Raw genomic sequence first — 241,057 nt, 5'->3', positions numbered from 1 at the left:
ACCGTGTTTGCACTTCTACGTATGGAAGTTCAACCATGTGCTTATGAAGTTACTGTGGTTACAAGGTTGTCAGAATTTGACCTTACATGACCTCGACTGATTTATGGCTCTTGTTACTCAATAATAGTGACCTCTCTCTCTCTCTCTCTGTGAATGCCAACTAGTAACCTTAACCCAATGCCACTTTTTGAATTATCGTGTTTACGAACTAAACACCTGAACAACTTCCCCAAGCAGATAAGAAGAACTTGATTCCATTTGGAAGATATAACTGATCCCACCCCCCCCCCCCTCACTCCCTTTCTTCACATGTGCGACTGAAGACTTGACCAAGTCGTACACATGACATCATCGGACCACATGTGCTTCTATTTGGTATGGTTTTCTCCTTTTCCTTGTTGCTGCAATATTGTTCATTCTGTACAATGGAGACCGTAGTCTGTTTTGCAAACGACGAATCTCTAAATATTGAAGCTGGTGGCAAGACCCAACTGATGGCATCAGTTTCAGGGTAAAGACTGTTTACATTTCACTTTGCAAAATATGAAAAGAAAGTCAAAGAGAACATAAAGCGTTCCAGATTCTAGTGGCGCTATGACATCACAGATTTCAAAAACAAAAGTGCCAACTCATGGGGACACGACTTTTATGCTAATATATCCACCAAACGGGGCAAGTTTTGTTGTTATCTCCTTAGCTCTATTGGGGGAGTTGTTCGTCGTTAAGACCTTAGACTCATAAGCTCAATATGATGGTTCGGTTTTTGCCCCTTGAGCTTAAAGATCCGAAAGGCACAAAAAAATAAAATACCCGCCACCCCATGTTCAAATAAATCCATACGGTTTGCTCATGATTCACTTAATACATTATCACTGAAGAATGAAGTATATACATCAGAGTTTTCTTCTGCAAATGCATGTCTTTCAAGCATAACTATACTTAACCTATTCTTGCATTGAAACTAGGTTCTTCATTTTTTCGGACCTAGATTTGTCAAACTAAAGGCTTACCCTTTAAACAGTTAAAAGTTTGAAATTTAAGACATAAATGATGGCTTTTCGTATCCAAAAGCAGCGTAATCTTCAGTAAACATATTATAAAGCCTTTCTCGCTGCTGGGTGGTGAGCAGTCCAAAATTCCGATTGAGAATCGTTTGGTCTGTGCTGTTAGTTGGTCGACTGGTATCACTAGGGAGATACTTCACCTTCTCTTGAACACCCCAATGACGTAACAAATAGATGGCGTCCTCGTCAATGGTCTCTAGGTGGCCGATGAAGTCATAGTTGACGTCACACGGGGAGCATATGCTCGTTTGGACATCCCAGTGGTCTTTACGGTGTACGTCGGCCCCACTCTCGTACCTCTTACGGACCTGAGGACTGAGGAGGTACTTTGAAAATTCGGACCAAGTCACGCCCTCTCCGGATATCCTTTGATGCTTCGTCGCGTTTTGGCGGAAGTTTTGGATGATGCCTTTGCCGAAAGAATGAAAAGATTTATTCTTGCGGTAGTAGACCTTGTCTCCAAATTTATTCCTGTAGACAGAGAGAAGCCTCTCCATGGGCTCTCGGACGAAGGCGAACTTATAATAAGTTTCCAACACCTCCTGTTGCTGAGCTAGTGGAAGCGCAGAAAAGAACTGGAACTTGGCGTTCACGTGAACTTCGTCAGAGGTGAGTCCATCTACGGACTCGCTCTGCCCAGTAAGGACCATCATGATCCTCTTCCAGTTACTGCAGCCGGCTTTAGGGACGAAACAGAACATCAGCTGATACTCTGGGATGACGAGTATATGCTTCTTAGTGTAGTCGCTAATCTCATCGCTGGATTGACGATTCGCGCAATAGGTACCAACGCGAGTCTGGCGGTCTAATTGACGGAGTTCGACTTTCTCCGAGAAATCTTCCCATTCGATAGCGTCAATGCCGTCGTCAACCGATCGTCCTTTCCTCACTTTGTACTTCTGCTTATGTTGCTCGACCGTTTTGATGACGTTACCTTCTTCGTCTATAACGTTGCCATTACGTAGTCGAACGTTAGCAGCCTTTGGTGCGTCCATTTTACGAACGTCACCTAATTTCTTGACCCTCTCTTCCTTCTTCCGTTTGATCTTTGCTTGACGTTTCAACTTATACTTCAACTTCAGCCCTTCGAGAAACTTGGCGTCCCCTTCGTTGAGGTAGGAATCGGAGCTACTCGAGAAGGAAGTGTGAATTTTACTGTTGTTACCGTAGAATGACGAGGATATTGACACGGAATAGGACGAGCCGTAGAAGTAACTGCTATCTTCTTCGTATGACATGTCCTCCGGCTCCTCTTTCACATCTTTATAAGCGTCCATGCCTTGAGGTTGTCGTTGTCCCTTTTGGCGACCCATATTTAAGTTGTGTTTGTTGTGTTTGAATGTATTCTTGACTGTTGATGAAAAACAGAAATCGATACATAATCATATATTTAGACTTGAAAAAAAATGAACATATTCCAAACATCCCCGTGACATATTTTCACGCAATTACTAAAATTGAGTGTAGGGAGAGCTGAGACCCACAAAAATGCGTACAAATAAGCGATCCAGGCGTTTCATTGGACCAGCCTAGTGCACCACGTATAAATTTATGCATGAACATTTGACTCAGATACAAACATGCCCTTGACCTAGTCTATTTCAAATAAATTAACAAATGTTCTTCTATTGTTGACGAATTAACTGGCCAGTTCAATACCAGATCTATCGTGATACTTTTCTATCTTTCATCGAATGGTTTGGCGTCAAGTGCAGTGTAGTTAAAGTAGGGTAAGTGTGAAGGGTCCCAAACTTCGCTCTTGAAACGGGGCCCCTGAAACCATACAGCTACACTACTGGACCAATACTCCATATTATATAACCGTATATAGTGATATTGACTTGATTCTATTTCGTATAATAATGATTAGGCCAATATGTCACGTTAATTCTTTTTCAAAGTTGGTTTTTTTTAAAGTAAAACTACACACTCAAGAAAAACAGAAGTTAAATTCGTACGTCCTCTGCACGTGTATTTCGCGGCCTCAATGATGAGAATTGCAAGCGATGAGAATAAATAAAATATATGAGTGAATGAATGATATTTAATGTGCCTTCCCCCGCCCCTCCCCTTCCCCCCAAGAAAAACAAATAAAATGGAACCTCATTCCGCTGCTCCCCATCCCCATCCCCACCCTCTACCTCCCCTTCTCAAATCGGTTATGTAATGATAAAAATACATACGGTGGCCGGTCTTGGTAAATGACTTGGATTGGGGTTGGTTCCTTATCGCCACGAGTAAGAGGAAGCAAACGATGGCCACGCCCACCACGCTGTAACGCAGGAAAAAGCGGTTCGCCATGGGGTTTTGGTCAGGTTCACCTATCTTCTTGATAGAATATAAGAAAATGTCAGAGGGCATGCTTCGATCCAGAGGGAGGGGGAAGGGGTTAGTGGGTTGTGCACACCTCCCCCTACCCATTTCAACCCAATACAAAAACTTACAAAGTGTATAGCAACTAGCAGAAGCAGGTTTATTTTTATTTGGGAAAGGATGCTTCCAGACCTTCACCCCCCCTGCCACATTTTATGCATGGAGAGTCGGCTTCATCGATCCTAGGGTCACTTCCCCTCCTTAAGTATAAAATCATTGATGTGTCCCCTGGAAAGGCTTATATATGGCAATTTACGGACGTCAGTTAACTTGGTGAGAGGTAAAACTTTGATAATTTACTTTGCTGAACTTATATCTTTCAACTATGCATAAGCACTATAATGTAAGTTCATGCATGCGTCATAAGTTTTGATTATAGCCTAGGCCGAAAAGGATGGATTGGTAGCGACGGGTGGAAGTCGCATAGTTAGTCAGTTACCTATACGAGTCGAATCATAAAAAAGTAAATCAATAAGTCAAAGTCCTCATGCATTTCTAAGCCTGGGACGATTTCATAAATTCATGATATTCTCCTAGCCATTGTGTGTATACTCCAATTCAGGCTATAAGCTTTCGCCTCTGCTGACGTCACTTGCATACGAGCTATGGAAATGACATGCATATACGAGAGAGAACTTTGTGAAAGATAAAGAGGAGAGAAAATGAGGATAGATAGACAGAATAAGAAAGAAAGAAAAAAGGAGTTCGGAAGAGAAGGTATGAGGCAGATTTTTCATACAAACTATATACAAACAATATGGCCTACTTATTACAGTGTAATATATATGTACAAATTTGTATACTGGTGACTTACCTTGATGCTATAATGATAAGAGATTAGATATAATCAGCAAAGACACCCGGGCGATGGTTTTGTATGTTATACTTGATACAGTTTCTCCAAACTTCACTGGAAACCAATCTGAAAGTTGTTGTTTCTTCAAGGGATATGAAGTTTAGTCCATTTTTACCCACCAATCATGGTTTGTTATGGCTTATCTTGAAGATGTTCTTTGCAGCTCAACCAGTTTATGCCACAATGGGTTCAAGCTACCATGCATAGCCACGTAGAATAACCGTATACCACAATGGTTATATACGGTACACGTATTCTAAACGCTGTAACCCTGGCCTGCAATGACAGCATTCGAGTTTTATATATAGTTATCATTTAATACAGTCTGGGTTTTAGCAGTCAACAAAATATTTTCATATGGTTCCTTGGTTTTCGACAAAAGATCGTCGAATAATGAATTGGCCTTTTAATATGCTTTAGTGATTTCGTCACAATAGCGCATCTTGACTATAGTGTTGGTTGAAACTTGTGGCCAAGCATGTCATATTATGCGTGTAGTTTCACTGTTACAGTTTGCCATATAGGTTTATTTCTTGGATGGCATTTATGTATATAGTGTACATAAATATTAATGGCACGTACCCCATTTCCGTACGGGGTTAGTGTCATTGGGGGGGGGGGGGTATTGGGAGAATCAGGGGTATGAACATGCGGTTGTGAAAAGGGAGACAATTTCGACTTACCAATTTTCCATAAAAACGTGTAAATACAAAACATATACATTCAATTACTTGGGGCCAAAAAATTTGGACTAGAAAATATTTCTTATATTCACCTGTGGAGTGGGCCGTGACATGCAGCAAATGAAATACTTCTGTGAAATGAATAAATAACAAAAGGAAAATCGATAGAATATTTCTTTAACAACATACAAAGTATAAGGGCGGAAAGCCGAATGTGGGGGAGGGGGGGGGGGGGGGTTGCATGTTTCCTTGGTTGAGAAAAACCTAAAAGTGTCCCCTTTTAAACATTAGAAATTCCCCTTTCTGTTAATGTCAACAACAAAAATTAAAACTTGCAGACCATAAATGGACCGCGGTGCCAGTTTGTCAATCAAAATTTGCCCGCTGTTTTTATTTTTAAAGTTAAACAATAATAGTAATTAAAATAGTATCGATTTGTTGAAGAACCTTCAAAAAATGGAATATGTGGAATAGGCCTACAGAGGGTCCATTTTGTGGAAACGCTTTCTGGTGATTTAGGGGTTTACTTCTCAAATCAATGTCACATCCTCCACTGCTCTTCGAAGTTTGCTCCCCAATTGTTGAGTTGTCATTTTATTTTAACATATTACGTCTGATCATAGATTTACCCAAATGACGTCGTCAGATATTCAGAAGCACGTGGTGAGGGAGGGAGATCGGGAGGGGGTAGTGAAGCCAACGCGAATGTGGAGCGCAAAATCATTTCGGCGTGGGCCCGTGGGGTCCGGGCCCCGTCATGTGGACCGCGTTTTCATCACTTCCAGAACTTGTATCATCTTATATCAGATCTCTGTCATATACTGTAGGCTAATCATAGAATGACTGTTGGGTTCGGTCCCATATCTCATTGAGAAAGTCTTCATTATCTAGTTCCAAGTTGTCTTCATGTACATAATAAGTGAAGGATGCTACGAACAACACCCGCAATGATTGTTTCTCGACGACCGCCACCAATTTCAATTCCATCCGCTAGTGTGTACAGTGCCGTCAACGTCATTTTTTACTGGCGTGAATATTCATATCAGAAATATCAAAACAATAATCGCGTAAATATACAAGGGGCGAGAAACTGTACTGAAATTTATCCTGAATTGAAGAGAAATGAAGCCATCCTACGAAATTTAGGAAACTGGAAGTGCTCCATCCTGCCTACCTGATACAGTCTAGCCTGAGGGTAAGGTTTATTGAACAATTGTAAACATTTAAAGATTCTCCAAATGACATTTCGTTGTTTACGTCAGGTATGGCAGATCGAGTATTCCACACAGTTAGGCTAGGGCCGAAGTCCTTTTACTATACTAGCCTAGGCCTAGCCTAAGTTAGTCTCTTCCAGTGTTATTAATACATTACTTGGCCTATACCTTTTAAAGTAATACAATTTTTACACAGCTCAGCTGTTTGTGGTAAGTCCACCCACATTCGATTATACGCATATGCATTCGCTCAGAATATGATAATGTGAATGAATATGAGAATGATAATATTATAGGGTAGCTGCTGTGCATGGTTTTACAATTAAACACAGCCTAGGCCCCTAGTTACAGTTGTTTTTGTTTTCTGCATCAGTCATTCAGTTTAAATGACTGCTGATTAGGCCCAACTTAGTGTCCAAAACACCTATAAGTTGCATTCATCATTAATTGATGAATGACCAATAAATGTCAAGTTTGCAACCCTCAAAATTGAGAAGAACACGTTTATTTTTGGTGAAAAGCTACACGATCAAGAAAGAGAGTAGCCTACAGTTGAAATTTTGTGTAAAAGTACATAGCCTACATCTTACATCCTACATATCTTTGAGGCTTCCATAGACTGGCCTATTGCCCCCTCCCCCCCCCGAAAAAAATACATATACTGTTGGGCCAACTTTAATCCAAATGTAAGGCCCTGGTTCGAACCCCTGTGGGGGCTGGAAATTTCTGGATTTTCCAACACATTGTCATTTCAAATACAATAAAAATTCCACATAGAGCAGTGTATACATGCATGCAGTGTACAAAATGTACAGTATGCAAAACAGTTCCATGTTGTGTATTATAATGTTTACAAGACAGTGCAATTGCTACACGATTGCAAAAAGTGTATAAACTGAGCATCCAGATTCCACATAGATGGACATTTCTTGTTGTGTGTTGGCACTGTGGCCCAGCAAAACTACAGAATACAGACCAATCACTGTAACATACAATTTGTGTGTGCACATTTCTTTGAAAGTACAATAGAGTAGAAGTTTATGCATTAGGTTAAGTTCATAAGATTTACTAGTATAGTTGTCTATTCTGTTGCTCATGGCACCTTATTTGTCATCTGATTCTGATCAATTTTATCAGTGCTCTTTGAGACAAACATCCCGGCCCTGTGGCAAACGGACTCTGAGCCTGTGCACCACTCAGTCTGAGACTCTGAAGGTGCGGCTAGATTGAGGTACCAAAGGGTTCCAATTTCCTCTCCTTCTCCAAAGGTGCTAGCTTTGTCCTAGACACCCAAATGCGCCACTTGTTTCAAGGTCCCAGTAACATCGGTTGGATGACTGCACCATTGGCAATCTATGCACCAGCAATGGACTTACTATTCAGCTAGGTTTATTACCATAGCTTTTACTTGTTGGGTTCATGTCAAGTGATGGAAAAGAAGTAGAAAAAGTCTCCAATTTGCTGCTTTTCATCTTGTCGTTAATAATAATGTGAAAAATTTGTCCGAAATTAAACATTTGAGAATCAAACTAAATTCATGTATGACTTCCTTATTAACCTTGATGTGGTGAAATAAATCAAACAATACATACATGTACATGTATACATGCATACATATATATACATAAATACATACAAACACACATACATACATACATACAATGTCATACATACTGTACAATGTATAGCTAACAGAATCATCACCAACCATTTACTTCTACTTTTGCTCTATATATATGAGGCCAAAAAATAGGAAGTTTGTTTTAGGAAGTTGTGTTGGTACTGTAGTTCCAAAACTAACTTTATGACAAAAAGGTGTAAACTTACTTTGTGAATTTATTTATATGTCCTAGATCTATAAGAAAACAATGCTTGTGGAGTTTATCGATATAGAAACTCCATTTAAACTAAAAACAGCAAAAGCTTAACTGATGTTGCGGAATGGTTAACCTGTACCTACTGTGGGCATATCTATGACGAATCTGTACACAGTACTGTAATCTTCCTCTGTGAAACTACAGGAATGATCAAACCACAGTTTGTGGTGGGATGTGGATACAGGAAGTTTACATATATATCGTGGGAATTAAGGTCTCGTTCAATTTCAGACATCAATTTTTTGTGCTATAAGTTGTAAGGGAAGCATGCACAGTAAATGACAGCTACAACAACAAGAATATAATATTTGCATCACAGAGACAAGAATTTGGCCAAATTTTGGGGAAAGTTGGTAAAATTGTGAAGACATTCAGAGTAAGTAACTACACTTAAACTACTTTATGAGGTCATTAAAAGTTTGAAGGACAAAAAAAAGAAGGGACTCGGGATATTTCAAAAAAAAAAAATAATAATAGTCACAGAAAAGACTGTATCGAAGTATGAAGTTACCAACATTGGTTGGAGATGAAATAATAGTGCAAAAATGCTGTGATTTCGTCAAAAATTGGAAATCAGACTGGGCTTATTCCTGCTTTCAAGCACTCAGCATTGTGAGTTTTTGCCCCCACTGTTAAAAGAATAGCACTCGGAATTAGGGCTGTGAGTTTTCGTTTAAAGACCTAAACGTTTAAACGGCCGATTTTTCGTTCGTTTAAACGTTTAAACGTTCGCGAAATCGCGAGAAAACGCCGAGCACGCTTAGCGTGCGAGCATAAAGGCGTGGGGTCCATGGGACCGCCCTAGGGCCCTGGTGGGGCGAAGACCCCGGAAAAGGAAAAGGAAAAGGAAATTTTTGCGTGTCTGGCGATAAAAAAATTCGCAGTTGAGGATGCAAAATACTGACAACTTTTTTAATTTAAATTGTCACGAAGCTGATGAAAAATTTTAAATGACAAGTTAGAGTAGCTATATTATGTGATAAAATGAAAAGAGATTTAATCTGTCTTACAATCTTTAAAAAGGTTAACTTACAGAACCTCCGATATTATGAAACAAAAAACGTTCGGCAAAGCCCCGTTTCTAGACTGCCTAACACTGAATAGCGCGCACTGAACGTACATCAGTTTACAACTGCAGTACGGTTTAACCCAACTTAAATACTGCGGTAGGATACTGTACATGTGCTCAGAATTATCCCAGGTACCTTTCCAAACAACTGTGCGCTCATCCCCAGTCTTAACACCTGTTTGTTAACATTTTTGGCACGTTTCCAAGAAACGTTTCATGGAGTATTCCCCATGATACACAAGGCACAGTTCATACACGCAGTACAAGATATCAAGCTATGGCCATCTTTATGAAAGTAAACCTTGTAATAAAATATGTTTTAGGCCACACGGCATGATTAACTAATGCTAAACATTTATTTCCATGTTCTTGTAGAAAACGTCAAGTTCGCAAAATACAATTAGTTTTGTTTTTGTATTTACGTGAGATCCGTAACAGACGAGGTGGTTAGGCAATTTGCTATACACTTAACTATGGTAGGACATTATTTTGTACGTATTTTTGGAAATTCTAGAAAATACTTTCTTTTCCCCCCGCTTAACACCAGATGTGGTCTTACGGTTTATTCATAAATGGGTGTACTAGAGCCTTGTTTACATGACATTAGTTGCATTTAGCACGATATGCCAGTTTCGCGTGAATTTTTCGAAAGTGTTTTGCTGGATCTTTCGTAAAATTTGAAAGGACCGAACTTACTTTTCGTACACAATTGGTAATTTCTCTACTGATTTTCAGAGTTTTTTTTTACGATCTCCAATCGATACTTTTCCTTTGATCATGTATTTGAACAACTATTACCAAGTCGAGTATTCGACCCGGTATTGTCTGGTCGGAGAGTTCAACGTGATGGACAGGGATTGTAATCATTTCGATTGAACATGCATTGACTGGATTATCTGCGCCGCCGCTGTCGGCTCGATATAAAGTACACTTGTGCCGCGAATCAGGAAGTTTTCACAAAAGGATAACAGCGTTCAAGTTTAAGCCATTCATATCGCCAGATACATCGGAGGGGGGGAGGGGACAAAAGAAGGATTACGTTCGCGGTTTATGATTCGACTGATCGTAAGTTGTGTTGTTATTTTGCGTAGTAGACAAAATAATTTAATTTTCAGTTGATTTCATAGTTTCGTTTAAACGTTTATTAAACGTTTAAACGATGTTTCGTTCGTTTACACGTTTAAACGTGTAAACGGCACAGCACTACTCGGAATAAGATTGAAGTTGATCAATTTAAAAATACCTGCTTCAATTCTTACTGTTTAAAACAAGACGGTCAACTCTCCAGTAGCAAATGAATTTGATTCATTCTGTTAATGTTCCATGACCCAGACTTTAATTGTACTTTACTTATTTACCTCACTCTTCTCAAGTACCGGTTCTGTCTCCAGTTGAGTTATGCCATTTCTACTCCTCTCCTACTTAACCTACTAACTTGTGAATTGTTTTAACACTAAAACACTGCACCCATATGCCCTCCCCCTCCCCTCCCTCCATCCCACATCCTTGGCATCATCCACTCCCTTCCTGAATCAGTCTACCAATTGAGAAAGCAAGCCATTCAAGTTTTGAAGTTGGTTTCTGCAGTTGGCGTCCAAGATCAGTGAACATTCGAAAGAAAATGCTGTCTTATACACCCTGCCAATGCCACAAATTTGTACCTAATGGATTTTGTACCGTTAGTGCCATTCATGTGTACTCAAATGTTTTGAGGCATGACACTATTAAGGCATGATCACCTCTTCAAGAGAATGGCAGGGGCCATTAAATTTACTTTTTGGCACCCTAAGGATTCAGTTTTAGTCAGGATTTCTACTGTAATTTCCTCTGAGTGCTTGATATGAGATAAAGAGGAAGGATGCTGTTGTGCTCGAACAATATTGAAGTTGAACAATTGTGCCCCTAAGTATGTATGTTACTCAAATGTACCATCATTCCCTCCCCCCATCCCCCACTTCCCATAGACTTGGGAGGTTTTGCTGGATGATTTTTCTATCATCTTACGAGCATAAATAAGTACAGTATTAAGTTGTTTATTTTATGTATATTTTCATATTTTGCTGACAAATCACAAATCTACAATTCTCAGACCAGTCATATGCATGATTTTAGCCAAGTAATAAACTGTCCAGATTAGATAAATTTGTATTTTGCTATATACTGTATATAAATATATATATATATATAGGTATATATATATATATATATATATACCTGTACCAAAGTTAATTTTCTGTGAGAATAGATTGTTTGTTTCAATGGAAGCATTCCCTGGATATGTCTGCAATACAATACAGATGGATAGAAAAAAGGATTTTTGCTCAAGATTGAAATTGTGTGCGTGGATGATGGTTTATAGAATTAGCTACCTGTACTACTGTATCAGTACTATAACATTCATGATTTCAAGGTTTGATCGATGATATTTCCGAGTTTAAATGACCTGGATCTTTTGTTGATGTTCCTCTGTATTGAAAACAGTGTTCCCTTTCGTACGGCAGATGAGGCATCGGCGACGGAAAGAACAAAAGATGATAACGGAACAATGCCTTGATCAAACAAAAGGTGTCTGAGGACAAACAGACAGACTAAGGTCATATATGAAATAAATTTTAGTGAAAATGAAAAATAAAACAGATTTTTTTTTATATGTAAATATATATAAAACAGAGGTTAGAATGAAAAGCAGATTTTTATATTAATTTTTTTTTAATGTTTTTTTTTGGCAAACATCCATGCTCCTCTCTTACTTGTCTCCAAGCTACATGCATCTTACTACAGTACAGTATCTACCTTAGAAGCTATATGAGTGGAGATCTACTTATTTTTCCATAATCTACCTGGTAAAACCAACACACAGCACCGATCATACAGTAGCTATGAGTGTCGTGACCGTCACCTTTACATCGATTACTCTGATTCGTGCGACCTTTGACCTCCAACGTTGTCCATTTTCAACCCAACCTTATTGAACGGAAAAAGAGACTGCAAAATCCAGAGACATTTGTAGTGTTAAAAATTGCAAAGAGAGCAGAACGATTTCTGACAGCCTAGATGAGAAAAATACTGTATTTTTATTGCTATGAATAAGATGTTTGATTTCAGGTGCTGCCACTCAAAATATCAAAAAACATCCATTGAGAGACTTGGTCAGGGAATAATTTCATATAGAAATATTTTGTGTTGAAACATTTTGTGTAAGTAACATGTTTAAAGACATCTGATCTTTGTCAAATATATACATGCAAGGGTTCCTGTGTACAATCACTGTACAACTTTATTGATGTCTTTGCACCTTTGTAGCAGCAATTTGTCCATTTAGCAGGCATGAGCTTTTTCCGCGAATTCGCAGAATATCCGTGATTTCTTTTCTAACCTGGGGACAAAAACTATTATCCTAACACACTGTAGCATATGCAAACTGGAGCCTATACCGCAATTTTGGCAAAGTTCAGTGATTTTTTTTTTACCCCAGGCTCATCCCTGATTTAGCGATGATGCGATACTGGATCAATTATTTCCTGTCTACTGCGAACAGCTGTACTCTGCATAATTTTCCTGGAAACCCTGCAGCAGTACAGTACAGTACCATGGCTTCATGACCTTCTTTCAACCTTTATAGTTTCTTGTTTTCGAGCAACCCGTTAATGTTGGCCCCCCCCACCAACATTGTCTATGTTCAAGCGACCATTTCGAAAACCCTATCTTTAGACTATTGCATGCAGAGTATAACAGTTGTAAACAAAGCAGTTTCTAGCAGCCTGTACAAATATACTGTTTTCTTTAGTTAGATGTTATTATTTGTTATATATCATTGATTTTTTTCAGGGCAACTGATTCAAATCACAAACAACCATGAACCTGTTTGCCCTGAAACTGGAAAACCTACCTAGTACCATACAGTATAGCATCTAGCCAGGAGTGGACATCATTATTTTTACCTCTGTATTTTTCTGAGCAACCCTAAATTTAGACCACTACCCCCCCCCCCAAGACTCCCTGACAGTGTCTATTGTCAACCCAAGCTCAGACCCCCAAAATAGTTGACATTTGTGTTATCCAGGTTGACCTGTGATAATTATTACTCTCAATGGTCGTATATTATCCAAGGTCAGCGGGGCTAATTAACAGTACTGCTCAAGGTGTGTGTGTGTGTGTTGGAGTTAATGAGGCTAGTTCATTAACTGGTCAAGGCTGAAACATGTGAAACAAACAAACAGCAAACTGACATCACCCGGTTTCCGTTACTGTTGACGGTCTTCATAGACATTTTTTCCCAACATTCGGACAACATAAACTCGAAATAAAAAGGCAGTGTTTAAGGTATCTTCTTTTTCTTCTTTTTTCTTTTAGTACAGTACAGTATATATTTCTCTAAAATATATAATAATATATATATAAAAATAAAAATAAATAATAAAAAAAAGTAATAATATAATATATTTCTCTAAATTTTATTAATTAACTTTAGCATTGGTTCTGCAAATCTATATCACAATAATTATAATCTAGAGTAAGAGAATATTGACTTTCCTTTTCATATGGTAATTCATTAGTTGTACAATAGTCTGTACAATACTGTAGCAGAAAATGGATTGCCAATTCATGTTTGGTTTGGTATGATTATTTCTACTTTTTTTTCTTTCTACCTGTGCAGTCGAAAGAGGATTTAATTAATAAACAAGAGTGTTTAATTGATACTTGACTGATTTGCCTGCATGTGAAATGTCTCTTCAAATATTATACGTGCAAAAGTACCTAGAAGTTCTCTACCTGGTTAAGCTGAGCATCTGATAGCTAGCCAACCGAGGGGGGGGGGGGGGGAGGGGGGGAACAGACATCAAAATTTACTATCCTTTCGGTTTCACCAAAGGGAAAACTATGTAGTCACTCTCACCGACCGTGCAAAATTGTGAGGGGGACCGCGGATTGCAAAGTCGGTAATGACCGTAACACGGATCGCAAAGTCGGTAGTTACTATCACGGTTAGATTCGTTCAATACGGCAGCATACAGAAACATTGTACTCAAAGCCGAAGCCAAAGTGAATTAATCAGGTCACACATCCAGAGTCTGTGCATGCTTTGTTCTTATATACTGCCCTCATTACCTTTTGGGGGAAACATTTTCATACTGTTATTTTGATGTTTAATCTATCGTTTATTTGTAACTTAAAGGGTGTGAAGACTCGCGCAAAAAGAAATGTCTAATGCCGGTAATCTGACCTAGTTTTGAATGAGGTGTAACAGAAATGTTAGAAACCATCGATCCCAGAAAGTACACACACAGCTTGCTACAGTCCGTAATTAGACACTAGTGTACAGTCAATACATACAGCTGCGGTCAATACCCACAGCACAGTGTACAAACGATACAGCGATGGACACCTTAGGTCCAGCTAAAGATAACAAGGTATCACGTTTCATTACTGTCTGCATTTTGTAGCGACAAGAGAAAAACTTCACTTGCAAGCAACAGAAGTTAACTTTTTAAAGATGGCGGCACGCTGTTTGGGGCGAGTCTTCAATGCCTTTAAAATGATATATGTTTGACATGAATACAGTATGCAAATATACACAATAGCATGATTTTGATGGAGATAATGAGAATTCTGGCATGTTGGCTTTGATCACTTAAAAGTCAAGTTTTCCACTCGATCACAAATAAAAAAAAAAAATAAACCATCAATAAATAAAGATCAATTAGTTGAATAAATTTACTTTTGCTGTTGAAAAACTAGCATTTAATGAAGGCATGTTATTCCGTGCTGAAGGGTATTTCGAAGCCTTTTTGAGGCCTGATGTGTGGAAAGCTAAATCAACCTTGCATCAAAACAAGTTACTGTAGTTAGGCTGACAAATTTTCAAATGAAGCCTGGGACATTTCATAAATTTGGGGTCCCATTTTTGGTTTCGATGAAATCGTAACCAATGCATTCATGCAGGCGGAGAGTGTGTATGTGTGTATGTATGTATGTGTGTGTGTGTGTGTGTGTGACGCCTGGCTTGTAAACACGGTATCTCAAGTAGGGAAGCTTGGACCAATCTAATATTTGGTGTATAAGAGTACCACATTGAGTAGATGTGCCCTATTTTTTGTGTTGCCTGTGAAGGTCACCAAAGGTCAGTTAGAGGCCAAAAACCAAAATATTAAAACAAGCAATAACTCCCATTGACAGGATCCGACATGGTTGATATTTTGGGACCAGTTGTGAATGGGGTAAGGGATCATTTCAAAACTAACGGTCATGTGATCCAAGGTCAACAAAGGTCAATCAGGGGTCAAAAACTAGTATTTTTGCAATAACTTGAGAACCAAATGTCCGTGAAGGTTGGGAGTTACGCTATTGTAATCAGGGAGTCGACCCGCATCTAGGTGACCTTTGACCTCAAGTTGACCTCCGGTGACCTTTATCAATTTTTTGGGTTATTTGAATTTTCGTGGCCATAATCGGATCTCAAAGGTACCTTCCGATCAAAATGGTCCATAGTTGACCCCTGTGCGACCTTCGTGTGCGAAGTTATCAGAGGTCAATGTTTTTGTTTTTTAATAAGTACAGTTAGGATGGTCGCACAGACTTGTCATGTTGCTTTTTGGAATCAGCGTGTCAAACTACATCTGACTGCGAGGTCAAAAGGTCAAAGGTCAAATCTTAAAAAATATGCTCATTTTAGGAGATACGGGGCAAAACAAAACAGAACAAAGATAAGTTTAAAAATTGTTGACATAGGATAGAGCTTTTTGTGCTGAATATAGGAAACCAACTCCCGCTTCAATCGGACACCCAGTTCTCAAGTTATGAGGGGCCAAAGGTTGGTTTTGATACATTTCCAGCAATAACATTATGTGTGTACATTGTAGGCCAAACAAATTTTAGGACAGAGTGCACCTCATCAAGAGAAACATTTTTAATAAAAACCATCAGGTCATCCAAGGTCATTCAAGGTTGATTATGTGCCAAAAACTCCCAACTTATGCTAATTTTTGCAACAACTTCTAGTCACGAAGTCTGACATGGCTGGTAAATTAGGACAAGTTGTGAATGGAGTAGGGACACATTTTCAAAGATAACCGTGATGTGATCCAAGGTCACCAAAGGTCATTTATGGGTCAAAATGTGTTTTTTTTCCTCAATAACTTGTGAAACTACCACTGACAGGGTCCGACATGGTTGATATTTTGGGACTAGCTGTGAATGGGGTAAGGGATCATTTCAAAACATAATGGTAATATGATCCAAGGTCAACAAAGGTCAATTAGGGGTCAAAAACTAGTATTTTTGCAATAAGGTGAGAACTAAATGTCCCTCAAGGTTGGGATTTTAGGACAGAGTGCACATCATCAAGGGGAAATTTTTGATAAAAGCCATTAGGTCATTCAAGGTCATTCAAGGTTGAGTATGTGCAAAAAACTCCCAACTTATGCTAATTTTTGCAACAACTTCTAGTCACGTAGTCTGACATGGCTGGTAAATTAGGACAAGTTGTGAATGGAGTAGGGACACATTTTCAAAGGTAACCGTGATGTGATCCAAGGTCACCAAAGGTCATTTATGGGTCAAAATGTGTTTTTTTTTCTCAATAACTTGTGAAACTACCATTGACGGGTCCGACATGGTTGATATTTTGGGACTAGTTGTGAATGGGGTAAGGGATCATTTCAAAACCTAATGGTAATATGGTCCAAGGTCAACAAAGGTCAATTAGGGGTCAAAAACTAGTATTTTTGCAATAACATGAGAACCAAATGTCCCTCAAGGTTGGGATTTTAGGACAGAGTGCACATCATCAAGAGGAACATATTTGATAAAAACCATTAGGTCATTCAAGGTCATTCAAGGTTGAGTATGTGCAAAAAACTCCCAACTTATGCTAATTTTTGCAACAACTTCTAGTCACGAAGTCTGACATGGCTGGTATATTAGGACAAGTTGTGAATGGAGTAGGGACGCATTTTCAAAGATAACCGTGATGTGATCCAAGGTCACCAAAGGTCATTTATGGGTCAAAATGTGTTTTTTTCTCAATAACTTTTGAAACTACCATTGACGGGTCCGACATGGTTGATATTTTGGGACTAGTTGTGAATGGGGTAAGGGATCATTTCAAAACCTAATGGTAATATGGTCCAAGGTCAACAAAGGTCAATTAGGGGTCAAAAACTAGTATTTTTGCAATAAGGTGAGAACCAAATGTCCATCAAGGTTGGGATTTTAGGACAGAGTGCACATCATCAAGAGGAACATTTTTGATAAAAACCATTAGGTCATCCAAGGTCATTCAAGGTTGATTATGTGCCAAAAACTCCCAACTTATGCTAATTTTTGCAACAACTTCTAGTCACGAAGTCTGACATGGCTGGTATATTAGGACAAGTTGTGAATGAAGTAGGGACACATTTTACAAAATAACCGTGATGCGATCCAAGGTCACCAAAGGTCATTTATGGGTCAAAATGTGTTTTTTCCCGATAACTTGTGAAACTACCACAGACAGGGTTGAGAGTTACGCTATTGTAATACATTGGTCGAACTGCATTTGGGTGACCTTTGACCTCAGGTTGACCTCCAGTGACCTGTATTAGCTTCTTTCAAGTTGATTCTTTGAAGTTTCGTGGGCATATTCCAATCTAACTTGTCCATAAGTGGACTCCTCTGCAACCCTAATGTGCGAAGTTATTAAGAGATTTGGTTTGGTTTGTAATACTTGGTGTGTGGATTCATAACATTGAGTACAAGAACCCTATTGCTTTTGATGGAGGTGTGTATAACCACGTACAGTAGGGTGTTAGCATGTCATAGTGTTATTGCAACAGCTAGTTCTGGTTATACTAACAAGCAGAAGTCTAGTGCATTAAAGTCATCGAAACCTCAATGCATTTTGCATTCTGGTTATGTACAGTTGTTTTGTGGGTTGTCCCTAGCTACATGATTGTGAATGATTTGCACTTGGGACAATTCTGTGTTATTCATGTGAAATTTCTCATTTTAAAATGATAACAGTTGCAAAGAAAAATAGAACTCTAACTAACACTTTTTAAATTGCTATGCATATTCAGTGGTGAGACAGAGGGTACAGTATTCAATCTGCATATATCCTAGAAATACCAAAAATGTAAAATTGGTCAAATTGAACAACATGATAATGTTAAATACTGTAGCTTAGAACCTAGTAAGCGAAATTTTCGGATCATATCGACGGCCTAATGCCTTACAACTACAGTGTAGGTCCAGTCTATCATTTGTTGTATTTATGCGCCTTGTATTTGCCATGATTGATTCATTTCATTCACTACGGACCAATAATACACCAGCTGTCATTAGTAATACTAATACTGTACGAATGTACGTTATACTATAATATACTGTATGCAATGTAGTCGTACAGTACTGTACGTTGTAGAGATGATTGGATTGGTCGAGTTTAAAATATGAATGAGAAAGGTGTGGTTGGATGCATGCTAAATTGCAGAAAATATTTTCAATTTTTACGAAAAGGTTGATTACTCGTTAATAAGGGTTTGTCGATTAAAAATTTGATCACAGTAATCGCTCTCATCAACCACAAGTTGCTGATGAAATTTCCACTTACAGTAACTAATCAAACATCTGACCCAAATTTGGAAGCTCCGTGACTCTGTCATTATGACTTAACTGTTTGCCCTGTTAACTGTTTTATATATATCTGCTGTAGTAATGCCCTAGAAGTTGTTACACTAATAAAAAAAGGAAATAAATCAAAAATGTACCGGAAAAAAAATGACCCACAAAATTATGATAATAAATTAAAAATAAGTGATGTTCATGTCTTCAAAACATGGATTGTTCAAGTTTCCTTTTAAATATTTTACTTTATGAAGATGTTGATTATTAATCTGAACTTTTGATTCTCTCAGGTGTAAGTTTATGCGCTATTATGTACAGCTGCTCCATATGCAATGCTTTACATACTCAGGGAGTTTTCATAACATCATTTGTATACATGTAATAACTCGCCTGAATTTTGAGGGCTGTGAACCATCAAGAATCATTACATTATTTGCCTGTTACTTTGCTTTCATTTGGTGAAAAAGAAAAAACTCAGGGTCTACAGTATTTGGGTTATTTAGCTTTTAAAATTAATCTCAGTATTTATCTACCGTGTAGGTTCTGTTAAAATTACTCACCGAGAGCAAACACGTCGTAACGTTAAATTTTGGTTAAAATTTAACAGAGTGGATACTGAAAGATGGTCTCGGTTGCTCTGGCTAACATTTAATAAAATTGCAAGCATGTTGACATTGATATTAATGAATAATTAACCTTCAGATCTCCACACCTGTGGCATTTGCTAGATGACTTTCAAAACCCTAAATGAATAAATTACCAAATTGTTAATGTATCTTACTCATAAATATCCCTGGGAAGGTAAATAAATTTCATCAACGTTGCAAAAATGTTGAACATGATTTTTTCCCTTTCTTTTTCTCATAATTATAGGACAGGGTGGGGGGGCAGGTGGAGAGAGGGAGGGGGAATTTTGGGGTCTTTCGCCATTTTAGTGACGATAGTCAAACCTAACACATTATGTGTCAATTCTGTTAATCAGGTTTGGCCCCGGTTAGTTATTAAGATGGGATGGATAGCAAGTAAATTATTTCAAATCTTGCCAATTTATTTTAATAAATTTAGGATATTGGGCTCTAATAAATTTATACTGTAACAGACCATGTAAATAATGTGGAATGTATTTATAATCTAGTGTTTACACTGGTCCAAAAATCGGGAACCGGGTACCCGAGAGCCGTTACCCGTCAGGTATCCGGGTACCTGGAAAAAAATCGTTTACCCTCGTGTATCACGATTTTCAAGAAATTACATATTGGATGCTATAATAAATGAATTATGTTCTCTACTGACAATGTTTGCCAAAAAAAAACACACTTTGCATAGGATTCGGGTAATAAATTAGGAGCCAGGTAGTATCGCGTCGGGCGGGTACCTTCATTATTGCTGTTATCTTCGACCACATGGCAGCCTAACACCACACTAAGTCAATGAGAAATCTGCCTAACCGTCGGTTTGCAAAAAAACACAAATCACACTTTGCGTAGGATTCAGGTAATAAATTAGGAACCGGGTAGTATCGCGTCGTGCTGGTACCCGGGTACCCCTTGCAAACACTATTATAATCCCAACCACACTGGCCATCTGTCAGATAAAATATTAGTTAAAATTCATCTCAACCATTCTCTTTGTTTGATTGTCATCCCGTGGGGGGGGGGGGGAAGGGTTTCATGAATAAACATGATTGTAAAGCACTGGATGACTTTAGGCCGAATTTCAGACTAGATATGAGGTTCAGCATTAATGTTGGTTAATCTATGGAATGCTCCTTTAAGGTTATTAATTAGACAATAGTATTGGCTCCTCGGTGTAGGGCTGAACAATAATATTAACCCATTGTTTTATAATAAATAAATTATATTTTATGAAACTGAATCTAAACGTGTTCTCTTGTGTTCTCATAATTAACAGAACACCCTTGGATAATATTCAACTCCATTTGTCCGTAACAAATTTTGTGATGTTTTGAATATATGATGTTTTTGAGGCCATGAAAGTAAAACACTTTTGTTTTCCTATTGGTCAAGTATTTTGCTCTTGTATTGCATCAGAGGAAGGTATGTGTGTTAGACATACAGTAAGTAACTCCAGGCCCTTTTCTTAATGAGCCTCAGATGTTTTAAAGGGACATTATATGCTCAAAAATTAAAATTGGTCTATATGGCAATGACACCCTGTACTGCGATAAAGCAATGTTTTGGTAAATTGTCTACAACAAATCTTAATCAATTTTTATGTCCTGACTGGACTCTCTCTCTAATGGTGATCTGCCTTAAGGCAGGTCCCTCACCAAACACAAAATCATAATAACCACTCTTCTGCATTCCTCTTCATAGTGAAATAATTTCTGCCATCTCTGATATCATCCATCAACATTATTCTCTTTCTCCCTCTTGGTCGCTTCCCGTTCATTCTACCTTCAAGCACATCTTTCAGTAGTCCGTCATGTCTCAAGATGTGCCCAATCCACTTTTTCTTTCTCAGCTTAATAGTTTCTCCCAGCCTGCGGACCTCACCAACCCTCTGTAGAACTTCCTCATTTGTGACCCTGTCTGACCACTTTATGTTCTCATCTGGACTTTCTCCGTAGCCACATCTCCAATGCGTACACCTTTTTCTGTCCTCTTTCCTTAGTGTCCAGGTTTCTGAGCCATACAGGAATACACTCCACACAAAACATTTCATTAGTCTCTGACTATAAGTCATCTATTCATTCATTTACATATAGCTGGTTATTTATAACTTATGCTTGAAATCATCATTCTCTACCAGCTATTGTCGCCATGGTCAGTATCATGAATAAACATGATTTTGCATTTAATCATTTTCTGTAGATATTGATTATTTGTTCCATTCGTCAGTTTGTGATTGAATTAGTACATTTCTCTTTCCAAGTGATTGTGTTATGTATGATATATATAGATATAATACATATTTGTTTGAAATGCGATACAACTCTGCCTTCAGATTTCTGCCAGGGCTCAGAAAAGATAAGCTTACAGTAACTATAGCCTTGTCTAACAATAGGCCAATATTGTTGATCACAAATGGTCATCCTGTTTGAAATGCGATTCAACTCTTTGCCTTCAGATTTATGCCAGGGCTCATAAAAGATAAGCTTACAGACTTTGTTATAGCTCACTGGCGATAGCAGTCACTTTACTCAGTTACAGGGTAGGTGTGATAAAGTGAACCACACAGAGTATGTTATGTAGGTCACATTGCATCCCAAGGGGAGCTCCGTATATTGATCAAAGAAAATGGTGGTAAAGTTAGTGTTAACATAGGTGAGGTGAAGTTTTGGCAGGGAGCTGCAGTTCTTGGAGAAAGTACAGTTGTGCTCTGCCAGTGGCGTAAGCAGAATTTTCATCTAGGGGTGTGAGGGGAGGGGGGAAGAGTCCAAGTGGGGGTGGGAGAGGCAAGTTTCATGTGCGTCCAGTGCGGTCATTTTAGGTACTTTTGCAAAATGCCCCATTCCCAATTACTCGAAACCATGGTAAAGGTTCTGTTATGATTTTCTCTTTACCCAAAATTTAACAGTTTATTCCTGAGTTCCATCCGCTAAATTGTTGAAGGGATAGTCCAACCAAATGTATGAAGTGGATATATATTGTAGAGGAAGTCAAGAGTGTAGCCAGAACTTTCATCTTAGAGGGGATAAGGGCATATTCAATTTATTGACCTGTCAAACCAGAACGCTTTGCACTATCTATGTGAGGCCCAGGGGCGTGCAATATTTGGTTTGCCCACCCACGTCATTTGAGGGGAAAGAAGGTGGGCAAGACATTTGACTGGGGAGGGCTCCCGCCCTGCTGGTTACACCTCAGCCCTATGCTTCTGGTTGAGCCGGTACTGTTTTCATGAAAGTATAATAATACTTACCGTGTACACCCCAAGAGAGATTATATTCCTAGTCATCGTTTCAAACAAGTTTTTGGGTATGTGCCAAGTTGGTTTGGCACACTCTAAGAAATGCCTCAGGTTAATACTGGCATATACAAAAGGAAATGACTTGAAAAAAAAACTTCCCTTGAAGATTTGCAGTTTTACTGGAGCATATCCGATGAATCAGATTGTGTCAGGTGAATTGTTTGTTATGGTTGGACTTTTACCAAAACATACACTATACTGTACACAGTGAGGGTGTTAAAAATAATAATAATATTCGCCTTTTATATAGCGCTTTATACCAGCGATAGGTCTCAAAGCACTTTACAGACGTTATATTACCCCTGGTCAATGATAACCTGTACCAGAGACAATCCCTCCAGTCGGCAGCAGTTAAATACTGCGCCCAATGACAAGTTACCTCACAGGTACCCATTTAACCCCTGGGTGGAGAGAGGCAAGTGAGATAAAGCATCTTGCCAAAGGACACAACGTAATGAACTAGGCAGGAATGGAACCAGCAATCCTTGGATCACGAGTCCGACACCTTAGCCAATTGGCCACCACGCTCTCTAAATCTTCTTCAGTTTTCAGTTTGTTTACTTTCATCTCACTGTCCATTGTCTTATAGTTCTACGCTTTCCATTGCTAATCTCCAATTACTTACTGTACAGTCTGTCCTTCCATCTTGTCCTCTTGTGAACTTCGTTTTGGTCAGATAGCTCTGAAGATGGTCGGTCAGAACATAAGTGTGTAACATCCATATTATCCGTACCAACCATCTACAGTAATGTATGTATGTATGTATTTTAGATCCTCCTGCAAGCAGGAACTCGTGAAGAAGCCTCATTGGCTTAAATCAAAGCCACAAGCTGACCGAAGTCAGTCTCTTAGATTCATATTAAACGTCCATGATTATGAATTGTCAATTGTCAACAACTCTGTAACTGGACGACATACATTAATCTTGGAGGGTCTCGAAGATATCGAGAAACTATCGAGTGAACAAAGAACTCTTTCGTTTATTTATTTATGATTAATTTTTTTATCATTATAATTTTTTTTTTACAGAGCCCGTTCTACATGTGAGATGGAAACCACCACAGCGTTGGAGGATAAAGATTGTGAAGAGGAAGTTGGCACTTTGAAGGACAGCTACCCTTACTACGGTGACGGGTCCGGTAGATCAGAACCAATGACCATCAGGAGCGTGAGGATGAGGGACCCCGATACAGGCAAGTTATACACATAGACCCACAGGCGTAGGAGGGGGGGGCTGGGGTGCTGCAGCCCCCCCAACAAAATTTGTTGTGAAAATTCGGGCAATATGATGAGAATTTTTCGGGCACCTACTGAAAGAAAAATAATTTGCAATATGTTTTTCAATGGTGTTACTGATATTATTATCATCATAATTATTGTAACGACTTCCCCAATAATTCTAACCAATATGGAAGGGTTATAACACGGCAAATGATTGTATGTTATTGGCATGCGATGTAATAACCGATGTACAGTATGCCTGTATGCACATTAGCATGTTGAACGCGCGAAAAAATTTTGGTTCTATTTTTCGGGCAAGTCGTTACAGCCCCCCCAAATCAAATTGGGCTCCTACGCCTATACATAGACCCATCATTGATATAAAGATTATTGTTTGTCATTAGCTTAAATGTGGAGATTGATCGTTACTATGATGGGTACAGTTGTGGTACTATTGGAACCCCATGATGACCGTTGGGAGTGTGTGGGTGGGGGGGGGTTCCAGAACCAGCAAGGGTGACAGTCGTAAACTGTACTCTGAGCATGACTTTACAGTCCCATGTTAAAGGAATAACAAAGGCAGGTTGGATCAAAGACAATTTCAGTAACCTCAAAACTCTCTAATATTCGATTTTCAGTCAAACAGTGGTTAACTTAAGAATTGAATATTAGAGAGTTTTGAGGTTACTGAATAATATAAGTAGTCTTTGATTCCTGCCTTGGTTATTTTATTACCTTTTGCCGACTGTGAGGGGTGTTGGATCTGGTATTTATGAAGTTATCGACTGATTCCACTTATTGTTGACTTTGACTCTGGTACGACATATTAAACTCTTTGACTGTCTCTGTTTAAGTTTATCATTAACTCACATTACACTAAGTGACCGTGTGAAATGCGGATCACTTTTAAGGCTAAATTTGGACAATTCATCAAAGCAAAAGAAATTAATTAAATTGGAATTATAAAACTTTAAGAATGACATGAAATTGAGTTTAGAAAAGAGCACGAACAGACATTGTCACCGCTAGTCCCTTGAAATGCTCAATGTATTTCATTACACAATGTACTTTACAAAGTGCAGGGTCAAAGGTCACCCTCACAAACATCGTTCATGTCATGTGAGCCAAATGTGCTGGTACTTTACGATAGAACAGACCTCCTCGATGTGTTCATTACACAGAAGTAAAGCCTGACTGTTGCCTGGTTGGCTCGACAGAAATTTTACAAGGGCAGGCGATAAGAATGTCTGCAGTTTTTGTAACAAGTAAAAAACCAACTTGACACAAATGAATAGTCTGAACTCAAAACGAACTTCTGTAAGCGCTTTGGGTGGTAGAATGATAAAGGGAGGGTATCGACCGGAGGGTGGGTTCTGGATATAGAGTGACGAAGAAACGCACGTTGCTGGCACTTTGGATGGTAGAATAAGAAGGAAGGGCATTGACCAGAGGAGCTCGCACAGTGACAAAAAGTTACCAGTTCATTCTAGGCACGGTAGAACGAGAGTGCTACGGTTGTGATTTTATTCATCGTCCTATTGGTGAGTCCATCTAGTGAAGTTTGACTAGGGAGACACACACCGTTAGCATTGTACAATACATTGTAAGTACATACAGCCAAGCATTGCCATGTTTAATATAGTACTGCAGTACAGGTAACACAATCGGAGAGTGACCACGCTTATAAGGTCAAGAGAGGAACAGAAATGGGATAAATAAATGGATTTTAGGAACTTTGGGGTTTGATTGAACCTCCTGCTTGCCATGCTCAATAGCTACAGTTTGCTTCACAGTAGTTTACATTGTCCTGAATTACATGTGTACAGTTTAAATGCATTGAAGACTCTCCCCAAACAGCGTGCCACCATCATTAAAAAGTTAACTTTCCGTTGCTTGCGGGTGAAGTTTTTCTCTTGTCGCTAACAAAATGCAGACAGTAATGAAACATGATACCTTGTTATCTTAAGCTGGACCTGAGATGTCCATCCCTGTATCGTTTGTACACTGTGCTGTGGGTATTGACCGCAGCTGTATGTACTGACTGTACACTAGTGTCTAATTACCGACGGTAGCAAGCTATGTGTGTATTTTCTGGGATCGATGGTGGTGTCTAACACTTCTGTTACACCTCATTCGAAACTAGGTCAGATTACCGGCATCAGAACATTTCTTTGTGCGCGAGTCTTCACCCCCTTTAATATAACAACCACATGCTTGCCATACTCAATAGCAGTTTGCTCCACGGTGGTTTACATGGTCCGGAACTACATGTATGTACAGTTTATATCACAGTAAATAGTTTGGTTGATGATCAATACAATACAAAACAGGAACCTTATCATACCTATCTTTGTATCATTTCCTCTTTGGCTGCCAGTTTACAATCATGACATGTTTTGTCAAATGACAAAAAATGCCATGGTGGCGACAAATTGCGGAATTTCAAAGTGTGATTAATTTTCCAATTGTGAAGCAATGCAACTGAAATTTTCAGAATATGCTTATTTCATGGTGGTCCAATCATGCAAAAAGTTTGGGAATTTTTGGAGAGGGTGCAGCAACAGCCATCCGTGATTTGACACGGAATGACCCCATTATGTATTCATAGTAAGCATCTTGCATCATCGCAATAATATATATAATACTTTTGCATACTTTTGTATATAAGAAGCTTGAAAAGAAATGAAACAAAAACTTTGCTATACAGGACATAGACTTTACTTTATTGCTCACTTAGCTACCAACAACTCTGGCAAGGACTTCTCGCTGTGCCATCTCTAGAGTGCTTGTCAGGCCTCGACAAATACACGCGCCAAATGGCGAGTAGAATTTTTGGCGAGCAAAAAATGCATTACGCTCGACATTTTGGCGAACGGCTCATTCGCTCACTGCCTTAAAAATCAAAGAAGGCCTATTTGCCTAATGTTACACTACGCAGTAGTATTATCAAGTGCACTATATAATAAATGCGTAACGACAACTCAAACAGGGGTACTTTGTTGTGTGTACGGTCGGTACAAATGAAAACAGTGTTGTCAGTAGGTTTAAAAGCACAATCGCTCGACAAGGGCTACCTGACAATAAGTAAAACATTGTATCCCAAAACACAAGTCAGTAATATGAGGCATAGCTTCCTCTTTTGTCCACAAACTGTCAGTTCTGTTACCAAATTGTTGACCCTTATTATGGCCAGCAAGAAAAGACGAAACTTTGAATTCATGGGGTGTTGAAGAACTTGCGAGGATGGCTGGTCATTTAAGTACTTTTCTGCTAGATGATCAGAACAATACAGATCTATGGCTTGTCGCTATCTGAATAAATAAGTGAGGGAATTCAAAACGAGTTGGCTCAACTCAAAGACTCAAGCCAGTGAGTTCTGCAGCTTGTGAAAAGGGATTCTCAATCATCAATAGTATCAAAACTACACACAGACAGAACTTTTCCAGCAGACGGCGACTTCACACCGACAGACATCGAGCCCCAAATATAACATCAAAACGCAAATCACAACCAACGAGCGACTCATCGAATGAAGAACTTCATTTTGCCAAATCCCCCACTCCGCATCTTTGAACGGTTCATCTTCATTCAACACCATCATTTAATCATTTTTCCAAGATAAGTAAGCCAGCAGTTTTTGCGGGAACCTTAGTGGAAAAAGAATGTGTGCTGAAAATAATAAGGAAATAAAAACCAGCATATTTTCACAAAAAGTTTTCAAAGTATCACAATGTAACTGCCAGATCTGAGCTTGATGGTTTCTTCCTTCATCAGCAACAGTAAATGCATATATTCCTATAAGAAAGTTACAGTGAACTTGAAGCAAGTCCAAATCGCATTTTTGTTCAACGACCAATGTCAATGGGAGTTAACTGTGTAAAATTGCTCACTATTTTACGTACCTTAAGTGTGCGGTGGCTTGTTACGAAGTGTAGTGATACGAACTGAACTTTCAAGGGAACTGAAACGTGATATGATAATTTTGCTGAATAACATTACATATCTCGAAATGAACAATAGGAAGTTTATTGGATTAATTTATAGTCAAAACAAAAATGATAATTCTTGAGACCTGACCAATGAAAGCAGTAAGTCCGACACTCATTAATCGATCGATGATAATAAGAATTGTCAGTGCCAAGCCAGATCTTAACTTTTTAACGATACTAACACATTCACTGATACAGTGACAGTAGTCTGATGTCATGTCCAGTGAAAGTTAAAGATGGTCAGCCATGCCATTGTTTATTGGTGGTCAATTTTTACAAAGCAAGTCCTAAACTATGCTTACAACCACAATTTCAATAGATAATTTTTTTCTGTAAAAAACTATCACTATACGGCGATATCCTAAGTTAGGCTATACTACAGTACCTAGGCTTATAATCACACTAACAATTAGCGATAAAAAAATGGCGAGTAAATTTAATGTTTTGGCGAGTAGAATTTTAGCCTCGGTTGCCAGTTGGCGAGTGGTTTTAAGAAACATTGTCGAGGCCCGGCGCTTGTTGACCTTTCAGTAGCACTGTCCTAGCTTGGTGACTAGCCAAATCGCATTCTCTTTCTCATTATACTTCGAAGCAAAAGAATAGAAGGAAACATTAGCTTCTCAGAAAAACATGAGAACCTTTTTCCATAGGAAAACAATGCATGTTATGGCAGGGACACATGTTACATTGTACATAAAACCACAAAGGATCTGACAGACATTGCAGAGTGGCAGTTACACATACATGCATACCGTATTATTAACATTAAAACCACACAAGACCTGCTGTACATTGCAGAGTATGGCAGGGACACATGCTACATTGTACATAGAACCACAAAGGATCTGACCAACATTGCAGAGTGGCAGTTACACATACATGCATACCGTATTATTAACATTAAAACCACATAGACCTGCTGTACATTGCAGAGTATGGCAGGGACACATGCTACATTGTACATAGAACCACAAAGGATCTGACCAACATTGCAGAGTGGCAGTTACACATACATGCATACCCTATTGCTAACATTAAAACCACATAAGACCTGCTGTACATTGCAGAGTATGGCAGGGACACATGTTAAATTGTACATAAAACCACAGAGGATCTGACTGACATTGCAGAGTGGCAGTTACACATACATGCATACCCTATTGCTAACATTAAAACCACATAAGACCTGCAGTACATTACAGATTATGGCAGGGACACATGTTAAATTGTACATAAAACCACAAAGGATCTGACAGACATTGTAGAGTGGCAGTTACACATACATGCATACCGTATTATTAACATTAAAACCACATAAGACATGCAGTACATTGCAGAGTATGGCAAGGACACATGTACTACATTGTACATAAAACCACAAAGGATCTGAAAGATACTGCAGAGTGGCAGTTACACATACATGCATACCGTATGATTAACATTAAAACCACATAAGACCTGCAGTACATTGCAGAGTATGGCAGGGACACATGTTACTGTACATTGTACATAAAACCACAAAGGATCTGACAGACATTGCAGAGTGGCAGTTACACATACATGCATACCGTATTATTAACATTAAAACCACATAAGACCTGCTGTACATTGCAGAGTATGGCAGGGACACATGTTACATTGTAATAAAACCACAAAGGATCTGATATACATTGCAGAGTGGCAGTTACACATACATACCGTATGATTAACATTAAAACCACATAAGACCTGCAGTACATTGCAGAGTATGGCAGGGACACATGTTACATTGTACATAGAACCACAAAGGATCTGAAAGATACTGCAAAGTGGCAGTTACCGTATGATTAACATTAAAACCACATAAGAAATGCTATACATTGCAGAGTATGGCAGAGACACATGTTACATTGAACATAAAACCACAAAGGATTTGACAGACATTGCAGAGTGGCTGTATAACCCAGGTACCATAATATTTTATGACAACTGAAAGGCATTACAGAGTGGCTGTTGTTTACGTCATATAACTGTCATTCTCTTTTAGTTTCATTCTGTCAATGTTTTGTTTCAGTTGGTAATTACTGTAATCATAAAATGAGAAATTGCTTATACAATGCGTGCAGGTATACTGCTAGTGATGAGGGTATAGCAATATATAGCCATAAAAAAATATCATGAAAAGTAAAGTGAATATTTAAAGTAAACATAAAAATGGAATATGGTTATCAATATTTACTGTATGTGAAATACAGGTGGCAATGCTTGCTGTGGCATTACATTATCTCTACACACTTCTGTACATTAATTGTATGTAGTTTAGATCCTCCTGCAAGCAGGAACTCGCAAAGAAGCCATCATTGGCTTATATCAAAGCCGCAAGCTGACCGAAGTCAGTCTCTTAGATTCATATTTAATGTCCATGACTATGAATTGTCAATTGTCAACAACTCTGTAACTGGACGACATACATTAATCTTGGAGTGACTCAAACTCGGGACCTTATTATTGGAAGGCACCGGCGTTAACCACTGAGCTAACACTTGTCAAAAAAATACTCCATTAGATAAATTGCAAATAATGTCACGAGAAATTCATGTTCACCACCAAGGCCGAAGGTAGTTTTCAATCCGTGCGACCAGGGTTAAAATGGATGCACGGGAGGGGGGAGGGGGGGTGGGGGTCCAATTTGCTGCGTGGTATTGTATTTGCAGTTTTGTGAGCAGGGCCTAGGGGATGATGGGCGAATGCCTGTCCTTACCCTTAGACCATTTGGTGAAATATTTTGGAGAGTGCCAGCTGGTATGCAAAGCAGCAGCATATATTGTTTAGTTGGAATTAATATCTAACAACATTGGTGTTTCCAAATGTCTAAAAAAATTAATGGTTCAACTCTTGGTGTATACTCCAGTTTACTAACACTCCTGTTACATGTCTCTCACGATATATGCACTCTGATTTATCCAATTTGAGGGTAAAATATAAATTCAACCAATCACGTTCACTTGCGAGCTGGTCATTACTCAGCATCACCCTGTAGCAGCAACTTGATGAAAGAGGTTTGTCCGATAAGTTGATGCGTGGTTTGATTAAAATGTCAAATTGGGACAAATTTCTAGCGGTCGTCCGATGACTCCGATCGTACAGAGACAAACAAATTCTTGTTTGGATTTAACCAATAATCAGCTTTGGAGGTGGTCCGTCTGACTACAAGTTGTTTACATCAAATGCATAAATAAATATATTGTATAATAACTAGATATCCCCAAAATTGTTATTGCCCTCTAACACTTTGGAGGTAAAAAAATAAAACAAGCTAGCGGTAGGCCTATGATCCACCCAAAGGGGAGTTTTAGTGCACGGCCCAAAGTTGGTGTCCTTTTCAACAAACCCATAAAACTTTCCGACAGTGTTCATATATATGGTCGTTCAAAGAGCTCTGTTAATTTGCTACTTGTTTTAGGACAAACATAAAGTAGGACTCGGACAACAACATAAAACCCTTAAAAATTTGTCTATGAATTCTTGTAATTCCTTTGTGACACGTTGGACGTTACTCTGTTTAATATGTCAACATCTCGCAGTGATTAAAGCAAATGGTTACAAGTGTTTCCGACATGGCGAAACCTAGAGATCCCAGCACGAGATAATGTATTAACTTGATCAATTGTTAGTTTGTTGTACAGAGCTACGCAGAGGTAGCATTGCAGCTTGCCAGGAGTTGCTAAGCAACGGCAAAGTCAGCTAACTCTGTCGGTTAGATCAGAGTATGTAAGTACTCTGTTTTAATTACATTGTAGTGTTTTACTTATCAGATATGCCAAACTTCCAAGGGGGATACATATAGTATCTATTCGTGCTTTCACGCTTGGCACTCGGGATTTTGATAATGGGTTTCCAAAACCACAAGTACATTATTTTTTTCGTAAATTTTACGCTCACATTGCATCTTCCGAGGGCACTCAGACAGCAAGCTGACGATCAACACACAGACAGTTAAGTAGAACGCAGCAAATCATGTCGATGTTTCCACTCTGTAATAGTTGCATGCACCCCTGTATCAGCTGGGCTATACTCTACGGCAATAAACAGGACATGATGTCATACTGTCGTACATGATGTCATACATTGCCATGACATCATAGCATACTGTCATGACATGATGTCATACTGTCCTACATGACATCATACTGCCATGACATGATGTCATACTGTCATGACATGATGTCATACATTGCCATGACATGATGTCATACTGTCATATGACGTCATACTGTCATACATGAAGTCATACTGTCATGACATGTCATCATACATGATGTCATACTGTCATGACATGATGTCATACTGTCATGACATGATGTCATACATTGCCATGACATGATGTCATACATTGCCATGACATGATGTCATACTGTCATTACATGACGTCATACATAAAACCCACCTTACTATGACCCAGCCGGGTATTGAACCCAAAACCTTCGATTGCTAAGCCTCATTGCTTCAAATTCCACCGCCTTTATCCACTCGACCACAGCACCTGTACTAGTATTAAAGAAGACTTTCATCTATAGATGCAAATTATGTTTGGTAAACTTCATGGTAAAAGTAAATATTTTTACTTTAGTAATACAGTAGTATACTTTGGTAAAAGCACAAATACTTTGGTAAAAGTATATATTTGAAAGTTAGCAGTTATCAAGGGGCTTTGGTATGTCTTTGGTGTACAGTTTAGCTTCCGTACTCATTTTACCTCAACGAAACTCTCAAATTACGTTCAAACTTAAACTTCGTTTCAAGTGCACATGGAAAACCATTTTCATTTTAATTACCATTTGTGCAGGCTCGCAAGGAGATTACAATCACACCTTAATGTGGCTTATATTTTTACTGTGAAAAGATGATGGAACGATACCAAAATGAGTGTGATGAAAACTTGAAGCATATTTGCTAGTACTTGAATGTTGCTTTAAAATTCTCCTTTATTTCTAGATAGATCTATTAGTCAATGCTCAAGTTACAGTCGTGACACGAACATTAAGTATTGTAAATATTTAATTCTTTATCTGTGTTTACCCACACAACGAGAGCTCTCTGATATCAGCTACATACATGTGATACAGAGTAGGTAGGTTCCGATGAATCATAGGCTTGAAGACGGCCAACCTTTTTTTCTGTCATACTTTGTAAAGCTCTCTGATAAATTAGCTACATGTATGTGGTACTGTACTGTAGGTAGGCTCAATTGAATCACAGGATTGAGGTCAGCCAACCTTTCTTACTTTAAAGCTGCAGTTCACTAGTTTAGTATTTCCCATAGTAAGAAAGACAACATAGTTGATTATTAACTCCAGTTCAAAAGAATCCTGTTTTTTAGTGTTCGGAGAATATTTACTTTGCTTCTCGCTTACCTGTCTCCCCACAACCTTAGCACCCTCGTTCTATCGTGCCTAGAATCAACTGGTAACCTTTTAACACTGCGCGCTCCTCCGGTCAATGCCCTTCCTTCTCATTCTACCATCCAAAGTGCCAGCGTCGTGTGTTTTTTCCGTCTGGATTTTCCACAACGTAGTAAGTTTGGGATTGACAACACAGATGTTTTAACTGTCACGCCAATTCTTGCTCCTGGGACTTCCCAGCAGTTAATGTCCCTATCTGATGGACAAGTGTGTTCCTCAGCAGCTTACCGTCTTCTGGAGGGAGGTGAACGCAACCACCCATTCGTCATCACCTCAGTCCGGCAATAGTGAACAAAGTGGTTTCGAAACCAAATGTGATTGAAGTTCGACAACATTGCAAAGCAACAGTCTTTTAATAGTTCAAGAGAATCTGCTTCCTTGGTGCATTTTTTTTTTCTCGCTCACAACTTCACAGCTCAACTTTCCCCTTCCTCTTAGCCACTTCCTTCCAAATTTACCAATCTGGAATTATAAATGTCTGTTGACCTAGATACAGTTTCACATTCCCCATCAAACTCTAGCAAATTTCCCTTTAATACCCTCCTTTTCTGGAAAGTACTTTTGAAAATTGTTAATCGCTTATTTACATATATCTGGTCATTTTTAAAGAAAAAAAAATTGCTCATTCATTATTTTTTCTCTCCAGATTCTGATGTGATGACGTCCACTGCCACACCCAAAGAGGCTAAGAAGAAAGCCTTGTTTAGCCAGCCGAAGGGAACAATGGAATACACAGTAAGTAGAGAGACCATTACTGATGAAAACCAAAGAATATCTTATCCAAGCCAGAATTGCCTTTTTGCTTTCTCACTTACATGTCTCTTAATAACTGTAACACTCTCATTTTGCATAGTTTCTAGAGGGAGCAGATTGTAAGCTTTTTAGTACTGTACACCCTTAGCAACTGGTCGTCATCAAAATATTTATATAAATGTACATCATCTGTCCAGCAGTCTCGCTACAAGATAGGAAAACGTACCAACTATGTAGGGTCATGTGATATGTTCCCAGGTGCTGCTGGGATATATTACTCAACCCTTGTAAGTTTGAAGGGACGATAAGTGATATGTTCCCAGGTGTTACTAAGATATATTATTCAACCCTTGTAAGTCCGAAGGGATAAGAAATTCGTATATGTAAAGGAATGCCTCTACAGCAGAAATTTACAGTAAATTTGAGAATAATTGCTTTGATTTGGATGATGGTTGAGAGTTATTTTCTCTTTGTTGGTAAAAAGGCATAAATTGATCTGCATGGACTCTGGATACTACTGTATAAGAACATCTTCAGAGTCATATAGATATGCGTACGGCGTACATGCATAAATTGGAAGGAGACTTGTGTTGCTAAGAAACAGCGAATCCTGTCATCTGCTGATTATGACTATACATTGCATAATAGTCATGATCAGGGCTCAAAATAGACGGGGGCGAAGGGCGATTCGCCCTATGAAGTTGAAAAATCGCCCCAGAAAAGAAATCACGAGGGCGAAATAAAAATGCAAATACCGCAAAAATCGTCCTCCACATGTACTGCTCAGTACAGTCAACAGGCGCCGCACATTTAGAAAGATGACACAATACTGTGAAATAAATCACTGCAAAAAAACTCTGATTGCCGATCCTTTTGTTATAATATAACAGCTTGGTTTGAACGTTTGCTCAGACTAGCTAAAAAAATATCGGTTCGTCGCGTGATTATTTTCGCATACCCGTGTATTTGTACTTTTTTTCTCCCAGCTAGGTGTTATGTATCACGGAGTACTGTGGAAAGAGTGAGCTAATATTGACAGTTCCTGCGATGTTTTCCTAATATACCTAAAAGGCAGGAGGGAAAAGTTTTGCATCGTAGTAACGACCATGCAGTCTGTCTTGTTACAAAATGGCGCAAAATTTTCGACTACTTTTTAATAGGAAAATCGGGAAACTATTATCCTAACACACTGTAGCATATGCAAACTGGAGCCTATACCGCAACTTTCTCTGGATTTTCATAAAGTTTCCAACATTATTGCAACGATATTTTCATAAGTTTCCCATGATTTTCAATATTTTAGTATCATTAGAGTAGGGACAACTGAGGAGAAGTGTAGTGCTGTAGCTGCTGAATATTATTCCACTGAGATTAAAACTGATCATTGTGTACATTTTATGAACAGTACGTAACTTTTTAATTATGGGTCGCCATGAATGATTTAAAGAATCAAGTAGGATGAAAACGACATGCTAGGCATGGTCCTACCATGGGCCCTAAGGCAGGCCCATGGACCCCATCTATGACTATGCCGCGCTGCGTGCTGACTGACGCCATCTGTGTTAGTATAGTATCACCCACAAAGTTCAGTGGTTTTTTTTAACCCTAGGCTCATCCCTGTATAGGGATGAAATTAACAGAATAAAGGCATAGCCGATAATTAACAAGATATATAGTAGGCTATTTTATAGTACATAACATAGGCACTGTGTTAGAACAAAACTGAGCCTTGATCCAGTGATCGAAATGGAAAACTTTATGGTTGGCTTCAAGGGTGTGTCTGGGGGATCAGAAGGGGAAAGAGAAGCAGAAGAAGGGGAAACGTGGTGAATAAGGAGTCCACTATCAAACGTTATTATTTGGGTGTTGAAATAAAGAGAATGTATTGGTGTAACACCTTGAAAATTTATTACCTTTGTTTTTAGTCTTAGTCAATGGTAGCTCTACTTTTTATAGTAGTTAATTTTACCGATAAAATGTTGTAAAATTTAATCAGTTTGTAGCTACAATGTATACAGGAGAAACAGCCCTCGCAACACCAAAAAGAGCCCCCGTCATCAGTAAAACAGCCCTCGTAAAATATCTGCTTGTGCTGAAAAGAGCTCTCGTCACCAAAAAATTATTTTGAGCCCTGGTCATGATATGTAGCGTGCGTTCCAGCTGCAGTTTGATTGTTTGAAAGAAACTAGCAGCTATGGAAACGGAAATTACATGGTAAAAATTGTTACATGTATCACTGAAACCTGAAACTGAAACCTGTTCACTTAGTTTCACTAAGACTGCAGCAGCTACTGTACACACGATTGTGTCTTTAGTTGTTAAAATTCTGAACCTACATGGAGTGTTATAAGAGTTAAAGGTATGTTGTATTGGCCCCAAGTATGCTAGATATTCAAATATGGTCACCTTTGGTCAATTCTTAAACTGTTTGTATTACAACCTTCGAGGAAATTTTCCTCACTTGGACATTCAGTCATCTTGTGTATTCCTTAAAAATGTCTGAGTACAATTTGGAGAGTAAAGACCTCCAGGAAAGTACTTTTCAAAACTTCTAGCAATTATAGCTTGCTACCTTTGAGTGCTACAGTTGAGAAAATCACATGACCCTCCATGGTTCTTCCGTTTCGTTCACGGTCCTCTCCAAATCGACGTACCTGTAGTCTGTCCTGATTGACGTATAAGTCGATGCTGGTCACTCCCGGTCAATGACACCCCTTTGACACAATTCTAGGCATTTTAATAGACTCATCTAATAAGAGTGCTTAGGTTGTGAGGAGTCAGGTAAGCTGAGTGGTACTCATAAACATCCAAACCCAAGTTAACTTTGTAATTTTTTTATTTTTCACTGATCTATATAGAGGCATTTTTGTTTGCAGCCTTAAAGGTTGTCAGTGTTGCAATAAATTATGCTCGAAAGTCAAAAATAATGGTCACTTATACAGAATTGAAGATGACATTAATTTTATTTCTGTCCCCAAATCATCTGTGACGTGGAGGCATTATTGATGACCTTTGACCTTAAAATAAGTGAGAGGAGAAAAACATGTGACTAATTGGTTAGTCTACCTTTAGTAACTGTGGTTTTGCTGTAAAGAGGGCAGTATTTCAGTATTAAAGTTAATATTTGAAATAGATCATAGTGCATGTTAATGGAGGATGTTTAGATGGATGACAAGGTAACACTGATGTATGGAAGAGAAAATGGTTCTACAGTGCAGAGGAGAAACCAGATCTCAGCACTCATGATGATGTGCTTTATATAGAAAATGTAATCTATTTTTGGCTGGCTAGACCCTTGGGCCTTCCTGTAGTGGATCATGGTAGGTGGTCAATGATGTCTTTAACATCAAAATTATGCTCTCCAAAAGTTTCGCTTTCCCATTGTAATCTTCTTGTTGATTAATCCTTGAAATCTGATACATTTTGCAATATTAACTTTACCTGTTGATGAAAGCTCTTTGTATTAAAATTCTCATGCATATTCAGCCTATTTTAGAATTACTCTTTCCCTCTGTGATTAAGTGAGCAAAAAATGATAATGAAAAAAAAAAGGAAAAACAAAATTACAGTGATGGCATCATACACTGTACTGTTGCCAGATGCAAGATTCACAAAATCCCACCAAATTAAAAAAAAAGAAATCATATCTTCACCATACAGAATGCTTTTTGTCCACAGAAGCAAACAATATCCAGCATTGTTATTTAAAGTCAATCAATTCCAGCCACCTATATATCCCTTGAAGTGACGATAGTTAGTGGTAGTACTTGTATATTAAGAGTACTCTCTCTGAGACTATTAAACATCGTCTTCTCCATTTGTGTTTTAAGGTTAATTCAACTGATAAACTGGAAACTATAGCCCTGGCGTTCGATTCTACCAGAAGTCAGTTAATGAGGCTGAACCATCTATCGAGCGGTATGATATTTCCCGGACAGGTAAGAAATTTGAAAAAAAAAACAGATTTATTATAGAACAACTAATTGATATGTCTGAACTATAAAAGATGCAAGTTAATGAAATTTTTCCCCTCATACATAGTTATTGGAAACCTAAACTAAAGATTATGTGTCAAAACCGTAGCAATTTAAGTAGATATATATATATATATGCCAAGTTTTTTTAGTAATTCGGTCACTTTAAGCCATTGGGCATACTCCAGATGAAGAGTTCTTTTAATGCTGTTACGTTCCTCTTCCCCGTATAAACAGGCCGTTCAGCTCTTTATGAATATTTTAACCACCATCACCGAACCACTGTTGCTCTCTCTCTTCATATCTTTCATTCATGTGACAAGGTATCAGTAAATTGATTTGACTCTGAGGACTTTGTCCCTCTTTGTGACAGATATCCAAATTCCAAGAGGATTCAAAAGTGGAAGGTCAATGTTCATACGTGTGCATGTATATATATGTATGATTCCATGTATATTCAATGTAGGTTTGCACACACTGTTCAGTGCTTTGTTTAGTGACTGTCGTACATTATTTATAGGTTTGATGTTATAGAATATAAACGATCGGTTCTTTGTCTAGGAGAATCTCGCGACGACAATGGCCCAGTTTCCTTGTGTAATTTAGGACGTTCCGTTTCGTTTACATAGAGCTGTGTATGAAGCACACATTCTTTATGGTCAACGTCAGTGATGTTATAGACATGGCCAGTCATTGCTATATATAGCTACTGTAGCACACGTACACGCCGTAGCTAATCTGTACAATCATTGCGGTACCGCCCATTCTCTGTAACGTCTGTGGACCTGTTTGATGGTCACATTTTAAGACTGTGGCGTTCACCTGTTCCTCTGTCACGTCTGTGGACCTGTTTAATGGTCACATTTTAAGACTGGCATTCACCTCTTCCTCTGTGACATCATCGTCCTCTTAATTTCCTGTTTTGATGCACATTTGTATGTTAGAATGCTTAAACTCAAGGAGAACAGAGCAGTCAAACACTGTGCGGTGAAGTATGACGTCAAGAGTGGAAAACTCATTGTAGACACTCTACCGGTGAACCTTGCAACAGAGGTACAGATGTCATTGTTGTTCTAATTGTCTCTCTCTCATTCTTTGTTTTAGCTTTCCTCTTTGTCTTTAGAAAGTCTTATGCTATAATTTTTTAGCTCATTGTGATGTTCAAATTGTCGTTCTGCAATGTCTGAGAAAAGTGTGGAGGTTGGGATACTCCTGAAACCATTTTAAAAGCAGATTTTAGGCTGCTAAAATCTGTGTGAATAAATAAGCCGTTACAGGTAACAAATTGCTTTACCTTGTGCAAGAAAAACCTGTGTGTACAGGGTATATACATAAAGGATGGGAAAAAGAGAGAAAAATGTTGTTGATAAAATGTACAATTAAACCTGTTTCGATCCAATATATTCCTGTCTGGGATTTAAGTTAACCGTCACGCCATGAGAAATGGTAGCAAGGAATCTACTCTGTGAAATAAGACAATAATAATAAAATATAATAATATAATATAGCGAAATTAGCCCAGATGGTCTATGGCATTGACTCCAGTGGAATTAATCAGCCGACAGGAAGTTCTGTTTAATAATAACATAGAAATATCACTTCTGCTTGGCCGGTTAACCGTTGCTCATGTGCAGATCTTATCGCAGATGGTGGAGGCTTAGAGAGAATTGATTTGCTAGATGATTCGGTCTTCATCCAGTTGCATCATCCACAAAAAGGCTGGTCTCGTCCAGTTGTGTTAGAATTCAAATTGAAAATTTAAGTCATGCAAATTGCAGATGTTTTGGTTAAAGGATTGGTTAAGGTGTCTGACATGTCTAGCTTGTATGAAAGAGCTTTAAAATACAAACAGAATAGTGAAGAAACTACCATGATAGCATTCTCTGTTAAGGAAATATCACACTTTGAAGATTTCAAAATTTCTTTGCAAATGACTGGTGTAGAAAGACTAACTATCAGGGTTTGATGTCACATCCTCACTTCCTTAACATGTGTCAATATATTTCATTAAAAAATAATTACATTTTTTTCCACAAATCTAAAAAATTATAATCAAACATTCTTCAGATGTTAAATCTCAAATACTTCCCTTGACACATATGAGATCTCCTGACGTATCTTTTGGTTGTAAGTCATAAAATCTTACAAAATATTTTAATAAAATAACAAAGACTTTTCAGGAATGTGAGGATATGATGTCACAGCTAGTCTGATTTCAGCAGTTTCTACACAGTCAGATAGAACTTTAAACTTGAATATCTCCTAAACGGAAAAAGATATTTGAATAATTTCTTCACTATTGTGTTTCTTTGATTGTCCTCTTCCATATAAGATAAACATTTGTGACACCTGAACTAATCCTTTAAACAGCATCTCTTTTGCATCCCGGCTTTCAATCTCCAGCAAAATTACCGAACAGAGAATCATTCAGAGTAGGGTTGCGATGGTTCAAACTAAAAAATATTCCTGTAAGAATTGTTTTGGGAGGGGGGAGGGTGGCAGGGGGGGGCTTAAATTGCCAAATGAAGGTTACGGTAAATTATATATTTTATAGTTTATAGGTAGGTATGCCCCTTGAAGTAGATTGGTGACAGGTAATTTAAGTTATCATCAATCATATTTGGGGGAGTAATATATTGTCACAGCGGTATGTGAATAAGAGGACACCAACAAATAGTTGAACTAAACAGGGTATATTGGATCATCTGACTAGATTTCTACTAATGAATACTCAATATTAAATTTTGATTTTACATAAGCTGTATAAAGAAAGGGTGATCCAATTTTTCTTTTCGGATATTTTGAATGAAGATGATAACCCACCCAAACTACACAATTTGCTTTTCCTATAGTCAAAGTACTGTAGATGTCAAGAAGAACTACAAATAAATTTTTCCCGACCAAGAGAAAAGTTAAAAGTCGTTCGTACTTAGAAAGTATTTCCTACTCATTACAGTATCTATCAGCTTATCATTTCCTTAAAACAAAGAGCAAATTTTCTCTCCATAACAATTTCTTCCTGGGTCTCTTGTTCAACTAAAACAATTTTTTTGAGCTTTTACAAACCTTATGCAAGAATTTCAATTGCTGTCAAAAAATACATGTATTTTGTTTGTCACACTCAAAATGTATACTACTTTAAAGATAGATCTGTGTGAAACACAAGCGACATTAGACCCTCGAGTTTATCAGTGAAAATCAGGCGAACGTACTGTAATGACGCAGCAGCAATCTACGTTATACCTCAGCCAGTCAATCCGTTAGTTCTGTGTATACCTTAGCCAGGGACTCTCTGTCGATTATTACTCTGAGCATTCTTTTTTTTCGGCCACCGTTTAACTTCAGAGCCAGGCTGTCGGCGGACAGCTAGCTCCGTGGCATGTCTTCTCCATCGTCGTGGATACGAATCAGGGAATTTTAAATGAATGATTGAAGTAGAGCCAGCTATTTGCCTGTGCATAGTAACAATGTAGCTCAGAGGTTATAATACAGTGCTGTGTCGTCAATACAGTCTAACTAATAATAATAATAATAACCGAGTGACCCGCTGCGATACGTGTGCGCACAGGAGAATCTGGATCGCCGAGCCGAGGTGATGGTTAGATTGATGAGTTGAGTTTAGCAGATTTGATTTTAGGCAATAGGTGATGTATGTAAATCATATTATCAGTGTTAAAGTAGTATTCACTTCACAAGTTACTGTGGCAGACAGCTTGACTGTCTGTAAGATCTTCACTGTAGTTAGTTACTGTAAGTACTGTGGCAGACAGCTTGACTCTGTCAGATCTTCACTGTAGTTAGTTACTGTTAAGTATTGTGGCAGACAGCTTGACTGTCTGTCATATCTTCACTGTAGTTAGTTACTGTAAGTACTGTGGCAGCTTGACTGTCTGTAAGATCTTCACTGTATTTAATTTTTGTAAGTACTGTGGCAGACAGCTTGACTGTCTGTCAGATCTTCACTGTAGTTAGTTACTGTGAGTACTGTGGCAGACAGCTTGATAGTCTGTCAGATCTTCACTGTAGTTAGTTACTGTGTGTTCTGTGGCAGACAGCTTGACTGTCTGTCAGATCTTCACTGTAGTTACTGTAAGTACTGTGGCAGACAGCAGGTATAGTATAGTAAGAGATAAATCAGTGACAGCAATTGGGAATTGCTTTGATTGAAAAAAGCAGGATGGGTTTGTAAGCTGTGATTTCCAGCATAAATTGAATAAATTTAGAAATAGTTCATTTTTGGCGTATATTTTGTTGCATAATAATATTTATTTTAATTCTTTGATGCCGTTGTATCAGTCTGAACTGTTAACTTGATCTCCGAAGACTTGTGTATATATATCTCAATGTATGTGCTACTTGTGATATATATGCTTCAATCTCAAAGATCCCATAGATAAGTACAAACGAAATTGTATACACTGTTGATCAACTAGGAATCGCTGGTAAACAGGTAAGTCCAGTTTACTGTAATTCAGAGACTTTGATACCATGTTTACCGAAGCTTAAGAATCGGTTGAGCCGATGTTATTGATAATACATTAAAGAAGCTTTGGGATTGGTTGACGTACAGACCTGTTTAGAATTAAACAAATGGTGCATTTGTTGCTAAACTGTGCTGAAATGAAAATCGTATGCTAGCTCGAATATGTCACACACAGATGTGAATTAGGGAACATGCAGGTATAGTTTGTCCAGAATGTTTCAGTCAGAGATTCCTCAAAGAAAGGAATTCTCAGTGATTTCAAGTACTGCAGTAGCATGTGAAGTTTAACCGAACTAGATAGGATCGCTATGACAGCGCCCTCTGTTGATTTAGGGACGTCGCTGGAGATTCGCATTGTACAGGAGTACTGCGATCCGTGACCAGATTACAGACTTTGCATTGTTTTTTTTGTAAATTACTTTTGAACTCTCATTGTCTCACATCAGAAAATCCAGTCATTAAGTGAAGCAGTTTCATTTTCAAGGATTTGCATTTTGTTTCACCCTGTACCAATATTCACTCATACAGTATCCGTTCATATAAGCTTCAATGAAATTGAAAGGTAGATCTATGTCAGATGAAACCATTTGGTTGCAGCTCCTAATGAAGTAATTTGCACAATTTTTGCATCAATTTGCACAAAATCCATGAAAAAAACAAGTTTGTATCTGACTGATTTAACGTAATAACGTTTAATTTCTAGTAAATTTGTAAACTATTTTACCTTATTTGTTATCAAATCTCAGTCTTATCAATGTTTACATAAATAACAAGTTTAACACAGAGTATTGATATTCAATACCCTGCTGCCAGCCTTTAATATAAACAGGAAATTGGCTTGCCATGCTGTATAGTATTGGGTGCTGTAGTTTGTGTGTACACACAAAAGTAACTGTACAGTCCTTCAAGTCTAAACTCAGAAAATGACATTCTACAATTGACCAAAATATGCCTATGAGGCAAATATTAAATTGACATTTTGAAGGTGGAGCATAACAACAGGTGACATCGCTGTCATATTCAACTCACTCACTAGTGCATTTGTCCATAAAGCCTTTTGTGTGTGAGTAAAATGTTATGTTTGTGCAAGAACTATCAGCTGGCTGGCTTAAAGTGAGTAGGGTGTGTGAGGGGAAATGTTTGGGTATATCACAGGAATTTTGAGTCATCCTGAATTCTTGAATTCAAGTCACATATATGTTGCAGTAGTACTGCATAAATGGATAAAGGAGAGTGGTATTTGTGCTTCTGTTATTTGCAGCTTGTCTCGAGTACACATACTGTGTATAGGTACATACACGCATACACTTACATATCAATACATTTGTATGCATGTAGACACACATACATACATACTGTATGCACACATCCATACATACATAATACATGCACATGTACATCCATACACAGCCAGATCTACGGTCTACCTGTAGCTCATAACAATAGGTAACACTTTTACATCCTGTCCCCGCTCATCTCCCCCTCCCCCCCAACACAAACCCCTTCAAAGAGAGAAAGGGTTTCCTCACCCATAGCCATTTCTCTTAAATCTTATGCATCATGCAAACTTAGTGTACATAATAAACCATCTCTCATTTTGCAAACTTTTCTAACATTTTATAGTTTATTTGACAATATTTCATTATTCTTTAATGTGGCCATTTTGACAAATGGAATTAAGAAACATATAGTAAGTACAGCATGTTTACAGGATTTGTACTGTAGGGTGTATCTTACATTTTGGAGTTTTTTTTACCCTCGGCTGATTTGGCTGTTGATTCCAGTGCAGTACATGCAGCATATGACACACATTGTAGTAACTCAATCAAATGTACAGTGTATCAGGAGAAAAGTGGTTATCAAGTGAAATTGTCTACTCATAGTAAATATCCTTTTCATGTTTCAGAATCTACAGATATGAAAGGAAACTTGATACATCATAACCTACGGAAAGATTAATTTCATTCTTCTAGTAACTTTATGCATATGTTTTAATCTTGTAAACTTGAAACCTTATAAAACTTAACTCAGCGGTAAAATTTTACTTTTAGAGTAGCTGTTAAAAAGTAATATAATCTGAGTGAAGTACTGTAGGCACAGTTTCTAAATGCCAATGTTGTTGGTGGAAGTTTTTTCCTCTCTGTGTGCACTCTGACCAGGTGGGTTTAATGGAGAAAAGCTGTCGCAATCGAAAGAAAGAAATTTATTTTCCGTAAAATGATTGCGACCGCCCATATCCGCACGTTCATTACACAAATTATGAAACCTACATAGACTATTATCGTCCACATTTCTTACCCAATTCCACGTACAGTAGTAATTGAATGATAATTTTCACTGTGACCTTTTCCAAAACACGTCAAGAGAAATTAATTCCGGGCGTGTCCTTAATAAGTACCTTATTTTACAAAATCCTCCCGGAATTTCTATCAATCATCAATTGATTATAAACAAACCTAATACAAGGCTTTATTATCAGCTTTATGGTGTTTTGGTTTTCAAAGTTATCACATACATAACATAAAAAAAATGGCTTTTGATAATGTACAGTTATAATAATAATAAATACCATACAGTATATATTAAAGTGCTGTTATCATGAAATAAAACATGCTCAAGAGCACTGTACAAAAGAACCAATACCTGGAATATAAAATTACCAAACTTAAGAAAACCTAAAAGTAATAACAACAGCAGTAAAAGTAAAAACATGATATAAGACAGGGTTATAAACCGCAATAAAGAACATAAGAATATAAATATACATACACATAAAAATGGGCACAGTAATGTGAATAAAACAATGTAATGAGAATATGATTAATGCCCATACAGTACAGTAACTTTGATGTGATGTCACTTTAATTTATTATTATACCTAGGATACCAAACTGTATGTCATATCTATCACAAGTGATAGCAAACCTTGTGAAAACAGTAGATAACTCACAGCAACCTCATCACGTCTGGTAGGCAACACATGTACCAGCATCTTTATCGTCAAGTTAGATCGTGAGTTCAGTATCGTCTATTTTTATGAACGGTACCAGCAACCATAATAAAGTACTAATCTTGCACTGGTTAACAGATCAAATATGTAATTTATGGTCCGAAATTAAAGCCAACAGCATGACGGTTAATACAGATAAAAGATATATATTGTAGACAGACACGCTCAGTATGGGTTCTGAGATGAGACTTAAAAGGATTCTCAAAATGTTTCAGGTTTGGTATTCATTTTTTTTTTTTTTGAGCAATTGTTAACAGTACATGAATGTTTAATAATTATAAACGAACAAAGAAAAAAATAATTTATATACAATATTTAAGCTATACATTATGATTAATATTTTAGAGTAAATCATTGGTAAGGTGTACTATTAGTTGAATCTTTTACAGTAAAACATTGCTAAGGCTACTATTGGTTGAATTTTTTAGAGTAAATCATTGCTAAGGCTACTACTATTGGTTGAATCTTTTAGAGTAAATCATTGCTAAGGCTACTTTTGGTTGAATCTTTTAGAGTAAATCATTGCTAAGGCTATTATTGGTTGAATCTTTTAGAGTAAATCATTGCTAAGGCTACTATTGGTTGAATCTTTTAGAGTAAATCATTGCTAAGGCTACTATTGGTTGAATCTTTTAGAGTAAATCATTGCTAAGGCTATTATTGGTTGAATCTTTTAGAGTAAATCATTGCTAAGGCTATTATTGGTTGAATCTTTTAGAGTAAATCATTGCTAAGGCTATTATTGGTTGAATCTTTTAGAGTAAATCATTGCTACAGTAAGGCTACTATGGGTTGAATCTTTCTAGTAAATCATTGCCAAGGCTACTTTTGGTCGCACAGTAGGACTGTACGGTTGCAGACGAGTAGGGAAGCCAGCAGTTAGATTACAACCTCTCCTTTACACGTTATGAACCATTGGATATAACATCTTAGTCTGTAAATTGGAATTTGATTCGTACCCAGGCAATGAATTGGACCCTCCACTTCTTATATCCGACTAAAAGCCCTGTTTTAACAGGGTACCCACAACCACCAGGATTGTAGCAACTTCACCTGAGGCATAATAGCATTCAGAATTAAAGTGGAAGTCTATATTCCATACTTTGTGGGGGGGGGGGGGATGAATTAACATATGAAGGTCTTGGGTCTGTAATATTCTCAGAAGTGAAAGGTCGCCTGTTAGCATGCCGTGTTGTCGTGAGTTTACTTTTACCTCCTCTTACTAGTCTCCATTCTGCATATGGTATACTGTACTGTACTGTACTGTAGGCACTCAAATCTATATATAGCCCCAAAAATAGTTTGTAACATTTTAGCATAGCGCCCCCATCGACCTACTTCAGGCTCAACGACCCTTTCATCTACCTTTCAAATCTACCACTTTGAGAGATAAACACTATAATTTTTCTATTTTTACCCAAGTGCTGATTCTGATGATTGTACGTGACAAACGTTGTAACTACCAGCAAATTGAATGAATTATAGATTCAGAGGAGCATGCCCCTCTCCCATCTGGCTCCATTCAGAAAGGGACACTTTGGGCAGCTACTGTACCAGTCCTTAGACAAATGGGTAGCATTAAGCGCTGCACCTACCCCCCCCTCCCCACGCCTCCCATTGATCCATCTTCTAGTCAGTTGCGGAGCGTCCATACAGTCAGGGGGGGCGAATGCCCCCCCTGACGGACTCAAATGGACTGCTAGCGCCCTTTTCAGCTTTTTACCACTTTTTACGTATTTTCGATTATTGACTTTTTGATTGCGCTCTCATCTACCTATTGACATTTCTCACATTTTCTTGCTGTAATTTTCTGACAAAATGCTCTAACGGCTATTTATTGTTCGTTTATCTGCAAATTAGCAAAGCCCGGAGAGGGTCATTTCCGGCGATCTAGGGAGTATCTTTACTGAAAAAAATTCTGTACGCTCCGCGCCAACCTGTGGTGGCGCTCCGCTTAGATAGTGACGAAAGCGCCCCTACAGACCATTCTCCCCCCCTCTGACCAATACCCCTAGCTCCGCCACTGCTTCTAGTGCACTTCGTGGCCTTTCTCTTCTTTCAATTGTTTCTGATGTACTGTACATAGAATAAATTCTTTTCTCAAACTAATTTGTAACCTTGGTCAAGATGAGAAAATATATTTGTAAGGCACTTATAAATGTCAACAGTAGGAGGGTGCCACTCAAGGTGGCCTGCAAAAACACACAAGTGCAGCCATTTCTGAATTAGATGTATAAATGTTTTCTTTAATTGCTCTGCATCTGACACAAGGCACTGCTGGAACGTCATCAGAGATTCACTTTCGCTTCTCTCGTACTTGTCTCCCAGTCTACACATATATATGCACTTTCCCATACATGTACCTAAACTACACGGTTGGAACATTTTAGCACTGTCCCCCCCCCGCACTTCAAGGGGAGGGGAGGAGAGTTTGCTTACTTTCTCGATCTTCCTCTGGAGTGTCATATCCAAAGAAACAACTACATGAAGTTTATAAGTTGCAAACTTTTCATCTGAGTTTTCTCTCTATATGTTGCCGTTGGTGATCATCTTTTGTTTACGAGACTTTGTCAGCTAGGATCAAAGTTTTCTTTCACCATCTTGCAGCACCAGAGATCTCACTATTGGTCGATATTGATTCAGCCTTGCTGCAGGGGATGTTGCAGCTGCTGCAGCTTTTCATTTTAAAGTCATTGCATATCTTAAGATTGAAAGTGTAGATTAGGCAACTTAGTTTCTTGCATAAATTAGCTACCTTGTTTGTCTGGTCATATATACTCTAACCTTCAGTGAGTATGCTCCTTGTTGCCGGGGATTATAATGATAAATGTATCAGATATATAGGAAAACTTGCATGATAACATAGCACTAACAGCAGCCTATACCCTGTAGGCTAACCACACTGTCATAGAAAATGTACATGGAGCCTATACATGTGGCCTATAGTATTGATCTGTACCAGAGGAGGGACCTGTGAATGTTGTTTTGTGAGGATAGTTCACAGGCCACTGTCAGCTGTTAGGGATGATGAGCAAATTGTCCTTTAGTGCCATCCAGACACCTGTTAACTTGGTTGCAAAAGATCCTTCTGTACTAGAACTGTAATGTAGTGAGGGTGCTGGTTAAAATGGATAAGGTTACAAGGTAAATGATTGAGGGTTGCTTTATTTTGGTCCATATAGGAAGACTAAATGTAAACATCCTGATGACATTTTCATTTTCTGTTCCTAATCTTTTTGTTTCAGAGTTTTTTTGTCAGGTGTTGATTCTGCATCCTGGTCTCCATCCTGTGAAACATCCAAATGATGTCATCATTATTATTCTTTTTCCGTATCACAGAAACTGTACGTTCCTGACCCGAATTCGACCGAGCCTGTCGTATTGAGCCCAACGAGCAAATCCTTCCCAAGTGAGACCCAGAATTCCTTCTCATCGGCAGCTTCAAGAGTAGTGAGTGAAAATCATTGGTTTACTTCATTTTTCTCTCTCTCCTTTACACATCCATCTGCTCTCAACATATAGAGAGACTTGAATCTACATAGCTTACAAAAAGTTTTAACGTTAAGGTATTCATTACCCGCCCTTCCCCTGTTCTGGTTAAATGCATTCATGCAGTACAGTAGTATCTCCCCTTGTTCAGGAGCATTGCACTGTGTACTATTAAAGGATAAGAAACTTACTGTCCTTTGATTGAACACTCACCCCTTCCCCCTCACCTCCATTCCCTTCTTCCCCATTTTCCACTGATTGAATATAAGTAGGCCTGGTACAGGAGAAAGTACAGTTATACTAACAGAGTAGAGAATAGGTTTAAGTAACATCACTTTCAATGTTTCCAAACCTTTTTGGTTATGTCAGGTAATGCCTCCATAGTTTACCTTCTCTACCTGAAACGAATGGCCTAGTGTTTCTTGTGTCATATGATTCATATCACTTTTTAAAATGAGCGCATTGCCCCTTCCTCCCTTTTCCCTCTTTCCTTATCTGCATCCCAGCCCCTTCTCTAATCTCTAAAGATAATTGTCATATAACATTAATATTAGAAAGATTGGTGGATAAAGTCAATCTTGGAAAATGTTATGCTATTTTAGTAATTTTCAGGTCATCACTGAGTTTAAATTCCCTCTGAGGTATTAAAAAACGTCTTATTGACTTATTCCTCCCAAAATGAATGAAATTTTTTTTTTCCTGGCAACGTGGGTTAAATGATACTTTAGCATGGCGCCCCCACCACCCACTATCGGAATGACCTGTGTACCCCCCTCTTCCTTCTACATTACCCGTTTTGAAGTAAAACGCCTGCCGTTGAGACAGTTTCTTTCATCTCCAGTGTTGGATGTGCATGCATGCTACCTGGCTTCCTCTTTAATATCAGCCTTGAACTGGAACAAGTTGACTGTGAGATTTTCAAGCACTGACCATCTTATCATTTTCAATTTGTTACGTTTCTGTCACATGAAAATGTACATCAGGTTCCTTACGCAATCTCACCGTGACTTTTTTTTTTTATATATATTCTGCTGTTTCAGGATATACCAGCCATAAGCGTGAGTCCCAAAGTTCCGGATGTACCCGTGGTGAAACCGGCCGACCGTCCTAAGAAGAACCGCCTCTTCATGAGGTCCAAGAGCAAAGATGATGAGACGGGCGGCACCAGAGAGCGCCGTCAGAAGTACCGCAAGAAGCACGTGAAGAAACAGAACAGCACCCCCATCCCCGGCAGGGTGATCCGTCAGAACACGCACGACTCCGACAATGACGAAAACAGCAAACAGTTTCTGAAGTTAGACGTGAAGTACATCACAGATGGAGAGGTGAGAACCACAACCCTGATGAGAGTGGGTGGGATCAGGGATGACAATAGCCCCGTGGGGTTGGGGGTCAAATTATCATGCCTGAGGAAAATGGGATGAATCTTGAAGGAAAAAAAATTCTTGTACCATTCAGGAGCTGAAATAACAGATAATATTTCTTCCGTTATTCTGGGAGTAGTATCATTTGTGACTAGCTTTGCTGGAAGCATTTTCAGTTGTTTAGAATGTTTATGAAAACTCAAACGTGGTTTTGACGTCTTTGTGAGAAATGACCCACTTGAAATTTTGTCATCAATATTGATTGTACTCCAGATTTTCTCTAGGTAGTGAAGAAACGTCTTTTGTCGGCATGAAATAATAATCAACATGTGCACTCTTAATATTTGTAACATCTGTTGTGGGTTAATTAGTGAGTTAATCAGTAATTCGTTGTGCCTTGCCTTTTAATTGGAGCCGTAAATAAATTAGGTCAGCTTAGATTTGCACAAAACCGTGACAAAGAGAGATTGTTATTGTGTCAAGCAACGTAATGGACAAAGGCTGGTCTAGATATGAGGCCAAACCAAGGTCACTTTGACTTTGCTGTAGTAACTGTTTAAAATGCAAACCATAGCTAAACCATGGTTTTGACAGCTAGTCGAGGCCCAAGCACAGCTTCCAACTAGCCTATATTTTGTCTCAATCGGGGGGAGGGGGGAGGGGGGTTTGTTCCTACCATTGCTAGGGAATGAGAGTGACCTCAACAGGAAGTGATGTCACATAGTGTCAGCTCATTACAGGCAGGCTGTGAAACAAAACAAGAAACCTTGAATTAAAGCTTTGATTTAACTTGTTCTTTTTATCTCGTCAGGGTGTGGTCAGCGGAACGATGCTTGTCACTCCCAACGCCATAATGTTTGATCCCAATGTGTCAGATCCTTTGGTCATCGACAGAGGGGTGGGTTCCTACGGGGTCATTACTCAGATGGACATCGTGGTGGGTGCGTCCATGTACCACGACATATCAGCCATGAGCCTAAAGGTGCAGGCTGGGTAAGGATCCCATTTCCATATTTTTTTATATGTTTTACATTTTTTTTATTATTGTCATCTTTAATGAGGGTAGTCCTCCTCAGTGCAGAAGCATTGCTTTCCAGAGGAGCCCTCAATACAAAATACATATACAATATTATGCAGTAGAAAAATGGTAAACATCCAAAAGCACAAAAAGGACGGCAAAAAGATAGACAAACAAATATCAGACATCTAAACAAAATATATAAGTTTTCATGTTGCTTTAAAAAATATTAACCTTTTGGCAAGAATTTCAAATTTGGGGGAAGACTGTTCCACGACCTGCCTCCAGAAAATTGAAAAGAACCCTTTACCATTCCCAGATCTAACAGGAGCAAGTAAAACATTATTAGAGCAGCTAGATCTAGTTCAGTAGAATAGTATTATCAGTAAGGTAATCTGGAGCCAGGCCGTGGACACATCTATACATTAGAATATTCCTGAAAAATAATGCACGTTGACGGACATTTAGCCACCTCAATTCATCAAAAATATCTGTAACATGCACATCCCAAAGCCTACACCCCAGGACTAATCTAGCTGCACGATTTCGAAGATACTTTGCTCCCTCACTTACCTGTCTTCACACAACAATTACACTCTTGCTGTACAAGTGCGCAGAGTGATTGGGTAATATGATAAACTTTGTCATCATTCTGTCACCCAAAGGTGTGTAGTCGAGTCGATGAGAAATTAAATTCAAAACATTTTGGTTCAACCCTTTAGAAGCAATATAGCTGACTTCTGTCTTGCTTATTTTGAACTGGTAACCATTGACCAAAGCCATAATTATGCTAGGCCGTGATGCATCTGCTATGAATGGGTTGCAGTGTTGATGTTTGGTTTGAAATGGAATCAAATTTCTTTGATGTAGTAAAAGCAGCTTTCCTTAGTTTGCGTATCTTTTGATCAGCCAGGTGGGACAATTTTCTAATGCTAATACCACTCTATACTGTCTTCCCATATCATGCTTCAAGGCACTCTTACTGGCAGTATGAACAGTTCCTAACCTTTTTCTGATTCTAATGCTAATACCACTCTATACTGTCCTCCCATACCATGCTTCAAGGCACTCTTACTGGCAGTATGAACAGTTCCTAACCTTTATCTGATTCTAATGCTAATACCACTCTATACTGTCCCCTCATACCATGCTTCAAGGCACTCTTACTGGTAGTATGAACAGTTCCTAACCTTTTTCTGATTCTAATTGCTAATACCACTCTATACTGTCCTCCCATACCATGCTTCAAGGCACTCTTACTGGCAGTATGAACAGTTCCTAACCTTTATCTGATTCTAATGCTAATACCACTCTATACTGTCCCCTCATACCATGCTTCAAGGCACTCTTACTGGCAGTATGAACAGTTCCTAACCTTTATCTGATTCTAATGCTAATACCACTCTACACTGTCCCCTCATACCATGCTTCAAGGCACTCTTACTGGCAGTATGAACAGTTCCTAACCTTTATCTGATTCTAATGCTAATACCACTCTATACTGTCCTCCCATATCATGCTTCAAGGCACTCTTACTGGCAGTATGAACAGTTCCTAACCTTCATCTGATTCTAATGCTAATACCACTCTATACTGTCCCCTCATACCATGCTTCAAGGCACTCTTACTGGCAGTATGAACAGTTCCTAACCTTCATCTGATTCTAATGCTAATACCACTCTATACTGTCCCCTCATACCATGCTTCAAGGCACTCTTACTGGCAGTGTGAACAGTTCCTAACCTTTATCTGATTCTAATGCTAATACCACTCTAAAACTTTCCAAAAAGTACAAATTTGCTTATCAACATATGGTTAATACCGACATGAAAGTGTCATTGTGAGAATTGTTTACATTTTTGAGAATCAAACCGATCCATTAATTGCTCTCCGAGCGATGACCATTTGATGATAAAACCTACAAGAGTGTCTTAGTTCGGTGGTAATTGTGGGTACCTTTCTCTCCTTGGACCATATGGGTGGATATACTCTACCAGTATTTGCTCTCTCGTAAAATATAAAAACTCTGTGATATCCATATATTCATAGTAATAATCTTTTGTTCTTATTTTGCCCTCTCAGATCATCTTCATCTTCAACTTGTCCAGTGTACATTCCAGGAGAACAAAAGAACGGCTTGCCAGAGGAAAAACCCAAAGAAGGCGCTACGGCCTCATCCCCCACGAATGAGAACGGTGGAACGACCATGCAAGACGACGAAAACCATAATAAAGAATACGAGAAACAGGCAGCATCGTCCGAGAAGGAGGACTCCTCCCACAACGGTGAGAACAACTCAAAATATTCGCCGCAGAACACCTCCGTGGAGGAGGAAGGAGAGGCGGGAAGGCATTTACTGACCGACGGTGTAGGCTGCTGCGACGATGAAGGTAGCGAAAGGAATAAAGACAATCTATCAGAGAGACTCTCCGATAACGAGACGGAGGCGGGAGCGTCGCAACCTCCCGACTCCTCCGCCCCTTCGGAAAAATTCCCCAACGATGTTGAAATGCATGACGGGAGCGGTGATTCAAACGAAAATGTGCAATCGAAACCAGAAGAGAGCTCGAACGAAATGGATAACCGCGACGACGAAAGGATAGAAACCGAGGAGGAGGATGAGGAGGAGCATGAGGAAGGTGAGAGGGGGGCCAGCGATTCAGAAGAGCAACAGCAGGAAGGTTCGTCCGAGGATAAGGAGGAGGGTGGAAACCGAAAAACTGATGAAATGTCAAATCTTGCCAAAGTAGTAGCAGAGACCGACGAGGGCGTAACCCCCGAAAAGCAGGACTCTGAAATTCCAGAGAAGCAACTCGATCTGTCCAGGAAATCCCTCGCAGAGGAAACAGGGGAGAGCAACCAAGCCTTTGTGAACTTCTCCTCGGGGCTGTTCGTGACCGACAAGCGGAAATGTTCCATGGTCGCTGATATGTCCGAGTGCGTCGTGGACAACGGCACGACGGAGAAGGCACTGCAGGAGATCCAAGAGGACGCGAAAGAACTCCGCCGTCTCTCGGAGGAGGAAGTGATGAAGGAGAGGAGCTGGGTGGAGGAGAAATTAGCCTCAGAGAATCTCAGGAAAGACGGGTCATCCTCCTCGGACGAAACCAGAGAAAAGTCGTCCCTGGGAGGAGTGAAGTTAGTTTACACCACAGAAGACTTTGAAGGTGAGTAGTAGCAAACCATCTACCAACACCATCAATATTTCAGAGTGGTTTTTTTTTAAGAATGGGAAAGTTTGGAAACTTATGTAGATTTATTGTATTTGACTTGTTGGGGACAAAAGGGGGGGAGGTGGTAGGGTCTGGAGAGGACGTAGTGCATGTGGGGGGAGGGTGGAGGGGTGCAGAGTGGGTCATATGCAGCATGTTTCTGTAACAAGCATCGGTCTTTCTTTCCCCCTGTACAGCAAGCAGCGGAGCCAAGAAGCAGATCAAATCAGGTAGTTAATTATGGAATCTCTACTGGTAGCATGCGAAGGTCACAATTCAATTTGATATCTTAATGAATGCTAAGAAAGCTTAACCACAAATAGAATTTGATAGAAAGTCCGTATGAAAGACCGTCTGATCTCATTGTTGGGTGACCCCATCGGTTATTAGAAACAAAGCATTTCTGTTCCAAATTTTAGATAAAAGTAATAAATAAAAACTTCCATTAATCTGCCCCCTCCCCCCCCCGGCCCCCAATCACTATCCAAAAAAGCTTGATGAAAGAATAAATTGTTGCAAAGTGTAAATGGTTGACAAGGATCCATATTTTAAATGGAATGGGAGTTATTTGGGGATTTTCAGCTTGGAGACTTTACACTAATTAATAAATATAGCTGTTTGTTTTCCAAGGTAATGCCAATCACCTTCCATACAAAATAGGTGTCCTACAAAATTAAGAGTTGTCATTATATAGTGCCACATTAGATGTTAAAATTGTAACCGCTTTTGGCTGTGAAATAGTTAACATAGCTAAATATTGCTATATTTTAGTCACTAAAAATGCTTTCCTGGAGGTTCTGACGTATCAAATGTGTTCCTAGACATTGGGACATTTTAAAAAAACTGTTCACTTTATCAGGTGTGGGAAAGAATGCCAAATAGGGTGGGAGGTGCAAAATACAAGTTGCAGCCTAGGCATGAGGTGACCATTAATTGACTGTCTAGCTTACTGTGGAGGATTTGTAATTGTGGTTTGAAAATAATGAATAGTCCAAGATTAAATGAAAACGATATCGAATCAGGCTTGCATCAGACCTATCCTAATTTGCATAAATACAAATATTGTCAGTTACTAGTAATACCTAATTATCATTTCAGAGGATCCTTTTCTTAGGCAGGGGGGTAAGGAATGGGGGGTGGGATGTAGGCAGGTGTTGGGATGATTGGGGGATGGGAGGGGAACTAGGGGCAGTGACAATTACCCTGTAGCATTTATAATTTTTATATTAAAAACTTCACCAAAATTCAGTCCTGGTCTTTAGTGAGGAGAGTCTCTATGTATCTCAAATTTACTACAAAAACCAATTTGGGGGTGGGGAAGGGGGGGTTGGGGTTAGTGGGGAGGGAGGGAGGGAGGGAGAAAAAAACTGATTTAGATTTTAACAAGTTAAATCACTCACGTAAATTGTGAACTCACCCTTTTATTTTTCACTACCGTCGAAACCTGTATCCTGGTTTTATTGCATTTATTTTATCTTTGTGGAAGATAATCTCCATATTTCAACTTTAATACCAAACCATAATAATCATGAGGGGTGGGGTTGGGGGAAGGAGGGAGGGAGAGGTGGAACAATGGGGGGGGGAAGAAATTAATTGGACGTTAATGAATTAAATTTCTTGTTTTGTGAATACTTTTAATGCAACAGTAGAGATTTGGTTTGCTTTCCTCATCTCACTCACCATGTACCGTTTGTTGTGGAACCAAACCTCGCATGACATCATTTGTTATTTTTAGCAGCATTGTTTAGGTCATCAGACCCCCGACCATCAATTACCATACATTATTATTTATTTTTTTTTGTTTTTTTTTTGTTTTTTTGTTACCAATACCATAATTACTGAAGATAGACATGTATGCTCTCCGATAAATTTACCCGATGTTTTACCTTTCACGATTTAGCTTCTCCAGTATTTTTCTTTTGTTCGATATTTTTCTGGCACCAGAACATTTGGCTAATCGTGGACGCTATGTTGTTTGCCTACAAATTGTGACTTTTTTCATTTCTCTCCGACATTTGTCGTAGTATTTTTTGGCCTGATAAAAGTGTTGTATCCCTCCTTAACCAAATGATTGATAATTGTATTTGTTGCTTCTTTTGCCGTGACATTTGTGTGATCCATTCGCCCCTAGTTTTATGAGGGAATTCATTGAATAAAAGATGGATCCCTACCTCAATGAATGCTTCACCCTGTGTGCAAAACAAAAAATTTGCAATTTTAAAGTCGTACATATTTCACAAATTATTATTATAAAATGAAAAATTAAGTTTTGAAAGAGTAAAGAAGTTACTGTCATTCCATGAGCAAGGGAATTGTTGACATTGTCTCTCTCTAAACCCCTCCCCCCTTCCTCCTCCCCTCGTCTTGTACCCCCCCTACCCTTAAAGTAGCACATGTATAGAAATAGGACTAGTGAATGATACTTATCCAATAATCAAATAAAGAGACCATTATAAAGCTACTGTAGCCTGTTAAAGGTTTATCACTGTTGCCCCTAGATTATGCTAAAAAATGGCCTCTGAATTTTCAAACTTTCCGTAAGCATTATTACTGTCATTCTTCAAAGTGGATTTTCACCTGATCTGAGACATTCCTTTTTGTTTTCATTAACCCTTTAACCTTTAGAAATGATCTGTGAAAGCTTTTAGTGTTTTGTAAAATTGCTTTTTAAGTTTGAGGGCAATTATTGATGGCCGTAATGGATTGGCATGTTAGTACATTGTTAGTGTGTGTAGGTGTTATGTATAATTGCCGTGTGCCTTTGGATATTCAAATATGTCTCCACCATACTCCTCCTTCCCCCCTCCCATCCCCTCCCCTCCCCTCTCCTTCCCTTCCTCTCCTCCCTCCCCATAGTTTGCATTCTCTAATGGTTGGTGGGTAAAATTGTCTTGAATCTCGACTGATGTGAGAAACCATCACTTTACTAGAACCATTCAATTTAACAGTAATTTCTTAGTTGATCCAACACATTTCAATTACTGTTAAGTTGAATGGTTCTAGCTAAGGTCTTGAATGTCTTGAATCTCGACTGATGTAAGAGACCATCACTTTACTAGAGCCATTCAATTCAACAGTAATTTGTTAGTTGATACAACACATTTCAATGACTGTTAAGTTGCATGGTTCTAGTTAAAGTCGTGGTTTCTTTCACTTTGCTTCCGTCAGCCGAGATTCAAGCAATGACTCATTTAACAGAGCCACATTGTTAATAAAACCATGGTACATCAGTTACTCACACTTCAGATGATGGTGTTTCCGTAAAATACTAAATTATGCTACAATTTCCTATTACTAAATTATGCTAAAACATCCCATATATAAGGCATGAGCTTTTTCCGCGAATTCGCGGAATATCCATGGTTTCTTCTCTACCTCGGGGACAAAAACTATTATCCTAACACACTGTAGCATACGCAAACTGGAGCCTATACCGCATGTTTTGCAAAGTTCCGTGATTTCTTTCTTACCCCAGTCTCATCCCTGATATATATGGGATGTTTGACTGTCTAAAAATTCATCATTTTTGAACATTTTAGACTTTAGGGGAATATAACATTAAGACAATGTAAGTGGAATCTAGGTCATATTTTGCTCCCAATATTACCAGAAAGCAAAAAAAGAAGGAAAGAAAGGTAGAAAGGAAATTGTAATATGATTTAAATACAAAGTGTAAACAATGAACTGTATGTTGGCACGTTGTTTAGTTGCTCATGGAAGCATGCGTTCATTTGTTATCATCTTCATCAATACTGAGTGGTGGCTTGCACATAGGGAGGAGGTGGAGGGGTTGGGTGCTGTGGCCGAGTGGATAAAGGCGGTGGCATTTGAAGCAATGACGCTTAGCAATCGGTAGGTTCTGGGTTCGATACCTAGCTGGGTCATATTAAGGTGGGTTTATCCATCCAAGAGCAATTTACCGTTTTCCCATCTGAAATGATTTTCTAAATTGAAAAGATTCCAAGTTGGGGAGTTAAAATATTGAATTGGAAGCCACCCCAACGTGTAAGTTGTAATCCATAAGCCTTTGTGGGTTTCTCCCACATTTGTGGTCACTTAAGCGTCGTAAAAATAACTGCTGATCATTACTATTATCATATATTTATAGTCCAAATAAGCTTCTGATTGCACCATTTGAAGCTCGTACCCAGATCAGTTGGGCATGACATTTATAATTTGTCCCCCCCCCCTCCATCCTCCCCATTCACATTTTAGTATCATCTGCATGCTGCTGAGCGTAGAAATTAGTGGTTTGGTGTCTTGGAATATAATTTGAAACCATAATCATGGGCTTTTTTGAGGTTTACTACATGATATATATACTGCGAGCTTGCAACATGTTTGATTGTTTTAGCACATCTTGGCATGCCTTCTCTGGTCGGTGTATTTATCCCTGGAAAATTTAGCAAAAAGAATTGTAGTTTCAATGATCAATGTTTAAACAGATGAAGACAGAGATTAGACACACATTTTTGATTGGTCAAAGAAATTACTTTGGATACCATATATATACCCAGTTATGTATATATCCAATCTTTATAGCAGAAGTGTCATTCCGTAAGTGTAGAAGTTTTGCTGTTTTACCTGAATTGTTAACACTCACCTTCCGTGTTCAAACGTTTAATTTCATTAACTGTGCAGCCTTATCATTCCAATGTGGAGGACTGTTGTTCCTACAATGCCTCCATGACGGCACCAATCGTATTGTAAAGGATACACACATGTTTGTATTACATTCAGACCGAGGACCCCATTGTATTTTCCATTGTTCAAATCCACGTACCCTAACCTTAACAATACCCCATGCAATAGAATTCTTCGTGGTGATTCTTTAGAAATCACAAGCGAGGACCTGGAATTCTTTTGTTCAAGTCCTCGGTCAGAATACAAAACAAACGCACACACACGCACACACACACATAGAAATGTGATGACGCAGAAGCACACATACAGTAGCTAGTTCCCCATGGCACAGTCTCGTACCTGGGAGTAATAAATACTCACCCGGTTTGATATTCCTGAAGAGAAGCTGATTTCAAATCAATTTTTTTGTAAGGCTGACGGTATTTCATCTTTGGTCTCTGTTTCTCATGGAGAGCAAAAGAGATGAGAGAAAGAGAAAGCCAGAGAGAGTTTGGTGAGATCGATGAGACCGAAAGAGAATGAGGATCCAGATCAGATGATTAATTGGTTGGAAAAAAGACCTCTGCAATTAAATAAATTAAACGCTGCGTGTTATGTACAGACTTTAATTGTTTCAGTTTTGGAGGCCAATCCTCTCTCTCTGTGTCTCTGTAATAGTGTGTGCCGTGGTTTGTTGTATATTTTCGCAATCGGGTCGAAGTTACAACTCTGAAGTATTTTAACAACAGAGAGAGAGAGAGAGATTGAAGGGCGATGTATATCTTATTTATAAATATCATGTACAGTTTACTACTGGTGTAGTGCATTGGACTGTGCTGTACAGTAGGTACTGTAGCAAGCTTGCGTGCAGGTTGATAGATTCAGGAACGCTGGAGGGCAAGGTAAGTAGTTGAACGATAGGTAGTCGCAGTGATGCCTAAATAGTTGGTCAGCAAATTTCAATAATTTTTGCAGTATGTAAATTTGAATTTTTACATGAATTCGCAAAAAAAATGCGTATGTATGTATGTATCCTAGTATTTGATCAACTTGAGACTCTCTTTATCTATGAGTTCACTAAACGAGCAGTAATTAACAAGTATTTCATTAAGTAGTATGTAAATGCTCATCTGATTCAGTTTTGAATTTGGTCTTGGCCCAGACACTTTGATGTCACTGTATCCACATGGTATTGTCTTCTTTAGAAGTTATTTATATATATTCGATACAGGTGAAAACGCCTACAGTGGAATTACGACCTTTCTTACCGGTTTCGAACCTTTGGACATACAATCAGCATCCATAGTCTAGTGGTTAGGGTGTCCGCATATAAAGCGGGAGGCCCTGGTTCGAATCCCGGTGGAGGCTGGAAGTTTTTTCACTGTTCTGGATTTTCCAACTCACTACGATTTTAATTGTATATATTTGTATATCTTAATTCTGGGGGTTTCCTCATAAAGTTGGCATAAAATATTGACTTGTATTATGATTGTATGCAAATATTCCACAAGTAAGGAGGATTCTAGTCATGCAGGCTAATTAGAAAGATTCTGTACAACATTAGAATACTACATTAGCATTTCTTCTAAAAAGAATATAAGACTACTTTTCTCCCATTTTTAATCCACAAGTAACCATTGCAAAGATCTTGATGAAAACATATATATGAGAGCTTTTCTCATATATAATTTATGAGAATAAAGTACAAATTAGCCTTAAAACAGCTCCCACAGCAAGTTCCGGCTTTTTCCAACAGGAGATATCGCACAGTGTTCTGATTTCAGCTTTTGAGTGGTTCGTCTTGCGATCGGTTAATATCAATTATGTCTTCAAACATAGATCACCCAGTGGACGGCTGAACTTTGTAGTGAATTACTGCTACAGTCTGGTGGTGTCAGGCTTAAGATGAGAGCTCCTGAAAACAATCTTGTAATATCTATTCCAGGAAACTTAGGTGTAAAACTAAGAGGGCCTGATGTTTCGATCCCAGTGCTCATGATCTTCTTCAGAGGCTGAATGACAAGTAACAGTAACAGAAGGGAGAAATACACACACAGAATACCGACAGGTTAATGAGCATGGTGAACACAAAAGAGAAAGATGTAAGAAGATTATTAGACAAGGGATGGAGAGAAGAAGGCAAACTTATAGCAGAAGTATTCTTACATTTCTTCCCCCCCCCCCCTTTATTTTCTTTTCATGTTACAATACATTGATCTTTACGGTTAATCTCTCTCACTCTCTCTTTGCGTGAAGAGTTTCGACCGAGGCCGGCGCAACGATACGAAGATCCGCCTCTCTACCTTTGCCTGAAAGTTTACCGTCCGATGCAGAAGACTTTCGTGAGGCCGCAGCCTGGCGAAGAGGGAGAGGAGGAAGAGGAGAACAACGGCTCAACTAAAACATTAAAAACTCAGAAATCAGAAAAGCTTCCAGAATATTGGTTTGCCATTCCGCGAGATAAGTGAGTGTTCCCATAAATATGTTATGCTTCATTTTGTCTTGGTATGTTATGTTACTTTAAGGTGTGTTATGTTATGCTACATTTTCTCTTAGTATGTTATGTTACGTTATAAAGGTGTGTTAGGTTACAATACATTTTGTCTTGGTATGTTATGTTACCTTATATAAAGGTGTGTTAGGTTACAATACATTTTGTCTTGGTATGTTATGTTCTATTAAGGTGTGTTATGTTAGGTTACAATACTTTTTGTCTTGGTATGTTATGTTACTTTAAGGTGTGTTATGTAAATGCTACATTTTTGTCTTGGTGTGTTATCTTATATTAAGGTATGTTATGTTATGTTACATTTTGTCTTGGTTTGTTATGTTACCTTACATTAAGGTGTGTTATGTTAGGTTACATTTTGTCCTTGGTTTGTTATGTTACCTTACATTAAGGTGTGTTATGTTAGGTTACATTTTGTCTTGGTTTGTTATGTTACCTTACATTAAGGTGTGTTATGTTATGCTACATTTGTCTTGGTTTGTTATGTTACCTTATAGTAAGCTATGTTATGTTATGCTACATTTGTCTTGGTATGTTATGTTATGTTACCTTATATTAAGGTGTGTTATGTTATGTTACGTTTTGTTAATGTTACGTTATACTCTATTAAGGTGTGTTATGTATGTCATGTCATGGCATGGCATGTTGAATATATTCACTTCAGTCTGAAATTTTCATCGCTCAGATGTTTGTCATGGTTGTAATCAAACACGTACTGAAAGCTCTTCAGGTAGCTTCAAAATACTTTGCATTTGTCTCTTTCATTTGTTGAAGTGAAAGTTGATTAGTCATGCCAATGAATGGTATTATGAAGGGCAATATGAATCAGCAATTAGTCACAAATTTATTAACAAAACAAAACACAACACGACTTTTGCTTTCATGTGGCTTGGGTAAATAAATTTGATGAAATCATATCCCCAGATTTATCCCATTAGAGTGTATCGTTACAATCAGAAATGTGTAATTTAATGCAAACAAAATATAAACAAGACTTCAGGTGTTTGTTAGATTTTAAGACAAAACCTTTGATTTTTTTATTTCCTTATCTCAGGGCCGACAACCTGTACAACTTTTTCCTACAATGGTCGCCCGAAAAGTACGGCAAAGAGGTCAGCCCGGATGACCTGGGCTTCGTACCAGTAGAGCAGACCGAACCACTCGTGGAGGTCGTAGAAGATTTCTTTAACGAACCAATTTCAAAGGACTGGGAGGTAATTAATCTAAATCTTTACTGAAGTAACTTTAGAAACAGGATGGTGGTCATAATGGGGGGTGGGGTGAGATGAGGGATGAAGAGGACGACTGTAGGCCTTGTTTTGAAACAGACTAGTGCTCCTCTCCCCCCACTCCCTCCCCCCCCCAAAAAAAGACATGGTAGAAGTGGGTAGTAAAATATTATTATGTTTTATATTTCATGTAGTGCCGTTAGGCTCTCAGAAATTTGATACCCCATTGTTTGATTGGATTTGCTGGGTCTATTTTCTTTGATATCATAACCACATAAAAATGAATATGCTAGTATTGTGGTTGATGATGGTATTCTGGAGCTAAATGTCGTGAGCAGAATGAAAGAGCAGTATGTTATACAGCCTTTCTCGAATATTCACAGAAATTTTGCAGTCGTTCAGCTTCACGTTGTGAAAAGAGCACATTCGAAGATGCCAGATATAGTTGCCAAAATATTCTTAGAAAAGATGGGAAAAATTGTCTAATATAGTGTTCAGTTCTTTGTTTCATGTTTTAGTGGAAATGTTTTTGGTAAAATAGTGGAGAAAAAGTCTGTGAGAATTTACTCCTTGGAAGACTCAAAATTGGAAAGGGTGTAAAAGCTGTGAATATTTTCAAGTCCTAAATGTAATATCATTAAAGACGTTGAAGACTCGTCCCAAAACGCGTGCCGCGCTCTGAAAAAGTTAACTTTCGGTTGCTTGCAAGTGAAGTTTTCTGCTTGTCGCTACAAAATGCAGATAGTAATGAAACGTGATACCTTGTTATCTTTTATCTAGACCTGAGGTGTCCACGCTGATATGTACACTGTGTTGTGGGTATTGACCGTAGCTGTATGTATTGACTGTACACTGGTGTCTAATTACCGACGGTAGCAAGCTGTGTGTGTATTTTCTTGGATCGATGGTGGTGTCTAACACTTCTGTTACACCTCATTCGAAACTAGGTCAGATTACCGGCATGACACGTTTCTTTGTGCGCGAGTCTTCACACCCTTTAAGTAGCAAAAAAAAAACTTGAAAGAAGGATATTGTTTTAAAAAACAAAGGCTAATGGTTGCACGTAAATCTTATTCTTGAGGTCCACGAGTGGGAATTTCATTCTGGGAGAGAATATCTCTGCTTCTGCAAAAATCCTTTACCTTTGGAAAAATTTACCCCGAGAACTGTCGTTGAATAGTGAGCTTGTTAATTAATTGGGATTTTTTTTAATATTTTTTTTATTGCAGATTGTGTCGAAAGAGGAGGCCAATAGACGGCGCATGACACTCCTGGAGTGCGAGATGGACCTCCCTCTACCCCAGCTGCTCGGGGAAAGTCGGTTGTTAGACGCTACGCACATCAGCAAGGTATAACCTCATCCTGGGGGGTGCGGTGAAGCTTGTTGGGGGTTTGCAGTGTATAGATGTGCATCAAAAAAAGATGTACTTTCAGTTATTCCAAAACAACATTTCGTAAGTAAATGAAACAACAACAAACTGAAATATGGAATTCAAATCCAATCTGAAAAGCAACAATAATTTTTTTTTTTTTTTTTGGGGGGGGGTTCTGTTACGGCTGTACCCACTAACCATTTTGAAATACACAGCTGTTTCAAAGTTATAGTGTTTGACATTCCCATGTTTCCATACAGACTCTGCCTGCCTCATAGGTAAACTGACAGAGATACAAAAAGGGACAATTTTTTTTTACTCAGACAGACAGATAAGTTAACTGGTAAATGTTTATTGAGCATACCCAAAATGACATGGGAGTTCACCATCTACAACTTCCCAATTACCTACATCACAAGTCTAGAAGCTATCTGCACCAAATACCTGAAGCAGTGGGCAAGAATAAGCAGATGTACCACCACCAGCGCTCTGTATAGGAGCAGGAAACACTATGGTCTGCAACTGAAAAAGCTCACCACTTCAGTCAAATGTATGCAAGTAACCAAGTACCATCTAAACAAGCACTCTAGAGACGGAAGTACCCAGACACTCTACAGGAAATGCATGGAAAGTAAGAAAAGCAAAGCCAGGTGGAATGGTATGAAAGAATTAGAACAGAAAGAATGCCACCTAATCCTGAATGAGATGGCTAGGGGCCAGACCAACAGAGCAGGTCTCGGTTACAAAAGAAACCAGAAGCTGATCAGAGACATGAGTCACCAAGAACACAGGAAATGCCTCACCGGGCTAGTGAAAGATGTAGACGAGGAGGATATGTTGGTCTACCTTTACGGATGTGCAAAACAAGGACAGTGGTTGAAGTGGGAGTCTGCCATGCAGGTCGATACCTCCTGGAAGAAACTTCTGTATATCTGGACACCAGAATTGCTGTCCTTCCACATCAATGCAATTCATGATCAACTTCCTTCTCCTACCAATCTGAAGCTGTGGGGCAAGACCAACCTAGGACTCTGCCAACTATGTCATCATCGTCATTGCACACTGTTCCACATCCTAAATGGTTGCAGCTACTCACTACAAAGTGGAAGGTATAACTGGCGCCATGACCAAACACTGAGGGCAATTGCATCAGGTCTGGCACTGTACATCGTAGAGGCAAACCAGAAGAAATTCAATACATCCGAGACTCTGGACTTCATCTCTACAATAGCCTTTCGTTCAGCTGATGGCACAACGTACCGAAATCCAGTCCTGCCACTTCCAAAGACAGAGCCAACCAACATCCTGAAGAAGGCCAGTGACTGGATATTCTTGATGGATGAGGAACACAAGCAAATAGTGTTCCCTCCAGAAATTACTGAGACCGCTAAGAGACCAGATATCACCATCTTCTCTAAGAAAACAAAGAATGTTATCATCATAGAGCTTACAGTTCCTATGGAGGAGAATCTGGCAAATGCATATGCTAGAAAGAAGTGTAAATACCAAGACCTAGTGGCTGACTGCGAGAGCAGAGGATGGTCTACATACTACTTTTCGATAGAAGTAGGAAGCAGAGGCTTTTGCAACACATCAGTCAACAAATGTCTTGCATCCTTGGGCATCCCTAAAGGAAAGAAGAAGGCTATAACCGATACAGCAGCCAATATCACACTCAGAGCGAGCTACATCATCTGCCTATGCAGAAACTCAAAGGCATTCACACAGATGGAGCTACAAACAACACCAGCAATTTGCTCTGAGGGAAGTGGGATGGTTGAGCGCTCATAAAACCAGGTTTAACCCACCAAAGTCTGGTCTCAAGTCCAGAGACCTCAGAGCAAACTAATCTAGACAGAGATATTCTGCATAAGGTGAATTTTTCCCTACTAAGCCACCTTCACAGAGTGATGTACCAGGAGTGCTTATCTTCAAACGGATAAAACTAGGCTCCGAAGGTGACAGCGCTGGTGTTCTACCAATGAACTATTCCTTCCATTACAATATCAGACAATATGAAGGGGGTGGGGGGTGGATTGGACAAAGGATGTAGAGAATAATGGTGGAAGATGGCAGGACTGCAAGAGATCTAGGGAGCAGAAAAAAATGGAGGAATTGTTAGTGGAGTTAAAGGAGTGAAGAGAGGAAAGAATCAAATAGTAGAAGTGAAAGGGGGATGGTAGTGAGAGGAGAGTTTGGGAGAAAATGATGGTGAGTTAATAGCCAACAGTATGAATACAACAGCATGAGTATGAGTACAATGGTATGAGTACAACAGTGTGAGAACAAGTACAACAGCATGAGTATGAGTACAATAGCGTGAGTATGAGTACAATGGTGTGAGAACGAGTACGACAGCATGAGTATGAAGGTATGAGTATGAGTACAATGGCATGAGTTATGAGTACAATGGCATGAGTATGAGTACAACAGCATGAGAATGAGTACAACAGCCTGAGTACAATGGCATGAGTATGAGTACAACAGCATGAGTATGAGTACCACAGCATGAGTATGAGTACAGCAGCATGAGTATGAGTACCACAGCATGAGTATGAGTACCACGGCATGAGTATGAGTACAACAGCATGAGTACGAGTACAACGGCATGAGTATGAGTACCACAGCATGAGTATGAGTACCACGGCATGAGTACGAGTACAACGGCATGAGTATGAGTACAACAGTATGAGTACAACAGCATGAGTATGAGTACCACAGCATGAGTATGAATACAACGGCATGAATACAAGTACAAATTCCCATTGTCATTCTTCTTCTTCTTCTTTCCAGTTGAGGAAGGAGTTGCCGCCAAGGACTGAAGGTTACAACTGGGCTATGATCTACAACACTGCCAGTGATGGGTTCAGCCTACAGAGCCTATACCGTACTATGCAAGACTGGGAATGCCCTGTCCTCCTACTGCTTGAAGATTCAAGCAATAACGTAAGTACGAAACAGAATGCCATTTATGTCACTCGATCAGTTAATGTTTGCACGATATCGAGAGAGAATAATCTTCTAAGCTTCCCTGGGAAGCCACAAGCATGGTTTCATTCAGCTTGAAGGATTAAAATAAGATATGAATACACCCCTTTGATTCTATTAAGAAAGGATATCTTCCTTGCTCTCCTTGAAAGCTACACTCCTGCTTTCAAGTAGCTTGAAGGATTACACTAACATTTAATTACACACCTTTGACTGTATCAAGAAAATATATTCTCAGCTCTCCTTGACAGGGACATCAATGGTTTCATTCAGCTTGAAGGATTACAATAAGATTTAAATACACCTCTTTGATTCTACCAAGAAAGAATTATCTTCTAAGCTCTCTTTGAAGGACTACATTAAGATATAAATAAATACCTTTGGCTGTATCAAGGAAAAATATCTTCAAGCTCTCCTTGAAGCAACACTCGTGGTTTCATCCAGTTTCAAGAATCATGCTAGAGAGCATATCAAATATTGAAAGTAACAAACAAGAATATATCCTAGGCACCATTAACGTTTCAAGCTTTCAGCTCATTCACGCTTCCAGCTCAGTCAAACTTTCAGCTCATTCAAGCTTCCAGCTCATTCAAGCTTCAAGAATCACAGTAACAGATTTACACATTATTAACAGTATCAGCCATGTAAAGATTCTTACTTAGTATTGTTGTTAATACCTCAAAAGTGAAACGTTCAAATAAAAAGAAATCATTGCCTTTTTAACTCTGTTGTTCTTGCGAGAAATGATATGGAAGAGTTTATATCAGGTCTAAATAATATATAATCAGATATAATTTGAGTCTTCAATTTTTCTCACCAATAAAACTTTTTGAGATCCTACTTTTAAAATACAAGTGGTTTAGGTTGTGTGTTTTTAAGTCGCACAAAAGATGACAGCGAAACTGTGGAATCGTCCTTGAATATTTGAATCAAACTCAAAAAACCTGAATATCGCTTGAAGCCTCCATCTGTAATTTATGTTTGCTTATTGTCAGAATAGCTGCTCATATTTTCTAGCAATATGCAGGGAATGTTAAATCAGCAACTTTGACAGTCTAGCAATTTCATTTGTCCTTAAATATTGTTGTCATGAAAATGTTCAAAGACGATTACACATTTGTCTAGCAATCTGACCAGTGTGTGTCCAGTGTCTGTCCCGTGTCTGTCCCGTGTCTGTCCCGTGTCTGTCGTGCTCTGCTGCACTGTTAAAATTTCCAGTTAAAATTTATTACCTGATACTTAAACATTGCCATACTTCAATTTACTTCCTCTGAGCATTGACCTTTGACCTGGACTTCCTCTTCACCTTACTCCTTTCTCTTCCTGATCCAGTTATTTGGTGCATTAGTGTCGTGTCCCCTGAAGGAGAGTGAGGCATACTATGGTACCGGCGAGAGTTTCCTCTTTCAGTTTGAGCCGGGAGAGGACGTGACCGATCTCGTCTGTTATCGGTGGACGGGAGAGAACATGTACTTTATCAAAGGAGACAAGGATAGCATCAGTATCGGAGGAGGAGAGTAAGTAACCCCCATCCACCTCCCTACCTCCCCCCCTCTATCTTCACCCTGTTGGTAGTGTTGTGGTGAAGGCAGTGGACTGATGATCTAAAGATTGACCAGGGTTTAGGGTTGTAAAGTGGTGTGTGGGGGGGGGGGTGGTCTTGGCGTCAAACAAGACTGTAAACCTTTCAACTTTAACAAGCTTCAAATTGAGTCTAGATCCGCCGTTTAAAGAAATCATTAAAGCCCATTTCAGTGAAAGTTCAGATAATATCTGAATTAAACCTCCCATGGGAAGTGTTTGATTGTTTTTTTGGCATGGTGGATATCTTTAATAATGTGGAACAAATTAAACAGTTGGCAAATTTTATGTGCCGTAACAATTCCCGTGGGAAGTTAGGACTGGGAAAGCTGGTAAATAGTTTGCCAATATTGACAGATACAGACCGGTAGGCTTTATCGGGATTTGTTTAATCATAAATTACCCAATTTATTGCTGTACATCTTTAACAATTCGTTCGGTGGTTCCATCGAATCTGAATTTTTCGCCTGGCCATGCCATGTCAAGTTATTCCCCTTTTAGATCTCTGCTTGATCAATGTCTACCGTCCTTTATCACGAATAATTTGCGGTAGTTTTAGTATAATCCGTACCAGAATATTAGCTATTATACAACACCTAATTGTATTGTGGTCATTTGATTGGTCAATTGCTCGTTGATTGCATGCAAAATCCACTCTATGAAATAGAACCATGGGTTATACTTTTTTTGGTAGCACTTTTTTCAATGGTTAGAGAGCAGAGAAACCTGTCTGTTCAAAACAATCTGTTGCATGAGTGCATTTTACCCATCTTAATATAATATGTTGTATAAAACAAATAATGAATGGTTTCCATTCGTGCAATAGTGCAAATATTTCATTTGTTGAAAGTTGTAATTTGTTCCATTCAACTCGGCTGCGCCTCGTTGAATGGAACATTCCATCTTTCAACTCATGAAATATTTGCACTATTGCACTCATAACCATTCATTATTTGTATACCGTACACAAAGAGCTGATTTAAATACCGCCCTCATGTTGATCATCCATCTCTTTCAGGGGTACCATTGGTCTGTGGTTGGACGGGGACCTCTACCACGGGCGTTGCAGGAAATGCAAGACGTTTGACAACACCATACTCTCAGGGACCGAGGACTTTGTCATCAAGAATTTAGAAGTCTGGGGTTTTGTCATGTGACCGGGTCATCGCTGATCTGTAAAGAAGTCCGTCGGCCGATCTTTAAGGGCATTTCTAAGCGTTGATATACTTGCCCCCTTGGAGCAAATGTTGTGTTACCCTTTGTATTTAGTTTCTTGCATCTGATAAAAACAGAAAACAACGGCCAAGCAGTGGTTTTAAAATAAGAACCATTTTGAGTTGGTTTATAGTCACCGAGCAGATTTGTGTTGCCTAGGTGATGAATTTTGTTGCTTGTGACTGCAGGAGGTATAAAGAAGTTGCTTTTTTTTATTGATTTTTTTAAATATTTTTAAAACACAATGGGAGTCTCTAACCCTTAACTTGTATGAAGGTTGAAAGGCTCCACCACATTCATGTGAAGTAAGAACACTAAACCCATTCATGGATTGGGGTAACACTTGGTAAAGTAAATGTGTGGGTTTTGTAAAAATTAGATGATGTTCACTTTGCTTGTTCTGTTCAATTTTGGAATCTTCCAGAAAACTTTGATTAACTTTCACACATGAAGAATACCACCAACTCCAAGCTGAGCCCCACACCCCACCCCATGGGCTCAGCCCCACACCCCAACCCAAGGGCTCGGCCCCACACCCCACCCCATGGGCTCAGCCCCACACCCAACCCATGGGCAAACTAGGGCTTAAACTTTAGCTCAGGAGCCTGGAAACGAGCGATGCGTTTGACCCCTCAGATGATAGTAAGACCAAAATGATTGTCGGCCCTTTTGGCACCTCAGCCTGTCTGTGCCAATGCGAATTTCAGACTCTGCAGTACCCTGGTTTAAAGTCAGTAAACCGGTGGGCCAATACACCCCTGTTCCACCCCCCATCCTTACTCCCTCTTCTCATGAATTTCTCTGTATATGCCACCATTCATAACAAATATTATTCTTCATCATCATATCATACATCACATCATAATTCATGACATGTCATAACTCACAAAAAACATGTTATCTCAATAATTGATTTGTATAGGATGGGGGGGGGGAGAGGAGATAAAAATGAATATTTCACTACTATTAAATCATTTGAGTTCAGGGAGTTTTTCTCTGCACTTCTCACCCACTGCGTGTCGAAGATTTCCACAGATATTATTACCTTGTCAGTTGTCATTAAAAACAATACAAAAGGGATTTATTTTTGCCAAAAAAATAACTTAATATGTTGGGAGCTGAAGATAATTATATCATATATATATATATATATATATATTTGGTAATGTAGAGCCAGCACGTCGTCTGCAGTCAAATGTTGTACAGTTACTTATCTGGAAGCCATTGTCACTCACATCAAGTCATATAATGTCATTACTCTATGTGGTTATAACTATTTGATTATTCAAACAATGAAAAATTAAATTAAAAAAAACACTATATTACACAGTGAATAACGAAGGTTTGGGAATCGGTCGCATTTTGAAATACAATTTTTGCGCCAATCTCATGGCTGATGGACTTTCTTACACGGATAAAACTACCAAGACAGATTTGTATTTTTATTTTGGTTATGTCTGTATTCTTTTGCATGTCGTCCATTGTATGGCGTCGAAGGGAAGAGGTGGGTTTAGCAAGGGGGTGGGGTGGGAGGAATAAGAGGTTTGTGGTTGGTGTACAGATGAGATACATTTTTGTGGTATCATGATAAATGGACCTTCACACATGGATAAATACCGAAACAGTTTCTATTTGTCTGTCTGGCTGTCCGTCATTATGTTTAGTCTTCTTCCATTGTTAACCACCTGGGAGGGGAGTTACCCACATGTGAAAATGCTAGCCGTGAGTTTACCCATCCAGTCGCCATCTTGCAGATATTTTGTGGTATCCGTTTGCTGGAATACCAACGTAGGAGCGTTTCGATGATCGATACTGTCTCAGATACAGGCATGAGCGTTTTCCGCGAATTCGCGGAATATCCATGACTTCTTTTATACTTTGGGGACAAAAACTATTATCCTAACACACTGTAGCATATGCAAACTGGAGCCTATACCGCAATTTTTGCAAAATTCCGTGGTTTTTTTTTTCACCCCAGGCTCAACCCTGCATATAGTGACTCGATTTTGGGTCGCATGTACGTCTGTTGACAGTCCTTTTTTAAAGTCGTCCAATCCCTTTTGTTTGGGTCTTCTTTTGTTATGTATATTTTGTAGTTTGAAACAGAGACTTAAAACAAAAAAAGGCATCTTTCGGTGAAGTTCTAATTTTTACTACGAAACAGGGCAAGTTGTACTTAGTAAACTTCTGAACGGAATCAAGAAAAGCTGTTTGGAAATGTAAAAATGGAATATTTTGAAATAATTTAATGGTTTAAACTTAAAGTGAGTTGAGATATTTGACCAAAGTGTGAAATATGGATGCTTCTTGGCCTGCATCATGTTTAATATGTTTGCAGGGTTAAAAATGTCAAGTTAAATTGTAAATGTGATAACAGGTAACAACAGGTAATAACAGGTTTTATGACTTTGTTCATACTTTGAAAGTAAAGCAATGGCTTTTCTAAACTGAGTTAAAACATTTCACTAATATGTGCTTATTAATAAAGTTGAGTGTTTTGGACCAATCCTTTTTGGTGATAAAAGTTCCTGTGAAAATTGACACTTGATACTCGCGGCAGTAAATTCAACCTAATACAGCGATGTATCAAGTATAACTTAATTTTTAAAAGTGTTGGCAGTATTTGGTGAAGAGAATTACAAATGGGTATGATAACCAATTTCCTGGTTAGTTGGGTTAGTGTAAACGATCAGTTGCTGTTGCTGTACTTCTTTTGTTTTAACTTTCCGGTAACAACAAGTTTTATGTACTATGGTACTTTTAAAGTAATAAAGTAAAACAATGGGCTACTGAAATGAATTAAAGCAATTAACCTTCACTAATGTTTTTTTTTCTCCCCAATCGACTGATTTTTAGTGATAACAGTTTCCAGTGAAAATTTGATACTTGTTACAGTGAAATCAACACAATCCCGGCGATGTATCAAGTATTAACTTATTTTTCCATAAATTGGTACTTTTTTTGTTATAAGCATTTCCAAAACCCATTTCATATTTATCTGATGATTAATTTATCCCTGGTTGAAATCTACAGAAAGAATGGACATAAATTTTTGCAGGGGGTAGTGTAACACATCCAGATCATTCATGTTGCCGCCCTCAATATTGTATTCTTCGGTAATGTTCTTCTGGTGGTCTTTTGCCTGTTGAATAGGCATAGTCTTTTGAATATTCAGAACCCTTGAACTTGTAAGAGTTATGATACCCGTCTCACTATAGCTTTTATTTTTGTTTTCATCGCACACAGCTGAACTACCTTGATCTAGAAATTGAGGAATGTTTCCTGTTTTCTGGCATTTCTTTCTGTCTACTTTTGCATCCATAAGGTTGATTCCTTCTCTTTTTAACTGGTATTAGAGGATATTATTTAACATCGAAAATATTTGTTGTTGTTGTTTGTTAGCTCCTCTTTCTTGTTTGGCTCTGTTGGCCTGAATACTTAGCAACCTTTCTTTATTGGGAGGGGGCAGGGGGCATAACCTTAGAACAACAGGGGTCTAGGCTACAAAACGTGTTGTGAAGGTGCAAGCCAGCCAGGGCCAAATAGTTTACAACTCAAAAAAGTGTTACAATCTTTTTTCTGCATTTTAATTACTATGGCAGAGAAAAGGGAGCCAGATTTACTATATACGTGTTTTTTTCTTTGGTGGGGTCGGGCGTGGGGAGGCGGGATTGATAACTTGTTCGATTGTCAAGTGATACATCTAAAAAAAATGGGATGTGGGGGGAGGGGGAAGGGGTGGAAATCGGTGGAGTCTTTTAATGTGGAACAAACATACTGTGAGCCACTCTGTTCATATGATAAACTGATTTTGACACATTACCCAAAAAAATATCCTCACTTTCAGGCTTGGATAATTTTTGAAAGTTTAGATTATTTTATTTATTTTGTATTGAATATAGTGAGGAAGGTTATTAGCCCATGTCAGAGGATACGATTCTATTGAGATGGAATGGGAAGCACCATTGTTTTGTAGATTTGTTTTATTAATTAAACAAAACAAACTAAAAACGTTAGACCTATTGTAAATTTTAGATGTACCATACCCGTAGTGTGATGTGGTTAGGCTGTTAGCGTGGTTCTCATTTAGTTTGCCCATGCATTTTCATGGTCCAAAGACCCCACAATTCTTGTATGAAAAACTATAAATATATCTTTCCTTTTGTTTTGATTGAATATACTTAAATGCGAACAATAGATTTGATTGACAACACCAAACTAAAAGGAATGTGTCTGTTGTATTTTGTTCACTATGTTTCTTTGTTCGGGAGTATAATGTTTGTCTGTTTTATTCATTTTTGGGTAGGTCGGATTTTTATCAGTGTTTTTTTCTTTTCTTTTTTCCCCATAGAGATAATGTACCCCGCTGCCCAACACCCCCCCTGCCCAACACCCCCCCTGCCCAACACCCCCCCCCCCCCAACTTAATTGGTTCCCCATATTGAACTGCCATTTGCCCGACTCCTCGTATAGTCCAATATTCCAACCGAAAACTACCAACGATTGATAAGACGTACCATACACAGGGGCGTATCCAGGATTTTCTAACCTGGGGGGGGGGGTGGTGGCGAATTACTATCTAAGCGGAGCGCGCAGCGTACAAGAAAATTTCTGGTTTTGATACCCCAACAGATCACCGGAAATGGCACTTCTCGGACTTGAAAATGACCAGCCAGATGTACACTTTTGCCTGAGAACCAAGTATTTCCCAATAGTTTTTTTTTTTCATCCATAACCTTTTCGAAGATTTGTCACCAGTCACACATCATGTTCGACCTCATCGCATCTCCTGTGGGTCATTGCTTTTGTAGGTCATTCTACGTCGCGTCCCACAATACCCGTCAGCCCAACTTTTTAATGTTTTAAGCCCATTATTTGTTAAGAATTTTAAAATTCACATTTCTCATGAAATAAATTCACTTCAAATCATACCCATAATGTTGCTCAAATTTTCATCTATGGACAACCAATATAGAAAAAAACCTCCTTCAACCCCTAACAGACCGGTCAAAATTGCACGAGTAGAGGGAAGTATGTTTAAGAATGTTGGTCAGGGAATTTTCGAAAATATTGGTGCATGGGCGCTGATCAGTCTTGGATAATGGTGGGGGCGCGTTTCTGTTCTCTGATACTATCTAAGCGGAGCGCGACCACGGGTTCGCGCGTAGCGTAAAATATTTTTTTTTGGCAAATATACCTCACAGATCGCCGGAAATAACACTTGCCAGACCCAAACCTCCTTAAGTTTTAGATCTCATGGGTTAGAAATTTAGTTTGGGGAAATGCATGGGCGTCTGCGGAAAAAAATAAGGGGACAAATAATCCAAGTAGAGTTTTGTATACGATGGGTCTGGGGTCCTCTCCCAGAAAACAATTATAGACTGCCGCAAATGCGATTTCCGTCCTATATTTAACAACTGTGGATAAAATACAATAAAATGAGAGCTGGACGTAAAGCTCGCTCAAATTGGCAACACACAGTGTGAGTTGTTAAAGATTGTTTTGTTTGCACTCAGTCCGTTTTGCTGACCATAAAGGAAAAATGGAAACGTCAAAAATGGAGTTGTCGGTGTAAGGGGTAGGCTGAGGGGCACGCCCCTTCCGAAATCCGTCACTGGCTACCCTGTGTATATAATAGGGATCAGCGCTGTAATAATTTCACTGTTCCTCTTTCTCTTCCCGGTGTCTTGGCGTTTTTCTTCTGCTTCCTCCTTTTCTCCTTTTTCTCTCTTTCTTCTTTTTCTTGTCCCTTCCTTCCTCCTCTTTTTCCCCCTCTTTTTCCCCTTTTTCTTCTCTCTTTTTTTCTCTCCTCTTTTTCTTACCCGGGGGGGGGGCGCGCCCCCCAACGCCCCCCTCCCCCTGGATACGAGCTTGATATAGCACACTGTTGTAGTGCTGACTCGGTTACCAAATTTCAAACGTGAAGGACTCGAACAATTTTGTCAAATGTTTCACCGTTGAAACACTACAATGAATCGAGTCAATGATACATTTTAAGAAAAGTCACCCATGAGAGAACCTGGGCACGAAAAACCAAACAACGAACCGACTGACTGATCCGCTCTCAACCCCAGTCCCCTTACACCGAGACTGTGACTGTGTGATCATCACCAGGGTGTGTATCATGATTCCCCTCGAAGGGAACTGATACTACACATGATCTTTAGCCAAAAGGCCGAGAAGCGAGTCATTAATGATTGATTCACTGGCGATGACTAGACCCGAATATGATGGGGCTCGTTTAACTATTTAACGGGATGGCTTCCGGGCCCTCTATTTTTAGTTTACGTAGCTCTCGTGTCACCAAATAATTCCTCCTTTGTATTTAATCCGGGGAAGCACACTTGAGACCTTAGTGATAAACTCCAACAAATCGATAAACTGACCACCTATGTGTGATGTCCGAGAAACATAGGTCATAGGCGGGCGATACAGTATTACGGTACAGTGTTAGAATCAGCCTCGCATGTAGCATGGGCTTGTACAAACACTATATATATATATATATAAAAAGTTACACCAATATTCGTGCCAGGCGGGACTTATTAATTGTTTTCATTCGCTCGACTCCTGTACTATAAGCTTTGTTGGAAATTTTCGTTTCATACACGTCACTTGAGAACGGAAAATAAAGACTGATTTATAACTGGTCATACATTATGGAAAGAGAAATGATTTATACATGTTGGATCGGAACAAATCCTTAGGGCCCTCTGTCAGAAGGGAATCTTGGATTCTTAAAATGAAAAAGAGCAACAACAGTGGTGCGTAATTTTGGCGAAATCTTTTGAGAGAAATCGTCCAAGAAATCGCCGAAATTTTGTCAGTGAATTAAAAAATTAATTTTCTACCGAGATACCGTAATAACGAGATGGAGACGTATGAAATACTTGAAACTAATGCGGGTGCCAACTTGAAAGGGCGGAACATGTTCAGGCCACTGTCCTGTAAGCATCCTGGTGAGTTTTTATTTATATTTATTTTTCAGAATAAATACGTGATGAAAATTGAAACATGGAAGCAAATCATTGTAAAACTGACATATTTATGTGACGTGCGCAAAGATCGGTTAGGGCCTATGCGCCCCCCCCCCCCACTTTTAATCATCAGTCGGGGCTGTTTACATTGTTGGATAATTATTACACCACTGCTAGTTATATGGAACAACATTGAAAATTCAAATTATGAATACAATTATATACCTTGCAGTGAAATTGAGTGAATGAACAATGGAGTTGAGAAACCACACCTCTCTCCTATATAGAACGACTGACATCATTTTAATATCCGGAGGAGTCGAGTCGCTATCCAGGTTTCCTGACTCATTTCGAGTCAATTATCTGAGTTATTGTATTATATTTATGAGGAGACATTTATACAAACTTGTTGGATTCATTTGACGTTTTGAAATTCAGTGATTGGTGCCATATGACTTGACTTGATGGAAAACGGCTTATTAAATGATTGGAATTCACCTTCGATTGTCCTATACATGGTAGACCTCGCGACAGAGTTATTCTAAAAATACATTTTGCTGCCACTCTTAATTTTTCCCTTTTTTGAAATAACTGACTGAGCTTCATTCAATATATCCATCGTATATAATGTTGCCTCCGCTTCCCCTATCCTTCCTCTCCACCGCCTCCCTCTCCTCACCCCTTTGGAATATCCAATAAAAGAAATTGATAACTAGAAATGGAAATCAACTCAATATAACCTCCCCTTATATGTAAATACTGTAGGAAAAGCTTGCCGGTTATTACCATGTATGGGATAAGATAAACGACAGGAAAAGCATTCAAACCACTTATACCAATAACTGAGAGGGCAAATCCATATGATTACATTAATTATAATAATTTACATACTGTAATATGGGTGGGTGGGGGTGGGAGCACACACTCATTAATTCTCCTTTCGCAGTGCCCTGCCCCATTCCCACACCCGCCTCATCGCTGTTTGCTTGATTTTTGTCACATATACGTCACAGTTGTTTCTACAGAACCGATTGTATAGGAATGATACTCCACTTATATCTTACACGGCTGAATTTATGATTACCCTCACAGTATAACGATCAGTAAAATTTGATCACAAATCTTCAAAAATTAACAAATTTGATCACAAAACGTCAAAAATTAACATTTTTAAGTTCATATATTGTTTTGTCGTTTCTATATCGTGGCCTTCATTTCCGCCCGATAGCATATACATGAAATCCCTATGATCGACTTTTTCAGGAAAAACGACTTGAAGCAAGCTTTATCTATTCTTTTTCTATTATGTAACTACACTTATAATCCTGTATAATCTAGGTTTTGGATAACCGCTATCTTAAGAAGGAAGTGTTGCCATGGTTACGGTCGTGACCGTGTACTTGCAACTTTGATAGGTTGACGTTAAGGTGTACCTTGAGCTGACAATAAATGAGACTATTTGTTGTTTATTTACTTATTTACGTTTGAACGTATATTGAGCTATATAAAGACATACGTCACTGTGTAAATATCGAGGGTTCAAAGTGTACGTTCTGTCCACCAATAACCGGTCTAAAGATTACAACTATCACCATAGCAACAGTGTTACACAAAACCTGTCTTGATTATAGGCATACCCCTCTAACGATCTTCAGCATTTACTGAGGTGTTTTTGTACACTATTTTATGTACCTGGATTAATACGAATTTCTGGAGATTGACTCATATCATTAATTCGCTTCCATCTGAACATTGTAAGTTTATTTTTAACTTTTTATTTGATTAATGTGTTCTCATCTTGGGAACATCAATTCACCTTAGATACGTTAACAGATTAACAAGCCCCCCGTAAAGTTTTAATCCTGTTTCCGTTTTTAAGGAAAACGTTAAATATTTGCCTGTGTTCTTAGGTACGACGCGAAATCAAAGTTAATATGTAGATATTTGATTTATATCTATATATGAGAGATATATACATGAGATATATATATATGCATGATATATAATTGAAATTGTAGTGAGTTGGAAAATACAGAAGAGTGAAAAAACTTCCAGCCTCCATCGGGATACGAGCCCGGGCCTCCCGCTTAAATGCGGACACCCTAACCACTAGGCTATGGACGCTGATTGTATGTTCAGAGGTTCGAAACCGGTAAGGAAGGTCGTAATTCCACTGTAGGCGTTTGAATGGAATAATCTGAAACGAGGGAACACGAAACTACATTTAAGTGTCTTCAGTTGGCCCGTGGGGTAGAAAAGCCACTCGCGATGCCCTACTTGAAAATCATTGTTGTTACAAATTAACTGAGGGCCGTACCTCCATGTCGAAATGTCTGTAGTTGTTAATGAACTTGTGACAGCTAATTGTGGCAGCTATATGACAGCTAAGTTGTGATAGAATTTGTGACAGCCAAACGTATAGATTGAAGTAGATACCATGTCTTTTATAGAATAGCTTCTTGCATGTAGACGTTTTAGTCTTGGTATGACCTAGTTCAAGAAAAATCGCTTATTAATGTTTCTCTAGATATTCAGGTTTTTCAAGATATCCATCTTCAAAATATGGTTTAAATCCCTGGGATGCGAGTCCTTTAAGGTTAACTTGCCGATGGCGTCTGCAACTCGGTTTGGGTCATATTGTTAATGTTAAATCACCTTATTTTCTTAATTCTAATAAGTCATCGAAATAAGTTCTTTTAGCTTCGTACAATGAACAGGTCATCATTGGATGATGTTCAACACCATATTGTCCTTGACAAGCTAGTAACGCATTATAAATTTGTCATTTAACGTCATACAAGTCCTATATGTTTCCCATGAGTTTTGTGTTGCATAAGATGAACGAATCCAATGGTCATTATACAGTGTTAGACTGCAAGGTCCAGTCACTTTAACTGATGAACCTCAACAATTAAGAGAGTTATTTCTCAAAAGTTCAAGTTGGTATATAGGACATTATAGTGACATTATTATGCATAATTGAGCTGAAATTCATGATTTAAAAAAATATATATATATTTTAATGATGTACATCAATTAACTACAAACTGCCAGAAATAAAGTAGTCTTACCCTACCCACTTATTAATTATAGTATTTTTCTAATTAGTTTTTTCTTTATCTTTTTCTTGCAGATCTCGACTAAATTATCTCCTTCCGCGTACATTTCAAGGTACAACATCGTTCAGAATAATGAGCAGACGACAGGATTTTGAAGACGCTCCTTAGAAACCAGTCATTGTGTCATACGCATTGACACTTTTACCTTATTCCTTTGTTGAACTAGACATGCTACGAACAAAGGCTGATAAAGAAATCCAGAATACGGTCTTCATGGTTATCAAGGCTTAGATCGTAATCAAGATTAACCTCCGTTTGAGTAAACGGAACGACAGTAAATCTATTGTTAGTCTGTTTTTAAACAGCGTATTGCATTTCAGGGACTGTCGTTGTGACGTCACAGCATTTTTTGGTCTACGACACTGGATACGATATTATGACGGTTCGTTGGAATTCTGTGAGTGGGTGACCAATCTAGCATATTCGTTCGCTATCTGAATACTGTTATCTTTGGATACATATTGGGATAGCTACCACTTTTATATGTTACGGATTGGAAAAGTTATTTTACCGTAAGAGTATCTGTTGAAGTTATAGATTGTGTTGGCTAAATTGTTAATCTTTCATATGTGATATTTTGGTAGAATTTCCACGTGAAATGAAAGAAGATATATAAGAAAAGAAACCAACAGCTTACGAGACACAATATAACCAAATATCGTAGAGAAGATGGCCAGTTTAACGGTTATACAGGGTAGTGGAATATTTAGCCAGCAACAGGATGGAATTGTGGGCACCCCATCACCGACACATCATTCCGATCAACTCAGTTTACCGTCCATTTTAACCATGGACAAAATGAATTCTGACTTCTCGAAGTCATCTATAGATGCATCGAACTTGCTGGATACGACGTATCAGCGGGCGATACTAAGCGCCAGGGCGAGATTACTCGGAGGTGAACCTCCGAGATATCCCGAAGAGTGGCGGTTACCTTATGCGCCGTTACCGGCAAGACCCGACTTAACCCGAACGGTATTTTTCGGAGATCAAAGAATCGGGCATCGGAAAGAACACAGGAGGAGAGGGCGTGATCGGAGTAAAACGCATCCAATGTCCGAAACGGTGAGTGTTCATTCTTTTCTCTCTCCTTTTTTTATTTTACCAATTAAAATCAAAACGGTTACATTATTATTATTACCATTCTTTTCTCTAAATTTATTTGATCGAGTATCAAACGACGATGTATTTAATTTGAGTATTATTTTTACGTCTTTTCTGGTTCTTCTTATTCCTTCATATATCTTGATGGTTAACTTGCAATATATGTTGCTCCAACAAGATCGCTCTACTAGTTGACTATAGCAACCTATCTTTCAACTTATTTCATGGAGATACTGTGATCAGGGGGTTGTATATCCATCATGTTTGTTCGCCGAGCTAGGAAAGGCAGGGGGAGGGCAGAAGTGGTGGGGGTTGGGGGTGATACTTAGTTGATTGCTGTACCGTTACTAAGGTAATTCTTCAATCTTCACTCCCCCGCACCCTCGTCACCATTCCTCCCTCTTCTGTACGAAAAATGCAAAAATGTGATGGAAAATGAGGAACGTGTAATCGTACGTGGTAAGGGTCAAGAGGTCAATAGTCTAGATTATAATGTTATAGGGTCAATGGTCTAGGTTTTAATGTTATAGGGCCAGTGGTCTATGTTATAATGCCATAGGGTCAGTGGTCTATATTAAAATGCTATAGGGTCAATGGTCTAGAGGTTTTAATCCTATAGGGGCAATAGTCTATATATGTTATAATGCTATAGGGTCAATGGTCTAGGTTATAATGCTATGGGGTCAATATTTAGTCTATGTTGTAATGCTATAGGGTCAATACTCAATAGTTTATATTTTATAGTGCTATAGGGCCATTGGTCTAGGTTATAACGTTATAGGGAAGATAGTCTATGTTATAATGCTATAGAGTTATAATGTTCTACGTTATATAATGCTATAGGGTCAGTGGTCTATGGTATAATGCTATAGGGTCAATAGTCTATGTTATAAATGCTATAGGATCAATTACAGAGGGAAGGCATCTATACGCCTTCCTTGTAGAGGGGCTGTACCGAGCAGGGATCAAGGCTTTTCAGTCTTCTCGCTTAAACAAAATGCAATTCTCATTTTTATGTCGTGTTAGGCTGACTGTATTTACGCATGTAGCAATTCCAGTTGTTATTAAACGAATTACGCTATAGTTGTGCTTGGTAACTGTTAAACCCCGACGTTGTCCCATAAGCTTTTGTGTATATAACGGTAGTCTTCGGCTGTAAACATTATTTACCATTCCTAGCATTTCTAAGTTTCTCGTATGTTTATGATCACACTAAAAACACAAAGGTAGAAGTCTCATAACATACTCGTATCACATAGCCTACAGTATATGTGTATCACATAGCCTACAGTACACGGCGGAGTGTATAGCCTAGTGGTTAACGCTGGCGTCTCCCAGTCATGAGATCCCCGGTTCGATTCCCCGCCGACAGCAATGTGTGTCGTCTGGCAAGGGTGTTGTTCAATAACAACTTCCCGACATGGACGTTAAATGGATGTGTGCCGAGAGATTGGCTTCGGTCAGCTTGCGAGTCTACAAGCCTCCATGGCTTCTTTCGCGAGTTCCTGCTTGCGGGAAGACCTAATATACATACTAGTAGCCTATATGTAATAGTATGTAATCCAAGCAGACATATATGCCTATATATTAATGTATACGCACAACCACGATATACGATAACATATATTATACCTTTGCCCTACAGTTGTTTAGTCCGAATTGTGCAAGGAACATTTTTTTGGGACCTATCAACTGATATTTCTTTCTTTTACACCGGTTTCTTTCAATGTCAGTTTCCATGCATTTCATGATTAGATTTTATATAGGCCAAGAGCTAGGTTTCTGGAATATGTTCGCCTGTACCTGCATGGCCACACGATCAGTTATTAAATATATAAACATGATATCCAATATGTAGCCTAACTGTTTATCAGTGTGTCTGTCTGTCGCGGGTATGGAGATAATACTTTCCAGATGACGTCATCATCCTCAAAATATTGTGATATGACCTATTAAGTCAATATTAGGCTACTTGATATTTAGCCGTGGTGAAGGTGGGGGGGGGGGTGATTTGGAATCGGGTGGAGACGGGGGTATGGTTACGCATAAATATATTTCACACAAAAACATGTTCCCAATTGGTTGTAAATCGAGGACAGCATTATAAATCAGATTGATAACATATACATTCATATGGCACATGTACATATAGTACGGTAGTACCACTGTGTATTCTCTTCAGCCTAGTGTTATAAACTGCTTGCATTGTTAATGTAATTCCTGCTACATTGTAGCTTATAGATTACTAAGTACAATTTCCTGGATCAGGATGTCTCCAACAATGAACGCAAGAAGATTTAACGACTTACTTTCTGTGATTGACAGTTTAATAAGTCAATACATTGTTCGCTTATAATCGTTACGGAAGTACTGTACAGCCGGCATACAGTTTCACGAAATGATGCTTGACCTTAGCAACCATTATATTACGTAAATCTCATGAACAATAGGGAACATTTCTGAAATCTCTTATCCTTTCCTCAAGTGATACCGAGAGTTCGGAAAAATCGATAAAGAGAAAATCGATATTTCTTTTTGGTTGTGAACGACATTATTGTCTGCGTATAACCTCGCCATGTTAAATGGTGATATACTTGAAATTAGTGGGTCCTGAGTCCTGACAAAAACGAGTGTTTGTGTATTCCAGTATATTGTAAATGATGCTGTGGTGATTTAGTGATACAGTTCGGGCTACTCCTCTGTTGTGACTGAGTAACACAAATAAAATCTGTTAGGTCAGTACAGTTCATCGACACCGCCCAGAGTTCAATAGTTAGTACAAGAGAGCTTATGGGATGAGATCCGATGGAGGATGGGGGCGGGGGGGTGGGGGGGTGGAGGGGGGTGGGGGTATGACAAGCAACTATTTTGCGCCGTGTTTTTATATGTATACATAGGATGACTAACATAGGCGTAGGAGCCCAATTTGATTTGGGGGGCTGTAACGACTTGCCCCAAAAATATAACCAAGCGCGTTCAACATGTTCATGTGCATGTCATATATGCATGCATCGGTTATTACATCGCATGCAAATAACATACAATCATTTTCCGTGTTATTTATTACCCATCCATATTGGTTATAATTATTGGGGAAGTCGTTACAATAATAATGATCATAATAATATCAGTTTAACCATTGAAAAACACATTGCAAATTATTTTTCTTTCAGTATAGGTGCCCAAAAAAATTCTCAGCATATTGCCCGAATTTTCACAACAATCTTTGTTTCGGGGGGGGGGGGGCTGCAGCCCCCAGCCCTCCCCCCTCGCCTCCTACGCCTATGATGACTAATTGTTGGGTTAATTCAATTTACATACTTAAAGTGAATGAATGCAAAGTTCGCGTGGTAGGAGGGAGGGGAATGAGGGAGGGGATGTGATTCCCCTCCACCAATTTGAGCGTACTTCCCAGCTAAAACTAATATTTTAAATTATAAGCAGATAAAGATATATAGACTTAATTCATAGCTGCATGTAATCGTCCGGTAAAAAAATAGGCAGAGAACCGGGAGTTTAGCGTGAATGCTAACACTCTCACTCAAGCCCCCGAAAATTACTTATACCACAAAAATATCTGTTTCCATGTTGCCCAATGAATTCGCCCCCCCCCCCTCACCTTGCCATGCAAAACACACAGCGTCTCCATCCAGTGGCCTGCAACGAGGACTATCCTCTGGCGAATCCATTTTCTAGAACGAATTCCGCTGAACTTAAAGATTTTTATGTTTATTATAAACATATTCCTCTTTTCCCCTGATATTTCATGATGCTGTTCATGTTGTTCTGTTATTCTGTGAGGACGCCGTACGTGTCAGTAGAAACACACCTTGCAAAAGGGCAAGCCAAACGTTTTGTTGCTCTTTTTTTTAAGTTTCAATGCATGCAAAAAATTAAATTAAGTGTGTGCAATAAATTAAAACAATGCAATAAATTAAACAAGCAGTTAATTAAAACAATGCAAAGCACATGCGTAAAAAAAAAACTATTCAAAATGTTACCTTGGAGGAGCGGGGCATTGATCCCCGTACCTCTCGCATGCTAAGCGAGCGCTCTACCATTTGAGCTACACCCCCGTTGCTGGGTTGAGTGTGTATTAAAAATTATCTAAACAGTACTACGTTTGCTTCACAGCTACATACATTTCCCGCCATTGAATGCGTGCAGGTTCAATAACTGCTACAAAATACAATTTGCACATCATTCCTAATACCAGGTGTCAACAGCGTCCCAGCATGTGTTGGATACATTGTAACGATGTGAAAACACATGAGTGCATGTATTTTCACATGTACTCTGTAACATCTCAACGTTGTCGACTAGCTTTCAGTTTTTTGCATGGATATATAGGCCTACATGACGAGCAGGAATTTGATTGGCATAAGAAGGAGAATAAAACATCGATCGCAAAATAATGCAAACGATATTAGCATATATCAGGCTTTCATGGCACACTTGACTTCTCCGGCCATCTCAGGATCGTTTTTCAAGCTAATAAAACTACCGAACTGCAAGTTGGGAGCCCGGGCTGAAGTGGGAGCCTGGGGCATCAATGGGAATGTTCGGTTCACTACACTGCAGCGTATTGTGTTAATATGCAGAACGATGAAATTATTCTGTTGAAATCTCAACATATAAGCAGTTAATCATCAAAACCTGTACGAAAGAACATGATCATTTCACTCGATTCAGTTCCGGGCCTATGCATCCCCAGTGGCGTAGCCAGCGGGGAGTAGGGGATCAGAGTGCCCCACAGACATTTTCGGGGGACGAGATGGGCGGCGGTGAAAAATCTAAGAGAGCAAAAAACAAATCAAAAATGGAAAAATGGAAATGATAGCACCATTTTGTATCTTTTTTTTCCAGAAGGACAGGTAGACACCCCCTCTGTTTATACCCCTCCTCCAGGACGGCGATCCACCGCTATGTGCCTGAACACAGGGGCGCCGTTTCCCGCAGGGACACGGGGACGCGTCCCCACCAAAAATTTCAGAGGTGGGGACATGGTATACCATGTCCCCACCATCTTTTGAGTGAATTTTGGAAGTCCGACTATCCATGATATCCTGCTTTACCGCGTTAGTCGTAAAGATCTCAAGTACCCATTAGACGTTATCAAAATAAGCAACCAAACTAATGAATGAGCAAATGCAAAAGATGGAAACAAGTCTGATACGTTAATTGGCAGCCTTACAAGTTGCTTGTTTCATTGATGTATGCTACCCGGTGGTGCTAACTTCAACCATGTCTCCAGCAGCCAAAAGCAACACCAGCCTTTGCGTGTAGCACCCAGCACATATTAATGGAACCCCACGCCCAACTGCCCAATGGGCGGTGGGGGAAGGTGAAGATGGACTAATTTCTTGTTTTATATTGGCTCATTATGATGTTTGTATTTGATAAATTTATCATCAGTAACTCTTATTCTTGTATTTTTTTATTTTCTATTTTTCATGAAACATTTAAAACCGTGAAATATTAAAATCAATGACCCATTTTATATCATAATTGTGTCTGGGAAATGCAATTTCCGGCAATCTGGGGGTACATCTGTCAAAAAAATATGGTACGCTCCGCGCGAACCTATGGTGGCGCTCCGCTTAGATAGTCACGTCCCCACCAAGTTTCAAAACAAAACGGCGCCCTTGCCTGAACATGGGACAGAAAAATGACTTGCCCCCAAACCAAAATCCTGGCTACGTCACTGCCACCCTCCCCCCCCCCCCCCAACACGCACAATTATACCCTTTTAACTTGGGACGACTTTAGGGGCGGCATACTTTTAGACTTGATATGTTATATAGTTCACACTTTACAAACATGTCATTCGAAACGATAAATGTCTCATCATTGAGTTTTGTGTTACGTACATCTGAGGTTCAATATACTGGTCTGTATTTTCGACTAAATAATCCAGTCACTTTAACTTGTGATAAACTTCAGCTGTTTAAATCTATGTCATCATTCCTCAAAAATTTAAAGTGTTCCAGAATTTACAACCTGGACTGATAGTAATAGTGTTTCGTGTCACGGTCTACAAAATATCAACATTAATTTTGTGCCAAATGTCACCCTTTAAAAATTAAACAATTAAACATGCACCTTTCTTCGAAAGTTAAAACTTCGAAAAGTACCCCCCCCCCCCCAGTTCTGTCTACTGTAGCCCATGCCAGAATATTTGTTTTACTTCCCATCGTGCATAAGAAACATTACACTCTCACCACAATCCCCGAATCTCCACACCGCAACCCTCCTTCCCTCCCATATCAACCCAATCTAACACCTCATTCCTTCCCTCCATTCAACCCCAGTACCCAAACAAAATTATATGAATTCATAAATATAAATAATAAAAGTATCTGGAGGAGCGGGGCATTGATCCCCGTACCTCTCGCATGCTAAGCGAGCGCTCTACCATTTGAGCTACACCCCCGCAGACACTGTTTAAAGATTTAAAAAATATATTTCCCTAGACTAAAACACATAGTGAACCTTCGGAAATAGGTGTTACTATTATGGTATAATATAATGACTAGTAATACAACAAGCTAGACTGAAGTACAATCTCTCATACCTGAGATATCTTGCCATATATATAATCTTTCTTCCATATGCTATAGTTTGGATTATGCCCGAATATCTTCGGTTAGGTTATCGATTAACCGTCTTGTAAATAATTACAAGCTTTATTGTGACTTTTTGAAGGTCAAAGCAACGACTTGGGTTTTGAAGCGTAAAATCTTCCATCTCATGCGGGAAATACATAAACATGATATTATTATAATTTGTCACATTATTGAATTGAATATTTTAGAAATGAAAACACATTGTGTACAACAGTTTTGAAACACATGTTTTTGGACTTGGTAAAGCTTAATTAACGAATGAAAGTTTATAAACTAATCTCACTTTCCTAGAAATCTGGAGGGAGGTAAGGAGGGAGGGAGGGGGAGGGTTGTGGGGTGTGTGCATCGGGGGGGGGGGAGTGTTAATGCTTAAATGCTTATGTTAATAGCGTATGTGCGGCATATTACACTGTAATTATAATTGAGGGAATCTTTGGATATGATAGCATATGCATCTCAATTTTAGCGATGCAACATAACTTGGCCGAGAGGGGACGATGGGGGCTACAGCCAACGGCTCGGGGTCAATAAGAGTATACGAGTAAGAATATAGATCCCGAGTACGGGTACCAGAAAATGTACTCGAGTATTGACTTGAGTACGAGTCCAAACTCGAGTACTGCAAGTCTGCAGGACTGAACATATTTGGCGAATTTATCCAATAAATATTTCAAACAATGGAATCACTAAGTTACAAAGGTGTACTTCCCGAGTAATATGTATAGCCTATGTTTATAAAGGGGATGGGTAAAGGTGTGAACTACTCTGTATGGTACCGACTGCACCCACTGAAGGCCGAGATATGGAGGAGGGACGGCGAGGTGGGGGGGGGGGAGTGGGTGAAGGCACCCTAGTTCATAAAATCTGCCTGTTTCAAACTCGGAGTTCTAAATGATGCTAACTCGAGTAGCTCAGAAAAAATGTAACGGTTCTTAACATCTAATTAAGAAATAAGTAAATAATATTATAAAATTAGTTATGGAATAGTGAAGGGAGACATCAATGGGGGGGGGGGGCAGGTGAAGCTTGTTTCGGTGTAACATCACCAATATGTATCTCTGAACAGAAAGATTATGTATGTATGTGCACAAGAAGGAACACACTATAGGCTACACGAAGAACGAGGAGAAGAAAACAAAAGTAAAAAGTAAACTAAAAATTCCTTGGAGGAGCGGGGCATTGATCCCCGTACCTCTCGCATGCTAAGCGAGCGCTCTACCATTTGAGCTACACCCCCTCTGTTGAATCCAGTGTGACAAAAACATATTTCTTATACTGGCTGCTTTTCTTCCACGGCATGTATATCAGAGGATTGTTATCAACAGGTGTAACAGGTGTTATTTCTCTCATTGTGTTTTTAATCAATGTGAACACTGTACAGATAAATATGATGTCTCGCTATAACCTTTCATCCCGGCATGCAGGTTCCTCAATTATACTGTGTTAGACAGGGATGGTGTAAAATCAGGTCGGGCCCAGGGGCCAATCATTTCACTGGGCCCACTTTTTGAAGTCTTTTTCGTCCAGTTACGTGTAATATGACAAGGGTTTTCTTTAGTTCATATTTTCCCTAAATCGACCCGGTAAACAAATCTGTAACACTCTCGTGACCTGGCCTATCACTGGGCCTGGGGTAAGGTTGCTGAGTAACCTGCTTGAATACAGTTTAAAAAAAAAAAACACGCATAAAAGAAACTGGATGTTTTTACAACACGTTAATTTCATTTCCCGTAATGCAAATGAAAAACACAAGAAAGATTGTAAGTTGAATTAATGTCACAATTTTTATTAAAAGCCTAATTCATTCATTCACTTAATTGTCAAATCAATAGAAAAGACGTCTTTACTCCTAGCATATATACTATGCAAACCCTAATTAGAAAATGGGCGAAAGATGTTATTAATATTAACTGGTCCGGTTAATTACCCACTAATTTTAACATAAGTTGAATAAAACGAAATACATATATATCGTTGGTATGCGTAGCACTGTAATAATGGCTTTACTGGATCTGTTTAGAAATGGGAATAAATTATGGGTATGTAATGAAATGCTCCCAGGGGATCCTTCAGCTGAGTGGCGTAGCGTACCTAAGCTTTTTCACCACCGGTCTCTCATACACCTTCTTCTAATCCATCCATCCCCACCCCATCCAGGCTTGGGGCGATTACATCTGAATGTAATCGATTACGATTACGATTACTTGAGAATGTATGATTACGATTACGATTACAGCCTAAAGTTGAAGTAATCGATTACGATTACATTGTAATGTAATCGTGATTACAATCATGATTACATTGTGGTTACTTGCACAATCCTCTGCATATCTGTTTAATATAACTCTCTGCCGGAAAATAGGGCAATGAAATAGGGCAAAGGAAGGGCATTTACAGTATACGGACAAAATTGTGGAATCTACAATTCCTACCAGGCATTACACATTTATGCCTTAACACGTTTAAGATGTGTAACCCATAAGTCCAGTAAAAAATACAATTTAAACAGACAAAGAGTAAACAGACAAATACTAAAGTAAAACAAATGAAGATTTTCATGCAACACTATATTTTGTAAACTAATAATTTCTGCATAGCAGAAAAACTAAAAACTCTTTTACATTATAACACCAAAATAAAACTAAACAGCTTTGAAATGGGGCATTCCACAGAACATGGAAGGCCAAAGTAAAAGTAAATTATTTTCATCAAAAGGGGTCAACTCTGGTAAAGCAAATTCTGATCCACCAAAATACTTAATTTGCAGTGATTTTTTTCAGCAACAAGGTTAATTACATTAATTAAAGAGGTGTAAATGGTGCAAAGTTGGATGGGTTATTGGACAATGGAATGAAGGCAAATTTCTGAATAACTTTTTTCCCCACAACATGAGATGAGTACAATTAACGTTTTACTAATGGACATTGAAATGTCCCGTCCGTGATGTTTTCACAAGAATTTTTATGCTAGCTGCCAATGCGTTTTGCAATATTTCTGTATTCAAATGAGAACAATAGACTGACATAAATAGCAATGTGCTTTCAATAGCTGCTACACCTGAGCCTTGTGGCCCACTGAACATGGCAATGCAATTATTTATCAAATTTACTTACTTAAATGAATTTAAAGGGTGTATTTTGTCAGCCTGACTGTTATTTAATATACTAATGAAATAATTTTCTATAATCAGCACACCATGTCAACTAATGTCAACCAGTTGTGTATGCAAAAGGATTGTGAAGGCTGAGAGGCAGCATTGAACAGAACAATTCAGGTGATAAAAAATCCTTGAATATGGCGATCAAATCCCCAGTATATACTGCTTAGTATAAGTTTATTGTGCTAGAGAATTCTAGAAGCAGGAACACTTCTTTGGTCACACTAAAAGCCAATAGTAAGAATTAGTTTTAATCATTTCTACTAATTTTGCCCTTCTCATTCAAATTTCACTGTAATCATAAATGTAATACGATTACGATTACTTTGCCCTTGTAATCGATTACGATTACTGATTACGATTACCCCAAGCCTGACCCCATCAAAATAAAGATTGTGCTGAAATATATTCATACCATTGACTCATGCAAGACGAGGCTTGTTTCTTGGATAAACACTATAACACTGCTCCCTTGTATTTTAAACTTGAGGTACATGTACCTGTTTCTTGTATTTCCACCTCCCTCTCCGCCCGCGCTTTCCGCCTCTCAAATCCTGCCCTCCCCCATCCACTCTGCACCCACTTCATCTAGGACAAATCCGCTATAGCAGGACGCATATTTTATTTAGTGTTAACTCTATATAAGAAGTTTAAATCATTTATTCACATTAGCCAGTTTGACGTCACCGTTCACTTTTTGTGTTTCATTTTTCAACAACTGTACCGAACCTAATGAGAATTACTCAATATAAGATCGGGTACGGATCCAGGAGCGGTGTGTGGGTTTACCCCCCCCCCATCCCCACCCCTCCTCCCTCCCCCGTTTATTAAACCTCACAAACGAATAAAATGCTAATAGATTATAACACAAACTAACGTATAAACCTAATTATCTTTTTTCCCCTTATTTTTCCTCCTTGATAATTATGTATTTGTTTTTATTTTTTACAGGATTCATTTACAACGGATTATTCAATGCAACTTCATCTACCTCCATTAAATGTGTAAGTTATATCAACTTTAATCGAATGAAGACTGTATAATAACTTATCTCGCCTTGTAAGCAGGTCCGGATCCGGGGAGGGCGGATGGGATTTGCACGCCCTTTTTCAAACCACACACAAAACTAGTTTGCGTGAATAGACCTAATTGTAGGCCTAATTTATAACCTAAATATGCATAGCAGTTTATAATTTCACGACTAAATTTGCAATATTTCTACTGGGGTGAGGTGGGCGGTCACCAGACTCCTACCCCTATGAAAGTCACCGTCAACAAATCCTTGGACCCATCCCTCTTGTTTAATTACTACCCTTGATCTGCTTCTACTGCACTGCCGTACCTCGAATATTGTGTTATTTGCTATTGCGGTATGAATGAGTTTGTTATAATATGTATTGTTCTGTACGGTTCGTATTGTTTCGTAAGGCCTATATATTTAACGCTGTTTGTCACTAAACTTTGTTATATCATATAGACCTTATGATATTTTATGCTTTGCTCTGTCATACACGAGTTTGTCATGGTAAGTAACTTATAGTAGTTTGTTATGGCCCCTAACGGTGGTTGTGCTTTTTCTGTATGTAATTGTTTTGTATGTTAGCCTATGACAGAATATCACGCTTTACAACCATGTATTAGTTTATGCTAAATTACTATCTACAAATGCCATTTCTTCAAGAATCATATTTCATTCAAAGCTCACAAGAATAAGAATGCAAAACATATTTCCCAAAGGAAACTTATATGATAACCGCCATTTTGCTTTTCTTTTAGCTCACATGATGCCTTATCCACATCAACTGCGCCGCAGACGAGCCTACCGTCTGCCACTGGTACATCCAGACTACAACTCAAAAGCCCGCGCTCAGACCGTGTCTATCTTCCTTTCGTTGGCATGGCAACACTCCACCCCAAATTGCTGACTTCAACTGACGTCAGGGAGAAAGAGTACGATATTCCACAGTTTTGCTACGGATGCCGCAAATTTATGGAATTCACGCATGCGCAGCATTCATCCAATGGTGTTTACGTTCATTTTGATGACTCTTCATCCGTCAAACCTCTTTCAAATGACGAGAATTTGAAAGATGAACGCCAACATCCAGACATGTCCAATGCCGTCAACCTTGTCGAGTTTCCAAAGAGAGGGGAGTTTTGTCACGGATGTGACGTCAGTTCAAAGCCACAGTAAGTATTAACTTTTCCCCAATTGAAAGCAGCATAGCGTACAATGGTCTACAGTATGAGAAATAAATTCTGGTTAGTACTAAGGATTATTTTGAGCACTTCAAACTGCTATTTTGACTAATATGATGAGAACGTCCCAATGTAGCGAAATTGGGTCAGATTGGTAACTTACAATGCTTTCATTTCGTCCATCACAGCACGAAAGGTGTTCTGTCTATTCATACACATATACAATACTGTATACTTTTACATTTGATTAAGCTTGCATCTACTCCAGTCAGCGTCGTCTGCTGGTGGCATTACCTTAGTTACTCAACACGATGACGTCACCACACCCAGTGAGCAGAAGCAGGGCGGACAGGGCGAAAAAGACTCCTCGGAGCATCCGGCAATTGAATACTCACGTAAGTTAGATACTTGCGTTCACGTAAGTGAAAGTTGTCTGTCGTTTACTCACCTTCAATACTTACATGAGCTAGGTCTACTTCACTTGAGTAAGATCTCGTAATCCATTACTGAGGACTCGTATATGAAACTATTGTAACGCGGTGTGCATCGTTCTTCTAACACTTTTTGCTTACATGTTTCGTATTCATTTTGCATTTGTGAGTGTGTTTCCGATCATTGATTTGTCCATAATTGGTAGTTTTCCATGAAAACCGGGAACCTTGTCAGCCCTACAAATGGTGCAAAAAATCATTTTACGAGGCATTCCTTCTGTTTTGTATGGAAACAAATTGAAGTAAAATAGTGATGTAAGCAGTTAGAGAGCCATATTTGTGATTTCTTTATTAGTACTGAATGTTTGGATTAGAGGGGAGGGGGGGGGGGCAGTTGGTGGTGGTGGTGGTGGTGGTTGAGGTAGGAGTCTGAAGAAAGGTACGGTACGTGCTTAAAAGTTGGGGGGAGGAACTAGACGCCTTCGTCGCCATGGTTTCAGCCCAGATCGATATCAGCTCTGCTGTTTCTTCTCTTTGCATCCATAGAGGATGATTTGGAAGACTTTCTCCGTCATCCTCGAGTTGAGGATATCCCAGCTATGATCAAGAAGATCCAGAAACCATTAGAGCCCCTGCACCAACCAACCAAGGCCCGCCAGAGACCCCCAAGGATACCTCAGTGTGTGCTTGATATTCTAAAATCCGGGTCGATCGAATATCGGAAGAAATTATTCGAAGGTAAGTAGATATTGAATTCAGTTACTTTTTAAGAGAGAAGTGTTTCCGAACGTTATATTAATGGTCGACGTTATTATGGCATCGATATTAACGCCTTTTGTAATAGCCATGTTATTTTAATATACTGCTGTGAAAGAGAAGAATCCAAAGAAGTTGTTGCGTCATGGTCTATTACGTCATGGTAACAGATTTTAGTATGATCTCTATTTTTTGAGACTGAGAAATTAATATGTTGGGATTCTCGGGTAATGATTTTGTTGCAAACATATTTTCTGGCCAAATTGAAATGGCCATTCAGTCTTCGAAGTTAAAATTTATATTAAAAAAGGTATTAAATTGCAGTTTGCATTGACCATAGCACCTTTTCCCTCATCATCTCTCAATTGATGTGCAATCACTCCAGTCTAAATCGTTATCTCTTTGCAATGACGTCATACCTGGAGCTACACCAATTCTACACCTCCCCCCCCCCCTTCTCCCCTCTCCGGCCTTCCTCCATTTTCATAGTTTGGCGGGATATCTATTCTTATTCCACACTCATTACTTCGATTCATAAACATCGTTTCATAATCTTCATTCCTCATGAATATTTATTCGATCTTTCCCATTTCATTGGTTGCCATTGCCTACAATTCACCACGTGACTGCAGATCGTTGTACTGCCTGTATGGAAGGTGAGTAACATAGGTCGCAAACGATACCCTATATATACATTTCACGACCATTATATACTAAACGAGAAAAGCACCTCGTAAGGTCACCGCTTCCATATTATCGCCGCTGTATGCCTATACTCTCAATTTATTGATAGCATTTGAAGAAGAACTTTTACGTCACCGTTGCATATGGTTCCAAACCTTCATACTGAGCGTAACGGGCAATGACGTCATATGGGTTTCAATTGCAGGTTTTGCAAAGAAGCCAAATTGAAAAGATCGGTGAAGATGTTTTTTCTATCCGTTTCGCGCCAAAACATGCTATAAAATCAAAAAGTGTTCACTAGTGTTCAAACTGTAGCAAGGACGTTATTTTTTGTCATCTTTCCAGCGTTTTCTCATTTGGAAATTTAATTATTTATGATGCATCATTATCTGACGTTAATGTATATGAGCGGAAGCTCGTGTAAAATACTTAAGACATAATTTAAAGAAAAAAATGCATAACGATCTTCTCTGCCTATAGCAAATACCACCCGAGTCCCCTGTTATATTGGCCAAAAACAGGGGAGATTGAATATCTACCCTAGTTGATAATGCTAGCAATACTGAACGCTCCTCTACACAAACACAGTGCCCTATTTCAGTGACCGTTAGAGCACTTGTGTTTACAATCATAGGGTGACTGGTAAATTAATTAGGTACGTTCAAGGGGTGAATCCTTATTGCAGTATATGGGGTAGTATATGCTACCAAGTAACAAATTATTAAAGCTTGATGTGAATTTTAGGATGATAGTCTTTCTATATAGGCAGGCTTGATCGTCAAGTGCAATTCCCCCTTCTCCTTCCCTCAACCATCCACCGTATGTTTTATCGTTTGATTCGATTTTTAATGTTTATTCATGAGCTTTAAATTGTCATTCTCCAACAGCTCTTCAAAAGTATTTTCCTGAATACTTTCAGAGGAAAGTCCCAACGAATCCAGCGCCATCTTCTGGCATCGGAACGTCCATTACGTCATCTGAATGTAAGATTATATACATAAAATGGAAAATCAATACATTACTATATCAATATTCATGAAGAAACCGCAATATTAATATGCATGAATGCATCTGGCTGCCACTTGCGACAGTTTTTCGAGGGTGGATGGCAGTCAGTGATGTATGGCGATCAATTCCTCAAACATAAAGGAGAGAATGAGATAGTTGACAAAGCTGTTTATCATTTATGCGCTTTGTTGCTGTAAGTATATAGATTGAACGCTTCAAGTGTATGTGTCTGGATCTGCCAGTACATAATCTTTAGAGATATTTTCTTGACGCCTTTTGTGTGTGCATGTGTGTTTGGTTTTTGCTGTAGATAGAAAGAAAAGCCAGCATAATTATGTAAAACAAATTAGATTCCAATCAGCAGTTTAACCACCAGAAGAATTTGTTCCAATACCCCCCCCCCCCTCAAACGCACCCTTTGTCCAACCATTCCTCTCCGTCACACCTGCCCAATTTCTCTCCACCCCAGTCCTCTACCCCCGTAGTGTAGACTCTTAGTATATAGGCGTGTGCATGTGAGAAACACCATGTCAAAAACTGATATCAATGCAGTCATGTGTAACAATAGCGTGAGTATTTTTGTACGGTAGTCCTGAACAGATATACGAGTTGTAGACTGAATGTGTTCAAATAACACGAAAACACGATATTTGACAAGTGTCAGTGTCAAGCTACGTGCAAAATATCAAACTGTACAATTTACCATTTTCGTCAAGATGTAACGTTACCGTAACTAGGCCAACTCGGCAAGAATACACAAAGTCGCCTTATACTAACATGCTAAGTCTAAGACTAGGCTGTCCCCGCAGAACCACCGGAATGTTGACACACTACATGTTAACAGAGTATTCAACATGTTAGAATTGATTTCAAAATGCTTCGAAAAGACATCAACCTAGCAAAAATATGAACAAACAATTGATATCAGTTCTTGCACAATCGATTTTATAATTTCGATAAATTGATTAATAAGTCTTAATTTGTTGGCCTTGGTCTGTACATGGCAGTGCGGCGATGATTCACAAATCATATACTGAACCGTAAATATTGATTACGGAATAATGACTTGTCGAGATTCGATTCTAACATATTCATATCAATAAGCTTTATAGTATGTATTAACAAAATATAGGATAGAACTCCGTAATTGCATTGCATGTAAGTTGAAAACAAATATTGCAACAACTAACGAAATTTTCATTTATGTTGTAGTATAACGTGCTCAAGTTGCTGTGAATTGCGCCCTCAATTTATTTACAGTTTGGGCGGAAGAACAGCAAAGATTGAAGGATCGCCAGGAGTTATTGGAAGCAAGGAAGAAATTAAGATTAGAGGAGAAAGAGAGACAAAAAATTGAGGAATTAGAGAGACAAAAGAGATTGTACACGGGTATGTGAATAGAACAGTTGATCAAACTAACAGCTGCAGAGACCGATCCTGACAGAGGTCTTTTTTCCCCTTTTTTTACGTAACCACGTTATATGAAATGCTTATTGTTTGGTATTTATGTAACGTCAAAGAAATGAAAAAAATTTGAAAAATATATGGGGAAAAATGAAAAAAATATATGAAAAAATATGAAAAAAAAATATTTGTATGCAAGTATGTAGCCGTTTGCATGTGGTTCAAATGAGGAACCGCAGGTAAATATTTATTCCTGCAATATATTTCTATTTCGATATCAAAAGGTAAGGCCAGTGTAAATAGATAAATACTGTAGCAAGCCATATCATACATTTTGTCGTAGTGTTTCGGCGTTGCACAACATTGCACATACTGAGGCAATGCAAGTCATTGTATTATGATGTATTCACTAAACAGAAATGCATTGCGTATTACTGTAACAAAGGGTGAAGTTTTAGAGTACTGTTTTGCACAGCAGTAATATTATATAGCATGATCATACCATAGTACATCACACTATTGCTTAGCATAGCATGACAGACGGTAATACTGTATATGCCAGTGCATAGTCTTGCCTATATAGCGTAGATCTACTCAAGAAAGCGAAAGAGTGCAGTACAACTGCATAGCTTAGCATACCATGCCAAAACATCGCATGCATGGTATTGTACAAACATTACCAAGCATAACGTATAACATTGTATAGCAGTATACGTAGCATCGCGCTGCGTATATAAGGCTACATTGTACGTACCCACAGCCTTAAAGAAGTTAACCAGTTTTGCTAGAATAGCATAGTATGCCCCGCCAAAATATATCATAGCATAGCATTGTACAGTGGAAAGCATAGTGAAGCATTGTATTGCATGGCATAGTAACATTAAACAAGGTTAGTGCTTTCTTAAAAAAAGTTGATTGACAGTTGATTTCAGCTATTTTGTCATTTTATTTCATTTCTTTTTAGAGGGCTTAGTCGGGAATGTACGGCGGTATTATAGCCTTTCGTGATAATTTCAAGCGTGAATTTCTATCTCTGATCAAACAGAAGTTTATAACGACACTATGTGTATAAAAGTTCCCTCTTGTTTATGAAACATATGTATCATATTTATAATGAAACACTACAAAGCAAGAAGCTCTGAACTTCTTTTAATCTTCTTTTTTTGTCTGTGTTGACCATCAATTGTAGATTTTTATACTTTTTTCTATGCATGTTCTTCCGCTTACTTATTCCAGCGCCAAAGCCATTTCAACTGAAGCCGGTGGAACCTAAGACCACGGAGGCCAAAGATCCTTTCAGTAAAGATAGGAAAATAGACTTGCCTAAGTCGAAACCTTTCGAAATTAAGAAGAGCAGCAAACCAGTCACGAAAAGTATTCCTGTAAGTCATGAACGGACGACTTGGAAAGAACCTAAGAAGTTTGAAATAAAGAAAGAACCACCAAAGGTAACAAACACCGATTGGAAACCGCCACCGAAACCGAATCGAATACCGTCTATTGTTCAACAACCGTTACCACCGACTCCTCATGAAGAACCGATTGAAGAGAAGAAAACCGCTGAGAAAACGGCTGAAGAAGAAGAAAAGAAACCGTTATCACCCATTGAAGAAAGGTATGTCAGATTATTTTAAACAACAAATGATAGTGCGCCCTCTATTTCATTTACTATCTCATTAATTTAATAAATTGATATTCTGGTGGTAAAGAATGTGACCTTTAATATAAGTAAGACACATTATATTTCACGGCGCTAATTGAAAACTATTTCTTAATACCTGTTTCTAACTATAGATATAGGTGTTTGAGGGTGACCTATTTTTACAGAGGGCGCAATCACGTAAGCATATGGGGTAGGGAAAGGCCTCCCCACCCCCCTGGCTTAGCCAGATTAAAATCAGAGAAAATGTTACAACAACAAAAATGCTACCGTACAGTTCTCACATATATATATATGTAACATGTATGTGAGGCTCAACCCAAGCAGTCGAACATTTTTCAAATATTGTTTCAAAACTATATAGCACAATTTTGCATCTGAGCACTCTCCATTTTACTAAAATTTCTCAAGATGTGAGGGCTTGCTCTCCTTGGACCCCTTCCCTTTCCTGGTCCGGACTTAGCCAGCCGGCTGCCTAAGAGTTTATACCTATATTGTAGACCATTCTGTATAACTGCAATTGAACAACGTCTGACTCTTTGATAGAATGTTAATTTAAATGTTTTTTTTTTAAACTTCCCATAAGTTTCACTTTGCTTTAATATTATATGAAAACGTTATCACTTTTTGAAACTGTGTCTTAAAGGTTGCCAAAAATTGATAACCCACAAAATAAAGAGCACCCTCAACTCAAAGAGCGCCCTCAAAAGAAGCTGATACGTCTACCAGAGAAGAAATCTCAGCCCGCTACTAAAAAACTGATAGAAAACAGTGTGAAAACCGAAAAACCGAAGATAACTGCACCCGCACCGAAAAATGAGAAAACGCCACCGATTAGTAAGGAGAAGAAGAAAATACCACCACAAGAACCGCCAAAGCGACAAAAGCCTGAAAAACCTGAACACCTTGAACCGGTAAAAGTAATTATTAAACCCACCTTGAAAACTCAACTAGAAAAACCGGTTATGGAGAAACTACCGAAGATAGAAAAATCCAAAACTACTCCATTACCAAAACAGACTACCGCACAAAAACGGAAACCTATGAAACCGGTTAAGGCGAGTCCAATTAAACCGCCTAAAAAGATCGAGAAAAAGCGGAAGAAAAAACTGAAGCGGTAGGTTGTAACAATTAACAGTTCAACACCGCACCAACCATTCACCGGATTACTTACACGGTGTCCTCAAATACCGTATGTCACACCGTGCAATTTAATTGCAATATTGTCACCAACTAATCCGCTTCGGACATGTCTGGACCGGCTATCCACCTCTGATGTTGTTCAAGAGTTTTTACTGCATATTTACACCTTACTCATTAATATTTACGACACCGTTTAACATACCGGATATCAGCATTTTTCATCTACCACGATATAATGTAAAGACGGTGTAATCATCTTGGATCCTCTATCCATCAGCAAAAGCTGATAGGCTCATGCAGTGTCATCGAATCGTTAACGTCACTTCCACTACTAAATCACTTGTTTGATGCCCTTTCTCTCACGCACTGTTAACAATGCACCACATTTATCGAGGAACACCAACACCACTGTACCTATTTTGTACACGGTATTCTTTGCAGTCACTTTAAACCACATCAATCATGAACATGTGGGCATATATATATACCTTACCGGTTTCGAACCTCTGGACATACAATCAGCGTCTACAGCCTAGTGGTTAGGGTGTACGCATATAAAGCGGGAGGGCCGGGTTAGATTCAGGGTAGATGCTGGAACTTTTTTCACTGTTCTGGATATAACTCACTACGATTTCAAATATTTATATAGGCTATATATATATATATATATATATATATATATATATATATATATATATATATATATATATATATATATATATATATATATATATATATATATATATATATATTTATATATATATATATATATATATATATATATGTGTGTGTGTGAGTGTGCAATGGAGAAGCTCTCTATTAGATGAGGTTTTCAATATGGCAAACCAAACTAGCGACTCAACCCCCCCCCCCTCCCCCCATCCTCTCCGACACGTCCCATCAATGAAGAAGTGAATGAAAACCGCCTGTAATATTGTACTTTATATTTCTCGTTTTGTTTTCAGTTTGGAAGAACAATTGAAGAAAATTGTGGATGACGCTAACGGTGAGTGACTTACTCTTTGTTCGAGGATTTCATGAAGTGTAAAAGTAAATAAATAAATACAAGGACACTTTGGTCAACTGGACTGTCTGGACATATACCTGGACCCGAGACTGTCCGTTAATCTGGAAACCTTCAGATTTGGGTTAAACTTAAGTTACCCATAGGCCTACTATAGTGAAGTTTGAACCTTTTAGTATAGGCCACGGTATTAATAGGCCACGTATCGAACAAGTTGTTTCAAAATGTGACATTCGTATGAAAAATATTCTTTCTACGATATTTCGTTAATTTCCAGAACCACTTGCTTCTTCTGAAATGTTCACGACGCCCCTAAAGGATCCAACTCCTTCCCCAATACCCCCTCCATCTGATCCTCTCCCTCTCCCATCCCCTACCCCACCGGAAGCAACGTCACCTGAGCGATCCCCTGATCCACCATCCACTGTTGCAAGTGTTATTGTAGAGCCCAAGCCTAAACCGAAGTCTAAACCAGGTATCTATATATCTCTGTGACACCGTGACCTTTGTCCGTTAGCAAAACCCACCACCGCACTAACATAACACATCGGTAGTCAAGCTATATGTTGACGTGGATTTCTAACACGGCACCTAGTGTATTTTCCTCAGTGCACTACAAGTTCGAAGTTTCAACCGTCTAATTTCATGTAACTGGCAGGTCTTCATATAAGGTACACTGGAGCTCAGGAAGTTATTTGAACCCTGACCCCCCCCCCCCAAGGGGCGTGTGTGGGTGGGGAGGAGGACCTACGATGCAATTTGGTATATTTATTTTCTGTTTAACTCCCGAAAAAGTGTTTAATGCACTACGCCAGTAAAAATGCAGTATAGGCCCTATACTGGATTTTTACCCTATACTATAAGGAAACTCTAATGGGCCTTGTTTATATTTCGTTCACTGAGGAATCGGTGTGTCTAACTTTGAGGAATAAGGGAGATGGAATGGGTTGGTGGAGGGGATGCAGGAACTTTCTCATGTGTTCAAACGGTAAGGGCAAACTACGACTCCACATTTTAAGAGAATGGGACTGTTTGTCGGGTGCTAAATTTAATATGACTCAGGGGCCTATAGATAATCATCTCCTGTAAATGTGCCTAACACTTTCTTACAAGGGGGGGGGGTAGGGAGGGGTGAAGTGGCGGTAGGCAGAGTAATGTTTCTAACCACAAACAATTTTTTTAGGGGGCAGGAAGGGGCAGACAAATATTGGGGGCCTATTGGGCCGACCCCCCCCCCCTCCCGTTCCTACGCATCTGATAGGACTATAACGTCAGTTGTTACGTATGTAAGGGACAGCACAAGGCAATGTCATTTTGGTTTCCTTTTGCGCCAAAAATCCAATTCGCATCCCAACTTGATAATGTCTTGAATGTGGTCACTATAGCTTTCAGAAATTTAACCAGTAATTTTCCTTACATTCCTCACCCTTGGTAAAAGCCTCATTTCCAGTAATCAAACTTGTTTTTTCCTTTCCTTGTTTCCTTCCTGTCTGTGTTTGTCGTATATTTTACAGGTAATATATTAGTTCTCTCGCATGCATCGTAAATGAGTGTCTGGTTTCCATAGTAACGCATCGTATTAACGTCTGGTACTGTCTGCACACTGATTACACCTATGTTAATATTCAACTACAGGTGACCATAGTAACACATGCATGTTTCTTACTATCGTGTAATTATGTTCACATTCCGTCCGCCTAGCTTTCACTCCAACTATATAGGTGTCGTCACTAATTTATCACCTCTAGTACATTTTTAGAAATATCTGACTCACTTTATCTAATATCATAAGTTTCGTTTGCATATTGAAGAAGACTATCAATAATTACTTTATTGAAACAGTTTCTAATTAATCATATATATAGTACTACAGTTTGCGACACAGGCTAGGAACTGTATGTTCTTATATGAGGTACAGGCTACGCGTCATCGTGTGCACAAGTCAGGGTTTTGAAAAATCATATAAGAGTAACGGGGAGAGCCTCTTTGAGAGGTCGGATGTATATATGAAGAGGTTTCACTTTAAAATAAATACTTTGAACCTTTTCATGAATGTAATGTATTTCGCTGCAAAATTTATGGTATGTCGTTGCAAAATTTATGGTATGTCGTTGCAGTTACGGTGTATCGCGATGAATCTTTACGTTCCATATAAAGTTTCTCTTCATTAAAGTGGTACAGAGTTACAAACTGTATATACATTCATATATATATGTAAGAGTTGCGGGATACAGGGTTCTTGACAGCAGCTAGCTGTCCAACAGGATTATTGGGAATCCCCCTAGTGGTCACGAGGTGTGAAGACAGCTGACCACTGTATTACAAATACAACAGGCTAAAAACAAGAATAAGACTGGCTGTTAGGTATAGAAAATAGTTATATTTGCTGGGTCACACATGACAGTGTGCAACATAAAGAATCTTGGCAAAGTACTCTTTACTGTTACACAATTACACTTGTATCAACAATTAAAACTAAAGATATTGAATATAAACAACTAGAGGTGTCAAGTGGCCACAAGACTAATACATGTATGTGCACATTAATAAAAAAAAGAGATAGAGCTTATCTGGCGGGCGGGTCTGTATAGTCCAGCAACACGGCACGGCAATGTAGTAGAATAACTGGTAGGCACGGTGATGCAAGGTTTAATAAATGAATGTCCGATAGCAGGAAATTACGAAATAGAAGGTGAGAGGTAAGAGTTCCGTGAATATACTCCAGTGGATATAGATACGAGGGAGAGTTCCAGGAATACTCCAATAAAATATATATATCCAAAGAAATGTTCTTCCCAAGGAGAGTAGGTAAAGTCCAGGTACAAGAGACAGTAGGTAGAAGACTAGGTGACGTCCACGTAAAAGAGTAGGTGAAGTCCCAGTAAAGATATATGTAAGTACAAAATGGCAACTAGCAGGACACAGCTCTCAGTTCCATATAATCCATTAAAACGATGAAATAATGTTTACAAACGTACAGCAAATCAATTATAGACAGTTAATTCCTCGGACAGCAAAAGTTATATGAATGTAGATAAATATGTATTCTTTAAGCACAAGAAGGACAACTTCTCTAACTATTTTTATATATGTATACTGTAGTGTACAGACTATGATATCAAGGGTGGCTAATATACAAACAGGCCCTGTTGACTGGCTGACAACTTAACTGCCTCTCCCTCCTACAGTAACACACCTTGGAGGAAACACCTAAACCACAGGGTAACAACATGTGACCCTCTTAACACCTCTGATTGGCTATAAACACCCTAGATACCAAGAGTAACACTCAGAACCAATCAGAGCTGATTACACAGACTAATCTGCATACAAATGCTTACACTAAAACTGAAACAACTAAGACAAGGCATCCCTTATCTAAGAAAAGAAAGTAAGAAGAGAAGATGTTTACAGCAACCAGCAACTTTGGCAGAACAAAGAAAGTACTGTTGCCACTGGCTCACTACTAAATATACAGGGGAATATGAGCACAGGTTGTGGAAGAGTATAGGCACCTATTACATAACCACTAGGATGGGAGAGAAGAAGAAACAGAAATAGAGCTATTTACATCCCCGCCCGCTTTATATTGGCTTACACTGCCAATGAAAACTTCTTGCAGCAAAAACCACAAAACAAAATTTAAAAAAATAGAAATGAAGGAAACATACAGCATATACTTGTGAAGTATATATCCAACCTGGTTAGGCCAGAAGGCTGTAACTAACACAGTTTCCTAACTTCCTAGTACAACAGTCAAACAACTTCTAGCTTGTACATAAAAAAATACAGTATCTCCTAAAACAATCGGATCCTCTGGCAAGGATCATACCACAAAGACCGGTAAGTCTTGGTACAAAAATACAAATGAATACACAATAGCACACCTTATTTGAAGAAATTAGATGATCTAGCCTTACTCAAGCCATCTTCTAACCATTGCATAGAAATTACAATGGGTGAAAAATCATTACTTATGATATTATTGACACATGACTTCTCGGGAGGCAAACCTTTGGTCCTACGTGACCGTCTGAGATACAAAGTGGGATCTACAACTGATTCTAGGGTGGGTGTATCTGGTACTGTGGTGAGCACAGGGGGGTGTGTTGGTTCCTGCCTATCAGAAGCCTCTGTGTCTTCATCATCACTTTGGTGATCTACGCTCTCCTCATCATCAGAGCTGCTGGTACGGTCGGGTATCTGCTGTGGAATTGGTATCCGAAGTAGTGGTGTCACTGGGCTACTACTGGTACCTGTAGGGGCATTGTCCTGGGGAGGTGTGTTTGTCTCTTCTACAGTTACTGGAATACGGCAAAGTTTTAAAGCATTGCGGTGGAGAACCTTTTCCATGCCGTCACCACTTTCTGGTTTCACCCGGTAGATCGGTAGATGTACGTTGGGTTGTCCGGTGACAATGTGTGGCTCTGGGTTCCAAAAATCCACTGTCTTATGCCTGCCGTCAAAATGAAGGCGTTTTACTAGGACACGCTCACCTCTGGATAAGGGTTGATCTTTCGTCTTTCGATCGTAAAGTTTCTTTTGCACAGCAGATGCCTTCTCCATTTCTTTCTCTGCAAGTGTATGGGCATGGTGGAGTCGTTCACAGTGATAACTAACCCAGTCAGATGACATCGGTCTCTGGTTGTCTTCAGGTGTCGCCATTTCTAGATCAATGGGTAGCCTTCCATGTCGACCAAACATTAAGTAGAAGGGAGTTTGCTTTGTTGAGGAATGCTGGGTATTATTATAAAGGTACGTAAGTTCTGCTAGATGTGCAGGCCACTGCTTCTTCTTTTCGTCAGACAATGTACGCACCATGTTTATGAGGGTACGGTTGAACCGTTCACATAAGCCATTTCCAGCTGGGTGGTAGGGTGTAGTTCTGCTCTTATGGATGTTATACATCTGGCAAAGTTCCTTAATTAACCGGGATTCAAAGTTAGCACCTTGGTCTGACAGTATTCGTGCTGGGCAACCATACTTCGTGATGAAATGCTGCCAAAGAGCTCTTGCCGTTGTTACTGCAGTTTGATTTCTGGTGGCGACTGCGACTGCTAATTTGGTGAAGTAGTCAGTGATGACTAAGACATTTTCGAAACCATCTGTAGAACGATCAAGCTTAAGAAAGTCAATAGCCACAAGTTCCAGGGGGGCTGACACCTTAATATTAACCAGTGGGGCTCTTGTTGTCGTTGTCGACGGTTTAGCTAAATTGCAACGTTCGCATTCTGCACAGTACTTCTGGACATCACTCCTTATGTTGGGCCAGTAGAAGCGCTCTTGAATAAGTGCCAGTGTTCTGGTGGCTCCAAAATGTCCTGCTTGGTCGTGTAAACCCTGGAGAACTCTGATCTTCAAACTAGACGGCACCACAAACTGCTTTACTGTGTCTTGGTGACAACCTCTCAGGATCTCTCTATAGAGACATCCATCAAGTATCTTTAGGCTGGTCCACTGTTTGAGTAACAATGACACCTCTGTCGAGTCACCATTGTATGTGGGGCGTGTCCCAGAATGTACATATCTCTTGACTTCAGCTATTGCTGGATCTAGGTCTTGTCTGTTCCTAAAGTCGTCATTAATTCTTGGTGGAGGGTCCTGATTGGTTTCTTCCTGCTCCATCAAGGGAAGCAAACAATCTGTATGCTGCTGAAGGTTGTAGATGATCTCATCGTCTGGTGTACTACAAGGGGTTTCTTGAGTCTGGGTCATACGGGACAGCGCATCAGCGTTGGTATTTTCCCTGCCTGGTTTGTAAGCAATCTTATAGTGGAAATTCGCAAGTCTTGCTACCCATCTCTGTTCAATGGCTCCGAGGTCTGCTGTAGCTAGGAACTGTAGGGGTTTATGGTCTGTATAAATAACAAATTCTGCGCCAAGTAAATACGACTTGAACTTTTGAGTTACTGCCCAGGAGATTGCTAGTAGTTCTAACTTGAACGCACTGTAGTTCTGGTCATTTCGTTCTGTTTTTCGGAGACTTCGACTAGCGTAAGCTATTACTCGTTCTTTGTTTTCTTGAACTTGTGTCAATACTGCCCCCAATCCTGTACCACTAGCGTCAGTGTACAGTCTAAAAGGCAGTGAATAGTCTGCATAGGCTAGAATCGGCGGTGAGGATAGTTCCTGTCTTAGGTGGTCAAAGGCATCCTGACATCTGGTGGACCATTCAAAGGCTTTCTTCAGGGGTAGCCCATTCTTTGGTTTAGATGTGAGCTCGTACAATGGGCCTGCAATCTTTGAAAAATCTTTAATGAATCGCCTGTAGAACCCTGCCATACCCAGAAAGCATCTCACATCTGATACAGAGGTGGGGGTGGGCCAGTCTTTGATGACTGCACACTTTTCTGGTTCAGTAGATATGCCCTCTGCCGACACCACATGACCAAGGTAGTGTACTTCCTTCTGCAACAGGTGGCACTTACTTGGTTTAGCCTTCAACCCATGCTTACTAAGTCTGTCCAGGACATTCCCTAGTCTCTGAAGATGTGATGGAAAATCTTCGGAGAAGACGATGATGTCATCTAAATACAGAAGTACAGACTCATAATTCATGTCTCCCAGACAAGCCTCCATTAATCGTTGAAAAGTCGCTGGAGCGTTGCATAAACCGAAGGGCATTCTTTGAAATTCGAACAGTCCCATAGGTGTTGTGAAGGCTGTTTTCTGCTGATCTTCGGGATTCATGGCAACCTGCCAGTAGCCACTCACCAAGTCTAGGGTGGAAAATAATCTGGCATGACCCAACGCATTTAAGGACTCATCAATTCGGGGGAGAGGGTAGGCATCCTTCCTAGTAAGAGCATTCAGTCTGCGATAATCCACACAAATCCTTATCTTTCCATCTTTCTTCTTTACTAACACAGTAGGAGCTGCCCATGGACTGTAGCTTTCTTGGATGACCCCCTTTTCTAGCATCTGTTTGATTTGATCTTTTACCTCCTGGTAAAGTTTGGGCGGAATCATTCTATATTTTTCCCTCACTGGTGGGCTGTCACCTGTTGGAATTTGATGTGTGATAGTAGCTGTACACCCGTAGTCACCATCATCTTTAGCAAAAACTTCTTTGTGGTCATTAAGAAATTTAGCAAGCATAGCCACCTCATCAGAACAAAGAGTTTCAGTGTTGACATTAACAGGTACTGGTAAATCTCCAGGTATTTGAGAGTGAGCGCTTTCATTGACCACTGTAGCATGCTGCTCAGAGATAACAACTTCTACTGTTTGTTGATCAACGTGCACTAAGTTTACTTCTGGAGTCTGATGATGTAATACCTCCACCTCATGTAATTGTGCCAAAACTGAACCTTTCCTGAGCAGGATGTCACTGGTGCTGATGTTGAGAAGTCTAATGTGCACTTTATTATTAGTAACCGTAGACAATGATTTGGCCACTAAAATATCCTTTGGTAAGTTGTTTTGGTCATCAGGTAGTGGTTCTATTATCCCCTGACCACAAGTTCTCCCTTTCCCTAAATCGCAGTAGCTCTCTATGATCATCTCTTGTCTGGCAGGTAGTAAAACAGATTGGCCCCTGGGAATTGAAACTCTACCTATAATGCCTGATAGATTCTCACTCTCTGTTCCCCCTTCTTCAGCCATCTGTATAAAGTGTAGTACTTCTGCTGTTTGAGCACACCGATCTCTGGATGGATTCGACTTCATGTTCGGACTATTAAATAGCATCTCTTTGCAAAGCCTGATTGCGTTCATTCCTAATAGGCAGGGAATGCCACTGGCAGCATTCTCAGGAACAAGGAGGGCTATAATATTAATTTCAACTTCAGAAATGACTAGCTTTACTTCCACACATCCTGAAAATGGGACAGGTAAATGGTTTGCACCTTTAAGTTTTAGCCACTGCAGGGGACCTGATGGACGATGTCTATCAGCCAGGTGTTCTTTAAAGTACTTTTCTGATATGGTCGTCACTTGTGAGCCGGTGTCAATGATACATGGCATAGGGTGGCCCTCTATTAGAATATTAGTTACCATGTGACCTCCAACGACCTTGTCTCTGATGTCCCTAGTCGGTATAGATGAGCCTAACGAGGCAGAGCATTCCATAGTTTGGCTCACAACTATGGATTGGTCTCGTTTGGGTGAACCGATGTTGTCTGGGGTTGGAAAGGGGTGGCATCTGCAGACAGGTGTGGTGGGGGCCCTCGTCTCCTCCTACAATTCCTGGCAACATGGCCTGGGATGTTGCAGTTTCTACAGATCGGTCGACCATCATCTGTGAACTGATCGGTAGCCCTTCTGCCACCGGTTGGTCGGTTCCTAGGTGTTGCCATGGCAACCATAGACTGCAAGTGCAGCATTTGTTGTTGCATATTGGAGAATGCTGCCTCCATCGTTTTCTGCCATTCTTGGAAGGCTGGGACATTGTTGGGTATTGTGCTTTGGGCTGATGCAGGGGGTACCCCTATTTGATGAAGGTCAGCTGTGATGATATCTTCAGCACTGTCCATCCTCATGGCGCTTTCTAGCTCAAGGGCCTCATCTTTGATATCTTTGAAACTGATGTCGCTATCCTTCCTGATTTCTCTTCGTAGCTCCATCTTGATGGAGTTGCTGGAAATTCCCTCCATGAATCGATCTCTAAGGGTTTTGTCTTTTTCAGGTAGGGATGATGGGTGCTTTAGGATTTGCTGCAAAAGTTCTTCCAGGCATAGGGAATACTGCCTGATGGTCTCATGCCTATGCTGATTTCTGGCGTAGAAGCGACTCATCAGTGTCGTCAGGGGCGTATTGTCTCCATAAATTTTATCTAGATGACCAAGCACTGCATCAATGGTTGAACGTTGGTCTTCCTCTAGAACGAGCACCTCCCTCCGTGCTACACCACCCAGATACCGAAGGGCCAACTCTACTTGTTGGTCCAGGGGGGTCCTCCATGCTTTGAGTGCAGCTTTCAGGCTAGCTTTCCATTCCCCCCAACCAGGGTCGTTTTTACTAGTTGGGGTACCCACAAAGGTTGAAATGTGGTGATTAATGGGGATATAGATTGCAGGGAGAGGCTGGTTTCCCGAGCAGTCAGGTGTCACTGAATCAATATTTTCATTCATGGCTATTCTCAATGGTAAACAGTTTGTAAGCAAAAATATATAGAAGTACTGAAGAAACCATAAGCAAAATACTGAAATGTGAATAAAATAAGTCTCCTATCAACCAGTCTTATTCAAGTACAACAACATTTGAAATAAATACTATATAACGACAATTGCCATTTGGGGAGCAATAATTGAATAACCCCACTCGTACTACCAATGTAAGAGTTGCGGGATACAGGGTTCTTGACAGCAGCTAGCTGTCCAACAGGATTATTGGGAATCCCCCTAGTGGTCACGAGGTGTGAAGACAGCTGACCACTGTATTACAAATACAACAGGCTAAAAACAAGAATAAGACTGGCTGTTAGGTATAGAAAATAGTTATATTTGCTGGGTCACACATGACAGTGTGCAACATAAAGAATCTTGGCAAAGTACTCTTTACTGTTACACAATTACACTTGTATCAACAATTAAAACTAAAGATATTGAATATAAACAACTAGAGGTGTCAAGTGGCCACAAGACTAATACATGTATGTGCACATTAATAAAAAAAAGAGATAGAGCTTATCTGGCGGGCGGGTCTGTATAGTCCAGCAACACGGCACGGCAATGTAGTAGAATAACTGGTAGGCACGGTGATGCAAGGTTTAATAAATGAATGTCCGATAGCAGGAAATTACGAAATAGAAGGTGAGAGGTAAGAGTTCCGTGAATATACTCCAGTGGATATAGATACGAGGGAGAGTTCCAGGAATACTCCAATAAAATATATATATCCAAAGAAATGTTCTTCCCAAGGAGAGTAGGTAAAGTCCAGGTACAAGAGACAGTAGGTAGAAGACTAGGTGACGTCCACGTAAAAGAGTAGGTGAAGTCCCAGTAAAGATATATGTAAGTACAAAATGGCAACTAGCAGGACACAGCTCTCAGTTCCATATAATCCATTAAAACGATGAAATAATGTTTACAAACGTACAGCAAATCAATTATAGACAGTTAATTCCTCGGACAGCAAAAGTTATATGAATGTAGATAAATATGTATTCTTTAAGCACAAGAAGGACAACTTCTCTAACTATTTTTATATATGTATACTGTAGTGTACAGACTATGATATCAAGGGTGGCTAATATACAAACAGGCCCTGTTGACTGGCTGACAACTTAACTGCCTCTCCCTCCTACAGTAACACACCTTGGAGGAAACACCTAAACCACAGGGTAACAACATGTGACCCTCTTAACACCTCTGATTGGCTATAAACACCCTAGATACCAAGAGTAACACTCAGAACCAATCAGAGCTGATTACACAGACTAATCTGCATACAAATGCTTACACTAAAACTGAAACAACTAAGACAAGGCATCCCTTATCTAAGAAAAGAAAGTAAGAAGAGAAGATGTTTACAGCAACCAGCAACTTTGGCAGAACAAAGAAAGTACTGTTGCCACTGGCTCACTACTAAATATACAGGGGAATATGAGCACAGGTTGTGGAAGAGTATAGGCACCTATTACATAACCACTAGGATGGGAGAGAAGAAGAAACAGAAATAGAGCTATTTACATATATATATATAAATATATATTTAAATAAATATGTATATATACGTGTAAAATTTCAATCGAAGGTAGGATTGACATTGTTTGATCAGAACACACCGCACAAACCTATGTGTTACGTTAATTTCATTTTTGGAAGCTGTCCGGAAGAATAGCAATCGAAGATGGGGAAGAAGACAACCGGCAAAAAAGAAACGAAAAAAACCCAAAGCAATAACCGGTATGTCACGGTTTTCTGTCTTTACTGTGTGAAGTGATATTCGTGACTGTGGTTAACCGTTTACTAACTTTCCATACGGTTATCCGTCTGACTGAGGTGTATCCGTCTACTGACAGTGTAGTGTAAAGTAAACCGGTTCGGGTAATCGGTGTAACAAACACCGTCATTCTATATACACATCAGTATTTCATCTTCGATTAGTTTCAATTAACCGCTGTCTTTTTGAACGGCAAAATATTACACTTTTACAACTCTACTACAAGCTGTTCATATACTGTCTGTTTTTTCTTTGTAGTTTCTTCTGTGAGTAATAAAAACTTTGACCCGTTTCGTTAATATTGTTTTACGTTCATCCGGTTATTTGCCTCACGAGTGTCTATAATGTGTTTCAGAATGTTGCATAATGTTTACTATAACAAACAGATTTGGCTTCGTCTGAGCGTGACAATAAACCTTGATAAAAGTCGATTCAGGTTATGTGCGTATTTAAATAAACGGTAACTTTCATGAACCTAACTTTTCAAACAACTAACATGAAACTTCGTTTAATTAAACGTCTTTCTTTACCAATACTGTTGACCTCTTTTTAACGTGTGATGGTATAATGAGGCTACGGACACATCTAAAAAACCGTTCTTAAATTAATTTCCCTTACAGTGTAAATGTATTTAATCGGTATAACGGTTATTTTAAGAAAACAATGACGATTTGCCGGTATTTTTTATATTTTAATTACAAGTCCCCTCGAAGAAGAAAAGAGAGTACGTTGCAATACCAATTATACCATACAAACCACCAGGTAAGGAGAGCAAAGCACGTGACTGCATGACGTCACCAAGATGATCATTATTACCGCTAACATGCCCATGACGTCACTAACATGTTGCACCCATACTATACTACGTGGTTATAAATGACGCACGCACTCTTTTTCCGTGATTAACTTATCGTCTATACTTTCTAGTGTATTGCCCATTAATATGATTGCATTGTAGAGTTATCGTTAAATTAAATACTAATTACTTAATAAAAATTCTAATTAATAGATAATTTTTATTTAATTTATGTAAACTTCTCACCAATATGTTAATATTAGATATCATCACTAATAAAGGTTAATATTAATTACTCTCAATGTGGTACTAGTTCTTAAAGGTAGTCAGTATTGTGCCCAAATTAAAGCACGCTATAATTGCTAGACGTTCTCAAAAAGTACTTTCATGGAGGTCTTTACTCTCCAAATGTTCTCATTTTTAATGAGCACGTAAGATGACTGAATTTTCCCAGTGAAGCAAATTTCCTCGAAGGTTGTAATAAAAACAGTTTAAGAATTATGACCAAAGGTGACCATATTTGAATATCTAGCATGTTTGGGGCCAATACAGCATACCTTTAAATATAGTCTACTATACGATTTAGTGCAAGGAGACACAACTAATGTAAAACGGCACCTATTAGCCTAATCGTGGTACCTTGGTTTTTTTGCTAAGATCATGTGTAGCATTTATGTTCCCCTTTGAAGGGGAATCGTGAGTACACACACCTGACGATGATCACACACACAGTCGCAGTCTCGATGCAACGGGACTGGGGTTGAGAGCGGATCAGTCGTTTGGTTGGTTGGTTTTTCGTGCCCATATATTCTTTCTTGGGGGACTTTTCTTAAAAGAGCACTTTTTGTTCAGATCATGAATATTAAATACATGATACTCACGTTATATGTTTATTCATTTTCGACGCATATTAATGATGATAGGTTAAAAATGACCTCCGTTACCGACAATTCAGCACAACCTTTCACCAAACACGATTATCCGCTTTGCATATTCACCTATCAAACGTTACCAGCCTAGCTTTGAAGAATCATGAATATTAAAATATGCAACTAACATACCACGCCCACTTTCGAAGATGTATAAGATGTACCGGCACGAACTATTTGGCATGAGTTGGATTTTTTTTCACCGCACTCACGAACTAACATTAACCAGGAATATTACTCCATCGATATCAATATGCAGTGGACTTCTTCACCTTGTATGCTAAAATGGTCACGTGATACTGACGTCATCGCACCTACTACGTCACTCGTTACTAACTCACACCGTCATCTGTCCACGTGATCAGCGAATGTGATTTCAGAATCCTGTGTCAGTGTGATGTTCATAATAGGACAAAACCGTATCAAAATGCATTGTACATGCAAAGATATATATGAATTTATGACATTCTGCCCGGATTTTTTGAGTGATGTATTAAAATACCACGTGGCAAAATTTACGATCAAGAATCACGTTGCTAGTTCTAATACTATACTATGGATGGTGCTTCTTGGAATCAAATCTTAAATGGTGGGCCAGTTTGGTGGGAAAATATATACTCCATCGTCAAGTCTGTCGGAGGGGTGAGGAATGTCAGGCGGCTACAGCCGCGGGGCCGGGAGAAAATTAGGGGGCCGGAGAAATATTGAATGTAAAATCTCATTTTCATAATAAACTTAAGGAAATTTGCAGTGTTGTAAAATTCTTCGTACGGCTATGAATGTACGATGCATTTTGATGACATAATTGTACCCCAACCCCGACTGGGATTTCCACGCCCTTGTTCATCGTACGTTTTTACATGATATCGCTATGTATTTGTAGTTGAAGTTTTACCGAAACCACCCGGCGAAACAACTCTAAAACCAACGACAGAATCGGAGCTGATCCGAGAACCATTACTCACGGTTATCGAAAAACCGACGCCTTTGACGGTCTCAGAGCAAAATGAAGACAACTTACAAGAAACAGCAACAACCGTACCAATCACTACAGATTCCGGTAAAGTGAAACTTGTCGCAAGTCGTTTCTTAGCAACCAGTGCAGTTTACGATTTGAAAACCTTTTCCCCACTTTTCGTGTTGTTGATATGTTGATGAAAATAACGTTGGTGCAACATGTATATTGTTTCAAGACAAGCCTTACGAAAATGCAAATAAAAACACGATTATTGGGAACTATGTTTTCTTTCTATCGTTTCGCCTTCTTTTTCGAGACAGCTTCCGTTGTTCATTTGATACTTAAACATATTCTATGATTATTTCGTCATCAATTATGCTTAACTTAAAGGTGACATGTCTTCTACTTGCTGTACAATGTTTCATAAAGACTATACTGAATACAATTTTGCGAACGTCCGCTCCATGTGCACAAGTCTATACGCGTCTTCGTACAACAAATCCTGTACTCATTTTAATTTTTTAAATGTATCATGTCTGTGCTTGATCGGACGTAGTAAAGAGTGACCGTGGTCATGTTATTATAACGACTCAAATAAACTCATGCCGATGGCAAACTCCTCCTTTAAATGAAGCGAGTATATATCTTGCCTTCATGTGTATGCTGAAAGACAATTTTTACATTTTCACGAAAAATTGTACAAAGATTGTTTAAAGTGTATATACGATATAAATTGCGTGCATTTATGTTTGTTATTGCCTTAGGTAGAAATTAACCATTGACTGAATGCATATAGTTATACCACAAGGATATTATTGTAAAAATTTGACTTTTATTTTACAATGTAGTATGACAGTTATTATCAATTTCATTTTCTTTCTTAAAATTTTAATTAAAAATTTATTTTTTCATTTCCAGCACTCATCCCAAAAGATTCAAACCGGAAGTCAAAGACGGCGAAGATACCGAGACCGGTATTAAAAAGATCGACACCGAAGAAAACCGCAAAGATCGTGCAAAAACCGTACAAGGTACCGTGCAGCGATATATCGTTATCGTTATTCTTTCGCAATTATTTTTCATTAATTATTATTAATTAGTTATTGTTAATTAGTTATTTAAACAGTTGACCTGACGGTGTAATAGAACCGCCAAACTATGTATGTATATATATTAGATTCTCCTGCAAGCAGGAACTCGCGAAGAAGCCATCATCGGCTTATCAAAGCCGCAAGCTGACCGAAGTCAGTCTCTTACATTCATATTTAACGAGCATGATTATGAATTGTCAATTGTCAACAACTCTGTAACTGGGCGACATGCATTAATCTTGGAGTGACTCAAACCGGGGACCTTATGATTGGAAGGCACCGGCGTTAACCACTGTAGACTAGTACCCTAGTAGACTATTACAATAAACATGTTATATGTACCGTCATTCCGCCATTGTCGCAATCAAAGTGGACTGGTGGGGAGGGATTGAGTTGAGAGTTTATAAGAATTGAATGGGTTATAATATGCGCAGGGTCATATCTTGTATGACTCACTATTCGAACAATGTGTGCGGTCTTGCGACGACATTAAAATCAACATTTTTGCGCTGCTGTTTTCTTGCTAGGCTATTAAAACGGTTAGCGGTATCGCCTCGAATTCAGCCTGTTTCGTGTATTGTGTTGATAGGCGCTAAAGTAAAGAGATATTCTGGAAAACGATTCAAATGTAACAAAATATGTTATTGTCCAAATATGTGACTCATGTCGTTTTCGACAATTTTGACAGAGGACAACATTTGGACCACTTCCGGAGAGACAGAGGTCAGAGCCCGTACATTACGGAGCCGCCCCAGAATGGCCAGAAGAACGTACCCCGGAACCAGAACCGGAAGTAGAGAAGGCGCCATCTCCGATACCACCACCAGTTGAAAGTCCCATACCGGAAGCAGTTGAACCACCTGTAGAAGTCCCATCTGCACGGACTGTCTCAAAACAAGAAGCTATTATGTGGAAAAAACGCCCAGAATATAGGTATACATACAACAGAGTATAGTTTGTATATAATCAAAAACAAACGAACAAAGTAACGTGCAGCATGTGACTAGAACGTGCATTGTTGTGTGTCTGCGTTTTGATGGGGGGAAAAAAAAAAATCAAAATTTTGCGCGTCAACTTGCTCTCGACGTCACAATATATCCGTGTCAAAGGTCACACATGAATGTGTCCTTTATTGACGTGTTTTTTTGTACATTATAAATTTATAATCAATAGCAAGGCGATTGGATTAAAACCATTTCTGTTTAAGAACTTGACTGAAATTAGTGATCAACTTAGGAACAATATTTCAGTTCCCAAATTATTTACAGTGAAAATCATACCCCCCCCCCCCACCGCCCCATTCAAACGATAGGGTTGAACAACTTGTCTCTTAGTTGAATAAATGGTACGATTGTTCTGAAGTTTATTTAAACTTTTGTTTATCGTTATACATTAACGGTAGAGCTTAGAAGACATATATATAAATTCTGGTTTCTCTGATTTTCTTTCGTTTAGACCAAAGAAGTTTAAACCACCGGCGCCATCGGTTATTGAGCAACCGACATCGTCCCCGGAGCCAGATGAAAGTAACACATTAGACTATCTCGCTAAATACTGCATTGTATTGTAAGTACAAATATATTCCTGTTTGTTAATGCTAGTATTTAAATGAACTTTGTGTTGACAGTGTATGAAAATAGGTTGCCAAAAAAAGACGTTTGATCACTATATTTGCCTAATTCACATATCAATGTAGTGAGCGTAGGGGGGGGGGGGGTTAGTGATGGGGTGGGGGGGGGGGCGGGTGAGGCTAGTAACATGCCTGTTTTTTCCCCGTCTCTTATCTTTTTTGCTTACCGAACAGTGATTTCTTCTCAAACTATCTCTTTGCTTTCAAATTGATTTCTGATCAAACATTTTAAATTTTTAAATTTTACTTTAAATTTCTCCCAATTACAGTAAATCGAGAGTACCATTCTATCAACGTATTTTCAACAACTACTTACGCGACCAGGGTGTCCCTATCGTCGATGACGTCATACACAAGTCATTCACCAAGGAAAGACTGAAAGAACACGACGCTATGACGTCATCGACTTCATCGAAAGACCCTGATGTCGCATCGGTGACGTCACGAACATCTGGGTATGTCAGTGGTTCTAATGACGATGTAGGAAAAGTGACCAATCAAGACGCTCTACAGTCAACGTTTGCGAAATCTCAACCAATCAACGAACTTGAAGAAGACGACTATATAAGTCCTATGAATATTCAGCAGGATTCATCAGACACCGACGAGAGTGAAGCTAGCGACGACAACGATGAGAACATTATGAACAATGACGTAATATCAAATGATGACGTCAGTGACGGCCAAGAAATTGGACTAACACGTGATGCAAAGAAACGAATCGAAGCGAAGATTGGTACCAAACAACTGTACAACACTGTAAGTATATTCTATTTGTTTCATGTGACGTAGCAATGTTATTAAGCGTGTGTAGAACAGGGATGGATATGAAATTAATAATGTGGCCCACGGTTTAATCGGATGCCCCATGCGCAGGCTGCATTATACTTAAGTATGTACTATACTTAACTCTAGGCGAAAAATATGGGAAATAAATGATCAGAAAATTCTACGTACGTATTGTCCATCTGTTTTATTGAAATATACTGTTACAATGTACCTATTTTACATATGTACAAATTCCTTAAGGTAGGCCTATTTACACATTTCATGTAAGGTTTCTGAAACGTTTCAAATATTATTCTAATTTCTGTCGTAATATTGAAAAAGTAAAAGGTCCAACTCTCCAATTGGGTATATCTGTCATATAAGTTACACAATAGTAATGTTATTGTTCTCTCTATAGTTTGCAGCCGATGATTATTCAAAGCTATTGACCTTTGAAATTGACCGGAAGTCACAGAGAGCGGAGATGCTTAAGGAACAATTGCACACTTTAAATGGTAAGTCACTTTATGAATATTCAAATAATCACTCGGTTAATCTTTTATCAAGATTCGACCTAACACGAAATTGTTTAACTCTTTTATAAAAATTAGTTCGAAATGGTTTATTTGTATATATATATTTCTCTTTGTAGGTAATTGAATTCTCGTTAATGTTATTATTTAAATAATTTCCCATTTACTCAGAGGGTAAAAATCGAACTGTGGCAGCGATTGCAAGGAAAGAATTTCAAGAAATATTTGACCCTGAGTGGACTCAAGAGAGATCAGATTTCCATGCTCGGAAAGAAAAAGAGAAAACGAAGAAAGCCGCCAAAAAGAAAGGTAACAATTTGTTTAATATTGACAGATCTAAACTGACAATATTCTCGAGGAAAAAAATCCGAAATTTTAGAAGAATTCTTAAACCAATTTATAAAATTAATCTGTATGGTCCATGAGTACTTACATCCGTATATGTCTATCTTCTGATGACGTGTAAAGCTCTTCACACTCCTCGACTGAAGCACTAACCAACAGTCAACATAACTCAACAGTCAACATAACTCAACAGTCAACACAACTCTACTGTCTTGACGTGCTTTCGATAGTCCAACAGACCCACAACCCCTTTAACAACTGAGAACACCCCTCCCCTTCCACTTCCCCAAGGTGCACTGACCGACTGATAAGCGCACGATGAACGATTGTTATCTTTTAACGACCGATGCTTGTATTCGGTCACATGTTAAGCTATTTTCCCGCCATTGATTCAATTTGTTGAACTTAGGTAGCAGCAGTCGTGAACCGCCGGACATTTCTTACTTGCAGTCGGGAAAGTGTTTCATGTTGAGCTTCCCCTACTGTAGCCGACACAACTTAAAACTGTATAAATCTTCATCAATCGTATAGTCGTGATCACCCGCACACTCCCCAATTGTCGCTTCATGTGAATGAGCTGTAGTGGTGTACAAATCAGTCAGAAATATATTGATAAATCTGGTTATGACTTATGGGAAGACATCTTGGTGGGCGAGTATGTGTCAGTATGTCGATAAATGACGTGAATATTTTGGCTTTCGTTATTGGTAAAACAAACCCCATCTTTTAATGTAAACTATTATGTGCAGGTGGTTCTGAGAGTGTTTCACAAGAGAGCATTGCTGACGTCATTCCACCAGTACGATCGCCGACAACTCTCTTACAAAAGAGCAAGAAGTCACGTGAGAACAACCCACCAATGAAAATGGAGAAGCTTGTCGATATGACACAAACGGATGAATGGATTCTTGCAAGGCTAGCTACCAACCAGTGGCAGACGGTATGTGATTTAAATCATTCCCCTCTTATTTATCCTGAGCACGTACACAGAGAGAAGTTAACGAGAATACATCATGTGTCAAAGCCATACGGCACGATGGCTAAAGCTGATTGGCTGAATTGCCGTATGACTTTATACGACGATACATACTGTAGGGTTCGAGTGTCTCCGATCAAATGTGAACGTGTTTGTTTTGCCTGTCTAGGCTCCATGTTATTTAACGTTTCCTTAACAAGTTTATGGAATATAAGATTCTGTTCCTGAGAAATGATATTGCGTCATGTCATCGAAATGATCACGTGCTTACAGTCCTGATGTGAGAGGACTGAGGATCAAAAGAGGACCGCACTAATCTTTCTTTTTTGCCGGAAGTAACTTTCTTTTAGAAAAATATAACTCACTTGCAGTCTGCATTGGAACACATACTTTTTCCTTTTTTGTTTGTTTTTGGTAATAGGCTATTAGGGCACGTCTGTTTTAATTAAACACAGTTTCTGTGACGGGATCACAAATCGCCATTTCTTTGTTGTTGTTGTTTATACTTTGTTTGTGTTTTGCTTCCTCATTAATTCTATCTGTAATCTTTAACAATATTGCCTATTTTTCATCAGCTGTCAACAATTCCTGAAGTTAAAGAGATGAATCTAGAAATCGAGAGAACGGAGGAGAAAATAACAGCGGCAGAAACACAACTCATAGAACTGAAAGGTAAATCCAATTGTTCCTGTATCTAATGTGTTAACAAATAATGCTCATTGGGAATAATAGCTACAGGACGCCACTGTCCGAAATGATTTCTGAATGAAGGGTTGTATAATTACAATATGACAGGATATGACAGGGGCTTTAGTGGAAGTGCGCCCTCTATTTTCTCGTGAATTTCAGTTTGTGACGTAAGGAGTAGCCGAATCTAATGAGAGGGGCCCAGGGTCAATTACAGACCTGGGGTCAATTAAAGTGGCCCGTGGAAATATGGAATAAAGAAAGAAACTATAGACTTCAAAAAGGCACTTGACACCACTGGGAATAGCCAATAATTTACATGAAGGGGGGGGAGGGCAGGGAGGGGGTCGGTTGAAGCATGTCATCAAATCGATTATTAAGTGGCATGGTGGATGTGAGGAGTATGTGGGTGGATGACAGGGAACCATTGAGGCGGGCAGGAGTTGAATGGTTGCATTCTGGTTTACATTCAGTAAGTTACCGTAGTGAACACATAAGAATGATACAATAGCTAACAGGAAATTTCTCAAATTTGTATTTTGTATTCTTTGGAAAAGTATTAATTATCTTATATGTTTGGCAATTTTATAATAATTTTTTTTTTTTTTTTTTGCAGCGGAAAATAAAATGGTGAACACAGTAGCAAAGAATTTACGTGGTGAAGAACATATTACTCGAACTTCGATGAAGGATAAATTCCGTCGGCAACAGAGCATGATATACCAAAGATTAAACCCACTTCAGGTAAAGTAATGGAGGCTGTAACGAAAGTGAAAGTAGATGTGATAACGCTCAAGGGTTTCATCCATCTTTTTTTATAGCCAAAACTGCGCGAATTACACGTGTTTTCGAGATAAATCTAATTACCTACGCTCTTTAATGTTTGAAACAATATAATATCTCATTGCCTTGACGACAACTTATCGTTTTTGAAATATTTCGCTCTAAGAATAAGTAACACCATCACCGTCATCGTCATCGCCATTGTCGTCGTCGTCGGCGGCGGCGGTGGCGTGGTCGTGGTCGTTATCGTCGTCGTCGTTATTATTATTATTATTATTATTTTAATTATAATTATTATTATTATTATTATTATTATTATTATCATTATTATCATTATTATTATAATAATTATTATTATTATTATTATTATTATTATTATTATTATTATTATTATTATTATTATTATTATTATTATTATTATTATTATTATTATTATTATTATTATTATTATTATTACTATTATTATTATTATTATTATTATTATTATTATTATTATTATTATTATTATTATTATTATTATTATTATTATTATTATTATTATTATTATTTTTATTATTATTATTATTATTATTATTATTATTATTATTATTATTATTATTATTATTATTATTATTATTATTATTATTATTATTATTATTATTATTATTATAATTATTATTATTATTATTATTATTATTATTATTATTATTATTATTATTATTATTTATTTTCTAATAACCAACAGGAATATGAGATCGATCTCGCTGAGTTTGAGAAGCTTCTACAACAGATCAACGGCAACTTGATCACAGAAAAGGAGTGTCAATTTATCTTTCATGTAAGTATAGGGGTGTGTAGGGGTGTGTGGTTTGAAGGGGTGAGGTGTATAGTGGTGCGTGTGGAGTGGAGTAGGTTGGAGTGAGGTGCAGTGGTGTGGAGTGCGTTAATTCGATGCCCTTCACATGGGTATATCAATCTATGGTTTTGCAATGGGTTGGGTGTTGTGAGCTGCTGTTGGCTCTTATGGCTTGTTGTGGGATGTTGTGGGATGTTATGGGGTGAAGAGCGTTAATGTAATGCCTTTCAATGGCAGTGGTATGCCATGAAGTGGAGTGGGTGTTGTGCGCTACTGTGGATTTACAATCGGCTAATTTTCTTACATGCAGTAGGCATTTTTGTTGTGGGATGTTGTGGCGTGTAGTGAGTTAGTTGAGGGCCTTTTCATAGTAAGACAGTGCTATTCTACGGATTGGTTAGAGTGAGTGGTATGGACTGTTGTAGGGAGCTATGGCGTGGGGTGGGGGTGGGTGGGGGGTACGTTTATTGCGTGCTTTTCAGTACTTTGGCAGTATAGTTTGGTATGTAGCCTATATTGGAGTGGATGTTGTGAGGTGCGTTAGTTGACGACCTTTTCATTGTATCACAATGATATACGGTATATAAAGCAGAGTGGGTGTGTTTTGGGCTGCTGTGGGGCGTTGTGAGTGGTTGTGAAGTGTTGTGGGGTGTTGTGAGTGGTTGTGAAGTGTTGTGGGGTGAAGTGTGTTTGATGAGAACCTTCTGACTCCATGGTCAAATTGACTCCTTTCTCGAAGAAACAGTTGTATTATAGAACCGAGGCACGTTAGTTGAAAAATTCTATATATAATTGGCGTGTCTTAAATGTTACTAATAATAGACTAACTGCTCTATAATTGCCATCGAATAGCAAATCGGGAGCTACCCAGGATATGCTGGTCGTCGGTGGGGGAGGGGTGGGGGTAGTGGTGGTTTGTAGTTTTCAAAGGTTTTAGTGCGGCAAGTAACACAAGCATGTAATATGTTTGTTGTTTTCGAATGTTTCCGAATATATCACGATATCTATGTTACTAAGGAAACAACGATCTCATATTCTTAACTTCTTTGATCACTGTCTTCCTAAACAGATTCTCGAACTGCCATCTCGATACCGGCTGAATTTTAAACTCTTTGCAGTCGTTGCTGCGCTGTCAGAAAAAGTCTCACGACTTGAGTAAGTATAAAAAGCAGCTCTTGAAACATCTTTAATGAGATCACATCGTTGAGTGTAGGAAAAGTGAAAGCAAAGGGTGAAGAATTTGTCTATTAGTTAATGTCTGAAAGGATAACGTTATGTATACAACATTCACGTTGAGGTGTAATCAGTTAAGAGATTCCCGACACAGGGGAGGGGGACGGGAGGGGGTATATTTCCCCAATAACTTTCAAAGAAATGATCAGCACGGGAGAGCGGTGACGCTGCATCGACCAATTTTACACCTCTGAGCAGTGGTCTTATTCTTGCTCCAACCCCCCCCCCTCCCCACCCCATCTCAAACTAAAGCAGTTCTTAAAATTATAACTTCCTCTGAATTCTAATATGTAAAATATACTGCAGGTTGTTGTATGTTTTATGGAGGCACTTGAAGACATATTCTTGCCATGTTTGTGTTTATTTACAAGTGTAACCATGTGACGAAATACCAGAATGTATTAATGTAACCATAAATTTGGCTCATTTATGTTATCTGGGAAAGTTATATGTCACAGACAGAAGCTGTCGCTTTCAGTGTGTTTAAAGGCATTGAAGACTCGCCCTAAACCGCGTGCCACCCTCTGAAGAAGTTCCGTTGCTTGCAAGTGAAGTTTTCTTCTTGTCGCTATAAAATGCAGACAGTAATGAAACGTGATACCTTTTTATCTTTTATCTAGACCTGAGATGTCCATCGCTGCTATGTACACTGTGTATTGGGTATTGACCGTAGCTGTATGTATTGACTGTACACTGGTGTCTAATTACCGACGGTAGCAAGCTATGTATGTATTTTCTGGGATCGATGGTGGTGTCTAACACTTCTGTTACACCTCATTCGAAACTAGGTCACATTACCGGCATGAGACGTTTCTTTGTGCGCGAGTCTTCACACCCTTTAATGCAATACATATACTATACAACTTAATAGATAACCGTGTTATTTTTGTTTAATTTCGTTTAGACCCTTCATTCGGAAACTGATTAATCAAATGGATTTCGACGCTTTGGATGTTAAAATGCAAAGAGCGAAGGTAAGTTGTTTTTGGGGGATACTGCTTTGACCTTTGAACTACAAAAACGAATCGCTTGGTAGATCAATCTCTTCTCTGAAGCAAATCCATGATGATCAGTGTTTAGAAGGTGACAGGGAAGGGGAGTACCTATGGGGGTTTGGAAGGAGGGCGACAATGAAGAAATAAATAAAGGACGGGTGAGGACATGTGATGTTCAATGTCGTCATTTTTTTTAAATGGAATTGTCGAAATAACCTTGGACTGGAGAGACTGGAGAGATTTCTTGATTCACAAAACCGAATGGATTTGGACGATGTTTCCTCGATCTTCCAAATTGTCTCCAAACTACGATGAATTCGCAGTGACGTCATCCAAGGATGAGCCCTTATATATCTTGACAATAAATGTGATCATTACTTTACGGACATTTCTAGCACTTTTCTGTGTCGTTAAGGTGATCAGGTGTGAGGGGGGGGGGGGGGGTTGAGGGTGGCTATCGCTTGATCTCTTCTAGTTCCATTTAGAGGGTGTTTTATATCTAATGCTACTTTCCATGATGGGTTTGTTATACTTTCCAGCACTTCTACATGGATACATATCTGTATATCTACTGTATATGTGTGTACTATGTTACTTTCCCCTGCTATCTTTTCGATTTGTTGTGACACCGGTTCATACAAAGCGCGTGGACCAAGCAGAAAGAACACAGCGAATTAGAACACCACATTTCTAATTTAACCAGACAATCTGTATATAGCTGTGGGCGTTTATTGAATAATATTTGCATATTCGTAACCTTTGACCTCTGTATTTCACAGGAGTTGTTTCATCTATTGGAAGAGGAGGACGTATTCGGTAACCGCACCGGTGAGATACCGGTCCGTAACTTAGCATATGAATTAGAAGCAGGAGGACTGAAAGAAGATCATATACAAATGGTAAGATGCATGAGAAGAAATCAGAATTTAGTTTAAAAAATGATAGCGTTAATGCCGAGATGAGAAAAGTAAAAAATACAAAAAACGATATCGAATTGATATTACATGGGTAGGTACGACATTGATATTACAATCCAAACTAAAATTGTGTAAACAATGCGCGAGCCGCAACGATATATTAACTAACATGCATGAGGAAAAAAAAAAGAAAGAACTGAAATTTTTCATAATGCAGGAACTGAAAAAGCAAAATGCGTATTGTCTAACGGTATGTTGAAATATCCTGTCACATTGGATCGTAAATGAAACTCCCAAAATTCCATATTTTTTTCCTTTTTCGGTCAATCTGTGGATTAATTCAGTGTTTCAGTCGATTTAGTGATGGATAAACCATTACTCCGATATTAGTAAAGGGTTTTCGTGTGTTTCATTAATAGGTTTATCAAAACCTTCTTGTGTGCCACAAATATCTGGCATGCGAATCGCACTTTCACCAGGTTGTATTGTTTTAATGAGTGATACGGTATGTTTTTAAGTAGATAAAGGCGTTGCCATAGAGAAGTATTGACACCTATAGCATCTTGGAGGTTATGGGTTCGAATCGTAGCCGGCTAGGAAAGTGCAATTCACGGTATTCTAATCTAAAATGGTCCTCTAAATTGTGTCTGAAATCGGAAAAGATCATAACCTGTAAATTGGATAGCCACCCGGCGTGTCGTGAAAGTATTAAGCCAGTGGGTTTCTCCCACGTGCATATGTGGCTGCTTAGCATGGGGCGGGGTTGGGGCTGAGGGGTGCAACCATCATTTGTGTGTGGGAGGGGGGCTACGAAGTGAGGTCGTCCAGGGGAGGGTTGGGTGTAAGGGGAGGGAGAAACGTGTGGTAAAACTGCAGAATTATCATTCATTTTTCCTTCAAATGTTGAATTTGGAATACTGCTTAGTTTCAATGGTCTCTCCCTGTAAGTCAATAAATTATCAATATGTATCTTGTTTGTAACGATATTATTTTCATATGTCGATTAATAAATTGTACATTATGAAAAGAGACAAATACAACTGCATATTCATCTCCGATCTCCCTTTTCCTTTGTACAGGTGACCGATAAATTTGACCGCGAAGATAAAGGGGTGGTCGATTTTCTAGATTACGTCACCTACATTCCTCTATTCATCGACATCCATGACAGTATCGTCTCAGATCCGTTTGGCACCGGAAGTAGTTTCTATTCAAAATGAGACGATTACCGGAAGTAGCATCTATACAAGTATGGTTGTATAGCCTATAGCCACCGTGTCATTGCAAGCAATTAGTTCATAGATGTTTAGCAGTCTATCCAGTTTTAGGAAAGTAAAGGTCACCGAAGGTCAGAAAGCAGACGGTAATAGAAGGCCATTAACGGTTCAACGAACGCGCAATAATACATCTATATCCCAAAATACTAAAAGATGATTTCCGTTCCTACGGACGCCTGGTAGTGCTACCCAAATATGTCTTCAAATTATCAATTAATAAGCTGCTGTTCTAATGAACCGGGTAACCATATTAATTAACAAGTAACCATATTAATTTCTATTGTAATTAAGTGTGGTTTTGTTTTATTATGAAGTAATCATTTGTTATAAAAGATTATTATTACAATATTTGCATGGTACTACAGATTTTCACACTTTCCAATAATGGTACAGACCTAGGCTATATTGTAGAGATCGCTAAAACATACTCTATAGTGTGGTTTTAACATCTGTTTATAGTTCTTCCGCCATTTTCACATATCATGTTAAAGTTAAACCATTGTCTTGTTAGTATATTTGGAATGCTGTGTACATCTCAGTGTGTAAGATGTATGCACATTGCCGACTATACACGTAGGGTTTCTCTGTCGAGTTTCGTCTTTAGCTTGTAAGGTCGTATGAATTTTACCTAGTCAGAGCAAGGTGGGATGGGTGGGAGGGGGGGGGGGTCCCTAAGATGGCCTACTCCCCCTCCGATATTTTCCATTCCTCTATCTTTTATACACCTATGGTCATTTAGTTTCTCAAAGGAAACGAACAAGAATGCATATATACCGTTGTTTGACATTCCCGATACTGTTTTTAAAGGCCTCAGCCCTTGTAAATGGTAAATATTTTCAACGGATAAAATTAGTCATTGATCATATAGGATAATTTTACAGTCCACGAAATCAGTTATAATATAATCTAAATCTAAATCCGTAACTCTTCAAATTAAACACGTCTTCGAATTGTTTTATTGTAAAAACTCATGTTACTACGTGTATCTTGTTCTACACGTATACAGTTATGTTCTATGTTTCACATAATAACATTTCTTTATAAAATGGCGTATGTCAGTTTAATGTTCGTGTCCTGCACTTTCATGTACCTTGACAACTCTATTTAGATCCATCAGGTGAGGTTTGTAATATTGTGGAGTATACGTCTGTCATGGGCTAAATAGCGCCCTCTTAACGTTTGTACTAACTTTCTTGTCAGAGGCGGATCCATGGTTTTTAAAAGGAGGGGATGTGACCCTCGGCCCCCCCCCCTCCCATCGCTCCCCTCAAAGTTATTTTTGACGTGACATGGGGTATTTTGAAGCATATTTATGCTTTAAATTAGGTCTACATGCAAGATCGTGCTAATAACTTTTTCTTATAGTATTCTCTAAACAGGGTCGAAAGGTACATGGTGGTGAGGGGGGGGGGGTACACCCCACATCCCTATGGATCCGCGCCTGATCATTGTGTATTCTATGTTACTGAAAATCGTTTGAAATCGAGACTGTTGTGTTGCATTAGTCCATGTAGGCCTAAGTTTCAACACGTTATATTATTTTTTTCCAAGTCATTTGGGAACTTACTTCAATCCTGTCAAATGAATCCATCCTTCCACCCGAATTAACATATAATATCTTTATTACTTTCTTAACCGATTGCGACAAATTCCGATCACTGAATGATTCATTTTGTTTGTTGTTTTACTCTCTTTTTAACTCATGTTTATATGATAAGTCGTTCCTTGATATCAACCACTGAAGTAATATTTCCATGTTCCAGTTATGTATGTTACTTCCGAGTTAGGTCGGTGCAGTACTTCCGGGCAAGGTCAGGAGATCATATATATATATACATAGATAACAGTAGTAGGGACAATGTGTTAGAACTTGAATTGTACTTGAATAGCACTCGTACTGACAGTATGAGCAGTATGAATATCATGTTACTATCAGATCAAGGTTAGGAACTGTTCATACTGTATGTACGAGTGTTTTGAAGCATGGTATGAGAGGACAGTGTAGAGTGGTATTAGCATTAGAATCACATAGAGGTTAGGAACTGTTCATACTGTCAGTACGAGTGCTCTAAAGCACGATATGAGAGGACAGTTTAGAGTGGTATTAGCATGAGAATCAGATCAAAGGTAAGGAACTGTTCATACTGTCAGTACGAGTGCTTTGAAGCATTACACGGGAGGACAGTATAGAGTGGTATTAGCATTAGAATCAGATGAAGATAAGGAACTGTTCATACTGTCAGTATGAGTGCTTTAAAGCTTGACATAATCGGACAGTATAAAGTGGTATTAGCATTGGATAGTTTTCCAATTTCTATCACCGTTTGTGACCCAAACACATCATTAACATGTGTTTAGAGATTATTATTATTAGGAAGGAGGGTGAGGGGGTGGTTGGGGCAGGGGGTAAGGAGATGTATTGATCTCCGATGGGAGGGGTAAGGAATTGTATCAAGGGGATTGCGTCTACTCCTCATTTGACTTTGAAACCTTGACACCCTACAAGGTGACAAACGTCTCATTTATATACAGTAAAATTTACTGTAACTTTCTATAAATAGCAATCTATAGCGTTCTTGCCTTTTTCTCATTAATAATCATAGATACTTTTTAGTACATATCTCTAATATCTTATAGATAATAACGTAGGTACAATACTATAGAATACTGAAATAGATTTCATCACAAAAAATCACCTTTTCCTATAGCGTTCTGTTGTTTCCTTCTCTCCTTCTTGTATCTCGAATCGTCATTAATTGCATCATTGAAGTTATAAAATATTGTTATCCAACACAGCCATGGATAATCTTCAACTACCATTATACTGTCAGCGAGACTTAACACCTTTTAAGAAAAGTCATCCAAGGGTAGAGCCTGTGGAGGCAAAGCCCATGCATCTTGAATCCACTCTCAAACCCAGTCCCGTTATATATTGAAACTGACACTGACATTTATCAGGTTAAAGGTCATTGGTGAGCGATACTTCTTGTTTAAGAAAAGTCACCCAAGATAGAACCTGGTAACGCAACCAACTTAATTAATCTACTTTCGACCCCCCTCCCACACCCCCACCCCCACCCCCAGTCCCCTTACATGGAGATTATGAACGTGTGATCATGGTGATGTTACGTCCAATGACTATCACAAGTCCTTAATTCGGAAGGTATAGACATTACACATGGTCCTAGCCAAATAGCCGACAAGCGATTTATAGAATTCCTGTACCCTTCCAATGACGTCACGTTGTCAACCTATACCGTACCCTTTCACCAGGGGTGGGCAACCTTCGGCCCGCGGGCCACATGCAGCCCGCCCGTGATTTTTTTGCGGCCCGTGTCTCAAGAAAAAGAAAAAAATCAATCTATTTTACATCATCACAAAAACCGAGCTAGCTGCTTAGAATTTATCGGCACTAATATTGCTGTCAGGTAGGCATATTATCCCCATTAATTATAAACTGTACTGTATTGACATTACGTTTTTTGTGAATACAGATTAAGTACACACAGCTATTGCTTGAAAGTCCTCGGAATCAAAGGTTTGAAATCAACAGCAGGTCGTTGGTTAGGTGCGGCCCAGTCAATTTTTCACCCCTTATATCTGGCCCATTCATTCCAAAAGGTTGCCCACCCCTGCCTTACACCAAACTGCACCTGTCCATGTTGTGAAAGTGAACTTGTGTTCGTGATGTACGGTGCTCATAGACTATATAATTATGACTGAAACCATCACATAATAAATAAGTCATATACATCAACTTTAGTCCAGTCAGTCGAACCGTCCTCTTCGACTGCCCCTCCTTCCACAACCTACCCAACCAGACCCTCACCCTACCCTCCTCTACCACTGGGACTCCCCTCCCTCTCCCACCACCCCCTACCCCTACCCCATCTCTTTCGACTCCAACCTACCACCTTCCTTCCTCCACAATCCGAAAGAAAGAGACAATCAAATTTCCCCTCCTATATCAGAAAGGACAGGAAATGTACTTGGTTATTTAGAAATACTTCAAATTCAAATCAGACACTTTAACAACCTAGTATCCATATATTTTTGATTTCTTAATGATAACGTTTAATAGGTCAATGTTAAAGCAGCATTTTGCGTCCTTTTCTATGATTTTTCTCAACCTCACTGACTCCACTATGCCATAACGACATACGTAACTAGCTTATCTATTTCAATCTTACTTAAAATGGTGGCATATAAAAGTAGAAAAATTTGCAACTTTCAAATTTGTTTTTCTACAAGATATTTTCCGTTGGGATACCAATAAACCTCGCTCATAATATGAATATTTAAACACTACGAACGTCATTGACCAATACGTAATAAAACACCATGCTTGATTTGTATACAGTCTATATGGCAGTTGTACCAGGGGAGTTCCATAACAACTCCCTGGTTGTACCAACGCAAAGTCTTGAATCTATTTTTAGCAACGGCTCATAACTAAACCTGCATCTCTGATTGGTTGAATTGAAACTAGTGGGTATGGGGGAACTGTATGCGATTAATTTAAATGTGGAATTTGTCGTGGACACTTTTCTCATTATCTGCAAATATCCTTAATTACTCGCCAATTAACGTTGTTGGCAGGGAAAAACTTGGCTAATATCTTAGTTTGCTGTTTTGTGATTGATGTAAAAAACTCGATGGACATGTCAAAAAAGTAGAAAACGGCGACCAAACGCAAAATGCAGCTTTAATATATAGGCTTGTCATAAAAAAAAGAGCACCTTGCACTGATAGATCGTAATCAGCTATAAGTTCAGGTCAAATAGCGAGACGCCCTCTATACACGGATGAAATGCTCCCAATCCCTCTAACGGAAACGGGTAGCAAAACGCTCGAAATAATATCGACGAGAATGAATCAGATAACGTCGGTAAAAAGGATTGTTTTAAGTACCCGCCAAGGAAACTTGGCAGGAATTTTATGAGGGGCCTCAACACTTATGGGGCAGAGCTCCTTATTTACCGAGAAAGGAGAAAAACACATGAAAGAAAAATTAATAGAGAAGGGAAAAATGAAATAAAATAATAATTAACGAAATAAAAACAACATTCAATCCTTCCACAGAAACTCACACATTATGAAAATTGTGTCAGAAGGGACATTAAAAATACATTAGATAAGTCACAATGTTTTTACTTTTTTTTTATCTCGAAATTTTCCATTTGACATTAAAATATCGAGAGTTAAAAACGATTTAAAAAAGACATTTTTTTGCGCTGTCCTATTGAGACATCTCAATTATGAATGGGTAAAATTTAAACGTTCTTTCAATGTGTTCAATATACATCAGGGTGTCACTTTCTTCCGGTTGATTACAAAACTGTTGGTTGTATTATTTTAAGGTATGAGGAAATCATAATCAAAATAATCAAAATTATGAACCGACTTCTATATTCACGTCTACCGACAAGAGGGAAGGGGAGAGTGCAGAAGCACTGTTCACATTGTGACCTAAATTTACCGAGTTTGCGCCCAAAGCAATCGCGGTAGATATCAAACTTTTAAAGATGGGTCTCTGTGTATGTGTGTGTGTGTTGAACTAAGCGCGACGAAAATATGACCGCGTTTGGCCTCGTTTACTAATCTGTACTTTTAGTAGAATTACAGTTATAGCGTGCTCAAATAATGACATGGCAAGTTATCAAGGGGGGGGGGGGGGGTCCAGTTTAGAGTTTTTTACCGTTTAAAGTTCAAATTTATTATTAGCATTGTGACTTTATAGACAATATTATTAAGACTTATTTTAAAATTTAAATATGTCTCAGAATGAACCATTTGACCTCCGATCTGTGACATTTTCGGGGGATGGGGATTCCATACCACTTTATGTGGGCCGTTAACGACCCCCACAGCCACACCCCTTAGTCCTACAATATTTTATCCATTGCCCTAAGGTTCATACCCCTACCTTCATCAGACGGGGGTGTAATTTTCCTCCCCCCCCCACCCGTCATCCTGTGCACGTTACTGGTAGAATACATGCGATATACGTTATACAGTTACATATATAGGTCTATGCGTTCACTTAAGTCAAAATTGTTACACGTAAGCGCTATTCTGTATATTATGTGAATATGCTGTACAGTGATCGTTTTAACATCTTCCCTGCAGCCACAGGAATGACATGACAACGGCGTTTCCTTCTGTAATGCGAATGAGCACACTTGACTAGTTATCACAAGACAAATACACCTATCGTGTACTTTAATACCATTCTTTTGATCTAGCTTTTTAAAAAACTACATATATACATACATATATGCTATACAGTTTTATATCGCCTATACATGCGATGTTGTGCTATATAAGGTTAAACGGGAGACAAACCAACACCGTGAATATTAACCCGTATGGGTAGAGAGAGACATGTTATGAACTATACGCACAAATAGTTAAGGAATTTAAATTTCGTTGTGAGGGATAACATTTAATGTTCTCGTATACAAAACAAAAATATGTTACATATGCATACATCAAGTTATATATTTTTTATTAAATCTATTTTTCGTATATATTGGTCACGTACTATCAAATTGATATGATAGAGATTTTAAGATGACCCAATGCTGGTAATGATCTTAGTAGCAATACTGATTGGTTTCACCATGAAAATGCAAAAAATAATGTTAAAACGTAAAATAACTCAATTCACCTCCCAAGTGGCACTTTAACGTCACAAAATGGCGCCCACTTAAAATTACTTTTTAACCATTGTGTTTTTTTTCTCTTAAAAGAAAACGGGGCAAGATGTTTCTGAATTTTTTGTTTTGGGCGGGGTGGGTTTTTTTATCACAACTTTACAAACGAAATCTTTATATAAGACCGTCATGGGAACTATGACACTTGGCTTTGCTACGAGTCTTTTCGGATGAAATTCGTTCCCACAATCAGTTAGCAATAAAAAATATATATATTAACATTTCATAACAGGAATGCAATATGTCAATAGGGCTTCAATGATTTCCTGATATTCTGCAATTTTGAAGGAAACATTTTATACATCGGAAGAGGTTACATGTAACATAATAAACATGTACAAGCTTGTTCCAGAACGTGCCAACGGTTTCTGAACTTACAAGAAACAACGAACCATTCATGATATGATACGGTGGCGTAGAAGTAACTTCAAATTGACAATCAGCATAATGACTGCCAAAAAATGTTAAACTTGCATAAACTTTAATACTTAATAGCTATATTATTTATTCCTTATTATTTAATTATTAAATTCTGCTCTCAACACGCTCATTCAGTCAGCTATCTAGGCCTACCTATATGCATGGGAGAAACCGCGAACTTAAACATGAAATTAACTTTCACCGACATATTTTTTTTGTATTATATCTCTTATGCGAACAATATGGTAACTTTCTAAGAAGAAAATACAGTTACCGAGCTATTATAACCTAGAAACTTCACTCTTTTCAAAATTTCTGGAAAGAAATGATTTTCTGGGTGCTAAAGTTGATTTGCTGACAATTTTCTGAATCTAACTGTGAAAACCACGTCCTCGTAGCATCTGATGCCCTTTCTAAGCTACCGTACTATAGCTGACCACTTTCTGACACCTGTTCGTCCGAATATTTACCGGAGTTTCTTCACGCGCTTCTGCGCAATTTACAGCTTCAGTTGGTTCATATATTTCGCTATTGCCAGTCAAGGTTAATACTTTTTTAATCAGATCATTTTTAGCCTTCGGTGTGATTTGAAATTAATACCATCGTTCGGTGGATTGTCTGTCGGTCTGTTGGTTTTAAGGTCACACAGCTGCCCCCCCCCCCCCCACCCACCTCAACAAACATCGCGTTGAGAAGTTGAGAAATTCTTTCATCAGTATACGGACAATTTTACGGAATTATGGATCGTGTTTTGGAACTTTGTCTGTGGTTCTTATCTGTTGTAGTCATTAATAGCGGTGAGTACATCCTTAATCCTAAACGGGAAAGAAAGGGGGGGTGGGGGGGTGGGGGGGTTGAGGGTTGGGGTTGGGGATGAGGAGGATTAAAACAACATGAGCTTTTCACAGTCGTAACTTCTGTAAATTGAAATTCATTTAGGCCAACTATAAAAGTGTTCGGTCACATTTTCATTCTTTCCCTTTGCATCTGAGGGAATTTGCTTAATTGATGGATTGTGCGGTATGAGAATGGACGGGGAACGAGGACAGAGGGGTTGGGGTGGAGTGGGGTGGTTAGGAGGATCAGTTGGCATGCATAGTCCAGTTTTACACATATATACAGGCGTACACGGTATTTAAATATGGGGGCAGATGGGTTTTTTTTTTTTACGAAACCAGTAATATTTTTCTGGCGGGCTTTTACATATCTGCAGGTGTTAGGAGGTTGCATGACGAAGTGTTTTACACCTGGCATATAATTCTAGGGTATATGCACGCTTCAAAGTTTCTTCCTTGTGCACGCGAAAAAACAAGTTTATTCGTAAGATTTATTTTGACACATTCTCTCAAAATAAATTTCACTTACAATTTGTCAACCAATAGCTGTGACTCACTCGAAATTAGGCTACCAAATTTGGTATTGAAGCCATCAGTACAATTTGCTATTTCGCTTCCTGACCTTGAGCAATTGCCAAGGTTTCTTTCGGAAAAAAAAATACTTAAAATTGAAATGAAACAGTTTCCTGTATTATAAGAGGGCAAAGTATTTTTTTGTGTCTATTATGAGTTTCTGACAGACAAAGAAATAAACACCGTTTGCCAAAATGTCATAAAACGGAAAACAATTAAGTTGAAAAACAAACGCTTATTGAAATTGATGAGAATGGATGAAAGTGACATGTAAATTAATCGGATGACGTGATATCCTCACATGTCAGTTGCTGACTAAGCAATTGTGTCTTGTGTGAATGGCCTCCGAGCCCACGGGCTTGCCACTTCTTTTATATGATTTGGGCCCTCTCACTGCTTGCTTGAAATATATCATGTCGGTTCCCAAATCCTGTCAGTAACCTATCCCGACAGTGCCCTATCCTATAATATATACATATATATATACATATGACTACATTTCTCAACAATAAGGGCTTCCTAATTCCTGCTAATGTCCAAATATTCCCCTTCTAATAATTTCCGTTTCTAAAACTTGTAGCTACACTTTTTCTTGAGCATGCGCATTAGAATTTACAAAAACGAAGTCTACCAACTTTGTATTTTAATTTCTAAAACAACAGAGGACATACAAGTGTACTTCACCAGTGATGAATACTACACACAAGAAGGCGCTGGTCGCGTGGTCATTGGAATTGTGGCAGAGCGGCCATATTCCTTTGGACCTGAGGATATCTTCGTCGGTAAGCATTAATTAATTTTTAACTCAATCTTTGCTTTCACGGATGCAATTTACAGTAACGTGTACCCCCACAAAAATATCAACTTTTTTATTAATTTCTCTTGAACCGTTAAAGATTTTTTTTTAAGGAAAAGTCGCCCAGGAAAGAACCTGGGCACGAAAACCAAACTACCGAACGACTGATCCGCTCTCAACCCCAGTCCCCTTCGTCGGTGTGACCATCGTCGGGTGTGCATCACCAATGAACCGTTAAAGATATGGGGTAATTTCCGGGATTTTGGAAACGGAAGGCGCGCTATAAAAGTCATACCTTTCGAGATATATGTAGAAACTATGATGGTGGTCGCAACCTATTGAACTAGAATTTTCCAATAAAACTGCATGTCTCTCTTCCCGCCCCTTCGCTCATTTCACTTCCTCAATTAGAGTACCTGAGGGAATCATTCAAAACATGTCGAGTAATAGACTGTTAATGCAAAGCCTAGCCTTTCAGATCAAACTGCTCCTCGGGGTTGTCAATAATTGTTAACCATTGATGCTGCTGGTAAGCGCACGACACATGCGCATTGCACCTACTAAAGGTCAGATGTCACGACCTCATCCAGCGAGTTGGACTCCGGATAATCCTCACGGTCTCCTCAGGATTGCAGTGAAAACAAGTCACCATGCCAATGGGCTCGTCGATTTAGGCCATCATGGCATATTTCTGGATTATTCGTGACTACTTAGGTCTCTAATAACAAGGCAACGGCGAGGCCGGGGTCGGAGAGTAAACTCCATGATCAGTAGCGTATAGTGTGCGGCGTCGGGCTTAAAGGCATTGAAGACTCGCCCCAAACCGCGTGCCGCGTTCTGAAAAAGTTAACTTTCCGTTGCTTGCAAGTTAAGTTTTCTGCTTGTCGCTACAAAATGCAGACAGTAATGAAACGTGATACCTTGTTATCTTTTATCTAGACCTGAGATGTCTATCGCTGTATTGTTGTACACTGTGTTGTGGGTATTGACCGTAGCTGAATGTATTGACTGTACACTAGTGTCTAATTACCGACGGTAGCAAGCTGTGTGTGTATTTTCTGGGATCGATGGTAGTGTCTAACACTTCTATCGATATTTTTTAGGCTGCATGCATTCGAGTAAACAGCCTGAACGTAGAAGGAACACGGAAAAACGATTAAAAACTTAAGACCGTTACGTAATCCATTCTGCTATTGCGTTAACGTCTGAATACCGTTACAGTAACTCTATCAAACGTATCCCAATATACTTTACGAACAGAAGCTATATATACCTGTATAGTAGCGCCTTCATATCTTTACCGATTCTACAATAGTTCATTTAATTTGTACATTTCTCAAATCTCTCCGTGTAGTTTTTCCTTCTTTTCTTTGCAAAAAACACGGGTCGAAATGATGACAGAAATCTTCCCCATGGTGCCTCACCCAAAGGCCCACGAGTCTTAAACACTTAACCCCGCGCTCGCAACCTCGCCCTATAGGGTCATATTGCTGGTTCCGTCCCATGTGTTCAGCATAATATACGCCGGACCACATTTATTAACTGCCCACTAAAACAAAGACCAAGCTGTTTTCATTGTTAAACACTCTTCAAATGTAATTAGTGCAGAAGCTTGGTAGAATTGACTCCTAGCTGGGTTGAAATGAACCTGTCTTTGGAAGCGCGTGTTTATTTCAAAAGATCACATTTTTATTCTATTGTCTTGGGTAATCAGATGGCGTTATATGGGACAGGATTTATCATAAAATAGTAAATAATTTCGTAAAACAGATGTCGTAAGATTTCCCCAACGACTGAAGGAAGACTATCAATTTTTGACATTTTTGACAGATTCGAATATTGTGAAATCATTTTTAATATTTACATCAGAAATGCCGTGACATGGAGGCTCGTATTGTCGTATCCCCATTGTTGATTTACAAGCATTATCAACTATATTACTTCCATATTTCATCAAGGGACAAGAACCAATTTAGTAACATCTGCACAGACATGCAAACACACACACACGCACATATAGCTTTGTAAAAATCACGACTTTTGTTACCAGTTTCAAAAATTGAATATTTCTTGTCAGATTTTAGTCCAAGAAAAGATCAACAAGAGAACATTAAATATCCTTGGAATAAATGCAGCTTCAGTGGGGTATGGAACGCGAAAAGGGCAAACTTATTTCGTTGTCTAAACTAAGTTTGTTGTTGTCTAAACTACAGTTGTTGCTGCTGTTTTACCACGCTGTTGCTCAAACTCACGTTGATGTCTAAAATTCTGTTCTCTATAAACTTACGTCGTACGAAATAAGTTTGCCCTTTTCGCGTTCCATAGTGGGGTTCATCACCTAATGGATCACCTGCCAGGTCTCTTTCCCTTGACGTCACCCTGTGCGCCATCTAATGACAGTAGTGTACACCCCCCCCCCCCCATTCCCATCAATCAGCAATACATTTCTATGCCTCTGATAGTACAATGACGATATGTTATGTGTAACAGGTGGTATTTGATACTCTGTTCCACATAAGTTCGTTTTCCCTTTTCTTTTTTTGGTCAATGATAACAACATTATATTAAACACCACTTTGATAATATTCAACAATTGACAGTTATCCAACCTTATTTCTTTATTTGTATTTTATCTTTTGTTAGCACAGGATGGCCTCGACCCTCCCCATCGACCAATTAGAAAGAACTGATCTCCCATCACGTGATCAAGTATTGCGTGACCGGTCAAACTACCACTCACAAATTAACTCTGACAAATTCAAAATTGTATCTATAGACATAAATTAGTTACGGTAGTGGTTTGTTGACACCGATAGAAAGTAACTAAAGTACTTCCATATAATATGTACACTAAGTGGGACTCTCCGCTCATGTTGTTATATATGGAACACGAAAAGGGACAACAAATGACGCAGCTACTTGTCCTTTTGGCTTTCCATAGTTATACAGGGAGCTGCTACGCATGGACAGGGTTCACCATGTATTGTAAACCGAACCCTTTAAGGTGGGCTATATCAAAGGGGCTCCAAGAATAATATTTGGTGCAAATGAGAAATATTGGCTGTTATTTGGCTGATATTGATTATTTGGCTGATTATTGGCTGATAAATATTGGCTGAATTGTGGTGGGACGGGTCATTTTGTAGTGGCTCTTTGGTTGGACGGGTTATTTTGAAGTTTCAATTAAGCCATTCTAAAGAAGCGATATAGACCAATGAAAAAGGTCCCATGTGCGCAGTAATGTCATCAGCCATGTATTGGAAAGGAAGAGAGGCTGGTCACATAAAAGAGTCCATAAATGGTGTAAGAAGCGAGGGAGGTGAGAGGGTAGGTAGGAGGAGAGGGGGAAGGGAAAGGACATAACCTACAAAATCAAATCGGGGGGGGGGGGACGAGAATTCAACACCACAAAAAGAAGATCTGAATCAAGTCCCCCCCCCCCACACACACACCCTCTCTCAATCTCGAACCTGTCGCCTGATGCCTTGTAGATAGTTTTAAGTTGCCAATTTATAAACAAATCGCTGCTGTGTATATACAATTGTGAACAGCTGTTTGTGACAATTGTAAACTGTTCACGAAGGAGAGGGATAAAGGACGAAAGGGTGAGGTGAGGGGGAGGGAGGGAGGGGACGAAAGGAAGTGTGGAGGTGGTTTGAAGATAGAAAAATGGAAGGGAAAACGTTATTTTCGGACACAAAAGTAATCACAAAACTCGTGCGAATAAAAATGTAAAAGCACCAAACATGTGTCAAATGTGTCAGTTCTATATCGGGCTTTTGATTGTTGCAGTGCGCGTGCGCGCTACAATATTGGCATTACTGGCCAAGTGAACGAAACCTATACATAACTGGACGTTGAAACTTAAAGTGCCATATAGTTTCTGTACATTTGCATTTACAGAAGCTAGCTGCGTAGCCAACTTATTCTGAGCCTGTCATGGCGCTCACAAGCGCCCTCACTTTGTATAGGTACCTACATGGCTATACTCCCTGCTGTGTTGTCCGCCTAACCACTAACACTATGAACAACCGAAAAGTTCTTCCTAATACTGCAAGTACAATTTGCAGGCAAATGCAGTTCTAGTTCTTTTTGGATTTCTGTCTTCAACAGAGATTTATCTTACACCAGACGATGCGACTGAAGGCCAGGATTATTTCCCGCTTTCACAAGAAACAGTCAAGTTATACGATTGGCCGAACACAACCCTCGTGACAGTCGGTATTATCGACGATAAGTTAATGGAAGGGGAGGAGCGATTTAATATTCATCTGCGTGACGTCAGATATAACCATACTGTGATTGGACGGCCTAATCTAGCCGAAGTTATTATTGAAGATAACGACGAAGGTAATGTTAGCTTTACATCCGCCTCTTGCTTACCTGTCTACTCACTACTAATGTACTCTCAACCGAATTTCTTGTTTTCTTCTTTTCCATATACATAAGCAATTCCCCTTTTGTGGAAAAGTGTGTCCTCTTTTTTTACTAACTAATATAGAATTAGTGCACTTTTGTTGAACATTTTTTTATAATATAGTAATTGAAAAGTGACGTGTTAGTGGAGAGTGAACAAGATGTTATTTAAAAGAAACGTGTTGAAAAAACAAACAAAAAAAACCACCAAATGTTGGATTTTGTGGTATGAAATGCATACAGAATCCACTTTCTTTTCGGAAAGCGTTGAATTAACTTTGTGTGTATCGCTCTTTATATGTCCCACTGTATCCCAAAGTATATACCCCCGATGACCCCGGTGACATTATTACTTCCGGGGACCGTCCTCTCTCAGAACAACACTCGGCGTAAACCTCGCATTGAATTGAATGTGGCGTTTGGGAATGGGAAGGGGATAATCTTGAAGTAAATCAAGGGTAAAAATTGCCTCTTTTGACAACATTCCATGCACTCATAATTTGAGATGGGGAAGAAACCTTCTCTCAACTTCCCTGTGTTTACTGCCCTCTGTTTTTACCACGATTCCTTTTTCTTCAAATTTCTTCAGTTTGTCCGAACGGCTGGTACTATTTTAGGAGATCTTGTTACCTGTTCATTAATGAATCGCTTTCATTTGAAGCTGCGGAGTCGGCTTGCAGTGACGAAGAGGCGTGTCTGGCATCATCCACTTCTGCAGGTGAAAACCATTTCATAGCAAATACTGTCACGAAAGGTCAAAGGTCGTGGATCGGTGGATCTGACCTTTGCAGAGACGGTAAGTAAGAAAATTCTCACGTTTGTGACGAAGATAAAACCTTCCAAATTAGGTTTTGTTTTTAATTAAATTTGGTAGCCTGTGCTAAAAGTACTCGGACTAAGTACAAAACGTGAAGCCCGCCGAACACTGCCCGACTGATTACGAAGGTCATGACATAGTTTTCGAGTGTCGTGAAGAGCCATGTACCGCACCGACCCTCCCAATCACGCCCCCCGCCCCCGCCCCCCCCCCCCCCGACCCAGCATACTGACCAACTGATCAGCGCGCACAACGACTTTCTACTGTTAACGACTGGAGCTCGTTTACGTCACACGCAGACCTATTACCCCGTGATTTGGTTAGATTTTGTTAAAACTGTGCAATTTGAGTCGTTAACCCCCGCACACTGTACAATCATTCACCAGTCGGGAAAACGCTACATATTCAGTTTTCCCGACTGAAGCCGATACGACTTAAAACGGGCGAAATCGTGTTCAGTTGTATAGTCCTCAGCACACGCACACTGCGTATTAAGCAGACGCACACTACCTGACTACGGTATCTATATTCGATTTTGTTTTCACGTAAAACGACAGTCGAGTTGAGAGTCGATTCGTGATTTAGTTGGGCTAGTGTGCGGCGGCCTTTATGGGTTGACCTTTCATCCAAGTACAACTAAAATCTGGTGACTCCTATAACTAACTTATTTGCATCAAACCATCGGCTAATCATAACCTATTTTAATAATTATCAATATAAGCTTCCAATTTGAATAATAGCGCTATTATATCAAATGCCACGTCAAGGAGAGTACGGGCAATTGAAAAATAGAGGGCAGTATTGTAATTTACCGCTAGTCAAGTTCAAAGAAAGAAAGTACTGTTGTAAATTAAACATGGAGCAACTTCACTCCTCTCACAAAGTTCGCCACACCCATTTCAAAGTCCTCAGCACCTCCCCAATCGTTCGCATACCCCAAATCAAAACTAAATCTAAATATCGCAAAAGGAGACCGAGACGGGAAGGCAGCCTCGTGGCCAAGCAGTCGCACATGGGGAGGAGGGGTTACAAAATCGTCGCAAGTTACAGGAAAAGAGTCTTGTGCCTCGTCTTAAATTGTTGGTGCCTCCCGAACCGAGAATTCCTGGCTATGGTCCGAGACGGAGGGGAGGGGGGGGGGGACGAAGGTTAGAGAAGAAGTGAGGACCAGAAGGGGAGGAGGGAAAAGTTGGATCGAGGAAAGAGTGGTTTCGAGAGGCCATCAGCTAAATGTGATGTTGGTAACGAGTCTTTTCTAAGTTGAGATATAACGTTCATTTTCTTTCACTCACTTCAGATTACTGGCAATGGGACAACGGCGACCCTTGGAGGTACACGAACTGGCGGCATGGTGAACCAAACAATGCTTTACCGACAACAAGAGAACATTGTCTAGAAATAAATTATGTACGGCCTGGGCTTTGGAATAATCATTTTTGCCACCGACCGAAAAGTGCCGTGTGCAAATGTCCTTTGCCGTGACGTAATCCTACCTTTATAAATACTCATTAGCTTGACGCAATGAGAACTGATTAAAAAAAACCCGGCCCCTTCGACCTTTGATATGAAACTTTGAAATAAATGCTTATATATATATGTATTATATAAGAAGAATTTCGTGTACATTGTTTTAAATTTTATTGCTGGAGCAATCACGTCATGTCAGGAAAGTAAATATTTATCGTTTCATACCATAGTGTCATATCACCGTAGGCCCAAAGCCAGGAATTATGAGTTTACAGGAGCCGGAACAATTGAAGGCCGGAGGGAAACGGTACTCATGTACATTAACATGTGACCTTTTGCACATTTTATGATGGAACAAATTTGGTGAGGTCCACAGTTGTCTCCAGGGGGGGGGGGGGTGTCCCCTGTGCCGTGGCTTGGCTATTATAAAAGATCCTTTCGTTTCATCAATTTTAATTCATGGGAAACTTTGGGAAGGATGGGGAGCAACAATTGACAAACTTATATGTGTTACTTAATATGAACGCACCAGTCCTTCGACATGAATATTCATATAGGTAACACAATGTGTATTTATTTGTCTAACTTACTTTATACAAATTTGTTTATTATAACGGTATTTTCGGAAGATGTAGTAATTATTATCAACAGTTAATTAATATCCCATATTTGTAACTTTAAGCAATTTCTTTTGCACACCGATAAACAACCATACGTACGAAATGTAAATATATTATTAATAAAAGGGAAACAGCGCCATCATAACTACTATTTATTTCAACATGGAAATTCCCTGACGAATACCGCTTGCGCAATCCATAACGCAAAGCATCAATAGGCCGTAATACGTTAAAGGAATATAACAGCATACATATAAACGTTCATATACAAAAACTGAGTGAATACGGAACAGATTATGCAAATGTAGCTGAAAGTCATGTAATATGTAAAACCATTTTTCGTTTCCGTTGTTACAAAAGATTTTGTCAAGATGCAGAAAGCTCTTGCTCAAAAAAGGAATCAAGTTGTTGCAGTTGCAAATAATGTCGGTAATGCCAATGGTATAGCTAGACGAGATAAGAAGGGGGTCATAGGGCTTCTAGTCTCAGGACACGAGATCTATTAGGGACATTTGGAGGTATGTGATTAAAACAAACAAAGTCCTCTACATTTCGTACTATACTAAAGGACAAAGGGAGGGGTAAATTAGGAAGGGGAGGGTGGGGGTCCTTGGCATAATCATCTACCAGGGTTCCGCCTACCACGATGGTAGCCTTTCCTAACATTGCTATTGCATTGCAGCCTATACCCATACACACCGCACGGTGTGTTAGGCTTCCACTAGAACCCCATGCAATGATTGCACCCCAAATGAAGAGCTTAGTACGTCTACTAACGCAGGTTCCATAAACCGTCATATCCATGTTATAGATTCAAGATTTAAGGGCAATCGTTTTAGTCGTTGGTGGTTGTGCCGCCCAGGGTGGAAGTTTCAACACCAATGATGCATAATTACGTGGTCCTGCACTAAACGTATGGCTTGACTCCTCAGTGACACCCAACCCACCCCTCCCCAACCCCGTCCAGCCAAATCTCAGAACTGTGTCGGGTTCTCTGAACTAGTAGTTATGACCTAATGCACGGACAATATTTTACAAATATTTATTTATAAATTTAAGGTCGAAATTAGGTATTTCCAAAAGCAAATGTTAGCGACCGACCCACCACGTGGAAAGGTCTTTAATAACACCGTTTAACACTCGTGGGAAACTGCTACTTATATACTGTGCCTCACCTCTGTGGAAGTACAAAAACATAAGTCACGTCATGAGCCAGGTCTGGCCGTAGGGTACGTCACCAGCCCCCTTTTTGCACTGTTCATATAGCCTATCCGATATTTTTTCGGAACCCCCCCCCCCTCCCCATATTTTCACGAGCCTCCAAATTCATTCCAGGGGCTCCCCCTTTCTTGTCTTGCCTGGTCCTCATATGGATTACCTGAAGATAATAATATCATAATCAGTACCAACAACGATAAACAACTTGTATTTTAGTCTTCTATAGGCCTACGTATATACATAGTTTGGTCATGATCGAGGCAGACAATTAGCTCTTAATGATATAGCATCAAGCGACCAGCTAGTTCTTTTTACTTTCTTTGTTGGGTTGGGGAGCAGGTCAGGAGGTTATAAAAGGATACAATAAACTCTTAGGTCAAGAAAACATGACTGAAACCTCGGAATCAGTTATATATAAACGAACAAAGTTCCTCTCTAAAAGGCTTCACTATATCGCTTAAAGTTCTGTACTGTAGCCGTGACCCCTCATTGTCTCCCGAGCGCTGACACAATTCAGTCGCCAGCTCAGTGTTGCAACGAAACCAAAAAACCATTCATTTTGGGCTGGATATTCCCCAAAAGAATTGCTAAATTACGGGAGTGAGTAAGCAGCATTCTGCCTAGAAAGGATTCTACCGTGCTTGGCTATAGGCTAGACCTTGTTCACCTCTTGAACAAACATGGCAATTGCGACTTTGCCAGAAATGTGAATTGAACATTATAGGCTACGTGAAGGTATAGGCAGGCACCGAAGTGTTCTGTGCTGTCAAAATGCACAGTGTAAAGCGTACGTATATCTAACATCATATACAGTATGGTCTCGTGTGCAGCCGACGCGCTGTTTCCGGACTGAACGTTGTTGAACCAAAAACGTTTGGAAATTGGACTTTTCCCTCTGGAATTCATATTTTCAGCTGACTGGCTGTTCGTCAAGTGCAAATATAATATTTTCTATGGATATATATATGTGAGAATGTTTTATTTCAGCTAAAACAAATTAACTATTATTCTTGAGCGAGAATACGGATTCTAGGCTCTTTTTTTGGATACACCGTACATGTTTGCTGTGTGTATGATCTTGAGCTTTCGAACTTATATAGTGTGCACATTATCTTTTCAAAATGTCGCAGAAATGTTAATCGATTTAGTCTTTTTAAGACCTATGTTAGTGAATGGAACTTTTCTCGGAGACCAAGTACGGATTTTTTGAAGTTGTTTGTTGTGCTAACTGTGAATTAACTTGTCACTGGGAAGATGTAATAAGAGACATATAAACATCTATGACATATGTAAGACCACTGTGTGTGAAAATCAGTTACATTATTACACATTATTAGTCAAACGACTGACAATGGCGGAATTTGATTACTGTTCTAGCTAGACTTCCTGTTGTTATAGCTTATACTGCATTGACTTGCTAATTTCGCGAAATTCGGGTTGATGGTAAATCCCACATTGGATCAAGTTGGAAAAATTTGATGTGATATTGATTTCCGAAAATGACAAAGACTTAAATTACAAAACAAAACAAAAAAAATACCGACGATGGGAGACCAGGGCTTGCCAAACATTCGCCTCAGTATTGAATGCACAGTTTGTTTCGAAATTTTCAAGAGGCCCAAAGTGTTAACGTGTGGTCACTCATTTTGTTTGGTATGCTTGCAACAAATGGAACGAGTCGGTCGTGGGTCATTCGATTGCCCAGTTTGTCGAAAGCAACACGACTTAGGGAAACAAGGAGTCGAAGGTCTTCGCGACAACTTTGCCCTTATTTCAATCGTTGATTCTTTACGGGGTACCCTGGGAGTTAATACTCCAGCGGAGCCACAACCACAACCCGCCAACGTAGCCACGACCAGACGGGTAGAGGCTGCCCCTGCCGGCGTCGGTGGTGGAGCGCCAAAAGAGACTGAAAAGAAGGTACCAAACTGCGTGCGCCATCCAGGCGTGAAACTGGAGGCCTCTTGTGAACAATGCGAAGATACCGTCTGTAGAGAGTGTATCGCTACGAAATGTCGCCGGCAGAATCACAAGGTTACTCCAGTCAAGGAGAAAGCGGCACTTATCCGGGTCCAACTGAAACTGTTGCTACTCGGGGCAGCTTTCTCTAATCTCAAAGATAACATGACGTTAGGTCAAGGCTTAGTCGAAGGTGGAAAAGTCGTCGAACAGGCGGAGAAAGTCAGATTGAAAATATTCGCCGCTCACGATCGAGCACTGACATTCGCAGAACAGCGAAAGAAGCAATACTTGGAAATAATCGAAGGAGGAACCCAAGAGGGGGGTAATATAGGAACCGATGTACACCTCCAAATACTGCAAAGGGCACACACTAGGTTGACAGAGCTTAGTAACGTCTCGTCGGCTTCAACTGGCACAGTGGGGAGAGATGTTATGCAAGATATCGTTAGCAATGCGAGATTGGCTGTGAAGGATTCTAAAACGGCCATTCGTAATGCCGAGCCGTCGGGTTGTTCATTTGAGTTTATTGGATACCCGCCAGATGGTAGCGTCGGAGAGTTGGTCTATGATACAAGCAGTACCATCGGTGTACTCTCATTAAGTGGTGGTCGCCTTATTATTGCCAGGGATGACCGCAGAGTCGCAGGCGTCTGTATCGGGGAGGTGTATCAGGATCGACCTGCCGATGTCGTTTGGCTCTTCACTTTGAAGCCTGCCAATTACATCTCTAATGTCATTTTCTGTACCCTGTCCCTACGTTCCGATATCTCCGAGCCAGATCAAAATATCCTCATCGCTGTGGGACAAGAAATATACATCATTGATGTGAATTCTAGTAAGTACCCCACCTCAGAGAATCGCTGCCCCGCCCAGGGTATTAAGACCATCTGTCCCAAATCGATGCCAAAGAACGCCACCATTACTGGCATCGATTGGTACCCAGTGCCCTTATCCAATGCTGGCGGATTTGGGTTTTCGACTGAGTTTGTGATTTACACAACCAATAAGTGTCATGACCTGACAGTGGTTTCAACCACCACTGGTCTTAACGTGAGGGTCATATCTTCCAGTATTTACCTGTCGTTAATAAGGTGTAACATTGTAAACAATGATGTCGCCATGTTGGTTAAGGATTCCTCCCAGGCTAGAGTGCTCATGATTGACACCAATGGTAACGTCAAACACAGCTTTAAGGCACCATCGGGCAAACCAGATGCTAATCCAACTCTGCTGTGCTGGGTAGAGAACCCAGTTATAACGGCGGCCGTTCTCTGGGTGCCTGTCCAGATGAGAGGTTGGGAGATTGTCTTATACAATGCGACCACTGGGTCGGTGATGAAGACGATCCATGGCAATGGGGAGACACCGACAGGGTTGGATGGGCTTCTTCCAGATAAGATGGTAATGTGCTTCAATGATGGTGGAGTACGAATCTGTAATATAACGATGACTCGGATTGGGTCGTGCGCTAATTAGGTTTGCTTTGTGCATCAGGTATATATACTGTGGGAAACCAACAATATATGGCACAGACGCAATGTCAATTTTTTTTTTTCAAAGGCTTTGAGGAAAACCAAACTCTCACAACATTTATGAAAAAGATCAAGTTCATGAAAAACGTCAAAAAAATAAATAAAAAGGGCGGGTGGGGGGGGGGGGAGCAACTCTGGAGACCTGTGTGGGGCTTCCATATTGTCTGTGTGTAATTCAATAGTGCCATCACATAAGGAGAAACTTGTTGTCGCCTTTTGTTTTCATATTTTCAGTATGAAGACAAATATATTTGAACTTGAAACCAACCAACGAACCAGATCGCATTAGTTGCTTCTTGTTTTACCTTTATCATTGACACAGTTGATCTCTTAAACAAACCAAAGGCATTAAAACTAGTAATGAAAATCATTGAAAACTCTCTTTTAGCGATTCGTGTATTTAGACTTGCTCAAGTCTTCTGTAATGTAGTGTGACCGGAAATTAAGATTGGTGAATAATATTTGTTGTTGTTGTAAAAAGTTTTATTCGTAACAAGTAATTTCAATCGATCGGTGGTGGGAAGGGGTTGGGCGGAGGAGGTGGAGGAAGATGGGGGGGTTGTATGGGGGGGGGTACTCTCTTCAAAAATCCTGATCGATATTAGAAGATATGTGTGTGTTTTTCATTTACAATATGGCGGAGGTATTTAATAAACTCATATTTTGTATGTAGAGGGTGGAGTGACAGGTTACAAACCTTTACACGTTTTCGTCACATATAATGTGTGTATTTTATCTTTGTTTTTTTGTCCCGTATAGTCCTCATTAAAATTTCTTCTAAATTAACCACCTGAGCTCTATTTAGTTTAATTAAATAGATAAATTCATTTCTGGTTCGCTCTTTCATTAATTTTGAAGCAGAAAAAAAAAACGTTTTCCTTTTATCTGGTGAGTTCTCACTTCATAACAATCATTAAATGGTATAAGAAAGTAAGTTGCTTTTATTCGTGTTAAAAAAGACAAAAAAAGGAAAGAAAAGATGTATATATTACCTTTAATGGTCGTTGTATATTTTACCAGGTGTATATTTTACCAGTACAACAACTTAATCATTAATTTTGCATTACGTTACGATAGTGTCCTTTAATTCTATGTAACATGTACCTGCATACTAAATGTGTGCAGTGTATTGTAGGAAAAGAAAATGTACCAGACTGTCTTATTAATCATTATTAATATTGTTCTTGTTTGCCAAGCTTCCTATGAAGTCGACGCAACGCAAAGAACATTCTTCAAACTTCTGCAAAGAAATTTACGAGAAGAAGAAGAAATAGAAAAAAAAAAGAAGTAATTCTTTAAAGTTGATATTGTAATAATTGGAGTATTTACTCGATAATTGTACTCGTAATAATCCTGAGTTTGCATATTATTTCTAAATCAAGTATGTAAAAAGCATAGTTGACATAATTAAAGTGTATTTAGTTTACTACTACTATATACACAGAAAGTAATCAATAAAGTAACAATAAGAATAAACATAAAGTGATTTATGTATATATTTTGTATTGTTGACCTTACCAGTTTTTTTTTCTCGGAATGGAGGGGTTTGGGGGCAGGGGTGGTGTGTGTATGTGTGTGTGTGTGTGGGGGGGGGGTGGATGTTTGTAGATCTAGCTACACTGTGTGTGCCTGGAAGCAATAAGAAACTAGCGAACTTCAATATGTAATGTGTATAGCATAAATATTACGTATAGTTTCCTCCTCCGTGTGACCGTTACGACTGCAACATCCAGTGGCGTGCACGCATAAAGGGCGGTAGGTGCTAATGCACCCCACCTCCTATCGTCAGTCAGTGAAGAATAAGACCACTGCTACCCCACCCCCCCCCCCTCCCCCTTTGTTTTACCAACCTCACACTTAAAAATAGTCATTAGCCCAAACTTATACGTTTTAGAGATATATATACACTGATGTATAAATATGCCTCGGAATACATTATTGGACGTTTCAACTTGTTCTCTTCTTTTACAATATATGGAAGGCGGTTTCAACGACGCCACGAACTTCACGCCTCCTTTTGTAAATCCTTGGTTCGTCACTGTCTCTGCCATCAAAGTTCCTTCCCTTAGCTAGCTACCTAAATCAGACGAGGGGAAATTTTGAACTTAATTTTAGATCAACAAAACTTTGAAATCCTGCGGACGCCATTGCTAACATCAGTTGACTTCATTCAAGCTCTCTAAATTTGCGATACTCACTAGAGACGCTTGGTGTAAAAGACGTCATTACCCATTAAAAACCACATCTCACCCTCATCCCACCCCTACCCCACCCTTAACCCACCCCTCCACCCTGCCAAATATGCTAGAAATCAAATAATGGTCACTAACGTTGTAACGTCAACAATCTATTTATAGAATTGCGGCCATCCTCAAGTCACGAGGTTGCATATACATCAGCTAACCTTAGCTAAATGTTCTCAATACTAAGTATGATACTGTGGAGGTCATATGGAGGGGAGGTGTGGGGGGGGGGGGGGGTAGAGAGAAGGTGAGTGAAATGGAGAGGGGATCTGCATACAATTTCAGGCGTGTAGCCAGCTAAGTTCGTCGTGTAAGGGGGAAAGCAAACCCCCCCCCCCCAACTCCCATTCTAAGGGTCAGAGAATTAAGGTTTAATTAACGGCTGTATTGATTACTTTTTCATGATACGATATAGGCTCTACCACGCGATCACCTTTTTTTGTAGTGGGAAGGGTCCAGGAAACGAACTTTGGTTCCGTGGCGAACGTTCTAGGGAGTTGTGTAAGCAAGGTTTTAATTCCTTCCCATTTTATACCAAACATTTTTGTTTTACCTCAAAATATTCAGACATACCTTGATATTTCGATTTTTTTTCTTGGAATTTCGACGTTTTGTGTTAAAATTTATAAACAGTTTTAGAAGAAGAAAAAAAAAGGAAAATTTTAATGTTAAAGGGTTTGTTCACCAGTCGAAAAATGTGCTGATTAAAAGAAATATGAAAATGTTTTGATTGTTTTAATTATCTGTGTGATACACAAATAACTGGAGCGACCACAAGAGAGGAGAGTCTGTAATACCCCCCCCCCTCCCTCCTCCAAAGTTAAAAAAGAAAACAACACGGGATATAGGTAAAGGCACTCAGTACATTAGTTAACGCCTGGTCCCAAACTTGGCGACATACCCCTCTCGCTCCTCCTTCCAAATCGAAGCCCATTGTAACAGATCTTACTCAAATTAGAGCAGTGTGATTATGCAAACCGGTATTGATTTTGACTGACATATTGGTGTTCAATTGAGTAAAAATGAAACATGAAAAAATGAAAAAGACAGAAAAAGCTGCCAGACGTTATGGCGACGTTATGGACTGCTAGACGTTATGGTCTTTATAATACCAGATTGGCCACTGACGTCAATATCGACCCGCCTCACCCCTCCCCCTCCCCCTCCCAAAAACAAATATCCCAGACGGTACTAAACTCATCCTAAATTTAACTCTATCAGTTTTCCTTCATATGACACACCATTATTTAGATAAAGTGCTGGGTAAACCAGACAATGATGACGTACACCAATGAGAGAGTTCCATATATGAACAGCGATACATCCCTCATCAAGGCGCTCCCTGATCTCGTCACGTGATTTGCCATTGCAATAACGCAGTGCAAGTAATTTTGGGGAATCCCCCCATTATTTCCAAAACGTACATTGCTGCTGTGTTCGTTACAACTTACAACACTACAAGTGTTCTTTGTAGCACTTTGCAAATTTCGAAATAGCAAGTAAAGGGCAAAATGTTAACATCAATTTAGCGACAAAGAAAGGAAAGTCATACAAAATGTAATATTTTACTGATCGAATGATTGTACTTGAGGGAGAATTTGGATTTGATTTCAAACGTTTCCGGTGACGGCCGCACACCATCAAGGAGAGGTAAAGCAGTTACAGTATATAATAATATGGTACTTCTACTAGTTAGTAGTATTAGTAGGCTAGGCTAGTTGTCGTTGGCCAAGCCTAACCATGGAAGCAGTTCTCCATGTTTATACTATTTAAAATTGCTTTTTATTTATGTTCGCGAATTTATAATGACATTGGGAGCACCTGTGACATTAACAAGATACATGTGTATACTCATATTTATGTAGGGTTGTACGGATGGCCTTCTGTGAAATCTGAGTAATAGGCTACTGGTTCTAACTTCTACTTGGTCCTAGGCCTAGTGCTACTAGTCATGAGTGTAGCAAGAGCAGCTTCCAGAATGTAAGTTAGGCTAACATTGCAGAGCACAAAGATAATTTAAAGGTAAGTATTTGTGCTCTTGTTGGGGGGGCGGGGAGTAGGGGATGGAGGTATAAACTGAGAGCTTCCATGCATCAGGTACATGTAGGGTCCCAACAGAGATCTGGTTGTAATTTAGTACATTTTTTGGTTAAAATTACCAACTTCGCATCCTTCCATCCATCTATCATACTTCCATTCCAATATTTATTTAAGGGAGTGAATAAATTTGCTAAAAGTTTCCAAAAGTACTTTCCGGATGGTTCAGACCATCTCATTTTTTATATTTTTTTATCCTTCTTAAGATTGGAAAGTGTTTCATTTCCATTGCAAGACAAGGATACAGTTGGAGGGTCGTCAACCAAGCTGAGAGTATTTCTTAATTACCTATTTCACTGCCAAGAATTAACAATTTACATGATTTTGTGTTTTTGTTCTTGTTTCAGTAGCGAATCATGGAGTGTTGCTTTTGTACCAGTACTAGTGAACTGACCAACGTTCTTTCCTGCGAACACAAACTCTGTGCAAGTTGCGTTCGATCAACAGCCGGGAATGTGAAGTGTCCCGTGTGTTGTGACCCAAGTACCAGTCACAAACCGACACTTACCAGTAGCCAAAGCTATACGTACGGGTTCACGCCCCCGGGTGGTACCTCGCTGGACGATGAGTTGGCGGCTGTGTTTCAGGAAGTTCCTCAGATCAAACGACAGCTTGCAGATTTGATTGTGACGTACCGCAGAGGACAGAGAGGGGCAGGACAGATTGTGGCAGGCGCCAGAAAGAAAATAGACCAGTCTGCAGCTATGGCCGTTAAGAATATCAACCACAGAGCCCAGAAACTCATCGAGCAAGTCCAAGAGATCGAAGAGAAACGTAAACACGGTATCGTATCTCTGTTGGACGATACGACAGACAATAAAGGCGCCTTGCAGATGATCTGCCTGCTGGCGAGAGCTCTCGCCGAAGACGACAGCGACGACTTTGCTACCGTCGCGTTAGGCGAGGAACTCGTCCAGGCACTCACACTTGTCCAGGCTCACACTCTTCTTCTCGAGTTCGACGACGACATCAGCGGGCTCGGCGTGGAGTTTGCGGAGAAGCCCCAGGATGCCTCCGTCGGCACTTTGGTTCGTAAACAGAACTGCGTCGGTATATCCACTTTGGATAACAATGAATTCCTGTTGGCGGTCGACCAGAGGAGTAACGGCGGTGTCTGTCTCGGCAGAGCTAACAAAAACACGCCGGAGGATGTACGTTGGATCCTAGCGTTTCAACCTCTGGACGTAGTGGCTCCGGTCGTTCTATCCAGCTTCTCGGCCACAAAGACGGATCGAGAGCAGAACACCTTCTTCGCTGCCGGAAGAGAGGTCTTCTCCGTGAACATAGATCGTCTCTTCAGTTCGTCTACAGTTTCTTCTTCGACCAGCGTGAGAAACTATCGACTCACCTTCCTTCCTCAAGACGCTCGTATAACCGCCATCGACTGGTACCCCGAGAACCCGGACTATGTGATCATTGCCAATGATAAATCAGAGGTACTCCACGTCGTGGATATCAGATCCTCCACCATCAAAAAGGAGATCAAGCCACAGGTCAGCTTCAAGGCTGCAAATTCTCTCATGTCCCTCAAAGTAGACGGGAAAATCCAGATAGCGATCGCCAGCGAAACCTCAAAGAAAGCCGCGATGCTACACGGCGACGGGAAGGTGATATGTCACTTCAAGAAGCCGAGCGAGTACCGTCCTGAACATCCCGCCACCGCCTGTCTACCCCGTGCCCTGTTCCTGTCGACCGTCACCGAGTTATTCATCTTCCGTCAGAGCAAAATCGGTGTCTTGTGGGTGGACGAGAAGAGGGGAAACGAACCCGTCTACGTCCTGTACGATGCTGACGACGGCACTTGGAGGAGGATGTTCACCATGGGACAGAAAATACCCGTCGGGGTCACACTCATCCCACCCCGCGAACTGGCATTCTGCTACAGTTCCGCACGGGTGAAAGTGGCTGGTTTCAAGGAATGAGGCTGTTAGGGGATAGGGAGGAATGATCTTTAAATGGGTTTGGTTTAAATGGATTCGTTAGCAAAAGTTTCATTAATTAAAAAAACCAAATTTTTAAAACTTATTATGAAAAAAAAACAATGCCTTCATACCATTTACAGCATTTTCCAAGTTGTAATTTGTTTAACAAGTTGTTCCTTTCTTAGTTTACACATCTCATTACTGTCGTGCATCTCAAAACCAGATATAAAAATTTGGTGCATCTTCTACGGCCTTCCAATGGTTGTAAAACCTGTGTTGTCATGGTAACTGTACCCCCTTAAAAACCGCTTCTTGTAGTATGTCATTACAAAACGTTTTCATAAAGTTTCCATGGTAACTAATTTGTGACAAAATGTTATCAGTGTGTATAAAGATGTAAGTTTATAGATACCTATAACCTGTGTAACCGTAGTAACAGATCTACAACATGTCTACATGCCAAACTAATAATGCAATATTATTTTCTGTACAGTTAATATGATGATAATTTACCATCTACAAGAAATTTTGACATCCATTTTTTTCTTTCATGTAAATATTATTTCTTGTTTCATTCTGTTGTTTTCTTTCTAAAAAAACCTATATTGTATACAGAAAATTGTGAAATATACACGTTTTATCACATTCAGCATATTTTTGTGGTTTTTTTTCCACTACTTTATCCAAGTGTCCATTGGTAGTTTGCTTTGAGAACTGACCTGTATATACCAGGGTTGTCCAACCTTTTGCAGAGGAGGGCCACTTGGAATGATTATGATGAAGGAGGGGGCCGCATGAACCCTACTCTCCATTTTTCATTCTTTTGCCCGAAGTCCAAGGCAACAAAATGTGAGCACTGCGCGCGGAGCGCTCTGATCTATTTTCCTTCCTGATAAAACAGATGAATAAAGTTCAGCCGCCCCCCCCCGCTGAGAGTGTCACACAAACTGACCTGTATGCAGTGTTTTGGACCCAGAAGGTTCGAATGATTGATTTTATAGCTTCAAATTGTTATCAATAAATCTGCTCACTAAAATTTCGCACCGTAGAGCATCTCTGGCGGGCCGGACGCAACCCTGCGGCGGGCCGGACTGTGGCCCGCGGGCCGTAGGTTGGACAACCCTGGTATATACAGTACTAATTAATAACCAGAAAAGTTTCAAAATAAAAAAAAAACAAAACTAAAAACAAACAAATAGATAGCCAACAGGCTTACTAATGATTCCTTGCTCATAGGAAATATTGTTTAAGTACTGTGGTTTCAAATTGACAGTCAAAGTTTTCATAGTGAAGTAATACTGTGTTTACACCTAGGTTAAAGAATGTTTAAAATCTATGGGCATTGACTAACATTTTTGTGAACCATGAAATCACAGTATGAGCCATTAAAAGTTTTACCTCAAAGATATCATGTTTAATCATAATAATATTTGCTTTTTAAATAGTGCTTTATACCAGCAATAGGTCTCAAAGCGCTTTACAGACATTATATTACCCCTGGTCAATGATAACCTGTCCCAGAGACAATCCCTCCAGTCGGCAGCAGTTATATACTGCGCCCAATGACAAGTTACCTCACAGGTACCCATTTAAACCCTGGGTGGAGAGAGTCAAGTGAGATAAAGCATCTTGCCCAAGGACACAACGTAATGAACTAGGCAGGAATCGAACCAGCAATCCTTGGATAACGAGTCAGACTCCTTGGCCAACTGGCCACATGCTCTCTTTTACAAGAGTTTCACAGTTTGACCTATCTACACTACTACTTGATCTACACCATTTTTTAATAGGGTTGTTGTACTCACCACAGGTTAGTAATTTAACACTAGCAGATTTAACGCATTGATGCTATTTTAACATGGTCATCAATCAGTTTCTTACCAGGGAGTTGTTTAATATGGAACAACTCCCTGTTCTTACATTCACTTCTTTTTTTCATTCATCTTTACTAAGTTTTCACCCTTTGAGCTAAAATGACCTTTGACCTCCAACAAATACAACAGGGTTTTTCTACTTACGCATCAACACACCAAGTATGAGATTCATCTGTTTCCCTTCTCAAGATATCATGTTTACAAGGTTTTCAATTTGACCTCTGGTGACCTCAAATGACCATTGACCTCCACCAAAACAATAGGATTCTTGCACTCAATGTGGGGCATCCACTTGCCAAGTATGAGATCCCTCATGGTTACCCTTCTTGAGATATCTTGTTCACAAGCAGTGTCACATGCACACATCATCATCACAAAGATTCCTTTAGCCTTTAGTTGACAAGGAATGACCAGATTTTGTTGACCTCAAATGAACTTTGATATTCATGAAACACACTACAGATTATCTACTCCAATGACAACCTACACACAAAGTTTGAACATCCTGCATACTCAACTTCTTGAGATATTGTGTGAAAATTGTGTTAAGACTTTTGACTCGTGCTGACCTCGAATGACCTTTGACCAATACCAACAACAATCCCAAACCAGTTCTAGCTCAGGGGAACCTACATAGCAAATATGAAATGTACCTGTTATCCTTCTCAAGTTAAGAGTGTTTACGAGCAAGTGTCACATACACACACATATACACACGCCACAGAGGCTCCTAGTCTTTGGCAAGGAATCAACAATCTACTTACGATATCAGGTTCTTTGAACTCAAGTATATAGTAAATATGATACCTTTAAATGACAACCCCATATTCGCTGTAATAAATATACCATTCCTTATTGACTTTCCTGATATGCTCCGTTTCAATTCAATATTTTCCAGTGTTGTCACAGGTAATATGAAAAGCCTTTCAGATGCCATCTGAATGGCCCCAAACGTTTCACAAACTGAGATAACTCCCCTAGAGTTCCTGTAACCCTCTACGCTATTGGGGGGTGGGGTGGGGGGGGGAGCGGCCGTTATAGAGTTCTTAATTCAAGCAGCAATGCTGCTATGGGGTGGGTGTCTAGAAATTGTTGATACTGTTGGCAGGAACCATTGCCAGTGGTACGGTTGGCAGGACTTCTCTTGCGTTTGTAGAGAAATTCATGTTGTTTTTTTTGAATGGCAATGGTCCAACTAGGTTAGATTCTTGTTCGCCAAGTTTGTCAGGACGACCATACCTTTTTGACGGGTACAAATGACAGCACCCCCCTACCCCTCTCTGTGGTCTGACCTCATCGACACAACTTGTACCCAGAAAGGGGCCGTCCTTGAAGTAACCATGTGTCACACTTTGTTAGCTTCATATGTTCGTCACCTTTAATTTTACAGTCCATAAAAATTAAACTATTAACCTAAAAGGCCAAATAATTTTATTTTTTTACATTGAAAAATGAAACTCAACATTGACATATTTAGACACATACACACGCACACACAAATATGCCAAGTTGACTGCATAGGTTTCAATGGATGCCAAAGCATCGGACCAAAAAAGAAATCAAACTACCAATTGTTCATTTGACATATTCTTTTATTATTCAGAGATGCATTTCAAATAAGATTTTACAAAAACCGAAGCATGACCGAGCAATCTGCAAACAGCGCATGCGCACCTTATGTTGTCTGTTTATTATTGTATGTAATAATGTAGTATTTAACAGTGTTCCATCTTTAACAGTTATCAGAAAGAATATGAATAACTTCAATCCAAATATACTCCAGTATTCCATAGCTAGTCGAGCTAATCAGGAAAGATGCTTGTGTTTCTCATATACACTACATGTGAAGTTGGAGTAGGTAAAAAAAGATGACTTTACACACAAAATCAATTTGATACATTTATTGTAGATTCTTAAATAAAAGGGACTTGCTTGTCACTCCAGGCTATATTTCTATCCAACTTTCTTATTTCCTAGAAAGAAAACAATAAATTACCTTAGGCTCATCAATTTAGTTGACTGGATCAATTAGCATTATAACACGCAGACTATTAAATTATATTAAAAACCCTTAACAGTAAACCATTGCACAATAGTCAGTGAATTTGTTGCTGTTTTCAGGGGACAGTCCCCTCATGTCATGTGTTGTCCCTGGATATAAGTGTCGCTGAAAAAGTTCCAGGAAAATTTCTATTTACCCTCCCTGGAATATCCCTGAATATTGTAAAAAGGTCCTGAATAATATTCAATTTTTGCCTGTTTGGCCTCCCATTCATTGAGATACTACAGCTTGAACCTCAGCAAAGCTGTGATTGTTTACAACTAGGTCATGAACGTAAATTTCATTCATGGCAGACAGAAAAAGGCAACCAAGATCATTGAAATAATATCACGGCCTGTAATGCACATGAAATCATATTACATATAGTGATGAATTAAAAGGCTTCCAGCAACCTTCAGGGTTTTTGGCAGTGGATTATTTATCTTGGACAAAAATACTAGTTTCTCAATGAGGAAATACCCAGAGACCTTCCATGTACCTTATTTTCAAAATACAGTGTAAGAAAAAACTCTTCATTTCAACATGGGGGATAAGGGGATGGGGGTGAAGGGGGGGTCAACACTCAATATCATTTCCCAGCAATTTCCTGGAAAAAATGTGGTCACCTTAAGTTGAGTAGTACCTGTGGTCATCATGAATTTAGCGTTAAAGGAGCCTTCCATAGATGCAGCATAGTTTAAAGGTGAGTATCTTGTAAACAGGTGCAGCAACAGAAACATGATTTGCTTACAATTAATTTTTTTGTTCGTGGACTATGAGTCTATAAAACATCAAGACTAAGATGCTGCCGAAAGTCAACCTTCAAAGAGCTTAAATATTAAAAGTATTGAAAATATGAAAAAATTGTGTAAGATCAGTATGGTCATCCACCACAGAGTAGGAATTTATCCATATATATTGCTTTTTGTAGGGTCTTAAATATAACCATGTAGTTGATCAACCGGTTACCGGTTACCGTCCTATAGATTTCAAAAGTAACATTGCTTTACATAGCATGCATCAAACGTCTGCAAAGTTTATGGGGAGTTTTTTTTGGCCACGATTTCGTTCCTGCCCATTCTCAATGTTTTTTGTTTATTAGGAACAAGAAACCCTGTAACTGGGATACCGGCAGGCAATATTTCTCTAAGCAAGTGAAACACAATGACTAATCATATATGTATGTTTCAAACATGCCTCAGCAATTTTTTGTCAGTTCATAACCTTTTTTTTTATAGTACACACTGATATTGCATTTAATCTCAACTCCTGGTTGTGTACATGTCCTTATCTGCGGGATTACTCTGTCCGTAGTCTTTATCGGCGACTGGTTTATCCGTTTCCGTAGAGGGCGCTTCGTCTGGTTTAGACAACGCTGCGTCTTTTTCTTCTAAACTCGATGAAGGACCATCAGATTTAATCTCTTCCTGGAAATGATAATTCAGAAAATGAGCTGATATGAAAGTTATGAGCAGTACTATAGTGAGCCACAGTAAAAACAAAATTGATTTTCACAGGACAAATTGGTTTTTCTTTACCCAGAATGCACCTTCAGTGCTCCCATGATAAAATTGCAAATCTTACATAATGACGGTATATGAGATCAGAATGATGTGAATGCATATATATATATATATAAATTGTATATATAAATTATATATATATATATATAAAGTATTGAATGGCTTTCAGTATTAAGTTATTCACCATGGGCATTGCACAGACAAACACCCACACCCTACGATATAAGTGTTAGCTCAGTGGTTATATATTGGAGTGTTAGCTCAGTGGTTAACGCCGGTGCCTTTCAATCATAAGGTCCCCGGTTTGAGTCACTCCCAGATTAATGAATGTCGTCCAGTTACAGAGTTGTTAACAATTAACAATTCGTAATCATGGACGTTAAATATGAATGTAAGAGACTGATTCAGTCAGCTTGCGGCTTTGATAAGCCAATGAGGCTTCTTCGCGAGTTCCTGCTTGCAGGAGGATCTAATATACATACATACATACACTTACATACATACATAAACACACTGTACTTAGATACACTGGATTTATATTGTACAGGTATTTACTGTAAAGCACACATTGCAATGGACATGACATCTACAGTACCACTGTGTGTCATGTGTTTGAAGTATTTACCAACACAGTACAGTACCAAGCTTCAATCAATCTTGTGATGTTACCACTAATCCGCCCTAGTATTGACATAGAGATTTGGCTAGACCAGAACGTTGAGATTTGGCTATCTAGACCAGAACATTGAGATTTGGCTATCTAGACCAGAACATTGAGATTTGGCTATCTAGACCAGAACGTTGAGATTTGGCTATCTAGACCAGAACATTGAGATTTGGCTATCTAGACCAGAACATTGAGATTTGGCTATCTAGACCAGAACGTTGAGATTTGGCTATCTAGACCAGAACATTGAGATTTGGCTATCTAGACCAGAACATTGAGATTTGGCTATCTAGACCAGAACATTGAGATTTGGCTATCTAGACCAGAACATTGAGATTTGGCTATCTAGACCAGAACGTTGAGATTTGGCTAGACCAGAACATTGAGATTTGGCTAGACCAGAACATTGAGATTTGGCTATCTAGACCAGAACATTGAGATTTGGCTAGACCAGAACATTGAGATTTGGCTATCTAGACCAGAACATTGAGATTTGGCTATCTAGACCAGAACATTGAGATTTGGCTATCTAGACCAGAACACTGAGATTTGGCTAGACCAGAACATTGAGATTTGGCTAGAACAGAACATTGAGATTTGGCTAGACCAGAACATTGAGATTTGGCTAGACCAGAAAATTGAGATTTGGCTAGACCAGAACATTGAGATTTGGCTATCTAGACCAGAACATTGAGATTTGGCTATCTAGACCAGAACATTGAGATTTGGCTAGACCAGAACATTGAGATTTGGCTAGAACAGAACATTGAGATTTGGCTAGACCAGAACGTTCAGATTTGGCTATCTAGACCAGAACATTGAGATTTGGCTAGATTCCAAACATTCAGATTTGGCTAGAACAGAATATTCAGATTTGGCTGGATCAGAACATTCAGATTTCATTCACATCACCGTGGTAACACTAACAAGTCTAACATTAATTGTACTGTATGGATCAATGCAACATATTTAATATATTTTGAAATAACTAAGTGTACAAGTTTTGTATTGCAGTTTTATAGGTTCTGAAGTTTGTGTGTTATATTAAAAATGATATGGTTCCTATGAAGAAAAAAAAACTGCTATACAATTTTGCACTTTTAGTGTAGCAAGTTGCCCATTTTCCATAGCATTTTACTATGCTATACTGGATACAGCATTCCCTATACATGTTATGTTACATACAGTGTATATGTAATAGGAAATATTCCACAGTCCACACAATACTAATAAGACTGAGATGTACGTTGCAGTGTCCATGCAGGAAAAAGAATTCATTTAACATCTGACTTCAGATTTGCTTAGAACTGTCCTAGCAATGGGTGCTGTGGGAAACCAAGTCCCTCCAAGGAATAATTGAATGTTGAAATTCATCATTCTACAGTTATTTTAACGATGCTTAAAACTACCATGAATGTGGGAGAAGCCCGCGCAGGCTTTATGGATTACAAATTTCATGTTGGGTGGCTTCCAATTCAACATTTTAACTCAAGTTTGGAAATTTGGAATCATTTTCAATTTAGGAAGTCATTTCAGATGGGAAAACCCACCTTGCTATGACCCGGCCGGGGATCGAACCCCGAACCTCCCGACTGCTAAGCCTCATTGCTTCAAATGCCATCGTCTTTATCCACTCGGCCACAGCACCTGTTTCAACAATACTTTAAATTGAAGGTTCTAAACATTGTCTCATATAAAGGACTACAACTGTACAGTATTTCCTATGTAAAAAAAATGGCCTGCACATTTGTACTTGTTAAGCACTTTGCATTGCATTTGCATGGAATTTTGCAAAGTAATTTGCAATGCGATACTGGATAAATTTGCCAATGCCATTACACATACTAATTTTTTTCTTTTTTTAAATTGAAAAAACTAAATTGGAAATCAGAAATACATCCTGCAGAACATTTATGCGCCTTTCAAATTAAAGTCATCATAACGTAGGATTATGCGAAGGAAAATAAGATGGTTTTGTTTTCCGACAAATATTGATTCCAAGAGATTGTTTTAGTTTCGTACCTAGTGCTCTGTTCACCTTTTCCCATTTTGTGGGTGTTTCAAATACAGCGCAAGCCGTGCATGAAACAGACACTGCTTTAGTACTCAACTCCGGATTGAACTAATATTTTAGGACTCAGGGATGGAGGGTTGGGTAGGAGAAGAGGAGAAGGGGTGTGTGGGAGGGGGGGGGGGATATGTAATAAGTAACACCTTAAGAGAACCGATGTGGTCCCTTCCTCCAATTTGGCAACTTCACCCTATAAATTCTGCTCCTTGCTGTAGTTGCACTAACATTGACATTAAAGTTTTGAATGAAAAGTTCAGTCCATAAACGATGTTAATATTGTAGCATACTTTTTGGTTGTTGTTGCATAAATTGGGACTTTTATCAGGTTACTGATTAATTTCTTTTATTAATTGATTAACATATTTCCATGAAAGTATTGGCAAATGGGGTTGTTTCCGGTGAATCTGATGGCGTAGGAAGCTACAACCAAGTGGGTGGCGGACATGTGGCAAAACACAGGCAGGGTTCCAGACCCTTCTCCAGATGTACTAAAAATGTGCAGAAACGTCCAAATGTGTCACGAGGAAATGTACAGTACAGGATACTGATTCTTACTGTTTTGAAGATAATAGTTTTTTACTTTCCCTGTTGTCTGGTGGGAGCTTTTCTTATTATTTTTTTTTCTAGATATTTTTGTTTAAATATTTTTGGTTTTAAAACAATTATACACAGATGACAAGGCAAACCACAACATGGTAAAATTTTTTAGTTACAGTGTGCTTCCCTCTAATTATATGAGTGCTCTCCTTTAAGTTACATGGTGCTCCCCTTTAAGTTACATGGTGCTGCCAATGAATAAACAAACAATTATTGTCCTGCTTGTTGTCTTGCTTTAATTATTGTTACCCTAAAAGTCCTTGAGATTTATTTTTCATTAAACTTTGCGCAAACTTGATTACAGTGAAATTCAAAAGCATGAAATTACACCGAAGGTTCCTCCAATTATTCTTCAGTGTTTAATATTATTTATTATTATTTATTATTATCATATTATCTTTCAGATCCCTACTTTTCATTTACCGTCAGATGTACTGCAACGGTGAAATTAACATCTCTAAAATATAAGATTCGCGATCACCTTGTAAAGCTTCTCACGCAATCTTGATCTAGAATGAAGTAATCAAGTTTCATAGGTGTGGTTTTCATGGTTTTCATGGTAACATCCGATTGTAGAAGTATTTTTTAATTTTTTTTTATAGTACTTATTAATACAGTGTTCGATATAACTGCTGTCCCTCTGAACCCAGACTAGTGGATTTTTGTCATATTTGGTTAAATTATATAATATTGCATCATGAAAATAAGACATGTTAATATTTGGCAGGAAGAATATATATACATAGATACATTACATACATACACTATTATCTCTCTTTTTTTTTTTGTAGTTTGTTTCATGCAAATTTGATGTAGATTAAGTCAAGACATGTACTAAACCTATACATTGTATTCCTTTCATAGTAACATACATATCATGGAAGGAGGATCACAATGGATGTGCAAAGTTCTAAGTTCAGCTGCACTTGAGATTTAGTGGAATTCAGAGAAGTTACTGAACCCACTGGCTTATCCCTTCAGATTAAATTTAACCCTTTATGCACTGAAAAAACCATTTTTAAACTATCACAGTTGATGGGATATTAGATTCTACTCAGAATCAAAAGAGGAAGTTAATGTATTTGAATGGAAGGTTTAACCTGACAACAGACACTAATAGAGTTAAACCTAAGTTGTATTTGTACCTTAGCCCGATCACTGATCAAACAACAAACAAATGAAAGAATATAATGCATGGTTGGGTATTTCCATACGTTAAATAATAAACTTCAAATTGATCCCAAATTTAAATTTTTTTTCTAAAATGTTACTACAATTTTGATGACCAATGTAATTGTCTTCATTCCCACGATGGTGCAATCGACATTTTCTACAGTATTATCACACCTAGAGTGCAAACTATCTACTGGCTAAATTTGCCAGTGGATTGCACTGTTTGCCCAGTAGAAGGTGGGAAAAAAAGAAGGAGAAAAATACGGCATGATTTTTCTCCCGGTGCAAAGTTAAAGTTGACAAATTGTAATAATTCAAAGAAAATGCAAACATGTAGGAATTTGGTTTGAGCCGGTGGATTTTTGATGCACTGGTATTTTGTTGTTGTTATAGCAACGGGCTTTTAAAAGTTGTGACATATTCTAGGCCTGGCTGTGCATGAATGCCAGCATATATATGAATGTGAATAATTGGATAGGACAACCAACTTCAAGGCATGAATATGCAAATAAGGCTAGAGGTCAAAGTTCAGTGATGTTACGCGTTTGTGGTATGACTATTAAAGTACTACAGTAGGCTACTGAAAATGTCGATATATGCATTTGAAATGAAACAGATCTTCTATATAGAACCCCTCATACATGTACATGTAACTTGAATCCATGGCAGGTATTATTTTTATTGCTAGCACAGTACTTACAAGGCAAACAAAAGCAGTTCCTTAAGCTGATGTTTTGGGAACAATTTAAATACCTCAAAATCCCAGGGAAGCCAAAGCAGGAAGTATTAACGTGCACTGCTTACAGTAGATCTACTTAACATAGACAGAAGGCTACAATACAGTCACTACACTACAGATTTATCATACAGTTACGTAGTATACATGTAGTACACAACCAATATTGCATAATATGTGTGAACACGGACGTAAGATATATATATAGATATATTACATCATAATCTAGTAACGCTTGCACTTTCTTAAACACAGTATGTTTTGCTAACGTTGCAACTGTTTATATGTTTTAGCAGGATTTTCCCAAGCTGTCTCCACCAGAGCAGTGTACGCACTCAAACACCAACAATATAAAACTTCTCTCTGTTTTTCCATGCCACCATCTCTCCCCATCCCCATTGACACCACCTCTGCACCCCTATCTCCCCTCCCCACCCCCATCACCTCTTCACCACTGTCACCTCTCTCCCCTGCCACCTATCTCCCACCCCCATCACCTCTTCACCCCTGCCACCTCCCCCACAACCACCCCCACGCAAACACATATTCACCCATGTCACCTATCTCCCACCCCCATCACCTATTCACCCATGTGACCCCTGTCACCTCTCGCTCACCCCAACCCCAATCACCTCTTCACAACTGCCGTCTCTCCCAACCCCACCGCACCCCATCACCCATGTCACCTATCTCCCACCCCCATCACCTATTCACCCATGTCACCTCTCACCCACCCCACCCCAAGCCCCATCACCTCTTCACCCCTGCCACCTCCCCCAACCCCACCTCACCCCATCACCTATCTCCCACCCCCATCACCTCTTCACCCCTGCCACCTCCCCCCACCCCATCACCTATTCACCCATGTCACCTTTCCCCAATCCTGCACCACTATATCACCCATGTTACCACTCCCCCACCACCAATGTCACCCCTTCTGCCCCAATCCTTCCACCTCTCCCCCCTTCCCCCCTCTCCCAAACACACCTTCCCAGGTGATATAACATAAAACAAGTTTATGACTCATACTGACCGTAGCTGTAACATCCTCTGTTGGTGTCTTCTTCTGTTCGGCTGTCTGTGAATCGTAAAGCCCCGTTAACCTATCTTTCACCCAGTTGTATTCGGCTTGACTTAGCTGTACCGCCTTGTAAGGGTAACACAAAGCTGTAGTACCGGACATCAAACCTCCGGAGTAGATCAACTTACGAAATATTCCACCTGAAAAATAGACATACAAAAACAAATAAGAATTAAAAAAAATAAATAAATAAAAAATAATAATAATAATAAATAAATAAATAAATAAATAAATAAATAAATAAATAAAAAAAAAAATAAAAAAAAAATAAAAATAAACTGTTAGCAAACTGCTTACCCATTAAAGAGCCTGTGTAAGAGAATGTGTAAAAGTAAGAGGGCCTGACGGGCAGGATCTTCTTCAGAGGCTGAATGACAAGTAACAGTAATAAAAGGGACAAATACACACACAGAATACCTCTCCTCTTCCCCCTGTAGGTTCTTTCTTCTCTCCATCCCTTGTCTACTAATCCTCCTACATCTTTCTCTTTTTGTGTTCACCCTGCTCATTTTTTAACCTGTCTGTATTCTGTGTGTGTATTTGTCCCTTCTGTTATTGTAACTTGTCATTCAGCCTATGAAGAAGGATCGATAAATCAGGCCCTCTCACTTTTACCATAAAAAATAAGATACACATACATACTTGGGGAATAATTTATCCAGTTTTGCCCCCCCCCCCGCGCCTGGTATAATGAAGCATTTTAAATTGATTTTTATTGCCGTTAATGAGATCTATGTGTCAGTTCCATCTCTCTGTACTAGCTGAGTCTACAATTGATTTCACAACAAGTTTTAGTCCATGGACGTTTAATTTCTTTCCAAGTAAATTAAATATCAATGTCAATCGATCAATATCAATCAATATGCAACTCACCAAGTATCGATCTGCTACAGTTAGAACATTGAATTTATACTACAGTAGCTACTGTATGGCTACATACTTGGCTACATAAAAGTATGGTTTATTAACCTGTTAAACATCAACGCAGAATAGAAACACTTTCACAGCTGATCCATATCAACCAACCTTCAGACAATGAAACAAGCAAGGTAATGTGGGAAAGTAGCAAGCAAAGTTTGGTTTAAAAAACTCATGGGTGTCTACAGTGTAATTTAATCATGTAATGGATACCTGTCATTGCAGTGGAACATTAAAGGCATTGAAGACTCGCCCCAAACCGGGTGTGGACATCTGGAAAAGTTAACTTTCCGTTGCTTGCAAGTGATGTTTTGTTCATGTCGCTACAAAATGCAGACAGTACAGTAATTAAACGTGATACATAGTTATCTTTAGCTGGACCTGAGATGTCCATTGCTGTATCGTTTGTACACTGTGCTGTGGGTATTGATCGCAGCTGTATGTACTGACTGTACACTAGTGTCAAATTACTGATGGTAGCAAGCTGTGTGTGTATTTTCTGGGATCGATGGTGGTGTCTTACACTTCTGTTTAACACCTCATTCGAAACTAGGTCAGATTACCAGCATTAGACTTTTCTTTTTGCGCGAGTCTTCACTCCCTTTAAGAATCTCATGAACAAAGCAACGTCATGTTTGGAGATAGGCACAGAGTACAGCCACTCGAGTATCTAGTTTCAACCCATTAAACACTAAAGTTTTTGCTATGTAGGACAAGCATATACGGTATTGTTCGTGTCTGACATCTTCTATATAGCAATTATGGGAATTCAGAGTTTTCTTTCTGGTACAGTTCTTCCAATGTACAGTATACAACTAAACCTGATCTTGCATCTTTCCATTTGGGTACCAGTTCGTCGAATTAATGCAGTGTTTTCTTTGAAATACATACGATATGAAAGATACCGTATCGAAAACGCCATGGGGTATGGGCAGGGTTATATTTAGCCTGTGAAGGAAGGGGAGGGAGGGAGAGGCATTTTTGAGGGTCCTTTTCAGAATAACCTGCCGTATTTGGGCCAGGACAGTATCATTTATGATACAGTGTGTTCGGTAGGTGATGTGTGACAAACAAACACTAATATAAGCTGATAGGCATAACTGCAGAATTAGTACTATTGCTTGTATGTATGTACTACATTGTCCAGAACTGTGTGCTCTACATACTGTATTAAAATTAAGTTTGCCTGACGTTTCGATCCTAGCACCATCTCCTTCAGAGGCTAAAAAAGCCTCTGAAACTAAAAAAAAAAAACTATAAAAAAAAAGCATCTGAAGAAGTTCCTGCTAGGATCGAAACGTCAGGCCAACTTACTTTTACACATTCTTCTACACAGGCTCTATAGCAGTTTGCTAACAGTTTTATTTTATTTTGCTGTATATACTATAATACAATACTGAATAGAAACCAGAGGTCTTAAAGTTAAATTTGATGCAGTCTTTGGTGGTGATGCACTCATGATGATAATTGATATAAGTTACACCAATAATCTGCATACCCATTGCAGGCTGTTAGAGGGGGTCCAATGGTACAGTGGCCCTGGGTCCCTCACCCCCACCCCACCCCCACATTAAGGGTGCCCCCCACATATATTTCATCATTAAAAATTGCTGTATTATACATATATAGTACATATATAGTGTATATATATTGTACATGACAGGCATTATGAAAGTCTCAGTGCATCTAGACAACCGGAAACTTACCAGGGCAATATTCAGCCAATATTGTTAACTGGCCGTATTGCCAAAAACAAAAAACAAAATTGAACTGTGCTTCCACACAATTTTAACACAGTATAGCATAGAGCCTGTTAATCAAAGCCTACTTAAGTAGTACTTTCACAGGATATCATAGGGGTGTTCCATATTTAGAAACCAGATTTCTGGATATCAAGACAATAGAAAGTAGAAAGACCCTGGAAAACTGTGACCTTCATTAAGCTCCTGTATCCTATGTACTAACTGTGCATACATACACACGTCCATGACTGGAGGATGCATAATTTACAAGTGCAAAAGCAACAAGAGAATAAGATCTTTTTCAATACAGGTGATTCAAACAGGATCTGTTTTTATTTGGGGGGGGGGGAGGGGGGGTTGGATGTTAGAGTACAGAAATGAAATAACATTTGGTGCAAAAAATAGGGTCAATTGAGGTTATTTCAGAGTACCAATATAGTTAACTATTGAGTTAAAGAGGTTTACAACTTTATATGGTAATGATACAGGAAATGTAAGGTGCCATGAATGGCCAACATGTCAGCTACTGATTGAGGTGAGGGGTAGTGTTTAGTTACTGAGAACTTCTACAAGAATTTAGAGATGAAAATAAAATAGAGGCCTACTACAGATTAAACCAACATGAACTACCATCAGTTTCTCCATAATGTATCATTCAGGATACCACATGATTAAAAACGCTGAAAACATTATTTGACGGAACATCTGTAATTCGTGGAAAGCCGGTGAATGATTTCCTGCTGTTTTTGTCCCTTTGAGGTCATCCATTTTCCATATTGAAACTTACTTCCTCTAAGATGTGCAACAAACCTAAATACAAAAATATATTTACACAGGGGCAGGTTGCACTTCCCCAACAATTAGAGCTACGACTTCAGTTTCAAATATTCATGCGCAGCATATATAGCACTAGATGCCACACTCCCATTAATTACTGTGTTAAAATGATAACCCCAATTTGAAGGTAATTGGCTAAAATCATTAACCTAAAAACAACCAGTCATTCATAAAAGTTGAAGGTGGTATAGTACTATAGTAACAGAGCAAGTGTAGAGTCACTGAATCGGATATTGATAGCGCCTTGCAAGCATTTAGCACGGGCCCTTGAAAATGCCAAGCCCATATGCTATGGGCCCGGCCTTGCAAGCATTTAGCGCGGGCCCTTGAAAATGCCGGGCCCATAGCATATATGCTACTTTTGCTAACTATGTTAATCCGGAACTGCTTAGAACAGTTCTCAATACCTAAATAATACACACAAATTCACTGTACTTAATGTACACATGTATGGTAGATGCAGTAATGCCCTACAAAGCACACTGTAGGACTATATACTAAGCTGTACTGTACACTGAAGCTACGTACCATCCTCCAGCATAACACGCACAGTTTAAAGTCCTTTGACTGACTTTATGGATAGGATATGCAACGCAAATATGACTGTCAATATTGACATAATATTTCAAGTGGATTGCAAACTGTAAACAGGGGAATAATTCATTCAAAGTTCATTGGTGGCGCTATACTAGTATTTGAGGATACCTTCCATTGTCAAATTTCTTTAATTACCAAAAAAAAGGAAAGAAAGAGGGACACATTTTTACCTGTTGTATTTTGTAATTACTTCTGTGAAACGTGGTCATGTGGCCTACTTTTTCAGACAACTTAAGGACTATCATGGGTTGTTTTTGACTGGACGGGTTTGGGACTGTTCAGAGTGTTGGCGAGAAACTGGAAATTAGCGGTTAACTAGCTAGAGAAGACTCTGTCAACTGAGTTTCTCTTTACTTTCGTACAGAACTTAATTCTCATGAAATTACAGGCATGAAACTTTCCCAGCAGGCTACAGTACATATAACGCACAGCTCTTAGACATCATAATGTGTATCAACAGTAATGATATGATCCAATTTCTTGAGGGTTCACATACTAAATACAACTTCACTATCGCAGAACAAAAAGATACAGTATAAATACAGTCCGACAAAAGGGACCACTTTTAATATTTTAACACAGAGCAAATCATGGAATAGGGAAAGCTGTACAACCGGGAAAGCTCCCCAGAACAGAGATTTTAAGCTCTGTATACTACCATATGTTGAGCGAATTAGCATGAAAGATTTTGAGAGGGACACATTCAGGATATACAACTTTCATCACATTGTAACCCAAGATGCCAGTATTATCACTATTAAGGTTGGTGTAATTAAGACATGCAGTTCCATCTATTTATTGAATTCTAAGTTAAACAGGAAGCAAGGGGAGGGGGGCCCGGGGGGTTGATGATTTTGATCCAGGAGAATCTTCATTCATAAGTATACTGCCTCATAAGCGTACTGTCTGATAAGCATACTGCCTGATAGGCACAATGCCTGATAAGCACACTGCCTCGTAAGCACACTGTCTCATAAGCATACTGCCTCGTAAGCACACTGTCTCGTAAGCATACTTCCATGTAAGCACACTTCCTCGTAAGCATACTGCCTCGTAAGCACAATGCTTCGTAAGCATACTTCCTCGTAAGCACACTGCCTGATAAGCACACTGCCTCGTAAGCACACTTCCTCGTAAGCAGACTGCCTCATAAGCATAAGCATACTGTCTCTTAAGCATACTGCCTCATAAAGCACACTGCCTCGTAAGCATACTACCTCATAAGCATACTGCCTCATAAGAGACCCTGCTTGGAAGACATTCCTGTTAGGATTGAAATATCATTCAATCTAAATTTTAGACGTTTACTGTACTAATTAAACCAAGGCATATTTGATGGTAGATGAGCAGTTTTTTGTAATAAGATTTTATTATTTTTTTCTGTTTGGAGGTAAAAGCTTGCACAGTTATCAGTCCATCTAGTACAGGGTTGTCCAACCTATGGCCCGCGGGCCACAGTCCGGCCCGCCGCAGGGTTGCGTCCCGCCCGCCAGAGATGCTCTACGGTGCGAAATTTTAGTGAGCAGATTTCTTGATAACAATTTGAAGCTATATAATCAATCATTCAAACCTTCTGGGTCCAAAAAACTGCATACAGGTCCGTTTGTGTGACACTCTCAGCGGAGGGGGGGGGGGCGGCTGGACTTTATTCATCTGTTTTATTAGGAAGGAAAATAAATCAGTGCGCTCCGCGCGCAGTGCTCACATTTTGTTGCCTTGGCTTCGGGCAAAACATCGAAAAATCGAGCGTAGGGTTCATGCGGCCCCCTCTTTCATCATAATCATTCCATGTGGCCCTCCTCTGCAAAAGGTTGGACAACCCTGATCTAGTACCACTCACCTATGTAAGACCACTGACCCATCTGACATTACTTAATGTAAACAAGAAGTAAACACATTTCATAGTGAAATGTATTTAACATACAATATTTTATTTCATTACTACAATAACTTTTTAGAGGAAAGGGTACAGCAGGGTGGGAGCAGGGCAAGGGTACAGCAGGGTGGGAGCAGGACAAGGGTACAGCAGGGTGGTAGCAGGACAAGGGTACAGCAGGGTGGGAGCAGGACTGACAGCTGTCCCAAGCTTCTCCCCTCCCCTCTCTCGCCTTCCCCTCCATCCACGGTTAAAAAAAAACATAGTGTACATGTTAACTTTATCCTCCAAAAAATATCCTCTCTGTGGAGTTCTGCAATAATAATTCTAAAACCGATCACCTTGGCATGGTTGGTCAGGCATGGTAGGTTAGCATTGCTTAGTAAACTATTTACTTAATATAACGATATAACCTACCCAGATAAACTAGCAGATAACCTTTGTGATTGACGTGCAAGTAGAAACTTACACACCAAAACAAGACAAAGACATCAGAAAATTTGAAAGAATCAACATGAATTTTTGACAGTTGTTGACGAGTTGACTTTTGTTTTTAAGAAGAAACTGACACATTTAAGCCTCTTTATTCATGAATTCCATCATAAACATGGGAAAGCCAAGACCAATGTCAACTGTTATGAAATTGGAAATGTCAAAGCCATCTTGTTATGCATGTGTTTGAGTGATGTTTTGAAAAAAGAGATAGCAATTTAAACAGAAAAAAAGATGAATTAAAACTGGATATTTCAATCGAACCATCTCTTCACAAAATGGCCCAAATTTGGCAAGACAGTACGTCATAATAATTATGATGACTGTTCAGTACATATTAAGTACCACCTAAAATATAGAAGGCTGTTGACCTTAAATGACCCTTGACTGGGTCCAATTTCAATAGGGTTCTTTTACTCACCAAGCTGGATCTGCATACCATTTCTGAAGTTCAACAAACACATACTTTTGGAGTTATCATGCTTGAAAAGTTTTCAGATTTTGACCTCTGTTGAATCCAAATGACCATTGAACTTCACAGAAAAAAACGTAAGATTCTTGTAGTCAATAAGATAGATTGACATATCAAGTGTGAGGTTGATCCACCGCAAACTTTTTGAGTTACGGTGTTTACCAGCAAAAGTCACATACACACACAGCACCCACACACAAATACTCACACACAGACACCATGACCATCGCATAGATTCCTTCTACCTCCGGCAAAGAATCGAACAAGGCTGTTTGGACCGTCCTGCTCATGGCAAAATGTTGCAACAAATGTTGCAACATCTCGACACCTTGAAAAGTAATTTCTTTTGTACACACATAATGTAAAATGCTAATGTTTGTAGACGACAGGCGGTGGGCTGCTGCAGGCCCATCAAATTGTTGGTAAGGTATCTGTTGAATACCTAGCAACGTATTTCTGAATCTGAAATGAATCTGTGCATAACCTTCGCACAAGACAGACGACAGCTTGAAGAGCTGAATACAGGTGTCACTGCCTAATTGATGCTTGGCAGAGAAATTGATGCTCGCCAATATATATATGGCATTACATATTAGAAGGCGTTTTGGACGATCTTGTCTGAATGTCTGAAGCACACTTTTACCATTGAAAAGTGACAAATACTAATAAAACACACAAACCAATAAAAAAAAAATATAAAAAAAAAACTACAAAAAGAACTTTGATCTCACTTTTCAACAGTTCCAGTGCATCTCATTTTCATCAATTTCATAGAGAATGATGATTTAGCACCAAAAACTAGAATAAGTTTTGTTTTATATATTTTTTTATATCATGAATGAAACCAGTTGTTTCAGAGTATGAGCTAAATGACAGATTTTGTTTTAAATTGTTGACATGAATTCTCAGACTAGAAAATATGATTAAAGCAAACGGTTTAGTTAATATCCTTCACTAAGTGACATCATCAATCCTCCATGGTGAAGTAAAACCTAAATATCATCACACCTCTATGTGATAGAGAAACTTGTGATCAAAAACTTCCAGAGCAGCTAAGAACATTTGTTATCTATTCATAACAAGGAAGAATGGATTTTGAATAATACCAAACTCTATAGTGTAAATTTTCGACCTACTTAGACTCACTCAAAGCAGCACACATTCGTATGCCAATTGGAGGTCCATGAATTTGTCACATTAATCTCTGAATTTTTTCATTACCTTTATAAGTTTGCTTAAAACATTTCCTCTCAGTTTTCTTATAAATATCGCACAGTCTGTCAAGAAAGCCTATTATTTTATGAATGTTCCGTCATTTATTAGGATGCATTACATGATGCAAATTTTGAATATTTGCTGTACTTCCACTTTATCAAACATTTTTCTTTGTAAAAAATCTTTTGCAGTTCAAGAGAGATGACAGAACTGGTTGTCCATGAAGTCAACATCGATTAAATCAGTCCTGAATAAATTACCTTTCCTGGCTAGAACGATCCCTGTCAGACCTGCTAAACCAATCACTCCGGCTCTGGGAAAGAATCCTTCTTCTGTTTTGATGTAAGTGACGACATCTGTATTTAACAGGAAAGAGAAGCATTGAATAATGACTGAATCTCACCAAGAAAGAGAGATGCTGAGGGCATGAAAGAGCCAGTCAGTTGACCTGAATCAATTTATAGTCTTGAGGACATGGAAGAGCCTACCTAACAGAGGTAACCACTAGCCAGTCAGACAAACTGAACCAGTTTATAGTCTGAGGGCATGGAACAGCCAACCTCATAGAGGTAACCAGTCAGACGACCTGAACCAGTTTATAGCCTAAGGACCTGGAAGAGCCAACCTCATAGAGGTAGCCACTAGCCAGTCAGACGACCTGAACCAGTTTATAATCTGAGGGCATGGAAGCGCCTACCTCGTAGAGGTAGCCACTAGCCAGTCAGACGACCTGAACCAGTTTATAGTCTGAGGACCTCGAAGAGCCAACCTCATAGAGGTAGCCACTAGCCAGTCAGACGTACTGAACCAGTTTATAATCTGAGGGCATGGAAGCGCATACCTTGTAGAGGTAGCCACTAGCCAGTCAGACGACCTGAACCAGTTTATAATCTGAGGGCATGGAAGCGCCTACCTCGTAGAGGTAGCCACTAGCCAGTCAGACGACCTGAACCAGTTTATAGTCTGAGGACCTCGAAGAGCCAACCTCATAGAGGTAGCCACTAGCCAGTCAGACGTACTGAACCAGTTTATAATCTGAGGGCATGGAAGCGCCTACCTTGTAGAGGTAGCTACTAGCCAGTCAGACGACCTGAACCAGTTTTTTTGTCGGAGGGCATGGAAGCGCCTACCTTGTAGAGGTAGCCTGTGAAACGAACTGAACCAGTTTTATAGTCTTGAGGGCATGAAAGAGACTACCTCATAGAGGTAGCCAGTCAGTCGACCTGAACCAGTTTATAGTCTGAGTGCATGGAACAATCAACCTCATAGAGGTATCCTGTGAGACGAACTGGACCAGTTTATAGTCTGAGGGCATGAAAGAGCCTACCTCAACAGAGGTAGCCAGTACTACAGATATATAAAACTCTTAACATTTATTCAGATTATGACAGATATAAACCTAAACTACAACTAATAAATGAACAAAATGAAGTACCTAAACAGACATGATGCTTTAATGTAACATAGACAGTTTTTTTTGCTAATGTATTAAAGTTCGAAACATCAAACTGTAAAAGTTTGTACTGCAAATCTAGTCGCCCCACAATGTTGTTCTTTCTCAGAGTTTAGATATCAAGAAATATTAAAGTTGTTCCCACATACCTGTTGTTGTCTTCTCCACTTTGTTGTATACTGTCTTTGTGGTGTCAACAGCTCCCTTAAAATTAGAAAATACGATAACAAATTAGCTGTCAGTTTATCTTTCATGGACAATACCATTTACATTGCTAAATGTTGGAACCATCTGCTTGAAGGCTGTACAGTTAAGTAGTCATGAACAGGGTACAAAGAAACATTTGTTGCAAACTTTCCTACAGTTTAAACTGAAAACTTTAAAACAAGTAAGATATACTGAACACACCATAGAAAGTTTGGTGGAATTTCTACAAATCAATAGATCTGAAAACAGTGAAGGGTCCAAATAAAAAATGCACAGACAAATTTAAAGTAACTTCCTCACAACTTACAGTGATTTTGACAAGACGAGAGTGGAGCGAAGACAAGAAAAATGCCAATGGAGAGATTGAGATGGGAGTGAAAAGATGGGCATTATACAGGGGGTGACAGTGTTTTTCTTGGAGGTACAGAGATGGGAGTGGTGGAGAGAAGAGGATGGGAGTTAAGGGAAGAGGATAGGAGTGGAGAGAAGGGTTGGAATTGGAACAACCAGGGGATGATGATGTCAATGGTGAGATGGGAATGGAAGAGGAGGGATGCGCATGGATGGGGAAGACAGGGCTCTCAGTGGACGGATAGAGGAGGAAACAGAGAGGAGATGGGAGTGGAGAGAAGGGGTGAGAGTAGAACAACAGGGATGGACACAGTGGTGAGGATGTCATTAGAGAGATGGAAAAAAGGAGTGGAGAGAGATGGGCATGGAAGACAGGGGTTTCAGTAAATGGACAGGGGAGGGAGTGGAGAGATGCTGATTGAAGTGGAGAGATGGGGGTTGGAGTGGAATGTCCAAGATGGAAACAGAGGGTCTGGAATGTCAAAGGAGAAATGGAAATATGAGTGGATAGAGAAGAGCATGGCAGGGGGCAAGACAGGAGTCTCAGTAGAGGGAAGGGATGGGAGTGAAGAAAACAGGATGGGAGTGGAAATAAGGGGTGGTAGGGGAGCAAACAGGATGGAAAATAGAGAGGAGGGTACAAGGGCAATGAGGGTGGGTGTGGTGAGATTTTTATCCAAGTTGCCGATATCATAACTACTTCTAATACAAACCTGGCAAGCATCTGATAACTTCCATATCTGTTGGCGCACTACCGATATCCCCTCTTCAAGGGCATTGTTTTCTCGTTCCTCCACTTGTACCTCCCACTCTAGTTTATCTTCTGAATACAGAGGTAAATCCTTTGGTCTGACTAACACCTTGTTCCCGGACGACTTCTCTGCAGCCTCCACCTTCATAAAGCCAAATGACACAACTGGGGCCGACCCTAGGGTGGCGTACTTCACAACACGAAACATCTAAAGAGAACAGTGAAGACGTACCCTCGGGTCAGAGAAGCATAGCATCAAATTTCCTACTGTACAATTGCGGTGAAACTTCCATTGTTTCCTCCTTATGTTAAGTATCAGAAACTTCTTTGGTCAAAATTGCAGTGAATCGGTAAGAGATCAAGTATATACTGTATTACTAGGGTTTAATCATTCATTCTATGTCACTCTCAGTGTTTGCTATTTAGGCTTATGTTACTTCAGTACAGTAACACAAATGATCATCTTCAGTATCGTAGCTTTCTATTATCGTCCTAGGGCTACAACAAAATATCTGTGAAAATTTTCTCTGAACATTGTATAAAGGAATGTCGACCAGGTAAAAAGTCAACATTCTATCGCTTTTTTACAGTCGACGGCTCAGGTAAACAAGCACGACAGCTTTAGGCTACTTTACTTTTCGAACCAACGAAGTAGGCCTAGCCTAGGCCTAAATATGCACCAGTGCAACAATATTGAACTGATGATCGGGTTAATAAGCATCATTATAAGCTTATTTAAAGGATTATCTGCTTGTAAAGCATGAGTGTCACCCGTATTAAACCGACGATCAGTGAATCGTTCTCACCACCTTTTATTATTATTATTATTTTTATTTTGCCGAATATTATTTTGATTCGCGAAATCGGTACCAATGCTGTAGGTCATATGCCCACAACGGAATGCAGTAACATAGTACAAACCTAACGGTACAGAGTAGAAAGCTTAGAGTTGGGGCCTAGGCAGCGGAGTCACTTTACTTATGAAATGATATGCTTTATGACAGACATTAATATTCAGAAAATCGATGATTTGTTTGGAGAGTTATGCTTTGACCTTAAATCATGCAATCGGTGACTCAGGAGTAGTATCCTAACTTACCTTTGATTCGATCGTACTGCATGCAGTGTACGTACTATTGGAACTCACGTACAGACCACCGACTCATGTGAAAAGGTGAACTGTTACTACTATGCTTCCAATTTATTACAGGGATCGACAATGGTCTGAAATTTGTTATAAACGTACACGTATTTACAGAAAAATGAGAATACATATAACATTTGTTCATATCAAATGACCTTGCACTGACTATTGGTGTTCTCTATTAAATTCTGGGGGAACACGGAGGCAGCTCTTCAATTAAGGACGCATTCGTCCTCTACTAGTGGTCAATGGTCCCTTGTGCCTGAACTAGTATATATTGGTGGTGTACGGAAACTTTGCCTGTCTCCAAATTGGCGTTCTGTTATACCTATGAAGTTAAGCGGAATATTACAGTGAATTTCGGCTTATGCTTGGAAGTTAGGGAAATTTTTCCTTGCTTCGAGCTGTTTGACTACCGAGTATTAGAACTTTAAGTCTTTCTCTTCCTGGCGGGAATCTGGTCGTGCAATAGATAAATCACGTAGCTGAAGGATAGAACTAAACCACTGAGCGAAATCTGTGTGATTGTCATCACCAACATCTTTCAAAATAACACTGTTGCCCTTACTATCACGAATTTACCGTACACCAATTACCATCATGTATATGAGGTGTTTTATTAACACCTGGAAATAACTTATTCAGAATATTTTGTAGTTTGAGGTTAAAACATAGGCTACATGAATCTGATTGTGACCTTCTGGTTCTTAGGCAGTGGCATAATGGCAAGTGATGACACAGAGAGAGAGAGAGTGGGGCGTGGGTGTCCAACTGGGGGATACAATGGGGTCAAATTTGATAAGCCTATCATACTTAAACAAATTTTGGTTTTCAATTATTATTTTAAGTCTGGAAGTAAAGGGTCTCCACTCAATGATCTGTGCAATTGTCGGAGAAATTAATTTCAGTCGTCTTATGATGACAGCAATTTTTGTACAAACCATCCAAGTGGAATAACTTCTTCAGGAAAAAAACTTCAATAACCACTTTTAGTTTTAGGAAATTGAAGGAAAAAAAAAAAAGAGTATGAAAGTTGAGATTAAAAAAAATATATATAAAGCTCAAAGTGGTTGAACTGTCAAGTTTAGAAGCAACGTAAAAAGGAAAACATTAGAAATTTTTTGGTCTCAATTCTGTTAGATATCATAATTTTTTTTCTTATTGTGGAATACAAAAGAAGAGTAATGATAAAACAATAAATGACAAGAAACTTGATAAAATGTCAACTATCATGGTTATATTTGTCTGTTCATACTGACTACTTGCAAATGTAACTTTCCTATATGGAGCATCACACACACAAACATTGTGGGAAATGAAAATACTTTGCCTTCTGAAATCTGATGCTAAGTAACTCAATTTTCGATACACAAATGAAATAGAGCAGACCCACCCTGCCCCCCCTCCCATTTCTATTTACCCCCGAATCCATTTTAATGGAAAAAAAATAACACTTTTCCAATGCCTGTGATATGGCCACGATTTTGACATAAATCTTTAGCAAAACAGTTAATCCTTTTCTGCAAAATTTAGAAATGTTGAGTGTCACAACATAAAATAACCCTCTTTAATTTTTTAATAAGACTTCCTTCCAATATGCAGATTTTTACACCTAATTGAACAAAACTGATCGTACATAACTCATATAACATTAAAACAAACTTAAGACTCTGTACTATTACGCAGAGCGAAGAATTCTAAGGGATCTCAAACAAAATTAAGACTGCAAATCTTTTCAGGGTATACTTTAAAAGGATTGAACTTGTACATTAAAAAGAACTGACAAATGACAAATACCTGTGTGGGGTCACATTAAACTCAACGTTGCACCAAACGACACGTGCAAAAGAATCATGGGTCTTACTACTTCAGTGACCAAATAACAATGCAAATGAACTTCCAAAATTTACTGCCAAAATTGTTTCATCAAGAAGGTCTACTTCTTTTAATGAGTGGTATAAGACACTCTGGTCGATAAAGAGAAATATGAAATGCTTTTCTTCCCGACAGGAAAAAAAAGAAAATGAAATGAAATAGAGAGGGATACATGTTTATTACGAGTACTTCAAGGGCCATGGGTGTAACAACCAAACGATGTCAGAAATAACTGAGAAATTTAAAATCTAAAACCAAAAAAATTGAAACCACTGGAGAGGCCGAAACTAGCCTTCGTACTATACCGGTTTGTGAACACAACAACCGACCTCATTTGACTTGCATGGATGTGAATATATTTTGGGGTCCTTGTGAATCATGCATGGCACACTTAAAGTGTATCAAGAGTTATTAAGTACCAAACTTGTTGTGGACGGGTACTCACATGTCAATCACTTGTTTGTACTTCCTCTTCGGGGAAATAATGATTTCTTGTTATACTCAGATGGTGGAGTTTACGCTGCCTAGCTTGATCACCCAAAAGTGAAGAAAGCTTAAGGGTCATGACACATGACTACCTGACCTCCCTGATGGATTATCCCTGATGGATCATCCCTGATGGATCATCCCTGATGGATCATACCTGATGGATTATCCGTCAAGGTGTAGAATGCCCACATAACACCCAAAATTATCTTATATAACAGAATACTCTCACAATTGGGCTTCAAGGAGGCTTGAACTCACCTCTGAGACACTTGTCATTTGCTCAATAAGACTGCTCAGAATAAAGTTAAAGGGGGAGGGTTGCACTCCACCTGATGTAGTGACAGGCATTCTCTATCCAAACCCAGTGACTGAAAATATCAGCAAATGTAAATCTAGCTTAAAATGAATCACATTTTTCCCCATTTAACCCCTCGACTTGGTACCGCAAGAAATCTTCCACCCCCACATGGATTTGGAGGAGAAAAGGTCATGTCGCGATACAATCAGTAGACAGTGACATAAGAACCTTTGCAGTTTTTCATGAACTTGCAACAACAACAAAAACAGACTGTGGTCTGTCCCGAACATCAAACTGGTAGTTTACTACCATCGAAGTATCAAACGATAAAAACATTGGTGACATTAACGAAGGAAATTCAGTGGATAGAAAAACAAGATTCAACATTTGAGATATTTTGGTAACTCACAACTGGACGTAAAAAAAAACAAAAAAACCTATTGTGTTTTCTCTTCTTTCTTAAACCCATTATGTAGCCAAAATGTAAATTTGTTTACTGCCAAAAAAGAACAAAAAAAACTAGACATTTTTGACAATGATCCATGACAACCCCGACAGAACTCTTTATAAATCACAGCACCAATTCATACGAAGACTCGCGTTGATCACGTTCTCGTTACATCAAACACAAACAAACAATGACTGGCAATAATTAATTCTGGGTCACGCCACAAGTTCTAGAAATGTTCAAGACAAACATTCTTTTTGTCTTGTCTTTGTGTATAAAAATGCTTTTTGTATCTTACACCAATGTGACCATAAATACATTAGAGCTAAATGACAGGGTTTTTGGATATCAATGAAATGGCAAATGTGTTTTTCTGTATTATCGATAAGAATTTATCATCCAATAATGTTAGTGACTGTGTACTTTCTCCAGATGAATCCATTTTTCCTTTGAGAGAGAGAGAGATATGAACCAAGCAACTGAATTTTTTATGGACTTACAGAGAACAAACATAATACCAAAGCTTTCATATCTTACCTGAACTCTCTTTTTAAATTCTTTTCACTTAATTTACCAAATTTTGGCTGGTGCAATAAAGAAAACGTTTCCTTTTTGATACTGTCACGTTTAAATATTATTCTCTAGAGTATTTTCTACATTTCAATTAAAAATCCTGACTCCGTCTTTAAGAGATAATGACTTGACAGAAGCTGCCAACTTCAGTAACTACCCAAATGCTTTTCAAAACCTTCCACAACTAAATCACCGACTAGAAATCGTAAAGTTTAGTGTGCTGTGGTTGTGCTGTGACAGGTAATGTGAGGAAGCCATGTCATTTTCAGAACTCCAGTGATATCTTAAAAACAGCTTTTAATCACATCTGGTTATACCATATCGAACTGTTAACAGCATGACCAGATGAACAAGAAAAACTCCTTTAGCCCACTAAACCATTGCACAAGAAAGGATGAAATAAGACAAGAGGTTTGCACTCTGAAAGCTAGGAATATGTTAAACTTTGTGAGGCGTCAAAATAATATCTTGTACACATCCCCCTGGATTGCTTGAATTTGACATAACTTGCCAACTGGTGGAGTAAACAAATGATTTTAACAATCTCTTGGCTGGAATGAAGGGTATCAAACTATGTGTGTCAATACTACTTTATGGTTTGCTCCAGGTGACACAGAGATCTACAAGACAAACCAATATGCAATTATAAGTCACTAATTTGGAAACCAAAATGAGTACTTTGTCAAGAACGTTGGCGGTCTGTACAATTCTTCCGCTGTTAACTGTAGCACTTGTGCACATACATGTCGGAAGTCTCATCCATTTTGTAGTTTGGATGAAGTCTCTGCTGTATTACCAGACACTTTAAAATGGAACAGTGCTAGGCTCAACGGGCAAACGTGCTAGTACAAGCTCGCTCCAAAGTTTTACATAATATAAAAGGCTTCTCATTTCTGGAATTGAAATGTTGAGAAAATAATTTCACCATTTGACAAAATATACCTTGGGCCTTTAGTTTGCATATTGAGATTTACTGCTTTGCAAGGGATTAACAAACCTCCCTGAATCACCCTCACCCCCCCCCCCCACCCACACCCTATCACTTTCTTCCCAGTCTTCACATCACCAAGTGAAACATTCTGATTTACAAAATTTCTGTGTTTAGCAACTAATATGATTCAGCCTGTCTTTACTTAGCAAACTTTAACAAAACATTTATGCACAAGTTTGTGCCGAGCATTGTTATACTAGTGTTGCAAATACCACAAGCCCTGTAGCGTAGTAACGAGAAATGATTCTCTGCTATCCCTGTATAAAGAAAAATAACCCAGCATCTGCAAAAGTAGTAATCTGGGTAGAGACCGAGGCTAAAGGTGGATCCATGTTCATTCCGTACTTAGATCGACGAGGATATGACTCCACACCTTACACGACAAAAGAGGTCTTCCAGAGGGACGCGACGCATTCCCAGGTGTGATTTATCCTGTGCTCGAGTATACCTGGTTAACGGACAATGTGGTGGACTGTTGCATTGTGGGAGTGAAAGTAGAGATCCATAGACGGAAACAGGACAGAGCATTTCACCAAAGATAAACGTCTAAATAAATTCTCAAGCTCCAGAAGTACCAAAAAATATCTCCCTGTGGCATCTTTTGAGAAGTTTGCTAAGTACCCAGTACCACTGACCTCTTAGAGACCATGATACAATAGACCGAATGTTTGCTTACATTTTTCGTCCTTTTTTGTCATTTTTAACAGCATAATTTGAGGAAAGCTAGCGAGCTGCACGGACCTTACCCACTCGTGGGCAAAATTCAGTTAGATTGTGATACTATCCCAGTGTTTATATCACTCAAAACACACGCTAGAAAATGTTTGTGCTAATTACAGTGCATGGCTGTTTAGTCCAGATGCCAAATTTTGCTAACTCCTGATGGACGACCGATGCTAATACAAAAAAAAAGAAAACAAATGTGAATGAGAGATAGAGAGGAAAAAAGTGACAGCGGTAAATTTCTGCAGTCCTGCTTCCAAGTTTGAAAAGTCTTCTGTTTCAACGCTATAATGCTCCGCATACAAGAAAGAACGTCTCTTCACGTTATGTTTTTTGCATGAGCGAGGTCATTATCTGCCAAAGGTCACATCAATTACCCTGAGCCATGTCCCCGGACTCTTCAAACAAATCTCAGTTAACCGGGGATTTTTTTTTTTCACGGCGGAGCAAAGTCAACAATCTGTTCGGTTCCACTCGTAAAACTCGGGTTATCTCTTTATTGTTTTGAAAGTCAAATATTTTTTGGTGTCAAATAAGGTCGACTACGCTTGGTTGCCACATGCCCATCACAAATTCCTCGAGTAAACGATGCACGGAAATTCCACTTGTAAAGATAAGGTTAACTCGTATTGTCTTTCCTTTTTGTTCTAACTACATTATAAAGAAGTCTAACGACACCCACACTGGCTTCAACGTTTACAGTATTCATCATTTCAGTTGCGATGACCGCCACGAGATGGTCGTGTCTGAGAGAGAAACGAAAATTAAGAAAAGTAAATTAGCAGTTTATGAGTATAACCAGACCACACACAGACGGACCAGTTACTTAGTTGTTACAACCCGACCACAATTAAAGCAGCTTACTCAACACATCAACAGGACCATCATATCAGATCCTTCTCCCAACTCCGTAATCCCAAACACCTTAAGCTAGTCTCAGTGTGTTCCTCTCGTAACTTAAAGAAGCCCTGAATGTAACAGAGGTTCTGCCATATCCTAAGAAGAATTCCTGATGCATCATTGTCACAGTGACATACTGTAGATCCAAAGCATAACCCTTTGAAACTAAAATGGTTAATAATGTGACACTTTGACTGTAGGAGGCACTACTAAATCCCTTGACCATAGGAGGTACAGTACTAGTAAATCCCTTTGACTGTAGGAAGGTACTACTTAATCCCTTGCTGTAGGAGGTACTACTAAATCCCTTTGACTGTAGGGAGGTACTACTAAATCCCTTTGACTGTAGGAGGTACTACTAAATCCCTTTGACTGTAGGAGGTACTACTAAATCCATTTGACTGTAGGAGGTACTACTAAATCCCTTTGACTGTAGGAGGTACTACTAAATCCCTTTGACTGTAGGGAGGTACTACTAAATCCCTTGCCGTAGGAGGTACTACTAAATCCCTTTAACTGTAGGAGGCACTACTAAATCCCTTTGACTGTAGGGAGGTACTACTAAATCCCTTTGACTGTAGGGAGGTACTACTAAATCCCTTGCCGTAGGAGGTACTACTAAATCCCTTTAACTGTAGGAGGCACTACTAAATCCCTTTGACTGTAGGGAGGTACTACTAAATCCCTTTGACTGTAGGGAGGTACTACTAAATCCCTTTGACTGTAGGAGGTACTACTAAATCCCTTTGACTGTAAGAGTTACTACTAAATCCCTTTGACTGTAGGACATACTACTAACTCACTAAGTTGACCGTAAGTGGTCAACACATCTCCCTAGGACTGAGAAATACATGAAACATTATGAATGATAGAGCCTCAATGTACAGTAACCCTACAGTAATATATGTCCTCCTGAATGAAAAAACCCTTGTTTGTTATTTATGATAATGGAGGGCGGGTTACTAGCATATCCCTTTGATAGCACCAGAGGTCTTAGCATATCCCTTTGAATGAGAAAGAGGGTTCTAGCCTGTTCCATTGAACGCCAACCAGATCATAGCCCATCGCCACCTTGACCAGGGAAGGGACCTTACCTTGCGCTGCGAATCCTCCTCCTGCCGTTTCTCGTAGTGGCTGAAGTCGTCAAAGATTGATGTGGTATGCCGATAGGCATGAATAATTTTAACCACCTGCTTGGCTTTATCCAGGGGTACCTCCTGCGTGTCCCTAGAGTTCGTCACTGGCTTATTTTCGTTATTCTCTAAGCGGATTTGCCGCAGCTGATTGTTCGGCACATCCTTTACGTAGATCCATTTCACGTCGAATCTCCCTTTCCATTTGTCCTGCGCCCAGACACCGGTGTTGGTATTATAATCCACGGAGGATACCATCTCCGCGATACCGCAAAAGTGTCCGCTGCCATTCACGCTGTACAAAAGGTAAATGGCGCCACCGGCTTTGTCCCCTTTTTTATCTTTGAAAGCAGAGTCTAACCGCTTATTACCGTGCTCGGTGCTACACCAGATCCCGTACTTGATGGAACGGTGGATGTCGTCTTCCGAGTAACTCTTGATAATAAAAAATCGGGCGTTCTTCAACTCCAAATTCAAATCCGAAGGATTGTACTCATTGGATGATCGCAATTTTTCCAGAACTACACTAGTCGCGGAGGACAACCCACCACCGCCGCCCCCTCCACCACTGCTACCACCACCACCGGATGAGTAGCCTCCTGAATTAGCAGAGTTTCTGGCATTATTAGAACGTGTAGAGTAACCCCCGCTGTTGCTAGAACGTCCGTGATGATTCTGAGAGTTGGCCCAGCGGTTCTGGGGCTGCGGTTGGACCACAGCCTGCGGCTGAGACCGTCCGCTTTGCTCAGGGTTACCAAATCCTTGCTTCCCCTGTGGAATCTGAGATGCCTGCTGGGGGGTGGGGAGTTCCTCGGGCTTCACCACCGGTTGCGGTGGGACAGCCTGGACAGGGGGAGTGTTCTGGGGTGTCACAGCTTGGGGTGCATAGGATCCGTTAGACGGCTGCGGCACGGGGGCAGGTTGGGCCTGGCCCTCCACCTTCCCCACGGGTTTGTCTCCAGTGTTCCATGTTCCGATAGCCATAGGCTGCTTCATACTCGGTAACTGAGTGGGCACGGGGGCGTGCGATCCGCTCTTTGATTTAGCTTTGGGCTGCGGCTTAGCCGGCTTACTCGCAATGGCTGCCCACGACGTCTGCTTACCGCCCCCGCTCGGGGCACCCCCACCTCCACCGGCAGCAGCTTGAGAAAAACTAGCAGTCCCAGCAGTCTGACCAGTCCTTGGGTCAACCTTTCCATTAGTGCCAACCACACCCCCAGTCACCTTGTCCCCAGCCCCTGGACTGATATGCAACACAGACATGCCCTGTTCCACTGCCTTCATACCGTGGGCTTTACCATCCTGCACCTCGTAACCGTTCACCCCCTGGTAAGTACGGTGTACACCAGCCGACGCTTGGGCTCCTGGATAACGAGAATAGTCATAGTAAGACGAGGGGCCGGTGGGGGCGCCAGCTTGGCCCTGTCCACTCCATGCCCCTTGGGTATAGTCCGGGTTCCCAGGAGGGAAGAAATTAAATGACTGTCCAAGGTACGGCGGGGTGGTGCCTGGCTGATTGTAGTAATCAGTCGGGTAACTGAAGTCGTAATTGTAAGTAGAATTAAAATTATCACCGCCAGTCGACCAAGTGTTCTCACTTCCGGGCATAGAGTATGGAAAGGAGTAAGTGGAAGGGTAGTAGCTTGCCATGTACGTATCAGCTGGAGCCATGTTGGCCGGAGCCGCAGGGTATCCCTGAAAAAACAGAAACAAAGAAGACCGATTTGCAAATTATGTCTGATGTGATGCTAATTTACTACATGATAAGTACTGTGGTTTCAAACCAGACTTTTGGTTTCAAACACCGACCTTGTGGGTGCAAACAACCATATATGCGAGTAACCAGGGCTTGGAAGAGAGTGGGTGTAAGTAACGAGACTTACTATGAGATAATGAGAGCTCTACAACATACCTGTGTTACTTGATTCGGCATGTACCGCTCAAAACTATTCTCCGAAGAAACTTCCTTTGGGTTCACCGGACCATTTTGCGCTACAAGAGAAAGAAAGTTACAGTGAATTTGAATAGGAACAAACTTGAAGTTTCATTGGGTGTGACAAGATTTTATAATTTGACTGACTGAATTGTCACTGGAGAGGCATGGGATCAGAAGAGGGGTTGCTTTTTTTTAAAATCATGAAACAAATGAGAAATGAAACACAACTTAATATGTAATACACTGCATATTAAACAGCAGGCAAAGAAATGAATGACACATGTGAATCTAAATTGCAAAAAAAAATTATCACATGAGGTCCATAAATTGTGAGGAAAGTCATTAAATCATACAGTATTTACAATGAATGTCTTTTTCTATTTTCATTTACTTTGTAATTATGTTGCGGTGGGCTTCTTGTAAAAGCTACGGCTCAAAGCCCTTCCACCATTGTCTTATCGATTGTCTTTTCATTGTAAACATTGTAATATATGCATGAAAATGGAAAAATAAATAAATCAATCAAAGATACATAAAAAAATAAAAAATTACAAACCTTGTGACCTCTGTGGCTTTGATTTCTGTGGAATGATCAGGAGACCCATGAAAGGAAAGGAGACACAAATTATACAAAATTATTTCACAATCAAATTTAAATGAAAAGAAAAAGATGGAATAAAAAACCATTTTGGGTATAGGGTGATATACAGTACTGTAGGTTCAAGTAAAAGACCCTATGGATGCAACCCACATAGACTCACTCGTTCCTGTCCCAAGATGTAATCGGATGAATGTGAACATCTGGTACAGCTTGTCGGAATGACAAGCAGTCTGTAACCATCCAAAGATGTAGTATTCATGTAATAATGCAGACCTGTTTTTATGTAAGTATATGTATTACGGTAAAGAATTTCCCTATTGCGTAGGACAACCAACCAACCTATCAACCCCAGAAATGGAGACCTTCACCCACTGACATCCCTCCAGATATTCAAATTATTCAGAACAAATTTAAACCACAATAAGATTAAATTCTAGTCTAACTGATTATCTCAATTAAGATTTCTCAAAGACTAAACCTTATTTTCCTTTTGAGATTTAATTACTTGAGTTATACAACATATTTCATTGGTCCACAAATGGTCCCTTTTGGGTATAATATAAGTAATTATAAGTTGCTTCCCCCCCATTCACCCTCCTCCCCTTTGAGCAAATTCACCATTAAAACACCGATAAATGCAAACACATTACATAGATCTATGTGCTCAGCATAGTGCAGAAACAAACCTACTGTATAGTCTTGGACTGTATCATGAAGACATTTCAATAATCTCTTTTGAAATTACACCTTTTTACGTCCAGCTCACACCCTTTCTACAGTACCTTTACTGAACTCTATTTATCCAGTCTCCCAATATGATATACAAAGTGGTCCAATTACTATACCAGTTCAAAGGTGTTTAGTGCTCAGTTTTTCGTTTTACATAGGAAACGATCGCATTTTCTTAGTATAAGAGACAAATGCAATTCCTTATTATACTGCTACACAAACTTTGAGCAAAGAATTAAACCCTTTAGTAACAAAAAAAAAAAATAACACAAATAGGAACAAAGAACATGAACACAACTCATTTACAGTTTGCATGCACGCACTGAAGGTGTATGGCATGTTTTTTCGATGTCTCAAAAAAAGATCCCTTGAATTCAAGTTCTAACACTGATAAACCTGGGGAATTTTTAAAATTTTTTTTACATTGTAGTCTGGTTGTCCAAGATGACTAAATTTCTCTTCAAACAACCAAAATCAGGCATGGAGGTTGTCCAGCAGACCACTTAGTTCTCTAAATCAAATACAGATTGCACTGTAACTAGGCTATACACCTTCAAATAGACCCTGGTAAAAATTTAAAATAATTGGTATCAACCCCAAAGCAGATTTTCTATTCACCAACTTCAACATCTCTGTAACAGTGTACATATTGGTCATTGCTCTTTTGCTACATATTTTTGCAGACAACTATAATGGGTACTTGGAAATGCCCTTCCATTTGTATTTACATTAGCAGTGACTACTGAGCACACAGGAAGCACTGAAACTCCTTTTGAGACAATAATGACAAACAAATATGAAAATCCAAAAAACAACTTAAAAACAACCATTTGGAAATTCATATCTGACATCCTTTCATCCAAGCCACTCAATACAGCGAAGACAAGTATAAGTGTCATTAAGTTATATAACTACGTTAGCTACATAAGTTGCAATGTAGTAAGCTACTGCTATGTCGCTTACTATTACACTACATTGCCACTGCCAGGTACTACAACGCAGGTAGAAGCCAAATCAAATGGCCTAAGTATATATTTCCCTATAGCTTTCAACAACCACAAGAGTGTTTACTTCCGTACAAAATTGCATTGACAATCCCAAGTTAGGCACACAAACCTGTTCAACATTGCCGGCTGCAGACATTGCCTAAATTTCTGAAAGTTTTCAACGTGTCAAGAGTCAAATTCTGAACAGTTTGTAAATTCAATGATCGCTTGATCCAAACAGAGCCAAAGTCTATAAATTCCGGCGGATCAAAAGTTCAAAAATCCAACTGGGAATTGACGAAGTAACGTTGTGCTGTACGTATCAAAACAATGGCGGACTACTTACATGTGCCGTCATTGCGTCACGTGATCAAACGTCATCATATTCAGGCAACTCGGGGCGGGCGTGAGCCTGACACTGCGAAAAAAGGTTGTAAACAGGCACACCCATGTAAAACAAAATCAATTGTTCTTATGCAAAAACAACAGGGAAAGCAAACCTGCAATTAACTAAATTTGAACCATGTTGTGATAAGTTCAGTTGCATAAATGTATTTCTTGAGCTTTGCTAAGGTTGTTTTTTCAGTGACTGAGTTTTGAAAAGAAATTATGAATACGTCCTATGCATATATTCATGCAATTTACAAAGATCATGCAAAATATGTTATGCAACACTGCTCTACAACGTTTTCATAATACCAACCAATTTCATGTAATAACTGCTTATCGAAGCAAAACTGGTGAGGTGTATGCATTCTTCTAAGATATGATTTCCTTAACTTCCTATCTAAAACACAGAAATAGCATCTGTCATTGCAAAGAAGAAGAAAACAGCTTGTGAACTGAAGCAAAGGTTGATGTTTTGAAGGCTCGGAAATAAAATGTAATTAGTGCAGATGCTTTCTCTACACCAGCTGCTGAGCGTTGGCCATAATTGATTTTAAGATAGGCCCTTATCCCCTTACAGGGAAGTCATTCACAAATTCCATCTAATTATGGTCAGTTCGGCAGTTCCTGCACAAGCAAGTCACAGATTATGAAACAAGCGACTTTACATCAACTCAAAATAGGCCCGGCCGTATGCCTATACATTTATCTTTTTTTTTTTTGATTTGCATATCGTGACGAGCTCCTGCTTTGAAACATCTGTTGTTTATGAAGTGAGAAAAAACATATTTTTAGTTATAAGATATTGTAGACGTTTTTTTATTAAAGCAATGACTATTTTGACATTATTATCTGAGAGAGTGCTTGTATGGGTGGGGACGTGCCGTTTCCCCCTCCCCGGCTCCGTCGCACCTGCTCACAGTGCCATGCAGTTCTGGGACCTGAAAAGTTTTAATATTCAAGTGGGTCTCCAAAGTTGATCATGGCTGCGACAGGTCACATCTTTGACAGAAGCAATGTATTGACTTTAACTTCCTCGCGTACCTGCATGCGTAGTAGTAATGCCACTCTATCTCGTACACATATGGTCTGGTATTGAAATGGTGTATTACGTGTTGGTAAACGTGTTTATAACAGCTTGATATGGACTGCTGACGGTACGCGTGAATTCCAGAAGGGACACTTCCGACCCTGTCAGGCTTGATGATTATGGGGAGTGGATAGTGGTGGGATGGGACGGCCGGGGAGGGGTAGGGTGGGGTGCGGTGGGATGGGTACGGTGTAAGGGTCGGGTGGACGGTCAGAGAAATGCTCATTGCGCTGCTTAAATTGCCATCTACGATACCTATAGTAGTGTCATGCAAGCCCATGTAAAGTTCAATGCTGAAAATAATTTGGGAGGCCATGTAGAAAATTCTACAGTTTAATACATACTAACAGGTCGTGTCCAGGTTCAGTCTGACAGATAACGAGGATACAGTGGTAGGAGCAGTGGCGTAGGAAGGTACTTTTGAGTGTGGGGCTGAAGACTGATGGCCGGCATGGGGGAGGAATTTTTTGCATTTCCAGGTGGCCTCAGATGCAATTTGGTGCAATATAGCACACTTCAACACCCACTCCATTTTGTAAACTTAATTTTGTATTTTCACCTGGCCTTAGATGCAATTTGGTGCTCCAAATGAGATTTTTTTCTCATTTGGAAATGATAAAGGGGTTTTCTGACTTGCGGAGCGGGGGGGGGGGGGGGCGGAATGATACTTCCGCCCCTCCACATTTTTCACTGGGGGGCTGGCGCCCCCCCAGCCCCCCGGTTCCTACGCCCTTGGGTAGGAGGTTGGGTTGAGGAGAAGGGAGATGGAGCACGTATACGAGTACGTTACATAGTTATTATGTTTATTAAAGAAAACCTGTTAAGCCCTTTAGCTATTGACTCAAAATTGCATTAAAATTATACATTTCACTTTTGACTAAATCACCTTTGACCTCAGGCACTATGTTAACCACATATTTTGATAGTAAGACATCCACATTATATAGCTTGGGGGTTGGAAGTCAGTCCAATGTTTCCCCTTAAAATTTATAGCAAAAAAAATCTTTAATTTCACCTCTGATTTTTTACATTTCGTTTCGGAGGTCTATGAGACACAAGTTCCTATCATAAGGCACCTTCCATCAAGGCTTGACCTTTGAAGCAAACTGGCCCAGCCGTTTATAGTTGTGGTGCCGAGCAATGATTTGCTACAGGTTCGATGCTTTAGCAAATCTCTGTGGGCGGAGTGTCTCCCTTCATAGCCGATACATTGCGCAATTCAGCATTTTCACGAAGCTGACAAATGGTCTTACAGTTTAACACTACAAATTATATAATGGCAAAATAGTATGTAACCACAATACAACACCACGGAAAGATTTATACAAGTTCTGTGTACCCACCTGAAGTTAGCAGGATATTCTGCTAGCAGGATATTTGGTTGAAGCAGGGTTGCCAGTTTTCCGGATACATTGTCGGTCAAATTGGGACCAAAAAAAAAGGCCAAATTTGTATTTAATATATTTTTAGGTAATTGAACCTTTGTGTATGCATACATGGCCGATTACAGCCAAATTGCATAACCTAAACATATTTATGCCGGACAAAACATACTGGATTTTTGTAGATGCGACCCCTGGCCCCGTATCAGGACACATCTTCACCCTCTCATTGCCGTCCTTATGCCCAAAGAGGGCCCTATTCTCTGGATAGTCGTAATATCAGTATTGTACTAAGACTGTCTAATTAAAGTCAAATTGCATAAACTGAACATATTTATGCCGGACCAAACATACTGGATTTTCATAGATACGACCTCTAGCTCCCCAACAGAATATATTTTGACCCCCTCATTGCCGCCCGTATCCCCATAAAAGGGCCCTTTTCTATCGATAGTCGTAATATCAGTATAGTACAAAGACTGGATAACTACAGTCAAATTGCATAGACTGAACACATTTATGCCGGACCAATCATACTGGATTTTCATAGATACGACCTCTAGCTCCCTAACAGAATATATTTTGACCCCCTCATTGCCGCCCGTATCCCCAAAGAGGGCCCTATTCTCTCGATAGTCGTAATATCAGTATTGTACTAAGACTGTCTAATTACAGTCAAATTGCATAGACTGAACATATTTATGCCGGACCAAACATACTGGATTTTCATAGATACGACCCCTGGCTCCCTAACAGAATACATTGTGACCCCCTCATTGCCGTCCGTATGCCCATAAAAGGGCCCTATTCTCTCGATAGTCGAATTATAAGTATAGTACAAAGACTGGCTAACTACAGTAAATTGCATAGACTGAACATATTTATGCCGGACCAAACATACTGGATTTTCATTGATACTCTCCATGGCCCCGTATCAGGAATGATTTTGACCCCCTCATTGCCATCCGTATGCCCAAAGAGGGCCCTATTCTCTCGATAGTCGTAATATCAATATTGTAATAATACTGGCTAATTACAGTCAAATTGCATAGACTGAACATTTTTATGCCGGACCAAACATACTGGATTTTGATAGATACGACCCCTGGCTCCCTAACAGGATACATTTTGACCCCCTCATTGCCGTCCGTATCCCTAAAGAGGGCCCTATTCTCTCGATAGTCGTAATATGAGTATTGTACTAAGACTGGCTAATTACAGTCAAATTGCATAGACTGAACACATTTATGCCGGACCAAACATAGTGGATTTTCATAGATACGGCCTCTGGCTCCCTAACAGAATACATTTTGACCCCCTCATTGCCGTCCGTATGCCCATAAAAGGGCCCTATTCTCTCGATAGTCGAAATATCAGTATAGTACAAAGACTGGCTAACTACAGTAAATTGCATAGACTGAACATATTTATGCCGGACCAAACATACTTGATTTTCATTGATACTCTCCATGGCCCCGTATCAGGAATGATTTTGACCCCCTCATTGCCGTCCGTATGCCCAAAGAGGGCCCTATTCTCTCGATAGTCGTAATATCAGTATTGTACTAAGACTGGCTAATTACAGTCAAATTGCATAGACTGAACATTTTTATGCCGGACCAAACATACTGGATTTTCATAGATACGGCCTCTAGCTCCCTAACAGAATATATTTTGACCCCCTCAGTGCCGTCCGTATCCCCATAAAAGGGCCCTATTCTCTCGATAGTCGTAATATGAGTATTGTACTAAGACTGTCTAATTACAGTAAAATTGCATAGACCGAACATATTTATGCCGGACCAAACATACTGGATTTTCATAGATACGACCTCTGGCTCCCTAACATAATACATTGTGACCCCCCTCATTGCCGTCCGTATGCCCAAAGAGGGCCCTATTCTCTCGATAGTCGTAATATCAGTATTGTACTAAGACTGGCTAATTACAGTCAAATTGCATAGACTGAACATTTTTATGCCGGACCAAACATACTGGATTTTCATAGATACGGCCTCTGGCTCCCTAACAGAATATATTTTGACCCCCTCAGTGCCGTCCGTATCCCCATAAAAGGGCCCTATTCTCTCGATAGTCGTAATATGAGTATTGTACTAAGACTGTCTAATTACAGTAAAATTGCATAGACCGAACATATTTATGCCGGACCAAACATAGTGGATTTTCATAGATACGACCTCTGGCTCCCTAACATAATACATTGTGACCCCCTCATTGCCGTCCGTATGCCCAAAGAGGGCCCTATTCTCTCGATAGTCGTAATATGAGTATTGTACTAAGACTGTCTAATTACAGTCAAATTGCATAGACTGAACATATTTATGCCGGACCAAACATACTGGATTTTCATAGATACGACCTCTGGCTCCCTAACATAATACATTGTGACCCCCTCATTGCCGTCCGTATGCCCAAAGAGGGCCCTATTCTCTCGATAGTCGTAATATGAGTATTGTACTAAGACTGTCTAATTACAGTCAAATTGCATAGACTGAACATATTTATGCCGGACCAAACATACTGGATTTTCATAGATACGGCCCCTGGCTCCCTAACAGAATACATTGTGACCCCCTCATTGCCGTCCGTATGCCCAAAGAGGGCCCTATTCTCTCGATAGTCGTAATATGAGTATTGTACTAAGACTGGCTAATTACAGTCAAATTGCATAGACTGAACATATTTATGCCGGACCAAACATACTGGATTTTCATAGATACGGCCTCTGGCTCCCTAACAGAATATATTTTGACCCCCTCATTGCCGTCCGTATCCCCATAAAAGGGCCCTATTCTCTCGATAGTCGTAATATGAGTATTGTACTAAGACTGTCTAATTACAGTCAAATTGCATAGACTGAACATATTTATGCCGGACCAAACATACTGGATTTTCATAGATACGACCTCTGGCTCCCTAACAGAATACATTTTGACCCCCTCATTGCCGTCCGTATCCCCATAAAAGGGCCCTCTTCTCTCTATAGTTGATATATCAGTATTGTACTAAGACTGGCTAATTACAGTAAAATTGCATAAAATGAACATATTTATGCCGGACCAAACATACTGGATTTTCATAGATACGACCTCTAGCTCCCTAACAGAATATATTTTGACCCCCTCATTGCCGCCCGTATCCCCATAAAAGGGCCCTTTTCTATCGATAGTCGTAATATCAGTATAGTACAAAGACTGGCTAACTACAGTCAAATTGCATAGACTGAACATATTTATGCCGGACCAAACATACTTGATTTTCATTGATACTCTCCATGGCCCCGTATCAGGAATGATTTTGACCCCCTCATTGCCGTCCGTATGCCCAAAGAGGGCCCTATTCTCTCGATAGTCGTAATATCAGTATTGTACTAAGACTGTCTAATTACAGTCAAATTGCATAGACTGAACATATTTATGCCGGACCAAACATACTGGATTTTCATAGATACGACCTCTGGCTCCCTAACAGAATACATTTTAACCCCCTCATTGCCGTCCGTATCCCCATAAAAGGGCCCTATTCTCTCGATAGTCGTAATATGAGTATTGTACTAAGACTGTCTAATTACAGTCAAATTGCATAGACTGAATATATTTATGCCGGACCAAACATAGTGGATTTTCATTGATACTCTCCATGGCCCCGTATCAGGAATGATTTTGACCCCCCTCATTGCCGTCCGTATGCCCAAAGAGGGCCTTATTCTCTCGATAGTCGTAATATCAGTATTGTACTAAGACTGGCTAATTACAGTCAAATTGCATAGACTGAACATATTTATGCCGGACCAAACATACTTGATTTTCATTGATACTCTCCATGGCCCCGTATCAGGAATGATTTTGACCCCCCTCATTGCCGTCCGTATGCCCAAAGAGGGCCCTATTCTATCGAATAAATTAGTTTTACTCTAAGATTAGCGGCCGATTACAGCCAAATTGCATAACCTCAACATATTTATGCCGGACAAAACATACTGGATTTTTGTAGATGCGACCCCTGGCCCCGTATCAGGACATATCTTTACCCCATCATTGCCGTGTGTATTCCCAAAGAAGGCCCTTTTGTCTCGATAGTGGTAATATAAGTAAAAGTCTAAGATTGGCGGCCGATTACAGCCAAATGGAATAGCCTGCACATATTTATGCCGGAGCCAATATAATGGAGTTTGATAGATATGACCCCTATAGCCCCCTATACGGAACAACTCAACCCCCTCATTGCCGTCTATATCCCTAAAGAAGGCTCCATTCTTTCCAAGATGGTTATAATAGTATAAATCTAACTTAAGAGCGGCTGCCGATTACATCCAAATTTTTCATAACTTACATACCAAATATGAGCCTCTAATGACCTTGTCTTATCAAGTTCACGTGTTTACAAGGTTTTCATTGTTTGAATCTGTTGACCCCAAATGACCTTGGAACAGCACTAAGAACAATATGGGCAACATACATGTCAGGTATTGTAGACATTTGCGTTCTTTACTTATCGTGTTTAGAAGCAGCGTCACAGACATACACACGCACACACATACAATCATGACTACATAGATTCCTTTCGCCAGTTCGCCTTCGACACCGATTAAAAAAATGTGAGAAACAAACATACAAGTAATATATCTCTTTGTATTGTTTATTCATCCATTTATCTTATTAACTTAAGTAACTTTCGTGGAGCCCAACGGTGGGACATTGAACGGGTGCTATTTAAGGTCAGGGATATGGTAACATAAAATTCATCTCGTCGTGGTAGATGCTATAGGCAGATATGGTCTCATTTTAATTGCACCGCCTCACTATATTATTTGCCCTAACGTACTTTATAATGGAATTGGGTATAGCTCAATAGGTGCTAACAGTCAACGTTGAACAAAATATAACTGCCTTGGTGATCATTTGGGAACACATTGGAAATACACTATGACTTCATTTAAGATCTTTAGTATTATAGAAAACTCAAAATCGTGCAGTATTGCTATTCAGCATAAATTGGTTTAGAGGGTCATGTAAACGCCAAACGGGACCAATTTTTAAGAGCAGGCCAGATCTGTGCATAAAATAAATTTTAAAAAATAATGAGGATTCGTTTCCTTTATTTTGACCTCTTCTTTCTGGTTATGGATCTGAAGTTCTGAGTACTTACTTACATTGTGATTGGTAATTTATGATGATTTGTCGAAATGGCTTACCTTGATTTTCAGTAAAAACTACCATAGGTTTAATAAAGACCTCATAAGTTAAACCTTGGAGTACCAGTATATGCTCACGAAGTTTTGTTGTTTCATACTATCTGGGCCAATGGTCTATAATACATAAATAAATTGGTCCAAATACACGATACTATCGCAACATTTATAAGCTAGGTCGGATGTAATTGTCTATACTACATGATATACTTCAATATGTACACAGTTAACGACACGCATGTAGTATGTAGGATAAAAAAAACTACTTATATTTAATTGCTACTATTTAACTACTTATAATTATTTGGCATAATTAACAACCGGGCCATAAACCAGTAACATCATATCACTATGTTTTATTGTACGACGTAAAACCCTTTAAAGTAGCGAGGTTGCTGTGAGCATCTAGTAGGGACATGCCCTTGGCCACCACTTGGTAAGCTATACCTTTGGTTGCATTATAATTTCCAGTTACGTCATGCCGGACACACATTTTCCACGGGCCCATCTGGATGAGTGCTCCCAAATGTTGCCAGTACCTCTTTCTAAAACAGCGGTTCGATCCGAATTTGTCTACGAGTGACCACAAACAAAGTCAACTTGTACGCATATACGCCCAATAACCGGCCTTCAATGACCATTTGAACTGCCGACTACACTCTCTCCACATGTCAGTGCTTACACTACGTATACGGTACTTGAGTAATTTTTTAGCTACGCGTAGCCTTAACCTTATAAATAACATTAACATTTATTTTCCCGCTACAATACGTTGATATTATTTTGTCTATCATGCAATTAGGAAACTATAATTATTATATTATATTATCATATTATTACATTATGATGTTAGTGATGTTATTAGTAGTATGCTCCCTAGACCACAGTCAGGATTTAAATGTGTTCACCTTCGACCACGGTGCTTGTTGTGTTTACTTATTCTAGTTGGTTAGTTTAGTTTAGTTTAGTAGAAAAAAGGATCAGGAGGGACACTTAAGTCCCCATCAAGGACCCTATAGAGAGAGGAAAAAAAACTGAAGACACAAACACTCAGACCCGATTACAATGCTTAAAGTGCTTGTCCAAAGCATTCTTAAACCCATTGACACTATACTTGCAAGTACAACTTTCTCAGGCAAACCATTCCACTCATTCACAACCCTATTAGAAAAAAAATTATGCCGAATATTAATCCTACTATGCGACTTTTGGAGTTTAAGACAATGACCTCTAGTACAACTACTGTTAGCAAACATGAAAAAGTCGGTAAAGGATAAATTGTCGAAACCATACACAATCTTGAAAACCTGGATCAAGTCCCCACGTAACCTCCTAAGCTCCAGTGTGGTGAGATTCAACAGTTGTAACCGCCTATAATAAGGAATCCTCTTTAAGGAACTAATCATCCTAATCGCCCAGGAACTCCACCAGTGGTGATAGAACCGAATCCTGCACCCACGTTGTCGACGTCGCGCTTCGCGCTCTGTTGGCGATTCGCGCATTGTCGGATTGTCGGCACATAACTCAAGTTCAGTCGGCAAAATGATACCCTACACCCATAGAAAATGTTCCAGCGATGCACCTGCATGCAGACTTTAACAATTAGCCAATCTTTGTTGGGTGCTAATATATGCACGGGTGTTATATACATGGGCGCAGATCCTGGTGGGGACAGCGGGACGCGTCCCCATCAACTTTTTCAGTGGTGGGGACATGGTATTCCGCGTTTTCACCAATTTGTCTTGACCAAACGCTGCATTTCAAAATCCCCTGTATTAAACGTTGGAGCAGTTTGATCCAGCATTGTGCAAATATTTGGTCCGGCATAAATATGTTAAGGTTATGCAATTTGACCGTAATTTGCGAGTTGTAAAGTTCTCTACTCCAAAATAATGCACTGGCAGTATATTGTATTCGACTTGTTGGTTCTATTTCTAAATCAGTTCTACTTCTTAATAATAATATGTACATGAATTTAATACAGTGGGAACAAACAGGGTGAATCATACATTGTTTAAGTATAAAGATAAGAGTATCGACTACTGGAGGGAGAGAGGTCAAAAGGCCACAGCAACGAGACCACAGATTATAAATGAGCCTAGCTGCAGTTACTTAAAGGGGTAGCACATTGTATATCATGGACATTACACCAGTATTAGTACTATACTGAAATTACGACTATCGAGAGATTAGGGCCCTCTTTGGGGATACGGACGGCAATGGGGCGGGGGGTCGAAATAATTCCTGATACGGGGCCATGGAAAGTATCTATGAAAATCCAGTATGTTTGGTCCGGCATAGATATGTTCATTTAATGCAATTTGACTGTAATTAGCCAGTCTTAGTACTTACTGATATTACGACTATCGAAAGAATAGGGCCCTTTTGGGGGATACGGACGGCAATGAGGGGGTCGAAATCATTCCTGATACGGGGCCATGTAGAGTATCTATGAAAATCCAGTATGTTTGGTCCGGCATAAATATGTTCAATCTATGCAATTTGACTGTAATTAGCCAATCTTAGTACAATACTCATATTACGACTATCGAGAAAATAGGGCCCTTTTATGGGGATACGGACGGCAATGAGGGGGTCAAAATGTATTCTGTTAGGGAGCCAGGGGTCGTATCTATGAAAATCCAGTACGTTTGGTCCGGCATAAATGTGTTCAGTCTATGCAATTTGACTGTAATTAGCCAGTCTTAGTACAATACTGATATTACGACTATCGAGAGAATAGGGCCCTCTTTGGGGATACGGACGGCAATGAGGGGGTCGAAATCATTCCTGATACGGGGCCATGGAGAGTATCTATGAAAATCCAGTATGTTTGGTCCGGCATAAATATGTTCAGTCTATGCAATTTGACTATAATTAGCCAGTCTTAGTACAATACTCATATTACGACTATCGAGAGAATAGGGCCCTTTTATGGGAATATGGACGGCAATGAGGGGGTCAAAATGTATTCTGTTAGGGAGCCAGGGGTCGTATCTATGAAAATCCAGTATGTTTGGTCCGGCATAAATATGTTCAGTTTATGCAATTTGACTATAATTAGCCAGTCTTAGTACAATACTGATATTACGACTATCGAGAGAATAGGGCCCTCTTTGGGGATACGGACGGCAATGGGAGTGTCAAAATGTATCCTGTCAGGGAGCCAGGGGTCGTATCTACCAAAACCCAGTATGTTTGGTCCGGCATAAATATGTACAGTTATACAATTTTACTGTAATTAGCCAGTCTTAGTACTATACTGATATTACGACTATCGAGAGAATAGGGCCCTCTTTGGGGATACGGACGGCAATGGGAGTGTCAAAATGTATCCTGTCAGGGAGCCAGGGGTCGTATCTACCAAAACCCAGTATGTTTGGTCCGGCATAAATATGTTCAGTCTATGCAATTTGACTATAATTAGCCAGTCTTAGTACAATACTCATATTACGACTATCGAGAGAATAGGGCCCTTTTATGGGAATACGGACGGCAATGAGGGGGTCAAAATGTATTCTGTTAGGGAGCCAGGGGTCGTATCTATGAAAATCCAGTATGTTTGGTCCGGCATAAATATGTTCAGTTTATGCAATTTGACTATAATTAGCCAGTCTTAGTACAATACTGATATTACGACTATCGAGAGAATAGGGCCCTCTTTGGGGATACGGACGGCAATGGGAGTGTCAAAATGTATCCTGTCAGGGAGCCAGGGGTCGTATCTACCAAAACCCAGTATGTTTGGTCCGGCATAAATATGTTCAGTTTATGCAATTTGACTGTAATTAGACAGTCTTAGTACTATACTGATATTACGACTATCGAGAGAATAGGGCCCTCTTTGGGGATACGGACGGCAATGAGGGGGTCAAAATGTTTCCTGCTACGAAGCCAGTGGTCGTATCTATCAAATTCTAGTATGTTTGGTGCGGCATAAATATGGTAAGCTTATGCAATTTGACTCTAATTAGCCAGTCTTAGTACAATACTGATATAACGACTATCGAGAGAATAGGGCCCTCTTTGGGGATACGGACGGCAATGGGAGTGTCAAAATGTATCCTGTCAGGGAGCCAGGAGTCGTATCTATGGAAACCCAGTATGTTTGGTCCGGCATAAATATGTTCAGTCTATGCAATTTGACTATAATTAGCCAGTCTTAGTACAATACTCATATTACGACTATCGAGAGAATAGGGCCCTTTTATGGGAATACGGACGGCAATGAGGGGGTCAAAATGTATTCTGTTAGGAAGCCAGGGGTCGTATCTATGAAAATCCAGTATTTTTGGTCCGGCATAAATATGTTCAGTTTATGCAATTTGACTGTAATTAGACAGTCTTAGTACTATACTGATATTACGACTATCGAGAGAATAGGGCCCTCTTTGGGGATACGGACGGCAATGAGGGGGTCAAAATGTTTCCTGCTACGAAGCCAGTGGTCGTATCTATCAAATTCTAGTATGTTTGGTGCGGCATAAATATGTTAAGCTTATGCAATTTGACTCTAATTAGCCATGATAATTTCATGATAAACCGTTATAACTTGTTATTAAAAATGATCACTTGACCACCCATCATATGAATCAGTGCTACGTATTATTTGAAACAGTACACAAGTTAGTGTTTTCTGTGGTTTTATTTTTGCAAATCTAGCGTTTATTTGTCACATGTCGCTGGTCACCCTGGCAACAAAAGTTTTCTCATTGACTTTGTACACGCTGCAACTCCCAAATTTCCACGTTGACTTTGTACACAGAATATCCTGCTAGCAGAATATCCTGCTAACTTCAGGTGGGTGTTCTGTGTACACACGGCGACAGAGCAAATGGCAGCCACCAGATACAGAAAATTCCTTCGTCTCGCAGAAAATTGGCCGATTGATCCAACAAAGGCTGGTCGAGATTTCGGGGTTCATTTGAGGCAGGCAATAGCTGCAGCGTTTCGAGAAGGACCTAACACGAAGGTCAGGAGATATTTTATGATTTGATCAAAATAATAAATTTACAATCTTAATAGGCCCAAGGCCTATGCCACTTTCAAACGTTACTGTAGTGTTAGGTAACAGGTATTATGATGTAGCCTAAGCTAGGACCCATGCGTCAAGAACTGTATTTTAATTTATGTGAGTATGGTACACAAATGTCAATTTTAGACGGTTCCAACGTTTGCCAGGCAGTATTTATATCAAAGCAAGCCAAGAAGCATTCGTAATACCAGCAATCTATAGCACATCATCTGCAATATTTGATATCAACTTAAAGGTCTGCTGTATAGACCCCGACGATAGCACGCTATCATGAAAAAGTTTCTTGAGATAACATATTCGACTGGCCTTGGTCGTAAAATGATCTCTTTATAGCAATTAGTCTGCAACGTCTGCCACATATTTTTCTTACAAGTATGAGGGTCTTTGTGTGAACGCTGTATGATTAACTACACTGTAGATATGAACATATTTCCACACACTGTTTACAAGAAGAGGCTAATGGTGTTTAGAAGCTAAGCAGGCTAATTTTAGAGCCCGAGGTAGATTTACGACCGTGGCAGGTGGATTACGTAATCACAAACTTTCCTAGCTATAGCGTGCTATAATTGGAGGCAATAAAGCAGATTTTGAAGTTTTACTAAAGTATTGACTATTGAAGGCCGAAGTCTGCTTCGACTAATCGAAAGAGTGATCATGTAAATAAAGCCGCATTCATTTGGCCGAAGAGATAAGCTGCTTCGGCAGTGAATACTCAATCGACTCAATTTTCAAAGCCATGACACATGGACTGCAATGCTCAGATTATGGCATTTCTGATGACATATAAAAGGTGCATCATACTGAAATTCCACCCAAAGTTTTTGTGGACAGGTTTGTTGCCTTAGGCTCTGTGTGGGAGGTGGTGGGGGAGGAAGAAAATTGATCACTGGATGTAGAACTTGAACTGTTGTTGTATCATTTAGATGACAAAGTGTTTAGTTCTGGATCGTCTTAAACAGTCTTAAGTGTTTTCATCTTGGACCACGTCATAATGTCAAGATAACTACACAAATGAGCCAAGCAAGACTAAAGTAGACATACTGACCTATTCATTGCACAAGTGCCTGCTACCTTGACCATACACAGAACTGAGAACCTTGGTGCAGAACTCTGCCTCTTATCTTGTTTCATTAAAACTTTTAACAGATTTTCATCACCCCTTGTTATTTCACATCATGTCCCATTCATCGCCGGTTGGAATATTGGACTATTACGTAGGGGTGTGTTGTATTTGTGTACAATCTAAACAGTCGTTGTTTTGTCGATTTCAAAATATTTTGACAACGACACTTCACATCACAAACCTATTTGAAAGTGGAAAATTACTATTAGTTATATTATTATTAATCCCTGACCTTTGTCGAACTTTCACCATCGTTACACTCGATGCCAACCCATTATGGAATGGTACATTCCAAAATAAACCAACCAGCGACAAATGTGACATAATCCATTATTACTGCTTTCTTTTTTGTGTTATTCAGATCAACGAGAAAGACTGTGATAGACAATATGAAGCATTGCAACGTTTAAACACAGACCACAATAGGAAGAAGGTAAGAAAACTAAAATTAATGGTGGTGGCATGTAACACAAAACAGGGTTGCCTTTGTACCTCTCCGAATTTTGTCCAAAAAAAAGTTTCCTGTAGTGGAGACATTTTGTGCATGGGCATTCTTACCCTTACAGGTGTTTTCTTACATTCCGCTACTTCAATAGTTATTTCAGTTTCTAGTGTTACTTGCCTCCAGACCCCACCCTCTCCCCCCCCCCCCACCTCTTCTGAGAATTTGTAGAGCCTCTCCAATGTGACTCCTGCAGTTGTAAAGATAACTAATTTGCTTTAATTCTGATCTTTTCTCTGATTTAGTTCCCTAGGGTGAAGGAGACATCAGCCACTGGTTCCACTGCTGAAGAATGTAACATGGTGATGGCTACAGGTTGGTATTGTATAACAATACATTTGTACAGCAGTAAGGTTACCGACCTGCTGAACCTGTCTTTCAAAGGGAGATTTACAGTTTTTTCCATTCTCCAAAAATAGGGAGATTTGGGGAAAAATAAGGAAAAATGTGGACAAAATCCAACTAAGACCTAATCATGTAAATATATGAATAACATGGATTTTTTTTATTGGCTTTTGCACGTCACCTCTGCAATAATATTTAGGTTACGTAAAATGAATTGTCACATCAACATGAGTTCTGCAGAACACAATGGCATGAGCATTCTCTAACATTATATTCCCCCAATACAAAATGGATTTTCCCAATGTTCCTAATGCAAGTAAAATGTAAAAATGTGGCCAATTTCAGATTGCCAATCAAGCAAAAAAGGATCACATTTTGCTGGAGATTAGCAAATTATACAATCAGGAGACTGTGAGATTACGTTGAAAACTGGGAGAATCCTGGTGAAAAGGGAGAGTTGACAGGCCTTAAGTTATGTAACTGCATACCATGATTTTGACAGTGAATATTCATTATATATGATTTGCATAGTTGTTGTCATGGATACATACATGATACATGTCCTCAAACCTGAAAAACAGAAAACAGTGCAATGTGTGTAAAATCAGCTTGTTTCCATCTCACAGGAAATTTGTTCTTTTTTTTTTTCATTGTAAAGAAGACAGAAATTTTGGGTTAGAATGTGATTGGAACCAGTGACCTCTGGGTTACGAGCCCAGCGCTCTACCAACTAGAGCTATGCGGCCCTCAGTCAGTGGCGATCCCTATTATAGCAACTTCTTTGTCGAGGAGCGCCAGTCAGAAGCCAAATATTTCAATTGCTCTTTCAAGTTTTTATAATATTACTCTGCAGTCGGTTTTCCAATGTTTGTTTACGTCGGTTTTCTTACAGCTACCATGCAAGAAATGGAATATTTAGACAAAAACATCTTCCAGAAGGTCAAGAGCTTCTTCACGTCTGACGATGACCTGAAGAGGTGAGGTCAAACTGAGAATTGGCAAAAATCTGACCAGAGAAGAGCCACTGCTGTCTGTGAACAGAGTGAAGCAGTTGATGAGTGAGCAGCGTGCCAGGGGATGAGTTGATACCTCAGATTTGAATTTGCTGTCCATTCCTACTCACTTTTTACTTCCATATTTGCTGTGCATTGCTACAGTTGATTGACTACGGTGCAAGTAATATATATGTAAGACTTGAAATTAATTGGTGGATCCTGGGGGCCTGCCCCCTCCCATCTGCCAGAAAAAATTTCAGCAATGGAAATTAATTTTCAGATCTGTAAGTTTGATGATAACAACACTCATCAACTGTGGTCAATTTATTAGCCTGCACTCTGAAGTGCATTCCATTCATTTTACAGTTGTTAAGTTATCCCTCCCTACTCGAGTATCAAGGGTTGATGTATTTTCAAACAATTCCTCCCTCCCCCCCCCACCCTTGGAGAAATTCTGGACATCACGCACGTTTGTTTCACTAAATGTTTGAAATATGTGACGATTAATAACAACAACTGGAATTGTAATGCATTCCTCACTAGGATACGCTTGTTTCTAAACTTCAAAAGTGAAAATTTTGCCACTGAAATACTCTGAATAGCAGAAAACATTTCTTTAACCATTCAAGGTTGAAACACGATCCACTATCCACAATTTCAACAGTGGGCATTTCATCAGGGTCAGTAGCAATCCTTGTGACACCCATGTGAACAATTTGCTGGACCAAGTTTTTTAATAAATTGTACTAAGCCTAGGCTACCATTATTAATCACATCGTTGTCACATACGCATGTTTATTAATCCAAGGCTTGATAGTAAGCTTTACATGAGTCAATGTTTCTGGAAAGGAATTCACCTCTCTGAGCATCGTTTTGAAATGCCTGGCAGATTTATCTGGCCCTTTTGTTGGCCAGTTATTAGGCACAGTGTTTACCTTACATTAAAATTGATAGTTTTCATGATTGTGTTTTGAAGAATTTTACTTACTTTGTTATTGGCTTGCCTGGTAGAAAAGAAAATACATTTGATGATTGACGGAAGTAAAGCTGTAATGTATCTTATCAAGATTCTTCTTTGTTCAAAGAATTTATATCCCCTTCCTACTTCAAATTGTCCCCTGCTTCAAATTGCCCTTTTCACTGTCCCCCACTTCATATTGTCCCCTTAGTTCTACTTCAACATGTCCCCCGCTTCAAATTGTCCCCTTCCACTTCAAACTGTCCCTCTGCTTCAAATTGTTCCTTCCACTGTCCCCCACTTCAAATTGTCCCCTTAGTTCTACTTCAAAATTTCCCTGCTTCAAATTGTCCCCTTTCCACTTCGAACGGTCCCTCTGCTTCCATTTGTCACCTTCCACTTCTAAATGTCCCCCGCTTCAAATTGTCCCCTTCCACTTCTGACTGTCCCCCCACTTCAAATTGTCCCCTTCCACTTCAAACTGTCCCTCTGCTTCATATTGTCCCTTTCCACTACAAACTGTCCTTTTCGACAACAAATTGTCCCCTTTCCTATGAAACCGCCCCATCCCTTTAAACGCCATCCCTCCCCTCCTTTAACTGTTCAAACTGCAGTTTCCAACTCCACATAGCTGACATGATGTACCTTGGTTTACTTTGATTTGGAAATTCACAATATCCTGCTTTACTCCTAATTAAGAAGTTCAGTATATTATTTTGAAACTGATGTTTGGTGAAATTTCCATCATAAACTGAAATGACTGCTTTAAAGGCATTGAAGACTCGCCCCAAACCGCCCTCTGAAAAAGTTAACTTTCCGTTGCTTGCAAGTGAAGTTTTCTTTCTTGTCGCTACAATATGCAGACAGTAATAAATCGTGATACCTTGTTGTCTTTTATCTAGACCTGAGATGTCCACGCTGCTATGTACACTGTGTTGTGGGTATTGACCGTAGCTGCATGTATCGACTATACACTAGTATCTAAGTACCGACGGAAACAAGCTGTGTGTGTATTTTCCGGGATCGATGGTGGTGTCTTACACTTCTGTTACACCTCATACGAAAATAGGTCAGATTACCGGCATCAGACATTTCTTTTTGCACGAGTCTTCACACCCTTTGTGAGACAATCTGAAGATTTGGAATGATGTACTGAATGCAAACCTGGGTACCAGAATGTCGAAGTCGGTTGTGTACCCTACATGCCAATAGTACCAGCTATAAGCCAACATTGTAAGTTAGGATGCCTCGGTGAGAGGTGTTTCTGAAGCCTCAAAGTTATCCGGATGCACGCATTGTAAAGATCCTATATCGAGAACCTTTCCCATAGGAAATTACAGATTCTTCTTTTTCTATTTATTTTTTGAGAAAGTAAATTTGGAATATTAAGAACTGGATAAAATGTACTGGATGTTTCCTTCATAGTTTTCCGTGTGTTTTGATTGGTTTGCTGACCTTTGACCCATTGTAAAATAAAATTTCATTACTAGCTGTACTCATTGCAAGACTGAGTAGGACCACTGACAACTGTCTAATGCTTACAAAAGTTCTTGGCAAGAGAGATGGTCCATAGAGTAGACCACTTCATGTTGGTCAACAAAATTTGTAGAGTCCCCCCCCCCCCCCCCCCCCACAAGACCTTACCCTTTCAACAAATCACCACAAGCTCATTCCACCTTTCTTGTGGTCTGGTAAAAAAAAGACCATAATCCATATTTTGGCAGTGTTTCGTTTTCTACTGGAAAACATTTTACCATTATGTGACGAGCAATAATAAAAAAAAACCTGATTTATACTTAAAAGGCATTACAAAGTAAATAAAAGATCACACCATTGTTCACAAGTTTGGAAAGATTTTATTTGACATTTATCAGAGAGATACATCAACAACAATATACAACCAAATGAAATACAATAACATGCATGCACCTAATTAGCAGTGAAATCAACCAAAAATCTCTCTTTCAAATATCCTCTATCCTCCACCTTTTGATGATTCAGCTCTCCAAATATACTATTTATGTAATAAAAAAAAAGTAATAAAACATAATGTCACAAACAAAATTTTTTTTTTTTTTTTTTACATTTGTCAGTCATCAATACTGCCCCAAAATATGCTAAAAAGGTCACAGAAATGGTCAATCATCCTGAAATCTTTAAAAAGCATTTTTTTAAGCCACCCTGGGAATGCATTAATGCAGCCTGGATCATTTTAGTAGTCTAGGTCAGTCTTTCATCAATGTCTGAAAATGATCTGATGACTCACAGCATCCAGGAACAGATAAATTCGTTCTTGCTATAATTTTTTGAGGCAAGACTTTTTCTCTTTGAAGGTGATCCTTTTTGCCTCTGCTGTATAATGTGTTTCATTACACAGTGGTCAAAAACAGCTGTTTTCTTCACTATTAAGTGCACCATATCATAACGTTGATGTGACTTTTTTGGGCCCAAATTTTGGCCAATTTGCAGAGATTGTTGTGTTAAAGATGACATTTTCTGGTCCTGAAAAATTCCACAGAATACCGTAATTCCCAGATCATTTTAGGCTGGTCAAAGTAGATTTTGTTAACAGACACAATACTCCAAAGATGGTAGGGCATGTACTGTTTCTGTGTAAACATTCAGTCATTGATGACCATTTTTTGACACTTTCTAGCATATTACCCCTTTTAGCCTACTGATTAATGTTAACCTTCATTGTATTTCTACTTTTATTTACAAAACTAATTTTCCATTTCTTGGATATTATAATGACTGAGAAAAACTGTTAATTACTGGGAAATATTTGACATTACTTGGGTGATGTTCTTAGAAGAAGAGAATAGGGCGTGGGTGGTTCCGCGTGGGTGGTTCCGTGTGGGGGGGGGGGTGGGGAGGGAAAGGTTGATTGGTTCGACTACATTGTCTGAAGCACCACAGAATTCACCCTTCCACACCTTCCTCCACCTCCTTACCATTTGACAGCAAATTACAAAATTAATGGCTATTTGTAGTACAAAAATAGCAAAGATCTAATCCCCTTATAAACGAAATGCATTTGCGCAACTTCTTCCTTCATTTACAATATTCTTGATAAAAACGACTACGTAAGTTGAACTGCGGAGCAGTGACCTTCGGCAACAAACAACTCCCTGGTTGAAAGATACTAGATTACTAGCTACCTTCTAAGACTCAAATGACTGTGAGATATATATCATTGTTTCTTGATTATAAAGTTCTCAATTAGACCTTGCCAGCAAAATAAGAACCATGATGCATAACAGACAAAGCTGAAAGAGGATAAAATGAACATTTAAGGGTGACTCTCACTTTGCAGTTATAGCACAGACACCCCCCTCCCCTCCCCCCACCCCCTCCCCTCCCCCCGAAAAAGAGGACAACAGAAACATTTTGTACTCTCGTCCGCAGAAAAGTCTGCTTGGTGACATTTACATCGTAAATGTCTTTGCTTACATCAAATATTTCACAAATAAATTCACAATTTCAACATACTCCCTTTACTAACACCAATGGAGATATTATAAACTAAAAGATGCTGTATTATGATGAATAGTAATGACAAGATTCAAAGAGTGACTTACAAGTACATTACTTGTTCCACCTCCACACTTAGCTTCAAATGTCTATAATTTATTCGACTGCTTAAATAAGCCATTACTCAAATTCAGCAACTTTTCTTATTTCTCTCCCTATCCCTCTCTCTATTATTTAGCAATTTAAAAAGAAAAAAAAAACAAACAACCCAAGAAGTGAATAATAACGTGGATGTTAATTACGAGTTAGTTTATTACTTTAAAGCTACAGTATACACCTTCACCAATACACTTAGAGCATTAAAAAGTAAATTGCATTTGAAACGGTTGCAGGTTTCCTCTAGATGCTTCTAAGAGAAATCTCTTTCTTTTAGAATCAGGGGGGCCAACAGGGTCCAGACGAAGAGACCCAAACAGACCCAACTGGATATGATCTTGACCCACATAGCTCCTACACCAGCGAGTAGGGATTCTTTGTCTTCCAGGTTCGGGCTGTAAGGACAGAGAAAGAGGTAAAATATAAGATGACATCAAATACGTGGACGATAAGATCTTCTTGCTTGAGCAGAGGTCCACAACTTTAAGGCTAATGAGGACCGAACCACAACCAACCAGACCCCTCCTCCTCCCCCCCCTCTTCCCATCCACAAATACCCCTCAGATATTCAATGCTCAGTAATGTGTGAAAGGTGGCTTGGTCTATGGACTTGATGTTAAAAAAAAAATCACCTGATTAATTTCCGCCCGGAAAGCTCCAAAAATTGTACATACATTTCTTTGATGTCTGGAAAGCCCTTGTGACACCCCCCCCCCCCTATATATTTCCATGACCCACTTAGGGTCGCGCTCTATAGTTTGCAAAACCGATGCTCTAAACTGCCCATTTGTACAGTGGCGAGGCTAGTTTGTGCGCGTTGAAATCATTTAGCAACTACCAAAAGAGGATTTCTGCTGATTTCAATCAACATTCTGATGAGCAAATTCTGCCATCACAGGGAAAAATTTATGGTCCACATTTTGTGCTGCTACCTGTAGGTCTGTAAACGCGCTCACACGATGTGCTGTTTGTGTATTGTTACGAAGTGTGCGTCATGTAAAGTTGCAGTGCTACTGCGCGTGTGCGTGTTTGTGCGAGTGTGCGTGCGTGCCTTTGGAGTATGTGTTTGAAATTTGTTGTTGTCATTGGTTCTGTCTTTACGGTCATGTGCCGGTATATAGAGTTCATTCGATATTAAGAACGTATTCAAGCAAGAAGTGTTTTCCAGTGTTAAACCAAAGATTTTATTTACCAGACAGACAGACAGTCAGACAGACAAACAGATTGTATCAGATGATAGCAGATAATAACATATCACAGCAAAATAAACGAATCGTCTCATTACAGCTGCGTTGAATAATCTTTGGATTACTGAATTCAGGAATACGGAATTAAGAAATCTTCATTGATTTACAAGGTCTATGAGATTTGGTCTACATTCAATTACTGCAAACTACCACACATCTCTGCACTTTGTGTTAGCAAGTTCACCACATCACATAGCCAAATTTGCCATGTGGTATCAGATAAAAATAATTCACTGCGAAATGGCGTCGTTCTTTGCTCGAATCAACCGGGAACATGTGTCAAGGTGTGGTAAATGATACATGTGTTTCTTTGAATACGCCGTGCCACAAGAAAGAGAATATAAGATGACATATGAGACTATTAAAAAGTGAATAAAGTAACTCTTTCAAAGCTGCTATTAAGAGGACACAACCATTATATATGTTGGTGTAGAGCATTCAAACTGTTCCCAGGACATGTACCCCTAACAAATGTATCTCGTCTTAAAACTTGAGAGAGGGAAAAAGTAGGCACCTGTTTTCATCTACACAGGGATGAGCCTGGGGTAAATAAAAATCAAGGAACTTTGCAAAAATTGCGGTATAGGCTCCAGTTTGCGTATGCTACAGCGTGTTAGGATAATAGTTTTTGTCCCCGAGGTAGAAAAGATATCACGGATATTGCGCGAATATGCAAAAAAAGCTCATGCCTGTCTACAGGTAATGATGAACGGGTGGGAACATGTGTAAGTTTTGTGTAACTTCTAGACATTAATGGAAAAAAGCTAAGGAAAATAGGAAAACAGGTTGTTAAACTTACTCAAACCAATTGGTGAGGGTCATCATGATGTAACAGGACGCCAAAGCCAACATGAAGTGGAAGAATGAATAGCTGTAGGATACCGAATCCTCCTCATCATCCCAGACCTTCTGATCCTCCACGTCACCACTCGGAGAAGATGAGTCTGGAAGGACCAATAAGAAATCACATCAGGGATGGTGGGGGGGGGGGGAGTGAGTGGGTCAACGTTAAAAGAATATTCCGGTGGTAAAAGTTTAATCAACTCAAACAGAGACCAGGATTATATCACCTTCACTGAAAATGAGACACTAAAAGCAGCTCTGTGGTTCGATAATTAGTCGACGATAATTTTTTAGTATTTTGCATCGAATATTAGAGTATCACCGAAAACACCAAAAACTGCAAATGATAAGTCAAAGACACTTTCTTTATGTTCTACACCAAACGAACCATCTGTAGCAAACAGGCGGGGCAAATTGCAGCCGTATTTCCTGTGGCCCTAGACGTTTTTCCAAATTCCTATTAATGTGGCCAAGTAGCCTTTATTTTGAGCTAAACATTGCATGACTGGAAGTTAAGAACAAGAGACGTGTAAACTTTAGGGACTTTGCATAAAGTGCCCGCCTGTCAAAGGATGCCCAAAATAACAGATGGACAACACACTTGTAGAAAGTTTGCTTCCTATATTAAATATAATAATATCTTAACATTTTTGTTAATATTATTTTGATGAAAATATTCTTACCTTTTCCTTCATCAATCAAGACCTTCTTTAAGGAATATGGAAAAAAGAGGAGAGTAGAAAAAGAAAAATATCCGACATAAATACAACATATGATGAAGCATTAGGCAATGTGATATAGATATCATAAAGCGACATAAAAAAAATTATGCAAAGTTCTAACAAATGTGGACACAGATTTGTTGACACCACCTGTATTAAAAAGTTGTGACTACATACCTCAGTCAGTGTGAACTACTATGGTACATTCAAACCAAAGTTACATAATTGGAATTCAATGCAATGCATGCAATGTTTATAACCATAGGCTTGAGAGGGTCTTACACCTCTTGACATATAGCTGTTTGGTGATTTTTTTTCTTTATGAAACTAAAACTTTTCTTGCCATCTGTCTTGGTTTTGAATAAATTCTCTGCCACAACTATAGTGATGGAGAGGGGTGGGGGGGGGGGTGGGAGGGTGTTTGGGTTATTAATCACGATTTGAGTTCCATATTGCTCTTCCTGAGCGGGAAATACTGCAGGTGAGGATGACTTTTATGTCATATCTTTAGGAGGTGATCACAACAAGATTGCCAGATAGCAAAGTTTCAGCCCTGGTATGTTAAGCACATTTCTAGGGGCTAAAGTAACCTACTTAATATGCTTTGGCAGTATAATGCAATGAATCAACTACAATATGTATGCAGTAAGTATGTCACCAAAGTGCTGAAACACCCATACAATGCCATACATTTAAGTAATAGTTTATAATTGATACACAGGTCATGTGACATTTATGAGCACCATGAATATGCATGAGACACAGCAAATTATCAGCCAATTGGGACAATTTTCCTAATGCTACAACCAATCTACACTGTCCTCTCATATCCTGCTTCATAGCACTCGTACTGACAGTATGAACAGTTTGTAACCTTCATGTGATAGAAACATAATATTCATACTGTTAGAACAAGTTCTTCGAAGCAGGACAGGAATGTTTGATGTATGAAATGAAAAATGTCCCAACTGGATGAAATGATACAAGCAGATTACCATGGTTCACTGAAAATTATAGAATCTCTTATATTAAACATCTTAAAGGTGATCAAAATGCAAAAAATTAAATTAAAATATGTACACAGCAAATATAACATGAAGCCCACAGGAGTGACTCCCCATCTGACTCCCTCTGACTCCCGCATCTTAATAAGCCCATTTCCCAGCAGAGGAAACATGAATTATGCAAATAGTCTGTGACATCACCAAATACCAACACATCAAATTGCTTTTGGCATCCTTCTTAGGAGCAAAAAATTTAAATGCTTTTAATTGTAATTTTACAAGTTTATCCAAGTTTGCCAAATAGTTTCATATGTTTTTTTGTTTGTTTTAGATTTGGTCAAGGAAATATCAAGTCATGTAAGGATATTTAAAGGGACACCATTACATAATGTATGACCCGGGGCTGGTGTCTTACACTGGAACATGTACACGGATATACCATATATATATATATATATATATATATATATAGGTCAAATTGAACAGATATCAAAATCTTTACAACTTTGTCCTTTCCTTGTCCATGCCTCTTCCATTAGAAGATGAAAATTTGAATTTTTAAAGAGCCTGACCATTGCAACTTGCCAATAATTAGCTACATGGGCACTACCTTTCAAACTGTGACAAAATATTACCAGAATGGAGTGCTTGACTTTGCATAGCTTCTGCATGATGGTGTAAACTCTTTTAAGCTTCAAAGTGGATTGCTTTACTAAGTAATGTGTCAAACACTCACACGTACACGCAGATGTGCCACAGCCACACACACACACACGCATGTAATGTCTGCACAATTAACCAATGAGAATAATAATAATAATACACAGTTCTTATAATGCGCAAATACACACTTAAGTCTCAGTGCGCTGATTATTATTATTAACCCCTGGTCATTGGTAACTTGTCACACCCACACACCAAAGTGTGCACAATTCAATCAATCTCTCCTGGGGCACCACAGTGCACCACAACCACGTGTCCCCCGGGGGAGAATGAACTATCTGCTAGAAATAGCTAGTCTTCTGTTAGTCCTTAACATATCATCAAGGGTCACGCTATCATTAAACAGTTCCCAGATTCCAACCCTTTTGAAAGATGAATTTATGCTGTACATAGCAGGTTAATATGGGGTAGAACTGGTGTTGATATCGGGAGGATCAAACAGGTAATTTAATCACAGAGACACAGTAAAATCTGCTGCAGGATTATCAGAGTACTTTGTTATAAATCTTATGAAAAATTTTGTTAGAAAGAGGGGATTGGGGAGGGGATCAATGGGGGGGTGGAGGGAGAAATGGGGGAGGGGGCATGGATGGGAGACTTTTAGAGGAACAATGGCAACGTTTAAGTGACAGTAAAAGTTGCATATATAGGCATTGTCACTTCTAACCCAGTTATTTGCTCTACATTTGCAGGATCAAACAGTTCTGGTGAGATTTTAAGATGAAGTATGATTAAAGGAAAGACGCTAAGTACAGAGACAGAAAGAGAAATGGAAACGAAAAAGACAAGTTGTGCGATGAATAAGAAATAAAACAGAACTGAAGATGAAAAGATAACAGCAGGCCTGGAAATACATTAAGGGCCACCATGGCATTTCTTGGGCAAGCCCAGCCTAATTTTTTTCCTTAAGTAGTCTCATTTAAAATGGTTTACAACGTTACCTCTACAGTAGTACCCGTAGGATAATTCAAAGATTTAAGTTTGAGTATGATTGAACTTGCTTGGTGGTAGTTACACACACGACAGTATCTAAAAGGTACCATAATTATGCCGTATGAATGAGGTGCATTAAGGCCCCCCCCCCACGTCCCACCCCCACATTATTATTATAATTATTATTTTTTTCCTTTTTTGGCCTTAAAGTTGACATACTCATGCAATAAACATATGTATTATTGATAGGCCATTCCATTGTGACATTAATGGTAATTTCCAGTTCTGCTGCAATCAATAGGAAAGAGTCGATGCTTACCTCCCCTGACCCATAGTCTGCCATATCCTATAAAGAATACAAACAAGGAGTAACTTAAAATGAAACCTATTGAAAACTACACTGGCAGTTTTTGAGGATACATACTGGAGGCATGTACGTTATGAAATATGTGAATCAAAATATAGTAATGTGTACTTTCCAAATCTGCCTAAATTCTATCCTAGATATTTAATGAGGATGATGTGTAACGAGTGTACAATCAATGACACTGTAGTTTGACACAGAAACAATTCACATTTATAGATTTTGATGGAATGACCGAAAAATTGATGACACCAAATTTAAAATGACTACAAGTTCAAAATTGGTTCGAATCTGGGTTTTATCTTATAAACAGCCATATATGTATATTTAGAGTACATTTAAACTTTTTATTTTATGCCATAAAAAAAAAATTAATCCGTCTTTACTTTATGTAAACTTACATTTTTTGTCAAAGCAGCACAGTTGGGGATGTTTTTTGTTCGCAAGACAACAGCTAAAATATTTAATGCCATGTACGACGACGACGACCTAAGATACTTATTTTTTTAATGGCTCAAGAAGGTGCACAGTCCAGTTTGCGATGGAATTTTAATTTAAAATACATATAGCTGAAAGGACTTCCATGCTACATTTTCATCAAATTTTATTATACGTTCAATAACATATGAATGATGACCAGTACATTACTTCTTGTCATGCAATTAAGTCAACTGAATTCCCATAATACTTCACCAACGAAATAAGTTACACTTAATTGTTTTTCTTTCCAGACGTGGGCAGAAAGGCAAGCATCAAAGAAATACACACAGGAAAGGGAGAAGAATGGGAAGAATATTAAGAAAAAGAAACACTTTTCTGAAATCAACTGTGTAGACACTCCATCGTTCCAATTCCGGTTTAATGATAAGTCTAAGAGATGCTGGGGAGGTGAGGGGGAAGGGGGGTGGTGGGTGAAGAGGGTGGTTGAAGAGGGTGATGGGGTTGTAAACAATGAAAATAGGGTACATTTGGATGAAGCTATTAAATATGTTTAAGTAACTTTTGCATGCAGAATTTATATCAAAAAGAAGCTTTCATACCTGATATATGGAAAAGGCATTAATTTTAGCATAAATAAGTCCTTAAATGTTGGGGGTAAATATGGGGAAAAACCCCCACTGAAGCTGTGAACAGGCCATTGATGGGCAATGCAACTGAAGGGGATAGTATGCAGGAAGGGGGAGGGGATCAGCCACTTGCAAATTTAATAACAGTGTATTGTTAACATACAGTGTTAACCATTCCAGCTCTCTGTGGAACTTTCAATTTAAAAATTAAAATCCACCAAAAGGCATTGCAACGTTACAAACTTGTCTAAAATTTGATAAACGATGACCTATAATACCCAAGGTTTTAATATGGTAGTTTTAATGACATGATTGGAGATGATGCATAATCCTGTCGGGAAACCTATCAATTAGGTATTTACTATGACTTATGCTCGTACCTTATCCATACTAAATGTTGATCTTGACCTTACTGTAAGCAACCTTCCCTTTCCCCATTCCTTCCTAACCCATCTGTAATCCTACATATATCAGGGATGAGCCTGGGGTAAAAAAAATCACAGAACATTGCAAAAATTGCGGTATAGGCTCCAGTTTGCGTATGCTACAGTGTGTTAGGATAATAGTTTTTGTCCCCGAGGTAGAAAAGAAATCACGATATTCCGCGAATTTGCAGAAAAAGTTCATGCCTGATATATATATATATATATATATATATATATATATATATATATATATATATACAGGTCTGTATAGCCTAATGAAACCCCTGTGTCCTTGTGATAAATTGAGCCATTTGAAACAGTAGCTATTGCTCAATGTAGGAAACACACGGTTTTAACACATTCTATTGCGTTGATTTGATGGATTGACTTTCAAACTGCAAACATCGTCACAGGCTATTAGATGTAATGAACCAAGGCTTTATCCAGGCTAACCCAAAGTACCACACATTATTATCAAAATAATCACATTATTATTATCATCATTATTATCAATATTCATCATTATTATCAATAATGTGATTATGTGATATCGATGATGTGATTATGTGATTATGTGATATCGATGATGTGATTATGTGATTATGTGATATCGATTATCAATATTCATCATTATTATCAATAATGTGATTATGTGATAATGTGATATGTGATATCAATATTCATCATTATTATCAATAATGTGATTACGTGATATCAATAATGTGATTATTATCATAATAATCACATTACTTTAAATACAATCTGTAATAAGGAGAGTATTTCAAACTATAAGGTGAAAATTAAGAACACAACGATGTACAATTCTGGAGCTTATCAGTATCGGCCCTAAATTTGGGGGTCGCGAGGCAATAGAAACTCAGACATGAATCATGAAAGCAAAACTAGAAATGAGAAATTATAAATGATAGAAAATCTGGAGAAAATCGGATATTGCATATTCATGAAGGATAACAACAGACAGACAAATGCTCTGCTATGATTGGCTACTGCCATGCACACAACTAACTTACAATTGTCTCCTAGAATGTTGGCAAGAAAAGGACAAAGAAATTGATTATTTGTTTAGAGCTGAATTTAAAAAAAAATATCTATAGAATTTTGACAGGTACGCTGGATGTGGCAATTATTCTCAAAACCCGAACAATTTTGAAACGACACAAACTTTGAATTTTTTATTAACGTCTTTTTGATGGAAATTAGTGCTGCTGAACAATTCAACCTTTCTAAAGATAATTTGTCGGGTGTAACAAATGGTGTTACATTCTACTTAAGAAATCTGGGGGAAGACACCGACAGTGAAGATGGATACAACCAGTATTACAGAATGTTTAATAGTTTAGCAAACATGCCATGCAACCCGGGAGCAGCGTATTCCAACAAATACCGCAGGCAAGACAACCAATACATTTACGACAGTTTTGTGTCAAATTTCTATTGATGTAAGCCCCTAGCTCATCAACCATTTCTTCATCCACAAACCACTGGGACAATGAACAGAATTTCACGGACCCCCAGACATAGCGAGTATCACCTATGCCCTCAGCCCCATCATGGCAGGGGCTGAGCTCAGCCATAATTCAGGGTCTTATTCGACCAAAAAGACTCTGCTTGGACTCTCTTGAAAGCACATATTTGAGTAAAATGTTGACCAACCTGTTCGTCTTTCACAAAGCCCACGTTTTCCTTGGTTCCCCCATACCCCCCCCACTCTAGCGAATTCCTTTTCCCATCACAGAACCTCCCCCACAATCAAAGAGCCCAGGTTGAGAAAGTACAGATGTAAACAATGGAGTGCCTACAGTTTTCACAGTAGGCTTGGTTGTGTACTGAGATGGTAACATACACACAACCCATTTTAATACAAAGATGCTTCACACAGAACATTATGAAACAAAGTTTTTCTCAGATGGTAGTCGTTGTTTCCGAAGGGGCGAGCTTTCTCCTTGATGGCCCCACGACTGTGGAACAATCTCATAGCCAAACAAGAGGCACCTATTTCTCCATCCAGTAAGACGGATCTCAAGAAACAGTTAAAAACTATCCTTTTTGAGAAATATCAGTTAGACCCTTTATATGGGAGCGCATTTGAACATTGCCTTGTGCTCTGGATACCGGCGCTATACAAAAAACAGTTATTATTATTATTATTATTTATTATTGATTCTGCTTACTGGCCATAACTGAAAAAGAATATTCATTCAGTAAATGCAATAAAACTCAGGGTTGGAAGAACTTTAATTGGCCCTATATTCTTCCTTTGTTTATATTTAAAACACCTGAGTTACAAACCATATTTGAAGAGCGATCCTTGTGAAAGGACCCCCCCCCCCATGTTAGGGGCACTTTGATGATGCTCAGTAAATTTAGTATGTCAGTGGTGAAACCTAAAAAGCGACAATTTCAATGTACCTCCAGACTTGCATGCACACTGATTTACAATAAAGGTTCTAAAAAAAATTTCTGTAAGAAAAGTAGATAGACCAAAGAGTCAAAGAAGAGAAAAAGGAAAAATTGTGCCATGATGAAAAGAAAAGACTACGAGGAGATGAAGAATTGATCACGACATGATTGTTGTAAACTGAAAATCTCACAAAGGCACTTCAGGCAGTAATCACTTTCAAGTTTGCTTCAAGTATTTGCAAGCAGAGTTAAAAATCCAGTCTTCTGCTGATACTAACGTTTAGCTCCATTTTCAAGTACCTTTCTGTTACCTTTTCAAGTACTGTATTTTTCAGTTACCAAAGTTCCAAGCACCTTTCACAGCAACTTTCAGTTACCTTTCAAGCTAGTTTCTTAATGGTACAAGCTTTCAGCTCCTTTTTCAAATTTTATTCAAGCACCCTTGCAGTGATTATCAACTTCCAGTTACCTTTTCAAACCAGTTTAACAACTCTCATTTTGTCTCATTTTTAATAATAACTTTTCTTTTTGTTTTCAAGTAACATTCAAGCAAACCTGGTTAAGTGGTACTAACTTTTAAGTACTTTTCAAGCAGTCTTAATGCAAGTATCTTCATGGTACTAGCTTGTAGCCACAATTTTTTCAAATAGCAATCAAGCAAACCTACAGTGATACTAACTTTAAGTTACTTTTCAAGCAGTCTTCAAGCAAGTCTTCTTATGATACTAACTATAATAGATATCATTTCAAGTAGCATTCAAGTTAAGCTTTCACCTCAAGCAGAACCAACTCTTAGTTCCCTTTTTAAGCAGTTTTCAAACAGTGTTATAGCAAGTCCGGCGATACAAAGTTGTAAACTTTCAAGTAAGTCTTAAGGTGATAAAACCAAGTCCTCTTTACAGCTTTCAGTTCACCAAGTCTAGTAGCAAATACAACTTTTAGTCACTTTTTTCGGAGCAGTTTTTAAACAAAACCTTTACAGAGATATCAAGTTTTAGCTATGCTCTGAAAGAGGTCAATAACAAGTCTTACATTGGTACCAAGATGAAGTCAGCTCTTCAAGCAGTTTTAGAACAAGTCGTACAGAAATACTAACTATTGCAACTTTCAAGTAAAGTCACACATATTTAAACGATTTGCTGGTTTTCAAAGAACGTTGAGAACGCAAAATCTTTCGGGTGACCTCATTGTTAAATGCACCCCTTAAGTGTGTTGGTGTTTGGGCACTTATTTTCACATGGAAAACTGTTATCAAGAGTTCAATTTCTCATCAAGTCTTCTTCCAAAAATATGGAGTATTTGACTCGTAACCGCTCGATCCACTATTGTAATGAGTTATGACTCGAGTAACCAAGTGTGAAATGACTTGAAACAGTTTGTCTAGTATTTTGACTTACAAGATGACACAGTGACTTCAGTCTATTACTTGATGTTGGATCAAGGAATTTTTTTGCTCGTAACGACAATTGAATCTTCTCCAGAATGGACAAAGTTGCTCCATTTTCTGATAGTAACCACGACTGTCGTAAATTACAAGTCGAGGGTGGCAAACCGGACTGTCGGTAGACTTAAGCTGTTAAGGTTTCTCTTTGTTGAAATCTCATGACTAAGTCTATGCAGCCCGGGATAGTTTGTTTATGATCCTTCTCAGTTGTCTGTTCTAATCAAATGCTTCACCCCACGGGTATGGGTGAGGGAGGGGTGGGATTACCTGTCACCCTCTACTAATGTAAGGAGCTCCTAGTTCACATTTTGCAGTTTTATGCTGTATAAGCTTCGTGTAATGTTGTAGTGGATTCAAACTAGTTTTATGCTGTATAAGCTTCGGATAACGTTGTAGTGGATTCAAACTAGTTTTATGCTGTATAAGCTTCGGATAACGTTGTAGCGATTCATACTAGTTTTATGCTGTATAAGCTTGTATAACGTTGTAGCGGATTCATACTAGTTTTATGCTGTATAAGCTTCGTATAATGTTGTAGCGGATTCATACTCACGTTATTCCCCGTAAGCTTTCCGACATTGCTGGTAGAGGCCGTGCGGATGCTGTAAGAAAAAAAAATAACCAACAGAAATGTATCACTGGGAAAGACAGACTTCATTGGTTGTTTGGATTCATTACTATGAGATAACGTTAATCTAGCATTCCCAAAGTTTAGCATATTTTAAAAGTGAAATATCTGAAATATTCTTTCTACTTATGCCAACCCAATCAGTGGTTCTACCTGATTGTAGAGAGTTCAGGTTTCCTTACCTGGCATAGATTACGCAGAACAAAAGCACTACCATGCCAACCCAATCAATGGTTTTACCTGATTGTAGAGAGTTCAGGTTTCCTTACCTGGCATAGATTACGCAGAACAGAAGCACTATCATGCCAACCCAATCTTCACCACTGATACCGAGAGGAGAGACATCTGTACCGTTGCTCAACTTCAGAATTTGTTCTAAACCTGGGTTGCACTCTGCAATGTGGACCAAACAGAAGTAGGCATTCATTAGACATCTCAGCATGCTTTATCAATTACACAAGATATTTTAAAATATACAAATATATGTATTATATATAAAACAAATATATATTATATATAAAAGATAGTTTATAATGATGTTTTATACGACCAGAATGCAAAAATGCATTGTGGCTTCGATGATGTAACATGAGCAGTTTTCTTCATGAATGTGACGTGATGTATGTTACATGTTAAAAAAATATATATTTATATATATATTATATCAAAAAATAATTATAAAAACATATTATTTAAGTAACATGTAGATCTTTCTATCTATAAAGTGACCAGGGATTGTGAAAAAATCAAAGTGATTTGAAGTTCTAATTATAATCAACATCTATTCTGAGCAAAGTATCCACTGTATGATTGTCCTATGGCAGGGTTGTCCAACCTTTTGCAGAGGAGGGCCACATGGAATGATTATGATGAAGGAGGGGGCTGCATGAACCCTACGATTTTTCAATTTTTTGCACGAAGCCCAAGGCAACAAAATGTGAGCACTGCGCGCGGTGCGCACTGATTTATTTTCTTTCCTGATAAAGCAGATGAATGAAGTCCAGCCGCCCCGCCCCCGTACGCTGAGACCTGTAGGTTCGAATGACTGATTATATAGCTTCAAATTGTTATCAATAAATCTGCTCACTAAATTTCGCACCGTAGAGCGTCTCTGGCGGGCTGGACGCAACCCTGCGGCGGGCCGGACTGTGGCCCGTGGGCCGTAGGTTGGACAACCCTGTCCTAAGGGATGTGTTATTTCAAAGTGAATTGCTAACACTGATGAACAGCCTTCGTGTTATTTAAAAAAACGTGAATGGCAAGAGGATGGCTGGATTGAGGGTCAACCAATCAACTGCTTTGATTTGTTTGACCTAACACAGACAACATGTCCAGTTTGGTATAATATACTGGGATAAGTGTGGAATGTTTCTTCTTTCAAAAAGCAAGATCTCCACTCAGAGATGCTGCACCAAAAAAATTGCCAAAAAAAAAAACCCAATCCAAATACTAAAACCAACTCAAAGATACTGCTACATTTTCTTTTAGGGGCATAAACACAATTGAATGTATTTTCAATGATGACTTTGAAAATTATCTTCTTTCCCAAAATAACTAAATAAATCGATCAATCCATCAATTTTCTGACACCTGATTTACACCAAATTTCAACAATTGACCAAATTTTATTACTAACGGGTGGGTTGATGCTTTTGTTTAATGGCCCCAATTATCAAGGGCTTTGGCCTTTCTTCAGATGACTAAATGGCCACCTTGTGCTCAAATCACTTCCTCAGTTCAACAAAACCATAAAAAGACCTATAAAAGACCTAAGAAAGACCTATAAAACAAGTTTAGTTTAGTAGAAAAAAAAGAATCAGGAGGGACACTCAAGTCCCAATCAAGGACCCTATAGGAGGGAAAAAAAAAACTGAAGACACAAACACTCAGACCCGATTACAATGCTTAAAGTGCTTGTCCAAAGCATTCTTAAACCCATTGACACTACTTGCAAGTACAACTTTCTCAGGCAAACCGTTCCACTCATTCACAACCCTATTAGAAAAAAAGTTATGCCGAATATTAATCCTACTTTGTGACTTTTGGAGTTTAAGACAATGACCTCTGGTACAACAACTATTAGCAAATATGAACAAAGCAGTGAAAAGCAACATAAATCTACATACTATCGTCCGGGTTACTGCTCATAGCAGACCAAAGGAGGTATACTGTGTAGACAGAGATGACGGACGGCTGCAGGATACCAGAGTGGGGTACGTCTAAACAAAAGGCAGATTAGAGGACGGTTAGTGTCATGATAAAAATACAAATACATTAAAACTTTATCCAAATGGATTAAAAAAGCAAACCTTGTTTCATTAATAGCCTCATACAACCCTTACAGTACCATACGTCATTAATTAATAATAATAATAATAATAATAAAAATAATAATAATAATAATAACCATAATAATAACAATAGTAATAATCATGATAATAATAGTAATCATAATAATAACAATAACAATAACAATAATCATGATAATAACAATAATCATGATAATAATAATAATAATAATGATCATCATAATAATAACAATAATAATAACAATAATAATATAATAATAACAATAATAACAACAACAATAATAACAACTAAATTAAGCATAATAATCATAATATACCAAATGTGTATGAACGATCCTTTTTAAAAGTTTAAACCAAGCCCCCAGTACATCTAAAGATAGTAACATTTGTCAGAAACCAATGCAGAAAATACAGAAACGGCGAATCCTAGTTAATCCTAGTTACGGATTCAGTTTATTTAAACTTGCACCAGTGACTTGGTTCCCACTCTTTCAAAGAAGGATGGAAATTAACAATCACAAAATTGTATGTACATCCCAAAAATATTCTTTTGTGCTGGAAAAGAAATTTCTTACAAGTAGCCATGAGTGTTCACTTGTGAAGGGTTTCTTCAATTTTCAGAATTTTTAAACTAAACTTTAAAAACTTCAAGACTTTTCAACACCTAGAAAAGAGGTGTTTGCCATCCCCCCGCCCCTTCTCCCCTCCCCCACACTTTTTGGGTCACTTTTCTTGATTACATGGAGCCATGCAGTGTCACCATAAATCTGTCGTCTATCTTTCTAAAATTCTGCTCACGAAAACAAACTTGTGGACAGACTTCAGACAATCTGTCCCCATGGTTTCTTACATTCTTGAATGAATGGTAAAATGGACAGCACAGTGATCCCAACACATGGTTACTTACATTCTTGAATGAATGGTAACATGGACAGCACAGTGATCCCAACACACGGTTACTTACATTCTTGAATGAATGGTAAAATGGACAGCACAGTGATCCCAACACACGGTTACTTACATTCTTGAATGAATGGTAAAATGCACAGCACAGTGATCCCAACACACGGTTACTTACATTCTTGAATGAATGGTAAAACGGACAGCACAGTGATCCCAACACAGGCGACCAAGTTGAAGGAGATAAAGAACTTATGTAAGCCGCAGGTGGCAGCAGGCTGTATAAAAGACAATGAAATAAGATGATAGTGAAAGCAAAATTAAAAATAGCTACAACGTGTTGGATTTCATTCGTCTGTGTTTTCTTCTTGAACATATTATATATAATTAATATAATAAATATAATTAATAATTAATTAATTAATTAATTAATAATTAATAATAAAATCTACCTGTATGGCATAAAAGACGAAGCAGAGAACGATGCCTGTGATGGCAACCATGTACAGGAATATGGTGGAGGTCATCAGGGCTGAAAAAGAAAAAATAGAGACAAAAGATAAATTGCAAGTTTGAGCCACAAAAGAGATCTTACACAGTGACCGTCTCACTTCAGTGGGAACATAAGAAGGAATGTCGCAACACCAGTAAAGGTGAAAGGAAAGCGACACAGAGAAAATATTAAAATTTAGGTAAACAATGGGGAAATATTACAAAAACTTGACAGGTATTGTTTGACAGTATGAAAATGTTTCTGTCTTCATTCGACACACACACTCCAATCTACCAAAACTACAAAAGACATTTGCCACCTTTCAGTACTGGACTCACTACTAGACCACACACTTTGGTGTCATTGCCCACTTCTCGTCGCCATGAGGGACAAACACATAATCTACTCCCAATTTAGAAAGGATCTCTTTAAACTGCAGGTACATTTTAACTGCAGGTACTGCAGGTAACTGCAGGTACATTTTAACTGCAGGTACTGCAGGTAACTTTGTAACTGCAGGTACATTTTCTGACCACTGACCCTTGCCTCCTTACCCATTCTCTCCCAAAGGTGTAAACCCCATCAGTACATTCACATTTATTCACATTTCACTCATGGCGGAAATTTCCATTCTGTGAACTCTTTTTGGCTACAATATTGATCAAAGCATATTCCCCATAGCCCCCCCCCCCCCCACACCACCAATCCAGCCATGTTTTGGTACTTACCACAGAACCATCCTTTGCTCTCAGAATCATCCATCTTCGCCTTCCAGCTCTCGCTCCAGGAGTGGGCAAAGTCGATGATGAGGATTAGTTGTATCAAGATGAAACAGAATGACCCGATCATACCGAAGATACGCCACACTGAGGGGACGAGGACAAGAGCAGTGTTTAGCAGTATACGTTAATGGAACGACCCCACCATACCGATAATACACCACAATACGGGGAGGAGGACAAGAGCAATGTTTCACTGTATACGTTAATGGAACGACCCCACCATACAGATAATACACCACAATACGGGGACGAGGACAAGAGCAATGTTTCACTGTATACGTTAATGGAACGACCCCACCATACAGATAATACACCACAATACGGGGACGAGGACAAGAGCATTGTTTCACAGTATACGTTAATGGAACGACCCCACCATACCGATAATACACACAATATGGGGATGAGGACAAGAGCAATGTTTCACAGTATACGTTAATGGAACGGCCCCACCATACCGATAATACACCACAATACGGGGATGAGGACAAGAGCATTGTTTCACAGTATACGTTAATGCGAGCAAGGTGTTATGAACTCCCCCACAACAGTACCTATATACACGCATCATTTAACCAGTGTCATATTCGGTATCTTCATATGCCTGAACCAATCAAGAAGAGCTTCAAAGCTGAAAGGTACTATGATAATACTAAGGAGTGAAATTATAACACTAAGGAGTGTTAGCTCAGTGGTTAACGCCGGTGCCTTCCAATCACAAGGTCCCCGGTTCGAGTCACTCCAAAGATTAACGTATGTTGTCCAGTGACAGAGTTGTTGACAATTCATAATTCATAAACATGGACGTTAAATGTGACTGTAAGAGACTGACTTCGGTCAGCTTGTGGCTTTGATAAGCCAATGAGGCTTCTTCTGTCCCATGAGGAGAGAACAGTAACTAGAACTATGAAAAATATGCATACAATGTCACAGTCTTACACCAAGACCATACTGTAGTCAGTGATATTTAGCAATATATCATGGTTTCAAGATTTAGAACTACATTCACTAACGGAAACTAGAATCACAAAGAAAATGAAAGATTACAAATTTAAAGTTCCTGAATCGGCAAGCAGAGGATGTCTAATGAACAAGAACAAGAAATAACTAGGACAAAAACAAAACAATAGATCAAAAACACACACACACAAACCCAGCTGTGTTTTACATTCAGTTTGAGGACCCCATTGTTTTTTCCATTGTTCAAATCCACATACCCTAACCTTAATGGTACCCCTTAACAATGGAATTCTTGCGAGGACGTGCTGATTCTTTAGAAATCACAACCGTGGACCTGGAATTCTTCCGTTCAAGTCCTCGGTCAGAATAAAAGACAAACGCATCCACACACACACACAAACACGCACAAACACACAAATTGTGAGTATTGTGGACTGGCAAAGTTCAAAGCACTATGTCTTGAAGCAGGTGTTCACATTCATGATTACAATTGCAGTAATGAATTCACTGAGGAAGATTGAGGGGTTAATCAACGGTCTAGCGTGCGTTACTCACAGGATTAATGCACGATCGGGGGATAATGCAAGCGATGCACGAGGGCGGAGCCCGAGTGCAGCATTAACACCCGGAGTGCATTAATCATGTGAGTAACGCACGCTAGACCGTTGATTAACCCCGTTCATTCATACACTACCATTTGTGTGGGGGAAAAATCATAAAACAAAACATTTTGGTTACATATAACCAAAGATTTATTTAAGTGATGCCCCGTAATTTTACCGTGCTTTACTCACAGGATTAACTACGGTCAGCTGACCTGAATGGACCAATAGGATTTAGGAATCTTTACCAAGTATGAATCAATAAAAGTTCAACTTCACAAATGCTCACCTTTCTCAAAAGTGCCGAAGGGGATGAAGAAAGCGCCAACAATTATTCCAATCAGGATAAGGACCTTGAAGAACCAAAATCTAAAGAGCCAAAAAATTCAAGAGCATTAAATACGAGAAAAAAAATACAAAAACGAAGAGAGACTTTCACGGAGGCTGAATACATGTGCATCTTAGTATGATATATACTGTATTTATAAGTTATTTATTGATATTGTATCAAATAGTATAATACCCACAGCTGCACTTAAATCATACTGAAACAAAGTATAAGATCAGAGCGGCAATGCAGAATCACAAAATTGCCCACTGGGCTTTCATTTTGATGTGCATTTACAGTAACTTTGAACGAACATCAACCGATCTTTGACTTCAAAAGCTGGCTATTCCATTATGTTCTATTCAGCAGGGTGTTCACTAGGAACAAGTCCATGTCATAGTGTATGCCATTCATTTGCCATACCTTAACAAAGATGACATCAATTGACCACGATATAATCTTTGATGTCAAGATTTAAGCATGCCATGATGTCCTTTTAGTTATTACACACTATTCACAACTAGACACATGGTGAAATTACATTCATGAATATGGATATGAGGGGAAGGGAGGGGAGGGGAGGGGGGTTGGGAGGGGGGTTTTAAAACCAATAGGGTTCTCGTACTTACCAAGACGAACGTGCACACCTAAGTCTGAAGTTCATCCAAGCTTTACTTGAAAGAGTTTTCAATATTTTACAAGACCTTCAGACTAGGACATCGGTTTAACCTCATATGGCCTTTGACCTATAGATGTCATACACAGCAGAGTAGCTGTACTCACCAAGGTGGATATACGTATACCATGTGATAAAAATTCACCTGCAAGCTTCAGCTTTTAGAGTCATCTTGATTGCAAGTGATCATGTTTACAAGCCACATCACTACACACTAAACACACACACACAGACACATACCATCAAAATGTAGATATTCCCATTACCACTGGCAATTGAGTCCCAAAAAAAAAAAAAAATTAATAGAACTCACCCATTCTGGATTCCAGATCTGGGGTCTTTGCTGGATCTGACACACAACATTATCACTGCTAGCAAAACGAAGAAACAGGTCATTCCGAAACAGACTCGATAGACCGCTTGATACCCGACCACTAGGGAGCACACTTGTTTTGTGTCTATTGTATCTGGGATATCGAACAATTTTTTCAGGGTCGCGACCAGACTGGAATCCTCTGCACAAAGGAATGGAATCTGACAGAGGAAAGGAATATGATTAGTTAATGACATGAAGGTGGGATGGGAGCGGTGGCGGGCGAGGCGGGGTGGGGAGGAGGGTATATTACTCAGCATTTCCTAAATGTTAGGCAGCCGGGAGCAACTCATTTGAAATCCCATGTTACATCAAGCCTATTCTATTCAATGACAGTCCAGATAATAACAAAGCAGGCATGTAAACGTCTCTTACACTGATCCTGCTCTGGGGACCACCACCTAACATCCCCATCTGTTGGACAGTTGTCAATATATACCCCCCCCCCCCATTTGACCACTTTATCAAATCATGAAAGAGGTGAAGGATACCCCATTCATCACCCAATTTCTGTGCAGCTATGGTGAACGAAGCCGTCTTGGAAACCAAATGGTACCTATTTGGCTTCAGTAGGAAGGTAAATTGATTTTCTTATTAATTTGTATTTATAATTATTCTTGCCACATTTCAGTACTGTACATGATTTCTTCAGAAATGAATGAATGTGATGAACAACATCCTGGCATCAGCTAGTCAGTTCTTTCAGTCTTTGCCAAGAGAAAATGTTTTAACTCACGGAAGCCAGACTTGTTTGAACAGAAGGCGCCACCATCAAAATACAGACGATTGCGCCGATGACAAACAGGATCCCATACATAAGCCTCGTCGAGGTTGAGTTCTTACATGAAGGGCAGGCCGCACAGCAACATGAGCATGCTGCCGAAGAGATACAGCAGGCCAGCTGAAGGCAAATTAAAAACAAAGAAAAAATAGTTAATTCTCCATTTGAGCGATTATATATTTCTTTGTCAAGTTACTTTTCGAAGTGATTTACTATTGTGTAGATGGCTTCAAAGTGTTTGAGGGGTTGTCTTAATACTACTTTAACTTTCAGTTGTGTTTTAATGTTGTGTTTGTTTCTATGACACAGGTATAAAAGCAAAAACTTGAAAAGTGTTAAAAGACATAATGTTATTGTTAGCACTTGGTGTCATCTTAGGAATGCAGTTATGGCCTCGGTTCTCAGCCCGCCTAACAGTTTTGAAGACAAATTTTAACATTATTTGACTTAGGCTGGACCTGGCACTTATGATAAACAATTTTAAAATAACTATTTTAAAGAGTTACTTTGTAAACGGATGGATGACAAAACACACCCTTACATAACAACACCAATGCCGGTTATGAATGCAAGTTCTAACACAACAGTTACCAGTTAGTGGTTAATATCATTTTATTACAAAGTAGTTGGTCACACCTTAGTATAACATCTGGTTATGCAAAACATGGGTCAAATATGTTCAACCATTGAAACATTCCCCGATGTAGTTTAAGGGAAGCTTTGCCTTTCTAATTGTATGTACCACTAACAACAATGACACGTTCAGGTATCAAATAAATAGTGCGACACAATGATATGAGCCTAGTGTTATTTAGCGAGCTAGCCTCCATACTAATGAAAACTACTTTAGTACGTTAGGATAGGACTAGGCCTGGTACTTAATCGTAACTCATAACTTACACTGGCAAGGCCGCAACCAATACACATCTTGTTACTTTACTTTCACGATCCTGGAAAAAAACAACCCGAAGAGGAATCAAAACAAAGTTAGTGAATTAATGAAATAAATTTGTATTCTTGACTGAATTCCGGGACTAGTTAAACTGGCAAGCGATGTCGACAATTTGGTTAAAACTGCACCTATCCTGTGCTTGTTTTAGTTGTACGGTTTAGATGTTTGTTTCCTAATGACGTCATAAATTAAACTAAAAATAGCAGGTTTCTCATCGTCACACTGGTTGGGCCGTACCTTTGTCATCAATTCATGCCATAGAAATTGAACTTAAATGTCTATAGTTCATTCATGGTAAAATGGTGTCGAAAAGGTGTTGAAAATAATATGGCCATGGTGCGTGACATAAGCAGAAATTCGGTAGAGAAATTACGGGGGTGTTGACTCTGTTGAGAGCTTTACTTTGAGGTACAGGGGAAGTGGGGCCGAAGGTGGATGTACGGTGGCATTTGTCTGGTACTATCGCGCCGAACACGGTAGGAGTTCTCCTAATGAAAAGATGATCTAATGTCCCTCCCAAATTTGACAGGTTTATCGATCCATGTCATAACAAGAAATTTCTTCCTGAAGCATGTAGGTTCAAGTGGGGGCGGGGTGGGGGTTGAGTGGGGTTGATCGGCCGGACGACTCCAACCTTCCAAGGGGGGGGGGGTGTTCGGACGACCCAAACCTTCCGACGCATTTTTCCATATATATATATATACATATATATATATGTATATATACATATCGATTTTTCGATCGTTCAAATCGTTAAGTTTACTGCTTTCGGTTCATTTTCTTCCATTTTTGATCAGTGATATAAACTGAAGAGCATTATACATAAACAGACCTAGCCTATTTCGTAACTTACTGACAGGCGTATTCAGTGCTGTCAGGTGGATGGCTATATGAGTTTATCGCTTAAAATCAGGCGGTTACACAATTTCAAATGTTGTTCAAATTATAAATTGAAATATATAAATGCATCATTATATTTATTGTACAGATGTTACACACCAAAGGAAGGAACCCCATATACAAAATATCGCTAACGAAAAACCTCGCATGTAAGAGCGAATATATAGTTGATAAATGAACTGCATAATTCACAAAACTTATACCTGCCTTGGGAATATTTGAACACTTAATTTTCTGTCAAAACATATACATGTTTGACTCCACTACCAAAATTGAACCTACTTATAGTTTCAACAGTAGGCGTAGTAGTGGCAGTGAAATTGTATTTCTAAAAGCTTCATCATGATTTTCAACAGAATGTTTGTTTTCTGCTGATGAAATGAAATATATAAAATGATTATTCTTTGTAGGTTGAAGATCGCGTCATTTAACATATCAACATTCTTAATTGTAAAGTTATAATCAAAGAAATATTTTACAAAGGGAAGAGGGGTACCTACTCGGCCCAGATCCCCCCCCCCCACCCTCGCTGACAGTTTATAACTTTAACAATTCGAACAAAATTACACTGTAAACATAATCTAGTCAAGATGACTAGAGTACATTAGTCCAGACAATGCTTCTATCGACCAATTAATTCTAGTCACTTGACTAACTTTTGGTCCAGTGACCAAATAGTTCTGGTCATATGACTAAGTAAACCTGGTCACATGACCAGTTTTTACTAGTCATTCAATTATGCCTCTATCGACCAGGCTTTAGTCAAGCGACCTAAACGATTAGTCAAGATGTCAGTTGACTAGTTCAATTAGTCACATGACCAGTTTTACTAGTCATTCAATTATGCCTCTATCGACCAGGCTTTAGTCAAGCGACCTAAACGATTAGTCAAGATGTCAATTGACTTATTCAATTAGTCACATGACCAGTTTTTGCTAGACTTTCAACAATGCTCTATCGACCAGGCTTTTGTCAAGCGACCTTAATGATTAGTCCAGCAGTCACTTGACTAATCCAGTTAGTCTTGCCCATGGATAAAAGTAGTTTTTCTATACTAGTTTTATATGACCCACCACAGATTCGAACCTGCGACAACTCCCTTATAGGTACAAAGCTGTCTGTTGAGCTAACTGGTGGGAACAATTCTTGGATATAAAACCTGATTGGGCCTTAACCACTGCTAGACCATCAAGCCCTCTCACATGAAAAAAAGAAAGCAAGAATTTCTGTATTAATTTGGAATCACATTTTATATTTTCTCTTAAACACTACATATGCTTCACCTCAATAGTAAGTACAAAAGAGTGTCTGATTTCATCAGTAATTGAAGAACCAGAAAACCCAAAGGTTTAGTGGTTCTGATGCCGATGAGAGTTTATGAAATAAGATAAGTCAGAATTTGTTATTGTTATATACCAGTACTGTACTTATTGCCAGACAACTGAAACCAAACTGAAGCTGATCAGACATAAAGTTGTCAGTTGCACTCATGAATATAAATGAAATTTCAGTTTCATGTGGCACTACTGTACCAACCTACCAAGTATGAAGGTGATCAGACATATATTTGAAAAAATATCGACATTTTAAGAATTTGATTACAAGCCCCACCCACATATTCATGTACTGGACAACAAAAACAATGAGGTCCATGTAATGATAATGTAGCATATCTACAAGTTATTCAATACATTTACAGTAATTAAATTTATTGTTTTTAAGATTATACATACACTTGCAAACATGCTAAACTGTAGATTACCTGGCCATCGTAAACAAAACCAAAAATTAATGCCTTTATTGATGTACATATAAAGTTGAAAAAAAGTGATATAGTTGACTCTAGGCATTTCACCACCCCACACCCCCTCTCCAGACAAACACATGGGGATCATACAACACAACCCATATCCCCAACCCAGAGCGGAACCCTTACCATCATACCACCTGCAGCCTCACCTACCATCCTACAACCCTGATCCCAACATCACCCTACTCATCTGACAACCCCCCCCCACCTGACACCCATCAGATTTGACCAGTTTCACACCTTACTACCAACACATTAATCTACCCCACTCACATAAGATTTCCCTATACTCTATAGGTACATGTACAGTAATACCAGATTATTAAGTTCATTTACTTCACTATAGACTATCCCTTTAATTGTCTGAGCCAGCTATTTATGCAACATACATATACACACATACCCACAAGCAAACTTGATCAAAACATACAAACATGCCAACTCATCACAACACACACATATGCCAACTTAATTGCAAAGGTTACTTTTTTTCAGTCCAGTTTAATTTGTCACTGGACTACTCCTTTAATGGCCTGGCTAGCCAATTTCAAGGTTTTATAAAGCAAAACAAATATAGATAAGATCAGCAAGCTCCCAGGAACCAGGAAAACATGTCAAACGTGACGAATGACAGGAGTTTAGGAATGAGGGACAACAAATGCTATATGGCCAACAAACACATGAATATTAATGAGGTTACATGTTATTTTCATATGAAAATGTAACTATTATTATCCACCACCAATCAACAAAGTATGGAGATGATCGGTTATACCGTTGCAAAGTTATTGACATTTTAAGAATTTCACTTTAACTGCTGCCTACTCATTAATATTCATGTCATGAACAACAAAAACAATAGGGAACATCTACTAATCATGGAGCATGTACTAGTTCAAAATGACAGTAATTCAACATTTAATTTCTAAGATTTCAGGTTTACAAGCTATTTCTAGCAATTAAGGATTAAGCCCCACCTACTCATGAATATTAATTAGATGAAATTCCATTGTCATGTGACAATGAATCACTTACATCACCATACCAAGTATGAAGCAGATCGGACATACTGTTGCGAAGATATTGACATTTTAAGAATTTAACTTTAAGCCCTACCCACTTATTAATATTCATGTGATGGAGAACAAAAACAATAGGGACCATCCACACATCACCAGTCCAATATGACATTGATCCAATGTGTCGTTGTTGAGATATCGTGTTTACGAGCAAGCTGTCACATCACACACACACACACATACATGTTTGTGTTTTGTTCAGACCGAGGACCCCATTGTATTTTCCATTGTTCAAATCCACGTACCGTAACATTAACAATACCCCATACAATAGAATTCTTCCGAGGACGTGGTGATTCTTTAGAAATCACAACCGAGGACCTGAAATTCTTTTGTTGAAGTCCTCGGTCAGATAGCAAAACAAACGCATACCCACACACACATGTTTGCATTACATTCAGACTGAGGACCCCATTGTATTTTCCATTGTTCAAATCCACGTACCCTAACCTTAACAATACCCCATACAATAGAATTCTTCCGAGGACGTGGTGATTCTTTAGAAATCACAACCGAGGACCTGAAATTGTTTTGTTCAAGTCCTCGGTCAGATAGCAAAACAAACGCACCCTCACACACGCCAACTTGATCGCATAGGTTACTCGGCCTTCGGCATCGTTACCAAAAATAACAACATTTTGTAAGTCAAAACTAACACACGCAACAGCTCAAATGATAATGAAAAAATTTTCAATGACTTATTATTTGCAAGTTAGTTACAGTTTTATAACACCTTAGCCTATTTTGACTCATATATGCTAGTGCAATTGATAGGCAGTATTCTATGTTATAAATGTGATGACAGTTTGAGCCCAAAAAACTGTACAAACAAGAGCCCAAGGGCACTGTGGTTCCTTGCTTGGGGTATATGACAATACACATAATATTATAAAGCAAGATTGGGCTCAAACAGTCCAAGTAATTGTGGTCCTACATGTTCCCATAAAGTAACCAACACTATAGCCAACACTTTTGTGATCACAAAATGTGATCGGATTTTTGATCAAAAGGCACTTTTGAGATATGGCGTCGAAAATGTAAGAAATATAAGAGACCTACAAGCATGTCAACAGATATGATAACATTGGTGACCTCAGATGACATGACCTTTAAGTTTCAAAATGTTCCACCACCCTGTTCACAACTTGTCCCAAAATATCAACCATGTCACACCTTGGCATTGAGATTTAATTGCATTAAATTAAAAAAAATTAACTTTGAACTTGTATACATAACTTCACACACAAAGGTCAGCCGAAGGTCAAGCAATTGACAATTTTGATCGGTGAGACCTAAATAGAGCATGACTGTAAGAATTCAAACAGTTTTCTTTGCCCATTTCCCCCCCCCCCCCAAAATACTACTTTTTTAACATTAGCTGACCTTTGGTGACGTTGGACCACATGACCGTTAAGTTTGAAAATATTGCCCTATACCATTTGCAACTTGTCCAAAAAAATAAACCTTGTCACACCTTGGCACTGGGAGTTATTGCATTAAATGTGTGAAAATTAACTTTAACCTCATATAACTTCGCACACAAAGGTCACATGGGGGTCAACCCATTGACATTTATGATCAGAAGGTACCTTTAACATCTGAAAATAGCATCGAAACTGTAAAAATCCACAAAACACGAAAAGGTCACCAGAGGTCAAATTGAGGTCAAGGGTCACCCAGATGCGGGTCGACAATTGGATTACATTGAAGCAACTACCAACTCTAACGGACAATTTGTTCTCAAGTTATCGCAAAAATACTAGTTTTTTATCATTAATTGACCTTTGGTGACCTCGGATCACATGACGCTTAAGTTTGAAAATATTCCCCTATACCATTTGCAACTTGTCTCAAAATATCAACTGTGTAACACCTCGGCACTGGGAGTTATTACACTAAATGTCTGAAAATTAACTTCGACCTCATATAACTTCGCACACGAAGGTCAGACGGGGGTCAAACCATTAACATTTATGATCAGAAGGTACCTTTAACATCTGAAAATAGCATCGAAACTGTAAAAATCCACAAAACACGAAAAGGTCACCAGAGGTCAAATTGAGGTCAAGGGTCATCCAGATGCGGGTCGACAATTGGATTACATTGAAGCAACTCCCAACCCTAACGGACAACCTGTTCTCAAGTTATCGCAAAAATACTAGTTTTTTATCATTAATTGACCTTTGGTGACCTCGGATCACATGACCCTTAAGTTTGAAAATATTCCCCTATACCAATTGCAACTACTCCAAAAATATCAACCTTGTCACAACTTGGAACTGGGAGTTATTGCATTAAATGTGTGAAAATTAACTTTGACCTCATATAACTTCGCACACGAAGGTCACATGGGGGTCAACCTATTGACATTTATGATCAGAAGGTACCTTTAACATCTGAAAATAGCATCGAAACTGTAAAAATCCACAAAACACGTAAAGGTCACCAGAGGTCAAATTGAGGTCAGGGGTCACCCAGATGCGGGTCGACAATTGGATTACATTGAAGCAACTCCCAACCCTAACGGACAATTTGTTCTCAAGTTATCGCAAAAATACTAGTTTTTTATCATTAATTGACCTTTGGTGACCTTGTATCACATGACCGTTAAGTTTGAAAATATTCCCCTATACCATTTGCAACTACTCCAAAAATATCAACCTTGTCACAACTTGGAACTGGGAGTTATTGCATTAAATGTGTGAAAATTAACTTCAACCTCATATAACTTCGCACACATAGGTCAGACGGGGGTCAACCCATTAACATTTATGATCAGAAGGTACCTTTAACATCTGAAAATAGCATCGAAACTGTAAAAATCCACAAAACACGAAAAGGTCACCAGAGGTCAAATTGAGGTCAAGGGTCACCCAGATGCGGGTCGACAATTGGATTACATTGAAGCAACTCCCAACCCTAACAGACAATTTGTTCTCAAGTTACCGCAAAAATACTAGTTTTTTATCATTAATTGACCTTTGGTGACCTCGGATCACATGACCCTTAAGTTTGAAAATATTCCCCTATACCATTTGCAACTTGTCTCAAAATATCAACTGTGTAACACCTTGGCACTGGGAGTTATTACACTAAATGTCTGAAAATTAACTTTGACCTCATATAACTTAACATACAAAGGTCACCTTGGGTCAACTTATTGACATTTTTGATTGATGAGATCTAAATTAGAGCATCAAACTATACAAATTCAAACGTTTTTTCTTTGCCCATTTTCTGCCCCCAAAATACTAGTTTTTTAACATTAATTGACCTTTGGTGACCTCGGATCACAGGACCGTTAAGTTTGAAAATATTTCCCTACACCATTTGCAACTTGTCCAAAAATATCAACCATGTCACACCTTGGAACTGGGAGTTGTTGCATTAAATGTCTGAAAATTAACTTTGACCTCGTATAACTTTGCACACGAAGGTCACACGGGTGTCAACCAATTGACATTTTTGATCGGAAGGTACCTTTGATATCCAAATCTAGCATCAAAACCAAACATTTCCTTTTTTGCTCGTTTCCTCCCAAAATAAGCACATTTTTTCTAATGTGACCTTTGACCTTTTGACCTTGGTTTCAGATGTAGTTTAATCTCCTGATTCCAAAAAACAACACGACAAGTCTGTACAACCATCCTAACTCCGACCGAAAAACTTTGACCCCATATAACTTCGCACATAAAGGTCACACGGGGTCAACTTATTGACATTTATGATCAGAAGGTACCTGTGACATCTGGAAATAGCATCAAAATTGTAAAAATCCCCCAAAACACGTAAAGGTCACCAGAGGTCAAATTGAGGTCAAGGGTCACCCAGATGCGGGTCGACAATTGGATAACATTGAAGCAACTCCCAACCCTGACGGACATTTCGTTCTCAAGTTATCGCAAAAATACTAGTTTTTTATCATTAATTGACCTTTGGTGACCTCGGATCACATGACCGTTAAGTATGAAAATGCTCCCCTAACCAGTTCACAACTTGTCCCAAAATATCAATCTTGTCACACATTGGCACTGGGAGTTATTGCAGTTTTAATATTTTCGGTTCTTGGACCATAACTGACCTTTGGTGACCTTTGTGGGCACCAGAAACAATAGGGCACACCTTCTCCATATGGCGGATCTATAGTCCAAGTTTGGCCTCAATCCAACATTCCCTTATTGAGATAGAGCGTACCCAAGCAAGTGTCACAGACACACACACACACATACATACATACACACATACACATGCCAACCTGACTGCATAGGTTCCTTTTGCTAAAGCAAGGAACCAAAAATGGTAGGTGCCTGGAGCAGTAATTAGGCCATCAATTTTTAGCGATTTGCATGTTTAGTTTCTCCAGAATTTTATTGACTGATTTATCTGCCGGTGTAGTATCATCAACATTCAAAATGATTTTTTTAAAAACTGAAGGGTTTTCTTCAGCAAAGGCTCATATGCCATATTTAGGACATAGAACACTGCCAAATAATTGCACATGGCTGCGAACAAACTTTTCAAAGTAGCTACTTGCAAGGTTTCCACTATCACAGTGTACTCTGGAACACCTTCATCCTCTGTCACCTGGATATAAACTGGCACGTCTGACAAGTCTGTAACCTGCAAAGATATTAAGGTATATGTATTCAATATACAGCGCTTTCCAGTTTCAGAAAATGGGAGGGGTGGCTGATCCACCATGATGGCCATGAGTGACCAACAAACAAATATACTCCACCAACGAAGGAATTAAAATAAATAATTTCTTAAATATTTTTTCAAATCAATTTACAGTACATCGTATTCACTCCAAGTAATACTATTTTTGATGATATAAATAATAGCAGAGTATAAATGAAACAACAGAGCTAAATGGTGCACTGGTTCCGTGTATTTTAGAGAGAAATGAATATTTGCCATGAGTTATGACATCTTGTTACAGCTAATTACATCATGGTAGGGATTCATTCCACTAGATGATTTTAATACACTTGGGGCTGATCAGGAAATCCACATTGGGTTATGGTTACTGCAACTACAGATTGAAATCTGTCCAACATTCTGTTCCAGTTATCACATACATACTAGTCTATTCTACCTTTGTGATGATGCCCTTACTATATTTACAGCTATGAACACTCTCAGGTCATACATGTGATATTTAGTTAGGGAATAATGATCAGATGTGCGGGCCTTTGTTGCAGACAGAAGGTTTTCAGGGCCCAAATATTTCAAGACCCCCCAGAAATAAGGATGCCAAAAAATGCCCCCCCCCCCAAAAAAAAAAGAAAAAAAGATGCCCCAACAAATGTTAGGGCTAAACCAATTTTAGGGCAAATTTGTATGAAAAGTATCATTTTGAGTGATTTCATAAATTGGCCCATATGGTCTACAGGTGACTTAGGCCCCCAAATCCTAAAAACCCAA

General features: G+C 39.1%; 10 protein-coding genes and 3 non-coding genes across 30 annotated transcripts; 6 read left to right on the top strand and 7 right to left on the bottom strand.

The window, feature by feature from the left end:
- Positions 1 to 504: 504 nt before the first annotated feature.
- Positions 505 to 4,582, bottom strand: LOC139984321 (carbohydrate sulfotransferase 11-like). 2 transcript variants are annotated; one of them, XM_071998188.1, is made up of 3 exons: positions 4,252 to 4,582; positions 3,248 to 3,392; positions 505 to 2,415 (listed from the first exon to the last, which is right to left on the bottom strand). In XM_071998188.1, exons 2-3 carry the CDS (start codon positions 3,363 to 3,365, stop codon positions 1,037 to 1,039), a joined length of 1,497 nt encoding a protein of 498 aa, XP_071854289.1. In that variant the 5' UTR covers positions 3,366 to 3,392; positions 4,252 to 4,582; the 3' UTR covers positions 505 to 1,036. The 2 variants fall into 2 exon arrangements, with proteins under 2 accessions (XP_071854289.1, XP_071854288.1); XM_071998187.1 differs by having other exon boundaries at positions 3,248 to 3,389.
- A 1,424-nt stretch (positions 4,583 to 6,006) lies between these two features.
- On the top strand, positions 6,007 to 74,365 carry LOC139984295 (nuclear receptor coactivator 7-like). Of its 3 annotated transcripts, XM_071998155.1 has the most exons (15): positions 6,007 to 6,171; positions 23,699 to 23,862; positions 33,967 to 34,055; positions 37,904 to 38,011; positions 48,880 to 48,990; positions 50,070 to 50,354; positions 51,205 to 51,386; positions 53,494 to 54,578; positions 54,821 to 54,853; positions 61,503 to 61,710; positions 62,810 to 62,969; positions 64,214 to 64,333; positions 67,151 to 67,303; positions 68,678 to 68,862; positions 69,945 to 74,365. In XM_071998155.1, exons 2-15 carry the CDS (start codon positions 23,718 to 23,720, stop codon positions 70,081 to 70,083), a joined length of 3,003 nt encoding a protein of 1,000 aa, XP_071854256.1. In that variant the 5' UTR covers positions 6,007 to 6,171; positions 23,699 to 23,717; the 3' UTR covers positions 70,084 to 74,365. The 3 variants fall into 3 exon arrangements, with proteins under 3 accessions (XP_071854256.1, XP_071854257.1, XP_071854258.1); XM_071998156.1 differs by lacking the exon at positions 54,821 to 54,853 and having other exon boundaries at positions 6,008 to 6,171; XM_071998157.1 differs by lacking the exons at positions 6,007 to 6,171; positions 23,699 to 23,862; positions 33,967 to 34,055; positions 37,904 to 38,011 and adding an exon at positions 38,665 to 39,100.
- A 2,338-nt stretch (positions 74,366 to 76,703) lies between these two features.
- LOC139984293 (uncharacterized) lies at positions 76,704 to 129,756 on the top strand. 11 transcript variants are annotated; one of them, XM_071998144.1, is made up of 30 exons: positions 76,705 to 77,100; positions 80,252 to 81,302; positions 92,076 to 92,128; positions 92,901 to 93,314; positions 93,576 to 93,718; positions 94,301 to 94,492; positions 95,143 to 95,166; positions 96,082 to 96,177; positions 97,463 to 97,591; positions 98,843 to 99,221; positions 99,913 to 100,383; positions 101,375 to 101,415; positions 101,711 to 101,908; positions 112,200 to 112,280; positions 113,020 to 113,079; positions 114,926 to 115,102; positions 115,919 to 116,031; positions 116,780 to 117,024; positions 117,547 to 117,657; positions 117,991 to 118,480; positions 118,908 to 119,004; positions 119,194 to 119,331; positions 120,117 to 120,307; positions 120,919 to 121,015; positions 121,647 to 121,774; positions 122,538 to 122,630; positions 123,718 to 123,803; positions 124,786 to 124,855; positions 125,656 to 125,775; positions 126,873 to 129,756. In XM_071998144.1, exons 2-30 carry the CDS (start codon positions 80,907 to 80,909, stop codon positions 127,011 to 127,013), a joined length of 4,974 nt encoding a protein of 1,657 aa, XP_071854245.1. In that variant the 5' UTR covers positions 76,705 to 77,100; positions 80,252 to 80,906; the 3' UTR covers positions 127,014 to 129,756. The 11 variants fall into 11 exon arrangements, with proteins under 11 accessions (XP_071854246.1, XP_071854248.1, XP_071854250.1 ...); XM_071998145.1 differs by lacking the exon at positions 95,143 to 95,166 and having other exon boundaries at positions 76,704 to 77,100; XM_071998147.1 differs by lacking the exon at positions 97,463 to 97,591 and having other exon boundaries at positions 76,704 to 77,100.
- On the bottom strand, positions 85,345 to 85,417 carry Trnaa-agc (transfer RNA alanine (anticodon AGC)). Its single transcript has one exon. It is a non-coding gene; the product is annotated as a tRNA-Ala (tRNA).
- Trnaa-agc (transfer RNA alanine (anticodon AGC)) lies at positions 87,702 to 87,774 on the bottom strand. Its single transcript has one exon. It is a non-coding gene; the product is annotated as a tRNA-Ala (tRNA).
- Positions 89,132 to 89,204, bottom strand: Trnaa-agc (transfer RNA alanine (anticodon AGC)). The gene has a single exon. It is a non-coding gene; the product is annotated as a tRNA-Ala (tRNA).
- A 4,933-nt stretch (positions 129,757 to 134,689) lies between the features above and the next one.
- Positions 134,690 to 143,959, top strand: LOC139984332 (lectin-like). The gene is made up of 5 exons (XM_071998212.1): positions 134,690 to 135,003; positions 136,278 to 136,397; positions 140,525 to 140,761; positions 141,417 to 141,623; positions 142,942 to 143,959. Exons 1-5 carry the CDS (start codon positions 134,946 to 134,948, stop codon positions 143,124 to 143,126), a joined length of 807 nt encoding a protein of 268 aa, XP_071854313.1. The 5' UTR covers positions 134,690 to 134,945; the 3' UTR covers positions 143,127 to 143,959.
- Positions 143,960 to 145,435: 1,476 nt separating this feature from the next.
- On the top strand, positions 145,436 to 150,446 carry LOC139984307 (uncharacterized). Its single transcript, XM_071998172.1, has one exon. It carries the CDS (start codon positions 146,495 to 146,497, stop codon positions 148,385 to 148,387), a length of 1,893 nt encoding a protein of 630 aa, XP_071854273.1. The 5' UTR covers positions 145,436 to 146,494; the 3' UTR covers positions 148,388 to 150,446.
- Positions 150,447 to 152,096: 1,650 nt separating this feature from the next.
- LOC139984317 (uncharacterized) lies at positions 152,097 to 156,118 on the top strand. 2 transcript variants are annotated; one of them, XM_071998184.1, is made up of 2 exons: positions 152,097 to 152,336; positions 153,134 to 156,118. In XM_071998184.1, exon 2 carries the CDS (start codon positions 153,140 to 153,142, stop codon positions 154,703 to 154,705), a length of 1,566 nt encoding a protein of 521 aa, XP_071854285.1. In that variant the 5' UTR covers positions 152,097 to 152,336; positions 153,134 to 153,139; the 3' UTR covers positions 154,706 to 156,118. The 2 variants fall into 2 exon arrangements, with proteins under 2 accessions (XP_071854285.1, XP_071854284.1); XM_071998183.1 differs by having other exon boundaries at positions 152,098 to 152,336; positions 153,131 to 156,118.
- A 2,136-nt stretch (positions 156,119 to 158,254) lies between these two features.
- LOC139984334 (MICOS complex subunit MIC26-like) lies at positions 158,255 to 178,638 on the bottom strand. Its single transcript, XM_071998214.1, has 6 exons — positions 178,479 to 178,638; positions 177,342 to 177,587; positions 176,220 to 176,274; positions 174,878 to 174,973; positions 166,421 to 166,608; positions 158,255 to 160,047 (listed from the first exon to the last, which is right to left on the bottom strand). The coding sequence occupies exons 2-6, from the start codon at positions 177,585 to 177,587 to the stop codon at positions 159,883 to 159,885; spliced, it is 750 nt and encodes a 249-aa protein (XP_071854315.1). The 5' UTR covers positions 178,479 to 178,638; the 3' UTR covers positions 158,255 to 159,882.
- Positions 178,639 to 179,740: 1,102 nt separating this feature from the next.
- Positions 179,741 to 190,572, bottom strand: LOC139984306 (YTH domain-containing family protein 1-like). Its single transcript, XM_071998171.1, has 5 exons — positions 190,336 to 190,572; positions 188,446 to 188,470; positions 187,866 to 187,945; positions 185,915 to 187,648; positions 179,741 to 184,666 (listed from the first exon to the last, which is right to left on the bottom strand). Exons 1-5 carry the CDS (start codon positions 190,360 to 190,362, stop codon positions 184,634 to 184,636), a joined length of 1,899 nt encoding a protein of 632 aa, XP_071854272.1. The 5' UTR covers positions 190,363 to 190,572; the 3' UTR covers positions 179,741 to 184,633.
- A 12,516-nt stretch (positions 190,573 to 203,088) lies between these two features.
- LOC139984338 (ubiquinol-cytochrome-c reductase complex assembly factor 2-like) lies at positions 203,089 to 206,623 on the top strand. Its single transcript, XM_071998221.1, has 4 exons — positions 203,089 to 203,248; positions 204,796 to 204,867; positions 205,182 to 205,251; positions 206,174 to 206,623. Exons 1-4 carry the CDS (start codon positions 203,111 to 203,113, stop codon positions 206,260 to 206,262), a joined length of 369 nt encoding a protein of 122 aa, XP_071854322.1. The 5' UTR covers positions 203,089 to 203,110; the 3' UTR covers positions 206,263 to 206,623.
- A 2,444-nt stretch (positions 206,624 to 209,067) lies between these two features.
- LOC139984324 (probable serine incorporator) lies at positions 209,068 to 232,028 on the bottom strand. Of its 4 annotated transcripts, none has more exons than XM_071998197.1 (14): positions 231,790 to 232,028; positions 230,845 to 231,009; positions 230,049 to 230,269; positions 229,021 to 229,100; positions 227,116 to 227,253; positions 226,347 to 226,426; positions 226,073 to 226,172; positions 224,812 to 224,904; positions 222,955 to 223,078; positions 222,611 to 222,659; positions 216,656 to 216,682; positions 213,638 to 213,659; positions 212,911 to 213,055; positions 209,068 to 211,259 (listed from the first exon to the last, which is right to left on the bottom strand). In XM_071998197.1, exons 1-14 carry the CDS (start codon positions 231,814 to 231,816, stop codon positions 211,118 to 211,120), a joined length of 1,413 nt encoding a protein of 470 aa, XP_071854298.1. In that variant the 5' UTR covers positions 231,817 to 232,028; the 3' UTR covers positions 209,068 to 211,117. The 4 variants fall into 4 exon arrangements, with proteins under 4 accessions (XP_071854298.1, XP_071854297.1, XP_071854299.1 ...); XM_071998196.1 differs by having other exon boundaries at positions 213,638 to 213,662; positions 231,790 to 232,027; XM_071998198.1 differs by lacking the exon at positions 216,656 to 216,682 and having other exon boundaries at positions 213,638 to 213,662.
- Between the last annotated feature and the right edge of the window lie 9,029 nt (positions 232,029 to 241,057).

This window comes from Apostichopus japonicus, chromosome 17, assembly GCF_037975245.1.
Source record: "Apostichopus japonicus isolate 1M-3 chromosome 17, ASM3797524v1, whole genome shotgun sequence".
Classification (NCBI taxonomy): domain Eukaryota; kingdom Metazoa; phylum Echinodermata; class Holothuroidea; order Aspidochirotida; family Stichopodidae; genus Apostichopus; species Apostichopus japonicus.
Note: the sequence above shows the minus strand (reverse complement) of the source record. Positions and strands in the feature narration are given on the sequence as shown.

Coding starts and splice junctions, on each gene's coding strand:
- LOC139984321 (XM_071998188.1), bottom strand. CDS start 3,365: ATGGCGAACCGCTTTTTCCTGCGTTACAGCGTGGTGGGCGTGGCCATC. Junction 2,416..3,247: donor ATTTACCAAGACCGGCCACC/GTATGTATTTTT, acceptor TTTCATCAACAG/TCAAGAATACATTCAAACAC.
- LOC139984295 (XM_071998155.1), top strand. CDS start 23,718: ATGGAAACCACCACAGCGTTGGAGGATAAAGATTGTGAAGAGGAAGTT. Junction 34,056..37,903: donor AGGGAACAATGGAATACACA/GTAAGTAGAGAG, acceptor TTGTGTTTTAAG/GTTAATTCAACTGATAAACT. Junction 38,012..48,879: donor GTATGATATTTCCCGGACAG/GTAAGAAATTTG, acceptor TCCGTATCACAG/AAACTGTACGTTCCTGACCC.
- LOC139984293 (XM_071998144.1), top strand. CDS start 80,907: ATGGCCAGTTTAACGGTTATACAGGGTAGTGGAATATTTAGCCAGCAA. Junction 99,222..99,912: donor TTATCACCCATTGAAGAAAG/GTATGTCAGATT, acceptor TGTGTCTTAAAG/GTTGCCAAAAATTGATAACC. Junction 116,032..116,779: donor TCGTGCAAAAACCGTACAAG/GTACCGTGCAGC, acceptor CAATTTTGACAG/AGGACAACATTTGGACCACT.
- LOC139984332 (XM_071998212.1), top strand. CDS start 134,946: ATGGATCGTGTTTTGGAACTTTGTCTGTGGTTCTTATCTGTTGTAGTC. Junction 135,004..136,277: donor TGTTGTAGTCATTAATAGCG/GTGAGTACATCC, acceptor CTAAAACAACAG/AGGACATACAAGTGTACTTC. Junction 141,624..142,941: donor ATCTGACCTTTGCAGAGACG/GTAAGTAAGAAA, acceptor CACTCACTTCAG/ATTACTGGCAATGGGACAAC.
- LOC139984307 (XM_071998172.1), top strand. CDS start 146,495: ATGGGAGACCAGGGCTTGCCAAACATTCGCCTCAGTATTGAATGCACA.
- LOC139984317 (XM_071998184.1), top strand. CDS start 153,140: ATGGAGTGTTGCTTTTGTACCAGTACTAGTGAACTGACCAACGTTCTT.
- LOC139984334 (XM_071998214.1), bottom strand. CDS start 177,587: ATGTTTCGTGTTGTGAAGTACGCCACCCTAGGGTCGGCCCCAGTTGTG. Junction 176,275..177,341: donor AGTTATCAGATGCTTGCCAG/GTTTGTATTAGA, acceptor TCTAATTTTAAG/GGAGCTGTTGACACCACAAA. Junction 166,609..174,877: donor GATCGTTCTAGCCAGGAAAG/GTAATTTATTCA, acceptor TCTATTTTTCAG/GTGGAATATTTCGTAAGTTG.
- LOC139984306 (XM_071998171.1), bottom strand. CDS start 190,362: ATGTCTGCAGCCGGCAATGTTGAACAG. Junction 188,471..190,335: donor CAGCCGGCAATGTTGAACAG/GTTTGTGTGCCT, acceptor ATCATTCCACAG/AAATCAAAGCCACAGAGGTC. Junction 187,946..188,445: donor AAAGCCACAGAGGTCACAAG/GTTTGTAATTTT, acceptor TTTCTCTTGTAG/CGCAAAATGGTCCGGTGAAC.
- LOC139984338 (XM_071998221.1), top strand. CDS start 203,111: ATGGCAGCCACCAGATACAGAAAATTCCTTCGTCTCGCAGAAAATTGG. Junction 203,249..204,795: donor GAGAAGGACCTAACACGAAG/GTCAGGAGATAT, acceptor TGTGTTATTCAG/ATCAACGAGAAAGACTGTGA. Junction 204,868..205,181: donor CAGACCACAATAGGAAGAAG/GTAAGAAAACTA, acceptor TCTCTGATTTAG/TTCCCTAGGGTGAAGGAGAC.
- LOC139984324 (XM_071998196.1), bottom strand. CDS start 231,816: ATGTGTATTGGTTGCGGCCTTGCCAGT. Junction 227,254..229,020: donor CTTCGGCACTTTTGAGAAAG/GTGAGCATTTGT, acceptor TCGTCCCCTCAG/TGTGGCGTATCTTCGGTATG. Junction 223,079..224,811: donor GAGCAGTAACCCGGACGATA/GTATGTAGATTT, acceptor TCCACATTGCAG/AGTGCAACCCAGGTTTAGAA.